Genomic DNA, 288,358 nt, shown 5'->3' on the forward strand with positions numbered 1-288,358 from the left:
GTCCAGAGTAACGCCAAGGTCCTTTACAGTTTTATTTGAACGACTGTACAACCACCAAGATTTTGTCAGATTCAACAGAAGATCTCTTTGTTTCTTGGGACCTAGAACAAGCATCTCTGTTTTGTCCGAGTTCAAAAGTAAAACGTTTGCAGCCATCCACTACCTTATGTCTGAAACACAGCGAGGCCTTCTAGCGAGGCCAATTTTGGGGCTTCACCATGTTTCATTGAAATGTACAGCTGTGTGTCATCCGCATAGCAGTGAAAGTTAACATTGTGTTTTCGAATGACATCCCCAAGAGATAAAATATATTGTGAAAACAATAGTGTTCCTAAAACGGCACCTTGAGGAACACCGAAATGTACCATTCACAGAGACAAACTTATATCTTTCCGACAGATAAGATCTAAACCAGGCCAGAACTTGTCCGTGTAGACCAATTTGGGTTTCCAATCTCTCCAAAAGAATGTGGTGATCAATGGTATCAAAAGCAGCACTAAGGTTTAGGAGCACGAGGACAGATGCAGAGCCTCGGTCTGAGGCCATTAAAAGGTCATTTACCACCTTCACAAGTGCAGTCTCAGTGCTATGATGGGGTCTAAAACCAGACTGAAGCATTTCGTACACATTGTTTGTCTTCAGGAAGACAGCTTTTTCTAAACTTTTTGAGAGGAATGGAAAATTCGATATAGGCCGATAGTTTTTTATATTTTCTGGGTCAAGGTTTGGCTTTTTCAAGAGAGGCTTTATTACTGCCACTTTTAGTGAGTTTGGTACACATCTGGTGGATAGAGAGCCATTTATTATGTTCAACATAGGAGGGCCAAGTACAGGAAGCAGCTCTTTCAGTAGTTTAGTTGGAATAGGGTCCAGTATGCAGCTTGAAGGTTCAGAGGCCATGTTTATTTTCATCATTGTGTCAAGAGATATAGTACTAAAACACTTGAGTGTCTTTCTTGATCCTAGGTCCTGGCAGAGATGTGCAGACTCAGGACAACTGAGCTTTGGAGGAATACGCAGATTTAAAGAGGAGTCCGTAATTTGTTTTCTAATGATCATGATCTTTTCCTCAAAGAAGTTCATGAATTTATTACTGCTGAAGTGAAAGCCATCCTCTCTTGGGGAATGCTGCTTTTTAGTTAGCTTTGTGACAGTATCAAAAATACATTTTGGATTGTTCTTATTTTCCTCAATTAAGTTGGAAAAATAAGATGATCGAGCAGCAGTGCGGGCTCTTCGATATTGCACGGCACTGTCTTTCCAAGCTAGTCGGAAGACTTCCAGTTTGGTGTGGCGCCATTTCCGTTCCAATTTTCTGGAAGCTTGCTTCAGAGCTCGGGTATTTTCTGTATTCCAGGGAGCTAGTTTCTTATGAGAAATGTTTTTAGTTTTTAGGGGTGCAACTGCATCTAGGGCGAGGTTAAATTGAGTTCCTCAGTTAGGTGGTTAACTGATTTTTGTCTCTGGTGTCCTTGCGTAGACAGAGGGAGTCTGGAAGGACATCAAGGAATCTTTGTGTTGTCTGTGAATTTATAGCACGACTTTTGATGTTCCTTGGTTGGGGTCTGAGCAGATTATTTGTTGCAATTGCAAACGAAATAAAATGGTGGTCCGATAGTCCAGGATTATGAGGAAAAACATTAAGATCCACAACATTTATTCCATGGGACAAAACTAGGTCGAGAGTATGACTGTGACAGTGAGTAGGTCCAAAGACATGTTGGACAAAACCCACTGAGTTGATGATTGGTCCGAAAGCCTTTTGGAGTGGGTATGTGGACTTTTCCATGTGAATATTAAAATCACCAAAAATTAGAATATTGTCTGCTATGACTACAAGGTCCGATAGGAATTCAGGGAATCAGTGAGGAACGCTGTATATTGCCCAGGAGGCCTGTAAACAGTAGCTATAAAAAGTGATTGAGTAGGCTGCATAGATTTCATGACTAGAAGCTCAAAAGACAAAAACTTTTAAAATATTTTTTATTGAATTTTGCTATCATAAATGTTAGCAACACCTCCACCTTTGCGGGATACACAGGGGATATCGTCACTAGTGTAACCAGGAGGTGAGGCCTCATTTAACAGAGTAAATTGATCAGGCTTAAGCCATGTTTCAGTCAGGCCAATCACATCAAGATTATGATCTGTCGTGTGCCTTTTACTGAGCAGTGGCTTCCGTCTGGCCACTCTACCATAAAGGCCTGATTGGAGGAGTGCTGCAGAGATGGTTGTCCTTCTGGAAGTTTCTACCATCTCCACAGAGGAACTCTGGGGCTCGGTCAGAATGAACATCTGGTTCTTGGTCAGCTCCCTGACCAGGGCCCTTCTCCCTCGATTGCTCAGTTTCATCAGGGGCGGCAGGGTAGCCTAGTGGTTAGAGTGTTGGACTAGTAACCGAAAAGTTGCAAGTTCATATCCCCGAGCTGACAAGGTACAAATCTGTACCTTGTACATCCATGTACATTCTGAACAGGCAGTTAACCCACTGTTCCTAGGCTGGCATTGAAATTAAGAATTTGTTCTTAACTGACTTGCCTAGTTAAATAAAGGTAAAATATAAATAAATAGAAATCAGAGAAAATGTCTTTTCAGAAGTCCAATCCATGTAGATTTTGCAGAATATCAGTCTGTCCCTGATGTTTTTCCTGGAGAGAAGTGGCTTCTTTGCTGCCCTTCTTGACACCAGGCCATCCTCCAAAAGTCTTCACCTCACTGTACATGCAGATGCAGTCACACCTGCCTGCTGCCATTCCTGAGCAAGCTCTGTACTGGTGGTGCTCCGATCCCGCAGCTGAATCAACTTTAAGAGACGGTCCTGGCGCTTGCTGGACTTTCTTGGGTGCCCTGAAGCCTTCTTCACAACAATTGAATTGCTCTCCTTGAAGTTCTTGATGATCCAATCAATGGTTGATTTAGGTGCAATCTTACTGGCAGCAATGTCCTTGCCTGTGAAGCCCTTTGTTGCAAAGCAATGATGGCGGCACGTGTTTCCTTGCAGGTAACCATGATTGACAGAGAAAGAACAATGATTCCAAGCACCACCCTCCTTTTGAATCTTCCAGTCTGTTATTCGAACTCAATTAGCATGACAGAGTGATCTCCATCCTTGTCCTCGTCAACACTCACAACTGTGTTAACGAGAGAATCACTGACATGATGTCAGCTGGTCCTTTTGTGGCAGGGCTGAAATGCAGTGGAAATGTTTTATTCAGTTCATTTGCATGGCAAAGAGGGACTTTGCAATTAATTGCAATCCATCTGATCAGTCTTCATAACATTCTGGAGTATATGCAAATTGCCATCATACAAACTGAGGCAGCAGACTATATGAAAATTAATATTTGTGTCATTCTCAAAACTGTTGGCCACGACTGTATACTATCAACTGTGGGACCTTATATAGACAGGTGTGTGGCTTTCCAAATCGTGTCCAATCAATTGAATTTACCGCAGGTGGACTCCAATACAGTTGTAGAAACATCTCAAGGATGATCAATAGAAACAGGATGCACCTGAGCTCAATTTCGAGTCTCATGGCAAAGGATCTGAATGTTTATGTAAATAACGTCTGTTTTTTTTAATACAATTGCTAACATTCCTAAAAACCTGTTTTCATTTTGTCATTATGGGCTATTGTGTGTAGATTGATGAGTTAAAAAAAAAGCGATTTTAGAATAAGGTTGTAAAGTAACAAAATGTGGAAAAATAATACACTGTACGTAGCTAGCGTTAAGTCTCTTGGTTATTCTAAACCAGTGGTCATGAAATGGTCTGGTCGATTGTCAAGGCTTTTCTAGTCGATAACCAAACATTCCTGTAAAAAGCCCAACAATAAATCCTTGCATTCCTTTTAAATGTTTTTTTTTCTTCAAACATCTTATTCCTAAATCATGGGCATTAATATGGAGTTGGTATCCCCTTTGCTGCTATAACAGCCTCCACTCTTCTGGGAAGGCTTTCAACTAGATGTTGGAACATTGCTGCGGGGACTTGCTTCCATTCACCCAAAAAAGCATTAGTGAGGCCGGGCACTAATGTTGGGCGATTACCCCTGGCTCTCAGTCAGCGTTCCAATTCATTCCAAAGGTGTTCGATGGGCTTGAGGTCAGGGCTCTGTGCAGGTCAGTCAAGTTATTCCACACCGATCTCGACAAACCATTTCTATATGGACCTCGCTTTCTGCACAGGACCAATGTCATGCTGAAAAAAGGAAAGGGCCTTCCCAAACTATTGCCACAAAGTTGGAAGCACAGATTCTTCTAGAATGTCGTATGCTGTAGCGTTTTGATTACCCCGTCACTGGAATTAAACCGAACCATGAAAAACAGCCCCAGACCATTATTCCTCCTCCACAAAACTTTACAGTTGGCACTATGCAGTCGGGCAGCTAGCATTCCCCTGGCATCAGCCAAATCCAGATTTGTCCGATGGTCAGGCGTGGTGAAGTGTGATTAATCACTCCAGAGAACGCTTTTCCACTGCTCCAGAATCCAATGGCGGCGAGCTTTACACAACTCCAGGAGACGCTTGGTATTGCGCATGGTGATCTTAGGCTTGTGTGCGGCTGCTTGGCCATGGAAACCCATTTCATGAAGCTCCCAACGAACAGTTCTTGTGCTGACATTGCTTCCAGAGGCAGTTTGTTGCAATTGAGGACAGACGAGGACAGTCCCGTTCTGTGAGCTTGCGAAGCTGTAGGCTGTAGGCCACCTACAGCTTCGCGGCTGAGCTGTTGTTGCTCCTAGACGTTTCCACTTCACAATAACAGCACTTACAGTTGACTGGGACAGCTCTAGCAGGGCAGAAATCTTAGAAACTGATTTGTTGGAAAGGTGGCATCCCATGACTTATTATTATTGGACCATGCTGGTCATTTATGAACATTTGAACATCTTGGCCATGTTCTGTTATAATCTCCACCCAGCACAGCCATAAGAGGACTGGCCACCCCACACAGCCTGGTTCCTCTCTAGGTTTCTTCCTAGGTTTTGGCCTTTCTATGGAGTTTTTCCTAGCCACCGTGCTTCTACACCTGCATTGCTTGCTGTTTGGGGTTTTAGGCTGGGTTTCTGTACAGGACTTTGAGATATCAGCTGATGTACAAAGGGCTATATAAATACATTTGATTTGATTTGATGACGGTGCTAGGTTGAAAGTTACTGAGCTCTTCAGTAAAGCCATGGAGATTGCATGGCTGTCTGCTTGGTTTTATACACCTATCAGCAATGGGTGTGGCTGAAATAGCTGAATCCACTCATTTGAAGGGGTGTCCACATACATTTGTATATACAAACTTGGCAAAAAAAGAAACGTCCTCTCACTGTCAACTGCATTTATTTTCAGCAAACTTAACGTGTAAATATTTGTATGAACATAACAAGATTCAACAACTGAGACATGGCATCCCGGGTGACGCAGTGGTTAAAGGCGCTGTACTGCAGCGCCAGCTGTGCCATCGGAGACTCTGGGTTCGCGCCAAGGCTCTGTCGCAACCGTCCGCGCCCGGGAGGTCCCTGGGGCGACGCACAATTGGCCTAGCGTCATCTGGGTTAGGGAGGGCTTGGTCGGTAGGGATGTCCTTGTCTCATCGCGCACCAGCGACTCCTGTGGTGGGCCGGGCGCAGTGCACGCTAACCAAGGTTGCCAGGTGCACGGTGTTTCCTCCGACACATTGGTGCGGCTGGCTTCCGGGTTGGATGCGCGCTGTGTTAAGAAGCAGAGGACGCATGACTTTCAACCTTCGTCTCTCCCGAGCCCGTACGGGAGTTGTAGCGATGAGACAAGATAGTAGTTACTACAACAATTGGACACCACGAAATTGGGGAGAAAAAGGGGTAAAAATTCGCAAAAAAAACAACAAAAAAAACAACTGAGACATAAACTGAACAAGTTCCACAGACATGTGACTAACAGATATGGAATAATGTGTCCCTCAACAAAGGGGGGTCAAAATCAAAAGTAACAGTCAGTATCTGGTGTGGCCACCAGCTGCATTAAGTACTGCAGTGCATCTCCTCCTCATTTACTGCAACAGATTTGCCAGTTCTTGCTGTGAGATGTTACCCCACTCTTCCACCAAGGCACCTGCAAGTCCCCGGACATTTCTGGGGGAAATGGCCCTAGCCCTCACCCTCCGATCCAACAGGTCCCAGACGTGCTCAATGGGATTGAGATCCGGGCTCTTCGCTGGCCATGGCAGAACACTGACATTCCTGTCTTGCAGGAAACCACGCACAGAACAAGCAGTTCGGCTGGTGGCATTGTCATGCTGGAGGGTCATGCCAGGATGAGCCTGCAGGAAGGGTACCACATGAGGGAGGATGTCTTCACTGTAACGCACAGTGTTGAGATTGCCTGCGATGACAACAAGCTCAGTCCGATGATGCTGTGGCACACCGCCCCAGACCATGACGGACGGTCCAAATCGATCCCACTCCAGAGTACAGGCCTCAGTGTAACGCTCATTCCTTCGACAATAAACGCAAATCCGATCCAATGTTAGTGTCTTAACGACCGTTCCACTGGTGCATGTTCATTAATTGTTTATGGTTCATTGAACAAGCATGGGAAATGTGTTTAAACCCTTTACAACCTGTGAAGTTAATTCGTAAAAATCCAAATATCTTTGAAAGACAGGTCGTGAAAAAGGGACGTTTCTTTTTTTGCTGAGTTTAGTGTAGCTCAGATCACCACATATGCCCTCTGCAGTTTCCACAAGCCCACAGCAAAGTTGATAGTCGACTCTACAGTGTGAGATTCCAAAACGTTAAAAACCATGACTAGAATAAGACTCAACAAGCTGCTGTTTTTAGAAGTGAAATCAAGTTTCAGATTTCATTAATCACTGATAACACTTTATTCAACACTTTTAAAAAGCCACAAAACGCCCTCTCCCTATACACTCGCGCTACAAAGTGTATTGATAGACTGCATTATTAGCGGCTTGTGTCTTTCTAATATCAAGTATTTCATGTTCTCTGGTCACATGACTAACAACATGATTTGGTGCATGAGTCAAAAATAATGAAGTGTGACTCGAGTTTTGCCATCAGTTAGAAGACGGTGACCCCTTCTTTGTCAGTCAACGGAGGGAGGAGGAGCAGATGGGATGATAGACGGAGCTTCACTGCTGCTCTCTCTCACTCTCTCTGTCCCTCTATCTGCTGAGAAGTCCAGTCAAAAAATTTAAAGAAATGCAAATTATTTTTATTGATGCCTCACAGGTGATCATATACAAGTGATCATATACCTAACGTTTTTCAATACAATTTTAAAATAGTCTGAGAAGAACAAACTTTGGCAGGGCAATTCAAGAATAGCCAATATATCAAATATGCAGTATAACCACTAGGCAGCAGGTAGCCTTGTGGATTGAGCGTTGGGCCAGTAGCCAAAAGGTGGCTGGATCGATTTGCTGAGCTGACAAGGTAAAAATCTGTTGTTCTGCCAAGGCAGTTAACCCACTGTTAGGCCGTCATTGTAAATAATAATTTGTTCTTAACTGACTTGCCTAGCTAAATAAAAGATAATGCCTACTGCACAAACCTCATTGCTACAGAACGGTTTTTATAGGTCCAATGCAGCCGTTTTTTTTTATCTCAATATCAAATCATTTCTGGGTAACAATTACTTTTGACCATTTTAATTTAAAACAATCAAAAATAGCTTCTTAGAAAAGCTCAATTTCTAAAGAAAGAATTTTGCTTGGACTGTCTGGGACTCGTCTGAGTGGGACGAGAAAATTGAAAACTAGCTGTTATTGGCAGATATTAAAACAGGCTGAAATTTTAAATGGTCTTTTATAAGAGCTATTAGAGCTCTTGTCATTTTCACAGTATTATTCCAACCTCATAGGGTGGAAAACATATATAAAACACAGGAATATCACTTTTGACTGCACTGGGTCATTAATAGTTTAATGTTGCATAGGCTTGCGCATTTTAGGTCCTGTTTTCCAAAAATTCTGAATGGTAGATCTTGGACTGCATTTTGACTAAGAAAGGGATCTTGGCTCAGAAAAGGTTGGTGGCCGCTGTTCTAAAAAGGCTAGCTAGCCTAGCTTAGATTAGAAGACCCATCATGGCTAGCATGAATAACTTCCAGCAAATGAAGCTTACTAGTCCCCCTCACCTCACATCGTTTCAGGGTCCAGGGATTGATGGTGTTGACCTATCTGGACGGTTGGCTGATAAGACTACTTGTTCAAGGGAACAAGCAGTGTTACACACATCCATTTTCAGTCAATACTGTAGGTTGCATTGTAAACCAGAAAAGGAACAGTCTAACCCCATTCCTGGGTCTCAAGTTAGACTCATGCGTAAAATCACACTTTTCTATCCCTGGAGAGGGTGTCCGGGTTCCAGCTCTGCTTGGCCCAACATTTTCACTAGTTCCTGCGCCTACTGTGATGATGGTTTCTATGATAGTAGTCTTTCCCCTGGGACGATTATTGATGCGGCTGTTCCAGCGCTGGGTGCTAGCCACCCGCTTGGTTGCATCTCGCCATCTAAACCAGTCGATTCAAGTGTCCCTGATCCCCGGCTACCGTCGCAAGGGGTTCTCATGGCCAGGTGTTGTTCTGCAATGTGGTCACGACATACGCAGCCCCCCACTCAATTCAGGGAGTAAGGACAGTGTCACAGAGTGCCCAGCATATCAATTACCTGGAAATTCTGACGATGTACTTGGCGCTCAGGTACCTCCTCACACATTTGTCAGGCTGGCATGTGCTTGTTAGATCTGAGAACATGACGACAGTGGCATATCAACAAACAGGCAGGGGGACATATGGTCCCTTGCCCTCCTCGCTTTGACTCACTCCCTGTTGCTTTGGTGTAGTGCAAATTTTCTCTCTCTTGAGGTGATGCATGCTCCCAGTTTCCTGGGGTAGGATCTGCTATCCGGCGGGGGGGGGCTTTTCCTGAGGAGTGGAGACTACACCCCTGGGTGGTTGCCCAGATATGGGAGAGGTTCGGCAGGGCCGACGTACATCTTGACCCATCACAATAAAAAAATGGTGTCGTCAATTTCTCTTGACAAGGGACCCAAGTGCCCTGTTGGGAACGGACGCTCTGGCGCACCAGTGGCTTCGGATGCTCCTTTATGAGTTTCAGCCAGTGGTTCTGATTCAGCCTATGTTGGAGAGCGTGCGCCAGGAGGGCTTATCATTGATATTTTGACTCCCCGTTGGCCCAGGCAGCCTTGGTTTGCGGAGATCTTTCTACTTTTAAGCAGGGACCCATGGCAACTCCCGTTGTGCAGGGACCTGTTGTCCCAGGCGCACAGGCATGTTTGGTATGTGAAGCCGGAGATATGCTTCCAATTGGCCTGGCAATCTGATGGCTAGAGGTTTACCTCCAAAGTTATTGCTACCATTCAGTCCGCAAGGACGCCCTCCACGAGAGGGCTGTGTTCATATAAGTGGCAAGCGCTTGAGCTCTGGTGTCAAGATAAAGGGCTGGTTTCAGTGCTCTATGAGGGACATCCTTGTCTTCCTACAGGAGATTTTCAAGCATTCTCCACTTTAAAAGTTTCTGTGGCCGTTATCTCAGCGTGTCATGTGGGAATTGACGGAGCCTCACTGGAGGCCAAGCCCCTGGTTGTGTGGTTCCTGAAAGTGGTACGTTGTGTCTCAGATGGTCTCTAAACTTATTGCGCCCACATGGGACTTAGTGATGGTTTTGGAGGCACTGTGTTCAGCCCCTTTTGAACATCTGGAATCGGTGGATCCTGTCCTACAAAAACCTCCCTGGCCATGGCTTTGGCTCCACCTTTTGAAGAGCAACAGAGGTTACATTCCCTGTGTCCGGTGCAATCTTTACGGACATACATTGAACGGACATGGGATAACCAGTTATGCGACCAGCTTTTTGTCTGTTTTGCTAATCCAGTTTTCGGTAGGGCAGTCTCTCCCACTGTATTGCAGAGGCTACCTGCCATATAACAGCAAGGGGCAAGGGTTACCTAGCGGTGTACGTGTCCACTCCACCAGGGGCTGGCAGTGTCTTGGGAATTGTTTAAAGGGTGATAGGAAGTATTTGTGCTGCGGCGAGTTGAGCAACACCAAACACTTTTGGTTTTATCGCTTGGATGTCACTACTCCCAGTCTTGCACACAGTGTGCTCATGGCTGGGACAAAGTAAAGTCACCAGGCAGCGTGCCATGTGCACATTACTCAGACTGTTACACCTGGCGGGGCCGTTTAATTTATCATTCGTTGGGGTCGGCTTGGGGCGTGATTCTATTTCCCCATAGTACGTTGTAGCGAAGTTGACTGACTGAAAGGGAACGTAACGTTATGACTATAACTACTGTTCCATGAAGGAGGGAAACTAGGTACAACACCTGTTTGGCCCCGCACTGCCCATTCCTGGTATCGGTGAAGAGCGGTATTCAATTGAAGGAATGAACCCGAGCCTGACGCTTATCACCTGTGGAAGGCGGAGCTTCCAGCGAGGCGCAGATTTCATTGGCCTTATCAGGCATGATTTTAGATCCTTCAAGGAGAGTGCGACTCCCCATAGTATGTTGTACCTCATTTCCCTCCTTCAGGGAACAGTAGTTAGTCATAACGTTATGTTTTCTGAAGCAGGAAATGCATTTCAAGGCAGGCCTATCTATTGTCTGAAGAATTATTGACTAAACCAACTGTTTTATTTGTGATAAATGCCTACGATCTATGACCTATTTCATAACGTTGATATACTGTATAGCTTAGCTCTATACCGATGTGTGTAGTACATGGTAAGGACAAGTGGCAGGTCAAAAAGGCCATTGGCACTTTGGCCTTGGCCAGTAACTACACTCCCAAATACAAGAACACAGGGATGCATGAAAAGACCTCACAGTATCCCTCCTTCCCTCCATGGCCTTAAAGACAAGCGCAGACCCATAGCAGGTTGGACAGAAGGGGAATGTAATCCAGGCAATCTGGTCCTGGAAAGCTGCCTGAGGATGCAGCCGGAGGATCCAGCACTGTCTGCATCATCTGTCATCCCTCCGCTACCGAGGGCTGCATATAAGGGGCTAGTTTGACTTCCGATTAGTCATGCTACTAGAAGAAAAATTAAGAGGCCATCTTGGGGATGACATCACAGCTTCCGTAAACCACTGGTTGTCTTCCATTTCCTCCCTGATGAGGCACATTTGATTTCTAATTATATAAACAGGGATAGCAAATGATTACATGTATTCGCTGTACTTTTGTTGAAGTCATCTGACGTTTTTCCCCAGTGGGTTAGAAATATATATATATTTTTATAGCTCTTATGTTTTAGCAAGAAGCCAACTAAATGTAGTTCACAGAAATAGTAGGCATATGGGGTTTTTGTGAGAACAGTGTCTCAGGTACAATAGCACTAGTGACATAAACAATAGTAACAAACCAGAACACCCTAAACAAACAGCCTCCTTAAAAAAGGAAAGAGGAGGTGCAATGGGAAGAGACCCCTCAACATTTCTCACAGCCCTAAATCAGGGGGTTGGGGTGGTGGTGTGGGGCCAGGTTGGGGGGCAACTCCAGAGATTACACGCTGCTCCCCACACCAAAGTGGACGTTGAGAGGACAGCAGGAGAAGAGATTTATGGCAGGTAGCTTGGCCCCCCTTATCTGCTGATGTCTGTTATTACTAGGTGATTTATCTGGCCCTGGCCAGGGCAGGTTGATGGCTTTAGCAGCCATCCTGCAGCACTAGGCCAGCCTGGGGTGGCCCTCGGAGAGGACACACACTGTCTGTGTGGAAGAAAGATGGTGGAGCATGGAGGTTGGTGTTGGAGGGAGGCTGATGTACTGGATGTGAGTTAAGGGGTCCATATATAGATTAGCCAAGATGCAATTTGATGCCAGATGCAAAATCAATGTCTGTGCAATTGATGATGCACTCTCTCACTAGTTACCATTATACAAGCTTGTTCGTGGAGTATAGGCGACAGTAAAGTGTAAAGAGAAATACGTGTTTTAAAGTGTGTATGGATCACTGCCCTCAGTTGTGTAGGTGCAGGTATTAACATAAATTGTTAATACCCCCCCCCCAGACAGGCAGTATGATGTTTTAAGATGAACCATCCTCGTCTGAAGAGACTTAACATTTATCGCCATTGCTCTTTCACGAAATACAAGAACCATAATTACTTTAGAGCAAGCCTTTAAGTGTTCAAACAGTTGTTGAATTATCCAAAGGTACAATACCTCCATGCATAATGATCAGTCAATGTTATAGCTTTACAGTGGGGGAAAAACATTATAGTGGGGAACTTCAGAGTCAATAAATGTAGTGGTGTTTACTCAACCCAACTACGCAATTCTAGTCGTCAGTAACAGGTTGCTGTACAGAATTAATCAGGCTGTTGCGTTTAGGGTAATGCATTGTCCCTGGAGCCAAGTCCTACCATCAACTTCAATTTCCTTTAGTTCAAGCACAATTACATTGCCAAGGAATAATTCTGCTCAAGGACATCCAATGGGAAATCCATTCTCATGGCTCTCTCAAGATAGACATCCGTGCCACCCAGAGAGAACAAAACGGCCAGAGCACAGTCCTGATACCGCAAAGCGTCCTCAGCCCAACGGGCATTCCTTCACGGTTCTTTTCTCTTTCAAATGCAAGATGTCTGTGATTTTTAACCGTTTATATTTTTTTGCTTTACAAAACATATCATGGAATTTCAGCATTTACATGCATACAATTTTAGAGCATGATTTATTTATGTTTTGGGTATCATATTTGGGCCAGTGTCTCAGGGAATATGTTTTCTCAATTTAACAGCACAGGTATAATGTAAAATGGCTTCTGGAGTCAGTGTATTCCAATAAAAATGTGTCTATCTTCAGTTTACTGTACATATTACAGAGAAAAGACAGATACATTTGGAAAAAAATGTTGAGATATATGTCTTTGCCAAGGAAACCTGTCTTGTTTTCCTGTATATAGCAAAAAGAGAAACCCCATGCTACACAGAGGGATTACTTATCAAAAATCATTTTAAAAAATGAACTATATTCGAAGTGTACTCAGAGACAAAGTAAAATTAAAACACTGTTCAATGTATGCATGTAACAATATTATGTTACAAAATGTGTAGGTTATCTTTTGATATAATTAGCATGTACAGTATTCATGGAAACTGGCTAAGACACCATCTGCCCTAACAGTACCACCTCCTGTCAAAGAAGTGTTTAAAGGACATCTGCCACGTTACTTATCATGGATTTTTTTCCCCTCAGTTCCCAGAAGCTTGCTCACCTTCCAATGACTGGCCAAGTTCAACTAATGAACTTCCATTACTAGGGATTAAAATACATCAAAATTATTTTAATACATTTTTCAAAACCACAGAACTCCTCAAAGAGTATATCTGATACTAGTAGAAGTTAATCATTTTCATCATTCAAAGTATGGCTGAACTGCATGTTTCCTTCAGAGTGAGTAAAGGGGAACCTGTTGGCAAGATAACATTACTCATTCCGTTGTAAGGTTTGTAGGGGTAACTCCTAAAAACAAATGGCAGCCCATCCTTGTAATATACCTTTTCATTTAATGGAGATTCAACTTAAACATGGAGAAGTATCTTCGTGGTCACTGGTCAGCTGGGGAAGGGAAAACATCATTGTAATACCTTTACTGGAGGGTACTAGAAAGACTACATTAACGATACATTGATGTTATATCGTGGAGAATAAAAGTTGACCGCATTTTGGGTTATTCTTATAAACCAAGACCAACCCTTTGCTTTGCCATTAGTTACCTTTACAAAGCAATGACAGAACACACTTATAGTAAGTTTGTGTTCACGTAAGGTCACTTTCTTTCAAAACAGAGTCTTCAGGCCTCTTTAGGTACAAATTGCCATGAAGCACAAGCCTGACCAACATTTACAAGAACATACTTCATCATAAATGTTCTGCCTGTGCTGATTGCCACCCATTTATCTTCTGCAGAGACAGTGCCAAGAAGTCACCTAACCGAATCACTTTCAGGAATGTCACAGGGGACTACAGTGTATATCAATAAAAATGGGCCTGCAGCAGCCCTGCAATAGAAGCTGGTTCTCACCATCAAAACCAAGACTACAGCACGTAACTATACAGAAAAGGAGTCAGAGCTGGACAGACCAGGCTCCTTTTCTCATGCCTTCAAGGACGCCAAGGTCTTCAATGTGAGGCATGCGAGACACGCACGGTCTTCAAAGTGGCTAGGTGGAGCCAAACGTCCGGCCCTACCTCTGTGGACCAACGTCTTGCAGGGGCACTGCGAGCCACTGGCTCCTACCCGTCGGCGTTAGCTTACACATCTGCACCCATAAAAGCAGCAGGGCATGCCACCTGTTCTCTGAGCACATTATTATGTCCTTTTCGATATACACTAATGGGGTTATTATGGATTTCATCTGTTGATAAAACGACTAACGAGACCACAAGCACACACCTCCAGATGTGTGTCCTTTGAAACATCAGTAACCTACACACACGTTTACGAACAAACATTTGGGGTAAACACCTGTCAGGTAGACCGATAACATTTGACAGTGTGGCAAAACAAAATGTCATTTTCTAGACCCGTTTCAAACATCCTCACTGCCAATGGTTTCAGCCAGGTAGATGAATCTCCTATCCGTGTTGGTCAAAAGCCCGGAATGACGTCACAGCGACACGTAGCCTCTCCAGCCAGGTCTCCCCCCTGACAAGAAGCCCATTCTTGGCATCCACCTTTCATCTCCCACCCACAAGACAGGCCGTATACCATTTCAAAAAGAAGAGCCAAAGCTTTTAAGCGAGTACGTTCCTTGATACGTTACCCAGCCATAATTACAGTGTGGGGAAGATGGGCTGCTTTGAGTTGTGTAGTGGGTCGCTGTGGTGGTTGGGATGTTCAGAGCTCTGGGGAGGATCAGCAGAGATTTGGAAAATGCACAACAGCTGGGAAAGGGGGATATGGTGGGTACGTTCTTCATGGCAGGTCTAGTCTCAAGCATACTTTTCCATACAGGGGAGTTTGAGGGGAAATATATGAAAATCTAAGTAGAATGATCTAATGACCATTTATTTAAGTGTAGATTTAGCATAGGATATCATCTGTCCATGGCAGAAGCTTCTGTAAAGGTTATAGATTTATTATAGTTGTGCAATATGACAAAAAGCAATAAGCACGGCTGCAGGCCGTTTCAATACTGTCAGTCCAAACTTATTTCAAAACAGTGGCTCAAATTAGTCATCCGCAGGCTCGAATCAGAAACCTTTTAAACATCTGTGACCAGCATACTGTTTTTTCATACGATGCATGGATTTCAAAGCCCCGGTGTCTGGAGGAGTCATCTCAGAATGGGGAGGGACACACAAATTGAAACAAATAAACTTAATGTAAACCAGATTGATCAGCCAGTACAGCCATATGTGAAAAACAGTTGAATCCCACAGCGCTCTTTCTTCCAAAAATAATTAATTTCAAGAGAAAATCTGCTATCTTCAGCATTATTTTTGACAAATTCACTCTGTCGACAATACCAGTGTGCAGTAGAAGACGGTAGTCATGGAAACCAGGTCAGTGAACCAGGTGCAAGTAGTCATATCCTTGTTGTGCCTCACACTACACCGTATTATCAATTTGGTTCTGTATAGCTAATGCATCATTGGCATTGGACCACAATCTCAAATTATATATTTTTTTATTCATTCAGTTGTAAAGAATGTAGATACATTCTATCCATGTAAGACAGATGGCTTGTTATATTAAAAATACAGATCTCTGAAACGTTTATCTATTTGACGGAGAGCATACGATCATGCCAAGCGGAGTATAACTACAGTAGATGGAAACCAGATCCGTATCATAGCAGGTTCTCCACAAACTGCTCCTTCTGTTAAATGGTGATCTGTTCAATCGGTCTAATGAATCCTGTTCCATTAGATAATGTTGGGCTGTGGTCCCAGTGCCTGCAGAAGCAAAGAGGGACACACTATGTGAACAGGCTGCACAAGCTCATTGGATTTACCACAGTGAAGTCCAACAGGGCGATGATACACAGTGTGCTACCCAAGGCTGTCAGACCACTGTCTATCTCTCATTGATGCTCCTCTATGGGGGGGGGTAGCGACACAAAGACTTCAGAGAGACAGGCAGGTCCAAGAATGACAAGGATGTGATTATGGAAAGAACCCAACCATTCCATGGCCCTCTTACTTTGTTCGATCTTTCCCCCATCCCAAATGGGAAGCAGCTTAGTTCACGTGCGCTCTTGTAATTCATTACAAAGGTCATTCGGTGGTTTGCAACTATTGAGCAATAGCAAGAAAAAGGTAATTCTATGTTTTACTCAGCCTAGGCTTTAAAAATACTACATTGATCCATTTGTAATGATCAATAATTGATTAATTTACCTTTTGACTGTAATGCACTCTTATATCACTGTATTATGCTTCTACCATAGAAATTGTAGCTTATGTGCACCAAACCCTACTGTTTTCACAATTCCATCCTTTGATGCCCTTGCATTTCCCAGTCAAAGGTCACTTTGTGCTTTTTGTGAGGTCAGCAGCACATCTTGCTGGTTTATTTTAGACTGCTGATCCTTCCAGTAAGTGTTTAAAAACAAAGATGGCCTTGCAGTGACAAAGATCTTCAGTGAAATAGTTGTGGTACTGACCAGGGTGGTGTGGTGTCATGCCATGTCATGGTCAGAATGTATACCAGTGCATCTCATTCTTTTAGACCGCCAAGGCATTTGGAGAAGGCCAGTGCCACAAGCTGCTCTTCCACGGTGGCAGAGGACCATAACCCTACCTTCCTGGAAGAACCACAAATCAGTCACGTCAGCAACGTGTGTTCCACCGGGGCTGGAGTTCAACTTCTGTGGGGATGTTGGTTCTTACCCTAATCCGAAATGGTTTAATATATTCTGAACAAAAAATTAAACGCAACATGTAAAGTGTTGGTCCCATGTTTCATGAACTGAAATAAAATATCCCAGAAATGTTACATATGTATTAAAAGCTTATTTCTCTCAAATTTTGTAAACAATTGTTTTCAAATCCATGTTAGTGAGAATTTCTCCTTTGCCAAGATAATCCATCCACCTGACAGATGTGGCATATCCGGAAGCTGATTAAACAGTATGACCATTACACAGGTGCACTTTGTGCAGGGGACAATAAAACATCACTCTAAAATGGGCAGCTTTGTGACAACACAATGCCACCGGGTTTTGAGGGAGCATGCAATTGGCATGCTGATTGCAGGAATGTCCACCAGAGCTGTTGCCAGAAAATGTAATGTTAATTTCTCTACCGTAAGCTGCCTCCAACATCATTTTAGAGAATTTGTCAGTATGTCCACCCAGCCTCACAACCACGTATGGCATTGTGTGGGCGAGCGGTTTGCTTAATGCTTAGGGTTATGGTAAGGGCAGGCATAGGCTATGGAAAATGAACACAATGCATTTTATCAATGGCAATTTCAATGCATAGAGATACCGTGACGAGATCCTGAGGCCCATTGTCGTGCCGTTCATCCGCTGCCATCAGCTCATGTTTCAGCATGACAATGCGCAGCCCAATGTTGCAATGATCTGCACACAATTCCTGGAAGCTGAAAATGTCCCAGTTCTTCCATGGTCTGCATACTCACCAGACATGTCACCCATTGAGCACGTTTGGGATGCTCTGGATTAATGTGTACGGCAGCGTGTTCGAGGTCCCGCCAATATCCAGCATATTTGGGGCGGCAGGGTAGCCTAGTGGTTAGAGCGTTGGACTAGTAACCGGAAGGTTGCAAGTTCAAACCCCCGAGCTGACAAGGTACAAATCTATCATTCTGCCCCTGAACAGGCAGTTAACCCACTGTTCCTAGGCCGTCATTGAAAATAAGAATTTGTTCTTAACTGACTTGCCTGGTTAAATAAAAGTAAAATTTAAAAAAATTAAAAATATTCGCACAGCCATTGAAGAGGAGTGGGACAGCAATCAACAGCCTGATCAACTGAGAATGAGATATGTTGTGTTGCATAAGGCAAATGGTAGTCACACCAGATTCTGACTGGTTATCTGATCCACGCCCCTACCTTTTTTAAGCTATCTGTGACCAACAGATGCATATCTGTGTCTATATTCCCAGTCATGTGAAATCAATAGATTAGAGCCTAATGAATTTATTTCAATTGACAGATTTCCCTATATGAACTGTAACTCAGTAAAATCTTTGAAATTGTTGCATGTTGCGTTTACATTTTTGTTCAGTATAGAAAAAACAATGGACAATTTGACATCTTTGACTCAGTACCCATCTCTGCATCTCCTCCATACGGTTATACAACAAGTCCGAATCCAATCACAAATAACCAGTGACAATGTTCCTCCCGGTTGCAATTCCTCAGTAAAAGTTGTTGCTGTAGGTTTGTTAACATTGGCACATTGTTCAGGGGAGCAGGCTTGGGGGAACAAGGCCGTAGTGAGGAGGACTGTCAATAGGACATGGTCCCTTTGACCTACCGGGGGTTGGCGAGGTGACATTCCAGCTGAGGTTAGCACAGAGCTCCTTAGCGTGGGAATAGCTGGTGATGGAGGGCAGGACAGGTGTCTTTATCTCTAATCCACAGTTGTATCCATAAATCAGTGGCGCTAAGGCCCAGCAGTCAGAGGCCGCAACACTACAGGGGGAATGTTTTAGGGCTTAGAGGTCATGGGAGCTTATGACGTGTTGCACCATGATATACAAAACCAGCCTCTCGATCATGACAGTGGAGCACAGGTAAACATGATGAGGACATTAGGCCTACAGTATATTTTGGGCAGGCAGCAGCCTAGATTAGATCAACCCTTTTCTGTTTCAGTCTATACGGTACTCCTTCCTTACCAAACGTAGTGATGATATCAGGGATTTTCAAAGACAAAGCTGATAACATTTGAGCTGAAACAGCAGTATGTTGTACTTCTACATCTGCATTGCTTGCTGTTTGGGGTTTAAGGCTGGGTTTCTGTACAGCACTTTGTGACATCAGCTGATGTAAGAAGGGATTTCTAAATACATTTGATTGATTGACGTTGTAGTGATCTGAAAATATTCTGTTTTCAATGGATAGAGTTTTGTGAGCTGAATGAGAAGGACCCAGCAGAAGTCCTTTCATTGCCTCCAGGCAGGCCTTTAAACTTGAGAGGTGACACACACCTGATGCCTAAACTGGTGTCTGGAGTGGCTGTTGAAGTGACGACCCTGACGCGTATATCAATTCTACCCTCTAACCCCCCTGGTCAAGGACTATGATCATATTACACTGCCTCTGTACCATGGTGACTACATAGGCACCTAGTAGGCCTCAAAAGAGGCCTAAAGAGACCGGGGATGAACTCAGAAACAGAGAAAGGGAATGACAGGAAGGGAGGGAGAAAGAGAGAAAGAGCAGAGAGAAAGAGATTGAGGGGAGAGAGAGGTGGAGCATGAGAGAGACATAAGGGAATGAGAGAGTATCTTCATATGGGGAAAAGAGAGGGTTATGGCATAAGTGAAAGGCAGAGAGTGAGTGAGAGACAGATCCATTTGTGGCCTTTGCCACATGGACCAGGATACAGTCACAGTGGCTCTATGCAGATGGAAGAATGCCACCTACTGGCCCAGAGACAATGGCTGACACATACACTCATACTTATTTATCTTGGAAACATTGTGACCTTTGGAAAATGTGTATCAACCCATATGCTAATGTCGTAAATAATTCATATTTTCCAACAATTCATTAAATTGGTGGATTGGGTGACTTAACACCTTAACATTAAATGTCAAATAATTTGAGACCAGTAAAAAGTACTAAATAAATGCAATCCCTTATAACTTCATAGCTTATTTAATTTCTAAATTCAGTGAATATATCAAACTGTAAATATTTTCACGCATGCTATTGGACTGCATAGGTTTTACTTGGTAACTTCTAATTAAAGCTTCCATCAGCAGTTGAAACAATAAAACATACTCCCCATACCTGTTTAGGTAAAAAGCTGAGGGATAGGGCTGGAGAAATGTAACCACTCTCAAATTCATAGGTAGAGCTATGAGTGGAAGGACTGACCATTCATGAGATCAGAAAGTCTAGTTTTAACCATGTTTGAGGCTACATAGTGTTTGTTTACATTTACTTTGTTTACAAAAATTGGAGTATAACAAGCTTATATTTTGGGTTCTGATTGGGTACGACAATTGACCTCTGCAACTGGATCCTGGACTTCCTGATGGTCCGCCCCCAGGCGGTGAGGGTAGGCAACCACACATGCACCACACTGACCATCAACACGGTCACCTCTCAGGGATGTGTGCTTAGTCCCCTCCTGTACTCCCTTGTTCACCCACGACTGTGTAGCTCGCAGTGTTGTGCCAGGACAACAACCTCTCCCTCAACATCAGCAACACAAAGGAGCTGATTGTGGACTACAGGAAACCGAGGGGCGAGCACGCGCCCATCCACATCGACGGGGCTGTAGTGGAGTGGGTCAAGAGCTTCAAGCTCCTCTGTGTCCACATCACTAAAGAATTAACATGGTCCACACACCCACACAGTTGTGAAGACAGGACGACAGGGCCTCCTCCCCCTCAGGAGACTGAAAAGATTTGGCATGGTGCTACAGAGGGTGGTGAGTAAGGCCCAGTACGTCGGAGGGGCCGAGCACCCTGCCATCCAGGATCTCTATACCAGGCGGTGTCAGAGGAAGGCCCAAAAATTGTCACAGACTCCAGCCACCCAAGCCATAGACTGTTCTCTCTGCTACCGCATGACAAGCGGTACCAATGCACCACGTCTGGAACCAACAGGACCCTGAACTGCTTTTACCCCCAAGCCATGAACTGCTAAATAGCTCATCAAATAGCAACCAGGACTACCCGCATTGACTATTTTTTCACTAACTCTCTTGCACTGACTATTCACACACACTGGACTCTACCCACACACTACATATGCCCCCCACCCCACCCACTACATATGCCCCCCACCCCCCACCCCCCACCCCCCCACACACACACAACATGCGCACACATATATACTGACGTCACAAACACACTTACACACTTTCACATACACTGCTGCTACTGTATTATCTACCCTGTTGCCTAGTTACTTTCCCCCTACCTGTATGTAAATGACTACCTCAATTACCTCGTACCCCTGCACATCGACTCGGTACTGGCACTCCCTGTATATAGCCATGTTATTTTGACTCGATATTGTTATTCACTGTGTATTTATTCCTTGCGCCACTATTTCTATTTTTTTTAGATCATATCTTTAACTCTGCATTGTTGGAAAAGGACCCGTAAGTAAGCATTTCACTGTTAGTCTACACCTGTTGTTTTACGAAGCATGTGACAAATACAATTTGATGAGGCATTTATAAATGATATTCTCCAAGAATCAATGGGTACATTTGATTAATTCAGAAGTACAAACATTGATGAAGCAACTGAAGATTGCCTCTGTAAAGCATATAGTAATAAGTTATGTGTAGGTTTGAAACTCTCTGTGTGTAAAGACAAACTGTGGTAATTCCTGCTCCGGTTGCAGCCTAATACCTGATCTTGTGGCCTCTATATTTACCTGGTATTGTTTTGTATCCGACCCCAGACATGAGCTTCAAAGGGATGCACACGAGAGGTTTGCGTGCCAACGGGACTTTGAAATCCAACACTGTTATGTGATGTTGTTGGGGTGACTCTCCGTCAAAGTGAAGGGCCTATAAACAGGATCCCCAAATAGGGCAATGCGGAGATGTGAAGGGATAGTTAGTGAACCTTTTTTAAATGTGTTCGCAGTCCCACCCATATAAACGTATGCCATAAATGAGATTGGTATATATCAATTACATGTTTTAAGCAATGTGTGCTAACTCATGAGGCACCTGCTATTGAAAATAATATATTATTACGGAATATTATACTGGCTGTGTGGTTGGAGTTACTTCTGTGAATTCTGTTAAGCAGGTTGTGATGAATATTGTGTGTGTGTGTGTGTGTGTGTGTGTGTAGCCTATGCATGCATGTGTCTGTGGGTGCACTGTGTTGGGGAAACCATAGTCAGGATGGACTGATTATTACATTTAACTCCATACTAGGATTGTGGCTATCAAATTTTACAACACATAATTCATTTAGGAACATCTTGTTAAATCCTATAATCCATGTTTCATTTGCAGGCCCTCCTACAAACTGGTTAATGCCATTGACCTGGATATAGTAGGCAAGGTAAGCGTTTCTACAGGTGGCACTAACACTGCTGGGAAAGGAGCTCCTGTACTTTGAGAAACATCTGTATTTGTAAGAGGGCAATTCTATATGTCGTTGAACAGTAAATTAGCATTTTTTATTTTTTTACAATAGACACATTTATGGTAGAGAGTCCTTTGCCAACCCGCGGCGCTGGATTTTGTGATTTACGAGCTTGACTCCTTTTCCAGATGGACGCACAATTACTGTAGGTCCAGCCCAGCCTTAGCTGTATGAGATGCTGAATACACACACTTCCACAGACACACACACACTTACTGAGTCACTCAGGTATCAAGTGTTGGTCAAGAGTGTATCCCGCAGAGGAAAATTGCCTGCAGGTTTACCTCCTTGCTAGTGTACAGGGTTTAGACAGTAGGTAGGTGTTTTATGCAATCTCTCATAAGAAGCAGATGTTTCAGCAAGCATAAATACAGTAATAGAGAGGATTAAAAGATGACCATAAACCATGTCTCTCACCAATGGGACAGTAGTAAATAGTCAACAGTAATTCACCCCATGTGCTGCTATACAAAGCAGCATGGTGACTTTTCATTGTGGATTGAGAACTTTCTTTGCTGTACAAGAGGCAAAGTTCACATTTGCATTTCCACTTGTTTTCAGGTATTAAGCAATGGAAAATCCACCTTTACTTTCAACTCAAACCTCCATTTTACATCCTGGCTTCATAATGGGGGTTTACACGAGGATCATACTACTATTTTTATGGCGGAAATATAGAAAGCTCCCTGGATCAAGCCAGGGGGCCATAAAATGAGATCTGCTTGTGGCAACCCCTGTTCAGGCTTTCATTGGAAAACGCTGTCTTTAGGAAAACCTATCAACACCTCCGCACACTCCACAGCCTGAAAATCAGGCACCATTTCAAGAATCTGTGACATTTTGGAGACGGTCTCTCCCTTGTTAGCGTGGAAGCATTCTTATGAGTTTTACACATTTCAAGCCGTCCATGCTGTCCGCCACCGCTGATCTTTCAGAGTCAAGGGAGTGCTTTGAATACAGCGGCACCAACGTTAATGTGAGTGATAAGTGACAAGCAACCAGATAGTGTAGACAGAATTTATCCACTGCTCCGTGCTCTCTGGTGAGTAGAGGCCTGGAATGGAAACAGAAACTCCAACCGTCCCCAGCTGGGACTCCGTGGTTCACATACTGTTGAAAGAAAAGGGCCGAAACCAGGCGGACATTAAAAGCTACCGTGCAACATTTCTACACAGATCTTTTTTTCTGTCCTGAAGATCATTATAAATAATGTGACCATTAGCCCGTGTGGCCATTTGGTGTCTGATGCTATTCAAAAAGCGTTAGACCAACTTCAACAAATATGTTTTCTGTCCATGATAATCCTAGAAGGAGAACTGCATGTTTGTCCTCATATTCGAGCACCATAGTAAAATGAGCACACAGAGCCTACAGCACAGAAACAGTTCATAAACCATTTGTCAGTCCTTAGCAAATAAAGACGTTCGCGACAGATGTGTCGAGGACAAAACGCTGATGACAGACGCAATCTTCTCATGCTATAATTCAGTAGCTCCACAGTTATGTTGTGATTTATGAATTGCTTTTAAGACAGAGCACGCTGGATTACATCCAATCAGCTGTCTGTCCCTGTCCTCCCGCCACTCATCTTCATCTTGTTTTGGACTACACAGGCAATGAAGTGAAAGAATCACAGAAACAAAGGCTTGCCACCATGCCTAGGTATCAAATAGAGATTGATACCGACAGGTTTTCCCACATGTCTCCCTTCAAGATCTGTGTACCTTCCTGAAGGGTGGGGCTACTGGACAAGGCACTATTTTGTCTACTCTTGGTTTGGAACTCAGAGTCAGATTACATTTATGAAATGGCTGACATATCGTGATGTCTGTTCGTTTGGGTGTCCGTGTATGTGTAGCACGTAAATAACGGGCCTCGAACGAGTGTCAAACCACCAGTATGGAAAACATTTTTGGGGGTTGAAAAGCATTAAAGAATACATTAATTTGAAGTACGGCAGATGACAAGCTTATATTTTTTAGACGTGGGCTGCCTGGGTGGTTGTGTGTGTCCTCAGACCTCCATCTTTCACAGGAACAGGAAATACTGCAGATTTCCTGGGAAATGACACTCTGCCAAGTTTAAATGCCACCTCTAAAAATACCCGTGTGGAATGCGGGGCTTGGCAGTGGAGTCAACTGAGTGGTCCTTGTCGCCACTCCGAGGGCCTATTTTGACACGACAGCGCCGTCTGAGCGAAACCCGAAACCTGCTCCTCTGTTCAGTTCCTTCACTTTAAAGCGTTATTTCTGCTCTGAGACTCTTTTTGGGACGACTTGCTGGGTTCCAAGAGCAGATGAGGGAGGATTTTTTTGGGTGCTATTCCCCAGGGCCCCTGTAATATTTGCCTGTCTTGAGGGCCCCAGATTTTCTGGGGAGGAACTATCGCCTTCTTGTCTGGATCCTATAAATCCCTGCCATAGGTGCCCACGCTGATACGACATGATAGGTCTATTATGTGACCCCTTTCTGGTGGGACATCCTGTTCTAGGTTAGAACTTCCTCACCCCGCCCTGCTTCCTCCAGCTCTGGTGACCCAGCGTCCCAAACGTGCAATGGCGTCTAACATGATTTGACACTTTTTTGAAAGCCATTTTAAGATAGTGGACTACAGCATTTCTTATTGACTCTATTTGTATTAATCATTTTACAGAGTGGATTTGAAAATGTGTTCTTATATTGCAGTGTCCCCTCTCCCCCGCTTTAATTCATAGCTTTCTTTCAAAGGGCTAAATTCATCTAAATATCGGAGCACCTTTCAAAAATGTTATGCCCTTTAGCAGTTCCCCTCCCCTTTACAGAGGAGAAGTTGTAACAGTGTCAACACATGATGAATGGCAAATAAAACAAATCAGTTGTCGACTGATTCCAACTGAAATAAAGTCGGATCTGCGATACTGCACTGCGCCTCTCCAATTTAGCGGTGTATTTCACAGACCCTCAGCACACTGGTGGGTTTCCATCCACAGTCAATCTCTATCCCATTCTCTACTAGGCAATTCTCCTCAGGCCTTCACCCCTCAGGTACCATTTTACTTTAGCCTCATTTAGGATGTTGCTCATTCTCTAATGGAAGACCTGTGCATGCATTTCTGGAGAAACTATCTGGTCTAGAATGAGCTTAGCTAGAGCTATTAAGTCCAAATTACTGAAGATGGAGTTTTATAGGAATCTTATAGGAATCATAGCATGGCATTAGAGGAATATTGAATATACATTGCATTCGGAAAGTATTCAGAGCCCTTCCCCTTTTCCAGATTTTGCTACGTTACAGCCTTATTCTAAAATGGATTCAATTCTTATTTTACCCTCATCAATCTACACACAATACCCCATAATAACAAAGTGAAAACAGGTTTTTAGAAATGTTAGCAAATATATATATATTTTTAAACAGAAATACCTTATTTACATACATGTTCAGATCCTTTGCTATGAGACCCGAAATTGAGCTCAGGTGCATCCTGTTTCCATTGATCATCCTTGAGATGTTTCTGCAACTTGATTGGAGTCCACCTGTGGTAAATTCAATTTATTGGACATGATTTGGAAAGGCACACACCTGTCTATATAAGGTCCCACAGTTGACAGTGCATGTCAGAGCAAAAATCAAGCCATGAGGTTGAAGGAATCATCCGTAGAGCGCCGAGACAGGATTGTGTCGAAGCAAGAACCCGACACAAGAACCCGATGGTCACTCTGACACAGGTCCAGAGTTCCTCTGTGGAGATGGGAGAACCTTCCAGAAGGACAACCATCTCTGCAGCACTCCACCAATCAGGCCTTTATGGTAGAGTGGCCAGACGGAAGCCATTCCTCAGTAAAAGGCACATGACAGCCTGCTTGACAGCCTGCTTGCTTTTCCCAAAAGGCACCTAAAGGACTCTGACCATGAGAAACAACATTCTCTCATTTGATGAAACCAAGATGGCACTCTTTGGCCTGAATGCCAAGTGTCATGTCTGGAACCACTACGATGAAGCATGGTGGTGGCAGCATCGTGTTGTGGGGATGTTCTTCAGCAGCAGGGACTGAAAGACTAGTTAGGATCGAGGGAAAGATGAACAGAGCAAAGTAGAGAAAGATCATTGATGAAAACCTGCTCCAGGTTGCTCAGGACCTTGGAAGGTGAACCTTCGCCTCAGTCTAACAGGAACACAACCCTAAGCACACAGCCAAGACAACGCAGGAGTTCTTCGGAACAAGCCCCTGAATGTCCTTGAGTGACCCAGACAGAATTCGGACTTAAACCCGATCGAACAAGTCACTGACACCTTTAACAGTCTCAGCAGAGGAAGGATCTGCTATTCGGGTCTCCTCATGACTGAGCCCACCAATGGCATTCACAGTAGGTCCAATTTGTATGTCATTTCCGACCACAAGAAAGGTGAACGTTATCACATTTGGACTGCTTTAGAAGGGCAGTGCTTCAGTCATCTTTTTACATGGCCTAAACTGACAGAGAAGAAGACTGTTTATTTTACTAGGTTAGACATCACACAGTATTAGTACAGCATTGGCCACACATTCACTTTACCACTGTAGAAAGACATCACTAACTACTGTATATCTATTTCAGAGCCAAAAGCCGATTTGACAACTTCCCACAGATGGTCATGACCGAACAGGCATAAAAGTACCAACTAAATATCATCTCAAATGAATCCTATTTCAAGGGTCATTATTAAATACATTACAATATGAGCCATAAATGCATGGGGAAAGCATCCAAAACAGCCATAGAGTAAACACATGTAGACTACTTTCCCAGCTGGCTCTTTACGGTGCCACCTGAGTGCGGTTTGGGGTTTGGAGTCTCTTTTAGGTGGGTTGCTGGGAAATGACTAGAACCCCATCCAGCCATGTGCTGTTGATGCGTTAGTGACAGGTCTGAATCACCTGATACTAGATTATAAAAATGGGCTCCATATGATTTTCATAATCGCAAAACATATCAAAACCTCACAATGTTAGAAAGACTAAATACGAAACCATTGTATTACCATATGTATCTGCTGGCTACCTATCCAAGGGGTAACAGAACCTATCACGTAATGCAGGAACAACAATAGGCGATGTACTTTTCTATCTTCGTAATTATAAGTCGTGCCCCCCCCACCCGTTAACTGATCCAGGATAGTAATTCCATGGTTTTGTCTGACAGCAGAGAGCAGACAGTGTTTGGGCTCCTTTGATTTACGGGGAGTCAGCTGTGGTCAGATTCAGTGAATAAGAAGTTATAGGCCAGTTAGGTAATAAGGAACACTGAGTATCTGACAACGATATGTACGCCTCTCTTTCCACCACTGAGGGGTCAAACTAAGCAGAGCCTTGAGGAGGTCAGCAGAAGGGGAAACAAGCACCTAGAGGAGGAAAGGAGCAGCAGCAACCACAATAGGAAGCTACAAATGTCAAGCTATCATAATTCATAACTCACTCTAATCAAGCCCTGAGCTTTCTGTTGTTGATAAAACCATCCGAGTTATCCATTTACAAATAGTCTCTGAAGCAGTCTGACATCAGCAGAAGTAGGAACTGACAAACTCTCCATCCCACTCTTCCTGCACCTTAGAGCAGGTCATATGGGAAAAAAAAGCCATTGGAGTAAACATCTCCCGCAACCCTTAACTGACAGATAAGGAGTGTACTGAGTTAACAAAAGGTTGGGGGGGGTTACAGCGAGGGGAAGGGATGGGGAAACCACACCTTGGTACAGAGGGTCACATTCCCAGGGTGAGGGTCTTGAATTGTGATACACAAACTCAGAGCTTCCTGTTCACCTTTATGGTGTATTTAAAGCTGGAAACCCATACAGTCTGTCGTCCAGGAGACTCTGACAGGTAAAAGAAAAACTGCCCATGGTCTTTTTCCTGGGTGTTCAAAACCCGTAATTCAAGTTATATCATTCAAACAAAAAATGTTTCAGGTTTTGTGTTCAAACTCCACCTGACCCTGACAGTAAAATAGAAATGACAGAAAGTCACTGGGGTCTCACTGCATAATCTCCACTGTCTCTTGGGTAAATATTGGTCAAAGCTCCTGTTATCAGCTCAGGTCCTCCAATGGATGTCACAGACACAAGACCACCGACAGGTTTGCTTTAATAAAAGAACCTCCTCCACACCTGAGAGACTTACACCCCACACAAGCCTCTGAGACGTTGTGCATTGCTTGGAATTGAGCCAAAAATCGAACAGGTAAAAAGGTCATCTTCATGCTAATTGGTTGGACAGACACCCAAATGAGTTCAAAGGACCTCCGACGTACTGTACAAGCTAGTTGATACTTTTTCTTTTCTACTCAGTAGGTATACTCAGTAGGCACTCATTTATCACGTCTGTATAGGTGTGTTCAGGTTCATGTTCTGTGTCAATGCGGGTTGATGACCTCATCGTGATCCGACTTGGAAAGCACTAATTCAAGACCACTGGACCAGCCATTCGTTAATATGAAGGTAAACAATACATCCATTTGAGCAATCTGAGACAGTGAGTAGGTAGGCAACCGAAGATCTCTGATACATCCCAGGTTAACATCTTTAAAGAACTGACGCATCACTGTTCACTCTGTAATACTGTACAAAATTAGCCATTTCCGGTACGGAGGCCTACTGTACGTCATTTTAGTCAGGGAAAGGGTGTTGTTTTAGGGTCAATTCCAGTCATTGAAATGAAATGCCGGACTTAAAATTATATTCATCAATTGCCCCCATCAATCAGAGGTATTCATTTGCGTAGTCTAGCCCCTATGGGAGCAGGTCCAGTCGTCTCATTAGCGGGCTCAGAGTCTGCTTGGACGGTTGCATAAAGTTGTTTTCACCATTCTGTTAGTGAACGGGGACTAAGACTGTACATGCCCCTCTTGTGCAGATACTCTGGACCCCCCCCCCAGACAGGACCATCCTGTGAGTAGGCTACAGTAAAGGTTAGGTCATTAAACAAATAAGGCCAATGTTAGAAGGGTAGAAGGGATCATCTTCTTTATCATTAACTGATCTTGGGTTGTCAGCAGATACACTGAGTAATTCACACATTTTATGGCATGACACAATATTTCTCAGTTTGATGGGGCGTGGTGTGCTTGCGTCAGTCAAGGCCAATCTGGACTATATTTCATGCTTATTCAGAATTTTTTCAAAATAAGCCTGCAACTCTGTGGGCTTGGTTGTTTTGGGAGTGAACATGCTCTTGGTCACCCCTGAAAAATAGTGAATTTTTTGTTGTTGAAATAAACCAATCATATCACTTAAGTATTCTATTATATTGACTCTCATGTGTGTTTTCAAAGTAACACAACTAGCGGGGTACAATGGCAAAATATTGTACATGTACGTGTTATAAACCCATGCATTTATCTGTGTGTAAGACATGTAACATTTAAATATATGAATAAAGCCTGTGCAATGTGCCTACCAGATCAATACCTACAACACAATCTCAGGTAATCAATAGATTCATTTGAGTGTTTAACTCGTCTGCTGCAACTTAATGCCTGAGACAATTACATTGAAGGAATCACAGTAGACATGCAGATGCTGACCTCTACTGGGTAGCAAGCGAGATACAACAGGGCAGGGCAAGGTGAGAGCCCAAATCACTCTGTCCACCTGAATGTGAATTACTAGCAAGCTCTTATTCACAATATCATCACTTTACACTACCTGAGAGATCATTTTTACATAAAGCTGTACACAAGACCTTCTCTTCCTCAACTGTTTTATAGCATAGAACTAGGAATGATAGGCAAAATAAGAGAGAGGCTACAGAGCTTGCCAGCATGGAGTCCTAAAAACGGAAATCAGTTACCTCTGGTTCGTTCAGCCATTCCTATGGAAAAAATGAAGGGGTAAAGAATAGGGTTTTGGGATAAATGCCAAAAATAAGGTCTGATGTTAACACAGGCTTAAGAGATTTTATATGTTATGTTCTATGAGATGATATCAGTCAGTTAACATGACCTTTAAGAATTCTGAAGTTATGTGCTTTTTTTTAATAACATAAATGCTTCAAATTCACACAAAAAAATGTTAGCTGATGAAGATTATTTCATAAAACAAAATGTATAAGATCTTCTAAGCCTGGGTTTACCACAGACCTTGTTTTCTGTGTTTATTCAAAAACCCTACAAAAACTTTGTTCATTTTCCCCATAGTCTTTGTCCAACGAACCATGGCGGAGTCATTGCCTACAAAAAAACGACATTACTATTAATGCTATCTATTGCTGAATATCGACAACAACAAAAAATCGCTAAGGATCGTGGTGAAAGTGGCATAACTAGCAAAAGATCATGGTCGATGTAGTCATTTTCATCCTGCCTGAGAGAGTAAACCAATTATGTATATAAACCATAGATTACTGACGCTATGTACTGGCCATTGAGAGTCTTTGAAGTCACCGTTTGTCCATACTGGCACTCCCCAGTTGGAGCAGTATGCTGTAGGAATGAATGGAATTCTACAGTATTCCAATTACATGTTTCAAGGACGAAATTACATGTATTTAAGTATGTTTTTGTTGTAGTGGGGACAAACATTAGTCACTCTAAAATAAAAATACTTGAAGGAAAATATTTGTATATATTTGTATGTTTATCTCACATAATAAATGTAAAAGTATGCAATGATGGTGTCTGTAATATAATACAAGTGTCAAAAACAAATGTAGACCTTAACACATTCCCATAGCTTCCAAATTTATTTTTTTACAACAGAGTACCAAGATGAATTCGTGGTGGCTTTAATACAGCCCCCCCCTTAGTCATCCAGGGTTTATACACATAATGTAGACATTAATTAACACACGCTTCCCAAATATATAAAAATAAAAATAAATTACAATGGAGGACCAAGATGAATGCGTTGTGGCTTCCAGGGTTTCTACACATCATTGGAGACCACCTTAATGTCTATGGAGCATCCTCGTAGCCTGCCGGCCTTCGATTGGTCTGCGTCAGCACGTGGTTGTGTGTGACGACAAATGTAGTAGTCAGAATGGGTCGGTATTAAATTAAATATCTACATTTGTAGCGAACTTTAAAATAATTCACTGTGGGGATTGAACAGGATCATAATAAACAACTTTTGGGGGTTTGGCCGTTCTGGCGCTCGTAATTTACATAGGGTTTCCATGTCAGACTATGGCTTTTGGCACCGCTAGGTTGCCATGCAGTAGCAGCCCAGCAGAGCTCGTGACTTCACGCTCCAGATCGGACACTTGAGGCCTGATACAGACACGCCTGGTGCCCAAATAGATGACGTATGTCACGCAGCTGAGAGTCGAGTGTTTAGACGAATGGATTCGGTTCAGTCGTTCTGATGAGTCCTTCTCAGCTAGCTAATGTCTCATTGTTGTTATTTTAGTGTTACTTTCTTATTTTTTTATTTTTTACTTTTGTTTATTTAGTCAATATTTTCTTATCTAACAATGCAGTTTTAAGAAAATAGAGTTAAGGCCTTTTAAGTAAGCATTTCACGGTAAGGTCTTCCTTCACCTGTTGTATTCGGCACATGTGACAAATCAAATTTGATTTCTTAATAACAGTTTGCAGTGGAACGCATGAAAATTGCATGTACTTTCAGAATTGTTTGGCGAGCTACTCATAAGCGTTGGTGTAAAGTACTTAAGTAAAAATACTTTTTTTAAAAATCGTTTTTGGGGGTATCTGTAACTTACTAATTATATTTGACAACTTTTACTTCACTACATTCATAAAGAAAATAATGTACTTTTTCCCTGACACCCAAAAGTACTCCTTACATTTTACTTAAGTATATTTAAAACCAATACTTAGACTTTTACTCAAGTATTTTACAGGGTGGCACTTTTACTTGAGTTATTTTCTATTAAGATATCTTTACTTTTACTCAAACATGACAATTGAGTGCTTTTTCCACCACTGCTCATAAGCGGGCCGCGATTGACCTGTTCGAGACAGCCGGTTTGATTAGGTTTAGATTAACTTGAATAACAGTTGCAAGACTGATATAGCCAACTAACTAGTAATAGTGATTTCAAAAAAATCATCAACTCCAATATTCGCTCTTGCAATAGAGATAGATTAGTAGGTTATTTGATTAAAATGGCAATATCTAGTTGATAAACAGGTATGGGTGCCCCTTATTTTGGCTGTAGCCAGTGTGACGACACTCATCTTTCCCAGGCCTCATTCCCTCTACCGTTAGCTAGTTGATCAGAAGCAATTGTGGCTAACTGATTAAAGTATAAATGCTGAGCAAGTTAAATTTACTCAAGTGAATGATTTATAAAAGACTGCATTGCTAGGTAGCAAACTGTGACAAGATTTACAAGACTAGAAATGCCCACAGCACAATCGAGAGTGCTTCTTCATGGGCGTCCAATCAACAATCCGTACTTAGTTGTCCTACAGCAGCTAGCCACCTTTGCCGACGGTTCACAATCCGTGGGATGCAATGGAAGTTAACCCGTTCCATTCCGGTGCGACTGTCACACAATTATTACAGGCATGTTTGCCAATTCAGTAATATAGATATAAGTTTTGAAGAAACTAGTAATGATTCTGTTTTCAATGGAGCGTTTTTAACGAGTTGTGCTTCACTATTGCACCGGACTGCGAGCACACCTGTTTATGACGTCAGGTGCAAAAGCGTGAATAGCCTCTCCCGCCAAATAAAAGTTTGACACAGCTAAAGTTGTATTTTACTGCCCTCTATTGGAAGGATAATTTACCTAGTAATTGGCACTGCAAAGGAAGTCGTTTCTCCAAAGTGTGTGGGTAATACCATTATTCATACTCTGTTACTCCTGTATCGACTGTCATATAATCGGCTCATTACTTTTACATTGAGATGCATCAACCATGAGTAACAAGGCCAGATGTTAACATATGTAGGTACAAATAATGAAATAGTGGCAACACAAGGACCCATTCATATTTATAATAAGGAAGAAGGTATTCATGTAATAGGTATAGTATCACCATTATCACCATACTACTTACCCTATAATATAATAGGCCCTATGAGGATAGCAGGGCTGATGAGCAATGTTCCCTCTAAACTAGCCCGGAGAAATATCAGCCCACGAGAGAAGCACGAGATGTAACTTTGGTAAAAAAATAAATAAATAAAACAACGATAAAGTCATGTGTTCCTTTTTGGTTTAATTCAACTCCGGCTGTTGCAGGTAGGTGCACCCGATTCAGCCGCCATATGTCATAAGGTACAAATTCTGCATCCCAGTGGGCCCAGAGAGCAAATCAAGTGTACTATAAGCTTACCGCTGGCCAATCAGATGGCTCAGATGACCAAGTCTGCAGTAACGTAACAGGCATAAAAGAAAGCTACAGTAAAATTGATACTGTGAGATTTCAAAAGGTTTAAAATCATGACTAGAGAGAGACTGAACAAATACAGCAAAGAGCTGCTGTTTTTATGAGTGAAATCATGTTTAAGTACTTACTTAGCTCAGCACTGAACAAGCACTGTAGCGAATGAATGAGTAGGACGGTGCATCAATAGGCTTGCATTGTTATTATTAGCAGCTTGCAGTGGCGATTTTAGCATGTAAGCTAAGCCACAACACAATACTAAATAACACATTAAGTTGCACTATAATGGTGACAAACGGTGACCACACACTGTTAGGGCCTACATAAAGCTGTACCAACAGCAGAGCCTTCTTTTCAGCACCATGGAGTGAATCCTTACCACTGCTACAGTACACCTGGCTATCATTGTAGCTTTGTCTGGCAGCGAAACAGTTAACTCAGCCTCATTTACTGCCTTATTGTTTCAGTTTTTTGTTTTGTGTTGTCAACTGAGGGACCTTTTGCTGGCCGGCCGGCCTGCCTGCTAGCTGGTTAGCCTAGCCTGGCCTGCTGGTGAGGCTTGCTAGCTTTCTCGTCCCTCAAGTTTGGCAGGTGTTGTTGGTCATTGTTTTTGGTTGTCCCCTCATTCCCCTTTACCCCAATCATCTTGTTTCATTAGTTTCACCCCCTAGTTTGTCTCTCCTTTTGGTTTGGTGTTTTTTTGTTTATTTTTGTTGTGAGGCCTCTCGGCTGGCAGGCCTGCTAGCTGGTTAGCTTAGCCTGACCTGCTAAGTGTGGCCTGCTAGCCTTTATTGGTTTGTGTAGTATACTTTTGTCTTTCCCCTTTGTGGATAGTTTAAATTCCCCTCCTAGTTTCCCTTCCCATTGTCGATAAGATTAGTTAGGTGCTGTGCTAGATAGCTTGTTGTGTGTCCTGTGGTGCTGGTAGGCCCTGTTAGCATAGCCTAGCTGAGCCTGCTAGCTTACTTGGTTGCCTATACTCCTCCCCCTTCCTCCCAACTACCCCTCTCCCTTCCCCCTTTTCATTGGTGTTGGGTTTTAAAGGGAGTGCGCCTCCATCATGTCAGCAGCACAAGCTTGCATTAGGCGGAGAAAAAAGGAGAAGGGAGGAAAAGGAGAAGGAGAAGGGAGGAGAAGGGAGGAAAATGAATGGAGTTATCCCGATTGGATTTCTCCAGAAAATTCCTCCAGAAAGAGCTCGGTTTCCAACCCGCGCAGGTAAACTGCATCTTAACCTTCCCCTTTGGGAAAGGCTTCAATGTCAGTTTTGCCTGTGCCAGCTTCAGAGGGAGTTCTGGGGGAAACTACAGAACGCCCTGAACATCCAGGGGTCCTTGACAGCAATGTTTGAGGTGACCAAGCTGATGGATAATAGCACTAAAACCGTTATTATTCGTATGTACAACGAAACCGTACTGCATGAGGATGTTGCAGTAGGGCTGGGCAGGTACTGCAATGTGAGGGGGCCCCTGGTCCAGGTGAAGGATCCCGATGGGATCTGTACAGGGACCTGGAGGGTCACTGTCCAGCAGAGGGAGGACCCCGGGGGCTATGGTGGGTTGAAAGCCATCCCATCCACCATAGCGCTCGGAGAGAACAGGGATCTTGTTCACTACCAGGACCAGCCCAAGCTGTGCCGGAAGTGTGGTGAACATGTACACCTAGCAGATGCCTACAACAAGGTGGTGGGCCACCGCTACGAGGAATGCACAAACGGAAGGTCGCGCAACCTCTGTGGCGAGCGGTCCCACCGCATCCGCGGCTGCCCCTCTTCCTGGGCCAATAAGGTCAGAGCTGGCTGGAGGGAGATGGCGGTCGCCGACCAGGCTTCCGAGCGCCAGGTGGAAAGAACAGCAGTTGCCGAGGTGGTGGAGGAGTCAGTTGTGGAGCCGGTGGCAGTGAAGGTGGTGGCTGTAGTGGAGGGCGCAGAAGGTGCAGTGGTGGAAGAAGTGGGAGGAGAGGAAAAAACCCTCCCCTCCCCAATCTCCCTGTCCCAGACTGACCCCTGAAGGAGAAAGGCCAGAGAAAGACGGCTCCAGAGAGACTTTGAGTGAGAGCTCCCCAAGTGGGTCAGAAAGCACCATGGAGAAGGTGTCAGGAGATACGGGGGGGAGATTCTGGAGGAACACCTTCCCCCACAAAAAATAAATACTGAGGAGCTCTCCGACCCCGAACAGGGTGAGGGGAAAAAAAGGGCAAGTTGGAATGGGAGAGCTCCCAGGGGGAGGAAGAGAACCACCCCCCCAACTCCCCCAACCAAATCTCCTTTTTAAGTCCCGTTTCAACCTCCTCTCCCTGAAAAGTAACCCACTTTAACTGTTCAAATGCCTTTTCTTTTAGCACTGTTTTTACTCACCCTTTTATGGTTATTAGCATCACCACTGTTAACGTAAGGAGTGTAACAGAGACACGGGCATAGTCGGTTTTATCTTTTTTCTAAAGGTTCAATTCAGATGTGTTTTTATTACTGGAGTGTGGTCTATCCTATTTATCCTCTTACAGTAAATGGGAGGATTAAGTGGCAGCACGGGCCCTCCATTTGGAGTGGTTCCAATTTTAACAAAAATGACTGTTGCCATTTTAATCAAGACCCCAAAGGTGGTGGTTACGGGGAGGAAGGTGGTGGTTGGTGGGCGTGCTCTTTTAGCCAATTGCACTTTTATGGGGAAGGATTTGAATGTGTTAAATGTGTATGGTTTTAACGATAAACATGACCGGTGTGCACTCTTAGAAGACCTGCAGTCCCACATGCTAGGGAGGGATTTCAACTGTCTTTTAAGTAGAGCAGACAGGAGAGGGGCGCGAGAGGATTTTAAGGTAGATAGGTCAAGTGTTTTATTGCAAGGGTTGTGCAGGGATTTTAAACTGACTGACTGTTTTAAAACCCTGCATCCAAGAGAGGAGGGCTTCACCTGGACCAGTGGTGACGGCACCAGAGCCTCTCGCATTGACTATCTGTTTACCCGGGACTGTCCCCCAACTGATGATAGAATAACCCCGGCTTTCTTCTCAGATCACGTAATGCTGACGTGCACCCTTTCACTGACTTCGGGAGTGACTGTGGGAAGAGGGCCCTGGAAACGGAACCGCTCCCTTTTAGAAGATGGTAGAGTAGTCAGTCAGTACAGGGAGCAGTTCAGCCAGTGGCAGACGCTACATGACTTCTTTAACACACGTGCACAGTGGTGGGAAATGGTGAAGGGTAGGACGAGGATCTTCTTTCTTTAAAGAGATAGGAAAGAAGAAAAGTAAAGATAAAGATATATGCATGGCGGGACTGCAGAGGCGACTGGAAAAGTATTTTAATCTAGGTCAACAGGGCTTTGATTTTAACCATGAAATTAAAAAAGTAAAGAAGGAAATGACCTTTTTAGCAGAACAGAAAAGTAAGGGGGTTATTTTAAGAAGTAAGGAAGGGGAATTAGAAGAAGGGGAGAGGTGTACGAGGTACTTTATTAAGAAAATAGTAAGGGTAGGACAATGACAGGATTAAAAAACAAAGATGGGTTTTTAAAAACAGATACAGAGGGAATAAAATAAGTAGTCGAGGATTTTTATGGGGAACTGTTTGGAGTAAAATGTGTGTGTGAGGAAACCATGGGGGACGTTTTAACATAGATTGACAGGACCTTACCCAACAGAAATACCTGACAATGATTTTACATTTTATCTGTGGCCAATGACCTTGAGCCTTCTTGGATGGGCACTTCTAATGTAACACTATGGCAGCACCCAAGGGGCTTGAATTTTAGAGCACTACCCGTAGATTTTGGGGTGACATAGTGTCCCCATGAGCGACAGAACACTGAGCCAATCACGGCGCAACTAGAGTCCATTGCCAACCCTACGCTCCATATTTTCCACTGGCTGCCCCAACACCACGAAAAGCACTGAGCTAGGCTGAAACACCTGCATTTTGGAGCTGCCTTACTCAAGAAAGCAAAAAAAGAGACCATGTTTGTATGCAGCTTTATTAACTCAATTATTATTATTTTTTTACATTGTTTGCAAACTTATATGTGACACGTATTAATGCCAAAATAACATGCAAAACAGGCCCAAAAAACTAAACAGGTGGGGCTAAACACGTAGGGCTCCGCCCCACCTGCCCTGAATGACGGGTCGCCACTGGCGGCTTGGGTCTTTAAGGAATATTTAATTTTCTCTGTTCATAGGAGTAACATGAATTTGTGCATGAGGCAGAAATAATGTGGTGCGACTCGAGTTTCACCATAAGCTGGAAGACGTCCCTTGTTGGTCAGTGTCAGTGGAGGAAAGGGAGGAGGGATGTTGAGAGGTGGACCCTCAGTCTACTGCTCTCTCCCTCTGCTGAGACTGACCATCAGATGCAGGCACCATCAGCCCAGTAAAAATATGTATATATTTTTTATTATTATTTAGATAGATAAATAGATACAGTTGCATGAAAAAGTTTGGGCACCCCTGACAATTTCCATGATTTCCATTTATAAATAATTGGGTGTTTGGATCAGCAATTTCATTTAGATCTATAAAATAACTGATGGACACAGGAATATTTCAGTAGTGAAATGAGGTTTATTGGATTAAAAGAAAATGTGCAATATGCATCAAAACAAATTTAGACAGGTGCATAAATCTGGGCACCCCAATAGAAAAATCACATCAATATTTAGTAGAGCCTCCTTTTGCTAAAATAACAGCCTCTAGTGTCTGGATTCTGGATGAAGGTATTTTGGACCATTCCTCCTTACAAAACATCTCCAGTTCAGTTAGGTTTGATGGTTGCCGAGCATGGACAGCCTGCTTCAAATCATCGCACAGATTCTCAATGATATTCAGGTCTGGGGACTGGGATGGCCATTCCAGAACATTGTACTTGTTCCTCTGCATAAATGCCCGGGTAGATTTTGAGCAGTGTTTTGGGTCGTTGTCTTGTTGAAATATCCAGCCCCGGCTTAACTTAAACTTTGTGACTGATTCTTCAACATTATTCCCAAGAATCTGCTGATATTGAGTGGAATCCATGCGACCCTCAACTTTAACAAGATTCCCAGTACTGGCACTGGCCACACAGCTTGTGGGTAGCAAGTGTTTTTCTTGGAACGCTGTGTTATTTTGCAGCCATGCATAACGTCCCTTGTTATGACCAAATAACTCAATCTTTGTTTCATCAGTCCACAGCACCTTACTCCAAAATGAAGCTGGCTTGTCCAAATGTGCATTTGCATACCTCAAGCAACTCTGTTTGTGGCGTGTGTGCAGAAAAGGCTTCTTCCGCATCACTCTCCCATACCGCTTCTCCTTGTGCAAAGTGAGCTGAATTGTTGAACGATGCACAGTGACACCATCTGCAGCGAGATGATGTTGTAGGTCTTTGGAGGTGGTCTGTGGGCTGTTTTTGACCGTTCTCACCATCCTTCGCCTTTGCCTCTCCGATATTTTACTTGGCCTGCCACTTCTGGCCTTAACAAGAACTGTGCCTGTGGTCTTCCATTTCCTCACTATGTTCCTCACAGTGGACACTGACAGCTTACATCTCTGCAATAGATTTTGTAGCCTTCCTCTAAACCATAATGTTGAACAATTTTTGTTTCCAGGTCATTTCAGAGTTGTTTTGAGGCCCCCATGTTGCCACTCTTCAGAGGAGAGTCAAAGAGAACAACAACTTGCAATTGGCCACCTTAAATACCTTTTCTTGGATGCACTTGTCTATGAAGTTCAAGGCTTAATGAGCTCACCAAACCAATTGTGTGTTCCAATTAATCAGTGCTAAGTCGTTACAGGTATTCAAATCAACAGAATCACAAGGGTGCCAACATTTTTGCAGAGCCTATTTTTCACATTTGATCTAATTTCATACAACTTAATATTGCTACACTAAAGATCTTTGTCTGGACAATACCCCAGTACTCAGCTTTTATTAGAAAATGAATGGCATGCCACTGTGATCATTTTCTGTGACGACAGAGTAAATTATTATGCAGCCTCAGAGGGGTGCCCAAACTTTTTCATCCGACTGTAGATAGATAGATAGATAGGATAGATAGAAATGTATGCTGACTCGGCGCACAAGTAGTACAACAACTGATCATATAGACTACCTCAAATTTTAAAAATGGCCAGATTGGGCTTATAGCTTACTGCACAAACCTCATTGCTACAGTACTGTTTTTAATTGGTTAATGTTGCATAGGCTTGTGTTTTTTTAAGTCATGTTAAAGAGAAATCTGAGCGGTAGATCTTCTCTTGCATATTGACTCAGAAAAGGTTGGAGACCACTGTTCTAGTGTTTTGCCTGTTAGGACTATCAACATCTCCCTTTACTGTGGCAACTGTGAATGAATCAATGCAATATGCCGAAACAAAACAAGAGAGAAAACAAGATGTTGTTGTGGGCAGAATGCATCGGAGTAGGATTCTATTGCATTGACACTCACTACTCAGCCCGTACTCTGTACTACTCAGCACAGACTGGTGGGGCATAAACAATCAGAGCTGCAGTAGGTCTATATGCAAATAGACAATTGCCATGTATGGATCTGTGCCATTTACTTCGAAATGGACTGTGTTTACAGCATGAGCGTTCATGAGTAGATGTGATTGTTAAGATCAAAGCGAGACCTACATGTAGCCACATGTGCACATTTTGTTCATATCCTTTGCTAGTTAGTGAGTTATTATCCCAATTATAGATAATTTGTAGTCAGCAATAGGGGAGTGATTGTTTCCTATAAGAGCACAAAACAGGTACATTTCTAGACACATTTGAAAAGCAAATCAGGTAAAGAGCTTTTATTTAGTCCAAAAATTGGCGGTGTTGTATTTTGAGACAGGCTTGAATAAGATAAGTAGCCAATAGGCAGAGGGTAGCATAATTTGTCTGATTCTCTGTAAAAATTGTATGAAAATAATAATGCATTGTATTTTGTAAAGTGGTTTTTCCATCAAACAACACAGCAACATTTTCAGTCACCTCCTTGTCTAAAGGACATGTGGATAAGCAGGTTGATGTCAAGCCCTGCATGTTTTTTTACAAAAGTCTCAAAATGTTGGTCTACATTGAGCACCACACATTGGCAGCAACTGTAGGCTGGTTATCCATTTGGTTTTTCTGTGTAAAATGTTGGTTTATATTGAACACCACACATTGGCAGCAACTGTAGGCTGGTTATCCATTTGGTTTTTCTGTGTAAAATGTTGGTTTATATTGAACACCACACATTGGCAGCAACTGTAGGCTGGTTATCCATTTGGTTTTTCTGTGTAAAATGTTGGTTTATATTGAACACCACACATTGGCAGCAACTGTAGGCTGGTTATCCATTTGGTTTTTCTGTGTAAAATGTTGGTTTATATTGAACACCACACATTGGCAGCAACTGTAGGCTGGTTATCCATTTGGTTTTTCTGTGTAAAATGTTGGTTTATATTGAACACCACACATTGGCAGCAACTGTAGGCTGGTTATCCATTTGGTTTTTCTGTGTAAAATGTTGGTTTATATTGAACACCACACATTGGCAGCAACTGTAGGCTGGTTATCCATTTGGTTTTTCTGTGTAAAATGTTAGTTTATATTGAACACCACACATTGGCAGCAACTGTAGGCCGAATGATAGAACAGCTACTTCCATGTAAAAATGTTATGGGATGCATTTTCTCCATTGTTTTTGATGGTAAGCCACTCTGGTAAGGCTACAGTATGATCAAATAGCCACAGTAGCCTACATGGCCACTGTTAAAACTAACTTAAAGCCTCAGTGTTCACAGTAAACGTGAGGTGAAAGTTGCACAGGATTTTTACATTGTTCAAGTTTGCGCTCAGTAGACCTGAAATTTGCTCAGTGCCAGAAAAAAATAGAGGGAACATTGCTAATGAGTTTCATCCATCCATCTTTTCCATTGATGACGAGTTGACAACGTGGCTGCAGGGCATTGGTCTTTGGACAGACAGGCCAAATCTTGATGTTTGGATCAAAGGAGACGACAAGTTGGGATCAGAAACAAGCAAATGTGCACATAATGGAGCCATTACAATCACCAGTGCCTGTCATTTCAAGTTAATTTGAACGTACACTACCGTTCAAAAAGTTTGGGGTCACTAAGAAATGTCCTTGTTTTGAAAGAAAAGTAATTTTTTGTCCAGAGGGCAACTACATTAGAGTGTCTAGTTTGTGAAACAGACACCTCATAAGTTCTCAACTGGCAGCTTCTATAAATAGTACCCGCAAAACACCAGTCTCAACATCAACAGTGAAGAGGCGACTCTGGGATGCTGGCCTTCCAGGCAGTCTGAAAGTTTCCAGCTACAATAGTCATTTACAACATTGTGAATCTGTTGGGGCGGTATGAGAATTGGAGTGGGTCTAGGGTGTCCGGGAGGATGCTGGTGATGTGAGCCATGACCAGCCTTTCAAAGCACTTCATGGCTACCGACGTGAATGCCACAGGGCGGTAATCATTTAGGCAGTTTACCTTTACTTCCTTGGGCACAGGGACTATGGTGGCCTGCTTGAAACATGTAGGTATTACAGACTCGGTCAGGGAGAGGTTGAAAATGTCAGTGAAGACACTTGACAGTTGGTCCGCGCATGCTTTGAGTACACATCCTGGTAATTCATCTGGCCCAGCGGATTTGTGAATGTTGACCTCTTTAAAGGTTTTGTTCACGTCGACTACCGAGAGCGTTATCACACAGTCATCCAGAACAGCTGGTGCTCTCGTGCATGCTTCAGTGTTGCTTGCCTCGAAGCGAGCATAAAAGGCATTTAGCTCGTCTGGTAGGCTCGCGTCACTGGGCAGCTCGCATCTGGGTTTCCCTTTGGAGTCCGTAATAGTTTTCAAGCCCTGCCACATCCGACAAGCATCAGAGCCGGTGTAGTAGGATTCAATCTTAATCCTGTAATTGACGCTTTGCTTGTTTGATGGTTCATCTGAGGGCATAGCGGGATTTCTTATTGGCTTACGGATTAGTCTCCTGCTCCTTGAAAGCGGCAGCTCTAGCCTTTAGCTCTGTGCGGATGTTACCTGTAATCCATGGCTTCTGGTTGGGATATGAACAAACAGTCACTGTGGGGACGACATCATCGTTGCACTTATTGATGAAGCCAATGACTGAGGTGGTGTATTCCTCAATGCCATTGGATGAATTCCGGAACATATTCCAGTCTGTGCTAGCAAAACAGTCCTGTAGTGTAGCATCAGCGTCATATGACTACTTCCGTATTGAGCGAGTCACTGGTACTTCCTGCTTTAGTTTTTGCTTGTAAGCAGGAATCAGGAGGATAGAAATATGGTCAGATTTGCCAAATGGATGGCAGGGGAGACTTTTGTATACATCTCTGTGTGTGGAGTAAAGGTGGTCTAGGATTTTTCCCCCCTGGTTGCACATGTGACATGCTGGTAAAAATTTGGTAAAACTGATTTAAATTTGCCTGCATGAAAGTCCCCGGGCACTAGGAGAGCCGATTCTGGGTGAGCATTTTCTTCTTTGCTTATGGCCTTATAGAGTTGGTTGAGAGCGGTCTTAGTGCCAGCTTTACTCTGTGGTGGTAAATAGACGGCTATGAATAATACAGATGAGAACTCTCTTGGTAGATAGTGTGGTCTAGCTTATCATAAGATACTTTACCTCAGGCGAGCAATACCTCAAGACTTCTTTAATAATAGATATCGCGCACCAGCTGTTATTGACAAAAAGACACATACCCCCACCCCTCGTCTTACCAGAGGTAGCGCCTCTGTTCTGCCGGTGCATGGAAAATCCCGCCAGCTCTAAATTGTCGGTTTCTTCGTTCAACCACGTCTCGGTGAAATATAAGATATTGCAGTTTTTAATGTCCCGTTGGTAGGATAATCTTAGTATTAGGGCATCAATTAACGATTGCACCTTAGCAAGAAGACGTGAAGACATTAGGAGTTTAAATCAAATCAAATTTATTTATATAGCCCTTCGTACATCAGCTGATATCTCAAAGTGCTGTACAGAAAACCCAGGCTAAAACCCCAAACAGCAAGCAATGCAGGTGTAGAAGCACGGTGGCTAGGAAAAACTCCCTGGAAAGGCCAAAACCTTTTGAGAGGAACCAGGCTATGTGGGGTGGCCAGTCCTCTTCTGGCTGTGCCGGGTGGAGATTATAACAGAACATGGCCAAGGGGTTCAAATGGTCATAAATTACCAGCATGGTCAAATAATAATAATCACAGGCAGAACAGTTGAAACTGGAGCAGCAGCACGGCCAGGTGGACTGGGGACAGCAAGGAGTCATCATGTCAGGTAGTCCTGTGGCATGGTCCTAGGGCTCAGGTCTTCCGAGAGAGAGAAAGAAAGAGAGAATTAGAGAGAGTATACTTAAATTCACACAGGACACCGGATGGGACAGGAGAAGTACTCCAGATATAACAAACTGACCCTAGCCCCCCGACACATAAACTACTACAGCATAAATACTGGAGGCTGAGACAGGAGGGGTCAGGAGACACTGTGGCCCCATCCAATGACACCCCCGGACAGGGCCAAACAGGAAGGATATACAGTGCCTTGCGAAAGTATTCGTCCCCCTTGAACTTTGCGACCTTTTGCCACATTTCAGGCTTCAAACATAAAGATATAAAACTGTATTTTTTGTGAAGAATCAACAACAAGTGGGACACAATCATGAAGATAGGTAGGAGCAAGCCCATGTAATGCTTTGTAGGTTAGCAGTAAAACCTTGAAATCAGCCCTCGCCTTGACAGGAAGCTAGTGTAGGGAGGCTAGCACTGGAGTAATATGATCACATTTTTTGGTTCTAGTCAGGATTCTAGCAGCCGTATTTAGCATTTAACTGAAGTTTATTTAGTGCTTTATCCGGGTAGCCGGAAAGTAGAGCATTGCAGTAGTCTAACCTAGAAGTGACAAAAGCATGGATTAATTTTTCTGCATCATTTTTCTGCATCATTTTTGGACAGAAAGTTTCTGATTTTTGCAATGTTACATAGATGGAAAAAAAGCTGTCCTTGAAACAGTCTTGATATGTTCTTCAAAAGAGAGATCGGGTCCAGAGTAACGCCGAGGTCCTTCACAGTTTTATTTGAGACGACTGTACAACCATTAAGATTAATTGTCAGATTCAACAGAAGATCTCTTTGTTTCTTGGGACCTAGAACAAGCTGTTTTGTCCGAGTTTAAAAGTAAAACGTTTGCAGCCATCCACCACCTTATATCTGAAACACATGCATCTAGCGAGGGCAATTTTGGGGCTTCACCATGTTTCATTGAAATGTACAGCTGTGTGTCATCCGCATAGCAGTGAAAGTTAACATTATGTTTTCAAATGACATCCCCAAGAGGTAAAATATATAGTGAAAACAATAGTGGTCCTAAAACGGAACCTTGAGGAACACCGGAATGTACCATTCACAGAGACAAACTTATATCTTTCCGACATATAAGATCTAAACCAGGCCAGAACTTGTCCGTGTAGACAAATTTGGGTTTCCAATATCTCCAAAAGAATGTGGTGATCGATGGTATCAAAAGAAGCACTAAGGTCTAGGAGCACGAGGACAGATGCAGAGCCTCGGTCTGATGCCATTAAAAGGTAATTTACCACCTTCACAAGTGCAGTCTCAGTGCTATGATGGGGTCTAAAACCAGACTGAAGCATTTCGTATACATTGTTTCTCTTTCAGGAAGGCAGTGAGTTGCTGCGCAACAGCCTTTTCTACAATGTTTGAGAGGAATGGAAGATTCGATATAGGCCGATAGTTTTTTATATTTTCTGGGTCAAGGTTTAGCTTTTTCAAGAGAGGCTTTATTACTGCCACTTTTAGTGAGTTTGGTACACATCCGGTGGATAGAGAGCTGTTTATTATGTTCAAAATAGGAGGGCCAAGCACAGGAAGCAGCTCTTTCAGTAGTTTAGTTGGAATAGGATCCAGTATGCAGCTTGAAGGTTTAGAGGCCATGATTATTTTCATCATTGTGTCAAGAGATATAGTACTAAAACACTTGAGTGTCTCTCTTGATCCTAGGTCCTGGCAGAGTTGTGCAGACTCAGGACAACTGAGCTTTGAATGAATACACAGATTTAAAGAGGAGTCCGTAATTTGCTTTCTAATGATCATGATCTTTTCCTCAAAGAAGTTCATGAATTTATTACTGCTGAAGTGAAAGCCATCCTCTCTTGGGGAATGCTGCTTTTTAGTTAGCTTTGCGACAGTATCAAAAAGGAATTTTGGATTGTTCTTATTTCGCTCAATTAAGTTGGAAAAATAGGATGATCGAACAGCAGTAAGGGCTCTTCGATACTGCATGGTACTGTCTTTCCAAGCTAGTCGGAAGACATCCAGTTTGGTGTGGCGCATTTCCGTTCCAATTTTCTGGAAGCTTGCTTCAGAGCTCGGGTATTTTCTGTATACCAGGGAGCTAGTTTCTTATGAGAAATGTTTTTAGTTTTAGGGGTGCAACTGCATCTAGGGTATTGCGCGAGGTTAAATTGAGTTCCTCAGTTAGGTGGTTAACTGATTTTTGTCCTCTGGCGTCCTTGGGTAGACAGAGGGAGTCTGGAAGGACATCAAGGAATCGTTGTGATGTCTGTGAATCTATAGCATGACTTTGATGTTCCTTGGTTGGGGTCTGAGCAGATTATTTGTTGCAATTGCAAACGTAATAAAATGGTGGTCCGATAGTCCAGGATTATGAGGAAAAACATTAAGATCCACAACATTTATTCCATGGGACAAAACTAGGTCCAGAGTATGACTGTGACAGTGAGTAGGTCCAGAGACATGTTGGACAAAACCCACTGAGTCGATGATGGCTCCGAAAGCCTTTTGGAGTGGGTCTGTGGACTTTTCCATGTGAATATTAAAGTCACGAAAGATTAGAATATTATCTGCTATGACTACAAGGTCTGATAGGAATTCAGGGAACTCAATGAGGAACGCTGTATATGGCCCAGTAGGCCTGTAAACAGTAGCTATAAAAGGTGATTGAGTAGGCTGCATAGATTTCATGACTAGAAGATCAAAAGACAAAAACGTGTTTTAAAAAAAAATAGAGAAATTTGCTATCGTAAATGTTAGCAACACCTCCGCCTTTGCGTGATGCACGGAGGATATGGTCACTAGTGTAGTTTAATCGCTCACCTTCGGATTCTCAGAAGGATCCCCGATCTGCGTCCCCTTTTCCGGCATCTTTTCTTCACGCAAAAGGCATGGATCTGGGCCTGTTCCAGTGAAAGCATGATATCCTTCTCGTCAGACTCGTTAAAGGAAAAAGTTTCTTCCAGTCTGTGGCGAGTAATCGCTTTTCTGATGTCCAGAAGTTATTTTCGGTCATAAGAGACAGTAGCAGCAACATTATGTACAAAAATAAGTTACACAAAATGCAAAAAATGTAATAAAAAAATTGCACAACTGCTTGGGAGAATGTAAAATATCAGCCATGGTCTTCAGCGCAATCTTTTTCAGAGACTTGTCCCAAGGCCACTTCTGCGTTGTCATGGCTGTCCTGTTGTAAGGTGAACCTTCACCCCAGTCTGAGGTCCTGGGTGCTCTGGAGCAGGTTTTCATCAAGGATCTCTGTACTTTGCTCCCTTCATCTTTCCCTCAATCCTGACTAGTCTCCCAGTCCTTGACGCTGAAAAACGTCCCCACAGCATGATGCTGCCACCACTATGCTTCACCGTAGGGATGGTGCCAGGTTTCCTTCAGACGTGAGGCTTGGCATGCAGGCCAAAGACCAGAGAATCTTGTTTCTCATGGTCTAAGAGTCTTTAGGTGCCTTTGGGCAAACTCCAAGCGGGCTGTCATGTACCTTTTACTGAGGAGTGACTTCCGTCTGGTCACTCTACCATAAAGGCCCGATTGGTGGAGTGCTGCAGAGATGGTTTACCTTCTGGAAGTTTCTCCCATCTCCACAGAGCTCTGTCAGAGTGACCATCGGGTTCTTGGTCACCTCCCTGACAAAGACCCTTCTCCCCAGATTGCTCAGTTTGATCGGCGGCCAGTTCTTGGAAAAGTCTCGGTGGTTCCAAACTTCTTCCATTTAAGAATGATGGAGGCCACTGTGGACCATCAATGCTGCAGAATTCTTTTGGTACCCTTCCCCAGATCTATGCCTCGACACAATCCTGTCTCGGAGCTCTATGGACAATTCTTTCAACCTCATGGCGTGGTTTTTGCTCCGACAAACACTGTCAATTGTGGGACCTTATATAGACAGGTGTGTGACTTTCCAAATCATGTCCAATCAATTGAATTTACCACAGGTGGACTCAAATCAAGTTGTAGAAACATCAAGGATGATTAATGGAAACATGATACACCTGAGCTCAATTTCGAGTCTCATAGCAAAGGGTCTGAATACTTATGCAAATAAGGCATTTCTGTTTATTTTTATTTTTAATACACCCACGCCAGTGTCTATGGTTTACAGAGAATGGAGAAAATAAAAAAAGAATTGCAAGAATCGTGAAAAATAACATTCAGGACACAAACAGGCAAATAATGGCGCAGTACAATAGTGATGTGCAGAACGGCATCTTGGGAACGCACAACATGTCGGTCCTTGTCACAGATGGGCTATTGTAGCAGACGACCACACCGGGTTCCACTCCTGTCATCTAAAAATAAGAAGAAGCGGCTCCAGTGGGCACGTGATCACCAACACTGGACAATTGAGGAGTGTAAAAACATCACCTGGTTGGAAGAAATCCTGGTTCCTGTAGCTTCATGCCAATGGCAGAATCAGGATTTGGCGTAAGCAGCATTAGTCCATGGCCCCATCCTTCTGGTGTCAACGGTACAAGCTGCTGGTGGTGTAATGATATGGGGAATGTTTCCCTGGCTCTCATTAGGTCCCTTGATACCAATTGAACAATGTTTGAACACCACATCTTGCAGAATACACGTCTGAAGAATTCAGGCTGTTCTGGAGGCCAGGTACTAGATTGGTGTACCTAATAAACTGTGTATATGTATCCAGAATTTATAATTTACACGTTTTCCAAACTGCTCTATAGGCATACAAGGCCCAATTCAGTCGTATATATTCAAGCAAATTGCGTTACTTTCAACCAACATTCTCTCTCCCCTTCAAGCCATGTTAAGGGGGCGTTTTCATTCTATTTTCCCCGGACTGAATTTTTCCCCTTTGCAGCATCAGTAGTAGTAAGCCAGCCCCCTATGTAGCCTATGTACGTACGGTGGTTGTAGTTTTATTAACAGGATCCGCATAAGGACAGCGAATACAGCCATTCTTCTGAGACTTGTGAAAGAGAAGATCAGGCCTGCATCGATTCGTGTAAAGGAGGACAAACAGGTATCAAACTTGGATAAATTCATTCTCGCGCATATCCGGTTTATTGCGTTTTGTGGCGAGCTGCGTCTCCGAAAGAACGTTCCTTTCCGCACCATGTCTGATGAGATTACACATCCAATGGATTGAAAACAAAATGGGGGTTGCGCTGTAGCATGGGAGGAACATAATTACAAGAAAGGTTATGGCCCGATGTCCCAGACATTTCTATTTGAGAACAACAGCCGCGGATGTCTAGTGGATAGGCAACCAACTTAAAGCAAGGCCATTGATTAAATAGATAGTTAGTTAGGTGTGCATAATCCTGTTGCGATAGGAGGAGACGGTCAGAAGAAAAACGTATCAAGGGGTTATTTTTTATTCCTGCATAATGGCGCGCATATGTATAAACATTTGTCATATTCATGCATTTTTGTACATTTAATATCGCTACGTCGTTTAGGATCTGTAGTTACGTTTAAGACGTCATATTTGACACACACAAAAAAACATTAATTAAATTACTGTTCGTCGAGTAGCCTATTGTAAGCTATTATACTAGGTGGCATGATCTTTTGTTCTTTTATTTTTCATGTGCATGTGAGCAATCCAGAATCCAAAACGCATTCAAGATGCACAAATCAATGCATTCGAAAGAATATATGTCGGGTCTCAGATTGCAAATGCCATTTCCAAAACTGGAGTCTAGGCCACCGCGGCCGTTTTCTGTACGGTATTATTGAGTTTGTTTACATAGTTACCTTTGGGAAAGTACGTTGGCTACCCTTACTATCTTTACCTTGAAAAGCAGACTAAATACTATACAAATATTAAGTATTTACAAATAATAAATAAAAATACTAATGCGTTAATCAAATAATCCTATATGGCGCGCAATTGAATTCTTAAATATTGTAGGCCTCTTATTCCATATCGTATTTTGGAATTGTCTTCCAATTATATCTGTTAGTGTGCTTTGCTAGTTTTAGTCAGTCTCTGATCTTATCAGCTTTGCAAACTGTAGGCCTACATGAGGACGATATGATGCTCCTGAAAGGCACCTTCTCAACCTGGAACCTCAATCTTTGTTTCTCAAGTTTACAGCTCTGCACAGATTTGTTAATGCATGTGTTATCAGTTTAAATAATGAGTGGTCAAATAGCCTGCTGACAAGTTCCAACTTTTCACGCTCAGACTTGGTTATGCTACATGTACACACCAGCATCTAGTCAATGTATGGAAGCTTCAACGTGGCATATTGCAAGCCTTTGGAGGCGTAAATTGAGTCTTTATAAAATTCCTTTGGGCAAACAAAACAGGTGGTAATTATAAAAACTGTTTTGCACATTGCTGTAGTGTATTTCAATTGGTTGATCGTTGCCTGTACAGTACAAGTGACCCATTTAACATAGTTTCAATCTCCATCCTTAAAACTAACCATGGTAAATGGACTGTTGTCCTCCCAGGTAGACGTAGCTGAGGCAAGATGTCAGCCCGAGGAGGGAAGAAGAAGAGCACCAAACTGTCCCGCTCTGCCAGAGCAGGGGTCATCTTTCCTGTGGGGAGGATGATGAGGTATCTACGCACAGGGACCCACAAGTACCGCATCGGCATGGGGGCACCCGTCTACATGGCAGCCGTCATAGAGTACCTTGCAGGTTGTTGTCTCTGCTGAGTGAAAATACACACACATCTTTCTTCAATTCAGTTGTGTATCTAAAATATATACTGAATAAAAATATAAATGCAACATGTAAAGTGTTGATTTCATGAGCTGAAATAAAAGATCCCAGAAATATCCCATATGCACAAAAAGCTTATTTCTCTCAAATTTTGTGCACAAATTTGTTTACATCTCTGTTTGTGAGCATTTCTCCTTTAGCCAAGATCATTCAACCACCTGACAGGTGTGGCATATCAAGAAGCTGATTAAACAGCATGACCATTACACACTTGATGAGAAAACAACAATTGAATACGTTAGAATAAAGGCTGTAACATAACAAAATGTGGAAAAAGTCAAGGGGTCTGAATACTTTCTGAATGCACTGTATTTTTGTTCAGTAAATAACTGATACTTTATAATTTGTGTCTGAAGATTTTCTAATGACATTCATTTATTTGTTTAGCTGAGATTTTGGAGTTGGCAGGAAATGCAGCAAGGGACAACAAAAAAGGCAGAATAACTCCTCGGCACATTAAACTGGCTGTAGCCAACGACGAGGAGCTCAACCAGGTACAGTATTACTCCCATTAAAATAGGCCAACATTTAGAAAATGTCAGTGTTTGTCGCTCCACTTCATTGCATCATCGTTACACTATTATATTGCAGTATATTTCCCAATAGGGATCCATGAAACTATGATGAAGGTTGTCCCTTTGTCTTAAGGGTTCAGGAAGGTACAGATGACGCCATATGGCATCAGGCATTAACTGCCACCGCTTCGTGGTTAACCCCAAGTGGATTTTTTTATTTATTGAGGCCCGATATCCTGACAAGACATACAGTGCTGTGAAAAAGTATTTTCCCCCTTTCTGATTTTCTCCATTTTTGATACTGTTATCAGGTCTTCAACAAAAACCTAATATTATTAGATCAAGGGAACCTTAGTTTACAAATAACCGGAAAAATGTATACTAATGTCTATTAATTTATTTAATAAACATCCAACAATCAGTAACTGGTTGTGCCACCTTTAGCTGCAATGACTGCAACCAAATGCTTCCTGTCGTTGTTGATCAGTCTCACGTCATTGTGGAGGAGTTTTCGGTCACTCAGTCATGCAGAGCTGCTTTAACTCAGTGACATTTGTGGGTTTTCAAGCATGAACTGCTCGTTTCAAGTCCTGCCACAAAATCTCAATTGGGGTTTAGGTTTGGACTTAAACTAATTCCACTTAATAGACAAATGTTCTTTATCATTTCGGCAGCATTTTTTTTACCACTTGACTAGTAAAGTATTTCTCAGAGCAAAGAAATTGACCAATGATAGACTGAATACCTATTGAAAAGTAAACTAATTCACCTGTTCTTTGGCCTCTCAGCTTCTCCGAGGGGTGACCATATCAAACGGAGGGGTCCTGCCTCGTATCCACCCGGAACTATTGTCCAAGAAGAGGGGCAGCCGAGTGAAAGTGGACACTCAGGTGACCGTGCCAGAGAAGAGGGCGGAACGCGTCAAGAGCATCAAGAAACCCACCACCAAAAAAGGCAAAGGCAAACCAGGCCGCAAGCCAAGGGTCAGTACACATGAATGGGCTTCGTGAATGATGGCAAACAGCTCAATATTTGTCAATGTGTTTGTTATAGTGTTATAAGAAACATGAACGTGTTCTGTTTTTCATTGATTCCGTGATAAGAAGAGCACAGAAAACGACAAAGAAGCTGTCGTAGCCAACTCAACAGTGGAAGATGGACCAGGCGATGGATTCACTATCCTCTCAGCGAAAAGCCTGTTCCTTGGACAAAAGGTATCATGTCATGTCAGTTATGAAAAAACTGTCATTTTGTGACACCTATTGTAAAGATACTTATGTGTATATAATGTATGTGAACACCCCTTTAAATGAGTGGATTCTGATATTTCGGCCACATCCATTGCTGACAGGTGTATAAAATCGAGCACACAGCCATGCAATCTACATAGACAAACATTGGCAGTACAATGGCCCGTACTGAAGAGCTCAGTGACTTTCAACGTGGCACTGTCATAGGATGCTACCTTTCCAACAAGTCAGTTCATCAAATGTCTGCCCTGCTAGAGCTGCCCCGGTCAACTGTAAGTGCTGTTATTGTGAAGTGGAAACGTCTAGGAGCAACAATGGCTCAGCCATGAAGTGTTAGGCCAAATCGTCTGTCCTTGGTTGCAACGCTCACTACAGAGTTCCAAACTGCCTCTGAAAGCAACGTCAGCACAATAAATGTTCGTCGGGAGCTTCATAAAATGGATTTCCATGGCTGAACAGCTTCACACAAGCCTAAAATCACCATGCACAATGTCAAGCGTCAGCTGGAGTGGTGTAAAGCTTGCCGCCATTGGACTCCGGAGCAGTGGAAACGTGTTCTTTGGAGTGATGAATCAATCACACTTCACCATCTGGCAGTCCGGCGGACGAATTTGGGTTTGGCGGATGCCGGGAGAACGCTACCTGCCTGAATGCATAGTGCTAACTGTAAAGTTTGGTGCAGGTGGAATAATGTTCTGGGGCTGCTTTTTGCAGTTTGGGCTAGGCCCCTTTAGTTCCAGTGAAGGGAAATCTTAACGATACAGAATAGCAAGGTCCATACAGAAATGGTTTGTCGAGATTGGTGTGAAAGAATTTGAGTGGCCTGCACAGAGCCTTGACCTCAACCCCATCGAACACCTTTGGTATGAATTGGAGCGCCGACTGCGAGCCAGGCCTAATCTCCCAACGTCACTGCCCGACCTCATTAACGCTCGTGGCTCAATGGGAGCAAGACCCTGTTCCAATATCTAGTGGAAAGCCTTCCCAGAAGAGTTGAGGCTGTTATAGCAGCAAAGGGGGGACCAACTCCATATTAATGCCCATGATTTTGGAATGCGATGTTTGACCAGCAGGTATCCAAATACACCTTGGTCATGACACGTATCCATTAAGTTTCTTAGTAACTTTGTCATAACTTCAACTCTATATCCCCTTAAACAGCTTTCACTAACAGAGAGTGAAATTGGCAAGATTGGAACGATCAAGGTGGAGGGAATCATCAACCCCACAAATGCTGAGATGGACCTCAAAGAGGGAGTGGGTGAGGATGCCAGACCTGCTCGTCTTTTCATCTTAGAATCGCGAAAGCTTCACAGCCCATTATACTTTTGACTCATTCTTACCTGTTGTGTGCTGTGGTCTGCAGGCAATGCCCTGGAGAAGGCAGGTGGGCGGGACTTCTTGGAGGCAGTGAAAGAACTGAGGAAAGCACAGGGACCTCTGGAGGTAGCATCAGGTATGGAGACACGGACACCCAAACTAATATCAAATCTGCTGGATGAAAGGGTTTTTGCTTTTGTTTGGTTATAAAAGGATGCAATTACTGAACGTGCTTATCCAAATACAGCATAATCCACTTGATTGAAACATATTGTCTCACCTCACTTCAAAACCATCCTTATAAGTACACTGTCAATGCTACATTTAAACCTACACGTGAAGAGTGAAGCGTCAGTGTTTGCGTCTTCGTCCTGTAGTTGCGGTGAGCCAGGCCAGTGGGATGCCAGCTCGTTTCGTCATCCACTGTAACATCCCTCAGTGGGGCTCGGAGAAGTGTGAGGACCAGCTGGAGAAGACTGTCAAGGCCTGTCTCTCTGCTGCAGAGGAGAAGAAACTCAAGTCCGTGGCCTTCCCCTCACTTCCTGCTGGCCGGTGAGACTTACAGCTTTAAAGGACAATTCCACCCAAAAACTACCTTTTGGTTTCGTTAGTCCATTGTTGTTAGATATGACATTCAAAATACAGAAATACAGCCAGTATGATGTTTAAATCTATACCAGTAGCTAGGTTTCCATCAATTTGTCGAACGATATTCAAGCGAATATTCTCATTGACACAAAATAATATGCCCATACAGATTGCCATATCTTGATTTGATCACTGTCAAAAATTCAAATGAGCCTCGTGATTTACATACATTCACTGAAAACCCGCAGATCTCTCTTGCTTGCTCAAATGCTAAAGCACCAGACAGAATACATTTCCCAGTACTCCAACATTCAAAATGTTTAAAAATGCAGCCATACACATCAACAACTGTCGTTTTATATAGCTTAGTAACAAGCTAGATGTTGGTCTCCACTATGACACACAAGTGTATCTGAAATGCAGCTGTACGCTACATATAGCCTATCAAAATTAAGATCTAACATCTGTATTACCAGCAGCGGTGTTTTTCTATCAAACTTAACTTTTTTATTTACTGAATAAAAAACTGAAATTCTATTTGTTTTTAAATAGGTCGATGGTTTGGGCACACAGTCTGCTTTAAACAGCAAATGTGCCCACTCTGGTCTCAGCGTGCGCTCTAGCCAACAGCTCGCCGATACAGTGCAGAGGGTAGGCCTACATGATGAAATTATGGATAAGAGAGATTGTATTTATTTGTCGATTGGCAGGCAAGCACCAATCATGTCACCAGCATAAAATAAGAACCCTTGATATCTATTGAAAACTAGCATTAAGCTTATCATGCACTTTCACCAACCTGTGAAGTTTATCATAATTTATTTAATCTGTAGCCTTAATCTGCATGCTTTTTCAAGTTGTAGTGGGAGGACCGCACAACATATCACGTGACTGAAAATGTTCCTCGACGTGGTTATTCTAACAACAATTGCACAATAAATTGTTGCATAATCGTATCACAGCCCCAAAAAATATCTATCCATCAGGCCTGTAGTGAGTTTATCAGACAGGCACTTGACTCACACAAATGGTTGGATGGTAACCTGCTGAGTAACAATAACAATGTTATTTTAAAGGTACAATTCATAAATTTGGTTTCCAGTAATAGAAAAAGGGCCTCGGCGGTCTGAACTAGGGCTCTCAATTTCTTTCCTCGATTCCTTCTTAAAACACATTTGAGAAAAAGGTCCAGGGAGGGACCTTGAACCTTATACTCAAATAAGGTTCAGGAAGCAGCAAGGAGATAGGAATCGCAGAAAGACTAATTGAAATTGAGCTCACATCTGTGCATCTCTCCTGGTTCTAGGAATGGATTCCCAAAGCAAACAGCCGCCCAGCTGATCCTCAAGGCAATCTCCAACCATTTTGTCTCCGCAACGACCTCTTCCCTGAAAAACATTTACTTTGTACTGTTTGACAGCGAGAGCATCGGAATATACCTTCAGGAAATGGCCAAGCTGGATGCCAAGTGAAGATGAGCTAAAGAGATGCTCGATTTGGGGTGTTTTTTAACGGTTGCAGTTGTATTTCAGATGGGTCTTTGTTTTTGCAGCTGGTATAGTGTGATGGAAGATGCTGTAAGTAGGTGTTTTTGACGACATCGGGTAGCCCTCGGAAGGTGTTAAAACATTTTTTTTGTGAGTGAAGTAATGTATGCATTTATGTTACCGTCTTCCTTTTACGGGATTGCATTATTTTTAGACTAGATTAAATGAATAATCCCCATGGCTTGTCATTCGTATCCCTTATTTACTGATATTGTTTTTACATTCCATGTACAAAGACAATTTTAACGGTTGTTTTTCTGCCAGAATCACTCTGTAGTTTCTGATACAGTTAGTTTACTAAGAAAAAAAAGTGTTTCACATTCTGCTTTGAAATAAAAATCCAGATGTTTTACACCACAGATCCAGCTGTGATTTGATTAATGCATCATTTACTAACACAACAATCCAGTTTCATTACATTATATTTATTACATTGTAAAAAGTACATGACCTTTTCTTCATATATACATTATATTCATGTAATTTCTTGTTCACTCAAGAATTAGCTCCTGGTATAGCTAACAATGCAGTACAACAAATTAACATAACGACACCCCTGAAAGAGGGGCTCCACTTCATTGAGCACAGACTAATGCGATTTCTGACATAAGGCAGAGGATTCAGAGAGTAATGTAACCTGACATGGAAGTAGTTGCTCCCAACTGTGCTTTGACGAGAGTATTAATTCCCCAACACCTCATTCATAGCTGAATAAATACTATAGACAGAGGGGTAACGGCCAAAAAATAAGCTGCACTGAAGTTTACTCCGATCACAAGGTTGGGTTTTCAAAATAGACACCTGACGTGTTCTAAGTGGTTGAGGCTTTTGAAAACCATTGTTTGTTCTTCCGTCATCACATGCAGTAAGAAGTCTGGTACGAGTATCCTTTGATAAGATGATCAAGGCTCTAACTTCAACATGCCAATGTTCCAACTCCTCTGCAATCCATAGCTTACTGTACAGACGGTGAAATGCAAATATACTTTCACTGAGTCAAGTGGGGTAATCATAGTCCCGCATTAAACTTGCGCAGATGATCTGGGCCAATCATCTCATCTCTTGAAAATGAAAACTGAATTTAAGATCTGCTTGTCCCAGATTTACTGATTGCGGTCTATGCTCAATCTGCTCAAGTCTTAAGTGGCCACAATTGCTGTATGCATCGTGTTGGACCAGTAACCGAAGGGTCGCTGGTTCGAATACCCGAGCTGACAAGGGGAGAAATCTGTCAATATGCCCTCGAGCAAGGCACTTAACCCTAATTTGCTCCAGGGGCACCGTACTACTATGGTGGACTCTGTAAAATAACACATTTCACTTCACCTATCCGGTGTATGTGACAAAACATTTATTACACAAACGTGACAAACACACCCGGATACAAATGACAAAAGGCAATATTGTACTCCATTAAATAATCTCATTACGACCTTACTATTAAACTCTCCTAACCTGTTTGACAAAAGCTGACACGTACAGAGTTCCACCATCACAGAACACAGCAAACCAACCACACACACACCCACCCAGGCCAGACCAGTTGTCACATTCGGAATGTTCTAGGTGCTGCCCTTGTTAGCAATGGCAGCATGTCAAATCCATCTTTCCAAGCCAAACCATGCACACCTTTGTCCCTGTTGGGTATAACAGCATTTAATGTACGTAAAGTGTCGTTTTAGGGCCATTGTAATAAAAATTTGCAAACAAGATTGTGAAAACTTGTAGGCTAATTTCTAACCTCTGACACAATTTTATACTGGAAATATAGAAACTATGTATGCTTTATATTACTGTACACTTACATTTCGACCCTCCAATAAAATAGTTATGATACAGGTCTGTTTTTCTTTTAAGACAGTGCCCTGAACACTTTGACTGGAGTAAATTAATCTGTTCACATCCTATTCAGTAAACAACATGCAGTACCTAAAACCCAAATAAGTTATTCACTATGATTTTGTTCCTGGCAGAACCTCTAGATTAATGTTAAGCACAGGCATACTCAGGAAAAACTTTAGCCTTTTGGGGGCCTTAAGTGAGATTTCGTTGGGGAGGCACCCCGCCAAGCCGGCCATTTTTTTTGTGCCCCCCCCTTGAAGGTGGAGAGAAATATATTTTAAAGTAATTTCCTGGAACACATTTTGCCATGGGGCGTAGAGAAAAATATTAGCAATTTTAAAGCAAGTTTACTGCAGTTCTATACATTTTGCCATAGGGAATAGACATTTTGCAATTTTATAACACATTTCATGCAATTCTACTGACTTTGCTGTTTTAAAGCCAATTTCCTGCAATTCTACACATTTTGCCATGTTAATATCTGAGTGAGAGTGACTAACAAAATAAAAAAAATGGGGGGCCCCCTAGAAGTCAGGGCCCTGGGCAAGTGCCCTGTCAGTATTTGGCCATGATTACTACAAGTTTAGATAACTGGCTAGACTAATTTACCAATCAAAAAATTGTTAGACGACATGGCTAATTGGAGTGACTGTTAGCGACTGACAAAACAAGAGAAAAACTGCTAATCCACAACCAATTTTCAAACTTGCACCTTGTGTATTCTACTAATCTAACTCTCAAAAGTAAAGTTGAGACCCCGACGGAGTTCCAAAAAATGTCTAAGTGAATATTGAGGGACAGCAGGCCCCAGGATGTTAGATAAGACTTCAAAGCTAGGTGTGTCTGTTGTTTAGTGTCGTCTGAGAGGTGACCATGGATGTAAAGGGCCTCTGTGTCACAGACGGTTTATCCCCCTGTGTGAAGGGGGGCAAGGCCTAAGGAGAAAGCTATGATTTAGGGGACAGGTGGGGGATGGAGTGCCCCCCGTGACAGTAGGCATAGGGCTATGGTGGCTCTATTTGACCTGCGGGGTGTCACTATGTTCAGTGGGGTGGGGAGCGGGGAGCAGCGGGACAGGGCAACTGGCCTCAATGAGGGCGGGGTTGAGGATAATGGGGAGGGACATAGGGGGCACGCCCCCCACCTGCAGATGGGAGGCCAGGGGCTGCAGGATGAGGGGGGATTGACTCGTGGGGGACTGTATCAGTGGGCTAGCGATCTGGGGGGACATCTTCACTGGGGTGGGCATGGGGGGAGTCGATGGAGGCACTGGAGATGATCTGTCTGTTCCTGGAAGAGAAGAGAGGACATTGATTAATTCACTGATTGTTCGCTGTGAAAATGACATTGACAAAAATTGATCAAAGATTTAATCTTTGACTGGCCACGTAACATGGTTACCGTTGGTACTAGGTGGTGGGGGATCTTGGGGCGACACTGGTCTGCTGGAGGTCTTTGGCTCTGTGGGGGAAGCTGGCACTGACACAGGAGATGGGGCCTGAGCTGGGGGTGGCGAGGCTGGGGGGCAGGGGGCAGCCGGCTGGACAAGCTCCACTGGGGGACTAGGAGCAGGATCTATGGATACAGAGCACATACAGCCATTACATTTCAGAGATCTAGCTTGATGTATATAGCAGAACACTGAAACAAGACTAAGTATAAATACTGAAAAACATGTAGGCTGTGTATTCGAAAATCCGATTTATGCTTGATCCGGGAAAATGCGGTCCAGAGGCTCCGTACGGAGGGTGTGATGCAAACGCGGAGCCTCCGTAGGCCTGTAGAGGCCAAATCAAGCTCCGTACCACATCGCCATGTGCATCCCACATTTTGTAAGGTTTCCATATAGCTCCCCATTGACATGATTGGTTGACGGTAGGTGGGGGCGGTATGTCCTGTATAAACAACTCACTTTCTTGACAACTTCCTTCACAACAGCTATGCTCCACGAAGCGCAAGAAGTATGAAGGCCCTGACTACTGCAGAGGCCGCATCGCAGTAAATGCTGTACTGCCAATACAGATCCAGATAACCTACCTTGTTAACACTCAAAGCAGAGTACATATCTGAGAAAACAGGGCCTTAATAGAAGTAGGTGTGCGTTCCAGTACCTGGTTGTGGTATGACTGTCTGTTTGAAGAGCTCCTCCCGGAGGTTAGGCAGGAAGCAGTCGATGCGTTCCCAAGTGATCTCCCACAGGTCAGAGTATCCTGTACGAGAGTCAGCGCTGTGGAAGATTCCTGCTGTGTCCATCACCAGCAGCATGTTCTTCAGAGACTCTGGGATGGCCTCCAGCTGGGGGGTTGGGGGGGGGTGATAACAACCAGCCAATTAGCCATGCAATCACACACATAGATGGGAGGAAAAAATGCTTGAAATGAGCTGTACAGGAATAAACATGAACTATTACTTAAAGACCAGTATTTGTTTTCCTTTCTTTTTGTGTGCCCTCTGAGTTTGACCACTCAGATTAGAAGCACCTGCGCTAATAGGAGTTGAAATTGACATGTGCTACTGTGTGACAGCAGGCATGCTTACCAGCAGGTCACTGGAGCCAGCGTGCATGTACTTGTCCATGAAGTCCAGGATGGTGAGCCACAGGGCAGCGAAGGTGGACAGAGACAACAAGGGAGAGAGGTGCTGCAGGAACACCTAGGGGAGAGCAGAGCAATGGAGAGCAACAGTGAGATATGCAGAGATGGCATGGGTAGACAGGCACACAGCATATTATACTATCGCTGTTCAGTCAGATGAGAAGTGCTAGACAGTGGAAGGATTTAGCAAATTATGGCAATTTCTCAACAACAACAAAAAATAACCCCCCAAAGGCAACAGACAGTTGTAGGAGAGTCTAAACCTGTGGTCTGAACACAGTCTGACAAAATATCAGATTTCACACTTTGAAATGGATGCCTGTTGTGTGTTGACTGAACTGACCTTTGACAGCAGGGTGCAAGCCCTCATCCTGGTCTCCTCCATGCCACACACGTCTGCAGGGCTAATATTGTCCAGAAGCTTGGTCAGCAGGGGGAACAGCACCTGGGAGCACACAGTACACAGTTAACACTGACAACGCTCAGATTAGACAGACAGACCACTTACAGTGCATTCAGAATGTATTCAGACCACTTTACTTTTCCACATTTTGTTACGTTACAGCCATATTCTAAAATTGATTAAATTGTTTTCTCCCCCCTCATCAATCTACACACAATACCCCATAATGACAAAGCAAAAACAGGTTGTAGAAATCTTTGCAAATGTATTAAAGATAAAAACTGAAATATGACATTTACTTAAGTATTCAGACCCTTTACTCAGTACTTTGTTGAAGCACCTTTGGCAGCGATTACAGCCTCAAGTCTTCGTGGGTATGATGCTACAAGCTTGGCACACATTTATTTGGGGAGTTTCTCCCATTCTTCTCTGCAGATCCTCTGAAGCTCTGTCAGGTTGGATGGGGAGTGTTGCTGCACAGCTATTTTCAGGTCTCTCCAGAGATGTTTGATTGGGTTCAAGTCCGGGTTCTGGCTAGGCCACTCAAGGACATTCAGAAACTTGTTCCGAAGCCACTCCTGCGTTGTCTTGGCTGTGTGCTTAGGGTTGTTGTCCTGTTGGAATTTGAACCTTCTCCCCAGTCTGAGGTCCTGAGCAGAGTTTCATCAAGGATCTGTACTTTGCTCCGTTCATCTTTCCCTCGATCCTGACTAGTCTCCAAGTACCTGCCGCTGAAAAACATCCCTAAAGCACGATGCTGCCATCACCATGCTTCACCGTAGGGATGGTGCCAGGTTTCCTCCAGACGTGACGCTTGGAATTCGGGCCAAAGAGCTCAATCTTGATTTCATCAGACCAGAGAATCTTTCATTTTTTTATTTATATACATCTGCAAAAATGTCTAACAACCTGTTTTTGCTTTGTCTTTAATTAGGCATTGTGTGTATATTGCTGAGGGGAAAAAAATATTTAATACATTCTAGAATAAGGTTGTAACATCATTTTTGGGGGGTAAAAGTCAAGGAGTTTGAATACTTTCCGAAGGCACTGTATTTCCCATAATACTTATTTGCTATAGAAGCTAGGATTTGGCCCCAAGTGCCTACTCTTCTAATGAATCGTCTATTTTCAGAGGAACCATTCAGCAGCCATTCTTGTGACCCACTATTCCCCATACGCACACCAATTTCCAGTGGTCCTCCTAGAATGTGGAAAATGATGTTCAGCATCCTCCTCTCACCTTGTTAAAACAGGACTCCCACTCCACAGCATCTAGTGTCTGCAGGTCATGGACCAACAGTGCCCTCTGGAGGTAGGTCAGGGCCTGCATTCGCACCAGCCTCCTGGCGTCGCAGCACAGCCAGGCTATCCCTATAGGGTTCACACAATGTATGGATACTTGAGCTAAGACTGGCTATAGTGGAACGAGAACAAGATCACTAAGTTCACTAAGTCCCTTCTCTCAGGGGTCACCAGTGAATTAAGGGGACCTAGGGATTTATTTTTACCTTCATGCTTATATTTAGATGACCCTCCAAATATTAGTTATCAGTTCCAATATTAGCAAAAAATATAAACATGTGAAAACCTTGTCCATGAAAACAGGAAATGTGCATTTGGCTTCACACAATAACACACATTGACACTGAAAACATTCCTCCAATGACTAAGAAACGATGATATATTGTATTTATTAAACACAGTTTAGAGGTGCCTTTATTTAAATAGGTTATAATGATAGCAATGGGGATAAAGTCTCTGACCTTGGAGCAGTGGGCACCAGCAGCTGGTCCACAGTGTCTGGGAGTCGGCCTCAATCTTCTTCCCTACTGGCTCCAGGCGGCGCTGCTCCTCTGCCCAGGAGCTGTAGATGCTGGAGGCCCTCGTATGCAGCGTGTGCATCAGATCTAACAGCTGAAAAAGGGGGAAACACAGAACTCCATGTCAGTGTGGTCATTGCTAATCTAATCACAGCTTGATTCTAAAACATGAACGCATGACTTAATGTCTGTATTGTCTTGCTGGATCCAAGACACATACTACAGTATATTTACATATCTATGGCTGCGTTTATACAGGCAGCCCAATTATGATATTTTTTTCCCACCAATTGGTCTTTGACCAATCAGATCAGCTCTGAAAACGATATAATGTAAAAGATCTGATGTGATTGGTTGAAAATACCAATTAGTGGGAAAAAAAGATCAGAATTGTGCTGCCTGTCTAAATGCAGCTTAAGTAGGTAAGTTAACCAGCTTAAGTAGTTAGTGCATTGGGCCAGTAATCGAAAGGTTGCTGGATCGAATCCCCGAGCTGACACGGTAAAAATCTGTTCTGCCCCTGAGCAAGGCAGTTAACCCACTGTTCCCCAGGCGCCGAAGACATGGATGTCGATTAAGGCAGCCCTCCGCACCTCTCTGATTCAAATACGGAAGACACATTTCAGTTGAATGCATTCAGTTGTACAACTGACTAGGTATGCCCCTTTCATTACTTTATTGTTATCCAGGCAATATATTTGGGTGTGTGGTAAAAGAGTATTGATATGCATGTAATTTTGATAGACTGATGGAGAAGAGGACAAGACAAAAGCATTGGAAGGTAAATCATTTCCATGCAATAGTGTTTTCCATGTCTACATTATTTCAGCCATGTTACACAGACCTAGGGTTGCAAAACTTCACGTAATTTACCAAATACATTTTTGGGGGATAAAACAAATCTAATGGAAACTTTAGCAATTTATTGTTAAATGTATTCATATTTCTTTATATCCGTGTCCATTGGTCCCTTGAGTTTCACCACATGGTTCAGGAGACAACGCCATAATTAATGAGGGATAAAAAAAAAAATGTCATAATAAGAAATTAACACTTGCAACTCTTTCAACTATTGACTTTTTCCCCCACATGTTAAACAGCGACGGTATTCAACATCTTTTACATGCTATGAAGATCCCCTAAAAGCCTTTAACGTTTCCAAAATCCCTAAAGTTAGTGGTAATATTCCATCTCTTTGCAACCTTATACAGACCTAAATATCTAATAATATTAATAATGGACCTTTTCAAGCAATTGAATAGCTTCATCAACGAGTATTGATATTTCACATTTCAGCCCTTTCAAGACAGTGCATTTGTAAAATAGGCAAGGCAAGAGGTTAATATTAGTGTCAGTCGTCTGAGCATGAATACCTGATTCGTGCCAAATGAGTTCTGAAAAGAGATGGCAATTATTGCTGACAGATCACGTAACTTTGACTCACTCATATAGGGCCGGGATGATACCAGTATCGCGATATTCGTTAGTGCCGTGGCAAGGAAACAAAACGCAAAGCGGATTTAATTTATGAAAACAAACATCATTATGTTGTCATCCAGAGTCACATTTACAATATTTGACATACAGCAGGTTTTCAGACCAAAGAGCTTGGTCTGCTTTGTCTTTGAATTTTTGCCAAGGGGAAAATATTGCGATAGTGGTATCGTCACAGAATAGGATTAAACACCGCCACAACATCGCTTAATTGCCATGACAACTATAGTCTGCCACTCAGTCTCAATTGAGTATGCAGAGAGAGAGAAAAGACAGCTGAAATATCCCAAAATTCCCACCTTTCCCCGCAACCCCACCTTCACCCCACAGCTGAGAGCAAACCTGGGGCTTATTCAGGAGGGCACAACGTTACAGAACATTCAGAGAGATAATTATATTGTGTAGAACAGACATGATTGTCTGTCATATAGTTCTGAACATTTCATCCAACTGAACAGAGCTCCTGAGCAGCACAGAGACCAAGGTAGAAGGGAAAGAGGGCTGTGGTACTTACGTCCTGACTAACCTGTAATGACACCGTGTGGTAGCTGGCAGGGACCCCCTCGTCTTCCTCGTCATCACTATGGGAACGGGAAGGCCTCTGGCTGGAGGCCTTGGCGCGGCGGGACGCACCCTCCTTGTCCCGGGGCTTCCTCCTCACACGGGACTTCTGGGAGTCGTACTTGTGGTTCTTCTTCTTCTCATAGGTCCTGTAGCCTGTAGGTCAGTGGAGATGGAGAGACAGTTTTAGCCATTGTTACAGATATATCCGGAATAATTATCTTAATTTATATTTCTATAGATGTCATATTTTGACGGGTATGACTTAGCGATTGGGAAAAAATGCATTCCTTTTATGTTAAACCAGGCAACAAAATGCTATATCAACTTTGAGTAATAGCAGGTTTCAGGGCTGTGCGGTTTCCATTCGCTTCCCATATAGATAAGCGCTGCGCTTAACTGAGGTCCTTGATCGACCAAACTTTACTATTAAGTGTGTAAAGCCGTGTCGACAGCAGGTATCTAAGGGCCTGGAGCGCTGGGAGAAATGAAAAGGCTATCAGTGGTGCCATGCCTGCAGAGTGCACCAGCACACCTTCCACTGTAATTCCGGCTTGACTTTAGTCTTTTCTAGATCAAATCAAATCAATCTAGATCACTAACAGACTGCTGTTGCTGGGGAGAAGGGAAGTCAAGTGATACAGTCCTCAATTAGAAGGTTGGTGTGGAGGAAGCAGGTTAGTCACTCTATAGGCATGCCTTTGGATCCCCTTCCAAAGGGTTTTGAGACTAACCACCAAAAATGGCAAACTGTCAAAGCTTAAATTACTCAAGCATAGTTTGATGACATGTGTTAGCTTGGAAAACAGCATTGATGGAAAGAAAGGCAAATACAATGCTGAATTCATTGTTGGAAGATTTCTAGTTGTTATGAAAAAACTAAAAACACTTTGGAAAAAGACAAATACAAAATGAACCTCAAACAAGTACATATGTCAGTCGACAGAAAGCCATACCTCCGTTTAGGCTGGCCTCCACAAACACCCGGATGGCCTTGACACACAGCTCAAAGTTCTCGGGGGTGACATGTGCAGCGTCTCGTACTATGAAGGAGAGGGACTCCACACACTTGATGAGAGACTTGGTGTCGTGGAAACCCATGTCTTGACCCAGGGACAGGCTGTACTGGTTCACTAGAGGGTTTAGCAGGGTCTTGGACCCAGAAGCCGCTACCTTGCTGATGTCCAGGTCGTCTTTCCCAACCTGCAAATATAAACACACTGTGTGAGATGTGCCGTACGTTGAGGCATTGAGAGTATTGACTGACATTGATATGACAAAATAACACACAAGTTTCACTATTACTCTCAATGCTATGAAGATCTCTGGAATTGATCGTCTGAGCACTTAAAGAAAAGCGTGTGCATGTGACGTGGAAGTGTGTGTGGGTGGGGGCTCATACCACCAGCCATCCGCTGCTAGTCACGTCCACGTCAGTGACAGAGCGGGGCATCCTGGACTTTCCATGCTCTGTGTAGACCTCAGAGTCTGAGGTGTACCCCCGGTCCAGACTCACCTCACTGAGGTGGTGGAACGACAGCTCACTGTCTGACTGGGCACCTGGAACAAAGGTGGAAAAGGGAAATGAAAACCACAGTTTACCAGACATAAAAACGCACCACTTAAAAGTGTGGATGTGTGCCCCGTAATATAACAGCTGAGCTGTTTGTATAAAAGTCAATACAATTGACCATAAACGTGTAGATTTTTTTCTCAGCAGCTAAGGCCAACAATGTAGCCTACCATTCCACGTGATGGTGTGTGTAAGTAAGTTAAAGGCTGACCTGTGTCGATGTCTGGGGTAGTGGAGGTGACCTTGAAGGAGGCGGGGGGTTTGATCCCGGCCCCGATGCACTCGATTAGGGCGAAAAGGGTGAACCAGTCGTCTGTGCAGTGGATGTTGGCAGCGTTTGTCTTAAGCAGCTCATGGAGGCCATAGGCCACCTCCCGGCTAACCCGGGCCAGGACGTGTGGTTTCATCATCAACAGGAGACGCAGGGACAGCAGCACCTAGAGATGGGATGGTAGAGGGGTTAAGGGGACGCGGTTACTTTAAAAGACCAACTGCTTGAACTGGCTGCGACCTCAATCTCACCGATTAGGGAAGTAAAGTATGTTCCTTACAAACAAAGTTCAATTTATATAATGACAGTTTTAGGTCTCACAGTTCTGCTAGGTCTCACTGCACGTTTGAAGGGACAAGAAGATTAGACGAACAAATGTAGGATTTGTGACAAATACGTTGTGGGGAAGCAAAAGGAAGAAGAATACACTATTAGTTTACCGTAACAATGTCCATCTGGGTTAGAGATAAGATTGAGAAAGGGGAGCAAAAGATAGTGCTCCATTTACAGTTTCTCAATTGCTTGAACACTGAAGGAAACTGGGATCCACATGGCCAAAACAATAACCTCTTTTGCACAACAGTTAGTAATTTCTCATCCTTTTCACACTAAATGCAAATGCGGAACACTTCTTTTGCTAAACAGACGCAACTCTGAATCACAAGACACTTTTTGCTAAACCGTAGACAACGCTCTACATAAGACACAAATCAATTGGACCTCTATACCAGGTGGTGTCAGAGGAAGGCCCTAAAAATGGTCAGACTCCAGCAACCCAAGTCATAGACTGTTCTCTCTGCTACTGCACGGCAAATGGTACCGGAGCACTAAATCTGGGACCAAAAGGCTCCTGAACAACTTCTACCCACAAGCCATAAGACTACTAAATAGTCTTGATAACTATTTGGTAAACTATCTGCATTGACCATTTTTGTACTAACATTTTTTGACTATGCACACCCACACACTGGACTCTACCCACACATACAGTACAGAGCCTTCAAAAAGTATTCATACTCCTTGACTTATTCCACATTTGGTTGTGTTACATCCTGAATTCAAAAAGGATTACATTTAAAAAAATCTCTCATCTACACACAATACCCCCATAATGAAAGTGAAAACACGTGTAGACATTTTTGAAAATGTATTTAAAATGAAATACAGAATTATCTCATTTGCATAAGTATTCACACCCCTGAGTCAATACTTTGAAGAAGCACCTTTAGCAGCAATTACAGCGGTGAGTCTTTCTGGGTAAGTCTCTACGCCCTTTCCACACCTGGATTATGCAACATTTGGCCATTACTCTTTACAAAATTCTTCAAGCTCTATCAAAATGAGTTGTTAATCACTGGTAGAAAAACATTCAGGTCTTGCCATAGATTTTCAGGAACATTCACTGTCTTCTTGGTAAGCAACTCCAGTGTACATTTGGCCTTGTGTGTTTAGGTTATTGTCCTGCTGAAAGGTGAATTCGTCTCCAAGTATCAGGGAGACCAGGTTATTGCTTGTGCTTATCTAGTTTATTTTTCTATCGTGAAAAACTCCCCAGTCCTTAACGATTTCAAGCCTACTCATAACATGATGCTGCCACCACTATGCTTGAACATTTGGAGTGGTACTCAGTAATGAGTTGTATTGAATTTGCCCCAAACATAACACTGTATTCAGGACAAAAAGTTAACCTGTTTGGGATAGGGGGCAGCATTTTCACGTTTGGATGAAAAGCGTTCCCAGAGTAAACTGCCTGCTACTCAGTCCCAGTTGCTAATATATGCATATTATTAGTATAGATAGAAAACACTCTGAAGTTTGTAAAACTGTTTGAATGATGTCTGTGAGTATAACAGAACTCATATGGCAGGCGAAAACCTGAGATAAATCCAACCAGGAAGTGAGAAATCTGAGGTTTGTAGTTTTTCAACGCTTGGCCTATTGAAAACAGTGTCTATGGGGTCAAATTGCACTTCCCAAGGCTTCCACTAGATGTCAACAGTCTTTAGAACCTTGTTTGATCCTTCTACTATAAAGGAGGGGCTCATAAGGGCTCTTTGAGTCAGTGGTCTGGCAGAGTGCCACAAGCTCGTGACGCTCATTCACGTGAGAGTTAGCTCGCGTTCCATTGCATTTCTGAAGACAAAGGAATTCTCCGGTTGGAACATTAAGATTTATGTTAAAAACATCCTAAAGATTGATTCTACACATCGTTTGACATGTTTCTACGGACTGTAACGGAACTTTTCGTCTGCACCTAGTGATCGCGCGTCATGAAGTTGAATTACTGGACTGAACGCGCGAACAACAAGGAGGAATTTGAACATAAATAAACAATAACTCGCATAATATAATATTTGTACCACCAACCTGTAAACTACCTTTGCATAATTAGTCCATAACTAGACATGAAAGTGTTTTCCGGTGAGTTATTTGGTTTTCCATAGGTTATAAAGTAGATCACATTACATTTTTATTTTTTTAAATAATACTGAGAAAAGTGTTCAAGCAATCAAGAGAAGGTGTAATGATATAGCAGTTCAAGGTCAATAGGACAGTCACATAATAAACACTATTGAGGTTACAGGCCAGGGCATCAAGAAACCAGGTCCCTCTTGGAAAAAAAGATTAGACCAGTTAAAACCTGGATAATCAAACTGTCCCACTGATCAACACAGACTGTAAGGTAGTTTATTGTGTGCCTTGATGCCCGAGCAAATACAACAATTGGGAAAAACATCGTGCACCAGCAAACAACTATCACAGGAAGCATCCTTTGTGACTTGTTATACAACAAATTGAAGCCTCCTTTTTAATAGCTTTTAAGACTAGGCCAGATAAGACCAATTGCAATGGTTAAAGGACATTGACCTAACAAAGCTGAGTGTGTCCCCATCAGATGTAAGACTCATTGGATCAACAGTCCAATCATCCAATCACTCAGTGCTATCACTGCATCATTTCTGCGTTAATGCAACGATGCACTCCTAGATAGTTTGGTTTCCCCTTTCGCGTGCGTGTACCTGGGAGCTGATGTCCTCTCTGCGCAGCAGGCGGATGGCCAGTCTGATGAGGCCCACCACGGCCCTCTCCACCAGGAAGCAGCTCTCTGTAGCCTGGACACACAGGTGGCACAGGTGATCTCGCACCGTCTGCCATACACACGACACACGGTCCCTAAACACACACACACACACACGACAAGGACTCGATAGCATAACAAAGCCCGATGTTGAAACAGATGATTTGACTGATGTCATTCCTAATGGACGTGGGACAAAACACACTGGCCCTGACTCAAAGCAAACATTCTACCCTTTCTTCCTTCTGGCTGTACCTGTTCTCCATGACTATGCGTAGCAGCATCTCCAGGCAGAACGCAGCATCCTCCTCATCATACGTCTCCTCATCAGGTGTGACTGAGATCAGGGCCTGTCCACAAGAAACATCTCTTAGAAAACAATACTAGAACGTTTTATACTCCCTGCATTTTAGTAATTAATATTCAGACAATGCATAGACAATATTTGCCTGTAAATGTTATGATTACCTTCATCAGCTCCTGTAGAGACTCCAGCTGCAGGAATTTACTCTCTGTGATCAGCTTCTCTGGGTCACATTGCTGGAGGGGGAGTGACAACCCCCCCAAATGTTTTTATTAATAAAACAATTAAATGCACTATATGAAATTATCAACAGAGGCAATTTGGATGAGTGTGATGGGTGTTGTAGTTCTGGTACCTTGATACAGAGCATGGCTGCCTGCTTGGCTTCCTGGTTCTCAGTAGAGGGCCCACGTTGACCAGACTGCTCTGCTCCACTCAGTGTCAGCCAGTTCACAAAGCTCAGCACCGCAGACTCACCCCTGGGAGAAAGGGAGGAAGACATAGAGATGTCAAACACTTTAAAAAAACATGTAATGTTTAATGATAGCCACCCATTTTACAACATGGAACTGGATTTAAATGTCAGAAAAGCTCTAGGTTTTTTTTTAAGTGAAAGAGCTCAGCCTGGTATTTGAGGGAAGCATATGATGTGACATGATTTTAAGGTGACTTTTACCGATTTGACGGTGTCTCTTCTCTTTGAAGGGAAATCGTTCCATTTGGCTCCACAAAATCCTCCACCTGAATGGACATAAGCACAAACGCCACAGACATTCAAGAAGGAAGTCATGTCTAGATTAATATCAGTAGGTGGCAGTATAACATTCATAATGTCTTACAGAAGAGTCCGCAGTCTTCCAAATTCAAACAGAGAACCATTTCATCCAGCAAAATGAATGGAAGGTTTGAATGTTCCAAAGGTACTCATAAACATGATTGAGGCCATTAGTTTTTTCTGACCATGTAACCTGACCAGGAAAAGAAATGCTCACCCTTTCTGGTTACATCACAACAAGGTCAGGTAAATCTCCTGTCCCTGACCATTGTCAGTAATAAAGAAGCAGTTCTGACCTCCACCATGGCCTTGGGCAGCAGCTCGGCTCTGAACAGCTGCAGCATGGAGTCCATGATGTTTTTCCAGCCCTCCCTCAGGATGTCACCGTGCCGGTGGGCCAGGTGGAACATCGTTTTTGCCGCTATCTGTGCCTTCCCGTTACTCCCAAACACTGTGGGCAGGTTCTCCACCGACTGTATTGAAACCATCCAGTGGAAAAAGTTAGAATACTCTAGTGCACTAGTTGAAATGCAAAGGTTCCCACATTTGAAATTAAGCACTTACCTCACTGCTGAGCGTTGTAAACTTGCAGAGGGAGATGATCAAATTATCAAAAACATCACTGAATCCATAATGAGCTGATATCATGGCACATTTCCTAAAAGGAGAGAAACAGATCATCAAGTCTCGCTCTCATTCGTTGCCTTCCCCAAGGAACCCTTCTTCAGCATCTCCTCAGAGCCACATCGCTGGGCCCAGGACCATCTGTGCCTCGTTTCAGGAAACTAGGCGTATGTCGTGCGTCACTACTTCACAGGAGAGCCATTTGAACATACTTTTTAAAAATCAAAATGCGTTTTTTGGCAGAAATGCAGTCTGGAACATGTGAACTTTCATGTGCCTTAATAACAAACTTGTATGCCATCTGTAAATACGAATAAAATTGTTAAAATATGAGCCTAGTTGGTTTAGCCACAGAAAAGTTTTGAAATCAGTGGAAATAGAGTATGATCGCTAACGAGATGGAGAAAATGTTGGCGTCTGATTGTAAGTATGCAGACGGAGTCGAAAAGGGAACACATAAAAGGCTGTTACATCTTCAAACTAAGGCCAACCATTGTGTCCGTGACAGAGGGAGAAGCGTCCATCCATTTATACGGGTAAGAGAGTCTAGCTAGCTACATTTTCAGATATTACACGTTTTTCTAATTTTGTCAGAAAATTGTTTTCCTTTCAAGTTAAAGTGTACTGTTAGCTAACTGGCTAGCTATTTATTTGAGACTAAATTTATTTTATTTACGTATTACATTAAGTTAAAATAAAAGTGTTCATTCAGTATTGTTGTAATTGTCATTATTACAAATATACATATACACACACACACACACTTAAAAATCGTCCGATTAATCGGTATCGGCTTTTCTTGGTCCTCCAATAATCGGTACCGGCGTTGAAAAAACACTTTCGGTCGACCTCTACTCTGGATTAGAGGTCGACCAATTATGATTTTTCAATGACGATACCGATTATTGGAGGACCAAAAAAAAGCCGATAACGATTAATCGGCCGATTTTTAAAATGTTTTTGAATGAATGACAATTACAACAATACTGAATGAACACTTATTTTAACTTAATATAATACGTCAATAAAATCAATTTAGCCTCAAATAAATAATGAAACATGTTCAATTTGGTTTAAATAATGCAAAAACAGAGTGTTGGAGAAGAAAGTAAAAGTGCAATATGTGCCATGTAAGAAAGCTAACGTTTAAGTTCCTTGCTCAGAACATGAGAACATATGAAAGCTGGTGGTTCCTTTTAACATATTGAGTCTTCAATATTCCCAGGAAAGAAGTTTTATGTTGTAGGAATTATAGGACTATTTCTCTCTATACGATTTGTATTTCATATACCTTTGACTATTGGATGTTCTTATAGGCATTTTAGTATTGTCAGTGTAACAGTATAGCTTCCATCCCTCTCCTCGCCGCTACCTGGGCTCGAACCAGGAACACATCGACAACAGCCACCCTCAAAGCAGCGTTACCCATGCAGAGCAAGGGGAACAACTACTCCAAGTCTCAGAGCGAGTGACGTTTGAAACGCTATTAGCGCATACCCCGCTAACTAGCTAGCCATTTCACATTGGTTACACCAGCCTAATCGTGGGAGTTGATAGGCTTGAAGTCATAAACAGCACAATGGAAGAGCTGCTGGCAAAACTCACGAAAGTGCTGTTTGAATAAATGCTTACGAGCCTGCTGGTGCCTACCATCGCTCAGTCAGACTGCTCTATCAAATCATAGACTTAATTATAACATAATAACACACAGAAATACGAGCCTTAGGTCATTAATATGGTCGAATCCGGAAACTATCATTTCAGTGAAATACGGAACCGTTCCGTATTTTTTTAACGGATGGCATCCCTAAGTCAAAATATTGCTGTTACATTGCACAACCTTCAATGTTATGTCATAATTACGTAAAATTCTGGCAAATTAGTTTGCAATGAGCCAGGTGGCCCAAACGGTTTCATATACCCTGACTGTGTGCAATGAACGCAAGAGAAGTGACACAATTTCACCTGGTTAATATTGCCTGCTAACCTTTCTTTTAGTTAAATATGCAGGTTTAAAAATATATACTTCTGTGTATTGATTTTAAGAAAGGCATTGATGTTTATGGTTAGGTACACGTTGGAGCAACGAGTCCTTTTTCGCGAATGCGCACCGCATCGATTATATCCAACGCAGGACACGCTAGATAAACTAGTAATATCATCAACCATGTGTAGTTATAACTAGTGATTATGATTGATTGATTGTTTTTTTTATAAGATAAGTTTAATGCTAGCTTGCAAATTACCTTGGCTTCTTCCTGCATTCGCGTAACAGGCAGGCTGCTCGTGAGGCAGGTGGTTAGAGCGTTGGACTAGTTAACCGTAAGGTTGCAAGATTGAATCCATAAGCTGACAAGGTAAAAATCTGTCGTTCTGCCCCTGAACAAGGCAGTTAACCCACCGTTCCTAGGCCGTAATTGAAAATAAGAATGTGTTAACTGACTTGCCTCGTTAAATAAATTTGTAAAAAAATAAATAATAATAATAATAATAATAGGCAAAATCGGCGTCCAAAAATACAGATTTCCGATTGTTATGAAAACTTGAAATCGTCCCTAATTAATCGGCCATTCTGATTAATCGGTCGACCTCTACTCTGGATAACATAAAAACAGCCTAACCAACTGTGCCAGGGCAAGTAAAATGGTCAGAGTGAGCTGTTCTCTCATTTGTGTCAGGAAGCAGCTAGCAAGATAGCCAACGTTAACCAGGTAGCTTGGGTGCTTGACTGCTGTCAGGTCAGAAAGCTCTGAAGCTCCCAGAGCGAAATGCTCTGAATTTACAAATGGCCAATCTGGCAAGGCTCTGAGTTTATGAATGCCCAGAGCACACTCTGGCACTCCAGATTAAATTTACGAACACACCCGTAGTATAAACCAGCCTTTAGTCTAGAAATCTTTGGTTGTTTAGTACATAGACTCACATGTGAATCCTTAAAGAGATGGGTGGGGCTAAAGCTTAAAAGGGTGTAGACAAAGAGCTCTTCCAGTAGGTAACAAAACATTTAAGGGTCATTTTCTCAAAAGTGAGATTACAAGTTTATCAACTTTCAAAGCATAATTACTTTCCCAACTGTAGTGTATGACAAACCATTTTCTATCTCTGAGTCTCTACTTTTATTCAATGTAAAAAAAAAACTATTTAAAATGTTGATACATAAGACCGAATCGAGCCGGTTGGTCACATCTGAGTATGCCTAGTGTACCTAAAGCCAGCAATGGCCTTCTGGATGATTGTGTCGTCCAGGCTCTTGTCGAAGACGTAGGAGAGGGCTGCGATGGTGGGCCCCCAGGTCATGGTGAACAGGTCGTGGTCGTAGCTGCCGGCAGGCACATGGAGGAAGACCCCCTCGGAGGTGGCCCCCCGGTGGAGCAGCACGTTCCATACATAGTTCTCCTTCACTAGGCCAGACTGCTCGTCTGGCATCACTATCTCTTCATTCCTACACGACAGAGAATACCATGATTGCTAAGGCAACTTAGATAATCTAGGGTGGGTCGTTTGACATGGAAAAAAAACCCAGACATAACTTACTGTCAAAGTGCCAATGCTGAAACAAATAAGTACATCCTCTTGAAATTAAGATTGATTTCCTTCATCTTGTGTGTGTGTACGTCACAAACATTTCTATATAAGATCTACATAAGACTATGGCTTACTTGATTGCATTGTAGATGTCCTCCAGCATATCCTGATCAAAGTCTGTATTTCCATTCACACCCTTCAGATTCTTCTTGAATTGCTACATGAAAGGGGGGGGGGGGAAGAAAGACAGTTAACACTGATAATATGGGAATCAGGGCACCCTCATCACACCAATCATTGTGGAGCTCTGCCAGCTAGCCTGGCTCTGGTATCCAATGCTTTGGCATGCAATGCTCTTGCTAATTGAGCATCCAACAATTAAGGGGGTAGGGGTCCAAGCTTTACCAACGTATGTGTCACTTAATACGGTTAGGTGTGGTGTTAGTCAAACAGGATCGAGGCCAAGAGCCACAGCAAATAAACACATCCACCGTGTGTTGACTGATCGAATCAAGGCTCCTGGTTGGCTGCGTGCTTTGGCTAATGGCAGGTAAACCAGAGGGGAAACTCGAGATGCTTTGCAGCGGGATGGACAGACAGAGAAATAAACAAAGTGAGGGCTCAGGGTCGGCATGGAGCAAACGACGGTAACAATAGCCTCCACAGACACAAAGCAGCTGGCCGTGATGCCTGCCAAGTAATCATGGGACTGACAGCCAAAGACAGCAGCGCTGTTTCCACACTGACGTATTTGTTGAAGAGCTACATTGTTGCACTATGCACTAGCTGAATATAATTCAGAGCAATAGCATCTTAGCAGCCTCACAGAGTATCGTATCATGGCATTTGACAATTGCCAATGACAATTGGAGGTCACATCGTAAGAACTTTCATCCGTAATAACAGTGTTGTTATATACTGTGCTGAGAGTCAGTAAAATGAACAGTGGGAATTTCATTGCCCTCTAAAATGTCTTATCTAAGGTCACAATTCCAAATGGCAACTGAGGATCGGGTATGTCTTGTGTGGGAGAATGGCCCACCATAGTCCTCTTCAGAACCCTGCCCATGGGACTTGTGTTTAGTCTTCAGGTGCTGTCACTCACACAGAGAGAGGGAGCCAGGACACCTCCACCCGTCCTCCCCCCCTATCCTCACCCACCCCCCTCACTTCTCCCACCCCTCCAGTCACGTCCTCTCTCCCTCCTCACTTCTTCCACCCCTGACTAAGTAGGATGACCCAATCCCATAGACTACCACTGGGCACAGCTGTTACTGGAGGTCGGCTTTCTTCAGACCATCAGAGGGTCTGGAAGAACCAGCACAACATACTAAATGTAGGGTGTCTAAAAGGGGCCTCTTGTAAAAACCCATCGCTGCATGGCACAAAGCACTCATAAGAGGTGATTCATATCATATCTAACATATGTGGGTTATAGGTGCATTTCTGAACATTTCAACTTAAGACAAAATAAGATCGGATAAGATTTTGTTTTGTAGTAGTAGAAAACTTAAATTGGTAGGAATAGTAACTTAGTCCATTTATATCAATAAAATATATTTTAAATATAAAAATAGTGAGCGAGTTTTCATGGGAAATAAATAGTGTGTGTGTGTTTACCTCAATGGTCATGGGGATGTTCTGCTTGCGCACATTGTTGTTGTGCTGGTCCGTGTTGAGCATGATGACAGCATAGGCCAGGGCGAAGCCTGCGTCGTTGGTCATGAAGGGAGAGCCGTTCACTTTCTACACACACAGGGAAAGACACACTAATATAACCCTCTGTCCATAGAAATACTTTCCAGGTCACGAGGGCAACCCTCTCTGGTTATTTAAGGAGCAGCCAGTGGCCCTGCTGGTTGTGTCCCCCTGCCCTCGACAGACAAGCCGGCTCTGTTTATTATGTATGTCTAGTCACTTTACCCCTACCTACAAGTACATATTACGTCAATAACCTCAACTATCCTGTAACCCCGCACACAGACTCTGTACCCCATGTGTATAGCCTCATTGTTATTTTTGTGCTACTTTTTTTAAATACATTTTTTTTACTTAAGTTTATTTAGTAAATATTTTCTTAACTCATTTTGTTAAAACTGCATTGTTGGTTAAGGGCTTGTAAGTAAGCATTTTACGGTAAGGTTGTACCTGTTGTATTCGGCGCATGTGTAGAAATCAAATCAAATTTTATTTGTCACATCAACAGCTGAGTTCCAGATACACATATCAATATAACAACCTTTGGGCATATCAAAACATCTAAACTCAGCAAAAAAAGAAACGTCCCTTTTTTAGGACCCTGTCTTTCAAAGATAAATCGTAAAAGTCCAAATAACTTCACAGATCTTCATTGTGAAGGGTTTAAACACTGTTTCCCATGCTTGTTCAATGAACCATAAACAATTAATGAACATGCACCTGTGGAATGGTCGTTAAGACACTAACAGCTTACAGAAGGTAGGCAATTAAGGTCACAGTTATGAAAACTTAGGACACTAAAGAGGCCTTTCTACTGACTCTGAAAAACACCAAAAGAAAGATGCCCAGGGTCCCTGCTCATCTGCGTGAACATGTCTTAGGCATGCTGCAAGGAGGCATGAGGACTGCAGATGTGGCCAGGGAAATAAATTGCAATGTCCGTACCGTGAGACGCCTAAGACGGCACTACAGGGAGACAGGACGGACAGCTGATCGTCCTCGCAGTGGCAGACCACGTGTAACAACACCTGCAAAGGATCAATACATCCAATCATCACACCTGCGGGACAGGTACAAGGATGGCAACAACTGCCCGAGTTACACCAGGAACGCACAATCCCTCCATCAGTGCTCAGACTGTACACAATAGGCTGAGAGAAGCTGGACTGAGGGCTTGTAGGCCTGTTGTAAGGCAGGTCCTCACCAGACATCACCGGCAACAACGTCGCCTATGGGCAAAAACCCACAGTCGCAGGGAAGACATCCTCCTCCCTCATGTGGTACTCTACCTGCAGGCTCATCCTGATATGACCCTCCAGCATGATAATGCCACCATCCATACTGCTCGTTCTGTGTGTGATTTCCTTGGTGGAAGAGTGGGATAACATCTCACAGCAAGAACTGGCAAATCCATGAGATGCACTGCAGTACTTAATGCAGCTGGTGGCCACACCAGATACTGACTGTTACTTTTGATTTGGACGCCCCCTTTGTTCAGGCACACATTATTCCATTTCGGTTAGTCACCCGTCTGTGGAACTTGTTCAGTTTATGACTCAGTTGTTGAATCTTATGTTCATACAAATATTCACACATGTTAAGGTGCGAGGACTTTTCTTTTTTTGCTGAATTTATATTTGTCCTGCTGAAAGTGAATTCACAACTGCTCAATAGTGTAAAGAGACGTGTGTGTGCAGTAAGAATATCTGTGAACTCATTCAAGGCGATTGTGTATGGACAGGGAGACTACGAAAAGACATTACAATAAAATATTTTCCAGGTCACCAGGACGACCCTCTCCGGTTATTTAAGGAGCAGCCAGTGGCACTGCTGGTTTTGTCCCCCTGCCCTTGATAGACAGGCCGGCTCTGTTATGTCAGCCTTGCAGTTGCAACTTTATCCTGTTCCCCCAATTACCTGAGTGACTAATGTCCCTGTCCTTGATTCAGATCAGGGTCACAGTTCCACTGGACGTAATTACATGATGATAGGGACAGTTGGTGGCAACGATTGCCTTGCTGTAATGGAATAAGTGTGTCCCTCCCTGTGCCCCTGTGCATGTGTGTGAGGAAAAAGAGAGAGTCTTCCAAGGGGGGTAAGGCAGCTGACTTACATGCCAGGTGTCTGTGAAGGTTTCCAAAAGTCTATGGATGACCGGAGCCTCTCCTGGCAGTCTGAAGGCCTCCAGATACAGACGCAGCGCCTCGTCAATACGCAGCCCTCGGAAGGTGAACGTGCTGCACGTGAGAATGAGTATAATTCACTAATATGGATATTCTGAAGTACATTCTTCAGTTTCCTGTCAGGTCTTTTTACTCAGCTATACATATCCATTTGTGTACTGCATTTTATAATTGTTAGCGATTAAAGACCATTTCTAGGGTTCAACTAAATAAAACGTCACTGCTTCACTATTCATTGCTGCACTAGTAACCCGAGCCAAGCTTCAGTACAATTCAATGAAAGAGCAGATCCAACTGGTTGTACATCATGCTGCCCGGTAATAAGAAGAAGACTGGGGCTCCTACTTGACAAAGCTGTCCAGTAGCTCCATGTATTTGCGGTCACTGATGAACTCTCCGATCTGCTTCTTGTCAAGGCGGGGGTTCTCCCGGAGCCATTGGGCCACCTCGTTGTTGTCCATGGGGCTGCTGAGGAGACCCTTCTCCTGCAGGAACTGGATCCCCTTCTTAGGCTTCTGGTTGAACTGCTCTGTGCCGCTGTTCAGCAGCTGGAATCGTACAATATAAATATGATCACTTTATCTTAGTGACACAAAGCGGGTCGAATCACAACTTGAGATCCACAAGCAGACTCAAACGCCATTGTTGTCAATGCATGGTTTATGTCAAAGTCTGAGTTACAGGACGTGTGGAAACATCATTAACGGCCACGCATAAGTCATTTAAAACAGATGCACAACAAAATCATAAAACATACCTTCTTTTTATTTCTGATGTCCAACAGCTCTTGAGAATCAGGTAAACAAGACGAGAAGCGATGTGGCTTTTTTGGTTCTTTCTTTTCAGCTAAAATAAAAATACAATTTTCACTCTTAAATCAATTTCATTCATGTCTATGAAACTGAATGCTAACCCAGTGCTTGAGGAGACCTGGCCACTGGTTAGTAAAATCAAACTTACCTGGTTCTGTCTCCTCCTGGTCTTGTCTGCCCAGTCTCATCTTCTCTGCCATCAGGTGCCCGCTGGTAGGTGGTAGGGGCACACTGTCAGCCTCTGGAACATTCTGACCGTTGGCACTGTTCACCTGCCTGCTCGCTTCTACAACCACATCAGAAAAACATGAATGAATAACCCTCAATACACATCTGATACAACCATTGTCAATGTAAATGACGGACAAAGACCATTATAGTATAAGACCATCAAAGCAGAAAGTATACCAAGTGTATGAGAGCAATCGGCGTACCCGTGGTTGTGTCTGTACGGTCGTTGGTTGAGCACTCCCCTTCTGCCAACACCATTTCTGCTGAGTGGTCCTGCTGAGTGGTGCTGTTGAGCACCTTGGCCTGGCAGTGGGCCTCAGTACTGTCAATCACAGTGAGTAGGGCCTCTAGTGAGAGGAGGTGGGTTGTGTAGAGCTGTCCGGACACAGGGAAGGCATTCTGCAAGACAACATGACACAAACACACCATAGATCAACAAAAGAGAACAATGTTCCCCTGAAAATGAAAAGCATGGAGCGTGACAGTGTGCATCAAAAGGAAACAAATGAAGTATTACGCCTTGACTGAACGGGACAGTGGACACTCTCCTAATGCAGATTTTAGAAAGTAAACAAAACCCTAAGCTCTCCGGAGTGATCATCAAGTGAGTGTGAGTGGCCAGAGAACAGGCATCATCAGTTCCCACCTTGGAGAGCAGCTTGGTGAGGTCTTCAAACAGGTTTGAGCAGTAGAAGTCACAGTCATGATTGATGTAGAGCTCGGTGACGAAGCTGGGGATCCTCGAAAGCTGCACCAGGGCCTCCAGGGCCATCTCCTTCATCTCATAGGGCATCTTCATGTTCTCTGACGTGATGATGTCCATCAGCTTCTTCAGATACATCTGCAGAATGTGAGAAGGTGGTTAAGTTGGTCACTCTGTTCAGCTGCTGGTTTTTAAAATGACTCAGCTTGTGTGTGGTTGTGTCAAACTAGTCATTAGTGTGTGAACACTTGTGACAATATCAAATGCAAAGAAGATGAACACTCCCAAGTACCTCGAGCTGGAACTTCAAATGTCCTCGCATGCTCTCAAAGAGCAAGAAGCACGCTCGGATGGAGGCGGCATACAGGTTCATACGGTCCACACTTAGCAACTGAAATAGAAATAAACAACACGGTCGTTACCTTGTATTGTGTTGAACAGACGCAATAGAAGGCTCCCCTCCTGAACAAACCTGTGGTGTACAGTACCTGGAAGAGGTGTCTGCAGAGCTCGTCTTTGACCAGGCCCAGCAGTGACTGGTAGGGGGCGATGTGAGCCGCCTCCAGAGCCACGGTCAGCAACTGCAGGCCCATGTGCATCATGGCGTCCGTGTTGTGGCGGTCATGGGGGTTCGTCAGTGAGATGAGGAAGCGGAAGAGCTCCCGCAGACAGGGCAGGGAGTAGGGGATGAGAGCCGCGCCTGGGAGGTTAGGAAAATACAACATGACAGTTAGGAGAGGATTTAAAGCCATCATTTGGGTGAGACGCCAGGTTGGGGTGAGACACGGGATATAAAAGGAGACACGCAGAGACAAGTTGTGAGACATGGGTTGAGACGTGATGAGACATGAGGAGAGACATAAGGAGACACACAAGGTGAAATGCGAAGTGGAACAGGGTGAAATCCAAACAATGCTGGCGGTGGTGGGATGGCTCACCATCCTCACCGTCTCTCTGTGTTTGCTGTGGTGTGAAGCGGACTCCTCGGGGGTTGACATAGTCCATGTCATGTAATGAGGATGAGTCCGAATGCTCCGTCACAGATTCTCCGTCCTCCAGGACCTCAGGGATGGACTCCACCGAGGCTGACTGGGCATGCTCCACCTGCCTACACTCAGACTGGCATGGGAAACAGAAACATCAGAGTATGAACATTAATGAGCACGAACGAAGACTAGGAATATGCAAAAAGTGACATAACATAGCTGATTCCAGTGTCCCCCCCCCCCACCTGAGTGTACAGGTGTCCAGGCTCTGTGGAAGGGGTGGTGGCGGCAGAGCTGCTCTGGTCCAGGTCTGTCAGGTCCTCTCTGGAGGTGGCCTTGGAGCAGGTGTCCAGGCCACTGTCTGTGGGGATGGACATGGAGGAGGCCACGCTGTCTGAGACAGACAAACTATCCTGCTCAATGAATGGGACACCACCTGGTAGAAACACACAGACCTGTGTTAGCTACATAAGCATTTTTTGTTGAAGATTGTCTAGACTTATCCATGCCATTCATCTCTCTGCTTTAAAATGCATGACAGTATAAATGTTAATATATCTATGAGGTTTAAGTTTAATAGAAACATACAATGAAGCCCCCTTTGACCAAATATGATTTTCTAAGCTGTTCTGTACCGAAGAGGCATTTGTTATTGATGTGTGGCGGGCGGGGCATGCATTGATAATGTTTGATCAATTGTCTGTCTTCCGGTTATTACAACGCGGTCGACTTAGGGGTTCGAGTATCGGCCGACTGTCTGTGCCCTTCCTTAGTTACCTTCTATGTCTATCCCACCGATCTTGTTTCTAACACGGTCTGAAAAAACAATAAAATGTGTGAAAAGAAAATGTTCATAAACTCAACAACAACAAAAAAAGTCCCTTTTTCAGGGCCCTGCCTTTCACAGATAATTCGTAAGAATCTAAATAACTTCACAGATCTTCATTGTAAAGGGTTTAAACACTTTTTCCCCATGCTTGTTAAATTAACCATAAACAATTAATGAACATGCACCTGTGGAACGGTCGTTAAGACACTAACAGCTTACAGAAGGTAGGCAATTAAGGTCACAATTATGAAAACTTAGGACACTAAAGAGGCCTTTCTACTGACTCTGAAAAACACCAAAAGAAAGATGCCCAGGGTCCCTGCTCATCTGCGTGAACATGTCTTAGGCATGCTGCAAGGAGGCATGAAGACTGCAGATGTGGACAGGGAAATAAATCGCAATGTCCGTACTGTGAGACGCCTAAGATAGCGCTACAGGGAGACAGGACGGACAGCTGATCGTCCTCGCAGTGGCAGACCACGTGTAACAACACCTGCAAAGGATCAATACCTCCGTACATCACACCTGCGGGACAGGTACAGGATGGCTACAACAACTGCCCGAGTTACACCAGGAAAGCACAATCCCTCCATCAGTGCTCAGACTGTCCGCAAGAGGCTGAGAGAGACTGGACTGAGGGCTTGTAGGCCTGTTGTAAGGCAGGTCCTCACCAGATATCATCGGCGCCTATGGGCACAAACCCACCGTCGCTGGACCAGACAGGACTGGCAAAAAGTGCTTTTCACTGACGAGTCGCGGTTTTGTCTCACCTGGGGTGATGGTCGGATTCGCGTTTATCGTCGAAGGAATGAGCGTTACACCGAGGCCTGTACTCTGGAGTGGGATCGATTTGGAGGTGGAGGGTCCGTCATGGTCTGGGGCGGTGTGTCACAGCATCAACGGCCTGAACTTGTTGTCATCGCAGGCAATCTCAACGCTGTGCGTTACAGGGAAGACATCCTCCTCCCACATGTGGAACCCTTCCTGCAGGCTCATCCTGACATGACCCTTCAGAATGACAATGCAACCAGCAAAACTGCTCGTTCTGTGCGTGATTTCCTGCAAAACAGGAATGTCACTGTTCTGCCATGGCCAGCGAAGAGCCCAGATCTCAATCCCATTGAGCAAGTCTGGGACCTGTTGGATCGGAGGGTGAGGGCTAGGGCCATTCCCCCCAGAAATGTCCAGGAACTTGCAGGTGCCTTGGTGGAAGAGTGGGGTAACATCTCACAGCAAGAACTGGCAAATCTGGTGCAGTCGATGAGGAGATGCACTGCAGTACATAATGCAGCTGGTGGCCACACCAGATACTGACTGTTACTTTTGATTTTGACCCACCCTTTGTTCAGCAACACATTATTCCATATCTGTTAGTCACATGTCTGTGGAACTTGTTCAGTTTATGTCTCAGTTGTTGAATCTTGTTATGTTCATAAAAACATTTACACATGTTAAGATTGCTGAAAATAAACGCAGTTGACAGTGAGAGGACGTTTCTTTTTTTTGCTGAGTTTACAAGATTGAGTCTCACCAGAGAGGTTGTTGTTGCTGAGGGTGGTGGTAGGGGCCTGCTCCAATCCGCCCGAGGCACTTCGCACCATGTGGCGGGGGGGGTGGGGCGAACGCTTCTGCTTCTTCCACTTTGACGACTCACTCATCCCACCAGCACGCATCTTCAGCTAAAACCGGTAGAACACACACAGTCAGTACACAAATACACAAAACCACTGGCTGTGCTCTTGGCTAGAGGGTGTTGTAATATCATCATATATTGTACAGATGATGGTATCAGGTTAATCTTTTAAAGGTAATAGGATCCTTTTCCATACAGTATTTGGACAGTGCCCCAGTATAACACAGTCTTAAAACAGAAAGTCATACACAGACATCTGAAAAAACACACTGTTTACTAACAGATGAGATTGCATAGCAGTCACCCCAATGGCAAGATACAATATCTGTACGAAGGTGGAATAAGAAAATTCAACAAAAAGTCCCACAGGATTAAACACAAGAAACAAATTCAAGCAGCCACAATGAAAAAGGTCATGGCATGGTTTTGTTAGTGTACTCCAACACTTTATAATGAATCTAACTACATCAATACATATGCAAATTGTATTTTTTTTTTTTTTTTTTTTAAATCCCCTTAGCATTGTGTATGAATCTTTAGAAGTGGGTGGTTAGTGGGTTCAGAATAAGAGGACAGGAGGGGCAGGGAAGATGAGGAGGAGGGATGGTCATTCTCCCACTGAGTCACCAGTCATCTCCTTACCTGCACTCGTTTGTTTTTCCACAACATATTGTAAGCCTCAGGAGAGAAGGGGGCAGGTGCCCGTGATTAGTGATGGACGACATGTCAGCAGCAGCACACAGACAAGGAACTCACTCAGTGATGCATGGGGGGTTCAAACAGAGTACCATGCAAACCACACCGGGATTGGCTTGTTTGGGGAAGAGGGTAGCGGGTTACGGGGGGTCGACACAGGCAGGCTCCATACGGAGACATTCACAAATGAGCAGGCCAAACCAGACAGCACAGTGAAGGGCAGGCAATCAGACAGAACGGCAAACTTCACATTGTAACTGCTCAAGCTGACATTTTTTTGACATCCCAATCTCTATCTTGTCTTATTGCTGCAACTCCCCAACAGGCACGGAGGCGAAGGTCGAGTCATGCGTCCTTGGAAAAACACGACTCGCCAAACCGCACTTCTTAACACCGGCCGCTTAACCGGAAGCAGGCTGCACCAATGTGTCGGAGGAAACACTGTTCAACTGACGACCGGAGTCAGCCTGCAGGTGCCCAGCCCACCACAAGGAGTCGCTAGAGCGCAATGAGCCAAGTAAAGCTTTCCGGCCAAGCCCTCCCCTAACCCGGACGATGCTGAACCAATTCTGCGCTGCCCTATTGGACTCCCGATCACGGCCGGTTGTGATACAGCCCGGGATTGAACCCGGCTCTGTAGTGACGCCTCTAGCGCTGTGATGCAGTGCCTTAGACCGCTGCACCACTTCGGGAGGCCCCAAGCTGACATTTCTGTTGCCCATCAACATTTGTATTTGTACACATGGAGTCTAGGTTTGATGGGGTATGACTGTGAAATAAAAGTGTCACTTGTGTTCTTCTCTACGGTTTGTGGTATGAAGCTAAATCAGAAATGCCAGGGAAATGTCCAATCCAAGCCACACAATGCATACAGTGCATTCGGAAAGTATTCAGACCCCATTACTTTTCCCCCACATTGTTACATAACAGCCTGATTCTAAAATTGATTCAATTGTTTTCTTCCCCCCATCAATCTACACACAATTACAGCCTTGAGTCTCCGCGGGTATGACGCTACAAGCTTGGCACATCTGTATTTGGGGAGTTTCTCCCATTCTTCTCTGCAGATCCTCTCAAGCTCTGTCAGGTTGGATGGGGAGCATCGCTGCACAGCCATTTTCAGGTCTCTACAGAGATGTTCAAATCGGGTTCAAGTCCGGGCTCTGGCTGGACCACTATAGGATTTTCAAAGACATCCCGAAGACAGTCCTGCGTTGCCTTGGCTATGTGCTTCGGGCCATTGTCCATTTGGAAGGTAAAACCTTCGCCCCAGTCTGAGGTGCTGAGCTCTCTGGAGCAGGTTTTCATCAATGATCTCTCTGTACTTTGCTCCCTTCATCCTGACTAGTCTCCCAGTCCCTGCCGCATGAAAAACATCCCTATAGCATGATGCTGCCACCCCCATGCTTCAACTCAAGGATGGTGCCATGTTTCCTCCAGACGTGACGCCTGGCATTCAGGCCAAATAGTTTGATCTTGGTTTCATCAGACCTGAGAATTTTGTTTCTCATGGTCAGAGTCCTTTAGGTGCCTTTGGCAAACTCCAAGCGGGCTGTCATGTGCCTATTACTGAGTGGCTTCTGTCTGACCACCACCATAAAGGCCTGATTGTTGGAGTGCTGCGGAGACGGTTGTCCTTCTGGACACCATCTCCTGTCTCGGAGCCCTACGGACACATCCTTCGACATCATGGCTTGGTTTTTGCTCTGACATGCACTGTCAACTGTGGGATCTTATATAGACAGGTGTGTGCCTTTCCAAATTATGTCCAATCAATTGAATTTACCAAAGCAGTTTCCGTTTGCAGCGAACTCCAATCAAGTTGTAGAAACATCTCAGGGATGATCAATGGAAACAGGATGCACCTGAGCTCAATTTGGAGTTTCATAGCAAAGGGTTTGAATACTTATAAGGTATCGGTTTCTTATTTTTAATAAATTTGCAAACATTTCTAAAAACCTGTTTTCGCTTTGTCATTATGGGATATTGTGTGTAGATTGATGAGGAAAAGAAAAATGCATTTAACAGATTTTACAATAAGGCTGCAACGTAACAAAATGTGGATAGAGAGAAGGGGTCTGAATTCTTTCCAAATGCACTGTATATAGAAATGGGTATGAATACATGAACAGTCTGAAATAACGTAATTTGTCGTACAGCCTGAAACCATTAACCTGTATTTATTTTCATTTAAATTAAATCGAATTGAGTTTAGTGGGATAAAAATAAATAATCTAACCACAAAATAATGAAATGTCTTCTTAAGTTGTTAATAATTTGTGAAATCTATGTTGTAGAAATATGAAATTCCTTTAAACCCAGGTTACAAGAAAATGCTAAAATATCCCTAAAATGCACTCTCATGCATTCACTCCAGATAGCCATGCTACTCTGGCCTTTTTCAATGCAATCGTCGAGTGCCAATCGAAAGGTGTTTTTAACAAGTACCCTCTCTAAGCCCCTCTGATTGGTGTTTTTAGGCTGCTCTGTACAAATAAGATCCTGTGTGTTCAGGATACAGGATGGGATCTGTGGGAGGGAACACAGGCAAATATGCATTTTGTAAAGAGGAACTCAAATAAAATAAAAAATAAAAATGCAGCATTTAATGAGATGGTGGTGATATTGGGAAAAGCACGCCAACACAATGGTTGGAAGCAGAGGGAGGGAAAGGCATATTGGGTATGCAGTTGCAATTCTACATGTCAAGACAAGATATTATTATGATTGTTTTGACTGTTTCTTTTTGGCCGTGGGGGAGCAAAGTCCTAGCAAAAAGAGGTGTTGTTGCAGTGGACATCCCTGTAGAGTACAATGATTATTCACAGCACCATGGGGATGACAGGAACCAGGAGGAGAAAAGGGGAGGGGGTGATGCAAGAAAATCAGTCATAGCCAGACAGTACTGGCACATTCAATATTAAGCCTAATTTGATATTACCTTCTTCATGTTGGCGCCCACAAAACTTTTGGCCTCCTCTTTAAACTGGGGTAGTCTATAAAAAAAAAAAGAGGGGGGAATGTCAATTATCAGACTTATACATTCATTAATGTAGCTATGTGATACATTGCCCTGTCCTCTCCTCCCTCTACGTTGAGTTCCTGTGCCTTCTCAAACTCAACCGTCAATTCAAAGTCATTCATTCATCAGCCACCGTGAGTCGACAGGAAACCTGCTATCCACACCAACAAAGCAGTTTCCGTTTGCAGCGGATATTTGAAGTTGAGTCACTTTTATATGTAGAGCTAGAGCAATCAATCAAATGAAATGCAGTTATAAAACCCTTTTTACATCAGCAGTCGTCACAAAGTGCTTATAAAGAAACTGATCCTAAAACCCCAGAGAGTAAGCAATGCAGAAGCACAGAGGCCAGGAAAAACTCACTAGAAAGACTTGAACCCAGGAAGAAACCAGGCTCTAAGGGGTGGCCAGTCCTCTTCTGGCTGTGCCCAGTGGCGATTATAAGAGTACATGGCCATTAAGAGCACAGAAGGCGTGAAGCCCTTGCAAACTGTATGATACCAAAGGGCAGTACTTGAATATCGCAGTTTAGACTAACATGGAGACTCAATGTCATTAACGCCACACTGAAAATAAAATCTGTATTGTGTAACCACATGCATGTCAATATCCAAGCAGGGACAAAGAACGGAACATTGTTTGTCATCTTAGATGCAATTCAATTAAATCCCCCAAAGGCTTGCAGACAGTAAAATCAAAACAGCTGGTGTAGAAGTTGACAACTGCTAAACAAAGCTTGTTAAACTAACCAAAGCTCCATGAAAATAACCATAAACACAGAGAGACCAATGCTTATAAAGGCACAAGGCTGACAGAAGCAATCTGTCTGAAGGCCCTGCATTTCCATCCCGAACCCAGATGAGCTTCTCAGTGGCTTGACGAGATGAGCTGTCCAGCGTAATGTTTCTACTCCGCACACACTGTCCGAGGGCCCTGTGGTTTGTGGACTCTTGGGCTTTGCGGCGAATGAGATGTCACTGGCTACCACACACACACGGAGACGGGCCCCCCCCCCGACGTTAACTCTGCGTTAATAGAGTGTTGTCTTGCAAGCTCGATTATTGGATGATCTGTGAGTACAACAGATTAACATTCATAATACTTTCAGTTGGCAATCTAAGCCTCCTCCTGAGCACTCAATGAGATCCACTGCTCATTATGTCCAGGCTGCCCAAGGCTCTTACGTCTTTATTATGGATGAGCTGCGGACGGGTGGGGGCTGGGTGAGTGAGTGAGTCTACGTAATAGCCATCCTTAACGTACTCGCACGTTGTTGTGGGAAGGAGAGTTGTAATAACAGGCCTTCATTTTTTCACCATGGACGCACCGTTTATTTGACCTTTATTTAACGAGGCAAGTCAGTTAAGAACAAATGATCATTTTCAATGACGGCCTAGGAACAGTGGGTTAACTGTCTTGTTCAGGGGCAGAACGACTGATTCTTTACCTTGTCAGCTCGGGGACTCGATAATGCAAACTGTTGGTTACTAGTCCTAACGACTAGGCTACCTGCCGCTACGATGGCTGTCATTCATTTCTATTTGCATATCCGACAACTAGTAAACAGTGTTGTAAGAGATATGATAACAAGCTGCTGCAGTGCATGACACACAACTCCCAACGACGACACAAATACACAAAGAATGTCCTGATGGTGACTTAGCGATATCAACGGGCTCTACTGTGAAAGACACCACGTTTCTTAACAAATCCTGCATCAAAAAAGCCTCATCTGAGATCCATGCGCCTCCAAGAGAGAATTACACCGTGACTTTGTTTTGAGCTCTGTTTATTCTTGAGGTGGCGAGGGGGGGGCGTAATACATTTAGAGAATGAGACGACTCTATTCCGGCTGGTTTTATGATCATTTCTGGCAGGATTACTGGCCATGCTAATTCTGTGTGTGTTTATGGGGGAGACGCTCTTCCTCATCTATATGCAGATCATACAGTCTGGCGCACTGCAGGCTCATCCACTCGTCTGTGAGACGATGTGACTGGAAGTCTAATGTACGGGCCTCTGGGACAGGGGGTGGGGGGAGCGATGTGGCATGCTTCCCCACTATGCTGAAGTCGGTAGAGAATCATGTTATTGCATTAGTGGACCGGCGCCCTGTTGACCTCTGAATGCAGAGGGAAATTAAGACGCTAAGTGTCGCCGAATACGTTAATGTACAATGCCTTCAGAAAGTATTCACACATTTTGTTGTGTTACAAAGTGGGATTAAAATGGTTTTAATTGTCATTTTCTGTTAACGATCTACACAAAATACTCTGCAAGGTCAAAGTGGAAGAAAAATGACATTTGTAAAAAAAAATATAAAAAAAATAAAACACTAATATATCTTGATTAGATAAGTATTCAACCCCTTGAGTCTATACATGTCAGAATCACCTTTGGCAGTGATTACTGCTGTGAGTCTTTCTGGGTAAGTCTCTAAGAGCTTTCCACAACTGGATTGTGCAACATTTGCCCATTATTCTTTTCAAAAATCTTCAAGTAAAATTGGTTGTTGATCTTCACTAAACAACCATTTTCAGGTCTTGCCAAAGATTTTCAAACAGATTTAAGTCAAAACTGTAACTAGGCCACTCAGGAACATTTGGCCTTGCATTTTAGGTTATTGTCCTGCTAAAAGGTGTATTCACCTTCCAGTGTCTGGTGGAAAGCAGACAACCTGGTTGTCCTCTAGGATTTTGCCTATGCTTAGCTCCATTCCATTTTATTATTCTGGAAAAACTCACCAGTCAACGATTACAAAAATCCCATAACATAATGCAGCCATAGTTTAAAATATGGAGAGTGGTACTCAGTAATATGTTGTATTGGATTTGCACCAAACATAACACATTGTATTCCAGGATAAAAAGTGCATTTCTTTGTCACATTTTTTGCAGAATTACTTTAGTGCCTTGTTACAAAAACAGGACACATGTTTTGGAATATTTTTATTCTGTACAGGCTTCCTTTTCACTCTGTCAATTAGGTTAGTATTGTGGAGTAACTACAATGCTGTTGATCCAACCAGTTTTCTCCTATCACAGCCATTAAACACTAACTGTTTTAAAGTCACCATTGGCCTCATGGTGAAATCCCTGAGCGGTTTCCTTCCTCTCCGGCAACTGCGTTAGGAAGGACGCCTGTATCTTTGTAGTGACTGGGAGTATTGACACACCATCCAAAATGTAATAACTTCACCACGCTCAAAGGGATATTCAATGTCTGCTTTTTTTCTTAATCTACAAATGCGAGGCATTGGTCTTCCTGGTTGAATCCGTGTTTGAAATTCACTGTTCAACTGAGGGACCTTACAGAAAATTGTTTGCGTTGGTTACAGAGACAAGGTAGTTATTTAAAAATATATATGTTTAACACTATTATAGCACACAGTGAGTGTCCATGTAACTTATTATGTGACTTGTTAAGTTAACTCCTGAACTTACACTATACAGTGCATTCGGAAAGTATTCCTAATTAAATCTACACACAATACCACATGAGAATTCAAAATACGTTTTAAAAATCTTTTTAAAATTAAATAAGTATTCAGACCCTTTACTTAGTTAAAGCACCTTCGGCAGCGATAACAGCCTTGAGGTATGACCTTGAGGTATGAACCTTCGCCTCAGTCTGAGGTCTTGTGTGCTCTGGAGCAGGTTTTCATCAAGGATCTCTGTACTTTGCTCCCTTCATCTTTCCCTCAATCCTGAATAGTCTCCCAGTCACTGCCACTGAAAAACATCCCCATAGCATGATGCTGTCACCACCATGCTTCACCACAGGGATGGTGCCATGTTTCCTCCAGACGTGCCGCTTGACATTCAGGCCAAAGAGTTCAATCTTGGTTTCATCAGACCAGAGAATCTTGTTTCTCATGGTCAGAGTCCTTTTGGCAAACTCCAAGCGAGCTGTTATTTGCCTTTTACTGAAGACTGGCTTCCGTCTGACCACTACCATAAAGGCCTGATTGGTGGAGTGCTGCTGAGATGGTTGTCCTTCTGGAAGGTTCTCCTATCTCCACAGAGGAACTCTGGAGCTCTGTCAGAGTGACCATGAAGCTCTAGGAAGAGTCTTGGTTGTTCCAAACTTCTTCCATTTAAGAATGGAGACCACTGTGTTCCTGGGGACCTTCAATGCTGCAGACATTTTTTGGTACCCTTCCCCAAATCTGTGATTTGACCCAATCCTGTCATCTCGGAGCTCTACAGACAATTCCTTCAACCTCATGGATGATCAATGGAAACAGGATGCACCTGAGCTCAATTTCAAGTCTCATAGCAAAGGGTCTGAATACTTATGTAAATAAGGTATGTTTTTTAAATATTTTTTTTATGTGCAAACATTTCTAAAAACCTTTTTTGCTTCATCATTATTGGGTATTGTTTGTAGATTGATGAGGAAATGTTTATTTAATGTTTATTTAATCCACTTTCGAATAAGGCTGTGGAAAAAGTCAAGGGGGCTGAATACAAAAGTACAAAAAATATATACAAAAGTATGTGGACACTCCTTCATATTAGTGGATTCGTCCATTTCAGCAACCCCCGTTGCTGACGGGTGTATAAAATCGAGCACACAGCCATGCAATCTCCAAAGACAAACATTGACAGTAGAATGGCCTTACTGAAGAGCTTCGTGACTTTCAACATGGCACCATAATAGGATGCCACCTTTCCAACAAACCAGTTCATCAAATTTCTGCCCTGCTAGAGCTGCTCCGGTCAACTTTAACTGCTGTTATTTTGAAGTGGAAACTTTTAGAAGTAACAACAGCTCAGCTGTGAAGTGGTAGCTCACACAAGCTCACAGAATATGACCGCCATGTGCTGAAGTGTGTAGTGCGTAAAAATCCCCTGTCCTCGGTTGCAACACAGCACAAGAGAGGTTCGTCGGGAGATTCATGAAATGGGTTTCCATGGCCGAGCAGCCACACATAAGCTTAAGATCATCATGTGCAATGCCAACCGTCAGCTGGAGTGGTGTAAAGCTCACCACCATTAGACTCTGGAGCAGTGGAAACGTGCTCTCTGGCAGTTCGACTGACAAATCTGAGTTTGGCGGATGCCAGGAGAACACTACCTAGTGCCAACTGTAAAGTTTGGTGGAGGAGGAATAATGGTTTGTGGCTGTTTTTCATGGTTTGGGATAAGACCCTTAGTTCCGCTGAATGGAAATCTTAACGCTACAGCATACAATGACATTCTAGACGATTCTGTGCTTCCAACTTTGGGGCAACAGTTTGGGTAAGGCCCTTTCCTGTTTCGGCATGACAATGCCCCCGTGCACAAAGCGAGGTCCAAACAGAAATGGTTTGTCGAGATCGGTCTGGAAGAACTTGACTAGCCTGCACAGAGCCCTGACCTCAACCCCATCAAACACCTTTGGGGTGAATTGGAACGGCGACTGTGAGCCACACCTAATCGCCCAACATCAGTGCCCGACCTCACTAAGGCTAGTGGCTGAATGTGAAGTCCCTGCACTAATGTTCCAACATCTAGTGGAAAGCCTTCCCAGAATAGTGGAGGCGGTTATAGCAGCAAAAGAGGGACCAACTCCATTTTAATGCCCATAATTTTGGAATGAGATGTTCGACGAGCAGGTGTCCAGATACTTTTGGTCATGTAGTGTATTTAGGCTTGCAATAAAAAAGGGGTTAAATACATAGACTCAAGACAATTCAGCTTTTCATTTTTATGGATTTATAAAAATGTAAAGAAAACAAACATTATTCCACTATCATTATGGGGTATTGTGTGTAGGCCAGTGACAAAATCTCAATTTAATACATTTTAAATTCAAGCTGTAACAACAAAATGTGGAAAAAGTCAAGGGGTATGAAAACATTCTGAAGGCATTGTATTTAATGATAATTCCAATTGAGGCTTGACAGGGATTATACCATTATTAGTAGATGGTAAACTGACTTTTGCATAAAAAAGCTTGAATGATTATCATTGGCGCTTTAACATGGTCGTTTACAGAGCCAATGGCTCACACGTCTGATGACGAGGACTGGGATTTTCAGTTGGAGTTTAAGTTCACCAAATGACCTTCATACTAAAAAGTCAGACATTGATTATGAAGCAACTTGTAAAATTAAACAGACTTGTAATTTACACACAGCACAGTGAGGTAAGCCCTAACCCTACAACTTCCCCTCCCAGTGGTTTTCATGGTAGGCGCTCTAATCCAATATCCTAATTGAAAGGGTTCTCTATAGACAAACTGGAAGTTAATTTCCTGAAGTTTTCCAGTCCCAGTGTACGGTATGGAGGCTTGGGCTTGTCTCACACACACATATATCTCCCCACCCTTCCCGTTACCTGGAAAACAGCAGCTGCACCATGTCCACCAGTGTGTGTTCGGCTGATTTCCTCAGGAGCTCTGTGGAGAGGGCAAAACAAACAGAGGAGGTGCCATTAGAGCTCAGAGGACAAGAGGAAAGAGGCCAGGCTGGGACCTCTTGTATGTCTATGTTTGGCCTGGATAAGGAGGGCATTTTATTAAAGCACAGCTCAGGGACTGAGGGAGGGTTGGGGGGTAAGGGGGGGGTTAGTACTACTACTACTAACGCCTGAAGGTCTGGAGGGGGTGAGAGTTGTAGTTGAATGGTAGAGCTCATCAAAATGTTAGGCTGGAGTGATGAGGATTCTGGAGGCCATGGAAGCTAAATGTGAGAATCAGGTTCATATCCATGAGTTCCAGAATTTTTCCCTTGGAAAAGCTTCATAAAATACAGCTGTGTGTCTTTCTAGCAAAGCATGTGGACTAGCTGCAGTTCCTTCCAGGTGCATCAATCACTGGGAGAATTACTGAAATGGAGAACTCACCGCTGAGGCGCATCTCGAAGCAGATGCGGAAACACGACTGCATGATCTCACACACAGACTCGTTGGTCAGGTGGGCTCCTACGGGCGTGAGCAGCAAAGTCCTCAGGACCTGTCAAGGTAGAGACAGTGTGTATACATGCGAGTGTGTGCATGCGTAACATTCAGGGTTGCCACCTCAGTTCCACATGGGCTTTTACGAGCAGAGGAGGACGAGCTCATTGTAATGGCTGGAATGGAATGTTCGGAATCAAACACATGGAAACCCCATTTGACACCGTCCATTTATTCTATTCCAGCCATTACAACGAGCCCATCCTCCTACAGCTCCTCCCACCAGCCTCCTCTGTTTACGAGGTATGCCATCATACAGTAAATGTTCAACCTCAAAGGGAATCCAGCCAGGGTATTCATGCATGTAATACACTTGTAGAAAGTATCAAATGACAACCCATTCCCCATATAGTGCAGTGTCTAATATGTGCACTACTGTAAACTGGGAAAAGGGTGACATTTGAGATGGAGGCCTCGAGCTTGTTTGATTGATGATCGTCTGGTGCATGTTTACCTGTAGGATTTTCATGAGCACTACTTCATCGCTGGCGGGGTCCGTCCCTACGAATCTGGCGTGTGTGACGGCATCCGCCATGTTCTCGATAGCCTCCGCCGCCGCCTCGTGGTTAGCATCTGCACAGATAACAAGATGGCCAATGTGATAATCTCCTTAGAAATCAGCGGACATTTCTTTTTAAACCTTACACTGCTCATTCAAGCCTCAAGTCTGCCAAGTTTCACTCAGCTGAATTTAAGTGACAACTCCATTTGGAACTGTGTGAGGCACACGACAATGTTCAAATATGGATAGCATTGTCATTCAAAACAAGATAGAACAGAGGAAGTTAAATAATTGTTAGCCGCTAGCAAGTGTTGCAGTATCCCCTGCATGGAGGCCAGTTCAAAACAGGCAAGTCAAGGAGGTTATTATTGAGAGGAATGCACATTGATATCGCCATCTTCTTACCAGATGTCAATACTGTGCAACAAGGCAATCTGTGAAACGTTTGATGTTAAGGAAACCCTTATGGATGGCCTTCAACCTCGAAACGAACATACCTGTGTGGCAGACATTGTTTTCCAGACCAACTAAACCACTATTCTGTTCCGATATGATCAATGAGGACACATTTTTGTCATCTGAGCTATTGAATAATTAAAATAGGAAAAATTCCAAGTAAAAGACCTAGTGTCGCTCCACCTCAAAAAGCACAAGGAAGAGGATTTTGACAGTCTATTGACAAGGTATGACAACACTCCATGTGTTGGCTTTGTTGTCCATTGTTTCAAATGCTAACTTTTTAGCATGTGTCACAAATCCAATGCAAATCAATGGTACCTATATTGGCATTTTCACACTTCATGTCCAACAACTTCAAAGGCCGTGGTTGGCTTTTGACAATTTCTTAGGATTCCTCATGTTCTCAATGTTTGAAAAAGGTTTGGTCCAAATCGGATGTTAGGTACAATATTTATTGAATATTTAATCATTTCTATACATTAAAATAGCCAATTTGTGTGCAATCAATTAGCTTAATTTCTCAGAGATCAAGTTATATATTTCAAAAAAATGTTGTGGAATGCTAATTTGACCTGTTTCTAGCCACAGAAATGATTTCAGAACAATCTGAGATGGGGGGGTGTCATGGCTTGTTGAAATGACATGGAACGTCCCCATGCTAACGCAAGAGGGGAAACAAAACTTTCTAGGAGTGCATCATTACATGAATGCATGTTTAATGCACAGACAGCTGTTGTCAAACAGATAATGCAGAGGACAGGTTTTCTGACAAGTGATAGCACTGCATGATTGGACTGTCGAGCCAATAAGTCTTACATCTGATGGTCACACACACACACAATCTAGCATGGTCCATCCAGAAGGTCCTTCAAAGCCTGGAGATCTGATCACCAAATGTGGCCTTTTGTGGGTCGTGCTGGCCAATTGGCTGTCTAGGCAACAGGAGCTAGTGTTTTGAAACCCAACAAGGCCAGGCAGCGGCCTGGAGCCAGCATGTTTTTCTTTCCCATCGCTCTTAAAGGAGCATTTCATTAACTTGGCCTAATAAGCAGAGAGCATACTAGGGGGAGGAGAGGGATAACAAGTGAAAGCCTTTCCAGGTAGAGGTCTGATGCCACACAACATTCTATCCATTGACGGATAAATAGAAAGGGTTTAGGCGGGGGAGGGGGAAAGGTTTAGGCTGGTGCCATCCTTCCCACTGACAATTGATAATTGCTGTCATTAGCAAAAATGGAGTGGGGTGAAGTAAAAAAAAACTTGAGTGAATGCCGAGAAACGGCGCAACGTGGTTAGCCGAGTGAAACGGTGTACTGCCAAAGTCCCTCAATGAGGCGAGGGTCACAACAACCGTGGAAGTTGTGCTGAAAACGGCTCATCCCACCACAGAAACTGGAGCCACGGGCTATCCAGCAGAATGTCAGAAGTGATATAAAATACTAATCCCCCTTGGCAAAGTCTAGCCTAAGGGGAGGACTATTGTTAAAATAACACAGTTGGCTGGGCATGCGTGGCTGGAACAGCTGTTGTGTAGTATGACGTTAAAAAAAGAACATTCAGACTGCCGAGTAAGAGAGAGCGGAGAGTGGGTTTCAGAATGCCACACACAAAAACCCCAGAGGCACATACTGTACCACGACCAATACATCTCCTCAAACCAAACAAAAGGGTGTGTACTTTTCCTTAGTGTAAGTGAAGTCAAGTTTGTTCACCTGTTCCCCTTCTGAGACAACTGCTGAAGTAAAAAAGGGCTTTATAAAACAATTGTGATTGAATAGCACTACAACCCATTAGCAGACAGGCCCAGGTAACATTATTGTAAAAATACCCGATCTTCAAATGTTGCAATAATAGCTTCGCTGCATTAAAAGTTGACTTAACTGGCCTTCATGTTTAAAAATGTTGCATATATAAATGCCTATATGATGTAACAACTCATTAGAAAACCAGTGTGATATTTTGCGCCTCTCTTTTGAGCGGGTAATGAAGGCAAATGCTCAGTTGTGCTGTTCTATGAGCCTTATGAGGCTGGTGTGGCCATGGCTGCTTTCAGCAGGCTGAGTGGAGGTGCCTCTAGGCTCTGAGGGATGTTGGAGAGGAGGGGATCAGGATGTCCATCAGTGGAGGGGCTTAGGCCAGCACTCCCTCCGTGCCAGCAGACCTCAGGCCACAGATTGAGGGGAATTAGCCCTCACTCAATGAAATGTGTGCGCGAGTGGGAGTGTGTGTGTGATTTCCCTTGGTGTTTTCCGGACCCCCCAGGGCGACAGAGGGGGTAAGGCAGGGCCCATTGCAAACAGAGGAAGGGTGACGGGGGGACAAAGGGACGACACGAAGGGGAACATGTTCGGAGTGACACGCAGGGTAAAAGCAACAGGGCTAAGTTACATGCTGTGGTTCTCCTGAGAGGAGCCTTGGGAAGGGATATTAAGAATGTGTGCAAACTTGCAGAGCCCTCTCCACCACATCAGACACAGGAGACAAAGAAAAGCCAAAGAAAAACCTCCACTACGTCTATACAACAAAGCAGACAGACTAAGAGAGATGTATTTAGCCTGCCACCAGTGGCCGCTTTATCGCTGCTATTATCTTTTGGCAATTGGACCTTTTCAGTTGTGATACTTGAAAACTGTTAATCGTTTCCATAACAGACAACTTTATAGTGAGGAAAAACTATGCCAAAGTGAATTGATCCCTAATCAATGTAAGCTGACGTTGAGAAATCTATTGTGAGATTCTAATTAGCATTAGGCTTACCATACATCTAAATGGGAAACATTTGAGAAGTTATTAAAAATGGACAAATAATAATTAATAATAGTAATTATCAAAAACGAGTGAATGACCATTAAATCTGAACATTTTTGACACTGCAACCAGCAGATGGCAGTGTTCAACAGGATCAGGCCCTCTGCCTGTCTCTTAGTATCAGTCTTTCACCACCAACAGAAGTCATTTTAAACCTCTTACTCCACTTGTACAACGGTGTGGCATGTGGACAATTGAGCAAAAATGACTTTTTTTGGGACATTTCCTTTGGCTTGGGTTTTGAAAGCAATTACTGCATTTTCCAAAGGTTTCATAGATTGAGTAGGTCTACTACGTGTGCAGTACTAATGTAGCCTACATGTCATATCGTTAGCTAATACAGACAGCCAGCTCTCATAAATGTCTGAACAGAGGGATACTAAAGTTCACTTTTCACTGGAGAAGGGCCTAATCAGAACTGCTGGAGCAGGCTCATTAGTATAAAAGCCCTTTGACACTGAAAGATGGTTCATTCAATCTCACATGACTCTATGAACATGAGACAGACCGTCTCTAGTTCACCTGGTTATTAAGGTAAGAGGCTTCTCTCCGACTCTGCAGTCAATTCTAAATAACTAGGTACTGGCATTTCCTCTAAATGACCAGAATAAGTACCAGAATACTACTAAGGCAGTACTTAGGAACTATTTGGATTTAAATGGTAACTAAGCCCTGTAAATTTGGCACTACTTACCGGCTAATCAACAAGACATCAGGGCCAACTCTATAGTAAGTACATATTCTAGTAGTGAAGTGAATAAGTTATTCAAGTGAATACGTGAATCTAGTGAATAACGATGTTAATGTCTAAACAGATTACATTTAGAAATCAATTTCAGTACTTTTCGGGAAGGTCTAGAATGAATCAGTTCTAAAATCAAAGCTCTATAATTTATTTTACAATTGAAATCATAATACTTCATAGATGCAGAATCTCCGTTGAAACTCTCAATCATTATTTATCATTTTATTAGAAAGTTTAAGTATTTAACTACACTACATTTATTGTCCAGTAATATGCTGTTGAAAAATGCATGTATTTATGTACGATCAGAGTCCAATACAACCAGTGCTTCCTCAGTTCCTCAATACGTCTAACGACTGTGATCCGACGAGCCGCTTGCTGTGTGAGCAGACAGATGGTGTAGGGGAAAATGATGCCGCTGACTTCAGTGTGTTAACAAGCTGGGAAAGACCTCACAGCATTTGAGGAACACGGGTTGAATTCAAACGGAGGGTAATATCTGAGTGTGTCATATCCTTCTCTTCATTCTGCGCTGGAGGGCCATTGTCTTGAGGGCTGCAGCAGGGTCATGTTGCCATGGTTTCCCACCCATTTTAACTCCACTGATGAGGTGTGTGTGTGTGTGTATGGGGGGGGGGTTATAGGATTAGGAAGCAGGCGTTGGGTTTGGAGTGACAGACAGGGGCTCTGGGAGTGATTTGTGAGAGGCTGATCTGTGATGGTGTGTGCTTGTGGTTTGTGAGAGAGTGGTGTGTGTGTGTGTGTGTGTGTGAGGACGTGCATCTAGACTCAGTTTTCCAGGTATTCCAAGGGCTTGTGGGATCAGACTCGAAAAAGACAACTACGGTACACCTCAGGACACATGCCAAAAGCGATGGTCGTAGAGCTGAAATCAAATTACAAATAGCCTACCCTTCCAACATATGTTGTATTCACTGAATATTTGGCCAATATAACAGCTGAATGATAAAATTACAGCCCAATAAAAACATGTTCAGGACAGGGATGCGATAAATGGTGTTATTCAATGTTACAATGGAGCTTATTTATTTCAGCGAGGCGTCGCAGCTGTTTTGACGGTCGGAGATGTAACATTTACTCAACCCCTGCCATTTAGAATAACATCTGGAGATACATGCTTTCTTCACACTTTTGACAACTGGTGGACGCCTGCCATATTTCCATGATGATGCTAGCAAGGAGGGGCTGTGCCATTTCTGTAGTAAACAACGTCCATTTAAGCATCGATAAATCAGAACTCGTCCTTCTTGGCATGCCTGGAGCCAGAGGGAGTCCATGATGACTGTGTTCTCACAGATTAACAATATAAACAAGTCACCCCTCCAAATGGAAAGCTGTCTTTAACAACAACGTAGTGGTCCCACACAGAAATCTCTGTCAATGCTACATTACTTACAATATCAAGGCTAAATAACTGACAGACCAGCTTACAGTGTTCTCTGTATAACATAAATGCTTAGACAACAGCCCTGACCGGTCTGTCTGTGTGTGTGTATGAGGACAGCTGTGTTGCTCACCTATGAGGCCGTAGGAAAGGAACTTGTTGACAGAGGTGAGGGCCATGCCTGTGATTGGTCCGGTGGTGTCTTCAGATCGTACCACCTCCAGGAAGGGCCGCAGGAATATGTTGGGCTCCACATCTGACAGCTCTGCGGAGACAGAGAGGAGAGGTCAGTCAACACAGCAACACTGAATACAAACAGCTTTAAATGTATTGGTAGGTTTGTGTTTGGGTGGATCAATTTAAGTGATCATTTAAAAAACTATATACACAGTGGTTCTTCCTTTAAAAGTTGTGTCATACACCAGATGGGCTGCCGCAAAATTCTATGGCACGTTATTTAAGTGTCAGCTATAGTTGCCATTAATGCTAGTTTGACCACCAGAGGGCATCTTTGAAAAGCATTTGACAGTTTTTAATAGGCTCTACTCGAGAATTTAAAACCTTTTTTTGTAAGAACATAGTATATGGGATTGATTTTAAGAAATTTAGCTAAATTAATTTGATTGATATTATAGTGATTCTATTCCAAGAAAATTCAGGGTTTCGCTGTACAACGTGACCGGTCGGGAGTAGGCCAAGAGCAAAATAATCCTAACATTTCCACACTCTAATTATAGGCTAACCAGCACCAAAACGGAGAGAAAAATCTCATTGATATATCAAGACCAGTCCCCATGCTCGTCTCAGAGCAGAGCGAAATGGTGCTGAAATAGTTGACCACACGAGGGTAGGCTATAGCTTCAAATCCTATTATAACAATTTGTTGCCTTCCTTAGCCTACTTTATTCTGAAAAATGAATTCGTAACTCTGCTAAGCCTACAAGCAAAGATGAACTGGTGAAGGCCATCAAGATGTTTTGGCTTGAGAAACTGACCATGCAACAAATATATTGATCATCTCAGCAAGGTTTTATCCATGATCATGGAGCTGGGGGGGGTGCAACTAAAATGTAGCTGAGATGTACAGTAGTCGAAATAAACATCTGCATTTTGAATGTCTAGCGTTATTTTATTAACGAAAGTATAAAGACGATGATGAACAGATACTGTGTAAAACGTAAAAGTACTTAACTAGTTGGATATAGGGGGCGCTATTAATTTCTGGATGAAAAAAGTTCCCGTTTTAAACAAGATATTTTGTCACGAAAAGATGCTCGACTATGCATATAATTGACAGCTTTGGAAAGAAAACACTCTGACGTTTCCAAAACTGCAAAGATATTGTCTGTGAGTGCCACAGAACTGATGTTACAGGCGAAACCCAGATAAAAATCCAATCAGAAACCGCCTCATGCCAATGACTCCTTATATGGCTGTGAAGGAGCTAGGAGTCAGCTTATGTTTTCCCCAAGATGTCTACAGCATTGTGACGTCTTTTTAGGCATTTCCATTGGAGAATGGCTGTAAGAGACCATATAGGGCGAGTGGTCGCATGGTGTCTCCCGGAGAAAACCTTGCGTAAAATACTGAGGTAGCCATTTTTCCAATCGTTTCTTATGAGAAACCAACTGCCTCGACGGATATATTATCGAATACATATGTTAAAAACACCTTGAGGATGGATCCTAAACAACGTTTGCCGTGTTTCTGACGATATTATGGAGTTAATTTTTTTTTAAAGTTCAGCGTTATAGTTGAAGTATTTTTCGGTCGATTTCTCAGCCAAGCAGGATGAACAAACGGGACGTTTTTCGCCTACAAAAATATTATTTTTGGAAAAAAGGAACATTTGCTATCTAACTGGGAGTCTCCTGAGTGAAAGCATCTGAAGTTCTTCAAAAGTAAATTATTTAATTTGGTTGCTTTTCTTATTTTTGTGAAAATGTTGCCTGCTGCCAGCAGAGCTAGCATAACATTATGCCATGATAAACTTACACAAATGCTTGTCTAGCGTTGGCTGTAACGCATATTTTGAAAATCTGAGATGACAGTGTTGTTGACAAAAGGCTAAGCTTGTGTTTGAATATATTTATTTCATTTCATTTGCGATTTTCATGAATAGGAAAAGTTGCGTTATGGTAATGCGCTTGAGGCTATGATTACGCTCCCGGATACGGGATTGCTCGTCGCTAGAGGTTAAGCATCAAATACACTGCAAGTTGGGGGGATTCACACCTACAGTAGCCGGGCTATTAACTTTTTGGATATAGGGGGCGCTCTTTTAATTTTTGGATAAAAAAACGTTCCCGTTTTAAACAAGATATTTTGTCACGAAAAGATGCTCGACTATGCATATAATTGACAGCTTTGGAAAGAAAACACTGACGTTTCCAAAACTGCAAAGATATTGTCTGAGTGCCACAGAACTGATGCTACATGCGGAACCAAGATGAAATTTCAAACAGGAAGTGCCCCAGATTTTGAAGGCGCTGTGTTCCAATGTCTCCTTATATGGCTGTGAATGGGCCAGGAATGAGCTTACACTCTGTCGTTTCCCCAAGGTGTCTGCAGCATTGTGACGTATTTGTAGGCATATCATTGGAAGATTGACCATTTTACACTACATCTACCAGGTGCTCGCTTGGTGTCCTCCGTCGCAATTATTGCGTAATCTCCAGGTGCGTGTATTTTTCCATTTGCTTCCGAGGAGAAACCCAACTGCGACGAATGATTTATCATCGAATAGATATGTGAAAAACACCTTGAGGATTGATTCTAAACGACGTTTGCCATGTTTCTGTCGATATTATGGAGTTAATTTGGAAAAAGGTTTGGCGTTGTAATGACTGAATTTTCAGGTTCTTTTCTTAGCCAAACGTGATGAACAAAACGGAGCGATTTCTCCTACACAAATAATCTTTTTGCTATTTGCCATCTAACAGAGTCTCCTCATTGAAAACATCCAAAGTTCTTCAAAGGTAAATGATTTTATTTGAATGCTTTTCTTGTTTTTGTGAAAATGTTGCCTGCTGAATGCTAGGCTTAATGCTATGCTAGCTATCAATACTCTTACACAAATGCTTGTGTAGCTATGGTTGAAAAGCATATTTTGAAAATCTGAGATGACAGTGTTGTTAACAAAAGGCTACGCTTGTGAGTGAATATATTTCTTTCATTTCATTTGCGATTTTCATGAATAGTTAACGTTGCGTTATGGTAATGAGCTTGAGGCTATGATTACGCTCCCGGATACGGGATTGCTCGAGGCAAGAAGTTAAACTAATCGTTGGATAACAGATCGGCTCTCTAAACTCATTAAGAGGTTGCTTCCATCTTCAATATGCTTTAAAACGCCACGATGTCACAAATAATTGAATACACAAAACATGAGCAGATTAACTTGGTCAAAACAGTCAAAACATGTATTTATTAAAGACTATCAGAAAGAATGTTGGTACTTATTTTGATCCAAAGCCATTAATGAGTGAATAATCCAATAATAAGCATAGCAGCATGTGAATTCTGCAAACAAGCCAACCTAACTAAGAAATACATTTTATTTGTTGCCATGGTGAATATTCCAACAATAATTGGTAGGACACAAAAGGAAACATCAAAGAGTTTACCGGAATCTTGAAATGAACATACTGGCAGATCAATAAAATGTCCTTGTACAATAGTAGATCTAATTCAATTTAGAGGATTCTAAATTAATATCTAAGGGGCTTTTATACAATTACAATGCAGGGTTATTAATACATTTCTATATTTGTATGGGTTCATGCAATTTTCTGTTGGGGAAAATCTGGTTTTAGAGTACTTTAGCATCGAATACATTGCAAGTTTGCCCATTTTGGCCTTTAGGTTACACTTTACAATAGGACAAATTTATTATTCAATTCAATTTTAAAAAGCTGTTTTAAAATGTATATGTTTATTAAGAAGTCTTGCTTGTCTCCGAGCAGAGCGAAACGGTGCTGAAATAGTTGACCACACGCAGGTAGGCTATTGCTTCAAATCCTACTTTAACAATTGGATGTCTTTGGGTGTTCCAGAAAGCAACAATCTTTGCCTTCATTAGCCTACTTTATTCCAATATATCTGTCATTCAATTATATTTATTCCCATAGTAATTCGTTATGGAGCAATCCAGATGTGGTTAGAAAACAATGCGTTTGGTGGACTCGGTAAGCCTACAAGCAAAGATGAACTGGTGAAGGCCATCAAGACGTTTTGGCTTGATAAATTGACGATACAACAATGCAACAAATACATTGATCATCTCAGCAAGGTTTTACCTGTGGTCGTGGAGCTGGGGGGGAAGTGCAACTAAAATGTAGTTGAAATAAACATTTAATACAATGCAAGTTGGGGGGTTTATCACACCTAGAGTAGCCGGACAATTTACAATTTTGTAAATTAATCAGAAAAAAGTTCCAGAGCTCACAGGTGACTCTCCGCCAATACCACCTGGCTCTAGACCAATGCATCAGCTGATTCATTTTAAAATCATGGCTAAAAGTTTTCAGTTCGGAAAATATGGCGCTGTACAACTGGACCAGTCGAGAGTACTGTAGGCCTAAACTACTAAGTGACTGCAACTGCAAAAATAATCCTAACATGCCCAAGTAAAAAAAATAGCTTGATTCATCAAGACCAGTTCCCATGCTGTGTCATTCATTATTATTACTAATAATCGCTGAATAACAGATCGGCGCTCGGAACTAATTAAGAGGCAGCTTCTATCTCAAATATAATCATTCATTGAGAAGGTTAAACCCATAGGTTTAAGGTCTGCAATAGGTTAAAATGAACAGAAAATTGAGTGTCAATTCATAAACCATGTCAAAAATCTCTTCCCAACTATTTTGCAATCTATATGGCACAGCTGTCTATTTCTTGGTCCTTAAATAAAACTTGTATATTTTTTTAATTATCACAATTTATTTGAACCAATTTGGGTCTTTAATGCAGGGCCAACAGACAAGTTATTTTCTTTCCTCCCCCTTTTTCTAACTGAAATTGCAACCAACTTTCTATGGCTTGTTTAAAAAATAACAATATTTTGGAGATGATTTCTTGCCATTCTTGAACATGGGATGAGACACTCTTACAAATTTGTAAATAAAGACAGTTTGTTATTTAGAATTGTTTTTTATGTTTTTAGAGGGAGAGAACACCCGTGCCTATTTTTCAAAAATCATCAGTCCACATGTCTAGTGAAATTCCCCAATTGTAAACTCAGCAACAACAAAAAAAAGTCCTCTAACTGTCAACTGCGTTTATTTTCAGCAAACTTAACATGTGTAAATATTTGTATGAACTAGAGGTCGACCGATTAATCGGAATGGCCGATTAATTAGGCCCCATTTCAAGTTTCCATAAAAATCGGTAATCGCCATATTTGGACACCGATTGTGGCCGATTACATTGCACTCCACGAGGAGACTCCGTGGCAGGCTGACTACCTGTTATGCGAGGTCATTCGGGAAAAAAGCACTGTCGTTGCACCAATGTGTAACTAACCATAACCATCAATGCCTTTCTTTAAAATCATTACACAAGTATATATTTTTAAACGTGCATATTTAGTAAATAGTGCCTGCTAACATGAATTTATTTTAACTAGGGAAGCAGTCAGGGTATATGCAGCAGTTTGGGCCACCTGGCTCGTTGCGAAATGTGTGAAGACCATTTCTTCCTAACAAAGACCATAATTAATTTGCCAGAATTGTACATAATTATGACATAACATTAAAGGTTGTGCAATGTAACAGCAATATTTAGACATAGGGATGCCACCCGTTAGCTAAAATACGGAACAGTTCCGTATTTCACTGAAATATATTTTTTTTTAATGTTTATGATAGTTAATGGATTTGACCATATTAATGACCTAAGGCTTGTATTTCTGTGTGTTATGTTCTAATTAAGTCTATGATTTGATATTTGATAGAGCAGTCTGACTGAGTAGTGGTAGGCAGCAGCAGGCTCGTAATCATTCATTCAAACAGCACTTTCGTGCATTTGCCAGCAGCTCTTCGCTGTGCTTCAAGCATTGAGCTGTTAATGACTTCAAGCCTATCAACTCCCGAGATTGGGCTGGTGTAACCGATGTGAAATGGCTAGCTAGTTAGCGGGGTGCACGCTAATAGTGTTTCAAAATCGGTGACGTCACTCGCTCCGAGACCTTGAAGTAGTTGTTCCACTTGCTCGGCAAGGGCCGCAGCTTTTGTGGAGCTATGGGTAAACGATGCTTCGAGGGTGGCTGTTGTCGATCAAAAGTAACAGTCAGTTTCTGGTGTGGCCACCAGCTGCATTAAGTACTGCAGTGCATCTCCTCCTCAAGGAGATTTTCCAGTTCTTGCTGTGAGATGCTACCCACTCTTCCACCAAGGCACCTGCAAGTTCCCAGACATTTCTGAGGGGAATGGCCCTGGCCTCTGATCCAACTGGTACCAGAGGTGCTCAATGGGATTGAGATCCGGGCTCTTCGCTGTCCATGGCAGAACACTGACATTCCTGTCTTGCAGGAAATTACACACAGAACGAGCAGTGTGGCTGGTGGCATTGTCATGCTGGAGGATCATGTCAGGATGAGCCTGCAGGAAGAGTACCACATGAGAGAAGAGGATGTCTTCCCTGTAACGCACAGCGTTGAGACTGCCTGCAATGACAACAAGCTCAGTCCGATGATGCTGTGACGCACCGCCCCAGACCATGACAGACCCTCCACCTCCAAATCGATCCCGCTCCAGAGTACAGGCCTCTGTGTAAAGCTCATTCCTTCAATGATACACGCAAATCCGACAATCACCCCTGGTGAGACAAAACCGCGACTCGTCAGCGAAAAGCACTTTTTGCCAGTCTGTCTGGTCCAGCGACGGTGGGTTTGTAGGCGACATTGTTGCCGGTGACGTCTGGTGAGGACCTGCCTTACAACAGGCCTACAAGCCCTCAGTCCAGCCTCTCTCAGCCTCTTGCGGACAGTCTGAACACTGATGGAGGGATTGTGCGTTCCTGGTGTAACTCGAGCAGTTGTTGTTGCCATCCTGTACCTGTCCCGCAGGTGTGATGTTCGGATGTACCGATCCTGTGCAGGTGTTGTTACACATGGTCTGCCTCTGCGAGGACGATCAGCTGTCCGTCCTGTCTCCCTGTAGCGCCATCTTAGGCATCTCACTGTACAGACATTGACATTTATTGCCCTGGCCACATCTGCAGTCCTCACGCCTCCTTGCAGCATGCCTAAGACAAGATCATGCAGATGAGCAGGGACCCAGGCATCTTTCTTTTGGTGTTTTTCAGAATCCGTAGAAAGGCCTCTTTAGTGTCCAAAGTTCTCTGTGACCTTAATTGCCTACCGTCTGTAAGCTGTTAGTGTCTTAACGACCGTCCACAGGTGCATGTTCTTTAATTGTTTATGGTTCATTGAACAAGCATGGGAAACAGTGTTTAAAGCCTTCACAATGAAGTAGAAGTCGACCGATTATGATTTTTCCATGCCGATACCGATTATTGGAGGGCCAAAAAAGATTAATCAGACAATTTTTTTTTTCTGTAATAATGACAATTACAACAATACTGAATGAACACTTATTTTAACTTAATATAAAACAGCAATAAAATCAATTTAGCCTCAAATAAATAATGAAACATGTTCAATTTGGTTTAAATAATGCAAAAACAAAGTAATATGTGCCATGTAAGAAAGCTAAAGTTTAAGTTCATTGCTCAGAACATGAGAACATATGAAAGTTGGTGGTTCCTTTTAACATGAGATTTCAATATTCCAAGGTAAGAGGTTTTAGGTTCTAGTTAATATAGTATTTATAGGACTATTTCTCTCTACACCATTTGTATTTCATATACCTTTGACTATTGGACGATCTTATAGGCACTATAGTATTGCCAGTGTAACAGTATAGCTTCCGTCCCCCTCCTCGCCCCTACCTGGGCTCGAACCTGGAACACCTCGACAACAGCCACACTCGAAGCCTCGTTACCCATCGCTCCGCAAATGCCGCGGCCCTTGCAGCGCAAGGGGAATAACTACTCCAAATCTAAAAGCGAGTGACGTTTAAAACAGTATTAGCGCACACCCAGCTAACTAGCTAGCCATTTCACATTGTTTACACCAGCCATTAGGCTGATAGGCTTGAAGTCATAAACAGCGCTGTGCTTGCGAAGAGCTGCTGGCAAAACGCACAAAATTGCTGTTTGAATGAATGATTACGGGCATGCTGCTGCTCAGTCAGACTGCTCTATCAAATCAGACTTAATTATAACAATAACACACAGAAATACGAGCCTTTGGTCATTAATATGATCGAATCCGGAAGCTATCATTTCGAAAACAAAACGTTTATCTCAGTGAAATACGTAACCGTTCGGTATTTTATCTAACGGGTGGCATCCCTAAGTCTAAATATTCTTGTTACATTGCACAACCTTCAATGTATGTCATAATTACATAAAATTCTGGCAAATTAATTCACAATGAGCCAGGCAGCCCAAACTGTTGCATATACCCTGTCCCTGACAGTCATTGAAAATAAGAATGTGTTCTTAACTGATTTGCCTAGTTAAATAAAAAGGTATAAAAAAATAATAGTAATAAAAAAATAACAATGGGAAATCGGCGCCCAAAAATACCGATTTCTGATTGTTATGAAAACTTGAAATCAGCCCTAATTAATCGGCTATTCCAATTAATCGGTCGACCTCTACAATGAAGATCTGTGAAGTTATTTGGATTTTTTCCAAATTATCTTTGAAAGACAGGGTCCTGAAAAAAGTGCTAAAAAAGTACAAAAAAAGTACACAAAAAAAGATTGGAGGCCACTGTGTTCTTGGGGACTTTCAATGCTGCGGAAATGTTTTGGTGTGTTCTGTGCTTCGACCTCATGGCTTGGGTTTTTGCTCTGCCAACTGTGTGACAGGTCTGTGCCTTTCTTAATCATGTCCAATCAATTTATTTTACCACAGGTGGACTCCAATGAAGTTGTAGAAACATCTCAAGGATGCTCAATGGAAACAGGATGCATCTGAACTCAATTTCGAGTCTCATAGCAAAGGGTCTGAATACTTATGTGAATAAGGTATGTTTTTTTTAAATAAATTTGCTAAAGTTTCTACAAACCTGTTTTCACTTTGTCATTATGGTGTATTGTGTGTATAGATTGAGGGGAAAAAATAATTATACATTTTAGAATAAGGCTAATGTAATATAAAGTGAAAAATGTGAAGGTCTGAATACTTTCCTAATGCACTGTATACAAATAAGAAAATTACTTGATTAGAAATCACATGGCCTCTACTCTGAAAAAGGAGCAATATTATTTTTCAATATCTTAATGCTCTCAGATCTCCCCTCATGGCAGTGGGATTTTCAAATCCCAACCAAGTGTGGGAAGTCTCAGTAGGGCCTTAGCCCTCAGTTCTGCTGTTGTGCACAAACATGCAGAACAGAGTGGTCAACAGCAGTGTGCGGACTTTTCTCTGCCTTTAATATGCTTTGCTCTCTATAAAAGGTCTGTGTAAACAGCTATGGCGCCCCAGGGCAGATCAATGGGGAATTAGCTGCTGTGGAGGTTGTAACCTTTTCCCGCAGCTACAGCACGGTAAGAGATGGGAACAACATGGAGCAAAATGTGTGTGTGTCAGAGAGAAAGACAGAGGGTGAGACACAGAGAGAGAGAGGCATTCAAGAACCGCCTCTTATTCACCTTGGCAGCGCAAGGTATCTTATTACAACTCAATTTCCAAAAGCTCTTTTTAAAGGCAGCTGTGTAGGATGTGGGATTTAGCATTAATGAAATTGACTGGAGAGTGACTGGGCTTGGTGTGGGGGTGGGGGTTGCTGGTGGTGCAGCAGGGTCACAGCGACTGGAAGAAATCCCATAATGCCTGACAAGAGTGCTTGTATGTTTACATATTCGAAAACAATGACAAAAGATGTGTACAATTGACAGAGTGAAAAACAATGAACAAGCTTATTCTAAATCACCCACAAGAGGCAGATTGTGGTGTGTCAATTAAAGATTCAAGTCAGGTTACATCATTGAGCCAACCAAACACAGCTGCAGAACATGAACCAAATCTTCCTCTTAATCAATTCACAGAAATCCAGTTCGCCTTGCATCTCTCGCGATTGGGAAACCACCTCGGGCCAATCCACAGAGGCTTGGGTAACAGCTCCCTCTGAGGGTAACTAAGAGAGAGAGATGGGGGTCTAGAGGGGCTGCAAAATACAAAGCAGGTAAAACAACAACGGCAAATTAGTGGAGTCACGAACACTGTTAGGAGTGTTGTGTAGAAATACTGCTTGCCATAGCAATATCACATGGATTAGGCTTCCTCTGGAGCAGCTACTCTAAACGCGAAAAAACAACTCGTGACATCAAAGGCTGAGAAGAGCCTCAACCAAATTTCCAACAGTGCACATGTGACCGCCACGCATTAGCTTGTGATATCCAATACCCCCGCGGCTTGTTTGGAAATCAAATATGTAATCATTTTGAAATTTCCACAATCCTTCATCGGACGCCAGGTTGCTCTTAGACTTTCTTCTAAAAGTAAATCTCCTCCCGCTTGCTTTTTCTTCATTTTTTGGGGGAGCTGATGTTTTCTTTGTATTCTCCCTCAATGCTCCTTTGATGGGGTAGGTCCATTTGGTGTAAGTCTTGCCACAACGCTGCAGTATCGGACTGAAGAACGGTCTCAAAGAACCATAGGGGTCACCTGAACTCCGCTGAAAAGTAATTTCCTCCATCAGATATCAAGGCAGAAATAACAAAAACAAACTTAAAGGGGTTGTGTTCCTATCAATCATTCCATCAGCTCTTAGAAACTTTTAAAGAAGGGGGCTTAGTATCCATTACTTTACAGTTGGGAGAGGAGCAAGGGACGGGAGAGGAAGTTGCTCAACTGAATCTGTCAATAGAGGCTGATAAAGACTTCATCAAAAGCGATCACCCCGTAAGTGCCACGGCTGTGTCTCAAAGACCCTCAGATTGGAGAACTCAATTGTGTTGTATTGATCCGACTGGCCCTCGGTAAGCAGGGGCTAGGCCATCGGACAGTCTGGCTGGCCTGCCCAATCTTCTTAAATAAAGGCTAAATATGGCTCTGTAGTTCAGCTCAATCTCCAGGGCTTGTAGAGTGAAATAAATAAAGATGGCCGCAGCACCACCACGGTGAGACGATCACACCATAAACAGGTTGACCTCTGGCTGACATTGTGCTATATAAAAAGAGGATGAAAGTCACTCACCATCCATGTAAATTGCCTCCCAACTGTCCGTCTGTGTGTGTGTTAGAACAATTTTCTGAGGCTGTTAGAGGACATTTGGCCATCTTGGAACCATAGCCCATTGTTCTGTTTGGTGTGAGCAGCCATGTGTGGCCTACCTCTGCAAACGACCAAAGCAGAGGCAGGGAGAGCCTGATCCTTTGCCCCCAGGAAAGCACCTCAGTCCGTGCCATCTAATGTATGCACATTGGCAGTGGAGCAGAAAGGGCTTAAAACATGGAATACTAGGAGGGACAAGGAGTTGAGCTCCTACTAAACTGGCACTGTAGGCACCAGTAGAAGAGATTCACAAGACCCTCAGAATGTCCTGATATCAACATTCATATCAGTTTTTTTTTACTTTAATGTAGCATTGTTCTTGTTTGTTGCAGATGTATGGTGAATCTGAAGTCAAGTAGAAAAACTATCAGCAGAGATCAGTACGAGATCAAGGCAGAACATTATTTCTGAGAGGGCTGCTTCAAAAGTGAACAGCAAAAAACACGCACAGGTACACAGTACAATATCTAGGTTGTTTTTCAGACTCAACACACTTTTCAGACTCAACATGTACATTCTTAGCACATTGGCATTAAGCCTTAGGGTGCCTTCCAGCACCTTCCCAGTTAGGAGGCTAATAGAGGCTACCAGCACTAATAGAGTGTACCAGCACGACCTGCTGGCCAGGAGGACCATGAGCTAGGTCGTTCGGTCTCGGTACATTGTTCCCTAGAGGCAGAGGATGGTTAATTTAAAGTTAAAGTAATGCCAAGAAGAAAAGCTAAAAGTAGGCAAGCAAGAGGATCAAGCTCAAGAGGACCTCTTCACACTGCTCTATAAGACTCTGATGGGAGACAAGCATTTCACCCCGCTTCCGGAACAGAAGATTCATAGCCCCTCTGCACCAGCTACCCAGGGCTGTCTACATCCCTGGGCACCAATCTCTCACAGCTGGAGGGGTAGTTTGGCTTGTGTGAGTTGTGTGTCAGCCCTAGGCATCACTGGGTGGATTGTAGGGCCGGGCGGTATACTGTATTTTACTATATACTGGTATTGATACAAGGACCGGTTTGAGTTTCTTTACCTTCTATAATGGTATTTCAATGTTTGGTTTGTTAAATGTGATACTCAACTTCTGTGCCTATGTCAGTTTTTATAGTTTACTTAAATTGCTACTTGAGTCTCTCTCCCTCTTCTTTTTGCTGCTAACCACACCAAGCCCTGCCCCCTGTCACTTAAGAGAGCAGTTGCTTGACCATGGAGTCACAAGTACTTTGACGTTCACTCTGCATGTTCAGATGAATGCTGCTTTTCACAAGCATTCTATAATTACAATATTAGTTTGTGTATCTTACTTCTTTTTTTGTATTTATTTTTATTTAATATTAAACAGTCAAAGGGGATTTATTTCTAAGGTTTCATCGGCTGTTTGGGTGGCTGGTCTCAGAAGATCCCGCAGGTGAAGAAGCCAGGTGTGCAGGTCCTGGGCTGGCGTGGTTACACAGTGGTGAGACCAGTTGGACGTACTGTCAAATTCTCTAAAACAACGTTGGAGGCGGCTTATGGCAGAGAACATTAAATTATCTGTCAACAGCTCTGGTTGCCATTCCTGCAATCAGCATGCCAATTGCACGCTCGCACAAAATTTCAAGACATAAAACTACACATTTTAGAGTGGCCTTTTATTGTGCCCAGCACAAGGTGAACCTGTATAACTTTCATGCTGTTAAATCAGCTTCTTGATATGTCACACCTGTCAGGTGGATGGATTATCTTGGCAAAGGAGAAATGCACACTAACAGGGATGTACCCAAAACTTAGTTCCAAAAATGTGAAAGAAATAAGCCTATGGTACATATGGACAATTTCTGGGTTCTTTGATTTCAGCTCATGAAACAGGGGACCAAGACTTTACTTGTTGCGTTTATATTTTTGTTGACTATATTTAGGCCACATTGTTTTTCACAGCAAGAGAGGAGTTATCATATTTATACAATAAACCCTTTTCCCATAATGCTATTGAGCCAATTAAGCAATATCGTAGTAACTTGTAATGACATTAATGACGTTTTTTCTCAAAATAAGAATTATTGCAAGCTATGACATTACATAATAAAGGAATTTGAATATGTCACAAGAGAAAATATAATTCACCCCTATTAAACTCACCAGATCGTTTTCCATCAATGGATGTCGATTTAACTCATTTGATTGAATAAAGCACAAGGGGGTATGGTATATGGCGAATATACCATGGCTAAAGACTGATCTTAAATATATTTTTATACATACAAACTTTTGTCAGTAATGTGGCATCAGCAAAGGACAAGAACCGAATGTAGCTAGTCGAAGCTAGCTAGTCAATCAAGCGACTCTAGCCCAGACTTTAGAGTTACTTTCCAGCTTCCGGTTTCATTTCCAAAATAAGTCTAGAGCTTGTTTTAGAACTGTAATCAATAATGACGTTATACCAACAGAAGGCGTAGTATAGGCTTGGGCCTTCAGTAAATTACTTGTGAAATAATGCTAATGACACAGACGAGCCTTATCTAGAATACACGCCTAAGCTGTAAAATAGAAAGTAAATATGATGTAGGCTAGGCAGCCTATTCCGCTATCTAAATATGAAATGCTGTTGTGTGTTACTTAAAGGACTTATAATATATTGTTATAGCTGTGTGGGGCTACTGTGGTGATCATGTAACCTAACGAATCACACTTTTTCCAGTATTTGGGAGCACGGACTGTCGGCCTTATATTAGACATTTTGACTGTTTTATTAGTGAATTCCACTCTGTATGTAGCCTTGTTATAACCATTTGTGAAGCACAACCCCATCACGCAGAGGCTATATCCATATCAATACACGAGACAAAACAAAATATTGATTAAGTCTTGACTATAACCTGTCCTGAGTGAAATAGCCAAGGGGTCCCAAATGGCCAAGACTATATGTTCTTATTGACAGATCTATCTATTTTCAATTTATTTAGAGGCTATATTTAGGCCTGTGAGCTAGGGTCTCTTTAAGGGGAACCCTATAATAAAAACTGTTATAAAACAAATATTATACCAGCACCCAAAATGATAGCCTACATTGCAATGCCTACAAATTGAAGGCTTATTTTTTTATTTGAATAGACCTAAATTAAAACATTGAATTATTAAAGTGATAGGCTAACAGAACTTGAGAATTTAGCTCATATTGAACATACATGGATTTCAATAAACGAATGGATACGACTGTTCTATTCTCTGAGATAGTTCTTATTGCAAATACTGAATGGGTGACATACTGACTGAACTGAATGAAGGATGAATTAAATGTTCAAATATGTTGGAGTTGTACGCATCATGCATGCTCTGCACTTTATTTGGCTAGTAGGAAAATAGGCCTACATTAGGGTATAATGACTCCATGCATGCATGCATGCCTCCAGAAGAGTTTTTCAGAAGGTGCATGGCGCTGTGGTGGTGCATGGAGATCAACTGGGCAGCAGTGTCGCAATGGAGAGAATAGCCTATACAGAGACAACCTCAGGCCACTGCAACAGTTATTCTAAAGTGTGGGATTAAATTTATGCCAGACAGCCTACGTTTAATCTCTCCCTTGTTCATTTCAAAGTCCATTTGTTCATGACCAGATTCATAGAAATATTTTCAAATTATTTTACATTTATATTATAACCTCCTACAGAATATGCTTTGGCAAGATTTTCAGTGATGAAATAAATATCAAAATATTTGGAATGGCCACTCAGGTGGTCATAAATAATACATAGATTTAGCAAACATCTATTATTGTTTCATTATTTCTGGTAGATACGACGGGTTATGATTGCAGACAGAGCACAGGGAATGTGATGGTGCAATACTGAATGAGTCATATTTTGATAAGATGCATGCATGGGGATGCCTATGCTGTTGTAGGCATAATACAGCTAGTGGTATCTAGACTTGAGTTGGCAAACAAATCCATGACATTAGCTCCCTAAACGTGAAGTAAACTGAGGAGTAATAGAGAATGGAGACTTTTAACTTGAAAACATGCAGGATACTTCTTTCCGGTTTCCCTGACTTCCGTTTTTTATACTGCGTTATGCTTGTTCTCGTAGCACTCCTCACAGGCCATTTAGTGTACGTGGGTAAGGTGAAACTGCCAAAACTCAGAAAGGTAATATTGTACGTCAGAATTGCAAGATTTGTTCGAGCTAAAAATGTTAGTCTGAAATCGTAACATGTTCACATTTCATGTTTCACACATGGCTTTCCTTACAATCCTAACAATTTACGTATGGATTGTCTTACGATCCTAACGATATGTACGTTCAACCTTTTGGCAGGTATTTCGCTCCATAAATAATACCCAGGCCTGAAACTAAATCTAGAATAAAAAATTATTTGAAAGTAATTTTATAGGAAAAGACATCGGCACGAATTTGTACGAAGTGGGCAGTTCGGTTTTGTCGCGTCAAGCCCGAATATATCATACTTAGACTAAAAGTTAGATTTAGCCACAGACTCAAAAGAAAATAACATAAAACATATGCTTTACACAGTATAGGCCTACACAGCACAGCAAACTTTGGGAATAACTTTGTGATTTTAACGACAAACTTCCATGTATAAAACATCAACTAAGAGCTCCAATGGCCATCATATCCCGTTTCATTAAATTGTGATAAATGTCCCCCTTGTTGTGCATTCAACTGAACCAACAGAGAGAAATCTGAATTCCATGAGAACTATGCATTACGCTCTACAAACACAAAGCCAATTTTCCAAACGGTGTATGTGTATGCATGTGTGTGAGGGAGATGGGGTGGGCAGGGGGACAGCTTTTTAGAGCAGCACGATTACAACACCAGAAATACAAACACTGCTTGACTCTCGACACTCGGGCTGGCGGCCCCTTTGTATTTGCTTAATTTAATCACAAAAGGATGAATAACTTAATTTGTCAGACTGCTGTGTCACATTTTACACAGTCATACAGTCCTGGTGCCCTCTGCCCAGTCTAACACAGGTCCCTCTACACCTCCTCCATTAAGACCCTGTTAGTCACTGACAACTCCACAATTAAAAAGCTTCTTTTTTTTTTTTTTTTAAAGGGGCAGTGCTTTCAAGAACAAGATTTGTAAAAAATAAAATAAAATAAAAAAATAAAATAAAAAAAATGTAAAAAATCTTCCCACACTATGATGTCGAAATAATACTGAAATTGTGATAATTATGATAATGCCCTTTTAGCGGAAAAGCTTTTGGGGGGGGAAAGACGCCTGGAACCTCAGCTTGTTCAGGTGTGATGAGTTTTTGGACAACAGCATGACATCACAATCTGATCTGATTATTCTGACCAATGAACAGTCGGGCATATGAATCCTCCTACTTTGAAGGGGTAAGAAGGGTAGGCTCTCTAGAGTCTAGACCAGGGGTAATCAATTCTTACCCTACGAAGTCTGGAGTCTGCTGATTCTGTTCTACTAGATTTCCCAGTTCTCCTCCATGTTCTGACATTTTAAGACTGGTCTCCACAGCTAAAAAATGTAATTTAATGTAACACCTTTCATGAGCTAGCAGAACCGTTGTGAATGTGTATGAGCTAGGGCTGACCCCATTTAGCCGACTGGCCGATTGTTTGGTTGATCGGCTGTTGGTCGACGGAGATTTCTTTAGTCCAGCAGTAGAGAAAAAAATATATATCGTTGAAGTTGGAAGTTTAGATGCACCTTAGCCAAATACATTTAAACTCAGTTTTTCACAATTCCTGATATTTAATCCTAGTAAAAATTCCCTGTCCTAGGTCAGTTAGGATCACCACTTTATTTTATGTCAGAATAATAGTAGAGAGAATGATCTTTCAGATTTTAATGTGATTTTCAACACATTCCCAGTGGGTCAGAAGTTTACATGCACTCAATTAGTATTTGGTAGCATTGCCTTTCAATTGTTTAACTTGGGTCAAACGTTTCAGGTAGCCTTCCACAAGCTTCCCACAATAAGTCAGGTGCATTTTGTCCCATTCCTCCTGACAGAGCTGGTGTAACTGAGTCAGGTTTGTAGGACTCCTTGCTTGCACCCACATTTTCAGTTCTGCCCACAAACTTTCTATGGGATTGAGGTTGGTGCTTTGAGATGGCCACTCCAATACCTTGACCTTGTTGTCCTTAAACCATTTTGACAGAACTTTGGAAGTATACTTGGGGTCATTGTCCATTTGGAAGACCCATTTGCGACCAAGATTTAACTTCCTGACTGATGTCTTGAGATGTTGCTGCAATATATCCACATAATTTTCCTTCCTCATGACACCATCTATTTTGTGAAGCGCACCAGTCCCTCCTGCAGCAAAGCATCCCCACAACATGATGCTGCCACCCCTGTGCTTCACGGTTGGGATGGTGTTCTTCGACTTGCAAGCTTACCCCTTTTTCCTCCAAACATAAGGATGGTAATTGTGGCCAAACAGTTCTATTTTTGTTTCATCAGACCAGAGGACATTTCTCCAAAAAGTACGATCTTTGTCCCCATGTGCAATTGCAAACCGTACTCTGGCTGTTTTTATGGCGGTTTTAAAGCAGTGGCTTCTTCCTTGCTGAGCAGCCTTTCAGGTTGTCGATATAGGACTTATTTTACTGTGTATATAGATACTTTTGTACCTGTTTTCTCCAGCATCTTCACAGGGTCCTTTGTTGTTGTTCTGGGATTGATTTGCACTTTTCGCACCAAAGTACGTTCATCTCTAGGAGACAAAAATTACTTTTGTCATGCACAAAGTAGATGTCTTAACCGACTTGCCCAAACTATAGTTTGTTAACAAGACATTTGTGGAGTGGTTGAAAAATGAGTTTTAATGACTACAACCTAAGTGTATGTAAACTTCTGACTTCAACTGTATATCATGGTGTACAACACACCTGTCTGATTCGCACTGAGTGGACAGATCCATTGTGGAGACCGTGGGGATGGCACAGTCAATCAGTCTAACACATGTGCTATTGAAATTGTATATGGTTGTATTACATAAAAAAATAGTGCAACACTAATACAAAGAATATTATTTTTTAACAAATGCTCTTCCTCCCTCATTCGATAGCGGTTGCTATTAGCATCAGTGCGCTGTTGAATTGGCACCTTAGACAATGTTGCTATGTGCATAACAGAAAAGTTAACCAGCATATTGGGTTAAGAACAATGAGGCGGAGGCAGCAGCAGAATGAAGAGATGAGAAAACAGCACTTGCCTTATTGTTTAAGAAAAGTGAGGAGTGGAAATCCAAACTTAATTAGGTCTAAAATCAATAGCATATGTATTAAATGTGCCTGGCTTTATAAAGCATCAATTTATCTACAGAAATATGACAGATCCTGCTTCTGTTGCCTGTTTGTTTAATAGCCTACTGATTCCGTGCGCACCAAGCCTCAAGCAAGGACATGTAAAGTAAACAATTTTACAAATGCGTCCGTTTTTAATCTTTGCTTTGCTGTAATAAAGGCTTTACCCTTATTTTTGTCATTAGAACAGCCTCTGGTATTATTTATAATATATTTAGTGTTTACACTGTTCCAAATTGTCAGGGAAATTATATTTATAATAACCATTTTTTCTTGATCTCCTTATTACTAGTAGGCTCCCTTATCATTAGTAGGCTCCCAAGTGGCCCAGCGGTCTAAGGCACTGCATCTCAGTGCTAGAGGCTTCACTATAGACCATGGTTTGATTCCAGGCTGTATCACAACCGGCCGTGATTGGGAGTCCCATAGACTGCTCACAATTGGCCCAGCGTCGTCCGGGTTAGGACGGGGTAGACTGTCATTGTAAATAAGAATTTGTTCTTAACTGACTTGCCTAGTTAAATAAAGGTTACTTTTTTTTGTTAAGTAGCAGCCTTGTATAACCACCATCCAGCTGTAGGCCTAAGAGCACATCCTGTTTAGTCTAAATACCGTAACTTACATAGGCCTACATTTCTAGAGGCTACTGTATCAATCAATCATTAATTTGTTCATGTCATCACACAGCATATGAGTCATTCCTGATTTGAAATGCAATCAAGCATTTCGGTTTTAAAATGAAACGAGCCTTGAATATTTAGCTTAAACATTATATAAACCGTTACATTTCGGAAATTGCATTCACAACGGAATGCGACAGTTTTTAATCTTTGCTGTAATAAAGGCAAGGTAAAAAAAACTTTAGGCTTATACTTTATTTAGTGTTTGCAATGTTCAAAACGGTCAGGAAAATTATATTGTATTCATAATATGCACACAGAGCTTGCTCAAGTTTTTCACCAGTATTTTCCACAACTAGTCACATTTATTACACACATCTGACTTTCCCTATACCTCCTGAGCAAAGTATTTCGAGTTTCACTTCCTCTGTATCCATTTTTCTGTCACATGTGTTACGGTGTTCAGAGTTTGTTAGAACCAATTTATTGACGTGATTATGATATGCTATGCTATGCTATAGGTACGGCCTGCCCGCTCATTGGGCAGGATTAAGGGGCCACCTATGGCGAAAGACTGACGAGGGCAGCATTTTCTGAGCTAAACTGACCTAGACACACCAACAACACGTGAAAACCTCACATAATTCTTCCCCCCCCAAAAATGACAATCTCCCTCAACCAGTGGCATATGGGCTTTTTAGGAGAGCACTGATGCCGCCCTTTGATAAGTAGTGCCCACTTAGTCAAAGGCAGAGAGGCAAAATATTTTTCATGTCCATTCCCAGCATGCATCTCCAGGGTGCTGTTGGAGAGACGCATCCACCAACGTTCAGTCCAAAAAATTATCCAACATAAATCATAAAGCAGATATAGGATATGGTAGAACGAGTATGCAGCCTTTTCTGAAGCCTACAGGCTGGACATAAAATGTATGACAATGTAATGAGACGGACACTATTTAATCGCAGGTTTCTCCGATCAAATAGCCTAACGTAAATGGCGCTCAATCAAAAAAAATAACGTGTTGTCATGTTAACAAAGCAACATATTCTAAAAACAGGACAGGTCAAAGTAAATTGGACATTATGGAATGAACAATCACAACTGAAGGAGTACCACCTCAATGTCATGATCACTGGTTTCAAGTTTGTGTCCGTACATTTTTTTTGACAGGCTGATCATAGCAAAAAAGAAAATACTTCTGAATTTCCCGCTGTGTAAACACATTGCAAATAGTCTCACAATATCGAACTTCATCAGGAGTTAGCTTCTATTCAGTGCTTATATAGCTAAATTGATTAGCCACGGGAATAAGGACAAATAAAGCCAATGCAATGGCCTATTTTACAAACGGTGAAAAATGCCATTGCACACCACCCTGGTAGGCTACACCCTAGTAAGCACGAGCAGTCTTTTTTTGGTCCTGTCCGGAAATCGTTCGTTGTTGTTTTACAAACAGTAGGCTTCTCACATAGATGGGCATTCATAAAATTCAATTCCAGGCAACACTGTAGGTTACACCTCAGTAAGCATGCACCGACGCCTACACCTTTTGGATGTCTTTTTTTTTTGCTGCAGTTCCTGACCGGCCATCTTTTCCCCCCATCCACGGACATTGGTTTCTGGTCCGGGCCGGACCAAATCTTAACCAATCATAGACGTCTAGGTTTGGTTCAGATTTGATGGGGTCCAGACTGGCCTTGATTTCAACGTCCACGGACAGAGTTTCGGTCCCTATTTTGATTAGTTTGATTAGTTTTACTTGTGGAGGTTGGGTAATGTAATTATGTGCACGAGCAAAAAACACTACATCTGTCATTTTTGTCCCGTCTGGATCTGCCATGTCAGTACCTTTCATGGCCGAAGTAACAATTCCAACCAGAATAACCTAAAGTTTGTCAAACTCCAAGGTCCTCTTATAATACTAGTCCAGTGCGAATCGACATTCCTGTGTTTTGAGAGAATTCTGAGTTTGACAGGTGTTGCTCGCGGTTTGCGCAAGTAACTAATTTGATAAATTTAACTAAGTGCTGCACATAAGCTATATTTGAATGGCCTACATGTAGCCTATCAACTTTCACAGTGAATGTGTGTATGAATATTACCAAATGCTTCAGAAAAATGTTTTGCCTATTTAATGCAACCCTTACTGTTAATAGATAGCAAAGCAACAGCATACAACTGACCTAAATTGACTTTCTCATCCATAGCCTTAAAATGGATCTCAAGTGCAATTGCACTATTTAACACACATCGGAAGGCTCGGGGGTAATTTAGGAGGTACTGCGGATCCCTTCAAAATCCTAATGATTATGATCACACTTCCGCAATTAAAATATTATGGCGACACTATAGGAAAGATGGTTTGGTATGGTTTAGAAACTTGGGAACCAAGCTTGAGTTATCAGTGTGGCCCCATCACCTGGACATGATGAAATACTGTATCTTCACACCTAGAATAAAAGCCTCCAGGCTTGCGTCATAACTGTCAATTTATTGGGGGAAAAGAAAGCATTACACAGGACAGTTTGGAAAGAAATTGTGAATTGTCCTCTGGAATAATGGACTTTCTGGAGTAATAATTACATAACCAACGTTCTCTGGTAATAGTAGTCCCGTGCGAATAGGTCTTTGGTCACGTGCATGCGAAACAAACATGTGTCATGTAAAAAGAGCAAGGATGGAGAGAATAGGGAATGCTTTTCCTAAACAAATGAGGTATTTCGGTAACAGAACTTTTCAGTCAGAAATGGAGTATATACAGTACCAGTCAAAAGTTTGGAGACACATACTCATTCAAGGGTTTTTCTTTATTTTTACTATTTTCTACATTGAAGAATAATAGTGAAGACACCAAAACTATGAAATAACACATATGGAATAATGTAGTAACAAAATAGATTTTACATTTGAGATAATTCAAAGTAGCCACACTTTGCATTGACAGCTTTGCAAACTCTTAGAATTATCTCAATCAGCTTCATGAGGTAGTCACCTAGAATGCATTTCAAATGTTTTATTTTTTTTATTTAACCTTTATTTAACTAGGCAAGTCAGTTAAGAACAAATTCTTATTTACAATGACGGACTACCAAAAAGCCTCATAGATGACCAGTTTACAGAGCAGTATAGAGTGCAATGATGTGTCCTATAAGAAGAATTGGTGGCAAATCTGATGGCCGAATGGTAAAGAAAATATGGCCGCTTGAGAGCACCCTTACCTGCCGATTTATAAATGATGTCTCCGTAAACTAGCATGAGTAGGATAGTCATCTGAATCAGGGTTAGTTTGGCAGCTGGGGTGAAAGAGGGATTACGATAGAGGAAACTAATTCTAGATTTAACTTTAGCCTGTAGCTTTGATTTGTGCTGAGAGAAGGATAGTGCACCATCTAGCCATACTTCCAAGTACTTGTATGAGGTAACTACCTCAAGCTCTAAACCAGTGGTTCTTAACCTTGTTGGAGGTACTGAACCCCACCAGTTTCATATGCGCATTCACCGAACCCTTCTTAATTGGAAAAATAAAATAGGATTTTTTCAAATTCAAAACATAGGTATATATTTTACTGGTGCACAAAAATGAACCGTGCATCAACATCAGTGTTCAAAGAACAAAATCTTCACACAAAAACATAAATTAATATTTACTGCAAATCAGTGTGACTTCTGCTGTTGCCTTTCAGAGACCAGTTCAGAAATGCACGGCTTCACCTTGGCAAGTGCCACTCTCATGTCATTTTCGCAACAAAGTCTGTTCCTTTTCTTCGTTTTATGTCCAGCATCCTCAAAAAGGATTGCTCACAAAGATATGTTGTAACAAACGGTATGAAAATCTCCAGAGCTTTCTTAGCAATAACAGGGTACGTTACCATTTGTTGACACCAAAACGTTGAAAGCGTTGTTGTTCTGAAGAGTTGCTATTGAACCTGGCTCTGCTGAATTTCAATGATTTCATCGAGGTATTCATCATTGACATCTGTTGTCTCAACACTAAACGTGAACGGCTGTCTCACCCATGCTGGATATGACTCTCTTGTAGGGAAGTATCCGTCGAGAGACTTTGCAAGCTCATCTAAGTGCGTGGCAATTGTTTGCTTCAGTTCTGCGGGTACAGAAATGTCTCCGATTCCAGATACATCTTAGATCTTACTTACACAGTCGTCCAGCAGGGGAAAGTTTGCGAAGTTATCGTTCTCTGTTCGTCATTTCCATAACGGTAGCTTTTTTTGAAAAGCCTCCAGGTTTTCCTCCGCTTCGATGATGTTGACTCCACCGCCCTGCATCTTTTGATTGAGATGATTGAGAGCTGCGAAGATATCAGCCATGTACGCTAAAATGAGAATGAACTCAGAATTTTTGAAGCAATCTGCATGACAATGTTGGTGCTCTTGCAAAAACAGGGCTAATTCCACACGCACGGCAAAAACACGATTCAGCACGTCCCCGGGATAACCACCGAACGTTAGAATGGTACAGAAGTACCTCGAATTCAGAGCCCATTTCTTTACACAGCTCACTGAAGATGCGGTGCCTCCGAGCACTAGTTCGCACATAGTTCACGCATTCCACTACAATTTGTAATACTTCTGCCCGTTTTGGAGGCAAGGTTTTTGTTGCCAACACATGCCTGTGCAGAATACAATGAGTAACAATGATGTGTGGTGCATCGGCTTTCACTAGCGCACCAAAACCAGACTTTCTTCCCAGCATGACTGGAGCTCCGTCCGAACAAACTGCAGAAACCATATCCCACAAAAGATTGTTGTCTTTGAAGAAGTCATCCACATGTTTCTTCACATCGGCTGCCTTAGTTGTTGTTGTAAGAGGCTTACAAAATAAAAAAAATCTTCCTTTATCACGTCGTCTTTCACATAGCGCACGAATACAGCAAGCTGGCTTATATTGGAAACGTCTGTGGTTTTGTCGAGTTGAAGGCTGAATTTTGCCGGGCTTGAAATCAGATCTGCAACTACTTGAGCCAAGATGTCTTTGCTCATGCCCTCTATTCTGTCGCTGATGGTGTCATTTGAAAGTGGAATTTGGGATAACTTAACTTCAGCCTCTTTTCCCAGCATGATATTCACCATCTTCAACACAACAAAGCAGTTTGCCCTGCTTTGCGATCAGGTAAGCTACTTCGTACGATGCTGTGAGGATCGGTTTGTTGATGGGTACAAAGCCGAGAACAGGCAGAGTAGCCTTTTCATCGAATCTGGCTCTCTTCACCTTGAATTCAGCGAGCGTTGTGTTCTTGTATTTTCCATCTCCATGCAGCTTAAGGAAGTGTTCTTAGTTTTGCCGGTGCTAGACTAGAATTGCTCAACTTGGCATTGCAAATCATGCAGTTAGGACGCTGACTCCCATCACGTTCCGTTATACATGTGAATCCATATTGTACATACTTGTCCAACCACTTTCTTTTTTTGCTCGACATAGTAAGTATGAAGGGATTAAAATATTAAGGAAGAAATCACAAGACCGTACCACAGTCACAAGTCGTACTGAGCGCACCAAATTCCCTGCACCACCTCACCAATGATGGCGACAGTCATGTGTGTCAACCTCGACTACTGACTCACCGCGGTTAAGAACCACTGCTCTAAACCCTTGTAGGAAGAGGGGCATTCTTCTTATAAAACCACATGACCTTTGTTTTGGAGGTGTTCAGAACAAGGTTCAGGGTAAAGAAAGCTTGTTGGACACTAAGAAAGCTAGGTTGTAGAGCATTTAACACAAAATCCGGGGAGGGGCCAGCTGAGTATAAGACTATCATCTGCATATTAATGGATGAGAGAGCTTCCTACAGCCTGAGCTATGTTGTTGATGTTAATTGAGAAGAGTGTGGGGCCTAGGATTGAGCGTTGGGGTACTCCCTTGGTGATAGGTAGTGGCTGAAACAGCAGATTCTGACTTTATGCACTGCACTCTTTGAGGTAGTTAGGAAACAAGCCCAAAGACCCCAATACTGCTTAGACGGCCCACAAGAATGGAATGGTCTACTGTATCAAAAGCTTTGGACAAGTCAATAAAAATATCAGCACAATATTGCTTAGAATCAAGGGCAATGGTGACATCATTGAGGACCTTTAAGGTTGCAGTGACACATCCATAACTCAAGTGGAAACCAGATTGGTGTGCCTTGTTAAAAGTTCATTTGTGGAAATTCTTTCCTTCTTAATGCGTTTGAGCCAATCAGTTGTGTTGTGACAAGGTAGGTTTGGGTGTACAGAAGATAGCCCTATTTGGTTAAAGACCAAGTCCATATTATGGCAAGAACAGCTCAAATAAGCAAAGAGAAACAACAGTCCAACATTACTTTAAGACATGTTCAGTCAATCCGGAAATTTTCAAATACTTTGAAAGTTTCTTCAAGTGCAGTCGCAAAAACCATCAAGCGCAATGATGAAACTGGCTCGCATGAGGACTGCCACAGGAAAGGAAGACCTAGAATGACCTCTGCTGCATAGGATAAGTTCATTAGAGTTACCAGCCTCATAAATTGCAGCCCAAATATCTATTTTTATTCAATTAGGCAAGACAGTTAAATTCTTATTTACAATGACGGCCTACACAACTATTCACAGAGTTCAAGTAACAGACATCTCAACATCAACTGTTCAGAGGAGACTGCATTAAATCAGGCCTTCATGGTCGAATTTCTTGTGAAGAAACCACTAGTAAAGGACACCAATAATAAGAAGACTTGCTCTGGCCAAGAAACACGAGCAATGGAGATTAGACTGGTGGAAAGTCCAAATTTGAAATGTTTGGATCCAACCACTGTGTCTTTCTGAGACGCAGAGTAGGTGAACAGATGATCTCTGCATGTGTGGTTCTCACCATGAAGCATGACGGAGGTGGTGTGATAGTGCTTTGCTGATGACATTGTCTGATTTATTTAGAATTCAAGGCACAATTAACCAGCATGTCTACCACAGCATTCTGCAGTGATAAGCCATCCCATCTGGTTTGCACTTAGGGGACCATCATTTGTTTTTCAACAGGACAATGACCCAATACACACCTCCAGGCTGTGTAAGGGATATTTGACCAAAAAGGAGAGTGATGGAGTGCTGCATCAAATAACCTGGCCTCCACAATCACCCGACCTCAACCCAATTGAGATGGTTTGGGATGAGTTGGACCGGACTGAAGGAAAAGCAGCCAACAAGGGCTCAGCATATGTGGGAACTCCTTCAAGACTGTTGGAAAAACATTCCTCAAGGAGCTGGTTGAGAGAACGCCAAGAGTGTACCACGCTCCCATCAAGGCACAGGGAGGCTACTTTGAAGAATCTCAAATATAAAAATATATTTTGACTTGTTTAAAACAGTTTTGGTTACTACATGATTCCATATGTGTTATTTCATAGTTTTGATGTCTTCACTATTATTCTACAATGCAGAAAATAGTCAAAACAAAGAAAAACCCTGGAATGAGTAGGTGTCCAAACTTTTGAATGGTACTGTATGTTGCAGCTTCAGCAACACCTACAGCGCGATAAACATGTCATGAAGGGGCCGATGCAGCAGGGTCGGACTCACTCTAGTAATTTGTGTGTCTTAATTATTTAATCAAACTGTGTCCTTAAAGCATCATACAAGCTCAGTGAATATAGTTAATCTGATTAAAACACATAGGACGTGTCAATATGGAAAAATGCATGTTTATAAAATGTCAAACGAATCGCTTGGTCGAAAGAATAGACTACTCTTTTTTTGTGTCAGGGACAGCCCTAGTATGAGCACACTCACTGTAGTACATGCACTGCGCACAACCTGATGCTAATGTGCCATCACAATAAGCAAAATAAATGTGCAACAGCAGACCTGTCAAATCCCTTTATCTACGAGGCTCTACTACACCACACACACAAACTCCAATTGAGACGGTCCATGAGCTCACAGTGAAAATTACCTCGAAATGACACCCTCACCCTGGGTGCATGAATGGGGAGCAGGGGTACGGGGGGCGTGGGGGTTGACCAGTGCAGCAGCCCAAAACCAAATACTGATGGTTATTGATCTGGAGCCCCGCTCCTGGAATTAGAGTTGGGGCCCTTCCAGCAGCCAGCTCCTAATGCTGGGGGAAAGGGGACGTTTTAACAAGGCCAGCAAGCCTAAAATGAAATCCAGGGAGAATTTTCATCTCGCGCTGGCAAGTCCTGGACTACAGTCTTATCCATCTGTTGGGAGAAGCTTGATGCATGTCAACTCGACGAGCCCCCTCCCCCTTTACTCTTTTTCCCCCTCTCTCCCGCCTTCTCTTGAAGGAAATTGGCACTTGTCGAAGGGGGCAATTAGGATGTAACAATGTTATGGAACTCCATATGGTCGTTTCGTCCAACCCACAGTGGTATTTTATAGATGCTTTGAACAATGCCTCGACACAACCTAAACAGGCAATTTAAAAGCCCCAGAGAAATTATAACTTTTCCAAGTGCTTCAGAAGTAACTATGTAGCTTTTGCAGGGCTACCGCAGGAGTGTTTTCCAGTGGGGAATGGAATATAGTTTGCATTTGTATATACAGTTGTCCAAAACTATCGACACCCTTGATAAAGATGAGCAAAAATGACTGAATAAAATAATTCAAATACTGAGCTATATTGTATGCTTAGCCAAATTGGGAAAACATCAGATTTTATACTATTAAAATTACTTAGAGGTTTTTTTTCTCAAAAAGGTAGGGGTACTTGTCCCCCACTGTTGGCTGGGGACAGAGGTGGAGGCACGCAGTGTGAGTGTGTTCATGTGCACTGTGCACGTCCATGCATGCGTAGGGGACTGTGAAAGTGACAGCACAGCATAAACTTTAAATCACAGATAAACAAGAGGCCTGTTTGGTCTCCTAATCCAGTCTTTCATGCCTTCTCTTCATAATCGCTCCATCAGTCTTTCAGCAGGTCAACCAAACGGAGGCCCCTGGCCACCAAGGCTTTGTTTGCCACACCTTGGGCCAGATATTAAAAAAGGCAGTGCTAAAGACCAAACAAACACACACAGCCTGGCCAGCACCTCTGACCCAGGGGGCTCTGTTCAAACTGCCCTTTGGACTTATATTGACTACAAACAGGAGAGGACCTCACCTCGGGAGAAATTCCCCTGTTTATGAGAAAAAGAAAAAGCGAGACAGCCGGACAGACCGAGAAAGAGAGAGCGAGCATGCTAAACGTATAATATTGGAGGGGCATACAGCCATGGTAATAGCCAGGCAGTCGACAAAGGCTTGAGGAATGTGGGCGACAAATTCAACCACACTCTTCCGTTGTCAATCTCAATCAAGCCCTAACCTCATATTTTTACTCAAATCAATAGTTGTATTGCCTTTTATCTAGGCTAAACAACTAAAATGTCCATGTTCTCAGACGACCTGTAGCTAAAACACTCTTAAAAAGATCAACTCAGCTCTTCTTATGTCCTAACATAAAAATGGAAGCAAGTTGATAAAAAGCATAACCAGCGCATTCAAAAAGCATGACTTCTTTAGTAAACCTTCCCGGCCAGGGGAACCGGTGCTGCGCTATGTTGCCTTGCACCTGTTATCCTGTACATAAAATGTATTTTCTATGCTGCATACTTTGCACAGAAGCCGTATTATTCCAGCCGAGGGTTGGCCAGGCCCTGGCGTATAGTTAATGTGTTTCACAGCCTGCAGTCGCCACTATGATGGATGGACACACTTTACGCTCAATCAACTTATAAATAACGGATGTTTTATCATGCTGAATTAAAACATTTGAGAGAGAGAAAGAACGAGAAGGGAAGGGGGGTGAAACACATGGAGTTCAGTTCCGTTCTCTGTGTGTGTGTGTGTGTGTGTGTGTGTGTGTGTGTGTGTGTGTGTGTGTGTGTGTGTGTGTGTGTGTGTGTGTGTGTGTGTGTGTGTGTAAAAGGGATTGTGCAAGGTTGTCAACAGGGATGCAAACTGGCGAGGGCCCAAAAAGGTAACACTTTTTTTTGTTGCACTGAAACATGCAAAAGAAATCCCTGCTAGAGGGAAATGCAGGTTTAAACTCATTAAACAAAGAATATGATCTACATGATCAGTCTCTGTGTGTAAAATACAAGTGGTTAATGTGAAACTAACAGCTAAAACATTTAAAGAAAGCAATCCAATGTTATTTGTTGCCTAGACTTTACTGCATATGACATTCAACTCTTGAGAATAAACAATACACTAATATTGCAGCTAGCCATAACAGCCCTTATAATAGACCGCTTGTGACCATACACATCTAAATATTTCACTTGGGGAAAAAACATCTTAAAGTAGGAATAGAATTGAACAAACTGGCATTCTATTTTTGCTCTATTATAGTGGCCACTAAAGTAGACATCGATCAAGTGCACAAGGCTACATGTGTGCAAAAATAACGTTCACTGAGTAAAAAAATATATAATCACCCCCCCCACACACACACACACACACACACACACACGTGTTACTGTCAAGTAACTGCCTGTGGACATCAGTTCTACAATGTGCCAGCAGAGCATGATACCCTTTGTTGGCAAAGGGAGAAATAGGGAACGTATGTGGTGTTCCTTTCACCTCTATAGTGGCATCCATCTTAAGCCAGGCCCAGCTACACTTGATCCCCGAATCCATGTGTTTAACAAGCTACACCCCATTTTCACCTAATTCTCTCATTCTGAAAATGAACCACATACTGTAGAGGGAAAACAGTTTGTTAGCTAGTTAACATTTCACACAGATTGACAGGGTCCAGTAAGCAACTAACGTGTTATAACTTACAACATTCGATGAGCTAACGTTAGTAGCCTAACCAATTCGCCATAGTATTAACTGTTATACAACTCCTTGCTGTTCCTTAAAAACCTGTTATGGCTGCAACCCTTTGTTCTCAATTTCCGCCTGAAGACATACCCAAATCTAACTGCCTGTAGCTCAGCCCCAGAGGCAAGGATATGCATATTCTTGGTATCATTTGAATGGAAACATTCTGAAGTTTGTGGAAATGTTAATTGAATGTAGGAGAATATAACACAGTAGATCTGGTGGAAGAAAAGAGAAAGAAAGAGCATACGTTTTTTAATACTATGGCGAATTGGTTAGGTTACTAACGTTAGCTCATCGAATGTTGTAACTTTAGCCAGCTAACGTTAGCTGTCTGACTTTATTAGCTAGCTAATTCTCACACCATAAACTCAATTATTTGATTATTTAAGTTGGCTAATGTTACTCAACATTTATCTGGCTAGCTAACGGATAATTTGATCCAGCTAGCAAGACACTTAATGCAAACAATACTTGTTCCACCACACTTTCTCCCTCGCCTCAAACTTTCCACATGCCAGTTGTTTTTCGGTTACAGCTCATGAAGTATGCTTTCATCACCTCAACCCAGTCTCTGTGGTCAGGCTTCTCACCTACCTCTTCGTTATCGTTCAGGAGACGCGCTGCTGTAACTGGCAAACTGCCTTTCCACTCTCTGTCTTTCCAGAGCGCCCGCTGATGCTGTAACTAGCAAATTGGTTGTCTCTTTCTTCAGTCGCGTACTGCATTCTGTTGGTATGTGAACGATTGGCTGAGGCCTTGGATACAGCCAGTATTGCTCCAAATGCGCACCACTCGTTCGCTTACAACCCCCAAACTTTTCTCATCAGATCTACACAAATCATAGGTCACCTATTTTGGATTCAAAACAGCGAATTTCGACAAAAGGTGACTAGTTTGCATTCATATGTCAAGTAACACTAGTTAGCATTCGCTCTCGAAACTACCTTCAACTTCCTTCAAACTGCACACAGACAAAAATAGTATCCATGACTCCCAGAAAGTAGAAAACCATTTTTAAATTGACAAAATCTCGCACTATCCCTTTAATTGTGTTGATGCCTCCCAAAAGATGCAGAAGCGCACACGTGGAATACTGTGATTGTGCCAACCCCCCCTGGTTAGAACAACTAAAGATAACATTTTACCATATTTGGGGGGAATGCATTGTGTAAAAAAGCACCAAAACACATTAAATGATTCCGTATTTCCGACAATAAGTTCTCACGACATTTCAAATGGATGATCTTAAATGTGGTTTTCACGACCAAGTTGCTTTATAAACCTTTTTCTCCCAATTACATACCTCACGGTAAATACGGCCCCCCATTATCGAATCCAATTCCATCATTTTATTTCAAAGTAAGTTCGCTGTCATACGCTGCCCTTCAGATAAGGTGGCCTGGTATTATCACATCTATTTCCAGAAAATAAACTGAGCGCAAGATACAGAATTTCCATCTGATCCTTTGACCATGTACCCTTGCCAATCCTGGTGTGCATCTTGGGAAAGAAGTGGGGGGAAGGAATGGGGGTGGGAGTCAGGAGGGGGTTGGAGCGGGGCTCTCCGTTTGGTACAGTAAGAGGTTAAGCTGTAGATGGCGGTCGATTCAGCAGGATAAATCGGCACACATGCTCCGGATCGCACTAGATTTCACACCCCTCCTCATGAGTACTACCATCCACAACTGCATGGAAAGAATGAGGGGTGGGGTGGGCGAGACAGAGAGCGAGGGGGGGGGACTCCCTCCTATTTGTTTCACCTGCTGCATTCCTTCAGCTTCCATCTAATGGCATTCCCTGGGGTCTGAAGGAATCCTGCAACCACACACTGTAGATATACAACAGGCCTCAGCTATTGTGTTAGCAAGACACAATACCCTCTGGCAAATAGGAGCATACTAAAATCAGATTACACCGGTTTAAGCCGAGCGGTGTGGACTCACAGAGACCAATGCTTTTTATGTGAGGAGTGCTGTTGAACAGCTTCTTACAAATGATATTTGAACATGCTTCTATTCTAGAATCAGTCTTGTATGTTTCTTTTCCATTTCACACAGGCAAAGAGTTTGATTATCTTAATAAATATCCTGTACTGTGCAAAACCATATTTAAAAAATGATAAAACCATCAATGACAACACAAACCCGAAAGACATTGAGTCAATCTTTGTGGTCTGTCCTCAAAATATTTATTGCTTTTTAGAATGCATTGCTTACATTTATCCGGTTAGCTCTCCTGGAGGAAACTAATTATTTACCAGCTGTTTAAAGAAAATCTGAGCAAGATGAACTGATTAGAGGAAATGGGCCAGTGATCAACACAAGCATTGCAGCCGCTAATAAACGTATCATACTCTTTTCCTCACTCCTCCACCTCCTCAGTCCATAACTAGAGATATTAGGGCATGGGAATAAATCTATCCAACACTCCAAGTGAACGAACTAGTGGCCCGTTGGATGTTTAGGACACACAAGTCCACTGTAGAGGAGTCACGAAATGACAACAAAACCTCATGTCTGCTAACATGAGCCCGCCAAGGTGCATTACACAGTCAGAGTTATGGCTGCTCTCCAGATAGAATTCCCCCAAGGGCTACTGCTGAATTCCCTCCAGAGCACGGACGCTTCCTCAGCCACCTTGACATTACTGTAAGGACCAGCTGTGCTTCTGCTGCTGTGCTCACACAATGGAGGGTTGGGTAAACCATGAATGAATGGCTGGATAAATCACTGCAAAGAAGAAAGTTAAATACACAATCTACAAGAGGTGTTGCGTGTCAATGCCTAAAGTAATGACTGTTAGGCTACATGGTCATCATTTTAGAAGGTAAAGGATCTAGTGCTGTTGATTCTCATTCACTTCAGTTCGTTTAAAGATGTCACCTCTCTCCAGGAAAATATATGCAAGGTGTTGCGCACGGAGAAATTGTTCGTTTTTTAAATTAAAACTTTTGAAAAGGCTCTAGTGTGGGCATTGATTTATCAATGAAACATCTACCAGTCTGACCAAAGATTCAAATGGTTTCACCTCTATTATAAATCAATGACCAGTTTGAGCAGCAGGTAAGACTGTGCGGAATAATGCCTTGATCGCATCATTGCGCAATATGTTATGCAGCATCATCTGGATATGTGAGCATAAAAACATTCACCATCTGCTACCATTCCCATTAAGCATTCTACACATACATACGAAATCAAATTGTTCGATAAATCCAACGCATGCACCACACAGGACTCACTGAAACTGCCTCTGCAACGCAATACTGCAAGACAAACACAGCGTTCAATTGGAAATGAATGTAGTTCTGGTGTACCAAAACGCTGTGTGATCGAGGAGTAATAGACAACCGCCAGGAAAAACATTCAGTGGAAAGGCCAGTCATCCTCTCATCCCTGCCTCCTACTCTGCGCAAGGCCCTCATTTAAATGTACCAATCAGCCTCGGCTTCATCAGTATTAACCGTCTGATACCACTGTATTTAGACATGATGCGTTCTTGATACCCGCCCAGCATTGACAGCAAATCCTCCATGTATTCAATAAATCGTAGCAGTTAGGTTGGAACGGATTAGTCTCAAGTCACCTAGTGACTATATTATGAGCCGCAGCATTAAGAGGGATTAATACTAATCTTGGCACTTTTAGTTTACCGTGGGCTGGAGGGTGGGTGGGTTGAGGGGACAACGAACCACCGCGCCCCAGACAGTCAGCTCCTAAACACAGCAAAAGCACATTAATGATAGCTTCCATATGCTGCCTCTCTCCATCTGCAGTTAGCAGCCTTGCCAATACACTCTCACTCGGCTAGTATACCGTTTAACCAGTCTGCGGCGCACATTAATAAGTAGAGCAGATTACTGCTAGCCAAGGGTAGAGTTAACATTGTACAGCTGGAAAAAACTCCCAAAAGTGTGTACTAAAACAGATTTTTTTAAACAGTGTTGACTTAATATAATCCAACAATATGAGTTTTTCTTACACCATAACGTACATCAAACCAAGAATGTTCACATTCGATTTTATAACAAAATACATGTATGTTGCGTCCCGTCCAAAGTGTAACGTAGCCTCCACGTGCGGCAGTCCTCTCCATGGCAACGCATGGTGACTTTATACAACAGAGGCTTGGGGGCGGAGGGACATTTCTGTCCAGTGATGCCACATGGGCTCCATAGCAGGGGAAACAAAGCCTATCGGGTTTATCCCCACTGGGGCTCTGAAATACCCCGCTCAGTGACTGAAGATGCCCTGGCTGGCTTAGCGGACTAAAGGCGACAACTGTCATAAATGACTCCCCCATGGGTCCGCATGTCTACGATACTGTAACCAGCTTTCGGTAAACGGAGAGGCCAGGGACTGGGCCAAGGCCCGAGAGGGCAAGCTTTATGGACACCATCCTGCAGCGAGGCTATTGGCATGGTTCTAGGATCTATGCTCCTTCCTCTGTAGGTGGGGTGTCAGCAGGATAGAGAAACTTAACTCTCCAGTCTTCTCTACAGATACCAGGAAATGCAATCCTTCAAGTTTCCCTCAGCATTTGTGCAGTGGGGCTGTAGAGCAAAAAAACTGAGCCACTATCGCAGTTCACATGGCAGGCCCTTCTAGTGATGTATAAAGTGCACTTCCCTGGGGCTTGCTGTTTGTCATAAAACATCTCTCAGCACATCATTTACCCAAACCGGAGAGGCAAAGGAAAAAAAGGAATACAAACAACTTACAAAAGTGGTGTTTGAGTTTAATACAGAGGCCATTTGCCAGGAGCGCAGTAATTTTAAACCATGCCGTGTTAAGTGGCTCCTCCAAGATACTGTGGGGTAATATCGAACAGCTGAGCAAATGGGATGGGATCCAGCTAGTGCATTATCTTTATGAATTCATGACAAAATTCTGCTCTGTAAGCGACGGCGGGCTAGGTGTTTGTAAACAATTGAGGCTGCTCTCACATGAGAAAGTTGAGGAGTAAATATTTTTATGTAGATCTAACGGAGAACTACTTCCATCCATACGACTTGTGGTCTCTTCTCGCCTCGCTTACCTTCTGCCTTGTCAGCCTCAGTACCGCTTGAGTGAATTCATTACAAGGCACTTGCTTTCATCCATAATACTCTAAATACTGACCAAGTCAGAGCCTAGTGTATCAAAACATTCAACATGGTCAAATGGAATCGACCAAGCCTTCAAGTTTATAAAAATAGTTTAAAGTATTTATTTTTTTCTCTCCATATGTTTTATACCACAAAATGCCTTGATCTGGAAAACATGCTTTAGTCAAAAACATAATTGTTGGTTGTTTTCTACTAGGCAAGGGGAAAAAAACAGGTTTAAGAGTATCTTCTTGCAGATTGAGTTGGAAAAGTAGTTTAACTCATCATTTGGATCACAGTGCAAACACAGACAATGTTGCTTACATTACAGGCTTTACAGGGATTAGCTCCAAACCACTAAATGCAGCTCCCCACAATCTTCTACACTCTTCCACTTGTCCAACTGTAGAAATAAGTGAGAAATTGCGAGTTCTTTTACATCAACATTTTCCAAAGTAGGCTATATCAGGTTAAAAGCATTTAAACCCTGACCAATATTTGGCGAATAAATAGTCTGGGACAAAATAAAGCCAAATTTAAAAAGAATGGTGTTGAACAATATCATCTATTTTCACAACGGCCAAATTGTCTTTCCCATGAAGTGCGTTTTCTGCAGTGCAGAAACGCACCCTGCTCGTTCTGCACACGCAAGGCTGCGCCTATCCGATCAGACTGGCATCACTGCCATGGAATGCTGAAGTCCACATTTTTCCCATTCAACAAGGAAAAACGGCCTTTCAAAACCAATCAGCTAGAAATGTTGCTTTGTTTTTATTTTTGACTGAACTTCCTGGAACCCATTATAGAGCTGTCAGGGATGTATATTTAGCTATGGCAACACAGGGCCTCCTCGCCCCCTTGCGCCATTGGCCATGTCACCTCTGATAAACAGAAAAACAATTGGCAATCCCTTTTGTCACCTTTAAAGAAAATGGATGCGTGTGTCGTGTGTGTCAGACGGTCTGACAGGTCGACAAGAGGTGGGGCATCTCTGTGTACACAACTGCAATGGGTCATTGGCTAGACGTGCCCTACATCCATTTCTACTCTCCTGCCCTGACAGCGCCTGATACTACATTCGCCCGATGAGTCACTCCCAACTCTTGATAAAAAAACTGTTTAAGAATAATTCTGAGTGAATTATCAAAACTAACTATGAAAGTGCCGGTCATAACGTCATTGTCCCTAGAGATGATCCCCCTTTGCCGGCCCAGCATATTGAGACCACTGAACCGGTTGAATCATCTACTATGCAGCTGTACATTAGTGCTCAAGGATGAACAATGGCGTAAATGTTTGACATATAAAAACGGCTGATGATAATGCCAATAAAAATACATCAACACTGTTCTTGAAATTAATTCAAGTACCCCACCAGAGTAAAGACTGTTTGAATGATGAGTTAACCACATAACATTGTCACAAACAAATGTCTATTTATCCCAAAATCTGTAAAACTACTATATGATTGCCCAAGCCGCTTAACCATATGACCATATAAAATAATGCAATGAAGAGAAAATGTGAAATATAAAAGACATGGGGGGCAGACAACCTTATGGGTGATCCGAGAGCCTTGAGAAAACAAACCCTGTATTTCAAGATCACTCCTTATATGTACCATATACACTGGGTATACCAAACATTTGGAACACCTTCCTAATATTGAGTTCAGAGGAATCTGTGCATTGAGCCCTGGATAAGTTTGACCAATACTTGACTCAAAGGTAACAGTGCTCCCCACTGGTTCACAAGTTCAGTTCCCCCTGACCTCGTTGTCTGAGATACAGAGCACCACCAACCCCCCCGTCTCTTCTCACCCACACCCCTTCTCTAAAAAAAAGACAACACTACTCTGCAAGTGTTCCCAGGTCGTTAATTCAGGGACGGCATTTCACCACTCATAACCTACTGCACTACTGCCAGTTTAGCAGGAATTTTTACAATTTAAAACCAACATGGGCTTATGTGCATAGCTGAGATGGCTGAAGTCTGCCTTGTACATAGAGGTCCTACTCTGACTGAAGAGGAGGGGCTACAGAGAGCTGGAGCCACCCACCCCTCTCACACAGGGATTAGACTACAACTGACAAATCTGGATATATTTACCTCACGCTTCTTTTCACTACAGCATCAACACCTTTGTGAGTGTTTTAAGAGGCAAAACGAAAAAACATTTTACAAAATCGGGGAAGTCCAGTTTCCAAAGCAAAACTCGCCTCATCGGTGACTTTAAAATGTCTCAAACTTCACCGCAGTTCAAAAGCCATTTATGAAGGAGATGAGCAGTGAAGGGGGGCCTCTGACATCAAGGTGAAGCTTTGTCCAAGACATGAAAGAACCAGGACCACCTTGTCCCTTATGTCCATGTCACATCCGTCAGCCAGAGAAGAGCCATGTCGATAAAAAAGGGAGCCAGAGAGAGGAAGGGGTAGACTGGCAGTATTTCGGCAGGTCTATTTTGCTTTCAGACCAATCAACACCTCCGTGTTATCCCAGGTTCTTAGCAGGTCTCCTTGTCAGCTGTGTGGGCCGCTCGGCCCGGCCGGCTCCCTCCCGTCTGCAGGACGGCTTTTGTAATCGGAGGCACTGATCCCCATTCTATTTAAGAAGGATGCGTCAAGAGGTTTTTTTTTAAACGCTCACTGCACGTCACCTCTTTTCAATTCAATATTTATGATCCCTGAAACACTAGCAGTTGTTTAATCGTCCCACGCCTGTTCCACCCCTCCCCACCACCTCTCAGCCATTCCCCCAGTCGTCCCACGACAAGACTATCTTGACCCATGTCACCTTTACTGCGCACACTCCTCAAAACCCAGCTGTGACCCCAAAATAGGCTGTCTTTTTAAAATTCCGGGCGTGCAATTGGAAAGTATTGCATTTTGCCAGTGACAAAACAGGAAGGGGGATGACAACTATGGATGAACAAAAGAAAGTTGTAATTGAGTATCTGCTTAGCATGTTCAATGAACAAGGTGATGATTTTAACCTCCCCCATCACAAACACACACGTTGTCAAAATGTTTGTATTTGTATTCATCAGTGTCGTGGTACTCGAGACCACATATTGAGCGTCTCGGTCTTTGATACATTGGTACTCAGTCTTGACTAGGTCTCGGACAGTGAGGACTGGTTATTTCTTCCCGAAACCAGCAGAGTAAAAAATAAATAAATTATCAGCTTCTACTCAATCAGCGCATTAAACCGCTTCACCAGGCCAAATATAAATAAATATATTCATACATATATGTATATGTTAACAGACATGTTAACAGACTAAAAAGCTCTGCTACAGCAAGTAAAATTGTCAGAGTGAAGTGTTGTCTCATTTGTGTCTGGAGGTAGTTAGCTAGCAAGCTAGCCAACTTTAGCCAGTTAGCTTGGGTGCTAGTTTTGGGACAAGCATGCATTGTCTAGGTTGGGACAAGCATGAATTGGCAGGCAAGCAGCAGAAGGATGAGGCGGCTACAATTCCCCATCATTTATCAGTGCAATTTGAACAAACTAGGTGAAGAAGTTAGTGTGTTTATCTAATGTTCCTTCATGAGATTTTAGCTCATCTTGTTCTGGCTAGCATTAGTTGTTGATCTTGTTGTTGTTTATGTGCATAACAGAGAGAGAGTCAACCTTCTCATGGTTGTTTGGTTAATAGGACTGTACGGCTCCCGAATGTAAGAGGACTCACGTGGTATTTACATATTAGCAGAAATCCATTCAGGTGTATTTTGTGGCTTTTGGCAAATGTGTTCTAATGATCTAAAGTCACGCTGTTGCTACTGCCTGTAAACACACAGTCCAGTTCAAAGTGAAAGATGCCAGGCCCGTGTGGCAAATGGCTTGTTTGTATAAAGGTCTACTGTTGCGCTGATTGGCTATAGTGCAATGGTCTGTGTAGACTCCAGTCCTGGACAAAACAGATGTTTTATTTACGGCAGTGACTATTAATTGTCCAAACGCACAGCCGCTTTCCCAGTCTATATTGCAATCAAACTTTCACAATTGCCTAAGTATAGAGTACCAGTCAAAAGTTGACACTAATCATTCCAGGGATTCTTCATTTTGACTATGTTCTACACTGTAGAATAACAGAGAAGACATCAACATAGCCACCCTTTACCTTGACAGCTTTGCACAATAGTCGCATTCTCTCAACCAGCTTCATGAGGTAGTCCCCTGGAATTAATTTCAATTAACAGGTGTGCCTTGTAAAAAGTTAATTTGTGGAATTGATTTCCTTCTTAATACATTTAAGCCAATAAGATATGTTGTGACAACGTAGGGGTGGTATATAGAAGATAGCTCTATTTGGTAAAAGACCAAGTCCATATTATGGCAAGAACAGTGCAAATAAGCAAAGAGAAACGACAATCCATTACTTTAAGACATGAAGGTCAGTCAATCCGGAAAAGTTTCTTCAAGTGCAGTAGCAAAAACCATCAAGCGCTGTGATGAAACTGGCTCTAATGAGGACCACCACAGGAAAGGAAGACCCAGAGTTACCTCTGCTGCAGAGGACAAGTTCATTAGAGTTAACTGCACCTCAGATTGCAGCCCAAATAAATGCTTCACAGAGTTCAAGTAAGACATCTCAACATCCACTGTTCAGAGGAGACTGCGTGAATCAGGCCTTCATGGTCGAATTGCTGCAAAGAAACCACCACTAAAAGGACACCACTAAGGAGAAGACTTGCTTGGGCCAAGAAACACGAGCAATGGACATTAGACTGGTGGAAATCTGTCCTTTCTCAAATTTGAGATTTTTGGTTCCAATCGCCGTGCCTTTGTGAGACGCAGAGTAGGTGAACAGATGATCTCTGCATGTGTGGTTCCCACCATGAAGCATGGAGGAGGTGGTGTGATGGTGCTTTGCTGGTGACATTGTGATTTATTTGGAATTCAAGACACACTTAACCAGCATGGCTACCGCAGCGATACACCATTCTATCTGGTTTGCACTTAGTGGGACTATCATGGGACTACCAAAATACACCTCCAGGCTGTGTCTATTTTTTTCCAAGAAGGAGAGTGATGGAGTGCTGCATCAGATGACCTGGCCTCCACAATCCCCCAACCTCAACCCAATTGAGATGGTTTGGGATGAGTTGAACCGCAATGTGAAGGAAAAGCAGCCAACAAGTGCTCGGCATATGTGGGAACTCCTTCAAGACTGTTGGAAAAGCATTCCAGTTAAAGCTGTTTGAGAGAAATTAAATAAATAAATGAGTAGGTGTATCCAAACTTTTCACTTGTACTGTAAGTAGTCAGTACTTACAGTACTCGAAATTGAGCTCAGGTGCATCCTGTTTCCATTGATCATCCTTGAGATGTTTCTACATCTTGATTGGAGTCCACCTGTGGTAAATTCAATTGACTGGACATGATTTGGAAAGGTACACATCTGTCTATATAAGGTCCCACAGTTGACAGTGCATGTCAGAGCAAAAACCAAGCCATGAGGTCCAAGTAATTGTCTGTAGAGCTCTGAGACAAGATTATGTTGAGGCACAGATTTGGGGAAGGGTACCAAAACATTTCTGCAGCATTGAAGGTCCCCAAGAACATAGAGGCCTCCATTTGTATTAAATGGAAGCAGTTTGGAACCACCAAGATTCTTCCTAGAGCTTGCCGCACGGCCAAACTGAGCAATCGGGGGCTCGGGAGAGGTGAAGTTCGAGTCATGCGTCTTCCGAAACATGACCTGCCTAACCGCTCTTCTTAACAACCGCCCGCTTAACCAGGAAGCCAGCTACACCAACGTGTTGGAGGAAACACATGCAGGCGCCCGGCCCACGACAAGGAGTCATTAGAATGCAATGAGCATTTGTTGCTCTCCAAGCCAAATCCTCCCCTAACATGAACAATGCTGGGCCAATTGTGCGCCCCCCTATGGGACTCTCGGTCATGGCCGGTTGCGACACAGCCTTGGATCGAACCCAGGTCTGTAGTGACACCTAAAACACTGCGCTGCAGTGCCTTAGACCGCTCCGCCACTCAGGGAGGCCCCTTCAGTTTTTTTATTTAAATAAATTAGCAAACATTTCTAAAAACCTGTTTTTGCTTTGTCATTATGGGGTATTGTGTGTGGATTGAGGACATTTTTTAAAATCCATTTTAGAATAAGGCTTAACGTAACAAAATGTGGAAATAGTTAAGGGGTCTGAATCCTTACGAAGGTACTGTATCTACAATACAAAATCCATGTCTACATGTATGTAAGGTTCTTGTCTTATGTGTATCTGAGCCTGTGTGTGTGGTCTCTCACAGTTCCCGCTGTTCGATAAGGTGTATTTATCTGATTCTACTGCTTGCAATAGTTACCTGATGTGGAATAGAGTCCCATGTAGCCTTGGCTCTATGTACTACTGTGCTCCTCCCATAGTCTGCTCTTGACTTGGGGATTGTGAAGAGACCTCTGGTGACATGTCTTGTGGGGTATGCATGGGGGTCTGAGCTGTATGCTAGTAGTTTAAACAGACACCTCGGTGCATTCAGCATGTCAACACTTCTTACAAAAAGTAGTAGTGATGAAGTCAATCTCACTCCCACTTTGATTAACATGCATATTATCAATGTTAGCTCTCCATATACATTTAAGGGCCAGACGTGCTGCCCTGTTCTGAGCCAAAAAAACTCAGTAGCAAGATACAGAAAAATAGTCGTCAGGGGCCTCTCGAGTGGCGCAGCAGTCTAAGGGGCTTTACTTTGCACATCGCGCTCTAGTAACTCCTAGTGGCGGGACGGGCGCCTGCAGGGTGACTTCAGGTCGCTAGTTGAACAGTGTTTCCTCTGACACATTGGTGTGGCTGGCTTCCGGATTAAGCGGGCAGGTGTTAAGAAGCGCGGTTTGGCGGGTCATATTTCGTAGGACGCATGACTTGACCTACGCCTCTCCCGAGCCCGTTGGGGAGTTGTAGCGATGAGACAAGTTCGTAATCACGAAGTTGGGGAGAAAATGGGTGGGGGAAATTACAAAAATAATCATAAAATTGTTGTCTCTTCTGGGAACTGTACTAGGTGTTCCAAAAGCATCAATACAGGAACTTACCAAGTGTTCCCAGACTCATTTTTTTAAATAAAAATGGTACTTTAAATTATTACAATAGAATTCAGGGATTGGGAAGAAATGTAGACATTTTGTGAGGAATTTTATGTATCAATGTGTGTGTGAGAATCACAGTTGGAAGCTGATGCACACAGCAATGCTTACCTAATTGGATATGCGTTTTAGAATGTTCGTGGTCACAGGGCCCTTATGGGGCATGAAATAACAAGCAGCTGTGTGTGGTGAGACTGCATGTGTGTGTGCACGCGAATGTGTGTGTGAGGTGGGTGTGTGTGGGTCTGTAGGGAGGTTTATTAACACAGTCCATCAAGGTAGTATGGTACTCGTACTGGGACGCCCAAGGCTTAAGAAGTGAGCGCCACACAAGCAAGACAGTGCCTCCTCACAATACTAATATCGGCCCTTATTTTTTTACAAAAAAATATATAAAAAATCCCATTCCACCAACCCACAATAGCAGGGCAACTTCCACAGCTAGTCAGGTGTGCAGTTTGAGTTCTCCAGCTTTGCTCCCCTGCTGCGGAGATTATCCTGGCCACTAATGTTACAGACAGTGAATCAGTGGTCCACTGCTTTATTTCTGACTTTCCAACGTACCCTACCCTTCCTGTAAGCAACTTTGGTGTCCACAAGTCATCAATTGAATGCAATATTTCACACATTCTACTCAACATATCTTCCTACATGAAATGATAGTCTGTCGAAGGTGTTCGGGGTTGAGCCCCTACAATATTTTTCCATGCTGAGACTGTGACAAAGGTTTTACAAAACAGGCATGCCCTATAGCAGACCAACTCCATCAGAAGGAAGAGGGAAAACACTAATAGGGACTATGAAATATGTACTGTCCACATAACAGAATCCCTGATAAAATACCAGCCAGCCCTTAACTACAGCCCCTGGCATCAACATGCTTAGCCTTATGTTGTTTTTTCAGACGGTTAACCATTTTGGCATGACCTGATAACCACAAGGTATCTTTCTGTTGTTCTCCCTACTGTTAACAATGTACACAACTTAGAGAGACGTGGTTCAATCGAAGGCCATTTTGGAGGAAAAGAAAGCAGACGAGATATTCAACTTCTACCAATGTTATTTTTGCTGGAGAAAGCTGGAGGCTAAACCACATGACCTAAAGATCTAGCTGGTATAATCCAAAGCATTTGCATGGGGGTAAATATTCACCTGGAAGATTGAATAGACGTACTATATAGCCCTATATCATTTGAATCTATACATCAGAAACAGTCAACAATAGAGCCCAGATCCCCTGTTTTACCAAGGCACCCGAGATCTACTGGGACGAACTAAAAGGACATTCCAGACACAGAACAGAAATGCAAATCACATCACGCTGGAAAGTGATCTGCTACAGAATGACTCATTAAAAGGTGAAAAAAATGCTGTCCGTGAGGCGCCAACAGTACACAGAACATAAACCGCCGCCATGCAAACACAATTCGGGGCCTCCTCTAAAACGGTTTCAGCCTCGTGTCAGGCTATAAATAGTGACGCGTTCACATAAACATTGAAAGCAAATACTTGGCACCTCCATTTTCAATACCGGGTCATAGTCAATCTGCTAAATATTGTTCACCCCATCAAAGTGGCACCACATGCGGGCCCAGGTTGTTTTTAGACCAGACCTCCAGTGGGGACGGGCGCAGGAAGCAGGTGTTGAAAATGTCCCAAACCCCAGCTTAATACCCACTGCTTTATTCATATTCTCAGTTCCCAGTGTGGAGTCCTTAAAGCATAATTGAACATAAAGCCTATCACCTCCAGGCTGAACAAAGGCAGAGGGGAGGTCCTGCTCGAGATCTGCCCCACAACGGGCCAATTACCACCTCATAAGATTATGCTTAACAGAACATTAAAGCACAATCCAGGCAGCAGACTGGAAAACACTAAATCCTCAGCATTGGTTCACAACTGACAACGTACATTAGGCGGGCCTAGACCTGAACTCAACTGATCACCTATAGACTGGAGGATAGAGGACCCTGGAGGATAGAGGACCCTGTAGGTTTGCTTAGACTTTGTCTGTAGCCTATACCCCCCCAAACATTTCAATGTTATCTTTACCAGAATATCATTGACTGTTATGTCATCCTATTTGTCTCTCAGACAGAATGCCTGTAGTGGTTAGAAACAGCAGAGAGGGTGAAAATCATATATCTTGTTAAAAATGTATTTCTAACCGGAGCACGTGTGTGTCAGGCCATCATTAATGCAGACGGCAAAAAGGAATTAACCGGCCATGTTTGCTTATCATACTCTGCACAGCACCTCTCAAAATAAAAGCTGAGCATCGAAGTACATTTCCTTGTCTTTGCCCTTCAATGACCTACATAGGATCTGAATAGTCGCACCAAACAATGCTCTACGCCTATCCTCTTCTTTTGCTCAACCAAACGGTGTACCCCTGTCCCCCTCTCTTTTGGGGCTCACAGGGGTTGTTTTGAGCCCGTTTTGCCCTCTGTTCCTGCCAGAACATCCGGATCCTCCAAGCCACCTGCCCCCACAGTCCCAGGCCAATATGATTAATGGCCCTCTGCCGGGACTCTCCATCCACTCAGCACATTGTTGAGAGGCTCTGAAACAGGACAACAGTTGCATCGCTTCTTCACACCGGGCCTAAGCCCTGCCTGTCAGTTCCCGGTTAAAGCACAGTTAACTGGACAGATTTACAGCTACTAACCAGCACTAGGTGACAGCCTGTCTTGGTATAGGACCCCGATTAATCATGCGCATTTGATAGGTGCTTTTACAACGACGAACCAAAGGCCTACTGCACCAACAATGGCCCACATCCCGAAACCCACTGCTCTGCTGGTCATAAAGTTACCTTGCATACAGTGTCCAAACATAAAATGTCCCATATGACGTTTGTACTGTACTGAAGATTCATATTGTGAAAGTTGTCCAACATTTTGCCATTCCTTTGGCTTGACAGTTAACCGTTAAACTTCCCCAAGCGCCCAATAATGAAAGCTTGAGTACTGTTCCTAGAAAAAAGTTTGAACCCTTTCCCCATTCGGACTGGGGCATTAATCCTACGAGGGTGCTAAGCGTTCCACCTTTCCCATGGACAGGAACAAATGAAAAGGTTGGGAGAAGTAGCACACAGGACACCATCTCTCTAACGGAAACACCCAGGTCTCGAGTTTTTGGCGCAATGGAAAATAAGTCTTGTTCCTTAAGGGACAGCAGTTGTAAATTCCTGACAGGGTCAACCACCTGCTGTCCTTCAGGTCTGGGCCCACACAATGTTTCTCTGTGACATTCACAGTCAAAGAGTAAAAAGTCCCCCCTACCTATAAGTCCCCGTTATAGCACAGTGGTGAATGAGAATCCACATGCTTTAAAGGGATGGGGATAAGCAAATATATAAGGCAACTTCACAGAATGAATTTCAATAGCACACAATCTTATCGCATTGCATTATGGCATGGTGGTTGTCTTCAATACTCAAGAAGAGTAGTGGATTTGGGGTTATAAATAGGCATTATATCAAGCATCAGGAAAATGATCAGGGTATTAACGGCTCTGACAACACCATCATTAGTAATTACTGGCTTTTTGAAATGAGCAATAATAATGACTAAAACTGGGACTGAGAATATAACCCTCCCTTATCATAATCTCAGTGGCAAGCCCACAGCGTACTGGGGAAACACCAGGGACATGTAATGAAGTTCTCACAGTGGCTATTCCTCAGGGTAAAATGTCTTCATGAGTAAACATATTTGTATACGTGACTGAGCGATATGAATTATGGCTCTTACTTGGCATTTGCCGACTGCATTCTGGCGGTTCAATTGGGTATGATATATGTGCGAATATCAGGTGGCAGAGGAGCGCAGGGGGCCTAAAGGGCACAGGCGGTTCCCACGTGCACAGACTACGGCCCTCAGAGGCCCGGCCACAGCTGCCTGAACACAGCTGTGCGGCCAAGACGGCACACACACTTGACCTTGAACTACGAGTGTGTGTGTGTGTGTTTCTACTTATTGATGGACGAGACTGTGCAATGATGTACACGTATGGGGTGGTAGGCATTTCATAGATAAAGTAACACATAAATAACGTTAATCCTTTATTAAAGAAACTAGGAAGAACATTTTTATTTAAAAAATTTAAATAACAAGCAGACCCTGATTTTAGCTTGTTAAGACACTTTATAAAATTATTTTCTGACGCAAAAAATTTAATTTCTTCAGCATCCACTTCCCAATTACCATTAAAGGGATGAAATCATCATGAACATGAAGTGTTTTAGACAAAAATAACATGATTCAAACGTGCTCCCTTGCCTAATTTTGCCACTCCTGCCAAAATTGTCTCTGCATTGTCCTTTGCTCAGGGGACAAGGAGGTAATTATTGAAAAGGTCAGTCTGCAAGTGATCAAATCATGGCTACGGCATTCACTCTACGCTTTCACTGCCATGCCCCCTAATATCAACCACTGGTGCCTTTCTGGTGATTCCAGTCAATTAGAGGTGTGCTTGTGAATTTCGTTAGTGTTTGGAAAAAAGAGAAAGAGCTGTCAGTCAAAGGCCGCTCTGGCTTTAGATCTTGTGGGTGTTGGAATCTCAGAACCTGTATTTGTAGGAATAAAAATGAGGGGATTTAGACTGACTGCTTTCTCTGCAGACCTGTCAAATCTGACCTTTGCAGTAAAGGAAAGGGGAGGAAGAAGAAAAAAAAGATTTAAAGATTTAAAAAGCTGTCTGAGACTGACTTGTGCATTACAAAAGGTAGAAAAAATAGACCAAAAAAATACATATCTGAATGAATTGTGTTCACCCTGCTCTTTTCTTTCCTACTTCTCAGAGGTATAGTCGACCAATGTATCACCGTTAATATAAATCCACAGAATTATTCAACAGGGGATTGAGACAGATCTCTCTGTTTGATGTTAAACATAGATCATTTATAGAATACATCACTTCTCTGCCAATGTCAGGGGAGAGCTCTGATTGAATTTACACATCAAAACAATGCTTTGCACTGCCTATGGCTTCAATGAGCAGATATGGACAGCTCAATGTAATAGGCATTACCAAATTTGTCACAGGGCCAATTTGTCGCTATTAGTTACTTGTTTGTAATTCCAGTGTAGTGCGGGGATTACCCAACACATATCCACATGGTTATCCCTGTCATCACTGGTCTACTTACTGACCCAGATGTTCAATGACTAGTGGACAGCACTGGCAAACCATAACTCGAAAACCATGAGGCAATAAGGCAGACAAGGTTTCGAACCAGGCTTTGGAGTGAATATACAACATTCAAATTTAACATGTAAATATGATCTACAATGACAGCTGAAGAAACTTAGAAAATGTCATACCCAAAAACAGCCAATAGCAACAAAATTGTATTTTTGTTACAGTAGTACTAATGACCTTTGGTAGACAAACTGCAATATTTGTGTTTTTATACACTACCATTCAAACGTTTGAGGTCACTTAGAAAATACCTTGTTTTGAAAGAAAAGCACATTTTTCGTCCATTAAAATAACAAATTGATCAGAAATACAGCGTAGACATTGTTAATGTTGTAAATTACTATTGTAGCTGGAAACAGCTGATTTTTTAAAGGAATATCTACATAGGCGTACAGAGGTCCATTATCAGCAACCATCACTCCTGTGTTCCAATGGCACGTTGTGTTAACTAATACAAGTTTATAATTTTAAAAGGGTAATTGAGCATTAGAAAACCTTTTTGCAATTATGTTAGCATAGCTGAAAACTGCTGTGCTCATTAAAGAAGCAATAAAACTGGTCTTCTTTAGACTCGTTGAGTAACTGGAGCATCAGCATTTGTGGGTTTGATTACAGGCTCAAAATGACCAGAAACAAAGACCTTTCTTCTGAAACTCGTCAGTCTATTGTTGTTCTGAGAAATGAAGGCTATTCCATGCGAGAAATTGGCAAGAAATGTAAGATCTCGTGCAACGCTGTGGTCTTCTCCCGTCACAGAACAGAGCAAACTGGATCTAACCAGAATAGAAAGAGTGGGAGGCCCCGGTGCACAACTGAGCAAGAGGACAAGTACATTAGAGTGTCTAGTTTGAGAAACAGATGCCTCACAAGTCAACTGGCAGCGTCATTAAAGAGTACCCGCAAAACACCAATCTCAACGTCAACAGTGAAGCGGCGACTCTGGGATGCTGGCCTTCTAGGCAGAGTTGCAAAGAAAAAGCCATATCTCATTAAAGTCATGCTGTTTATTAGTGTTTGTATGATATATATTAAACAAAAAAGGGGGAAAGTCTACCCTTTCATTGTTTGCAAACAAGCAGTTAAAATCTAAAAGCCGTAGATGCAGATTGCAAATCTGTAGAAAGCACTCAATTATATGAGTCTAATGAGCTTAGTGATGGAAGATTAAGCATCAAAAACATCCCTTCCCAAGGAGATACAAGGCCTACTTCCTCTGGGGAAAAGAGAAGAGTGTGACGTGGTAAGGTGGGGTGGCAGAGGGGATTTGCATGGCATATGCTTAACCACTGGTCCAGGCTCCATAACCGTGTCCTCTGTTTGAAATAAAGAAGAAACCCTCTTTCCAGAAGTTGTAGGGGGGAAAATTTCAGAAAGAGAGACAACACTTCCTTTCCCAGAACAATTTATAGCTCTGCTTGACAAGACTCCCTGCTATATTTACCCAACTTAAAATTGCAGATGATATACTTCCAGCTGCATTGTGCCATGGCACATGGCCCTGTCAATCACGCTAGGAGAACAGAACCTTTAACAACGGGGAGAAAGTGGCTGAGAAACCTTTCAGTACTAATCCACATTTTGTTCACTGGTTGCTTTTGTTGTTAGAGGAGCTAAGATACACAGTGTGAATGGAATTACTGGGCTTTCATTAAGCAGACAGCTGGGCCACTAAAGCCCACCCGGAAGAATTCGTACAGAAATATTGGTTGGGCGGGTGTGGTGGCAGGGGACTTAGCTTGTGTTTGTGTTGCCGCAAAACAAAAACACATTGATCAGTCTGTCAAATACAGAGTTGGGCATTGGCCTGGTTATGTGATCTGCTTTTATTTAGGCTTTCATCGCTCACCAGGACATGGACATACCATGTCAGAGAGGCAAATATGCACAAGATTGGGGGTTAGGGAGGCAATAACAGCTTTTAACCCCCCTAATGTTTGCACATTGCAAATTTCATATCAAACCACATTAGTACCAAAAAAAAAGAACTATAATCAAGTCAGTCTGCTCAAACTCAAATGGAAGTCACAACATGGGATAACAAAAAAATATGTTTAGTCCATTAGAATATTCCAGAAAGGCAACTTGAGCTAAACTACTTCTGTAAACTAACTGGCAACCAAGAGAATACATCAGTTACCTCTTCAGAATCAAAGTAGATAAACATAATATAACACTTGTTCCCCCAATGCTAGCTGTGGAGTACTAACAAGGCCTTTGGTGTTCTGAGAGGGGTTGGGGGGGGGATGAAAAAGCGTGGCAGATTCCTCCCAGGCCCCTGGCGCAGCCGTGCCTGTCCATCTCGAGGCAGTGGCATTCCCTGGAGGATGCGCTACGCCTGGAGGGGGCTGAGACCATGGCTGCAGGGTCCATGTGTTCCATCTCTCCACTAGCTGCTACTGTGGCTGGGGATGGGGCTGCCAGGAATCCCATTGCACAAGCATGACAGCACAAAGGCTTGACCGCAGAGTTAGCTCACCCGGTGACCATCAGCTAGCACCCCTCCATTAAAACGCACAACAGAGCCACTCCAAATGATCAATCACAACAGACGGTGATAGAGGTCAGGGGTTCTAGTGGGGTTGTTGCATGCGAACCCTATATGGCACTAGAGATACCATAAACGTTTACTAGAGATACAATTGGCTGACATTCATTTTTTAACTTTAAACGCAACCTGCCATCCCATGCCTTAAAAAGTCAATTAGAGTAGGGAAAACTAAATCACTTCTAGACAAGTGAACTCAGGACAGCCAGAATAACCAGATTCCAAGTATTTTCTATGTCAAGTATTTCCAAACTATAAACCAAAGATGTGACTTTCCTAACTAAACTCAGCAAAAAAAGAAACGTCCTCTCACTGTCAACTGCGTTTATTTTCAGCAAACTTAACATGTGTAAATATTTGTATTAACATAAGATTCAACAACTGAGACAAACTGAACAAGTTCCACAGACATGTGACGAACAGAAATTGAATAATGTGTTCCTGAACAAAGGGGGGGAGGGTCAAAAGTAACAATATCTGGTGTGGCCCCCAGTTGCATTAAGTACTGCAGTGCATCTCCTCCTCATGGACTGCATCAGATTTGCCAGTTCTTGCTGTGAGATGTTACCCCACTCTTCCACCAAGGCACCTGCAAGTTCTCTGACATTTCTGGGGGGAATGGCCCTAGCCCTCACCCTCCGATCCAATACGTCCCAGACATGCTCAATGGGATTGAGATCTGGGTTCTTCACTAGCCATGGCAGAACACTGACATTCCTGTCTTGCAGGAAATCATGCACAGAATGAGCAGTATGGCTGGTGGCATTGTCATGCTGGAGGGTCATGTCAGGATGAGCCTGCAGGAAGGGTACCACATGAGAGAGGATGTCGTCTTCCCTGTAACGCACAGCATTGAGATTGCTTGCAATGACAACAAGCTCAGTCCGATGATGCTGTGACACACCAGCCCAGACCATGGTGGGCCCTCCACCTCCAAATCGATCCCGCTCCAGAGTACAGGCCTTGGTTTAACGCTCATTCCTTCGATGATAAACGCGAATCCGACCATCACCCCAGGTGAGACAAAACCGCGACTCGTCAGTGAAGAGCACTTTCTGTCAGTCCTGTCTGGTCCAGCGACTGTGGGTTTGTGCCCGTAGGCGACGTTGTTGCCAGTGATGTCTGGTGAGGACCTGCCTTACAACAGGCCTACAAGCCCTCAGTCCAGCCTCTCTCAGCCTCTTGCGGACAGTCTGAGCACTGATGGAGGGATTGTGCATTCCTGGTGTAACTCGGGCAGTTGTTGTTGCCATCCTGTGCCTGTCCCGCAGGTGTGATGTTCGGATGTACCGATCCTGTGCAGGTGTTGTTACATGTGGTCTGCCACTGCGAGGACGATCAGCTGTCCGTCCTGTCTCCCTGTAGCGCTGTCTTAGGCATCTCACAGTACAGACATTGCAATGTATTTCCCTGGCCACATCTGCAGTCCTCATGCCTCCTTGCAGCATGCCTAAGACACGTTCATGCAGATGAGCAGGGACCCTGGGCATCTTTCTTTTGGTGTTTTTCAGAGTCAGTAGAAAGGCCTCTTTTGTGTCCTAAGTTCATAACTGTGACCTTAATTGCCTACCGTCTGTAAGCTGTTAGTGTCTTAACGACCGTTCCACATGTGCATGTTCATTAATTGTTTATGGCTCATGGAACAAGCATGGGAAACAGTGTTTAAACCCTTTACAATAAAGTTTGGTGAAGTTATTTGGATTTTATGAATTATCTTTGAAAGACAGTGTCCTGAAAAAAGGGTGTTTCTTTTTTTGCTGCGTTTATGAATTAATGAAGAGAGATGAGTAAAGCCACACATACACCACTCACAGTGCATGAACAGACTTGCATGGCTGCCACCTGCTGACCTTATCCATGAGACTCTCAATTACAAAAACACCTGTGAAGATACAATACTTTGTAGGCCCTCTAGGGCACCTTGAACAGAGGACTTCATACAACATTTTGTGTCTTATGCATCGCTCAACATATTTGTAAAAAAACAGATTGTTGAAAGTGTAAACGTGTTCTTACTCAATTGACCTGGTAAAACAAGGGTTTAAATTAAAATAGAAAAATAAAAAAAATTGCTCCATTAAGATTCAGGATGCCAAGACTTGAATTTACATTAGGATAACTTAGTAGACAAGAGAAAAGTGAAATGTAAAGACTTGGCAAAAAAAAATGATGAAGGTCATGTCCTCTAATTCTGCCAAGAAACCTCAGATGTCACTGTAGTGGAATAGGCAGTGGACTAGACTAACCAACCTAGTAATGTGAAACAACCTCCTTTACTCAGCAAAGTATATGAGATTAAACATTTTCATATGCATCATGTTGGCGCCAAAGCAAAATGGCATCATGAAATGTTTGTTGCCAACATGAAGGATAGTTTGCCAAACTCCATAGGCCTATACCTCTGGACAAGGTTTATTCCACCAGCATAGTATATCAAGATGAGCAGGATCGGACGGAGCGAACACGTGCTGAGGATGCCTAAAGAAAGTTGCTCTCAGATGAACACCTATGGGAAAGCACAAGCGAGGCAGGCCAAAGAACGTGACAATGGACAGTGGTGGCTGAGCTGGAAGAGAGGAGTCTCATGGGACAGGGCACCAACTGCGGCCTAAGACTCCAGTTGAAGATTGTTGCGAAATTATGTCCAACCCGGAATAAAGAGGACTAAGAATTAAAGTATAAAACATTTTTATGTCTGAGTACAAGGAGAAAATTGCCCTGTAGAGGAAATATATTTGATAGTAATAGTACATATTAAGTATTGTCACAACCAAAACCCATCAGAGAAACATAACTAATGTGAACGGATGAATGCTCTTCTTAAATTCAAGGAAATCCAACACAGAGTATATTCCATTTTTTACTGAATTGAGTGTTGTGAGAAGAACTCAGGAGGTACCAGTGTCTTGAAGTGTTGAGCATCTTCCCCTCCTTGAGCAGAGAAGAACACTTGCACAACTTAGCGTAACATTTACCTTCGCCGTCTTGTTCATAATGAGGCACTTGGATAAAAGACGAACAAACAGTGATATCGTTTCAAATGGGACTTCTAAAAATGATTAAGCTGAGTAGTCCCCCGCAGTAAGACATTGGGAGAGATAATATTGACAAACTTGAAAGGCCAGCCCATTTCTCTGTGGAAATCTGCTGCACACCTGATTAAATATGTTCTTACTCTTCAGGCAGGAGAAGGCACTTTGTGATAATCTGAATGTGTTTAGCCTCATGGTCCCGACTGACTGAGGTTTATTCATGTAATGTATTGGCGGAGGGAAAATTGAAAATATGGCTTTCATTTTAAGCTGGTCTTCTTCCATGGACAATGGCAATGATAGTCGTTCTAGTATAACGAACAATTGCTATAAACTTAAAATACTTTCATGTGTTATCATCTCCTCTGTATCGGCATAATAATTTAAGTATGAAATGCTGTTGGGGAGGAAATAAGAGAGAAGATTTGCAAAGAGGGCTAGTGAGGAATTAGTAAAGGAGACTGCTGCAGGTATCTATTTGCGTGTGGGATGACAATTTAGAGATAGGGACTTACCTTAGATATCCACTAATATTCTGTAGTTCTATAGAAAAAAAAGGCCAAATATACACTGCACCATGTACTGTGCTTGCCATTATTAGGTTATTACCTTTCATATTGTTGAGAATCTCTTTCAGGTGGCTGAAACTGTTAAGCAATGGATCTTGTTCCTCATCCTGTACAACAATAAAACAAACAGTACTGGCATCAACAAAAACTCAAGCATGAGAGGACATTGAAGCTCAAAGTGAAACTACTCCATTCAAATGCTGTAGATTTTACCAAATTAACACATTGCCTACAATTTTAACGCAATTACTTTTTTTTCTACTCAGAGTAGCTGCCTATGTAGACTTAAGGTATTAAAGTATTTATGACGATTAGGCCTTAACACTACACAAAAAAAACATTAATGGCAGCACTATGAAAACTATTTCTGCATATCTCTTCTTTTTAATCTTCCTTCCTCTTGTACCAAGTCTGAAACACTCATTCCTTGAGCAGGTAGTTCAACAATTAAAAAAGCTCAACTAAACTGTTGTCTTATATGAAACTAAGCCTTGATTGAGAAATACTATTGTTACAAAAATGGTCTTTAACAAGACAAAAACTTACCAAAGGAGTATGGGTATTCCACCTTGAATTCCTCTTGATGGCACCTACAACAGTACAGATCTCCCCTTGGACAATGTATATATTCTTGTCCACCATCCTGATACCTGAAAAGACCAAAAAAAAATTGATATACATTTTCAGTAGGCTTACTTCTTACTAAAGCAAGTAAATTAATTCATGTAAAATTGCTTGGTAGTCAAGGACCAGCCAGTCAATGGAACTGTCTTAACTGAAATATTTTATCCTACAGCTAAAATCATCAAAAAGCAGCTGTTCTCTGGACACCGCCTCAGACAAATCGGGCAAGCCGAACATTGGTAATATTTGAATAGCAGTTTCTCCATGTACCTTAAAATGGTTGGATTAACCGTTAAGCAGGCCAGAGAAAGGTACTGTAGAAAGATAATATTGTGTGTCTGCAGGGAAATGTTATTTGACTATTGAGACTGAGAGGAGGTCATACGGAGGCAGCATTCTGTTCAAATTCATGATAAGCAGATTCAAAATAATAAGAGATGAATGCTACAGGGTGGTTGGAGTGCTGAAATGCAAGCATTGATAGGCTTAGACTCAGGTGACTTAAATGCAAACAGAAATGTATTATCACTTGTTTCAAAAGTGTTAACTCTCTGTCACAACACATTTAGTGAGGATATAGCAGATTGTGTGGCTCAGTAGAATAACATAAGATTTGCTTTGGTCCTCCAAGGTCTGACTTCACACATAGAGCCATTGCTTGAATCCAAATATGGGCCTGAAGTTGTAAGAATGTAGGTAGCTAGATTATTTAATTTAAATGTAAAATATACCATACAGCGTACAGTTGCTATTGATATGTGGCTTAGGCCATCACCTGTGGCTTGGGCCATTTCCACATTGTGATGTGCTACTGCCTGACTTTAAAATGTAAATTAATATTTTGTGTCACTGACCTACACAAAATAGCCCATAATGTCAAAGTGGAATTATGTTTTTAGAGATGTTTAAAAATGAAATGCTGAAATGTATTATGTAATTGTTATCTCAAGCCTAATAAGTTGCATGGACTCAGTGTGCGTAAGTAATAATGGCATCTAACATGATTATTGAATGACTTACTCAAATTTGTAACCCACACATACAACTACCTTTAAGGTCCCTCAGTCGAGCAGTGAATTTCAAACACAGACTCAACCACACAAAGACCAGCAAGGTTTTCCAATGCCTCACAAAGGGCACCTGAGTAAAAATAAAAAAGCAGACATTGAATATCCCTGAGCGTAGTGAAGTTACTAATTACACTTTGGATGGTGTATCAATAAACCTAGTCACTAGAAAGATACAAGCGCCCTTCCAACTCAGTTGACGGAGAGGAAGGACACCGCTCAGGGATTTCACCATGAGGAAATTGGTGACTTTAAAACAGTTAGAGTCCAATTGCTGTGAGAAAACAGAGGATTGATCAACAACATTGTAGTTACTCCACAATACTAACCTAAACGACAGAGTGAAAAGAAGTAAGCCTGTACATAATACAACGTTTCCTTAACATGCATCCTGCTTCAAATAAGGCACTAAAGTAAAACAGCTAAATTTCACTTTATGTTTGGGGCAAATCCATCATCACTGAGTACCACTTTATATTTTCAAGTTTGGTGGTGGCTGTGTCATGTTATTGGTATGCTTGTCATCGGCATTTAAAGGATAAAAATAAACTGAATAAAGCTAAGCACAGGCAAAAACCTTGAGGAAAACCTGGTTTAGTCTGCTTTACAACAGACACTGGGAGACAAATTCACCTAAAACACATGGCCAAATATAAACTGTTGTTGATTACCAATACCACATTGAATGTTCCTAATGGACTAGTGGTAGTTGACTTAAATCAATGTGTTGTACTAATGTATTTTCTGTTATGGAAAACTATAGTTACACTTCCCTGTTCACTCCATTGAAGCAAAAAAACACTTGCCTTTCAATATAAAAATGAGACCACCAATATACAGCAGGACTCACCTGCTCCTGCTTTCTCCCGTTGTGCTTTTTACAAACAAGCACGTGATTAGCTCAACTGTTCTGGGGAACTACGGTAAGCTTCATAATGTGATAGGTGAATTGAAGAACACAATCTGCTTCATCTCCTAACGTATTGCACAAGTTGACTGCAGGTATTTACTTAAAAAAGGTAGCTACAAATATTCAAATGTGTTGAAAAACTTCCATACCGTTGAAACGATTTATTTGAAAACCCATCTAGTGGCAATTTCCAAATACCGCGGTAAACAGTATATACAGTATACTGCCCAAGCCTAGTTTTAAACCATTTCACTTGCGTTTTATATTGAAAGGCAGTGGTTTTTGCTTCAATAGAGTGATATGGGGTGTGCAACCATTTTTCTTCATGCAAAATACATTAGTGCAGGGTTCTCCAGCCCTGTTCCTGGAGAGACACCATCCTGTATTGTAGGTTTTTGCTCCAACTCCAGTTGTAAATAACCTGAATCAGCTTATCAACAGCTAATTATTAGAATCAGGTGTGATAGATTTGGGTTGAAGTGAAAATTTACAGGACAGTAGCTCTCCAGGAAGAGGGTTGGAGAGTCCTGCATCAGTGCAACACATTTGTCAGAAAATCGTTTTCATCAGATAACAGAAGAGCAAAGCTATTTGGCGTAAGTAAATTAGCTTACAATGAGAAAGGTATTTTTTGAAAAAAACTTTGGAAAAACTACACCCGAGGAAAGTAAGAGAAAAGTAGCCCACACATCAGTCAGAGGCTGTCTTCATGATCTAATGAGGAAGGCAACGATATTTCATCTGAGTGGAGAAGTGCAACTGAAGCACGAAGTCTATTTTTACATCCATTGAGAATGTTCAAATACGTTGAGGAATTATTGTCAATCTTTCCAACTGTTTCTTTTTCGATAACCACATAGCGTGAAAAGGAAAAATGTAATGCTCTGATCCAGTGGAATAAAATAGGCCTACCTGATTACTTCTTATCCCTTGCGCAAATAGACTAAAGCGGTGTCTGTCCCGAGCTCACTGGCAAGGGAAACTGAGGGCCCATAATATGTTGTACAATGTAGCAAGGAGCTTCAGGCTGGACCCAAGATAATAGTTGATACAATGTTTAAAGTTTGGCTACATGGCCTGTCCACAACAATGTGATTTTAAGGACATTTATGTTGTTGTTTTTTTTAAATCAGGTTATTTTCTACCTGTAGGCTGCAATGTTATCATTTGTTGGCTTTGTAGGCAATATTATTTTACGTTTCTATCATTTTCATTTAGATAGAATTTTGATTAACCATATGACAATGATTTTGCGATACAAAGACGATATAAAATAAGTGAAACTGTTCCGCAAAAATGTGCATTTGAAAGCCATAACTGGCATGCAGATCGGTAAATTGGCATTCCACATGAGAAAGTTTGCCGACTCCTCGTGTAGCCTATTACGGGCCACTTCAGAAGAGTAATGGAAGAATCTGAGCGAGTGGTAGGAGGATGGTCAGGAAAGTTTAATATTTTTTTCCTTCTGGTAATCTATTATCTCTGGCTCCCTAGAGTAATTTGTGTCTTATTTCATCAAACAGAAAGCTTAACGCATCAGACAAGCTCAATGCATATATAGTTGATTTTATTAAGACATAGGGTGTCTATAACAGTGCATTTGGAAAGTATTCAGACCCATTGACATTTATGTTACAGCCTTATTCTAAAATTGATCAAATAGTTGTTTTTAAAAAATACCCCTTAATGACAAAGCAAAGAGGTTTTTAGAATGTTTAGCAAATGTAACAAATAGAAAACTGAAATATCACATTAACAAAACTATTCAGACCCATTACTCAGTACTTTGTTGAACTATTCATGGCAGCGATTACAGCCGAGTCTTCTTGGGTATGATGCTACAAGCTTGGCACACCTGTATTTGGCGAGTTTCTCCCATTCTTCTCTGCAGATCCTCTTAAGCTCTGTCAGGTTGGATGGAGAGCATTGCTGCACAGCTATTTTCAAGTCTCTCCAGAGATGTTTGATTGGGTTCAAGTCCGGGCTCTGGCTGGGCTACTCAAGGACATTGAGACGTGTCCCGAAGCCACTCCTGTGTTGTCTTGGCTGTGTGCTTAGGGTCGTTGTCCTGTGAGGAGGTGAACCTTCGCCCAAGTCTGAGGAGCTGAGCGCTCTGGAGCAGGTTTTCATCAAGGATCTCTGTACTTTGCTCTGTTCATCTTTCCCTCGATCCTGACTAGTCTCCCAGTCCCTGCCGCTGACAAAAATGCCAGCAGCATCATGCTGCCACCACTATGCTTCACCGCAGGGACGGTGCGAGGTTTCCTCCAGATGTGACACTTGGCATTCAGGCCAAAGAGTTCAATCTTGGTTTCATCAAACCAGAGAATCTTGTTTCTCAAGGTCAAAGTCATTTAGGTGCCTTTTGGCAAACTCAAAGCGGATTGTCATGTGCCTTTCACTGAGGAGTGGCTTCCATCTGGCAACTCTACCATGAAGGCCTGAAAAAAAGCTGCAGAGAAGGTTGTATTCCGGAAGGTTCTCCCATCTCCACAGAGGAACTCTGGAGCTCTGTCAGAGTGACCATCGGGTTCTTGGTCACCTCCCTGACGAAGGCCCTTCTCCCCCGATTGCTCGGTTTGGCCAGGCGGCCAGCTCAAACTTCATCCATAAGAATGGGGCGGAAGGTAGCCTAGTGGATAGGCCAGTAACCGTTGGGCCAGTAACTGAAAGGTTGCTGGATCGAATCCCCGAGCTGACAAGGTAAAAATCTGTCGTTCTGCCCCTGAACAAGGCAGTTAACCCACTGTGCCCTGGTAGGCCGTCACTGAAATCAGAATTTGTTCTTAAAACCTGTTGGGGCTAGGGGGCAGCATTTTCACTTTTGGATGAAAGGCGTGCCCAGAGTAAACTGCCTCCAACTCTTTCCCAGATGGGAATATATGCATATTATTATTACTGGTGGATAGAAAACACTCTGAAGTTTCTAAAACTGTTTGAATTATGTCTGTGAGTATAACAGAACTCATATGGCAGACAAAAACCTGAGAAGAAATCCAAACAGGAAGTGAGAACTCAATTTTGAAAACGGTGCCATTTGATGTCCATCTTAGATATGGATGAGCATGCACTTCCTAGGGCTTCCACAAGATGTCACTGTCTTTAGATTCTGGTTGTATGATTCTACTATAAAGGAGGGGCTCATAATAGCTCTTTGAGTGGGTGGTCTGGCAGAAAGCCTCGGTCTCATTGCGCGCGGTCACGAGAGAGTGTTCTTGCGTTCCAATGCATTTCTTCAGACAATGAAATTCTCCGGTTGGAACCTTATTGCTGATTAATGTTTAAAACATCCTAAATATGGATTGCATACATCATTTGACTTGTTTCTACGACCTGTAACGGAACTTTTTGAGTTTTTGTCTGGAGGAATTGCTCGTGCTTTTTGAGGATTGAATGCTGGGCTGAACAAGCTAACAACAAGTGGCTAAATGATGGGCTTTTTGGAACTTTATGGAACAAATCATTCATTTATTGTCGAACTGGGATTCCTGGAACTGCCTTCTGATGAAGATATTCAAAGGTAAGTGAATATTTAGTGTTTTTGTAGCTTCTGTTGACGCCAAAATGGCGGCTATTTCTTTGGGTTCTGAGCGCCGTTCTCAGATTATTCTTTTTCCGTAAAGTTTTTTTTGTTTAAATCTGACACAGCGGTTGCATAGAGGATACGTTTATCTTTAATTCTGTGAATAACACTTGCATCTTTTATCAATGTTTATTGTGAGTATTTCTGCAAAATCACCGGATGTTTTGGAATCAAAACACTACTGCATGTAACGCGCCAATGTAAACTGAGATTTTTTATTTATTTATTTATTTATTTATTTATTTATATATATATATATATATTATAATATATATATAATATATATATATTATACACACACACACACACACATTATCGAACAAAACACACAATACATGTATAACATGAAGTCCTATGAGTGTCATCTGATGGAGCTAATCAAAGGTTAGTGATTCATTTTATCTTTATTTATGTTTTTGTGACTGTGAAAAATCGCTGTGTGTGTTTTTGAATTTGGTGGTCATCTAACATAAATATATGTTGTGTTTTCGCTATAAAACATTTTAAAATTCGGACACGATGGGTAGATTAACAAGATGTTTATCTTTCATTTGGTGTATTGGACTTGTTAATGTGTGAAAGTTAAATATTTCTAAAGAAAATGTTTTCAGCTGAATGGGAGGGGGTGTTCCCTTTAGGGAACTCCTTGTGCCCCCTAGCCCCAACAGGCCAAGTTAAATAAAGGTTACATAAAAATTTTCAAGAATGGAGGCCACTGTTTACTTGGGGATCTTCAATCCTGCAGACATTTTTTGGCAACCTTCCCCAGATCTGTGCCTCGACACAATCCTGTCTCGGAGCTCTAGACAATTTCTTCGACCACATGGTTTGGTTATTGCTCTGGCATGCACTGTCAAATGTGGGACCTTAAATACAGGTGTGTGCCCTACCAAATCATGTCCAATCAAATGAATTTACCCACTGGTGCAATTAAGTTGTTGAAACATCTCAAGGATGATCAATGGAAACAGGATGGACCCGAGCTCAATTTCGAGTCTCAGAGCCATTTTTGTCAGAGACAGCCCTTGAATCCTGACTGAAGCCAAGCAGAATTTACAATAAGAAGCACTTTATATGTTACAAAACGCAGCAAGATATTTTTTCTGCATTCTCTCTTTCATTTTCTGAGTGAAAACCGCAAAACCCTGCGTTAACGCGACCCCTGACAATACATGGCTGCTCTTATGGGGCTATCCCTATGCAATTCTCCTACGAAGACTTTTCCTACAATCCCAAAATCTAGGAGAAATGGGCTAGGGACTAAAATATGACAAGCCTAACAAAATAATTAATTGCATGGCAGTCAAATTTTTCAATAAAATGATCATGAAACAGCTTTATATGTTGTGTGATAAGTGACATTTGGGCCGTTCCATGTCATTTCAGCAAGCCATCACACACAATCTCCGGTTGTTCTGAAATCGTTTCTGTTGTTAGAAACACCAGATTAGCATTCCTGCAACATTTAGTTGAACTATGTCCAAAATCATCTAAGTAACCATTGAGGTACACAATCCATTTTTAGATACTTTAGGATGATTTTGACATGAAGCTTTAAAATGCTAACATACAGTTGAAGTCGGAAGTTTACATACACTTAGGTTGGAGTCATTAAAACTCGTTTTTCAACCACTCCACAAAATGCTTGTTAACAAACTATAGTTTTAGTCAGTTAGGACATCTTCTTTGTGCATGACAAGTCATTTTTCAGAAAATTCCAGAAAATGTCATGGCTTTAGAAGCTTCTGATAGGCTAATTGACATAATTTGGGTCAATTGGAGACATACCTGTGGATGTATTTCAAGGCCTACCTTCAAACTCAGTGCCTCGTTGCTTGACATCATGGACAAATCAAAAGAAAATCAGCCAAGACCTCAGAAAATACATTGTAGACCTGTAAGTCTGGTTCATCCTTGGTAGCAAATCCAAACGCCTGAAGGTAACACGTTCATCTGTACAAACAATAATATGCAAGTATAAACACCATGGGACCACGCAGCAGTCATACAGCTCAGGAAGGAGATGCGTTCTGTCTCCTAGAGATGAACGTACTTTGGTGCGCAAAGTGCAAATCAATCCAAGAACAGCAAAGGACCTTGTGAAGATGTTGGAGGTAGCAGGTACAAAAGTATCTATATCCAGAGTAAAACGAGTCCTATATCAACATAACCTGAAAGGCCGCACAACAAGGAAGAAGCCACTGCTCCAAAATCGCAATAAAAAAGCCAGACTACGGTTTGCAACTGCACATGGGGACAAAGATCGTACTTTTTGGAGAAATGTCCTCTGGTCTGATGAAACAAAAAAATAACTATTTGGCCATAATGACCATCGTTATGTTTGGAGGAAAAAGGGGTAAGCTTGCAAGCCGAAGAACACCATCCCAACCGTGAAGCACGGGGGTGGAAGCATCATGTTGTGGTGGTGCTCTGCTGCAGGAGGGACTGGTGCACTTCACAAAATAGATGGCTGCATGAGGAAATAAAATGATGTGGATATATTGAAGCAACATCTCAAGACATCAGTCAGGAAGTTAAAGCTAGGTCGCAAATGGGTCTTCCAAAAGGACAATTACCCCAAGCATACTTCCAAAGTAGGCTTAAGGACAACAAAGTCAAGGTATTGGAGTGAAAAAAAACATTTACCAAATTCACTGAGAATGCAATACATAGGATGAAAAAACAACACTCCAAACCACAGCTCCATACTACTTGTCAGACACAGAGATCTGATACTATAAACTCATTTTTGGGGGAGAGGGGAGGGTCCGTGGGTGGCTTTGACCATATCTTTGGATTCCTCATGTCTAAATCATGCCAGTTGTGGCATATCAAGAAGCTGATTAATAACCTCTTGATTCTAGCCATCCCGGATCTGGGATCGTGAATACAGCCTCAAGCTCATTACCATAACGCAACGTTAACTATTCATGAAAATCGCAAATGAAATGAAATTAATATGCTAGCTCTCAAGCTTAGCCTTTTGTTAACAACACTGTCATCTCAGATTTTCAAAATATGCTTCTCAACCATAGCAAAACAAGCATTTGTGTAACAGCTAGCGTAGCTAGCGTAGCATTTAGCGTTAGCATCAGCAGGCAACATTTTCACAAAAACCAGAAAAGCATTCAAATAAATAATTTACCTTTGAAGAACTTCGGATGTTTTCAATGATGAGACTCTCAGATAGCAAATGCTCAGTTTTTCCTGAAAGATTATTTGTTTAGGAGAAATCGCTCTGTTTGGTGCGTCACGTTTGGCTACCAAAAAAACACGAAAATTCAGTCATCAAAACGCCGAACTTTTTTCCAAATTAACTCCATAATATCGACTGAAACATGGTAAACGTTGTTTAGAATCAATCCTCAAGGTGTTTTTCACATATCTCGTCATGATATATCGTTTGTGGAAGCCTCCTCTCTCCTCTCAATCACTGGATGACTGCGTGCAGCTTGTAGATTACGCACCACTTTAGACAAAGGACACCAGGCGGACCCCTGGTAAATGTAGTCTCTTATGGCCAATCTTCCAATGATATGCCTACAAATACGTCACAATGCTGCAGACACCTTGGAGAAACGACAGAAAGGGCAGGCTCATTCCTGGCGCATTGACAGCCATATAAGGAGACAATGGAAAACAGAGCCTCAAAAATTCTGCTCATTTCCTGTTTGAAGTTTCATCTTGGTTTCGCCTGTAGCATGAGTTCTGTGGCACTCACAGATAATATCTTTGCCGTTTTGGAAACGTCAGAGTGTTTTCTTTCCAAAGCTGTCAATTATATGCATAGTCGAGCATATTTTCGTGACAAAATATTGCGCTTAAAACGGGCACGTTTTTTTATCCATAAATTAAAAGAGCGCCCCCTATATCCAAGAAGTTAAACAGCATGATCATTACAAAAGTCTGGAATAAAGCCCTTTTGGGTGGGCCTGGCACTAAATAATGTTGCAGGAATGCAAATTTTATCTGTTTCTAACAATCAATTTCAGAACAATCAGAGATGGTGGGTGTCAAAATAATCTTGTGCTTAATGAGGTAGAACAACCCATTTACCATTAAACCCAATACTACTACAATTGCGAAACACTATGCCGATATGGACAACCCCATCAAGAGGATCCTCCTGGATCATGTATTTTGGGAGAGAGTGGTAAGCAGCCTGAAACCTATAGCAGTCGCCATTGCACGGATTGAGGGAGACAATGCCATCCTGTCTGATGTTCAGAATCTGCTTGCAGACGTAAAAGAAGAAGTACGTACTGCCCGGCCCACATCACTGTTGCTCCAAGCAGAGGAAATTGCAGTTCTGAAATGCATCAAAAAGCATGAAGACTTCTGCCTGAAGGCCATATACACGGCACCGTACATGTTGGACCCCAAGTATGCTGGCAAGAGCATCCTCTCTGGTGCAGATATCAACAAGGCCTATGGTGTCATCACTACCGTGTCTCGCCACCTTGGCCTGGATAAGGGCATGGTTCTTGGCAGTCTGGCGAAGTACATTTCCAAGCAAGGGCTTTGGGATGGAGATGCAATATGGCAGTCGCGCCAACATCTCTCATCACCTGGTGGAAGGGACTTGGTGGATCTGAGGCTCTTCCCCCTGTTGCTTACATCATCCTCCAAATCCCACCAACATCAGACGCCTCAGAGCGCAACTGGTCCTTGTTTGGGAACACACACACCAAAGTGCCCAACAGGCTGACCAATACAAGGGTTGAAAAATAGGTGGCCAATAGGGCAAATGAGGATTTTTGAGCATGACAACGAGCCATCCTCAACAAGGTTGGAAAGTGACAGTGTAGATGAGGCATCAGAGTCTGATGTTCAAGATATTCAAGAAGTGGACATTGAGGAGGTCCAGGGAGAAGACATGGAAGCCTGAGAGGAAGACAACCAAAGATTTAGTTTCTGGACTATCATTTTATGTTGAAAACATTTTTTGGAGATGGGATGATTTCGCTGAACAACAAAATGGAATATTGATTGATCCCCAATGTTCCATCACATGTGAAGAGTCAACTCATTTAATTAAAGTTAAATTCGTAACTAAATTGTTTTTTAAATTTATTTTGGAAGGATTTAATCATTTGCAATTATGTCTACTTATGATAAGGTAAAATGTTTAAGTTTCTGTCTCCATATGATATGGTAAATATATCCAATGCAAAAAACATCTCAATTTAAATTGTATTAATATTAATTTGTTTTTATTCCCGTTAATTCCCACGGAGAGTTTCCACCTCTGAATATTCCCCAAAATGGTCAACCCTACTTATGACCGAAAATCACTTCTGGACATCTGAACAGCAATTATTCAACCCGAAATGGCCAAAAGATTTTTTTCTTTAACGAGTACCAACGAAGGATATAACGGCTTTCTCGGGAACGGGGCCAAATCCCCATCATTTGCAAAGACGGAGAAAAGGGTTCTGGAGGTCAGGCTGCCTTTGAAAATTCATAGACGAGTGAGTAAACCCCCTCTACCATAAGTCCTATTAGCCAACGTGCAATCATTGGATAACAAAATGAATGAGCGCCGATCAAGGATATCCTATAAACGAGACATTAAAAACTGTAATACCTTACGTTTCATCGAGTCGTGGCTGAACGACATGGATAATATGATAACATGAACTGCAATTAATTGCAAAGTCCCTCTTTGCCATGCAAATGAACTGAATTCCAATCAAACATTTCCACTGCATTTCAGCCCTACCACAAAAGGACCAGCTGACATCATGTCAGTGATTCTCTTGTTACACATGTGCGAGTGTTGACGAGGCCAAGGCTGGAGATCACTCTGTCATGCTGATTGGGTTCGAATAACAGACTGGAAGCTTTCAAAGGAGGGTGGTGCTTGGAATCATTGTTCTTCCTCTGTCAATCTTGGTTATGAGCCGTCATCATTGCTTTGCACAAAAAGGGCTTCACAGGCAAGGATATTGCTGCCAGTAAGATTGCACCTAAATCAACCATATATTGGATCATCAAGAACTTTAAGGAGAGCGGTTCAATTGTTGTGAAAAAGGCTTCAGGGCACCCAAGAAAGTCCAGCAAGCGCCAGGACCGTCTCCTAAAGTTGATTCAGCTGCGGGATCGGGGCTCCACAGTACAGAGCTTGCTCAGGAATAGCAGCATACAGGTGTGAGTTCAGCAGACAGGTGTGAGTGCATCTGCACGCAGTGAGGCGTAGACCTTTGGAGGACTGCTGAGGACTGGGGTAAAGTCATTTTCTCTGATGAATCCCCTTTGCGATTGTTTGCTGCATCCGGAAAAAAGCTTGTCCAGAGAAGACAAGGTGGGTGCTACCATCAGTCCTGTGTCATGCCAACAGTAAAGCATCCTGAGACCATTCATGTGTGGGGTTGCTTCTCAGCCAAGGAGTGGGCTCACTCACAATTTTTCCTAAGAACACAGCCATGAATAAAGAATGGTACCAACACATTCTCCGAGACAACTTCTCCCAACCATCCAGGAACAGTTTGGTGACGAACAATGCCTTTTCCAGCATGATGGAGCACCTTGCAATAAGACAAAAGTGATAACTAAGTGGCTTGGGGAACAAAACATTATTTTGGGTCCATGGCAAGGACCTTAATCCCATTGAGAACTTGTGGTCAATCTTCAAGAGAATTCTGACAAACTCCAAGCATTGATTATGCAAGAATGGGCTGCCATCAGTCAGGATGTGGCCCAGAAGTTAATTGACAGCATGCCAGGGCAGATTGCAGAGGTCTTGAAAAAGAAGGGTCAACATTGCAAATATTGACTCTTTTCATCAACTTCATGGAATTGTCAATAAAAGCCTTTGACACTTATGGAATTCTTGTAATTATACTTCAGTATTCCATAGTAACATCTGACAATAATATCTAAAGATCCTGAAGCAGCAAAATTTGTGGAAATTAATATTTGTCATTCTCAAAACTTTTGGCCACGACTGTATATGGCCATAAGCAAACAGGAAAACAATCATCTAGAGGCGGCGCTCCTAGTGTCTGGGGACTTTAATGCAGGGAAATTTAAATCAGTTATACCTAATATCAACCAGCATGTTAAATGTTCAACCAGAGGGGAAAAAAGTCTAGACCACCTTTACTCCACACACAGAGACACGTACAAAGCTCTCCCTCGCCCTATATTTGGCAAATCTGGCCATAATTCTATCCTCCTGATTTCTGCTCACAAGCAAAAACTAAACCAGGAAGTACCAGTGACTCACTCAATAAGGAAGTGGTCAGAGGACACAGATGCTAAGCTACAGGACTGTTTTGCTAGCACAGACTGGAATATGTTCCAGGATACTTCCGATGGCATTGAGGAGTACACTACATCAGTCCCTGCCTTCATCAATAAGTGCACTGATGACGTCGTCCCCACAGTGACCATACGTACATACCCCAACCAGAAGCCATGGATTACAGGCAACATCCACACTGAGCTAAAGGGTAGAGCTGCCGCTTTCAAGGAGAGGGACGCTAACCCGGAAGCTTTTAAGAAATCCCGCTATGCCCTCCGACGAACCATCAAACAGGCAAAACATCAATACAGGACTAAGATTGAATCCTACTACACCGGCTCTGACGCTCTTCAGATATGGCAGGGCTTGCAAACTATTAAGGACTACAAAGGGAAGCACTGCCGCAAGTCTACCATACAAGCTAAATAACTTCTATACTCGCTTCAATGCCAGCAACACTGAAGCATGCATGAGAGCATCAGCTGTTCCAGAAAACTGTATTATCACGCTCTCCATAGCCAATGTGAGTAAGACCTTTAAACAGGCTAACATTCACAAAGCCAGACGGATTACCAGGACGTGTACTCCGAGCATGCTCTGACCAACTGGCAAGTGTCTTCACTGACATTTTCAACCTGTCCCTGACCGAGTCTGTAATACCAACATGTTTCAAGCAGACCACCATAGACCCTGTGCCCAAGAACACCAAGGTAACCTGCTTCAATGACTACAGACTCATAGCAATCACATCCGTAGCCATTTAGTGCTATGAAAGTCTGGTCATGGCTCACAACACTCTTATCACAGAAACCCTAGACCCACTCCAATTTGCATACCACCCCAACAGAGCCACAGATGATCCAATCTCTATTGCACTCCACACTGCCCTTTCACACCTGGACAAAAGGAACACCTTCGTGAGAATGCTATTCATTGACTAAAGCTCAGCGTTCAACACCAAACCTCATTACTGAGCTAAGGACCCTGGAGCTAAACACCTCCCTCTGCAACTGAATCCTGGACTTCCTGACGGGCCGCCCCCAGTTGGTACGGGTAGGTAACAACATCTGCCATTCTGATCCTCAAGACAGGGGCCCCTCAGGTGCGTGCCCAGTTATCCTCCTGTACTCCCTGTTCCCCCACGACTGCATAGCCAAGTACGACTCCAACACCAAGTTTTCAGATGACACAACTGATCACTGACAACGATGAGACAGCCTATGAAGAGGTTAGCGAGCTGGAAGTGTGGTGCCAGGGTAACAACCTCTCCCTCAACGTGAGTAAGACAAAGGAGATGATTGTAGACTACAGAAAAAGGAGGACCGAGCACGCCCCCATTCTCATCGATGAGGCTGTAATGGAGCAGGTTGAGAGCTTCAAGTTCCTTGGTGTCCACATCACCAACAAACTATCATGGTCCAAACACACCAAGACAGTCATGAAGAGGGCACAACAATGCATATTCCCCCTCGGGAGACTGGAAAGATTTGGTATGGATCCCCAGATCCTCAAAAAAGTATACAGCTGCACCGTCGAGAGCATCCTGACGGGTGGCATCACCGCCTGGTATGGCAACTGCTCAGCCTCTGACCGCAAGGCACTACAGAGGGTAGTGCGTACGGCCCAGTACATCACTGGGGCCAAACTTCCTGCCATCCAGGACCTCTATACCAGGCAGTGTCGGAGGAAGGCCCCAAAACTTGCCAATGCCCCCAAACAATTTCCAAGGACTCCAACCACCCTAGTCATAGACTGTTCTCTCTGCTGTTCTCTTTTGTCTAAAATGACACCCAAATCTAACTGCCTGTAGCTCAGGACCTGAAGCAAGGATATGCATATTCTTGAAGCCATTTCAAAGGAAACACACTGAAGTTTGTGGAAATGTGAAATTAATGTAGGAGAATATAACATTAGATCTGGTCAAATAAGATTTATCTTTGTGTTTTCTTGTGTTTGTTTTTTCATCATTTTCGAAATTAAGGTCACACTATTATTCCAGTTTAGGCACAATTTAGATGTTGGCCACTAGGTGGCAGCAGTGTATGTGCAAAGTTTTAGACTGGTCCAATGAACCATTGTATTTCTGTTCAAATTGTTGTATCAAGACTGTCCACATGTGCCTAATTGATCTATTAATACATTTTAAGTTCATAACTGTGCACTTTCCTCAAAAAATAGCATGGTATTCTTTCACTGTAATAGCTACTGTAAATTGGACAGTGCAGTTAGATTAACAATAATTTAAGCTTTGTATAGTTTACAGCTATACTGTTATTTTATTGTTGCTCCTTAATTTTGTGTTATATTTAAATTTTATTTTCATTAAACTGCATTGTTGGTTAAGAGCTTGTAAGTAAGCATTTCACTGTAAGGTTGTTTTATTTTCCGCATGTGATAAATAAAAATGTACAGTAAATGTTTTGAGCGCTAATAGCGTTTTAAACGTCACTCGCTCTGAGACTTGGAGTAGTTGTTCCCCTTGTTCTGCATGGGTAACACTGCTTTGAGGGTGGCTGTTTTCGATGTGTTCCTGGTTCGAGGCCAGGTAGCGGCGAGGAGTGGGATGGAAGCTATACTGTTACACTGGCAATACAAAAGTGCCTATAAGAACATCCAATAGTCAAAGGTAAATGAAATACAAATCGTATAGAGAGAAATAGTCCTATAATTCCTATAATAAATTACAAACTAAAATTTGTTACCTGGGAATATTGAAGACTCATGTTAAAAGGAACCACCAGCTTTCATATGTTCTCATGTTCTGAGCAAGGAACTTAAATTTTAGCTTTCTTACATGGCACATATTGCACTTTTACTTTCTTCTCCAACACTTTGTTTTTGCATTATTTAAACCAAATTGAACATGTTTCAATATTTATTTGAGGCTAAATCGATTTTATTGATGTATTAAGTTAAAATAAATGTTCATTCAGTATTGTTGTAATTGTCATTATTACAAATAAATTTTAAAAAGTTGTCCGATTAATTGGTATCTGCTTTTTTTGGTCCTCCAATAATCGGTATCAGCGTTGAAAAATCCTAATTGACCTTTACTTCTTACACATTTGCTGAAAGAGAACTGATTCTGTATACTGGTCGTTAGGGCGGGATTGGCATGGGTTGTGGGGGGTCCGTGGGTTGCTTTTGCCAAATTTTGGGGATTACCCCATGTCTTACTCATTAGTAGGAAGACGTTTGCTCCAAATCGGATGTTGGGTGCAATATTTATTGAATATTATCTGAAATCCTATAACTTAAAATGGCCAATTTGAGTGCAATCAATTAGCTTCATTTCTGAGATAAAACTTAAATTCAACTCATTAAAAAGTTTCAGGAATACCAATCTTAACCATTTCAGTACAGAGAATTCCAGAACAATCTGAGACGGTGGGTGCCATGACTTGCTGAAATGACATGGAACGTCTCTAGTAGCCTTTCGGGATAATTCAACCAACTTCTACATTTGGGCTTTCCAAATGCTCTTTGTGACTGACCACCTGCCAAAGTGGCTGGTGAAACAGGGCTCTACAGTGCGACCATTTTACTCACATACACACCTAAATGTTTTGCTGTGCGACATGGAATTTTTATTTAGGAGCAACAGTGCACCTACAAAATTAAGGATTCTAGTTTTAATAGCTCAGATGTTTCATTGTGTTGCTAAATTTCTATGTGTGCACCGACATTTTTCAACTAAGGCGCATATGTGCTCTTTGTAAAAAAAAATGTCAGCCATGTGAAATAGACAGTCTTACCCGCCAATGCCAAAATCCACCCGCATTTGGTGAGTGTTAATTTTCCACCCTGGTCCCATGAATTGAATGGGATTTGTGCCACAAATGCTAAAACGTCAACATGTGGAAACAATGCAAGGGCAATTCATACTTCGTTGCCGTCATACCTTGTTCAAAGACTATTACAGGGTAAGGAAACCAATGTGTCATTTAATAATTTAGGTGAACTATCCCTTTAACACATCTATGGCCCAATTGATAACCTAGCAGCAATATTGCAAGCTAGCTAAATTAGCTACAGGCCTGGCATCTGATGATTAGCAAGGATAGTCCAGATAACTAGCTGGCTAAGTAATAAAGGTCTGCATGTTGGGATTATCACTTGATTTTCAACATGAACAGACAGCGGAATATCAACCAAGAATATTCCTAATACTGCAGGTGAATTAAATTAACACCAATCATGTGATGAATCATACAGGTTGGCAAAGTAGATAAAGTAACGTTCATTGGATTGACACCAATGACGTTGCAATGTAGCTAGCTAGTTAAAGTAGCTAGCTATCTACATAAGACAGCTAACGTTAGCTACATAAGTGGCTTGCTGTATAATTCAATAGCTAGCGAACTGTCATGGCCAACGATTTAGCTAGCATTAACTCATTTTTCTTGGCGAGACAGATAACGTTAGTTACTTAGCTACTTTATCACGCTAACGTAGTTAGGCTCAGTCATACGTTTGATAGGTCGGCTAGCTAGTTATGCCCTAGTTTACATCGTTGACAACACATAGCGTCGGTGTGAAATTAGCCATTACTGGGTTTTTGAAGCATCAGCTAGCAAACTAACATTGCACACAACTTTTTGGATCAAACAGAACTGCGAAAATACCCTACCTGTTAGGAGTTCCAAGATGGAGTCCTGTGCAATTTCAATTGATAAGCTAACTGCCCAACAGTGATGACCAATAATCAAGACATAGGAAAACTACTATATTTTGACATTCCAGTACGTGAGACACATTCAAACCAAAAACTATTAATTCAAAAGGTAGCTATATGGTTCCTAATATACACAAATTAAACACATAAACAGACCGACAATCTGTACTTAGTAAACACACTACGTGGAAAAGCTGGGTCTTCACAACCAAACATGCTGCACTGCCACTGGAATGGTTTGACAGCTCTCTAGGCCAATCGGGTTTGACTGCTCGGTAAAACCAATCAATCTCGATTAAATATAATTATTTTAGCAAAACAATATTGATTCACTCGAAGATATGGGAGTTTTTTTTACGTTTACCATAATTAGTTACATAAATTTATGTTGATCCATAAGCAAATTTTTTTCAGCGAATCCCAGTCACAACAGAACTGAAATCGATGAATCAAAATGGGCAGGACTAACAGTAAGTAGCACGGTTGATTGAGTGTTCGCGATAACGAAAGCATGATGGTCAGCATCCATGGCATTGCAAAAGACTGCAGCACTGGTCAGTTTTTAAAATCTTTGACTGCAGACTAGGCTACATCTCTGCAACCTGATGTAAACAACATTACAAGCTGTTCATTGTAGCCTATGTTTCCAGTACATGTTTGCTTCACCTGTTGATACACATGTATGAAGGTTTTCGTTGAATTTTGTTTCATACAAAATACCGGCCCTGTTTGTGGGCTGGTATGATGAAATCATCATAAAAAAATAAAAAAGTATTTCGGGAGCCAATGTTTCCTTATGCATGTATGGGTGTGCTATTCTTTAGCATTATAACCATTAAGGCACTGTTGTTGGAATAGTGATTTCCATAATGGCTGATGAATCAATAAATAGACCTATTGAAGGTATATGGAGGGAAAACTTTATGTGAAATATCTCAATTAAAATGTAGCCAATATTGCAGCATAAACTTTCATTTTTGTAGAAAATAAAAGCATTTATGTTTCTACATGTCATGTAAAGATCTTGTGGGGTTTTCTATAACTTAGCAAAATGGAATGTAATGTATATCAAAGCCCTTTATCGCTCTGTGTGATATCAGTGGCCTATTTATTCAACATATAACCTGAAATTTGTATTGCTTTGTGTTGAAAACATGCAGCGGTACCTCCTTACAATCAAAGCCCTTTATTTGCCCATTTGCAAAGTGTTTGATCACCTGTGGGGTTTGTGATTACAACATTTCATCTGCAAATAAAGGAACATCATAGACACACCAACCCTACTGAGGCAATAACAAGACAGATATCTTTATGGATGTCAGTCATACACCTGTACATACATGACATTTGTTGTATGCTCAACCAACAGGTTATATTTTGTACAAATTGTTGTGAACCTCTGTCAAAATAGTAAAAATAAACACCTGGAACCTAGATGATAATATTTAATCTACAAAACTAAAATTGTTTAACAGTTTGCACATTGAAACAATGTGTTAATTTATTCATCAAACAGCACAATCATTATTACATAATTATAGACGATGATGTGAAAAAAGTAGGCTTCTTCTCCACTACATGAAATATCTGGATTTCTTTTGATTACACAGACTGGAATATGTTACGGGGTTCATCCAATGGCATTGAGGAGTATACCACCTTAGTCCTTGGCTTTATCAATAAGTGCATCGACGACGTCGTCCCCACAGTGACCGTACGTACAACCAGAAGCCATGGATTACAGGCAACATCCGCACCGAGCTAAAGGCTAGGGCTGTCACTTTCAAGGAGTGGGACACTAATCCGGACGCTTATAAGAAATCCCGCTATGCCCTCCGACAAACCATCAAACAAGCAAAGCGTCAATACAAGACTAAGATTGAATCCTACTACACCATCTCTGACGCTCGTCGAGGTAGAGCTTGTAAACTATTACGGACTACAAAGGGAAACCCAGCTGCGAGCTGCCCAGTGACGCAAGCCTACCAGACGAGCTAAATGCCTTTTATGCTCGCTTCGAGGCAAGCAACATTGAAGCATGCATGAGAGTGCCAGCTGTTCTGGACAACTCTGTGATCACGCTCTCCGTAGCCGATGTGAGCAAGACCTTTTAACATTCACAAGGCCGTGTACTCAGAGCATGCGCGGACCAACTGGCAAGTGTCATCACTGACATTTTCAATCTCTCCCTGACCGAGTCTGTAATACCTGCATGTTTCAAGCAGACCAACATAGTCCCTATGCTCAAGAAAGCAAAGCTAACCTGCCTAAATGACTACCGCCCTGTAGCACTCACGTCAGTAGACATGAAGTACTTTGAAAGGCTGGACATGGCTCATATCATCACCAGCATCCCGGAAATCCTAGACCCACTCAATTTGCATACCGTCCCAACAGATCCACAGCTGACGCAATCTCAATTGCACTCCACACTGCCCTTTCCCACCTGGACAAAAGGAACACCTATGTGAGAATGTTTTTCATTGACTACAGCTCAGCGTTCAACACCATGGTGCCCACAAAGCTCATCACTAAGTTAAGGACCCTGGGACTAAACACCTCACTTCCTGATGGGCCGCCCCTAGGTGGTGAGGGTAGGTAACAACACATCTGCCATGCTGATCCTCAATACGGGGGCCCCTCAGGGGTGTGTGATTAGTCCCCTCCTGTTACTCCCTGTTCACCCACGACTGCGTGGCCAAGCTCGACTCCAACACCATTATTAAGTTTGCTGACGACACAACAGTGGTAAGCCTGATCACCGACAATGATGAGACAGCCTAGAGGGAGGAGGTCAGAGACCTGGCAGTGTGGTGCCAGCACAATACTCTCCCTCCACGTGAGCAAGACAAAGGAGCTGATCGTGGACTACAGGAAAAGTAGGACCGAACATGCCCCCATTCAAATCAACGGGCTGTAGTTGGAGTTGATAGTTTTAAGTTCCTTGGTGTACACATCACCAACAAACTATCATGGTCTAAACACTCCAAGACAGTCGTGAAGAGGGCACGACAACACCTTTTCCACTTCAGGAGACTGAAAAGATTTGTCATGGGTCCCCAGATCCTCAAAAAGTCCTACAGCTGCTCTATCGAGAGCATCCTGATCAGCTGCATCACCGCCTGGTATGGCAACTGCTCGGCATCCAACTGTAACGCGCTACAGAGGGTAGTGCGTAAGGTCCAGTACATCGCTGGGGCCAACCTTCCTGCCATCCAGGACTTACAGAGTATAGTAAAAAATAAAGAAAAACCCTGGAATGAGAAAATAGCAAAAAGAAAAACCCTGGAATGAGTATGTCTCTAAACTTTTGACTGGTACTGTATATACTAGGCGGTGTCAGAGGAAGGCCCAAAATATTGTCCAAGTCATAGACTGATCTCTCTGCTACCGCACAGCAAGTGGTACCGAGCACCAAGTCTAGGTCCAAAAGGCTCCTTAACAGCTTCTACCCTCAAGACATAATACTGCTGAACAATTAATCAAATGGCCAACAGGACAAGTTACATTGACACCCCCACCCCCCTTCTTTGTTTTTACACTGCTGCTACTAGCTATTTATTATCTATGTATAGTCACTTTACCGCTACCTACATGTACAAATTACCTCGACTAACCTGTACCCACGTACATTGACTCAGTACCAGTACCCCTTGTATATAGCCTCGTTATTGTTATTTTATTGTGTTACTTTTTATTTCCTTTTTTACTTTAGTAAATATTTTATTAACTATTTCTTGACCTGCATTGTTGGTTAAGGGCTTGTAAGTAAGTATCTACATCTGTTGTATTCGGGCATGTGACAAATCCATTTTTTATTTGTTTATTTGACTTCATCAAAACTGAAAATATTTACTCAAGATATCTGTGAAGTAATTATAATCTTTATTCATAGTTACCCTATTACAGACTGATAAAACTGATGCCAGATTTTGGAATCAGTTGGCGATGAAACCTTTAGGATGTTTTCCATTGTGGAGTTGGTTATAAGAATTCCTTTGATGTCCTATTTCTCAGGCAATTGAATCTAATTCATTTATAAGTCTTAATTTCAAGGCACTGGTGTGCTTGTGGCGTCATTTGATGGAGTTCAGCATACAGTAACATAGTTTGCCAGGCAGTTGTAAGAAATTAGACAAAATCAGGTTTAAAGGCCTAGTGCATTCAAAAACGTGATATACCTGTCTTTTATAAATATTTCCACACTAGGTGGTTGGAATAATACTGTAAAATTGTGAAAATTATGATAATTCCCTTTTAATGTATGAGCTTTTGAAAAGACTGCCTGAAATTTCAGACTGTTTTGGTGGGATAAAAGTTTTGGCCTGCCTGGTGATATCAACAGGCGGTAAATTGGTTAATAGACCAATAAGAAAGAGAGCTCCAAACCTCTGCCAAATACAGCTGGTTTTCAGTTAGTGGCAGAATTTTTTGGGGTGCATGAGCTACAGAAGGCTAAATTGATCCTTAATGCAAGACTAGTAAAGGCCCACTGCACTACTTTTGTGAGAAGATTATTTTTCTAAATTCAGATTTTTCAGGGGGTGCTGCAGCACCCTCAGCACCCATACTTCCCGTGGCTATGATTAGGGCTGTAATAAGATAGATAACTTAGGCTATTATCAAGGCATTTGTGGCTACAAGCTTTAGACACATTTGGATTTTTGATCATCTGGAAAAAAAACTAATTGAAAGTAAAATGATGACAGATCTTCAAATCCATTAGCTTCTCACTGAGCAAAAACTGGTTGAAACAACAATGTTTCCACGTCATTTCAACAACAAAAAATCTATGTGATGACGTTGAATCAAAGTGGAAAACTGATTGGATTTGCAAAAGGTCATCAACGTAAGGGAATTTGGTCTTGTTTAACCTAAATCCAATAACATAGTGACATTTTTTGTTGATTTCAAGTTGATTTCACGTTAGTTGACAACTCAACCAAATGTAAATCAAAACTAGACGTTGAAATTACATCTATGCCCAGTGGGTTTCGGCAGCGGGTAAATCCAATATGATGAGATGCATTGATTCATGAATGTTGGCAAATTTACCTAAAATGCTGAATATGTATAAGGTACATAGGCCTTCTATATAGTTTTGAATGCCATTGGAAAAATGGTAAAGTACACAGGAATAATTGTTCAGCAGTGTGGGTAAAAAAAAAAGAACATATCGCAAGCTACAATTTAGATTTCAAATAGGCACATTCTTCTCTTGTCCTCTACCTTGCAACTCTTCCCTGGGTCCTTGGTGTACAAGAGATGTGTTGTCTGTACATATACCTAGTAAAATAATGGTTAATAAACAACTCTAAAGGTGCCCCATAAAATTAGCTTTTGTATTTTCCGGAATTTTGTTTTCTCTGTTTTATTTTTCCTGGGTTCAGTTTTTTTAAGTGTTTTACTCTCAATATTAGAATGATTCATAGAGAACAATGAAAATGGATGTTCTGAGTCCATGTCATGCTTAAATCACATCAAAAGAACAATTTTGAGTTCTGGGAAAAAAAGAGAAAAAAAATATATTTAAGTGTAATTCCCCTTTAATTGTGCATTAAGCGAGAGAGGAATGTGTTGGTCTAGCGATGTTTTTGCTGTTAGGCTTACTGCTGCTCCTTACAAAAAAGTTATACAGTAATCCTGCAGGAATTCAAACCTTTGTGAAGGAATTGTGCAGTTGTCCTGCACGAATCCTGTAGGATTGACAAACTCCTGCAGGAAAAGTCCCTGATGCTCCTGCAGGACACCTGCAGAAGTTTGACAGAAATTATGAAAATACTCCACAAATATGACAATTTCTGCAGGGTATTCCTCCAGGATTTTCCTGCAAGATATGGCAATTCCTGTACGACCATGACAATTCCTGCAGGAAACCTGCAGAATTGTGGCCCAATGAATATCAAAATCCTGCAGGATATGGCAATTCCTGCATGACCAAGTACATTCCTGCAGAAATCAAATAAAAATCCTGCACTATGGCTGGAAGACAGATAGATAGTTTAAAGTACTGCTAATATTCATTCTTAATTATTGTTATTTTTTACAGGTAATGAGTCAGAGAAACATACTAAAACTATAACAAATATGAACATTTTATAGGGTAGCATAGTTATTTTTTTCTGTGTTGTGTTTGCAGAATCTTTTTTTCTGAGTAAGAATGTGGATTGTCCTACATGAAATGTTATTGGTGGACTATCTGCATAATTCCTTTAAGAATTGACCTAGAGGAAAGTGGCCCCAAAATTCCTGTGTGATTTTTTTGTGCAGGATTCCAGTAGGAGTTTTTTTGGAAGGGCCAGTAAAAATGTCATGGCAGAGTGTGCAAAACAATGGTCACACATTTGGTACAAATAATCATGAAAACTTTGTCAGGTAAGCCTACTTTGCAGTTAACATTTAATTGAGAAGGTTTTGGGGAAAGTCTTTCTGTTTACCCACAAGACGGTTATCATTAGCATCACTAACTGACTACATACGGAGTGATGGACAAATGTGTGCACCAAACAGACAGACGGGCAATATTGCTGGAAATAATTGGCAGATATTGTGTTACGTTTGACTTTTTTGCCAATAGTGGCTAACCAGGAGTGGGATAAATGCAATGCGGCTTTGATTGGATATTAGCCGGGAGCTTTATGTTTATGACCGTTTGTGATGGAACACATTAAATAAATTCATTTTTTTTTCAGAATTGCTTGCCTAGCTACTCATAGGTGGGCTGCAAGCTACTGGTATTGTAGCTCGCCATCTATCTGTTATAGGCCGTTTCGCAAGTGGGTGTCGTCTGCAACGTGATGTTTCTGTTCCCCAGTCTCCATCATGTATAAACCCATTTGGGTTAGCCTACGTTATTGTTATTCTGTTTAGCAACAGTGCGAGAGCATGGTTGTTGTTAAGCTGATCATCTTATTCGGCAACAAATATCCTGCATTTTGTATAAAATGCATTGGCAAACTTTAACATTTGCATCATCAATCAATGACTTAATCACAGACACATTAGGGAAACCTGCCCATCTGGATTTTGTGTAATTAAATAAGAGTAGCTGATAGGCCTATAATGCACAGGGGTACCAAATACTCTTAGTCCATTTTATCTCCCCTCCCTCTGGCACTCAGCGTCCTTATACACACTCCCACTGTGTGAAGGTTGACAACCAGGGCCAGTTTAGGGCCCCAGGCCGCTAAGGGGCCCCAAACCTCCACAAAATAATAATATACTGAAAAAATATATAAACACAACATGCAACAATTTCAACAATTTTATTGAGTTCCAGTTCATATAAGGAAATCAGTCAATTGAAATAAATGTATTAGAACCTTAATCTATGGATTTCATATCATGGTACTGGGGTGCAGCCATGTGTTGGCCTGGGAGGGCATAGGCCCACCCACTTAGGAGCCAGGTCTAACCAATCAGAATGGGTTTTTCACCACAAAAGGGCTTTCTTACAGACAGAAATACTCCTGTTTCATCAGCTGTCCGGGTGGCTGGTCTCAGACGATCCCACAGGTGAAGAAGACGGATGTGGAGGTCCTGAGCTGGCATGGTTACACCTGGTCTGCGGTTGTGAGGCCGGTTGGGCGTACTACCAAATTCTTTAAAACAACATTGGAGGTTGCTTATGGTAGAGAAATTAACATTAAATTATCTGGCAATAGCTCTAGTGGAAATTCCTGCAGTCAGCATGACAATTGCAAGCTCCCTCAACTTGAGACATCTGTGGCATAGTGTTGTGTGACAAAACTGCACATTTTAGTGTGGCCTTTTGTCCCCTGTACAAGGTGCACCTGTGTAATGATCATGCCGTCATCAGGTGGATGAATTATCTTGTCAAAGGAGAAATGCTCACTCTCAGGGATGTAAACAAATGTGTGCACAAAACCTGAGAGAATTATTTCAGCTCATGAAACATGGGACCAACACTTTACATGTCGCGTTTATATTTTTGTTCAGTTGATATACAGTGCCTTGCGAAAGTATTCGGCCCCCTTGAACTTTGCGACCTTTTGCCACATTTCAGGCTTCAAACATAAAGATATAAAACTGTATTTTTTTGTGAAGAATCAACAACAAGTGGGACACAATCATGAAGTGGAACGACATTTATTGGATATTTCAAACTTTTTTAACAAATCAAAAACTGAAAAATTGGGCGTGCAAAATTATTCAGCCCCCTTAAGTTAATACTTTGTAGCGCCACCTTTTGCTGCGATTACAGCTGTAAGTCGCTTGGGGTATGTCTCTATCAGTTTTGCACATCGAGAGACTGAAATTTTTCCCATTCCTCCTTGCAAAACAGCTCGAGCTCAGTGAGGTTGGATGGAGAGCATTTGTGAACAGCAGTTTTCAGTTCTTTCCACAGATTCTCGATTGGATTCAGGTCCAGACTTTGACTTGGCCATTCTAACACCTGGATATGTTTATTTTTGAACCATTCCATTGTAGATTTTGCTTTATGTTTTGGATCATTGTCTTGTTGGAAGACAAATCTCCATCCCAGTCTCAGGTCTTTTGCAGACTCCATCAGGTTTTCTTCCAGAATGGTCCTGTATTTGGCTCCATCCGTCTTCCCATCAATTTTAACCATCTTCCCTGTCCCTGCTGAAGAAAAGCAGGCCCAAAACATGATGCTGCCACCACCATGTTTGACAGTGGGGATGATGTGTTCAGGGTGATGGCCTGTGTTGCTTTTACGCCAAACATAACGTTTTACATTGATGCCAAAAAGTTCAATTTTGGTTTCATCTGACCAGAGCACCTTCTTCCACATGTTTGGTGTGTCTCCCAGGTGGCTTGTGGCAAACTTTAAACGACACTTTTTATGGATATCTTTAAGAAATGGCTTTCTTCTTGCCACTCTTCCATAAAGGCCAGATTTGTGCAATATACGACTGATTGCTGTCCTATGGACAGAGTCTCCCACCTCAGCTGTAGAGCTCTGCAGTTCATCCAGAGTGATCATGGGCCTCTTGGCTGCATCTCTGATCAGTCTTCTCCTTGTATGAGCTGAAAGTTTAGAGGGACGGCCAGGTCTTGGTAGATTTGCAGTGGTCTGATACTCCTTCCATTTCAATATTATCGCTTGCACAGTGCTCCTTGGGATGTTTAAAGCTTGGGAAATCTTTTTGTATCCAAATCCGGCTTTAAACTTCTTCACAACAGTATCTCGGACCTGCCTGGTGTGTTCCTTGTTCTTCATGATGCTCTCTGCACTTTTAACGGACCTCTGAGACTATCACAGTGCAGGTGCATTTATACGGAGACTTGATTACACACAGGTGGATTGTATTTATCATCATTAGTCATTTAGGTCAACATTGGATCATTCAGAGATCCTCACTGAACTTCTGGAGAGAGTTTGCTGCACTGAAAGTAAAGGGGCTGAATAATTTTGTACGCCCAATTTTTCAGTTTTTGATTTGTTAAAAAAGTTTGAAATATCCAATAAATGTCGTTCCACTTCATGATTGTGTCCCACTTGTTGTTGATTCTTCACAAAAAATACAGTTTTATATCTTTATGTTTGAAGCCTGGAATGTGGCAAAAGGTCGCAAAGTTCAAGGGGGCCCGAATACTTTCGCAAGGCACTGTATATATATATATATATATATATATATATATATATATATATATATATATATATATAACTCAGCAAAACATAAATGTCTTCTTACTGTCAACTGCGTTTATTTTTAGCAAACTTAACAAGTGTAAATATTTGTATGATCATAACAAGATTCAACAACTGAGACATAAACTGAACAAGTTCCACAGACGTGTGACAAACAGAATTGGAATAATGTGTCCCTGAACAAAGGGGGTCAAAATCAAAGTAACAGTATCTGGTGTGGCCACCAGCTGCATTAAGTACTGCAGTGCATCTCCTCCTCATGGACTGCAACAGATTTTCCAGATCTTGCTGTGAGATGTTACCCCACTCTCCCACCAAAGCACCTGCAAATCCCCGGACATTTCTGGGGGGAATGGCCCTAGCCCTCAGCCTCCGATCCAACAGGTCCCAGATGTGCTCAATGGGATTGAGATCCGGGCTCTTCGCTGGCCATGGCAGAACACTGACATTCCTGTCTTGCAGGAAATCATGCACAGAACGAGCAGTATGGCTGGTGGCATTGTCATGCTCGAGGGACATGTCAGAATGAGCCTGCAGGAAGGGTACCACATGAGGGAGGAGGATGTCTTCCCTGTAACGCACAGCGTTGAAATTGCTTTCAATGACAACAAGCTCAGTCCGATGATACTGTAACACACCACCCTAGACCACGACGGACCCTCCACCTCCAAATTGATCCCACTCCAGAGTACAGGCCTCACTCAGTGTAACGCTCATTCCTTTGACGATAACGCAAATCCGACCATCACCATCATCAAACCGTGACTCGTCAGTGAAGAGCACTTTTTGCCAGTCCTGTCTCGTCCAGCGACGGTGGGTTTGTGCCCATAGGTGACGTTGTTTCCGTGGATGTCTGGTGAGGACCTGCCTTACAACAGGCCTACAAGCCCTCAGTCCAGCCTCTCTCAGACAGTCTGAGCACTGATGGAGGGATTGTGCGTTCCTGGTGTAACTCGGGCAGTTGTTGTTGCCATCCTGTGCAGGTGTTGTTACATGTGGTCTGCTTTTTACAAATTATCTTTGAAAGACAGGGTCCTGAAAAAGGGACGTTTCTTTTTATGCTGAGTTTATATATATTTCTTTATTTTTTGGATCTCAGTCGGCGTCTCAACTTACTGTTGACAGTTAGAATAATAGAATACACAATGTGCAAGTTCAAAATTGTGTTGTGCATCAACAAGTTCTGTTATGTCAGTCACTGACAGTCACTGAATTAGCCATGTCAGATTGGTAAATTAGTCTAGCCAGCTATCCAAACTTGTGTTAATCATGGCCGAATACTGACCGGTCACGCAGGGCACATGCTGAGGGGCCCTAACCTCCAGGGGGCCCCCATTGATTTAGTTAGTCACTCTCCCTCAGATTTCCTTTACAAGGCGTCAGTCATGGCAAAATGTGTAGAATTGCAGGAAATTTGCATTCAAAAGTACATTTCTCTACGCTGTCAAGAGTGAGGACCACTCAAATGTTTTGTCCGCTAGGTGGGAGATGGGCCACAATCATATCTTGCTTAGGGCCCCCAAAAGGCTACAGCTGGCCCTGTTGACAACCCTCAATACTTGATTAGCCAATCCTAAGACTGTCACTTTATAGGCTACATGCTATACACATACAACACATTCATTAAGTATTAAGACCCCTTCATTTTTGTTACAGCCTTATTTTAAAAGTGAATCTACACAATGTACAGATAATTCTCCTTAATGACAAAGCAAAAAACAGGTTTTTCGAAATGTTTGCACATTTATTAAAAATAAAAGATCACATTTACATAAGTATTCAGACCCTTTACTCAGTACTTTGTTTAAGCAACTTTGGCAGTGATTACAGCCTCGAGGCTTCTTTAATATGGTGCTACAAGCTTGGCACACCTGTATTTGGGGAATTTCTCCCATTCTTCTCTGCAGATCCTCTCAAGACCTGTCAGGTTGGATGGGGAGAGTCGTGGTACAGCTATTTTCAGGTCTCTCCAGAGATATTCAATCGGGTTCAAGTGCTGCAGAGATGGGTGTCCTTCTGGAAAGTTCTCCCATCTCCACAGGAACTCTGGAGCTCTGTCAGAGTGACCATCGAGTTCTTGGTCACCTCCTTGACCAAGGCCCTTCTCCCCGATTGCTGAGTTTGCCGGGGTGGCCAGCTCTAGGAAGAGACATCCAAACAAAACACGTAAATATTCTAGTGTGATCATGCGTTTTTTGTAACGATAAAAATAAAATACAAAAAAAATACCCTGAGCACACTGACATTGCGTTGAACCAACGTGGAATAGACGTTGAATTGACGTTTGTGTCCAGTGTGAATTGGCTACTTTGACTCAGATCGATATCAGCTGGACTAATCGAAACGCAATGCAAGCCGAGGCTACATAGAAATGTGTTGGGTAGAGGGCGCATTCGTGTGAGAGTGCATGCATGGCTGAAAGATAAAGCGATGTAGAGCGCGAGAGGGAGAGAGTTTGTGTGTGTGCGTGCGTGCGTGCTTTAGTGCGTGTGGGTTCCTTGCGCACGAGCGTGCACTGTGTGGGTTGTGGGTGACAAGTAAAAGCTGTGAAGTGAAGTGGGCAGTCCTTTCTGTAGTGGACTTGTCGCACAAGATATTTAGCATAAAGTCAGTCCCCCCGCTGTATGGGGTTCAGGCTTTCACTCTTCGACTGCCTTCATGTCTGACAACATTGAAAGAAGGAAACTGTCACTTTTTTACTTTACAGCCGGAGGAACTTTCTTCATGTCAGCAGCATCTCATTCGGACAATCATTAACCTAAACATCAAGCTTGTCTTTTCGGGGGATTAATTTAACCAGACCAGACCAGGATTTCATGTAAGTGCGCGTATGATAGTTTCATTCTCCCAGTAAACTTCAAACGTCATGGTTGTGTCTGACTGAATGTTATGTCAGCATGTGCATTAGGCAAGCAAATTAGACTAGACTAGATCACCATTGTTTGAACCATCATGTAAATCCATAACGAAGCCTATAGCTACATCACATAGTGGGTTGCTAGTCTTAGACATAGCCAGGCTACCTCACGAACTCAAACTTTACCAGCAAGTTACTCTGGTACGATGGACACCTTTACCATGATTTAGGTGGTTAAACCTATTGAGCAGAGCAGGGTAAATAAATAGATTCATATTTACAGTTTACTTTAGCTCATTATTCATGATGATGAAGATGAAGATGATGATGACCTGTCACATCACATCTGTCCAGCACTCACAAACTCAAAGTTGTGTGATAAGAGTGGCTACTATGTTACTATAGCCAAATGTGCAGGTCCTAGCTGAATGAAACAAACATCTATTAGGTCTAGCCTGTTTACTTTTACAATAAAACTGGAAATGTAGACCACAATATATCTAACAGTAGAGTGTAATTTTGGCATTGATTCATGTCTTCAGCAGATTTTAGGGGATACACTTTCTAAACCTTGCATCTGCTCCTCTTGTGAATTGTTCATTTGCTTTAATTAAGTTAAAACATAAGTCACAGTTTCCATCCTTATGAATCTAAATAAAATAGTTTTCTGGAACAAATACCCTGTAGAGTTAGTAGGCCTATGTCAGCATTGATCGGAATATATAGGCTAACACCTTTTGCTCATTGTTGTTCCAAATTATAAGTGCTTTCGAAATGCTATACATTTATTCCGGTGTGGCTCCGGCGGTAGATCTTGGCGCTTGCCACGCCAGGGCTGGGGGTTCGATGGACTGGTACAAGTACGTGCGAAAATGTATGTGCTCGCTACTGTAAATTATTGATACGTGCTTCTGCTGGAAATGTTTTTAAATTTAACTAGATATGTCATTCAAGAACAAATTCTTATTTACAATGTCGGCCTATCGGGGAACAGTGGGTTAACTGCCTTGTTCAGGGGCAGAAATACATTTTTTACATTGTCAGCTCAGGGATTCGATCCAGCAACTTTTCGGTTACTGGCCTAACGGTCTAACCACTAAATCACCACAATGTAAAAACACAGAGTTAAGTTTTGACTTACATGGGAGAGCGCTCTCTGTGGGAATATTTCTTAGGTCAAAAATATTTGAGGGTATATCCGAAATTGATAGGTGGCAGGTGCTCCCGATCCACAAGAAAGAAAAACAGAGTTTCTACCCTCTGCCCCCTCCGGTCTAGGCCTCGGAACTCTCTCCGTACAAACATGCGTGCACTCACTCTCCCCTGAACATAAACGTATTCAGTTTATTGCCTTTGTTATGACGAACTTATAGAAAATTCAACATGATATTAAAGTAAGAAAACAGGCCTATAAAGAACGCACTGCTATTGTTTCATATAGGCTAACAATCCTTTGTTGGGTCTATCCATGTGTGTGGCAAATTTGCCTGTCTGCGTAACAAAATGGAAAACACATCGCCCTATGTCTAAAGAGGATATACCTGACGAATTCAACTTTATTTAGCCTACTTATTTAGCCTACATTTGGCCTACATTCTAAGTATATAGCTTTTTACAATAATTAATATATTATTTAGAGAGATGCCATACAGAAATTTGAATAAATTGACTTGACAATTAAAATTAATTTAGCCTTTGCAAACAACGTGTCTTAAACATCTTGGCCTAGATATGGTATATATAGATATATATATATATATATATATATATATATATTTATACAGATATATACATATATACAGATATTTATTGAGTGGGAATAAGAAATAGCCTACAACATTGAACCGATTTGCACATCTGCAACAAGTGTCATTCCATTAATTCGATTTTACACAAGGTCATATGGCCAACCATTATAATTTATTTAACAAGTGATATGGCACCAAGATTGTATTATTTAGGCCGTGCAATTTTTTAATTGCATGTTATTTTGTGGTTTTCAGTCTGACATGTACCACCTCACAAGTGAAGTTAAAGATCAAGGGCATATCAGATGAGATCATTTGGCTGTATTATAAATAATATATTTCTATTACGGAATCATCCGGTTTTGAAATTAAAACCACTGAGCTGTTTGAACGGACGATTTTGGCGTAGACTATTCTGTTAATTCAGCGACAAAGCATGGAATACTGTTGAATTAAACTGCGACAATGGATAGGCCTATAATTTAGGGTGCAAGTGCAATCATGCCTTCCAAATAACCTATTATTCTCGGTCATTATCATTTTCACTTGTAAAATGTGATCATGCTATGGGCCTCAGCCATGTGACAGTTATCCTAAAAGTAGTTTCTATATATTCATTGTTGAAATTGTTTAATTGTCCCTACGTAGTAGATTACTTGTTAACTGACTTGATCGTACTGCTTTTCTTTATCTCGGCCAGGTCGCAGTTGTAAATGAGAACTTGTTCTCAACTGGCCTACCTGGTTAAATAAAGGTGAAATAAACATGGAATAAAACAAAAAAAAATTAAATGCCGGATTTTGCATTAGGCCTATACATTTCACTCAAAATATATATAATTATGATTCGATTCTATGAGCGATAGATATTGTAGGCTATAACTGATATTTTGAATTGCTTCTCTTTCAGATTGCTTTCTGTTTCTTATTTGAAAATGTTTTATTGTGAATATGAATGCCTTGGCAAAGCTATAACGTTTTTCACAAAGGTCTATCAGACCAATCAGCTGTCATTTATTACTGGCAAATCATCTGTAATAAAACATTTATATTAATGATAATAATAGCTTATAATAAAACGTATCATTATTATTATTATATGGACTTTATAACATCGAATTAACATGCATTACTATCCATTGGCTAACTTGGAGATTGAGAAATCGGAGTTTGTTGTGCACATGTAGAGAAACTTCGCTTTGACCCTCCCAGTCATATGCAAATGTTTGTTAGGAGGGGAGAAATTAACATCTACAAACATTGGGCCGAAATTCCATCTGCCGCCTCCTCGAGGAGGCCTTTAATAAATTCTCAGACAGCAAAGTGACATACATCTTAATCAAGTCTTAATCCAGGGAATTAATTCTCAACGCGTTTTTATGAATAATTCCAAGGCATGCACAAGTCGTGGAAATGTAAGCAGTGAGCCTCTGCCTTCCCAACAGATGGACTCACCAATCTTCTGAAAAATGAGAGGATTTCTGCTTCCATTATTTTTTATTATTAGATATATATTTTAATGAGCCCGATGTTGTACTGCTTAAAGCACTCTACTTATGCAAACTACACACCCCATCTCGCATCGACTCCTACTAATGTTGATTTGCTCAGTGGAACACGAGTATACTTCATTCAGTTCATAAGACTATGAGTAAACATACACTTCCATCTGTGGTCACATCAATGTTTTACGCTGAATTAAAGCCATCGTTGAGACAGAAAACAGAGGAACGCAGAGATGGAATTTGGATGCAAAAGTGGTGGTGATCCCAAAATGAACATTGCATGGTGCACGAGCACGAGCGCAAGCCCTTAGAAAATATCAGAGTAATTCAAATAAAGTACCAAGTTCACTCAGTGAATTGCTATGGGTTATGTTTGTCAGACGAGCAATTTGCCTGTAACATTTCAGCATATCAGGTTATGATCAAGAATCTGTTACAGCTCTATCAACATAGTAGGCCTATAAATGTCAAATATTGTCAAATGTCATTACAACTGTACTTGATTTGTAGACCATTGAACAATAACAAAATAATGATCTAACCTGACTATGAATAGTATCATAATTTGCTGTAAGGATTCCAATTATAATATATTACGCACTGGATTGACTTCACTCATTTCAATGGGTGAACAAGGCTATGTACAGTATGTCTCAATTACGAGAAACTTATGGATGAAGTTGAAATAGAGTGCAAAATAATCAGTCATCCTCAACTCTAGGCCTACATATTTATACAAATTTCTATAATAAATTAAAGGAGCCACCATGGTGAAATTGTAATATTTATATAGACGTTAGGTGAAGTAATTCATTGATATTATGACAGATGTTGTCAAATATGAACGGAAATGATTGGTATAATTAACCAAGGCACCTTTATAAAACGTATGCACTTGCAACTATATAACACAACATTATTGGTGAACTGGGGACATCCCATACAGTGTCTCTTGAAATTCATAAAAGCTTATTTTCAGTTATATCCATGTGTCTTTGTTAGGCCCATCGCCATGATGGGTTGTTGGCCTTATCTAATTCTAGCGAAGGGACTTCATTTGGAATACAAAATATGTCATATCGTGCCTCGGAAGGAGGCACTGACACCTTGTTCTAGACTAAATGCGGGTGTGCGTCATCCGCACTCTCTGCCAAACTGCCCAGCCTCTCTCAGCACACTGCTATGATACGGTCCCATACATCACTGTCAAAGGATATGTATCTGACAGTGTCATATTCATATTTCTGACCAAAATACTGGACTTCTCTGGTGGCATAGCCTATACACAAAGGACAGCAGCTGTTGCTCTCTTTCAGGCAAGTAGCCTCTGAGTTTTTCTTTGGGTTGCTTTTGCAATGAGATTGGATGCGTTGTTTTTCAGTTTAGGTCTTGGTTGTAGACCAAACGGATATGTCTTTCAGCCTATATGGCACATACCAGATTTTTGATTTCAACAACTTTACGTTGAATTTAAACAAGCTTGCACAATAGAGAATCATAAGCAGTAATTATATTTGATGACTTAAATGTACTTAATGATAAGCAATGTTACTTTTGTATTGACTTCAGATAAATATTTTATGTCAGTGTTGAAACAATCAACTGAAATACCATTTGACCTGCAAGTCAACTATAACCCACAAAACCAGAACCTTATTAGTACTATCGCCTCAACGCAAAATAAGTATATTTTGTAAAGCAATCTCTCTGTGAGAATTGATCTTATCCTCAATCTCACTTCTCACCTATGGGCCAGAACAAAGCCTTTTGGGAAAGAAACTAACAACATAGAATAATTCAAACATGCTTTATATTTTGTGAAGGATAGCTTTGGCATGGCTCTTTTCACATGTGAAATTAAACCTGTATTCGTGCGATAAGCACATGATCACAACACTGCCCCCTGTGTCTCCCATGCGGTTGTGATTGGATATGGGCTTACAAGGTATTTTCTCTTCAAAAGCATTGATGGATTGTTACATTTATAAGTCATGGATGATCTATATAATGTCATAAACTAAGGGTGACGGTGCAATAGGTGTACTGTGATTTATAATAAACAATAAGGATTCTAAAACATTGAGGAGAGAACTACATTGGCATAAGAATGTATTGATATTTTTCTACTTGTACCAAACAGCATAACATTTTATATTTCATAATGAGATACTAATTTATAACTGCTAAAAACTTGATTCAATTCAATTTAAAAAAAATGTTTGAACATAAGTGTATATTTTTAGTTGGACTCTGTCTTCTGTTGCTTTTTCTGTCATGGTGAATGCTAATCTTAAAGTGTCGACCAACATGACATATCATAAACACTTGTTTTATTCATGCAGTTCTTAAACTCTTTGAAGTGGAATACAAATATTTTGATAGGCGTACATGTATGGAGATGTGCATAAAGAACACAGCACGAGGCTTCATCATGTACACTTAGAAAAAAGGGTTCCAAAGGGGTTCTTCGGCTTTCCCCATAGGAGAACCCTTTTTGGTTCCTGGGAGAACCCTTTTTGGTTTCGCGTAGAACCCTTTAGGGTTCCATGTAGAAGCCTCTGTGGAAAGGGTCCTATGTGGAACCAAAAAGGGTTCTTCAAAGGGTTCTCCTATGGGAACAGCAGAAGAACCCTTTTAGGTTCTAGAGAGCACGTTTTTCTGAGTGTAGGGCTTCGTCTAAGATCTCTAGGGCAGAGACACTCACATAGATGAGCAGATTGCTGTCAGGGATATTCTGTAGAAATGGAAAGAATTCGGGGAAATGGAAATACAGCTAGCATTTGCTTGATATGATTAATCAGTTTGAGGATGTTTTGTGTTTACCATTCAAACTGAGAACAAGCTGTCCATTAAGTTAGTCTGCAAATTCTGATGGTCAGCAAGTTGGTTGATCAGATCAGAGCCCTCACTCAGTACCGTACTTGAATGAAAATGACTGGGAAATGTGTGTTCAAATCATATCAAATGTTATTTGTCACTTGCGCTGTGAAATACTTACTTACGAGCCCGTAACCAAAAATGCAGAGTTTTAAAAAAGTAGGTAGGAAACATTTTATTAAAGGAAATTAAAGGAAATATAGTAACAAAATAAAATAACAATAACATGGCTATATACAAGGGGTACCAGTATTGAGTCAATGTGCAGGGGTTAGTCAAGGTAATTGTGGTAATATGTACATGTAGGTAGGTGTAACATGACTACTGTAGGCTTAGATAATAAACAGAGAGTAGTAGCAGCGTATGTGAAGATTGTGAAGGAATGTAAATGCACATGTGTGTGTGTGTGTGTGTGTGTGTGTGTGTGTGTGTGTGTGTGTGTGTGTGTGTGTGTGTGTGTGCATGCGCGCGTGTGTGTGTGTGGCGTCAATATGCATGTGCGTGTGTGTTTTATCTGTGTGTCTGTGTGTGTGTGTTTGGGAGTGTCAGTGTAATATGTGTGAGTGTGTGGTTATAGCCCAGTGAGTGTACATCGAGCCTGTGCAAGAGAGTCAGTGCAAAAATAATAATACATCCGAATAAAATAAAGGGGTCAAAGCAAATATTCTGGGTATCCATTTTAATAATTGTTCAGCAGTCTTATAGCTTGGGGGTAGAAGCTGTTAAGGAGCATTTTGGTCCAGACTTGGCACTCTGGTACCACTTGCTGTGCGGTATTGTAGAGAACAGTCTATGACTTGGGTGTCTGGGGATCTTTTTGAAGTTCTGAGGTCCCATGACAAATCTTTTCAGCCTCCTCAGGGGGAATAGGCATTGTTGTGTCCTCTTCCCGACTGTCTTGGTGTGTTTGGACCATGATAGGTCTTTAGTGATGTGGACGCCAAGGAACTTGAAGCTCAATTTAATTGCATGTTTCTCCAGTGAGTATCCAGCTCAAGTGAGTGAGGTTTGATGTTATGCCACTATGGGCCACCATGTGATTCGTTCACATCATAGTTCACAGAGACACACCAGAGGAGTCAAAGGGTGCACCGCTAAAGAGGGGCTTATAGAGTGACAGAGACCGGCATGAAGAAGGCTGATTTAAATACACCCATGCACACACACACACACACACAAACTCACGCACACACACACACACACACACACACACACACACACACACACACACACACACACACACACACACATAAACAGTCGAATCAGATTTTTAAAATGGATAAAAATACACCTTATGTATCAGCGGGAACTATGATGAGACACACACACAGTCACATACACACGCATACACACGATAACATAAGCACTATACATACAACACATGTACTTTGTGTTGTCGATGTGTGGTAGTAGATTAGTGGCCTGAGTGTACACACTTAATGTGTTGTGAAATCTGTTGTGGAATGTAATTTAATGTTGTTAATTGTACTGTATATAACTGCCTTCATTTTGCTGAACCACAGTATAAATACACACACACACCCACACAAACACACATACGTAGTCACTTATGGCACATGGTTGAGGCAGTGTTACTACAATATTTTTTGTACAAGGCAAAGACCAATTAGCTCCCATTTTGAGAGCGCCTGTAAAGGGGTTGAGAGGCGGCTAAGTGGATTGGAACCTACCCCCGTCGTTAAACGTAACACGACATCATAAATATCAAGAAGCTTTGAGGGAGCGATTGTGTCCCCCCATGTCTTCAAGGTGTTAACTGCGCTTGTATAAATAAACGACCTGTTATTTTAGGCTTCATTGCGTATCAGCCTCCCTCACGAGGATGCTCTTCGGGTCATATATTTTACCACTATAACTCCAAATGAACAAAAATATAACTATCAGTAACAGAACAGATTCGTAGTTATTACAACGTAATATAGGCCTACATTTAGCGTGCGTTCGTAAATTCACTCTGGTTATCTACTCCGATTTCAGAGCACCTGATTGTGCCAGAGCGCAGAATAACTGACAATTTACGAACAGGCAACACCCGTGGAATCTGACCCATGTCAGTAAACCTCGACAAAAAACGCCTTTAAACAGTTGCCAGCAGCACAGTTACAGTTACCAGCGCCCTAGGTAACATTAAAACAGCCTAACCAGCTCTGCTAGGACGAGTAAAATGTTCAGAGTGAGGTGTTCTCTCATTTGTGTCTGGATGTAGCTAGCAAGCTAGCCAATTTTAGCCAGTTAGCTTGGGTGCTTGACTGCCGTTGTGAGGCCAGAACGCTCGGATCAACCCTACGCTCCTATAGTGAAATGATCTGAATTTACGAACGGACAATCTGACATCGCTCTGAATTTACGAACGCCCAGAGCGCACTATGAGGGCACTCTGGCACTCCAGAGTGAATTTACGAACACACCCTTAATCGAATAGGTAGGCTATTTCAGAGATGGACCGTTTTGTATCATGAATAAAGTCCATCAGCAACGTGAATGTTATCCAAATGTGAGAATATTCTAAATCCTGCTCATACTGTAGCCTATATGATTAGCACTAGCAGTTTGTCCAGATTTTACCACGTTTATGAAGTGTGATATTCATAGTTATTCCCTAGTTAATCTGTGTTGATATTGAAATGTAAAACATGCGTAGGCCTAGAACATTTTAACTGTCCAAGAATTTGTTATATTACAATTCAGGCTTATTATAAAAAAATGTTATCAACATAATTATTGTTGTCATTTCTTGTTCTTTCTAGTTGTTTATTTTTCTAGTTGTTTATTTTGTATTGCCAATTAGGTTGGAGGCCAAAACTGAGGTGAGGATGCTTGTATTATGTTGCCATATTTATTTATGCTGAATTGTATTGCCTTGCTGTTGCAGAGCCGGGAGGCCGGGGTTATGGATTTTAACCTTCTGACGGACAGTGAAGCCCGTAGCCCGGCGCTATCGCTCTCGGACTCCGGGACCCCACAACATGATCAGGGATGTAAAGGCCAAGACAACAGCGGTCAGTTTCCACGTATACTATGCATATACATTAAAGGAGTGTTTGACCGATGTCCTCAGACTGAAATGAATGAATAGGCTTAGGCTATATGTTCATGCATGTAGGCCGACCAATCAAACAATTGTATAATAATAGGCCTACTACTAATAATAGTCTAATATAATAATAATAATACGATTAATAAGATTAATCATAATCATAAAAACAACATAACGATGCTTTTCTAAAGTTGTTTATAGCATGCAATACCTATTATTATTGTGGCGAATAGCGTGCCTAATTACATGTGGATATCAATGTAATCATATTAATTGGCTTGCTTCTTAGACTACTGTTTCCACATTTGTAATTTCTTAACTTGAATGCCAATATTATTCAAATCCAAATGTGTTATTTTGTACAGCGCATAGCAACCTATATGATTCACATTAGATACTTGTCATTTTCCTTCATGAACTCAAATTGCAAGTTCATTCTTCACGCTTGTCTTTTATAAAGCAAGGGTTATTAACTGCGAGACTTTAATGGAAGCTACTGTAAACATCTGTCACGAACCCCTTGCGCGTTGGCGGAGAAGCAGCTTTTTTTGGCATTTTGGATTGTGCGTGTCTTTGCACACTGATATTTTAATCACTCTCAATTAAAAGCTAAAACACATAATGAACGGAAATAAGCCTAAAGTCATAGACATACAAGAATATCCTGAGCAACTATTGCTCAGGCTTGAAAGCTAAATGTCTGCCTCTGCATTTCAACAGTCTGCATGTCACTTTATAACAAACTATGCCAGAGAAAAAGCAAATATGTGTGATACCGGTGCGCTCTAATAGATGACATCTCTGTGGATCCAGCGTCTGCAACAGACCCCATAAAGTGTGACTAATGTAAACTTACTCCGAAATGGACGGCCCTGAGTGAGTGCAGGGATTTAGGAGAACGCCTAAATGCGAACCATGGATTACGCACTATAACCTAGCATCAACATAATGAGGCATAGAGGCCAAAATATCAAGTGGCAATATTTCCAGTGTAGCCTACTTGTTTTGCTCACTGACTACGGAATGTTTATTCTAGAAAAGGTTTAGCTAGTGGAAATTATATATAGAAAAATAAACAAGCAGTTCATTCATTGTTCTTTCGTGTGATATTGGATATTGTTAGAAATGTCAACCAATTAGTTTGTTTTTCAATGTCCACTTAAATGGTTATTTGTTCAGTGTATATTTATTTATTAAACAAACTGTATCCCCATGATGGCAGACACCTGGGCATCACCTCTGAAATATTATATCCCCTTCATTTCATTATTTAACCTTTATTTAACTAGGCAAATCAGTTAAGAACAACGTCTTATTTACAATGATGGCCTACAGGGGAACAGTGGGTTAACTGCCTTGTTCAGGGGCAGAATGACAGATTTTTACCTTGTCAGCTCAGGGATTCAATCTAGAAACCTTTCTGTTACTGGCCCAACGCTCTAACCACTAGGCTACCTGCCACCCCAGAAATGTTATACATACTTCGAATTAGGCCTTATTAAATGACAAATCTCACATGGGCAATAGCACACTCAAGTGGCATCTCTGAAGTTTCAAAATGAACGAAACGTCAATAAATGACACACATGCTGTGTAGATACAGAGGTGTGGCTACAGTAGGCTTCTTTTATTCAGCCCCCTTTTGATAATATACAACCTGGGAATGTATCATTTCTGTCACAAAACGAGGACACCCCTAGTGATCAGAACATGCGTCAGATTGCAGGGTCCTTGGTGCATTATGAGCAGGCTAGAGGCTATATTATACATCAGCATTTCAAAGCATGTGTGCATGCATTTGGATATATAGACACAGTATGCTGCTACATTGGTGCTTTTCTGCCTGTCCAAGGGGTCAAGCATATACATTCAGATTGAATTGCCAAACAACTAAGTCTGCTGTGTGGTTGGCACTCATACATCCACCTCCAACAGGGCTTCAGACATTCTAGTGCTGAGAATATCTCAGCCTGTCAGGCTGAAACAACTCATAGAAATGTGATGAGTGGAAAGGGGGCTTCTACATATGCTCCTCAATAATGCTAATTTACTGTAAAGCCCTTAACCCATGCATTTATCATCTTGTTGCTCTAATACTCTCTATTCGTTTTCATCATCATGTTTAGGGTCGCTTTAAAATTGAGTCAGTGTTAGACTGACATGTTGTTCCAGTGGTTAGTGGATACAGGACATTGCTTCTCCAACTGACTCTCAGAAATCTCATTAGTTGTGCAAGTGGTGGTGGGGACTGACTATTATTTGGTTGGTTTGTTTGTTTGCTGGCTGATTGACTGGCAGTTTGACCAAATAAGTTGCTGTTACAAAAGCTGCAAGGGTGTACAGTATTTGCCAGACATATGCCTTCTTCTATACATTTGTACACCATGAATATATATTAGCCCATGCACTGTAGGTGTGTGTAGTGTAGCCAATTGATTGATATACCTGTGACAATGTATTCCATATGAAAAACAAAACAGCTATTCATATTCATTGTATTTGGATTATGTCAGTGAGTAAAGAAACAATTTTCTACGAAGCTGTATATTCTATTTGGAGATCAAGGACAACGTAATCCGTAATCAGAAAAGGCTAAATAAATTGACTTTATTTACTTTCATCACTGAGATTGCTTTATAGTAGGTTTTCAAGGTCTGCCCTCTTTTCTGTATTGTGACATTGGAGGGGAAATGGATTTTGGCCAAATGATGGCTAAACCAGTGTCAGTTTACTAGTAGATAACAGCAAAGGCCTGGTCCTATTGTTTTTTCCAGTGGCCCTGTGGAGTCTTTTAAACCCTGCTGACTATTTCTAACTGCTCCCAGAGAGGTAAACCCTTGCCAAACAGTCCGAAACCTGCCCGGTAACAAAAGCCTGATCCCTGGGATTAGGTAGCCAACTAATTTCACTCTTTCTGTGGGGTCCTCCAATTGCGGAACTCAGATGAAGAGAGAAAGGATCTTGGGCAGACATAACATGTCTGATTGGTTCTGGTGTTAGTGCCAAGCGCGTTTCACGGACAATTTCAATTATTGATTCATTTTTGACAACGCTGAAAAGAGGATACATAAACGCAGTCCATGAATCTTGCAATATTGCAAACAGAACCGCAAAAGTCTGAGGTGGAAACTGTTACCAATTTGGCATATTATTAGAAGACAATATAAATAAAACTTTTTTTCAAATAGCATGGGAAAGTATGTCCATTAAGTTAATTAATTTAAAATAAAAGAGCACACCTGGTAACATGACAGTCTACATTAGTCACAGACTATTGCCAATATGCTTTGGAGAAAACTGTGAGAAGTGGGATCACTTTTCAATGGAAAGACACTTCACTCTGTAGAGATGATTGCTGCTCTTGTGCAAAATACTTGACAATTGAAATATGCCTGTCATTTAGATTGAGTTAAAGTTGTAAGTGCTTTCGCAACTTTTATCCCATGCTTTAATCATTTATCCCACTACAGTCGATGTTCGTGCCCCCTGCTGAAATACAATTAGTGTAATAAAAAAATCCCCTACAGAATCGGAGTCTGTTTAAGATAGAGGTACCTGTTTTTTTTTGTTGCATGGGCTGCATCTCAATCCCCCACCACGGTGTTTGTCAGACCATGAGACATTGCGATAATCGGTCTTCTTGTGAAAACGTCTGTGCGTAAGAACGGTTTGGCCTACAAAGCTAATATGACCACTCTATGAAAAGATGAAGCTCTCACGAACGCGATGGTGTTCTCCGTTTTGCTACTGCCCCCACAAGCGTCACGGGACTCGTCTGAAGTTGGTACCGCCAATGTGCCAACTTCTGTCTGTAGCGTCCGAACAGTTTGGGCTACACACAAATACTGTATGACCCCTCTATGAAAAGGTGAGACTCTCACGAACACATACATGTTTTGCTCTAGGACAACCACAAACCTCACAAGACTTGCCTGTACTGTCGGTATAGATGGAAGTAGTTTAGTGCCCCAATTTTTTTTTAAACATGGATAAAAAAACGTTTTTAAATCCTGATCTTATATCTCTCAGATATAGGACAGACACTTTAAAACAAACTTTCTTTTGAGATATTTTTTGACTATCTGTTTTCTACATGTATCAACCTGTTATTCAATGCGTTTCTATGGGCTAATAGCAGTACGGCCAAATTCAATGTTTCATTAAATCTTTTGTTAATATATTTGTTTACACCTAAAGGGATCCTAAAATTAAAAATCATATACCTAAATGATCCTTGGTATGGCTATCGTAAAAAATTCCATATTTTAGCTTAGTAGAAAATGTAATGGATTGGGCTTGTAACTCTCCATCCCTGTTGTTGCCTCCCAGACACAGAGAAGTCCCACCAGAACCAAACAGATGAGTCGAATACAGAGGACGGCTCTCTGAAGAAGAAGCAGCGCAGGCAGAGGACCCACTTCACCAGCCAGCAGCTCCAGGAGCTGGAGGCCACCTTTCAGAGGAACCGCTACCCCGACATGAGCACACGGGAGGAGATCGCCGTGTGGACTAACCTCACAGAGGCACGGGTTAGAGTGAGTGCCGCACATACTCACTACAGGGCCAATACTGAACCAGTGGTTGAGTCTTGTTGTTATTTCCCCATGACATAAAACATTGGGAAAAGGTGCCAATCAGTCTGAATGCAATCCAAACCCACTTTCTTTAGGATTTCACATTTTTTCTTTTACCTCTTGGGTTACCTAATAGTCATTGTTTTGAAACATGGGATGTTTTGTACTCTAGCTATGTCATTCACCAAAACGTTTGCGGGAGTCACGCATATTATTTCAACATAATTCTGAAGGTAAAAAGGCCATTGAAGGTACAAATGTAAAAGAGTGTACCTAACCAGGGATTAGGTACAACAACCTAAAACTAGGCTTCGCATGTCACACAAAGGTCAAAAGTGTGCTCTGCTCCTGACCCTAAAATGACCCACGCCCAGTGGTTTGGTCACCCCCCAGTGTGGAGCAGGTGGGCTCACATTCCAACGGATGACAATAAAATCACTGCCTGCCTGACAAGTAATGGATCAAATTCATGTTGGCCAGATAAAAGGTCACATAGCACACAGTCGTGGTTGTTATTTTGAAAGAACAACAGACCACACACGGCCTGGTCCTAATGTCTAGCAGTGACCTTTTGAGCCTCACTCGTTCCCGGCTAATTCCACATGGACGCAGATGCCCCCTGCATATCCCGAATACTACTCCTGTCGTCTTGATTTATGCAATTTAATGAGGAGTTTGAAGTCTTGTCTATATGAGAATAAAGAGAAAGTTCCAGCACAAAATGAACGCTCAGAGAGAAATGGAGTCGTGAGCAATGGACTTGGGTACTTTAGGTCACAACGAGTGTCTTGTATCAGTCATTTGACAGTTTTAGGAAAGTGAGGTAAGGTTTGCCACAAACACCTCATTCACTAACCATTTGACATTCAGATGTTTCCATGATACCTAAACAACATAGCCCAAGAGTCATGTTAAAAGGCAAGATGTCTTCCTCAATAGTGGGGTTTCCCCTACTGTCAATGGGTACCATGGAAAACTCACTGCTATGTGCACTGTACCCACACATTTAATAGTCCAGAGCATTCTATTACTATCACAACAGATGCCTGGGCTGCTGGCTGGCAGACACACAGATTGGGGGTTTGGATGAGATACTGTATGCCTGGCACAGCGGTTCTAGATGATGAAGGGAGGGAGGGAGATTAGTTAGCCCCAGCAGTGTTGGTGGCCTTTTTACATTTAAATTAGAATAATTTACATGGGAATAATATGCATTTGATTAATACAATTAGATTTTAACTGTACATGACAGTCCATTTCTGTCATTTCTGTATTGAATTCCTATAATAGGTATATTGCCACACAATGAGGAGTTTTGAAGTCTTGTGTTTTTGAGAATAAAGAGAAGGTTCTAGCACAAAAATGAACGCTCAGAGAGAAATTAATACTTCCCCAATTGGGAACTGAATTAAGTACCTTCATTTTAGATTTGCCATTAAAACGTTAATCCATTTGATACCCTCTAAAAATAGGACCTTAAAATGACAAAATGTGAAGACAGCTCTAGCTTGACATTTCTTTCACTGGGAGCTTATAATTCAAATAAGTGAATCATTCGTTTTAATAAACCATGGCTAATATGACTGTTTGATGATAAACTTAGTTTTCTGGATTGTTCTTTCTTTCAAAGAGTCTACAGAGCAACAACATACGGAATCTTGCCAAAACTATTTGAAAGATATACATTTTCAGTCATTGCATACCAAGATGTTATTGTGTTTCAGAACAATTTTTATCACCTCAAATTATGTTGAAAAGAAAAGCCCATATTTACTTGCCTTTTTCTCCTCTGTTCTTCTCTCTCAGGTATGGTTTAAAAATCGCCGTGCCAAGTGGAGGAAGAGGGAGAGGAACCAGCAGGCTGAGCTGTGTAAAAACGGCTTTGGTGCCCAGTTCAATGGACTAATGCAGCCCTATGACGACATGTACTCTGGCTACACTTACAACAACTGGGCCACCAAGAGTCTGGCCAGCAGTCCACTGTCAGCCAAGAGCTTCCCCTTCTTCAACTCCATGAATGTAAGCCCCCTGTCATCCCAGCCCATGTTCTCCCCCTCCAGCTCCATCCCCTCCATGAACATGGCCTCCTCCATGGTTCCCTCGGCGGTGGCCGGGGTGGCTGGCTCGGGCCTCAACAACCTGGGCAACCTCAACAATCTCAATAGCCCCACGCTGAACTCGGTCGCAGTCACCGCCAGCACCTGCCCCTACGCCACCACCGCCAGCCCTTACATGTACAGAGACACCTGCAACTCCAGCCTGGCCAGCCTCCGGCTCAAGGCCAAGCAGCATGCCAACTTCGCCTACCCGACCGTGCAAAACACAGTATCTAACCTAAGCCCTTGCCAGTACGCAGTGGACCGGCCGGTATGAATGACACCCACACCCACCCAGCCTGCCCTGTAGCCCCCAACCCCCCTCTCAGACCCACTGACCCCCATCTTCCTCCTGGTCCCTGCCATGCTCCATCAGTAAATCAGAGTGAACGGCACACATCACCATTACACTCTTAGAAAAATGGTTCCAAAATGGTTCTTCGGCTGTCCCCATAGGATAACCGTTTTCTGTTCCAGGTAGAACCCTATTGGGTCACATGTAGAACCCTCTGCGGAAAGGGTTTTACATGGGACCCAATAGGGTTCTACTTGGAAATAAAAAGGGTTCTTCAAAGGGTTCTACTATGGGGACAACCAAAGAACCCTTTTAGGTTCCATGTTTTTCTAAGAGTGTACATGGACTGGTTAAGAAAATGTTGTTTGTCTAACTGATGGTACACAACAGGAATAATCTTCAACAGTTAGAACAAATCCCCTGATGGACCACCACGCTTCAAAGAACTCTCTCAAATATGGTGAGACTTTGTTGCTGAACCGACCAACTGTTAAAAAGGATTTCTAAATTGAATCTGAGATAATTTTTTGGGACTGCATGACTAGAGTGGATTTGAAATGAAGAAAACCTGGATGCTCCAACTGCACTGGTGGTCAAACATGAAATCATTGTGACGCTTGCCACCATCACGGGAAAGGGACCTGTGGTTGCAATATGGGATAGAGGATGTATATAATGGACTTGTTTTGTTTTGTATGTGACAAAACTATCTATGAAACGTAGAACTTTGGAGATGAGAAAAGCATGTTCTTCAAGAGCAGACCCTAGATTGATGTACTATGAGTACCTCCTTTAGGAATTTTAATCTTTGTTATGAATTCCACTCACCTCAGAAGGTCAGGTGTCAAAGGTCAAATCAGAAACGAGAGAGGAGCTAGCAGAATGTAGCCTCAGAGAGTAAAAATAACCGGGAGCGGAGACAAAACAACAATTTACACATCTGTCAGAGAACCAATATCAGAAACGTTTTAAAGAAAAGCCTAAAAAAGCCATTGAATATAAAAGTTTGTGTGGTGTTATAAAAAGGGAGTCCATGACTGTAAAAATTTATGTAAGAGTGCAGTTATAAAACAAGCTTTTTTCTGGTGTAGCCTGCTTTGTCTCATTAACATAATAAAAATGATCTGTTTTTATGAACAACACATGGGCTAAAAGTGAGTACCATTGAAAGAAAGTCAACAGTTTTTTCCTTACAGGTACTGCATGTCTTCATCTATGTTTTATGACATTAGACTGAGTGACTGACACACAGGTCCTACACACAATGTTCCCCTTGAACAAGCGTCAATGCCATGGAAACGTTGTCTAACATCCATGGCAACGTAATGCAACAGGGGACGTGGGGACTGGAGAGAGATGGTGAGATAAAGATGTTCCTGCTGCCTGGTCACTGATACGTTTGACCTACACTCTTTGAATCGACAGCCACAGCGCACTCTCCAGGCTATCCCGTAACGGGGAATTCTTGGGGCTGTGCCACAGAGGCCGGTGCCAACATTACATAAGCCTTCAGTAGGTGTCCCTACGGACTTACATGTACAACCAAAGGGACTGACAGCTGAGCCTGGGCCGTCCAGCTTGTAACAGAACAGCCTTTTACTACAACGACATTTTTATGTTTTACTTTTTGCCTTTCTGTGTATTACATACTAGTTAACATCTACAATGTGAGACATCAGTCTCTCAAAATTGCAGGCCTAAAGCAACTGAGTTATCACATTTTAGAACAACAAGGCAGACAATGAAACAATTATTTGAACATGGCGTAGTTCTTATTAAATGCTACTTTTTTCAACAACACAACTCTGTAGAGAAGTCTCTTCTCCCAGCAGTCCAAAGAGCCTGTCCATGGGACCACAGTAGTCTGTGGAGCGAGGTAGAGCAGTCACAGTGTTTGGTTTCCCCCTTCCACATAACACATAGAATCAATATTCCACTGGAGGGGAAACGGCCCACCATTCCACTGTGTTCACACTGCCCAGCACAAGGAGAACGCATTCAAAATGGTCCAAAACCTTTGTCTGGAAAAATCCAAACAACTTCTAGAAGTGTTAACGATTACCTTTGAGAATACAGAGGGAAGGAATAGAATAACTGTTTTAGTTTTCGGACAGTATTCTATGGTTCATAAAAAAAATGTTTGAAGGTTCCGCACATCATGAAAACATTTAGTTCCCGCATGCATTTCAGTGCCAAAAAGTCAAGCAACATCAGCAGGTTATAATTGATCTGTCACTTCAACTTCCTTGGGACCAATATCACTAGAATTACAGTCAACAACAGCTTAGCATTAAGACAAGCATCCACATCTCCCTTTACCCCTTACAGTCTCTCTGCTCCAGCCAACCGCCTTTCGGAACACTGTGGTAGTGGCAAGAATATTAAAGATGATGAAATAATATTTTCATTTACTACTGATGAAGAATCAATCATCACATTCTATGATGATGATCAGCTCTAATGGGGGCTCTAGGTCCTTATGACAGACTGCCTGTGTCAAAAATCGCTAAGGAACATATCCAAAAGTATTTCAAACAAGTTTTTTTTTCATGAAATAGAGAGGCGTTGTTTTTTAACATAACTCACACATAATTTCTGTAATTAGAGTACAATAATGAGAAATAATTAAAAAGCCAGCTATTACATCTCATATACTTTGACTAGTAGAATGTAATATAAGGATCCATTCAGGTTGCCCTGTGTTAACTAATTTGTTAATTGCATACATCATTGGGAACTATGGTTTAATTACATATCATTATTCCACCTTTGTCTTTGATATTGTGAATCAACGATATGGGGCAGAGTGACTAAATTAAGAAGGAGAATATCATAAATGTAATTTGGACTTGAGCAGAAAGTGCCATCCTAGTAATTAGTGTTAAAAACACAAACAGAAGGAGGTAGGAATCTCAGCTCTTTTTACAGTATGTTCCCAAAGAGGATTAGGGAAATTAAAGTCTGCTGAGATGGCTTTTCAAACTTATTAACAATACAAACTGATGAAGATGGGAGGAAAGCTCCTGGTGGTGTTTTAATGATTCTCCTTTATGAGTTGTTTGCTCAACCTGTACAACACTGAATAAGTTTTAGGTTAGTTAATTGTGGAGAGTTTATTTTGGAAATAGGTTTTGAATTAAGATGTATATGTACACTGAACAAAAATATAAAAGCAACATGCAACAATTTCAAAGATTTTACTGAGTTACAGTTCATAGAAGGAAATCAGTATGGATTTCACATGGCTGGGAATACAGATATGCATCTGTTGGTCATAGATACCTTAAAAAAAAGGTAGGTGCGTGGATCAGATAACCAGTCTGACCATTTGCTTCATGCTGCGTGACACATCTCCTTCGCATAGAGTTGATTAATGGCATATTATTGATCAGGCTGTTGATTGTGGCCTGTGGAATGTTGTCCCGCTCCTCTTCAATGGCTGTACAAAGTTTCTGGATATTGCCATGAACTGCAACACGCTGTCGTCCACGTCGATCCAGAGCATCCCAAACATTCTCAATGGGTGACGTATCTGGTGAGTATGCAGGCCATGAAAGATCTGGGAAATTCTCAGCTTCCAGCAATTGTGTACAGATCCTTGTGACATGGGGCAGTGCGTTATCATGTTGAAACATGAGGTGATGACGGCGGATGAGTGGTCCAATAATAGGCCTCAGGATCTAGTCACGGTATCTCTGTGCATTCAAATTACCCATAGTTAAAATGCAATTGTCTTCATTGTCCGTAGCTTATGCCTGCCCATACCACAACTCCACTGCCACAATGTTGACATCAGCCACCTGCTTGCCCACATGATGCCAAAAATGCTGTCTGGCATCTGCCCAGTACAGTTGAACTCGGGATTCAACTGTGAAGAGCACGCTGCTCCAATGTGCCAGTGGCCATTGAAGGTGAGCATTTGCCCACTGAAGTCGGTAATGACGCCGAACTGCAGTCAGGTCAAGACCCTGGTGAGGACGAAGAGCACGCAGATGAGCTTCCCTGACACAATTTCTGACAGTTTGTGCAGAAATTATTCGGTTGTGGAAACCCACAATTTTATCAGGTGTCCGGGAGGCTAGTCTCAGACAATCCTGCAGGTGAAGAAGTCAGATGTCGAGGTCCTGGGTTGAAATGGTTAAACATGATTTGCGGTTGTGAGGCCGGTTGGTACTTCAAAATTCTCTAAAACAACATTGGAGGCTTATGGTAGAGAAATTAACATTAAATTCTCTGGCAACAGCTCTGGTGGACATTCCTGAAGTTAGCATGCCAACTGCACACTCCCTCAAAACTTGAGACATCTGTGGCGTAGTGGTATGTGACAAAACTGCATATTAAGATTGGCCTTTAACTGTCCTTTTTTTACAAGGTGCACCTATGTAATGAGCATGCTGTTCAGCTTCTTGATATGCCACACTTATCAGGTGGATGGATTATCTTGGCAAAGGAGAAATGCTCACTAACATGGATGTAAACAAATGTGTGCGCACAATTTCAGAGAAAAGAAAGCTTCTTGTGCGTATGGAACATTTCTGGGGTTGTTATTTCAGCTCATGAAACATGGGACCAACACTTTGTTGTGTTTATATTTTTGTTCAGTGTATCTTTTATAATATGGCTAGGGATGGTGTTCTGCCCAAATTCGTGCCCTTAATAAGTGTTTAAATTGCTATAGTTTGTCATTTTACTAATCATCACAAGACATTGATTATACAACTACATGAGGAGACTGCACGTTTTGTCTGCTGCAACTTCCAACCTCATGAAGGATGACACTGTATACAGGACGTAGAGCATGCCTTGTTTGTGTTTAATCCAGTGAAACCCTTCCTTTTCAGTGGGTGAGACTGGGCTCTATCTGAATACTCACAATAGGAGCAATATTATGTTATGTGTGACAAGCTGTACCCTGGGGGAGCAGGGAATCTGTGAAACAAACATACGAGCAAGCCATAGAAACAGCGAGCCAAATTTGGGATACACTTGAGGCCTTGAAGGGGTGGTTTTGGGGTGCTACTTTATCCTACTGTACCGCTCAACACTATTTTAAGGATTTAGTCTAACTATACCCCCAGTTAAACCAACTGCTTTCTCAGTCACACACACAAAACAACAGAAACCACATGCTGTGTTAGTTTGGTGCGGCCCCTGGATGCTTCAGCCTGGTCCTGTGTGTAATTCTCCAGTAATAAGAGCCTTGCTGTGTCTGCCTCCCTCCTCCTCCTCCCTCCTTCTGCCTTCCTCTTCCTCTTCCTCCTCCAGACTGTGGTTCTCCTCTCCAACTGTAATACATTAGCAGGATTAACATTCCAATGGTAAGCCCCGCAGACGAACCTGCCGGCTTTTCTGTCCTCTTTCCCCCGCCCTGCAGCCTGCTCCATCTTGCACGTTATTTCCCTTCTGCTGCCTTGCTTTGCCCCACTCACACACATGTCAGGGTGCAATGGTGCATCAAAGGTTTATCTCTCGAATCGAACAATATTCCTTGGTTCCTTTTCCCAGTGTTACCTACATGTGATGTAGGGCTAGTTTTGACAGGTTTGGGTGAGCTGTTATACTGTAGAAATGTGGAAATGAATAAGACAATTCAATGACATTGACGAGTCAGAGTGCATGCAATTTTAGAAAAACATGTTTAGAGCTGGGGCTGATTTGTTCCTGCTGTATTCTTAATCATTGTGTTTTAATTTGGGTTTTGTCTCCACGTGTTTGTGGAAACCTAATAGCCAAAGCAAAGACTAATTGAGCAAATAAACAAATGCAGCAAGTAAACTAAGACTAAACAGTCACAAACACACATTGGTCTTGAAATAATCAAAATGATAAACACACATACTGTATTTGACCCATGGGGTGCTTCACTAAACCAATCCCAGACACCTCCTATTCCACATTATTTATCCAGGAGCCCCAGGGGAGAGAGAGCACCTTAAGACTGTTTTCTCATGGGATTATCCTCCTGGGTGGAAACTCCACAATGATCATCTCATCTAAATGCTTTGACAGGATCATCTGGCAAAGATTACCCCTCCCTCCCTGTTTCACATTTATTATGTTGTCGAGTTTTCTTTTATTTCTCTACTATTTCTGTGCAGAATATGTCAAAATAAATTCTAGAGCTTTGGATAGGTCAGGTGTCTGCTATATTCCTTTTTGATGATAATAGAATTGCAAGGGAGGAATATCATAAATAGGTAAATTACCAAACAATTATTCTGAATTTGTATTTTAGTATTTGATTTTCCTTGGACATACGCACGTGTCATACATGTTTTGTTAGTCTCAATTTGGTAGTTATTGAAGAAGCTTGCTAATATACATTTTCTGCACTTCATATAAAACATACGAACCCCTGGTTACATACAATCGGTGGATCTCCTAGGATATACATTGAGCATACAAAACATTCAGAACACCTGCTCTTTCTATGTCATAGACTGACCAGGTGAAAGCTATGATCCCTTATTGATGTCAATCAGGGTAGATGAAGCGGGTGGAGACGGGTTAAAGAACGATTTTTAAGCTTCGAGACAATTGAGACATGGATTGTGTATGTGTGCCATTCAGAGGGTGAATGGGCAAGACAAACGATTGAAGTGCCTTTGAACAGGATATGGTAGTCGATGCCAGGCGCACCGGTTTGTGTCAAGAACTGCTTCGCTGCTGGGTTTTTCATGCTCAAAAGTTTCCTGTGTGTATCAAGAATGGTCCACCACCCAAAGGGCATCCAGCTAACTTTTTAAAATGTGCATTTTATTTAACTAGGCAAGTCAGTTAAGAACAAATTCTTATTTACAATGACAGCCTACCCCGGCCAAACTCGGACGACGCTGGGCCAATTGTGCGCCGCCCTATGGGACTCCAAATCACGGCCGGATGTGATACAGCCTGGATTTGAACCAGGGATTGTAATGACGCCTCTTGCACTGAGATGCAGTGCCTTAGACAGGGGGGAGGGTGTGCAACTCAATATTAGGAATGTGTTCCTAATGTTTGGTATACACAGTGTGCTCACTTAACAAAAATATAAATGCAACATGTAAAGTGCTGGTCCCATGTTCAATGAGCTGAAATAAAAGATCCCAGAAATGTTCCTTACACACAAAAAGCTTACTTCTCAAACATTTTGTGCACAAATTTGTTTACATCCCTGTTAGTCTTTGCCAAGATAATCCATCCACCTGACTGGTGTGGCATTTCAAGAAGCTGATTAAACAGAATGATCATTTTCAAAGGTGCACCTTTTGCTGAGGACAATAAAAGGCCCCTAGAATGTGCAGTTTTGTCACAAAACACAATGCCACAGATGTCTCAAGTTTTGTGTGCAATTGGCATGCTGACTGCAGGAATGTCCACCAGAGATTTGAATGTTAATTCTCTACCATAGGCCGCCTCCAACGTCATTTTAGAGCATTTGGCAGTACATCGAATTGGCTTCACAAACGCAGGCCACATGTAACCACGACAGCCCAGGACCTCCACATCCAGCTACTTTACCTGTGGGATCAGGGGAGGGGGGTGCAGAGGAGTATTTCTGTCTGTAATAAAGCCCTTTTGTGGGGAAAAAAATATTCTGATTGGTTGGGCCTGGCTCCCCAGTGGGTTGGCCTGGCTCCCCATTACTACACACATGCCCAGTCATGTGAAATCCATAGATTAGGGCCTAATGAAATTATTTAAATTGACTGATTTCTTATTTGAAGTGTAAACTATATGAAATTGTTGCATGTCGCGTTTATATTTTTGTTCAGTATAAAAGGGATAGTTATCGAGGCTAAAGAGAAACTTGCCACTGCTTACTCTCCAGTGCCATCTCTTGGAAATGTACAGTAATTGACAGAAAATTAAATGAGATAAACGTGTCATTGAAATTGTACTGATAGCTTTTACTTATTCAAAGTTTTAAAGTACAAGTGGATAATTTACTTTTGAAGCACAGTATATTGGTATGATACAAAAATGGATCTACATGTAACAAAAAGAAGAAGAAGAAACCTTCAAGCCAATTTACTGTCTCTCTTGTTCAGTATTGGTGCAACAGCACGCAACAACACAAAATAGGAAGTGGATATTCAGCTGGGTTAATTGAGAATTTGCGGTTAAGTTTGCGGTTAGAGTCTTCCGGCTGCTATCCACTTCCCACGAATACACACCTACACACATTAGGAACAGCAGTGCCATCACCAGTACAGTACAACATGGTATATGGTGCACACACACTGTACGTGCACAGTGTACATGTCTGAGCTGGCTGTGATATCAGTTTGGTGATAACAAACAGTATGACTTATAAACGCTATACATTACTGACAAAAACATATTCTTGTCAGAATGAACCAGGTCTAACCAATTTCTAGAAGACACAATAGTATACCTGTAACATACACATGAAATAGATGACTGGGAAGGAGTAAACATTACAGTTGTATCATATTCATTCAACATATAATTCAAAAGTGATTTATTGAGCAAGTTGTGTTTTCTTCTTCACTCAGTCACTTACGAACATTGAACAGTTCTAGCATACTTTTCCACAATCTCAACTGCTACACTACAGCAATTAGTTGTTTCTTGCTTTCTAAAGCCTGTTCATACCTGGTTGTAACTTGCATATTTTGTTCTGATCTTGTCCACATTTTGATTGTGCCCAGATTTTGGACAGGTGTAGACGATTGAAAGTCGCCATGTGGTCTGATTGTGATCAGATCTTCCCGACCACCTCTGGAGGTAGTCAGAGTCCTTGTTTACACCTTGCGCTAACATGTGCATTTTGTGATCTGATTAATATGATCCAATCACTATCTGATGAAGGTTTGATTTGACTCGTGTCTTCACATTGTATTAAAATGTGTCTCTTATCCATTCACTGTTTCTGCATTGTGACCAGATCAGCTGGTGCCTCCCTGTCAGCAAATTATTTAACAGATATTCTTTCAAGATTATATTAATTTATTTTAAGACAATTACTGATGCCAATGATTTTATAGGCCAGTATAATGATGATTTAAATGGTTTGACCATCCAGATTTGTTTACACTTGATTGATATCCGGACACAACGAGTCCCTGACTTCCTCAGGAGGTGGTCTGGAAGATCTGATCACAATCAGATCACAATGTGTCTTTTAATCATCTACACCTGTCTAACAATATGGGTGCAATCAGAATGTGTGAAAAGATCTGAGGACAAAGGGCTGAGGACAGATCTGAGGAAAAGATCTGATTGGTCAAAATACCAATAAGATCAGAATTAGGCTGTCTGTGTTAAACGCAGCCATGTTAGCATTGGTATAAACGGGGCTATATACTGTATCTTACAAGTGTAGACGGATCTGGACAGTGAAACCATTTAAATCATCATTATCCCACCCTATAAAATCATTGACAGGTGACGCCATTGACTTGGCATAAATATGCGTCTTTAAATAAATACATTCATATTATTTTGAAAGTATATCAGTCAAAAATGTGCATACAGGGAGGGACCAGAATATATTGGTCACAATGTGGACATAGTGGACGCATAAGAGACACATTTTACTACCATGTGTAGATGCAACGGCTGCAATGGCTGCGTTTACACAACCAGACCATTTATTGGCAAAAGATCTGATCTGATTGGTCAAAAGAACAAGAGGTAAAAACCGCAAACAACATGGGCACGATCAGAATGTGGTTAAGATCAGGACACAGGAACAATGTTAGCACCAGGTATGAAGGAGGCTTAATTGACACAACTGATTTCAACTAGGGCAAATGCAGCGTTTCATTGGAAATGAATGTAATTCTGGTGTACCAAAATCCAATGAAGCTGTCGGTGTGATCGAAGCGTTGTTAACCCCTTTTGACTGCTTGGCTGTTGTGTTGGATTCCTATATTTCTTCTGCAGCCGCTGATACCAGAGTCGTTGGAAGGCAAGCGGCTCTTGTACATATTTATTATTTTATTTTACCTTTATTTAACTAGGCAAGTCAGTTAAGAACAAATTCTTATTTACAATGACGGCCAAGGAACAGTGGGTTAACTGCCTTGTTCAGGGGCAGAACGACCGATTTTTACCTTGTCAGCTCAGGGATTCAATCTAGCAACCTTTTGGTTACTGGCCCAACGCTCTAACCACTAGGCTACCTGCCGCCCCTGAACATAGATGATCTTAGGAAATCCCAGGACATAGTGTCTATAATACTGTAATAAGCTCACATAGTTGCTGTCACAAACTTCAAACTCTACACAGTTGTCACTGACTAGTTGGATAGTTTCCCACTGAGCCAAGACTTTCTGTACTTACAGGATTCCAATGAATACATTTTTATCAAGTTTTTTATATACATTTGTCAAGAAAACATGAATGCAGAGTTGTTTGTCATGGTTTTGTTTTCTGTTTGCGGCCCTGGTTGCCCTGAGAAGACAATGGTAAAACACTTCAATGTGAGACTAAATATGAATGCCGCGCAAGCAGATGGATGAAAAGTAGTGAATTTCAGCTTTTTTTACTGTGGGATTTTGTGAGACTGGTGGAAACAAACAACAACTTCTACTGTTTTTTTAAGTCTTTAAGTGTTAGTGAATGAATTTTTTTTTTTGACAAGGGTGACGAGAACTGGCTTATTGACATGTGCAAAGTAGGCAGTGTTCAGTTCTAGTCTGAGTGGACTACACGTTGAGTCCCTCCCAATGTGACTTGTGTACTATGCTTGATATTTTATTTTTGGGTGAGAGGGTGGTTCTCTGGATAACACCAAGGAAGTAAGCGATAGTTAACACCGGGAACAGCCGTTCCCATTGTGGGGTTGATGTCATGTTTGTGTTCTCAGACCATACTGACAGAGGAAGAGGTCAACTGCATCTGTGTGGACTGAAAGAAGGGGGGGGGCTGACCCTCTGCACACAGGCAGCCAATAACATCTGAGTCGTTGGCGCCCAGGTGGCCCACATGATTGACGTCTTCTGGGTAAGTACTGTCTGGACCATAGGTACTGTATACACAGGGTTGGTGTTAATTCCACAAATTCTAATTCAATTCCCTTTCCCTGTACATTTTATTCAATTCAAATCCACTAAGCTATCGTATGGAATTGTTTTAAGATATACTGTGGATATTTTAGCTGTTTAAATTCACTTGTGTAGATATATATTTACAATTTGATAAAATATAGAATTTGTCATTTGCTGCTATAGCCCATTGAAAGGCATTGAGTAACACGTTCCTAAACGGCAAAAGACAATCAAAGAAAGTCATAAGGTTTTTGTTACGGTTTTCTTCCGTCGAAAGAGAGTCGGACCAAAATGCAAGCGTGGTTTCATACATGTTTAATTAATGAATAAACACGAACAATACAAAAACAAGAAACTAAATGCGAAAACCTAAACAGCCTATCTTGTGCAAACAAACACAGAGACATGAACAATCACCCACGAAACACTCAAAGAATATGGCTGCCTAAATATGGTTCCCAATCAGAGACAACGATAATCACCTGCCTCTGATTGAGAACCAATTCAGACAGCCATAGACTATGCTAGAAAACCCCACTAAGCCACAATCCCAAAACCTACGAAAAACCCCAATACAAAAACACACCACAAAATAAACCCATGTCACACCCTGGCCTGAACAAATAAATAAAGAAAACACAAAATACTAAGACCAGGACGTGACAGAACCCCCCAAGGTGCGGACTCCCGGCCGCACACCTAAACCCATAGGGGAGGGTCCGGGTGGGCGTCTGTCCACGGTGGCGGCTCCGGCTCGGGACGTGGACCCCACTCCAACCAAGTCTTAGTCCCCCTGTAACGCGTCCTTTGATTGGCGACCCTCGCCGCCGACCTTGTCCTAGTAAACCTCACCAAGGACCCCACTGGACTGATGGGCAGCTCGGGACTGAGGGGCAGCTCGGGACTGAGGTAGCTCGGGATTGAGGGGAAGCTCGGGACTAAGGGGTAGATCGGGACTGAGGGGTAGATTGGGACTGAGGGGTAGATCGGGACTGAGAGGAAGCCCAGTACTGAGAGGAAGCCCAGTACTGAGAGGAAGCCCAGTACTGAGAGGAAGCTCAGGCAGGTAGTTGGTTCTGACAGATCCTGGCTAGCTGGTGGTTCTGGCAGATCCTGGCTGACTGGCGGTTCCGGCAGATCATGGCTGACTGGCGGATCCTGGCTGACTGGCGGATCCTGGCTGAATGGCGGATCCTGGCTGAATGGCGGATCTGGAAGATTCTGGCTGACTGGCGGATCCTGGCTGAATGGTGGATCTGGAAGATTCTGGCTGACTGGCAACTCTGGCTGCTCCATGCAGACTGGCAGCTCTGGCAGACTGGCAGCTCTGGCTGCTCCATGCAGACTGGCAGCTCTGGCTGCTCCATGCAGACTGGCAGCTCTGGCTGCTCTATGCAGACTGGCCGCTCTGGCTGCTCCATGCAGACTGGCAGCTCTGGTTGCTCCATGCAGACTAGCAACTCTGGCTGCGCTAAACAGGCAGGAGACTCCGGCAGCGCTGGAGAGGAGGAAGGCTCTGGCAGCGCTAAACAGGCGAAGCGCACTGAAGGCCTGGTGCGTGATGCTGGCACTGGTGGTACTGGGCCGAGGACACGCACAGGAAGCCTGGTGCGGGGAGCTGCCACCGGAGGACTGGTGTGTGGAGGTGGTACTGGATAGACCGGACCGTGCAGGCGCACTGGAGCTCTAGAGCACCGAGCCTGCCCAACCTTACCTGGCTCGATGCCCACTTTAGCCCGGCCGATACGAGGAGCTGGTATGTACCGCACCGGGCTATGCACCCGCACTGGAGACATCGTGCACACCACAGCATAACACGGTGCCTGCCCGGTCTCTCTAGGCCCCCGGTAAGCACAGGAAGTTTGCGCAGGTCTCCTACCTGGTGTAGCCATACTCCCTGTGAGCCCCCCCCGCTCCCCCCCAAGACATTTTTGGGGCTGACTCTCGGGCTTCCATCCGCGTCGCCGTGCTGCCTCCTCATAACAGCGCCTCTCCGCTTTCGCCGCCTCCAGTTCTTCTTTGGGGTGGCGATATTCTCCAGGCTGTGCCCAGGGTCCTTTTCCATCCAATATCTCCTCCCAAGTCCAGAAGTCCTGTGATCGCTGCTCCTCACGATAAACAGGGGGAGTTGGCTCAGGTCTGAACCCTGACTCTGCCACACTCTCCCTGAGTCCCCCCCCCCCAATACATTTTTGGGGCTGACTCTCGGGCTTCCTTCCGCGCCGCCGTGCTTGTCTCTTCAACTCCATTCTCCTATAACCCTCTTCGCACTGCTCCAGCGAATCCCAGGCGGGCTCCGGCACTTTCCCTGGGTCGAACGCCCACCTGTCTATTTCCTCCCAAGTCGTATATTCCAAACTTTGTTGCTCCTGCTGCCGCTGCCTGTCACCACGCCGCTTGGTCCTGTTGTGGTGGGTGATTCTGTTACAGTTTTCTTGCGGTGAAAGAGAGTCGGACCAAAATGCAGCGTGGTAATTTTCATACATGTTTAATTAACGAATAAACACGAACAATACAAAAACAAGAAACGAAACGCGAAAACCTAAACAGCCTATCTTGTGCAAACAAACACAGAGACATGAACAATCACCCACGAAACACTCAAAGAATATGGATGCCTAAATATGGTTCCCAATCAGAGACAACGATAATCACCTGCCTCTGATTGAGAACCAATTCAGACAGCCATAGACTATGCTAGAAAACCCCACTAAGCCACAATCCCAAAACCTATGAAAAACCCCAATACAAAAACACACCACAAAATAAACCCATGTCACACCCTGGCCTGACCAAATAAAGAAAGAAAACACAAAATACTAAGACCAGGGCGTGACAGTTTGAAGTCTCTGTCCTATATCTAGGAGAAATAAGAAGGCTCAGGAATTATTTAAAAAAAAATAGACATGTATTTGACCCCTTTAAGGGTGGGGGGCACGAAATCACTACCTGACACCCTAGACCCACTCCAATTTGCTTAGCGCCCAAATAGGTCCACAGACGATGCAATCTCAACCACACTGCACACTGCCCTAACCCATCTGGACAAGAGGAATACCTATGTGAGAATGCTGTTCATCGACTACAGCTCGGCATTTAACACCATAGTGCCCTCCAAGCTCGTCATCAAGCTCGAGACCCTGGGTCTCGACCCCGCCCTGTGCAACTGGGTACTGGACTTCCTGATGGGCCGCCCCCAGGTGGTGAGGGTAGGCAACAACATTTCCACCCCGCTGATCCTCAACACTGGGGTCCCACAAGAGTGCGTTCTGACCCTGTTCACCCACGACTGCGTGGCCACGCACGCCTCCAACTCAATCATCAAGTTTGCGGACGACACAACAGTGGTAGGCTTGATTACCAACAACAACGAGACGGCCTACAGGGAGGAGGTGAGGGCCCTCGGAGTGTGGTGTCAGGAAAATAACCTCACACTCAACGTCAACAAAACTAAGGAGATGATTGTGGACTTCAGGAAACAGCAGAGGGAACACCCCCCTATCCACATTGATGGAACAGTAGTGGAGAGGGTAGTAAGTTTTAAGTTCCTCGGCGTACACATCACAGACAAACTGAATTGGTCCACCCACACAGACAGCATCGTGAAGAAGGCGCAGCAGCGCCTCTTCAACCTCAGGAGGCTGAAGAAATTCGGCTTGTCACCAAAAGCACTCACAAACCTCTACAGATGCACAATCGAGAGCATCCTGTCGGGCTGTATCACCGCCTGGTACGGCAACTGCTCCGCCCACAACCGTAAGGCTCTCCAGAGGGTAGTGAGGTCTGCACAACGCATCACCGGGGGGGCAAACTACCTGCCCTCCAGGACACCTACACCACCCGACGTCACAGGAAGGCCATAAAGATCATCAAGGACAACAACCACCCGAGCCACTGCCTGTTCACCCCGCTATCATCCAGAAGGCGAGGTCAGTACAGGTGCATCAAAGCTGGGACCGAGAGACTGAAAAACAGCTTCTATCTCAAGGCCATCAGACTGTTAAACAGCCACCACTAACATTGAGTGGCTGCTGCCAACACACTGACTCAACTCCAGCCACTTTAATAATGGGAATTGATGGGAAATGATGTAAAATATATCACTAGCCACTTTAAACAATGTGTATGTGACAAATAAAATTTGATTTGATTTGATTACGTTTTTGGTACTGGGTTAACTTCAGACGAGTACCGTGTCAAAACTGAGAACACCATCGTGAGTCATGTTTTCCATAGTTGTCATATTAGTTTTTAGGTCAAACCTTTCGGGCCACAGATGTTTTCATGAGACCGATTTTCGGGATGTCTCCTGGTCTGACAAACAGTTCTGTAGCTCTCCCACTTTCCATCGCAGCTGTGGAAGGCTGACATGGGCGGATGCGGTGGAATGATACACAGCCCATACAAAAATGGACATATCTAGCTTAAACTGATGGAATTTGATGGGGAAGTAATTATTTAAATTCGATTGACACAAGGCTGCGTCAATCCACTTTAAGCGTTCAAATCCTGCAGCAAACTTTCTATAATTGCATTATTTCCTTTATATTTCTTTGCATTAGTTTAGCTGGGAAATGGAAAAATACTGAATTTCAATTCCGAAGTGACGTTTTCCACCATTCTAATGTAGTCTAATTCTATAACTTTCAGATTGTTGTAGTTCTAATTGAATTCAACAAATTCTCCACTTCATAAGTGAATTAAATGTGAAATTATATTGGAATTGACCCTGACTGTCTACACGTGCACATGCCATATGTTGTTTCACAGCTCAAGAATGTTTAAACCTAAAAACATATCTATTTCTGTTGCGGCAGCATGGACGCACAACTGCAGAATAAAGGGGAATTGTCACACACAGCAAACAGAGCGTTCTCGGTTGAAAGACAGCATTATCACTCCAACGCTCACCCTAACACTTTCTGTCACATGATGTCTACTGGCAGAAGGCTAGCATGGTCCACGTTATCGGACAGTCTGGGAGCACACGCTGCTGGGGAGGTGGGCCGCGGGATCAGCAGGCTAGGACGCATCACAGGTCAGATCTTAGCTAAGCACATGTATACATCGTCATGGAGCTACGTAATGCGTTGAAACCCAGGTCCCAAGCCCCAACTCCTATTCTGAGCCATATAACCCTTGTTGAAAACGTATAGATGTAAAGTGATTGACTGATATTCTGAGTTAGAGGTTGTATGTTTGTGGGTCCTCCTCTCTCAGGGCTGGACCCAGCACATTTGTACATTTGTAGCTATGACTTATGTTCAAGAACCCAGCTCACTGTAAAACAAGAGCATAAGGCTTTATACAGTCTTGATGCGACAATGTAATTGATTTTATACAAAATATTTCTGTTCATACGAGCGGAATACAGCATAAGACTAAATCATCCTTTTTATTTCAGACAAGGGCATATCTCAGGCTGTTGGCCACATTGACTTCTACCCTAACGGAGGAGAGCACATGCCTGTCTGTGACAAGAACATTGTCTCTACCATTATGGACATTGACTGCCTTTGGGAAGGGGAGAACTGACACATATTTGTACTGTGTCCTGAAATCTGTAGAATTGGGGAAAAATGCTTAAAAGGCGAAGATAGATGAGGATCAACCGCAAGGGAAAATAACTCCCGATTGCGTGATAGAAATGTACAGTGGGGCAAAAAAGTATTTAGTCAGCCACCAATTGTGCAAGTTCTCCCACTTAAAAAGATGAGAGAGGCCTGTAATTTTCATCATAGGTACACTTCAACTATGATAGACAAAATGAGGAAAAGAAATCCAGAAAATCACATTGTAGGATTTTGAATGAATTTATTTGCAAATTATGGTGGAAAATAAGTATTTGGTCACCTACAAACAAGCAAGATTTCTGGCTCTCACAGACCTGTAACTTCTTCTTTAAGAGGCTCCTCTGTCCTCCACTCGTTACCTGTATTAATGGTACCTGTTTGAACTTGTTATCAGTATAAAAGACACCTGTCCACAACCTCAAACAGTCACACTCCAAACTCCACTATGGCCAAGACCAAAGAACTGTCAAAGGACACCAGAAACAAAATTGTAGACCTGCACCAGGCTGGGAAGACTGAATCTGCAATAGGTAAGCAGCTTGGTTTGGAGAATCCAACTGTGGGAGCAATTATTAGGAAATGGAAGACATATAAGACCACTGATAATCTCCCTCGATCTGGGGCTCCACGCAAGATCTCACCCCGTGGGGTCAAAATGATCACAAGAACGGTGAGCAAAAATCCCAGAACCTCATGGGGGGACCTAGTGAATGACCTGCAAAGAGCTGGGACCAAAGTAACAAAGCCTACCATCAGTAACACACTACGCCGCCAGGGACTCAAATCCTGCAGTGTCAGACGTGTCCCCCTGCTTAAGCTAGTACATGTCCAGGCCTATCTGAAGTTTGTTAGAGAGCATTTGGATGATCCAGAAGAAAATTGGGAGAATGTCATATGGTCAGATAAAACCAAAATATAACTTTTTGGTAAAAACTCAACTCGTTGTGTTTGGAGGACAAAGAATGCTGAGTTGCATCCAAAGAACACCATACCTACTGTGAAGCATGGGGGTGGAAACATCATGCTTTGGGGCTGTTTTTCTGCAAAGGGACCAGGACGACTGATCCGTGTAAAGGAAAGAATGAATGGGGCCATATATCGTGAGATTTTGAGTGAAAACCTCCTTCCATCAGCAAGGGCATTGAAGATGAAACGTGGCTGGGTCTTTCAGCATGATAATGATCCCAAACACACCGCCCGGGCAACGAAGGAGTGGCTTCTTAAGAAGCATTTCAAGGTCCTGGAGTGGCCTAGCCAGTCTCCAGATCTCAACCCCATAGAAAATCTTTGGAGGGAGTTGAAAGTCTGTGTTGCCCAGCAACAGCCCCAAAACATCACTGCTCTAGAGGAGATCTGCATGGAGGAATGGGCCAAAATACCAGCAACAGTGTGTGAAAACCTTGTGAAGACTTACAGAAAACGTTTAACCTCTGTCATTGCCAACAAAGGGTATATAACAAAGTATTGAGATAAACTTTTGTTATTGACTAAATACTTATTTTCCACCATAATTTGCAAATAAATTCATTAAAAATCCTACAATGTGATTTTCTGGATTTTACCTGTACCTATGATGAAAATGACAGGCCTCTCTCATATTTTTAAGCGGGGAAACTTGCACAATTGGTGGCTGACTAAATACTTTTTTGCCCCACTGTAAATGTAACTGACATGCGGCAACGTGAATGCAGTCTCCGCTAATGCCGGAACATTGCTTTTAAATTTCAATAACACTAATGCTGAACTTCTGTGATAGGGATTGAATAGAGCCAGGGGAGAAAGACTGCCCCCTCATTGAAGCTACAGAAGTTGAATGCCAACTGCAGTACTGCAGGCATTGTTAGCGGAAAACAGGATCCCGCCCCTTTACAGCGAATGGAAAAATGACAATCTTCTTAAAAAAACTAAATAAAATGATACAAATATTTGATTCTAATAAACCAGATTAATGTCATTGAACTGATAACTTCAAAATTGCACACAGAATAAGTTATAAGGATCATTGAGTTGCTAATGGCAACCTGCAGTACCCCAGTTGGCCTTCAACTTGAGCTACTCAATGAGAGGTGGCATCACTGAGTTAGCCAGCAACATCACTTCATGGATTAGCTCAAACTGCACATGTTATGCTTCCATGAGACACTATCTTAAGACTTCATTTGGCTTGAATGCGCTATTGAGTCCTCACATAGGAATGAATGGTGTCACTTGATCCATGTATGAATGGCCAAAGCCCGTCAGTGAATAGAGACCCCAATCTATTAACCAGCCGTTACAAGTTGACGTAATGTAACTTCCTATGTAGTGTAAGATTACCCACCAAGGTCAGAACTAGCATCATAGGCACTCCATGTCACAATGACTCACACATCTTCTTGTCTGGCCATCTTAAAATGTATCCCCTGGAATATTGGAATGGTACCAATGGTAAAACCATAAAGAACACCAGTTTTTTTTAATTGAACCGGTCTGGACAAATATTTTCTAAAATGGTGGCAAGCTCCTTCAGATATGTGCTGCTGCCTTGGAGGCCAGCACAGCTGAATCTTTCACTTTTGATTGTAGAGAAGAGTGGAAGATGGCACCACAGCTTTTGTTCTGAAAGCGCCTGGTGCTTGCCCTATGCTGGGAGACTGCAACATAGCCCATGACCTTCACCCATCCTGCTTTGCTCCCTTTGTTATTGTGCCAGACACGTGCAATGTTGTTGCCTGCAACCATCTCTGATCCCACAAGTACTACAATGACAGACTCGTAAACCCCAAAGGCTTTACAGGATACAGGTTTAAACTCCGTAACTGTTTTCTTTATTTGGGTTTGAAAGTCTTCCCCGACTTACTGGGGTTGCACTGAGATGTTAGGGGGCCAAGGCTGGGTGGCTGTCCTTCATTAACAAACTACTCTAGGCTATCGCATGGGATGGGGAGGCGCATCGCTGGCTGCAAAGACTGTCCTGGGGGGGGTGTGAACGCACCTGTTGTACATGACATTGATATGGCTGTGAACTGTTTCTATGGTTTTAGAAGTTGATTTGCCGGGATTGGGTTCAGCGAAGACTGTAGCAGACGGGCGTCCCCCATGATTTCTATGGGAGGGAATGCAGCTGTCCATGTTAATGGCAGTTTATCCCTGCTTTGGATCGCATCCCAATCGAACATCCCCGGGAGTGTTCATTCGGAAAGTATTCAGATCTCTTGACTTTTTCCACATTTTGTTGCGTTACTGCCTCATTTTAAAATGGATTTAAAAAAAATTCATTAAGCTACGCAATACCCCATAAAGACCTTGCGAAAACAGGTTTGTAGACATTTTTACAAATTTATAAAAAATAAAAAAACATAAATACCTTATTTACATAAGTATTTAGACCCTTAGTTATGTGACTCGAAATTGAGCTCCGGTGCATCCTGTTTCCATCTATCATCCTTGAGATGTTTCTACAACTTGATTGGAGTCCTACTTTGGTAAATTCAATTGATTGGACATTATTTGGAATGGCACAAACCTGTCTATATAAGGTCCCACAAACCAAGCCTTGAGGTCAAAGGAATTGTCCGTGGAGCTCCGAGACAGGATTGTGTCCAGGCACAGATCTTCTGCATTGAAGGTCCCCAAGAACACAGTGGCCTCCATCATTCTTAAATGGAAGAAGTTTGGAACCACCAAGACTCTTCCTAGAGCTGGCCGCCTGGCCAAACTGAGCAATCAGGGGAGAAGGACCTTGGTCAGGGAGGTGACCAAGAACCTGATTGTCACTCTGACAGAGCTCCAGAGTTCCTCTGTGGAGATTGGAGAACCTTCCAGAAGGACAACCATCTCTGCAGCACTTCACCAATCAGGCTTTTATGGTAGGGTGGCCAGATTGAAGTCACTCCTCAGTAAAAGGTACATTACAGACCTCATGGGCTCTCAGACTATGAGAAATAAGATTCTTTGGTCTGATGAAATCAAGATTGAACTCTTTGCCCTGAATGTCAAGCGTCACGTCTGGAGGAAACCTGGCACCATCCCTACAATGAAGCGTGGTGGCAGCATCATGTTGTGGGGATGTTTTTCAGAGGCAGGGACTGAGAGACCAGTCCGGATTGAATCAAATCAAATTTTATTTGTCACATACACATGGTTAGCAGATGTTAATGCGAGTGTAGCGAAATGCTTGTGCTTCTAGTTCCGACAATGCAGTAATAACGAACAAGTAATCTAACTAACAATTCCAAAAAAACTACTGTCTTATACACAGTGTAAGGGGATAAGGAATATGTACATAAGGATATATGAATGAGTGATGGTACAGAGCAGCATAGGCAAGATACAGTAGATGATATCGAGTACAGTATATACATATGAGATGAGTATGTAAACCAAGTGGCATAGTTAAAGTGGCTAGTGATACATGTATTACATAAGGATGCAGTCGATGATATAGAGTACAGTATCTACGTATGCATATGAGATGAATAATGTAGCGTAAGTAACATTATATAAGGTAGCATTGTTTAAAGTGGCTAGTGATATATTTACATCATTTCCCATCAATTCTCATTATTAAAGTGGCTGGAGTAGAGTCAGTGTCATTGACAGTGTGTTGGCAGTAGCCACTCAATGTTAGTGGTGGCTGTTTAACAGTCTGATGGCCTTGAGATAGAAGCTGTTTTTCAGTCTCTCGGTCCCAGCTTTGATGCACCTGTACTGACCTCGCCTTCTGGATGACAGCAGGGTGAACAGGCAGTGGCTCGGGTGGTTGATGTCCTTGATGATCTTTATGGCCTTCCCGAGGGAAAGATGTACAGAGATCCTTGATGAAAACCTGCTCCAGAGCGCTCAGGACCTCAGACTGGGGTGAAGGTTCACCTTCCAACAGGACAATGACCCTAAGCACACAGCCAAGACAACGCAGGATTAGCTTCGGGAAAAGTCTCTGAATTTCCTTGAGTGGCCCTGCCAGAGCTTGGACTTGAACCTGATCTAACATCCCTGAAGACACCTGAAAATAGTTGTGCAGCGACGCTCCCTATCCAAACTGACAGAGCTTGCAGGGATTTGCAGAGAAGAATGGGAGAAACTCTCCAAATACAGGTGTGCCAAGCTTGAAGCATCATACCCAAAAAGGCTTGAGGCTGTAATCGCTGCCAAAGGTGCTTCAACAAAGTACTGAGTAAAGGGTCTTAATACCTGTAAATGTTATATTTCTGTTTTTGTTTTAATAGAAATGTGCAAACATTTCTAAACCTGTTACTGCTTTGTCATTATGGGGTATTGTGTGCAGATTGATGGGGGAGGACAATTTTTAATCCATTTTCGAATAAGGCTGTAAAGTAACAATGTGGAAAAAGTCAAGGAGTCTGAATACTTTCTGAAGGCACTGTATGAGTATGTCCCAATAGATGCCGACCGACGCCTCGTTGTTCATGTCGTAAAAGCCCTGGGGTGTTATTCCTTTGCCCTGTTGACAGCCAAACTCTGCTGTTCCCACAACTATAAACTGGTGTAATCCTGAACTACATATGTATAGGGTGGCGATCTAAGACGCATTAAAAGTTGGGAGGAGCTATGCGTGTGTTCCCCCTATTTCGGGTACTCAAAGTCATGGCTGAGAAACGATGAGTACTCACAGATTGCTTTGGCGTAAAAGAGGAGGAAAGCGTTGGGCCATAAATTGCAAGATCCCTTAACATTTCACCTTGAGCAGAATATTAACTGTAGCGGACTGACTCATAATGCATTATCAAACGTGCAAAATGAGCTAACCAATTCTTTTATAGCCTGTCCTTTTGCATTTTCGTGAATGGCCAAAAAATGGCAATTGTGGATAAATACGTACTAAGCTTTAATCTTTACTTTCAAACTAAAATGCCTCAATTGAATGTCTCCCAGTACAAAAATCTACACATTCTTGTTTCTATACCTTGCCATACATATATGGTTATATTCTATATTCGGGTCCCTCGGCCCTATCAAATCCACTGTCTAACATCAGTGTTTTCACCTGATTCTGTAATTTGTATTTATTTTAATGGTTTGTGTTTACCATGTGCAGACAATATGCATGGCCCACTATGGGTCACTATGCTGACAAATTCCCCGTTCCCAGTGGCCAATCCAAGATTAAGTTCTACCTGAACACTGGAGATGCTGTGCCTTTTGCCAAGTAAGTGGCCTTTCCCTGGCTTTACTTGGGCATCAGATAACCCTCCGCTTTACTCTGTGAAAATACCTTCTCACACCTCTTTTAAATAGGCATGGTTATTTACAGTATTTAGCACATGTTCCAGTGGCTCAAATAATGCATGAACAATGATTTACTATATACTGTACTAAGTTTTTGTTTTTTCCCCATGTATTCAAATTCCACGATTTCGCTACAAAGCAAATGTATCCATGGATGGCAGCAGATCCCTGCCGGGGATAATGAACATAGCGCTGTATGGAGAGCATGGCAACACACATGCCAGTATCAGGCACACTTCTGATATGAAGTAGTTTATAGATGAGTTGAGATGTAATGTCACACACATTTAAAAATGTTACATTGTTCTACTTGTAATTGTCACATCATAGTCCATAAAATCATTTGAACCTCTGAAGGCTGAACTTGAATCACAGGTCAATTGACAGGACAACTGACTGATCCTGCCCTAAACTAAACTGACTCAAGGAATGAACATTTTCTGTTCTTTCCTAAAGTGGCCTCCTGAGTCCTGGTAAAACCCTACGAGCTCTTCATCCATGCTGAGACTTACATTGTCGAGGTGACTCAGGTGAAGTTCCTCTGGAACAACCACATCAACCTCATGCTTCCCAAGTCTGGCGCCCACAAGATTGAGCTGCTGCGAGGGAAGAATGGGAAATCGTAAATCCGTCTTCCCTGCCAGTCCCACTTGTGTGGCAGCAGTCTGCGCCTCGGGACAAATGAGGGCGTTCTGTTAATGCTAGCCGTATGCCTCTAGTGCCAAATATGGGCTCCTGAGGCTTCAGACTCAGCCCTAACAAAACTAGTACTGCGATAGGATTTACTGCCTTTGCGCCACTTTACCAACCTTTGTGTTAACTTGGTTTGGAGCGTAAACCTATGATGGGAGGAACACATTAAATAACACGCTGTTTGTAATGTATTTATTGTGCACCAGCTAACATGGACTGTAGCCTCCTGTATAACAAGTTATACATTTGAAAGAAAAAAAAGCAGCTCTCTGAAAGATGTATGCTCTGTAAAACCCTAGAGGGCAGTATAGGACCGTCATCTGTGATAAACATTCATCCATTCATGTTCCACTGGCTCACCATATCTCTCTGTTGCAGCTTTTTGTTCTGTGGAAACGAGATGCTGCGTGAGATGGTGCTTCAGGCCCTTATACCATGTGGACCTGAGTGAAGCACAACATGACATCCTGTACTTTTCAATGAAGTTACAGCATCTTTAGTTGTTTCTACAGTTGGGTACGGCAGCTGCAGTGAAATACATCTACACAACGAAGCATTGCAGCAACATGAGTGGAAGAAAAAGGACAGACATATATCCCGACCTGTTCAAGGACAAAGTAATCCTTAGAATGGTAAAAAAAACAATGTATAAGCGATCATAGGAAAGAATATGCAGAGTCAGGTTGAAATCCTGACTTTGTGTGTTCGCATCATGCCTACAGGAAGAAAGTTCTGCGTCTCTTTATTAGTCTAAATGTTGAAAGACTGGGGGCTGCATTTGTGCAAACAAAAATCTACACTAAATTACACGTTAGTATCATGTCGCTCCTTTTCCCATTTAGACAAAAAGTGCAGCCAGCCAGAAAGTCTGCCTAATGTGTCATACGTGTATTTCCAAGAGGCCTAGTGTCTTCACAGCTCTCATTAACGTGTCCCTGGCCTTTCACCAGCTTAGCAAATCCTGATTGGGTCTCATTGTTTTGTCTTCATTTATTTGAATACCCACCCTGTGATTACAGCTAGGGAAAATACAGCATTAAAAGGCAAGCTGCCATTTTCATCAGAACGCTAACAAAGTGCATTTGTATGCGGTGACTAAACAGAGTCGAGCCATCAGCACTCACACAATACCAATCAGAACAATCCGTAGAGCCACAGCCCCGAGAATGACTACATTATGGTATTAAACATAGCATTGAATATGGGGCTAAGGCGTGGGGGGGATGCTTGTGTCTTCAAATCCGCCCTAGACATCCGTCACTGTCTATCTTTTCGATTTCTTTTTAATAGGCTCATTGAATGCAGAGGCTAATGACAAAATAGCTAGCTAATTCCAGTAATTATGTCTGTTTGCCTGAGGGAATTTGTGGATGACAGTGTTTCATTTTGATCAGTGCTCCCAGGGCTCTGGGGGTGGCTTTGTAGCTAACAAAGCACACACAGGTCAAGCATTAGCAAGGTATACTTAAAACAGGGGAAAACACGACAGATGACAGAGAACAGATTTTTCCATGTGTCTGCAGTTATATAATTGGATGTGTATACAAAAGGATGCTACCATATGAATGACAGAGAGAGGTTTTGGTAACTTTGAATTAGGTAATGGTTGGACGAGATAATGGCTTGGTTGGACTCCTTGAATACCAATCTTCAAAATCATTGCTTAGCAAAAACCTGATTGTATTTGTGTTTCCTTTATATGGTTGGGATGTGGTTTATCTAGATTATCATAGACTGATAAAGAGATTAGGATGTTTCCTGGCAAATGGAAAAAGCTCACCAGAATCATTTTGTAGCTGTACCTGTCCTAAACATACTAGGACTACTCCGTAGTGGGTAAGGCCTCCTCAAACTGAAGTTGGTTCCCCCACTGGTCTGACTTTACTATGCCATGACTTTACTAGAATATCTAACAGTTATTTATGTAAAACCCGCACTCAAAAAATACACACGTGCAGTCGCATGTTCAGTCAGCCATCCAGTCCAATAAAACTGTCTTGACTCTTTCCAACACTGGATTCTGTTGTTGGAATATATTACAGTAAGGAGTGCCATTCCTCTCATGTACACAATTTGTTTGTATGTATGTGCCTGTGTATATGTGTGTGTGCAGCACAGGTGGCTGGTGGCACCTTCGTTGGGGAGGACTGGCTAAATTTAATTGATGGAATTAATTATTAATGAGATGGTATCAAACACATGCAGTCTCCTATGGTGTGCAGGTATGTTTGTGTGTGGAGGGATGTTACCCAAACAGACCTCTCATCAACATGCAGTGACACTCATCTCATAGATAAGGGTGTCTGCTGAGCAAACAAATACTAATTAAATCAAATTATGGCTAGGTAACCTGACAGAGGGGGGAACGGCCCAGCAGAGCACAAACGTGCCCCAAATGGAAAGAAAACGTGTGAAGAACTGTGAGACTTCAGGCATGAACATCAACCGCAACATCACGCTGGAATGAAAACATGTTGAGCTCCCAGCTCCAAATCTCACTGCTTTCCTGACAGAATATATGAGTGTGTGAATGTGTGGGAGGGATCAAACCAGCAACTCAAGGGCCTACTTTGAGAGTTTCCCCTTGAAATTGCTGTAGCAACTGCCCTACTTTCCAGCCATTTTGGAGATAACCAGTGTACCTATCCTATCCTTCACCCTACCCATCCCCCTCTCACACATCCAACAACTAAAAACAACCTTGCCCTGTGTGGGGTTGAGAGCCTCTCCACAAACACTCCTGTTAGAATAACACACTCGCTCCTAAATGCACACAGTGGTTGAATAAGAAGTGTTTAGTTTCATATTCAGCTCGTTGGATCATTAGCGAGTGCGCTTGAGGCTAACTACAATTTAGCAGTGGACTTTTTAATCTGCAAGCTGAGTAGAGCAAGGGTTCCCAAACTTTTTGGGCCCGGGGACCCCTTTTGTGATAGAAATTCATCAGGGAACCCACATAATCAGAACACAACAAAATGGCATACAATGAGTTTTGCTATGACTTTGGCAGTGCATAGCCTGACGAACCATGTCTTGGGCCCTGGGAAGAAACATTTTTAAGGCCCATGGCATTGGAGAGAAAATTGAGCAATTTTCAAGCACATTTACTGCAATTCTACAATTTGTTTAATGGGGCAGAGATATTTTTTGTTGTTGCAGCTTTAAAGCTAATATCCTGCAATTCTTCACATTTTGCCATAAGGCAGAGAGAACTTTGCAGTTTTATTGTGTTGTATTACACCCACAATTTATTCCAAAATTCCTTTAATCTGTTGTTGGTAATATTCATATAAAAAAAATGAAATGCAGTACTTCTGCGGACCCCACTTTGAGAACCCCTGGTGTAGAGAATAGCACATTGAGGTTGGTTTGAAACATGTGCTTATTTAGCAACCTCTGTTATTAAACCTGGGATTTTTAAAAATAAAAATCCTTGCTGTACTATATGAGTACAACTGAACACAAGGCACTCCAAAGCCATTAGGCCTAATAGGTACCGGCAGTTATGAACCCATGTCTCCATAACGTCACAACTCGACACAGCACACGTCAATGAGTCTTGAATTTCAGCAACAACAAAAAACAGCTGGAGTTTACTTTGGATCTACTGTTCTTTCTCCTAATACACTGTTCTGGCCCGGGTGGTGAGATCAGAAACAGACGAGCAGCAAAGTTTGAAATAATTTAGAGCTGTCATTATCATAGAGATATAGACCACTGAGTTAGTGGAGGCTGCTGAGGGGAGAACGGCTCATGATAATGACCAGAAAGGAGCAAATGGAATGGCATCAAACACATAGAAACCAAGTGTTTGATGTATTTGATACCATTCCACTGATTCCGCTTCAGTCATTACCACGAGCCCTGTTCTTCCCAATTAAGGTGCCACCAACCTCCTGTGCACTGAGTTGGAATCGTCCGTTGCGAAAACACCAAAAACATGTCAAAGGTGGTGAAGCAGGGTATCACTACTGCATAGCACTGTACTAGTTATCCCATCATTTCAATGCTGTGTTACGTAGTCTCAGGTACTGTAGTTTCAACACATGTTGGTAAGACTTTATTTGGATATTCCATCTATTAACCTTAACCCTAGCCCTAACATTTACCCTTATCCTAACCCTTTATTCTAAACCTAACCCTAACCATAACCGTTTCATGCAGTTGCTTATCAACAGATAGTTTGTTGATGCTATGACCATGTAGAGCATCTACAGATGGAGTATCCGGAGTACCCAGATAAAGTGTGACCAAAATATCCACTGGAGAGCAGTGTTGCTTTTCTGATATTCTTATTCTCGGCTCCTACTGAGCCCGAGGGCACAGACCCAAATTGGTCACACCCATATACAAATCTGTGGCTGCTTTGGATATACCTCATCAAATTGTGCTAACACTGAATAGAACACATGGAAAAATATGAATAAGCTTGAATTGGGTTTCCAAACTTTGATTTTATTGCAGAATACATTGTAGCTGTTGTTTCCAATATTAGTGATAAAACAGCAGTGACTGTTTATAGCCACTGCACTGGCACCTTGCCATCTTGGCCTAAATAAACATGCAAATTATAAATAAGGTAATTAAAAAGTATGATATAGTCTGTTTCCTTCTTCCCCTGTTACTTTTATTGATGTGATCTTTTTGATGATGCATGTGTAGCATGTCATGAAACCAGCAAAGAACAACGACAGGTAGTCAGATATTCTTTGAAATACACATTTTATTGGATGACAGTTTGGCTGTGAATACTTGGCATTGAAATACAACTCATTTGAGTGAAAATAGTAAGAGCAGGAAACTTGTAACTCAACAGTAGAAAAATCACATGTGCGTAAACCCAAGGATAAACTGAAAAAGGTATGATTTGTGAAACATTTAAGTGGCAATTTTGGTTGAATAGTGAAGTAATTTGTTCTACAGCGAGCATAGAATCAAGTAGCAGTGAACTTTCATGTCCTGTAATATTGTAAGTTCTAGATAAAGAGTTAAGCACTTTCTGTCGTAGTATGCAGAAGCTAGCTAAACTGATGCTCCTTAACTGTCTCCACCCACCCATTCAATTACAGGTTAATAAATGACACTTCATAGAATTTGAAATATTTACTCTCTTTAAGGTGCCAATTGTCATATTCTGCTGCGTTATAAACTCAATACGATGCGAACTTCAGCTAAACATGTCTTCATACAATTCGGACTCAGCTTTGAATATAAACCCGCTACATACAGTATATTGTGCATGACATAATACTGAAGGCGGCACGAAATACATGGTATTTATCAAAGTAGCAATACATTAAAGAAACAAATGCTGTGTTTTTCTTTCCTTCAATTCAATAGTCATCCATCGACCTCCGTGAGGATGAGGAAAGGGTTGACAGATTAACCTGTTACTAGTTGTTAGGATGGAGATTGAGCAGATCTGCTGTGATAACAGTGTGCGAGATGATTGACTTGGGACATGCCATGAACATGTCAAAACATTTCCTTCGCAGTTCATTATTCATTTTGTCATTACATCTAAGAGTTGAAAAGGCCACGCTTTTTCTCCACACATGGTGGTGTAACATTATCAACATACCCTCAAACCTAAAAAAAAAAGAAAAAGGGTGGTTACATATTGTTTTCTCCTCATTCGTAAAGATTTAATCATGCAAAACGTGCATTGCAGGAGAGTGCCAAAGGCAGCATCAGGGATCAAAGCTTGTGCACTTTTTCCACGTCAACAAGTCAAGGGAGACCAACTTAAATTCACAGAGTTTTTCCTGTGAGAATCTACCTTACATTAGTTTTAAATCCTCAGTGTAGGGTTCTCAGAGAGGAACACTGCTGGAAGACCATAAAACATTATTTTAGGGTTATCATGCATCGTCTGCGTTATACCGTGTTACCAACCACTCAAATTGAGTGCATCTGCAAACAACAGCTATTGTAGGAAACAAAATCAATTCAAATCCAAACTAGTGAGTAATATACTACCTCTGTCTTGAATCAAGACTAGGGACATGAATTGTGTCTATATGCTGAATAGTTTTGACATCACATCTTATGTTAGGCATTCATTTGGGTAAATGATTGTATGTTGGGCCATAAACTTGTTTTCTTCTCCAGTGTAAAGCTATTTATTGTATCTATGTGTTTAAATATCAAGTTGTTTTTTTATTGCGTTGTTTCCTTCCATCAATACTTGATTTAGGGGATAATACTTTCAACAGCAGCTTCCGGTAGCTGCATCCTTGAAACAAATTTAAAATGGAAGCACGGCACAAAAATGTAAATGGTTGAGTTAAATTGTGGTAAGGAACAATACCTTGCAATTGTAAGGTTTTATTGCTCTTGTATTACATTTGTTGGGGAAGAAAGACAATGATTTGAAACTGTCATTTTATATTATTTGCAGGGTGGTTGAGGTATAGTTTCAGTTGACCTGGTGTCTGTCAGTATGATTTGCCAATTACTGTAGTTAGAAAGACCCCAACAAATATTTGCTATTGATATTTTGAATACAGGTTTTTCAAAAGCCGAATTGGGACAGTCATTTTTATTGTAAACATTTACCTAAATACAAATTGAATAGTTACAAAGCAAACACAAATATTTGCCCAACCCAAAGAAACTCCATGTTCCATAACAAGAACCACTCATGTTTTAAGGAAAGGTATTCAAAGTCTCTTTCAATGCTCACTTTCACTCATTGTCGATGAACGCGGCATTCAAATTCTGCCTCGACTCACATGCTATGGCTGGTGAGAATAATGGGAAAAGGTGTCTGTGCGAAAGCATACATACTCTCGGTTTTAAAGCTGCTAAAATCATAACGCTAAAAATCTGTACAATATTTAAATACTGTATTTACAGAAATAAACATATTTTCAATTTCATCTTTCCTTTTCAACGGCCGACACAATCTCCTGAATTTCAGATATTCAAGAAGGAAATTCAGGGTCTTTTTGTCCTCTGTCGTCTCATAAGCATAACAAATGAAGGCAACCACAAAGCACATCGCAATGGCTATATTCAAATCAGTTTGCCGGTTCAGCTAGCAGCATTGTCAACTCTGCCACTTTTCACATTCTCGGATTTATATTTTGTTGTGGATCAGCGCAACATGTTAAAACAGTGAGGTGGATTTTTACATTGTTTGTAAGAAATGATAGAACGTCTTGACAATCAAGCCTGACGTCTAAACAGCTAGTTGTTAGTCTCTCTATATTTCTAACACATAGATTTGTTTGCAGTGCTGAATAAGCCACATTTAGAAGCCAACCAACAGATATTGTTGACAGGATAGGAGACCATCTGCTTACATTTGACCAAAAATGAACTGAGTTTCCATGACTTCAAATGTATTTTAAAAGCTAATGCACCAAGTTTGTTTTCATAAGGTAATATAACTCCTTTCTATGGCATCTCATGCCTAACCACAGGAGACGGTAGAGATAAATACAGATTTGAAAGCTATCCTGTGAAGTTTAACTGATCAAGTGAAGTGTTTTTGTTGGAGAACCACTGCCTTCCCTCATCTCAGGTGCTCTCCAACCCTGACTCAATAAAACTCTGGTCTGATGAGTAGAATAAGCATCTGAATGATAGTTTCTAAATGTTGTTCAAGGAAACCCCAGGATTTCGGTTTAAATGCCTAATGGTCATAGCAGTTATGAAAATTTGGTCCCATGAGCGAGGGTTGGAGAGGACATAGGTTTGTGGAGCATTGTGTCATAGCATAGTGTTGTAGCTGTAAGAGCTGCAAGATAGGGGGTACTATTGTATCAACCTACCATGACCTAACACAGCTACAGCACACAACCACAGATAACACACAATGGACCTGAAACAAGGCTGTACGTATCAATAGCAATATATGCCTATAGTACAAAGCTGTGTTGCATCTCTGTACATACTCCAATCTAAACATCTCTAGAGCAGAGCACATCAATATAGCCTGCACTTAAGACTAGATACACAGATGGTACACAGGGATAAAACCTGAGTGCTAGTTTGTTTCTGACCAAGGAGTCAGCTAAAGCAGAAACAAACTAGCACTCATGCTAATCTGAACAGGCCCAAAGATCAATATACTGCTACATTCTAGCCACTGTCCCTTGGCTCATTGTGTGTGTGCTGCTGGAGGTTTCACTTCCTATGACCCTTTGACCTTATTGCTCCATTTCACCCTATTTACTGACTGAGGAAGTCGATGCTAGCCTTGACGGTACGCGAAGTGGCTACATCCACCGCCATGGCCCGGATCTCCGTGTCCCCAAACTGCATGAGCGTCTGGATCTCACGGCGCACGACGGTGCTCTCCGTACCGGTCACATCCAGCCGCAGCGTGCCGCACTTCCTCACGCCCAGCTCGCTGATGAAGCCCACGCCTTCCTTCTCCGAGCAGTAGATGTGGATAACGATGACCTGCTGGCTTGGCTTGGCGGGCGTGTAGCTACGCTTCACCGTCTCTCCCAGGGCCACGGACTGATCGCAGGTGATGAAGGTGTCGAAGACGTCGGTGCACCAGCGCGTGCCGTCCTTCACCAGCATCTTGTCGGGCGGGTGCTTGCCCTCCACGTAGCGGTTGAGGACGCCCACGCCGTAGGTGAGGGGCGAGCGGCGCACCTTGATGATGCTGGGGTCCAGGCCGAAGAGAACGGCCCCCTTGAGGATGGTGAGGCCCACATCGTGGGGGATGATGATGCGGCTGCGTCCTTGCAGCATGTTCTGCACCGCCTGCTGCAGCAGGGGCGACTCAGCGAAGCCGCCCACTAGGAACAGGAACTTGATATCAGACACCTCCGGCTTCTCAAAGAGATCAGCTGAGATGGAAAGAGTTGTTATTCAACTAGAGTTTTACTCTATAGTATGTGAAGCATTAATACAATTTCAGTTTTCTGCAGGCAATAGCATAGCATGTGTTATGCCAGAGGACAACATTTCCTGTTTGAGCCCCAGTGTTATCAGACAGTTCATTAGACTCCAAGCAGACCATGCTAAAGTAATGTGACCCACTTCTTACTCTCTGTCCAAAAACACTGCATGCATAATTGAAGTAGGTTGGTTTATTTTGGGTGGGACTACTGGGAAGACTGCTCACTGTACAGTGAGAGGAAACCTTGGGATGCAGTGTGCACTCCCCAGAAATCTCTTCTGGGATCTCAAATCCTTGAGTTGAGAATGGGATGGGAATGCTTTCAATTCAGCCTGGGTGGAGTGCCAACCTGGACTCAGTGGTAGACGTAACATAATAAATGTAAATCCGGGACACTGCAATTAGTATGATATGTTATGTTTCATATGGTATGTATACATTTGTGAATGTCCATCATCCATTATATTATGTATAATATGTTACGAATTACAATTTGTATATGTTACGAATTACAAATTGTTTGATATATCATGAATTGGAATTTGTACAACATATTATGAATTGCAATTTGTATAATATGTTACAAATTTGAAAAATATATTAGATGTTACAAACTCATATCTGTTGTGGCTAATGTTAGCTAGTCTAGGGGTTAAGGTTAGGATTTCTGTGATGAGATTCAAACACACAACCTTTGGGTTGCTAGTTCACATTATACGTCAACCCATCTACCCCGACCAACCACCCTACTTTCATTTTTGCCTTAAGTAACATTATTTTATATGTAACCATACCAAATGTAACATATCATACGAATTTACTATGTAACGTCTAGTCTGAGACAGGGCTGGGCGTGCTCACATACAGTATGGTGATGCATACAATCCAATCTCAAAACATAATCATGCTGATGCTTTATTCATCTTGGTCAGTTGAGCTTTGTCACTTTGTCAAGACAGCAGCAGGGCCAACAGCTGAACATTATATAGGATGCAGTATTGCTACACCTAAGGTTTGGCTTCCTAATATAGAATGACAACAGGCAATATCTTTCAGATACTACCAGTACACTGTATATGTTTGTCCGTACTAAGAAGTCCCTTTAAGAATTTTTTTAATAGTGGCTACTTACTGAGGTGCTGAATGATGTGATCTATGGTGGGCTTGAAGAGGGCGTTCATGGCATCAGGGTTCATTCTCAGCATGCCCTGGGAGGACCACTTCACAAAGTCCACACTGCAGAGAGAAGAGAGGACAGATAAGCATGCCATTATTGACGCTGCTCTGATTACCAGTAGATTTTGTAGGCTACCGTATAAGCACTGTTACAATACACTCCGAAGCAGACTTCCTCCTTCGTCAGTAGGTGGCCTATAATGACATTAGGACATGTAAAAAACGAAACAAAAAGATTTACAGTCTGAATGAATATAATGAAATCCCTGTATCTTTCACGAATGTTTACCCATTGTGTTTCTTGGTAAATTATCTGTATGGAGATTTAACACATGTACATAGGAATACATGTACTGTAGGAGAACAATAGATAAGTAGTGCCTGCCTCCATGCAATAGCTCTCTTGAGACCACTGTTTTTCTACATGTACTGTATACTCACCCCCTCAGTGTTTGTATTGTAACAGATCTTATAGGAGTGTATAGAATCCATCTGGTATCTTTTGAGAATTATCCTAGATGTGAGTGTGTGCTTGCCAGTGATCTCTCTATTTCACAGAAAGGCTATTGCGGCACAGTGAGACATCCTAAATGATTTACAGTTATGACTATGAGTCAGAGGACCCGCAGGGCCCCTGGAGGCTCAGGTTTCTGGCGTCTGAATGTCTTTAAGGGTCCCATGAGTTTAATACAGGATGAAAATCTATACTAATGTAAGACAGTACTTTTAACAGCCAGACTACAGGATAGTATCAAAGTGAGACAAGGTCTTATATACGCAAGGTTTATTTCAAGTTATTCAATCATCTTTAGTGAATTCAAGTGCACATACTGATTCAAACATTTATTAGAGTAACACTCCTACTGCACATACTATAAGCAGAAAGAAAGCATTTTAGACTTATCTAAGGCAATTTGAACTGAATGAACCAGAGTGGGAATACTTAGTCAGCTAATGACACTAGTCTACTATATTGTACAATAGACAAGTCTCTTAATGAGCTGACTGTAAGGTGGTGGAGGGGGAAATGTGGTGAATTCTGAATTCACTGGTTGGCTTACTGGGCAGTGTCAGACTGTATAATGGATAATCATTGCCAGTGCCTGGACAACTGATTGATCGAAGTAATCCTCATTGAATAGATTTTGTATTGCACTATTTTCTGTGCATTTTACTGTATCGTATTGCATTGTGTGTTTTAGTATTATGTCCTATGTTTTCAAGCACATGTACACAAATGAAGTTCCACTGGTGGGATAATAAAATGTATCTAATCTAATTGATCACACAGTATCACAAACAAATGGATAGTGATGGTCATATGTTGGTCATTTAATGTTTTGGGTAATGGAATTGAGATCTGTTGCAGAGGAGACGTGTGTGTATTCCCCTGGATACATACACCAAGTAAAAGTATAGTACATCCGACAGCTAGCACATGCTTATTCAGACACATGCTTATTCAGACACATGCTTATTCAGACACATGCTTATTCAGGCACATGCTTATTCAGACACATGCTTATTCAGACACATGCTTATTCAGGCACATGCTTATTCAGGCACATGCTTATTCAGGCACATGCTTATTCAGGCACATGCTTATTCAGACACATGCTTATTCAGACACATGCTTATTCAGACACATGCTTATTCAGACACATGCTTATTCAGACACATGCTTATTCAGACACATGCTTATTCAGACACATGCTTATTCAGACACATGCTTATTCAGACACATGCTTGGGTAATCGGGTAATCACTCAATAGGGAGTTGAGGTGAGCTCTAGACTTTCAGTGTATTCTGTATCCTATACCGATCCTCTAACCCTCCTCTGCAATCATACACACACTCACATATGCACACACACACACTCACTTGCTCTTGCGCAGGGCGTGCTCCACACTGTGACCTCTGAACTTCTTGTAGTAGTCGATGAAAGAGAAGGGCAGGTTGATATTCAGGGGGTTGGTCCTGTCCGGGGCCGCTGCCCGTTTCCGGGACTCAAACGCGATCATCAGATCCACCCAGGCAGCCGGCCGCTTGACCTTAAACTGGTCGATGAAGTCGGGCCCGAAGATCTTACACAGGAGTTTCTCAAACTCATAGTCAATACCAATGGAGCCATAAGGACCGCCTAAGGAAGTGAAAATGAGTGTCGGTCAATAAGAGTTCAAATGACACCGAGTCCACAGAACAGAGGGGATGCATGGACCCTGATTAAGCCTTTGAAAGAGTTTTTTTTAGACTAGGAGTCCATGTGTGGCTCATGGGGATGTGTGAAATTTACTGCTCAGCCTGAAGTTTCCCCACTTGCGCCAGCGAACAGCTAGCTTTTCGCGTGGCGCAGACTGGTAAGACACTCCAGGAGGGTGGTCACATGTGCTAGCAAGGCAGAGGTCCCAAGTTTGTGCCAGGAATGGGACGAATTAGGAGGAAGTGGTACTTACTAAGCTAGCAGTGTGACGTCCTTTACACATGCAGCCACCCCAGAATGTGATAGAACAGCCAGAAGAATGTGATTATTTTGAATCGAGGATACTACCTAGATCCATCTCAGTGTAACATGAATTCAGTGAGAGCTGCTATCTGAGCATTGAGCACTCTCTTTACCTGAGGCCTTATAGAGCTCCTTGAGATGTCCCTCAGGGAGCCGAATCTGATGGACCGTGAGGTCAACCGTTCCGCCACCACAGTCAACCACAACATAGCGGTCACCTGGGGACATGGAGAGAGAGAAACGTCATTGGAGGCGAAGGAGCAGAAGACTATAGTGGTAGCCAATAACGCCTCTGAAGCATGACTTCTGATCATTTCCTCTAAAAGCGGCTTCTGTTTTTGGGACACACTCAGTGGATGTTCAACATGAGTAGTCATGATGCTATCGCGCCCTAAAACGGGGCGTGGGTACTGGAGAACTAGATACAGTGTATCAGATAGAGGATAAGCCAATTGCTATACTGGATTTCAGTCTTTTTATACAGTAGATAACCTACTATCACCATGCCCACACTGTCACAGTGGTCAGTAATCACCATGTGATCATGTAATCAACCATACGATCATTGACATGTCAACATCCAGCCAAACCTACAGGAAGCATTTGATTAGTAGAGAAATGTAATCGATTAGACTGTAAAAGCATGAGGTGATTAGCAAAAACTAGAAAGATAATAAGTAGAGTAGATCCTCCTACTCAATAAACATAAGGCTGTTGTTTTTCAGGGCACCGAATAACAAACACGATGCATTGATCAGCAGCAAAAGAAACAGCAGGAGCAATTACTGTATAGAGAGGGAGGAGGGAGAGAGAAAAAATAAGCGTAAAAGAGAGAATGAGACTCTACCTTCTTCCAGCTCCGACCAAAGCTCCCCTATGACATTTTCCACCAAAAAGGTGCGGCTCTGCCGTTTGCTCCGGACATGCTCCTTGGCTGGTTATTGACAGAGAGAGAATGACCGAGCGTGAGAAGGGTGGAAGCGCTTTGGTGATGCTGTGTGGGTCATACAATGTAAGTCAAGCGACAGGATGATGGGGCTATATGATGTCTAGGATGGATGTGTGAAGTCAGCAGCAGAACTCCAGAACTGTTCATATAGCCTAACTGCAGGTACCCATCCCAGAAACTGTGTTGACTTGCAGGAATGAGCAAATCCAATGTGAGACTGTTTGGATCTAGTGTTTCATTTTCCGTTTTTTATGTTCAAACTGTATTTTATTAGCATATACAGTTGAAGTCGGAAGTTTACATACACCTTAGCCAAATACATTTAAACTGTTTTTCACAATCCCTGACATTTAATCCTAGTAAAAATTCCCTTTCTTAGGTCAGTTAGGATAACCACTTTATTTTAAGAATGTAAAATGTCAGAATAACAGTAGAGAGAATCATTTATTTCAGCTTTGATTTATTTCATCACATTCCCAGTGGGTCAGAAGTTTACATACACTCAATTAGTATTTGGTAGCATTGCCTTTAAATTGTTTAACTTGGGTCAAATGCTTCAGGTAGCCTTCCACAAGCTTCCCACAATAAATTGGGTGATTTTTGGGCCATTCCTCCTGACAGAGCTGGTGTAACGGAGTCAGGTTTGTAGGCTCGCACACGCCTTTTCAGTTCTGCCCACACATTTTCTACAGGATTGAGGTCAGGGCTTTGAGATGGCCACTCCAATACCTTGACTTTGTTGTCCTTAAACCATTTTGCCACAACTTTGGAAGTATGCTTGGGGTCATTGTCCAGTTGCAAACTGTAGTCTGGCTTTTTTATGGCGGTTTTGGAGCAGTGGCTTCTTCCTTGCTGAGCGGCCTTTAAGTTTATGTCAATATAGGACTCGTTTTACTGTGGATATAGATACTTTTGTACCGGTTTCCTCCAGCATCTTCACAAGGTACTTTGCTGTGGTTCTGGGGTTGATTTGCACTTTTTGCACCAAAATACGTTCATCTCTAGGAGATAGAATTGATAGAGATCCTTCCTAAGCAGGCGATGGGAGATCTCCTTCCTAAGCAGTATGACGGCTACGTGGTCCCATGGTGTTTATACTTGTTTACTATTGTTTGTACAGATGAACGTGGTATCTTTGGGCATTTGGAAATTGCTCCCAAGGATGAACCAGACTTGTGGAGGTCAGAATTTTTTTTTCTGAGGTCGTGTCTGATTCCTTTTGATTTTCCGATGATGTCAAGCAAAGAGGCACTGAGTTTGAAGGTAGGCCTTGAAATACATCCACAGGTACACCTCCAATTGACTCAAATGATGTCAATTAGTCTATCAGAAGCTTCTAAAGCCATGACATCATTTTCTGGACTTTTCCAAGCTGTTTAAAGGCACAGTACACTTAGTGTATGTCAACTTCTAACCCACTGGAATTGTGATACAGTGACTTTTAATTTAAATTAGCTGTCTGTAAACAATTGTTAGGAAAATTACTTGTGTCATGCACAAAGTAGATGTCCTAACCGACTTGCCAAAACTATAGTTTGTTAACAAGAAATTTGAGGAGTGGTTGAAAAACAAGTTTTAATGACTCCAACCTAAGTGTATGTAAACTTCCGACTTCAACTGTATGCTGATGAAATGTTCTTCCTATGAGGGAAAAAATGTGTTAGCTGCAGAGGGACGAGAGAACGCTGGCCAAGGAAAGGACATTCTACTCTAAATGTTCAGAACTGGAGACTGCACTTATGATCAGTACTTACAGGCTAATGATTACATTAATTGCATATGGACCTTGTAATCACTGGTTGAAAAGAGGACAGCAGTAGTAGTAGCATGACCACATCGACCCAGATGTCAGAAGGACATTTTCTCCAATAGAGCGGAAACAATATGAAGGGAAAGGAGGACTTTCCTTCTCCCATTAGTCCTCAGGAGGGTGTGAGAGTGGGGTCTGTCTATGTCACCATTAACTATTCCATCAACATGTCAAAACACAATGAAGAAATAACTTTCCGGGAATGCTGTGAGAACATTATGAGTTAGCTATGGTGGAAGCTGCTCGAATAGAGGATTATGGGAAAGTTAATGTAAGGAGGAAACAGCAGCAGCTGGACAGAGAGTACACTTTCCCTTCCCGTAGGCTTCCTTCCAACATAAAAACACCTCAGTTGGAAAAGAGTTGTAGCATCCTGTTGGAAACACCATCAATAGGGAGGGGACATTGACTTGTGCCCCCTTCTTTTGGTCCAACCTTTCTCTGACGTCTGCATTGATACTGAAGGTAATTCAAACACAAACTGACCATATATCAAAGGGTTCATTTCAAACCAACTACATTTCCCATAATTATTATGGAAAGACAGATGATGGAGTAGAAGATATTTCCGCTGGATGGCGCTACATTGTCGTCGCCGGTTCTAAAATCCAGTATATACTGTATGCTGAGCACTTGTTGATTGCTTTTCTTTCACTCTGCCGTCCAACTCATCCCAAACCATCTCAATTGGGTTGAGGTCGGGTGATTGTGGAGGCCAGGTCATCTGATGCAGCACTCCATCACTCTCCTTCTTGGTCAAATAGCCCTTACACAGCCTGGAGGCGTGTTTGGGACATTATCCTGTTGAAAAACAAATGATAGTCCCACTAAGCGCAAACCAGATGGGATGGCGTATCACTGCAGAATGCTGTGGTAGCCATGCTGGTTAAGTGTGCCTTGAATTCTAAGTCAATCACAAACAGTGTTACCAGCAAAGCACCACACCTCCTCCTCCATGCTTCACAGTGGGAATCACACATGCAGAGATCATCATGGACTTGGCCTTTTACCAAATAGAGCTATATTCTGTATACCACCCATACGTTGTCACAACACAACTGATTGGCTCAAACACATTAAGAAGGAAAGAAATTCCACAAATTAACTTTTAACAAGACACACCTGTTAATTGAAATGCATTCCAGGTGACTACCTCATGAAGCTGGTTGAGAGAATGACTAGAGTGTGCAAAGCTGTCATCAAGGCAAACGGTGGCTACTTTGAAGAATCTAAAATATATAGTGATTTGTTTAACACCTTTTTTGGTTACTACATGATTCTATATGTGTTATTTCATAGTGTTAATGTCTTCACTATTATTCCACAATGTAGAAAATAGTAAAAATAAAGAAAAACCCTTGAATGAGTAGGTGAGTCCAAACTTTTGACTGGTACTGTATAAACTCTGCAAGTCTTACAGTAATGTGCTCATAATCATAGCTTTAGCCCCGGACCTAAGCCGACCAGACACAGCTTAAAGCAGGTAATTGGAGAGTCTTTAAAGAAAAACATCTGCTCCAAAGAGCCACCGCTCTTCCGCTCTATAATAGCATGAGGTTAGCATTGTGTGGATGGAGGCAATGAACATTAAATCAAATCAATTATCTCCATCCAAGAACCTTAAGGTAGCATGTGTCTAGTTACAGAGCAAATACTGTTTTCATATTGTTGCAGTGAGTAATAAGCATCAAAAATACTAATGTATACAGTACAGTACATCATCTCTCATCTCAGTTCTTATTAAAGACAGTATACCATATCTACTGTAGTCCTAAAGGGTTTCCTCTACTGTATGTGTGGGCGAATCAGATTGAATTCCAACTAAAGCTACAGTACTACTATATAACCATAATATAGCCTTCAGCTTCTGTACAGAGGTTTAACCTCCTTAATACGCACAAGGTAAGCTGTTGAACATAAAATAAATGCATTCAAGCAAGTGAATGCTAGTGTGAGTGTGGTTTAGTCCTATCAATAGTCAGAAACATAGCGAGGTATGACTGAAGGGCACTAAGCTTCTAAATATCTTGTTTAGATGATATATAGAGAACCAAAACTTTTTACCGAAACAAAAGATCGATGAGGAAAGGCTTGAGGGAGTTTATGGTCATTTGCTATTGCGGATTCACGTGGGTGTCAAATATGAGATTGGATTTCATTGGATAATATGGACCAGTTCTAAGGTAGCATTATTTAGTATTTGAATGACCTTTTGTGCATTCAGATGTCAGTACATTTTCTGTGCTACATCCTGAATACGAATAGTTGTTGGCTAATTTTCCCATAGTATTCAAGGGCTCGTGCACATTTTCGGAAAAATAAGCAAAAGCAAATAGACATGGAGAATGTGATGATTTGTATTTGTCCATGCATTTTTTTGTATCTGAATATGAAAATAAAAGTTATGTTAGGGTTGAGGATATTGTCCCATACACATTATCCGTTGAGAGGAAATGTATGTTTAAGATTCATTGAAGGCACTGGTTGTTTGACTATTAGCAGCATTTTACATAAACGTACAATATCCCTGCAGTAACCTGTGACCCGACTTGAGTAGGAAGACGGTTTTCCCCGGCCACCACTACATCTCCATCGTGAATACAGTTATCCAGAATGAATTCTACAGACAAAAACACAGATTTGACTCTTTTTGGAATGATAAACATGCTTGTCGACCAATAACCAATCTATAGTCCAAGATTAGTTTCAGAGGCACATATTGTATGAAATCGTTACATGGGGGATGCAAAATGCTACCATGGTACATTATTGTGACGTTCAATGTGATGCTCATGTTCTGATTGGCCTGTGGGGTGACAGGGTGTGGGATTTACCCTGGGTCATCCCTGCCCCTACATTCTCAGTGGGGCTGAAACCGTTCTGGTTGGTCTTGGTGCCAATGTCAATCATCTGGTGGAGGCGGAGCTTGCGGCAGTAGATGGAGGCTGCCTCGGGCTCAAGGGCAATGATCAGCTGCTCTGGGTTGTCACGGGGAACCAGACCAGCCTAGAGAACGGCAGAGCACAAACAGGAAATACTGGACATCAGCTTTTTCCTTAACAGGTCTCAGAAAGATGACCTCAATAAAACCAGCAATGTGAATAACTGTCCTAGTAAGTTACTATAAACATCCCTCATTGGTAAATATTCAGTGTATGTTAAGGATTCAAGATACCTCAAAATAGAAAGTAAGACAATATGGCCGTCAGCACCAAACTTTTTCCTGAATTAATTTAGGAACATCAAAGTTACAATGTCTACATACCCTTACTCAGTAATACAACACTATACCATATACAGCTGAAATGGAACAATTTAACACAACCATCATTCATCTAAAACATCATCTAGTTCACTACTAAATCATAAATGGCTTTTGGAAAAGTATTGGGCTCATGGGCAGGCCACAGATTTGAATAGGAAAATACTCAAGGGATAAATCATGCAACCCTAGCATAAAAGCAATCCCCAAAAGCTATTACATTTCTCAAAACATCCACAAGCAACAACTACTTTTACAGCATTCGAACAACGTTTTAACTTGAAGGCCTATCAATCAACATGCTGTTCTGGCTGGTTTGTGTTTCTGTCCACAATATACTCAGAAAAAGACAGGCAAAGTATAAAAGCTGAACATTGCATCACATCCCTGTGCTTTGTGAGATTCTGCATGTTGCGGTGAAGGGGTCAAGGAGAGTGAGGAGGAAAGGAGGAGAGGGAGATGTGGGTAAGGTAGGGGTGTTTCGTATCCCCCAGTACCAGTAATAAATGATCCAGCCAGAGGATGCTGAGTCACTGCAGATACGCAGCCACTCCCCCAGCCCCTAACCAAACATCCTCCCCCTCTTACTGTGCCTCAACCTCCACTGCAGATATCAGGTGATCAAGCTGTCTAAAGAGCCTCTCTCCTCTTCTTCTCCCCTCCTCTCATATCTCTCTCCTTCTATTGCTCTCTTCCCTCTCTCCTCCTCCTCTCTCTCCAGCCCATCCTCTTTGTTCACTGCAGAGGGGAGGGTGGTGTCTCTATCCGGCGGCTGCAGCCTCAGACAGACTGCCACACCCATGTGACACTCTCTCACACATACTAATGTGCTGTACCTCCACCCCTCCTTCCTCACACGCCCCTCCACCCCTCCCTCCTCACACACCCATCCACCCCTCCCCATACACCCCTCCCTCCCCACACACAAACTCATCTAGCCCTCTCCCCTGAAATTCCTGTACACAGAGTACCACATCGTATTACCACGTGCCCATCGCACAGCTCTCTGCAGCTCCCTCCCACCACTGTGCTCCTCTGGGGGAAAACAAACAACCCTACCTTTCTTACTATGCTGTAAGCTGGCATGTGTGTATTGTGGAATAGCATACATTGGAGTTAGAGTCGAACCAAGGTATTTGCCTTATTTATTTTCCTCTCCCTCACAGCCTATTGAGAATGATCACAATAGCCCCTTCATTCTCATCCTCAGTATGCACCCCCTCCCTGCTATCCCTTGTCTAACTGTCCTATCCTCAAATTCTCTCTCTTGGGACGACTAGTGATGAAATTATCCCTCTCCCTGGTGGCTCCCTCCAGCTGCCCTCCCTCTACTCTCTGTCCTCTCCTCTACTGCAGTCGTGGTGGATCAGTCTTTTTCTCTCTACCCCCATACAGGAGAGAGAGCAAGAGAAAGAGGGGGAGGAGAGTAGTCGTCACTGTCTGGCACTGCAGCTCCAGAGCAGCAACCAAACTCTCTCCTATCGGTAATAAATCACAGCAGCAGCCAGGGTGGTAAAGCTAATCATGCACCGTCATCACTTTCTCTCCCAAGTACCTGCAGTGCCACTGCCAAACGAGAGCTAATGGCGAGACTGTACGGACACATCATTTACTCTGAGGGAGATAGATGGTTTGAGCGGCAAACGTTTGTCATTTGAGCTGTTGAAAGCAGACTACAGCAGACAGAGAGTAATTTGAAACAAGGAATATTTGACTTTCAACCTTACAATGTGTGTCTGTGCATGTGTTTATGCATGCATGAGCGTATGTGCCTCCCTGTGTGATTGCATGCGTGTGCACATGGACGTGTGTCGATTTACAGGGGCCAACCCACCTTGTAGGCTGCCTCCCTCATGAACTGCTTGGCTGGCATCTTCCAGATGGCTGGCACTGTGATGACCCATCTGATGTCTGCATTGTCAAACTCTGCACCCGCCTGGTCACTCAACTCCTGCACGGGATCACATCAAGCATGGCATCTATGTTCCCTGACCCACCATAACATCAGCACTATCGCTGAGCATTAAATGCGACATCTAATTCATATAAGATACAATAAGATATAAGATATGTATTCAATATATCAAACTAATGTATTTATTTTTTTGCATGTACTATATCATGCAGTAGAACCTGGTAATACTTTACCTTTAGTGCTTGCTCCTTGAAGAACGCCAGAGCATATGCAAAAATATCAATAGCTTTTACTCTCTTCCCATTGGCTGCATGGAGTTCTGTGTCGATGGAGAGATTCTGATTGGGGGAAAGAAGGGACGACAGAGAAAACTAAAGCTCCATCTTATCGTAATCTTTTCATTTAAACACCCTACAGACATCTACTGATAAATACTAAGACAGACCCCAGTCAACATACTCAGCCTTATCCAAATCGTGTCCACTTTACCAAATCGTGTCCACTTCACCTCTATGGTGAAATATGTGCAATAACAGTAGCCTGAGCTCACAGTTATTGGCGGTGTTACCTCTTACTTGGCACAGAACACAGAACTTCAAGAGCTTGCTGCAATGTCAGCTCAGGGCAGCCAAGCTGCTAGCCCAATAATGGACTAGAGGAGCCTAACGTTACTCCAAGGACCTTACATGTTCTGCTTAAAGGGCGAATTGGCTCTGGAAGTCAAAACAGCCAAAAAATGCCTTCTAAACGTGAATCGATTCTCAATTGCGGTACGGTTCTGGAAACAGAAATCTCTTTACTTTCATATCACATCAAAATAATTTCACAAATGCAAGACATACACTTACTCTACACCAGTGGCGGTCAGTGCCGTTTATGATGAGGGAGGACACATTTTTTTCATGAGCATGGCCTTTCTATTACAGCATGTTGGATGACTGTCATTCACATTCCATTCGCCCAGTTCAATGTAACATCGATAGGTTTAGGCTACTCAAACAACACAACAGACAACACATCAGCTGTGGGACCAGGCGAAAAAACCTTTCCAAGCCAAACCATGTCATAACCGCGACACACAGCCCTATATCGTTGTCCCTATATTAGCTAAAGTAACGTCCTAGTCAACATAACGTTAGCTAATAGAACTAACGCGTTAGTAATCCCGCTACAATCATGCAGTAACGTTACAGTATATAGTCAGTAAGCAGTTACACCGGCAGTCCCCAGTGGCAATAAATTCATAAAACCAAAAGCTTAACCTGAGTTCCAGTGTCGTGTTGGATAGTCATAGCCAGCTAGCTAACATAGCATCCCTCTGTTTGAGCCGGGTGTTTGACTAACTAAACCAGCCAGCTGCATTTGCTAGCTAAGTACTGTTAACTAACCCCTGACACTGTACGTTAAATTGTGACGTGCCATGACCTAACGTACAGCACGCATAATGCAACTCATTCTGTGTCGTACAGCCTCTCTCCACCAGGTGACGCGCTTCTCTCGCAGATTAAAAACAAGAAAGGGACAGGGTAAGGGGGGATACCTCGTCAATTGTGCAACTGAATGCATACATTTTTTGCGTCATTGCTGCAAGCCAACATGACTCTCAAAAGCCACGACAGCTGCTGTTTCCTTCTGAAGATAACTTTAGCACCGCCCTAAAACCCCATTTCAAATTCGACACGAACTTTCAAATAGGTATGTAATGAAACATTATATAAACTCTTAATAGTGTTTTATTTACATTTTAGAGGTGATAAGTTGGACAGATCGGGTGAAAAAAGCTGTTTCCCAACACGGCTTATCTCCCCTTTCCCTATCATGCAGTAGGTTTCGCTTCCCCACCCGTCATTTTTAAAAAGACCAGACGGAGCTCATTGCCTTCTTCAGTCATGCAGAGATGGGCATCATAAAGGGCTCCTCATTGATTTTGCTGGAAAGGGGAGAAATTGTGCTTTACAATGGTATTCATATTACAGTTGACCTGGAAGTATTACGTTTTTTGTGCGCAAAAATAAATGTAAGTTACTGCGTGATGTACAAAAGTGCGTACGCTAACTATAAGTGAAACTGAAAAAAAAAGACGAAATCTCTCTCTCCTCCTTCATTTTGGAAGAAATTAATTTGTTGAAAACTGTTCAACTAGTCTTTCTCTCTCTTTGAGTCAACTACTCACCACATTTTATGCACTGCAGTGCTAGCAAGCTTATGTTTTCAGTACTAGATTCATTCTCTGATCCATTGGTCATGTGGACAACATATCAGTTCATGCTGCAAGAGCTCTGATAGGTTGGAGGATGTCCTCTGGAAGTTGTCATAATTACTGTGTAAGTCTATGGAAGGGGGTGAGAACCAAGAGCCTCCTAGGTTTTATATTGAAGTCAATGTACCAAGAGAAGAACGGAAGCTAGCTGTCCTCCGGCTACACCATAGTGCAGAGTGCTGTTGAGGCTACTGTAGACCTTCATTGAAAAACAGTGTGTTTTAATCAATTATTTGGTGACGTGAATATATGTAGTATAGTTTTATCTAAAACTTTTTCCAATTTTTATTTTTATGAAATTTACTGAGGCATGGTCCTCCACTTCCTCCTCTGAGGAACTGCTGTACACTGTTTTTACCGGCTTTAACACAGTTGCAGCCGACAGTATTTTTCAGCCTTTCGTTCACACACAGGTGTTAGGAGATGCAGAAAGCTAATTAGCACAGGTAGTCGACTCTATTTTCCGTCCGTTTTCCATAAACACTAACATGGAGAAATGGCCGTGTGAGAACACTAACACTAACCCTGTGTTTAAATTGAACATTTTATGTCTTTTTTAAATTATTTCTCGCTGATATGAAAGGTCCTTATGCTTCCAAAACTGTACCGCAAGCGGTGCGTGTTAATGTACAGGCCGAGCATCAGGGCTCTTAACAACACTCCCCCATATAGAAGACGCCTTCGTCCAATGACTCTTATGTGTAATGTAATGGAACTGAGAGTCTTGATCAAGGGCTACCAAGCTGCCAACCCTGCACAAGGGCAGACACAGAGTAATAAGGGAAGTGTGTGTTTGCGCGAGTGTGCGTGTGTGTCTTTACCGCTGTTGTATGGAGTTTCATTTTGAACTTCTCCAGGTAGAGCCAGTGCTTGGACTCGGTAGGGTCCAGGTCGTGGTAGAAGTCACGTGCTGCATAGCCAAAACTATGGAACTTCCTGTCCGGGGTCAGGAGGATGGTGGTAGGCGTCTTCTGATTGGACACTCCGGGGTCGCCGCCCTCCCAGCGTCTGGGAATGAACACAAAACATTTAAACCAATGAGCAACTTGGTTAAGTCAACGTAGTTCAGTTGAAGTTTTACTCTAATTTCAATGTTTACAACGCAGGTTCAAATGAGATGACAACAGCACTGGGTGATTACTTTTTTTCAGATCCAATGTATTTTCCACGTTTATTCCACGTTACAATACGTTGACAATTTACGTTGAAACAACATTGATTCAACCAGTGTGTGCCCAGTGGATTCTATCTTTCATCTGTTGAAACAACTGGTTGAAAACTACGTAGGCCTACTTGCAAATGATACTGGTAAATTATTAAGGGCCCAGACAGTTCCCTGCAGTGCATTTTCTCTATTTGTGTCAAAGGGCTCAATATGGCTCAATAAGGTGGAATGCATAAGAACATTCGTGTATCCTGTCAATATTCCAACCTGAACTAAAATGTCTGCAGACTAAAGACACGACCAAGGTCAATCACACAAATTCAAGTAGTGTGTCCTCATCAGTCCCTCGTTGTCAGTCTAATGGCTTTCTGAACCTGACCTACACGTTAATTGAGCTACACTAGTTCTGGGCAAATCAAGACTAACTATAATTAATTTGCTTCCCTTGGAGATTAGTGTATGTTTGCTAAGTGTCCTGATGAGATTATGGGTCTGTTTTACTGGGGGAGAAGCCTGCTGTGATGGACTAAATTGGAAAATTTGGGGAAACCACTAGATGCTCACTGCTAATCTAAATCATGATGGAGATTATCTTTGGCTCTTCTGCGCACAATCCAAGTTTATCATTGATAGTTCAGATGTTCTTCAACATCATCATTGTGATCATTGCCATCGTCATGACCATATTCATCATCATGCTAGATGGTATGTCCACAGCCATATGGGAATCGTGATCCTTTTTGAAAAGACCTAGAGAATTCTGCTCCACTCCAAATCACATCACAGTGTTTCATGATCATGCTCTATGAAGCCCTAATCTATGCTTGGTTACTAATTAACATGGTAATTTGATACAATCCAATAATCCTGACTTGAAGCCTATTTATTCAAAACTCATTCTGTCACATGATTCAAACATTGCAACAACAACATAGCCTCAATGTGACTGCATCAGCGTATTAGTCATTGTAACAGAAATTAAAACATGGTTGTAATTTAAACTATCAATGAATGCAAATTGTTTCACAGTATAGCTAAACTGATCTACATGTAGGAACATGACAAGTGAAGAATAGCTTTCTGTATAACATAACCTTAGATAGTCAGGACTGGAATATGCCTTACTGCATTAACAGCTCACTGAATAATGCATTAAGGAGTGAGAGTCTTTAAATTATGCATTTATTTTCACTGTGCGTACAGTATGTACAACTGGGATTTAGAGCAGTGGGAGGCCAGAGGTCAGACCTCTTGACAAACACAATTTAAAAGCCTTACATGCTGACCAGACCGGACACGTCGCGTGCGCGAGCGTCGCAAAATAAATGTAGAAATACATGTTATTCAATTATTGCACCTACACTGCTCGCCTGCGCCAACGAGCGTCTGCGTTGCCAAGAGCTAAAATAGAACTCCTTTCTATTTCTGACGCAGATCGCGCTGAAGGTCCTGCCTCTCCCATCTCCTCATTGGTTTATAGAAGCAGGTACCCACGTGCCATCTCCTCATTGGTTATACCCACGTGGGTGACTGAAAGACGAAGTGTTTTGCCGGTAGTCGTGGTAATACAATGAAAGTTTACATGCGATCACCATATAAATTAAACGATGAAAAAGCCTGGAAGGAGGAGAGATAACTAGAAACGATTCAGTTGGCCGTTTAATGTGTGGATTAATTGTCGGAGTAGAGGTCCTTGTGCATTTCAGGTAAAATAACAACTCAATGTTTATATCCCAGGACAAATTAGCTAGCAACATCAAGCTAGCTAAAGAGGAAAAATTAACGTTAGCTAGCAAGTGCAAGCTAACTAGCTAAATTGCCATACATGTTTAATGATTTTCGACCTGTCCCCAAATTAATGTCATTGGTTCAGAGTTTGTTTTGATATTTTAACCTGCGTGTCGTGATCGCGTTTGGTGTGAGGGGGGGGGAATACATTTATGCACGATAGCGCACGATGGTTTGGGTTCCGTGTTAGTGCACGTACAGTACATATTACTAAATGTGTTTCATCACCCTAAGGATATTACATTAACTATACTCCATTTTTATCTAGAACAAAGACATAGAAAGAGTTGGAAGTTTATTCAGCACAGAATTTCTACATCTCTGTGTAGGGGCTTGTGATGCTGTTCTACCTTGTAGTCTAACCAACAAAAGTTTCTAAACTGCTACAGAATTGATTTTTTTGGCGCTAGAAAGTGTTACCTGTTGTCTGTTCATATTTTGCAAGTGGGAAAGTGCTGATTTTGATTGAGAATCATGCATAAAACTGTAACAAGCTGTATATAGAGTTCCCAGACATGCTTTCTCTATGGAAAACTCATTAGAACTATTGGTGATTACCAGTTAAATCAACAAGTTTAACTTCAGAATAGCTGTTTTTGTCTCAGGTTGGTTTTCTATTGGTTTGAGTGTTTAGCTATGCAATTGGATCAGTGGTGTAAAGCACTTAAGTTGTTGTTCGGGGAATCTTTACTTTGCTATTTCTATTATCCACAACTTTTACTTCACAACATTCCTAAAGAAAATAGTGTACTTTTTACTCCATACATTTTCCCTGACACCCAAAAGTACTCGTTATATTTTGAATGCCAATTCACACATGTATCAAGAGAAAACCCCATGTCATCCTACAGCCTCTGATCTGGCGGAATCACTAATCAAACATGCTTCATTTGAAAATTACTTCTGAGTGTTGGAGTGTGCCACTGGCTATCCGTAAATTAAAATAACAAGAAATGGGTGCCGTCTGGTTTGCTTAATATAAGGAATTAGAAATTATATATATATATATATATTGTTAAATGTTTTAATTTTTAAGTATATTTTAGCAATTAAATTTACTTTGATACTTAAGTATATTCAAAACCAAATACTTGTAGACTTTTATTCAAGTAGTATTTTACTGGGTGACTTTCACTTTTACTTGAGCCTATTTTCTATCAAGGTATCTTTACTTTTACTCAAGTATGACAATTGGGTAGTTTTCCACCACTGAATTGGATTCCTGCTCCATTGTGAGGGCCAGCGACAGTGAGGACAGGGGATGAATACTAATGTCTATGTCATAGAGACGCAAATAGCTGATGCTCACTATCAACAAACCCATGCATTCCTCCTCTATTCAAAGAGGAGTTCTACCCTGAAATCTCTATCATGTGAAAATGTAAATGTTACAGCACCCCAAAATAGTTCATTTGAGGTATGGGCAAACTTTACAGATCCAGGCTTATCCAGTGAAGCCATTGTTTATGTAAAGTTTTGGGGAAGATGGTTCCATCCAAACTAAATCATCTTAGAGCTCTGGGTGTTTTCACTGCAAGGTCTAGTAGAACTAGTAAAAATATATTGCTCAACTGTTATCTGATGTTTGGAGTTAATGACAGGAGAGGATTCCGCAATAGACGCTTCTCTTAGTCTGGGTCTCTGTGTGTCTTTGTGTTTCATCACCCTAAGGATATTACATTAACGATACTCCATTTGTTATCTAGAACAAAGACATAGAAAGAGTTGGAAGTTTATTCAGCACAGAATTTCTACATCTCTGTGTAGGGGCTTGTGATGCTGTTCTACCTTGTAGTCTAACCAACAGAAGTTTTTAAACTGCTACAGAATTGATTTTCTGGCGCTAGAAAGTGTTACCTGTTGTCTGTTCATATTTTGAAAGTGCTGATTTTGATCGAGAGTCATGCATAAAACTTTAACAAGCTGTAAATAGAGTTCCCAGACATGCTTTCTCTATGGAAAACTCATTAGAACTATTGGTGATTGCCAGTTAAATCAACAAGTTTAACTATGAATTGAAAAATTATTAAAATCAACAAAAACCTGCAACCACAATGGCCTTTTACAGATAAGATTAGCCAGCCCTGCTCTAAGGTATACCATGAATTCAAAGTTCAAATAGGGCCCCTTATAACTAGCGCATGAAACCATATAAACACCTGTCGGTTTTGTGAGGTACTGCAATGCAGTGTATGGAGGTTGGCCCTGGTGCCTGGCACACACAGAGGAGAGAGTTGACCTGTGTGTTTTATGGGTCAGAGGATCTCAGGACTGTAGTCCAGCTTGTTCCTCAGCTCAGTGAACCAGCTCCTCCTCCCAGCTCTAACAGGACCATTACACTGACTGGGACAATGACGACCGCCAATGAGGCATATAAGTGGTGAGAGAGGGAGCAAACACTGTTTCATTTGCCTTCTAAAGACAGTCATTGGGAATCCAGTTAGAAACCTCTGAACCCTATACATCTCCATTTGATGACAATGAATTTGAGGAGCAATACTTTGATCAACACGTTTAACCTGGCTATCAGCAACCCTTCTGGTATGATTACGCCTAGACAAGTGCTAAGACCAGAAAGTTGAACTATGCATTCTTGTCATTATTAGCTATCTCTCTTGCATCACCTGACAAATAATATTTAATAGGACTGCTACGGAAAAGAACAGCCTGACCTGAGTGAACCTCCCTATGACTCCTTCAATCTCGCTCTCTCCTCCTGCTACCAGGGACTGCATTGCAGCGTTGGCTTGGCTCACCTCATGGTGTGAATGCATTCTGGCTCCTTAGTGAAGGCGTAAGCATAGCCGCTGGAAGTGGTGCCAAAGTCGATAGCAACCACCACGATGAACGAAGGTCCCGTGTGGGCATTCGAGTCCGTGTCATTTTGCTGAGGTGGAGAGGACAGAAAATCAGAGTCAATAAATGGAGAATGTTTAAGGAGATGTGTGATTTATTCTGGATGGAAAAGCAGTTGTTTGACTTTGACTTCATTCGGCTCTTATGGATCTATCTCCACACAGAATATTCAATGGAATGTTTCTTACCTGAATGTGGGAGGGTGACAGTGGGGTGATGCCAGGGTCACCCATGCTCTTTGCTGGAGAGGGAGTTGCCATTGCATCTGAGGAGACAGAGAGAAGTAGATACAACGAGTGGTAAAACAATAACAAACAACAGATACTGTGCCTTGCAAAAGTATTCATCCCACTTGGCGTTTTTCCTATTTTGTTGCATTACAAACTGTAATTTAAAAAATAAACATATTTTAAATTTTACCCCCTTTTTCTCCCCAATTTCGTGGTATCCAATTGTTAGTAATTACTATCTTGTCTCATCGCTACAACTCCCGTACGGGCTTGGGAGAGACAAAGGTCAAAAGCCATGCGTCCTCCGAAACACAACCCAACCAAGCCGTACTGCTTCTTAACACAGCACGCATCCAACCCGGAAGCCAGCCACACCAATGTCATAGGAAACACCATGCACCTGGCGACCTTGGTTAGCGTGCGCTGCGCCCGGTCCGCCACAGGAGTCGCTGGTGCGCAATGAGACAAGGATATCCCTACCGGCCAAACCCTCCCTAACCCGGACGACGCTACGCCAATTGTGCGTTGCCCCACGGACCTCCCGGTCACGGCCGGCTGCGACAGAGCCTGGGCGCGGACCCAGGCCCTAGACCACTGCGCCACCCGGGAGGCGTACAACCTGTAATTTAAATGGATTTTTATTTGTATTTCATGTAGTGGACATACACAAAATAGTCCAAATTGGTGAAGTGAAATGAAAAAAATTACTTGTTAAAAAAAATAAAAAATGTAAACGAAAAAGTGGTAAGTGCATATGTATTCACCCCCTTTACTATGAAGCCCCAAAATAAGATCTGGTGCAACCAATTACCTTCAGAAGTCACATAATTAGTTAAATAAAGTCAATCTGTGTGCAATCTAAGTGTCACCTGAACTGTCACATGATATTAGTATATATACACCTGTTCTGAAAGGCCCCAGAATCTGCAAAAAGGCATGTGGGAGACTCACCAAACATATGGAAGAAAGTACTCTGGTCAGATGAGACTAAAATTGTGCTTTTTGGCCATCAAGGAAAACGCTATGTCTGGCGCAAACCCAGCACCATCCCCACAGTGAAGCATGGGGGTGGCAGCATCATGCTGTTGGGGTCTTTTTCATTGGCAGGGACTGGGAAACAGGTCAGAATTGAAGGAATGATGGATAGCGCTAAATACAGGGATATTCTTGAGGGAAACCTGTTTCAGTCTTCCATAGATTTGAGACTGGGCCGGAGGTACACCTTCCAGCAGGACAATGACCCTAAGCATACTGCAAAAGCAACACCATGTGGTTTAATAAGGGGAAACATTTAAATGTCTTGGAATGGCTCAGTCAAAGCCCAGACCTCAATCCAATTGAGAATCTGTGGTATGATTTAAAGATTGCTGTACATCAGTGGAACCCATCCAACTTGAAGGAGCTGGAGCAGTTTTGCCTTGAAGAATGGGCAAAGATCCCAGTGGTTAGATGTGCCAAGCTTATAAAGACAGCTGTAATTGCTGCAAAAGGTGACTCTACAAAGTATTGACTTTGGGGTGGGGTTGTGAAGTTCTCCGTTTTTTGTCTTATTTCTTGTTTGTTTCACAATAAAAAATATTTTGTATCTTCAAAGTGGTATGCATGTTGTGGATATCAAATGATACAACCCCCCAAAAACCTATTTTAATTCCAGGTTGCAAGGCAACAAAATAAATAAAAATGCCAAGGGGGGTGAATACTTTTGCAAGCCACTGTAGCTCAATCAAAATAATGAGAATTAGTACATACTGTATGTCTATTAGTATATTGTCACTCACTATTTCTCAACCATTCATATAAATTGTGCAGCTGTGATCTTAGTTTTGATTATTCAGTCATCCTCTGATAATACACTACAAAGAATATTGCCATTCTAATTTTATTCGAAACTCCTAACGATATAACAACTCTTCATTTAAGAGAAAACGGCTGATGCACCTGCCTTTTAAACAAAACGCCATTTGAAATGAATTAAAGATTGTATTTGTCCATTTGCCACCACTTTCATTAGATTCACTTAATACTGCAGCACTTATGAAAAGGCCCTTTGACAATGCACAATAACAGTGCTTCCTATACAGTTTTAAGTGTCTGGGGATGGTCTCTCAATGGGACATCATGTTATCTGTCCTTTTTTCTACATGGCACATCCTTTTCTCGCCCTTACAGAGTGGCTGAGTGGTCCGAATCCCCACAATGCACTTCGCTTGGTAATTACTGTATGGAATTATGGACCACCTGTGGATAGACTCCACTTTCTCCACCGCCTTCCCCATGCCCCCATCCTAAAATCATAACCTTGAGTCTTATTTTAAAGTGCAATCTGCATTTCCTACATCCATCCTTTTAATTTAAATGAATGATACACATTGATTCTTGGAGAACATCATTTATAAAGGCTGCATGAGCTTAGCTCTTACTGTTGTGCTGCAAACTGGATGTAGACATAACATAGTAAATGTAAATCTGTCTCCCTCCATTTAGTATGATATGTTACATTTATTAATTTGTGGATGTCCTTCATGTATGATATGTTATGAAATGTTACAAATTGCAATTTGTACAATATGTTACAAATTTGCAATACATATGATACAGTATGTTATGAATTATGATTTGTTGTGGCTAATGTTAGCTAGGTGGCTAGATGGCGAATGCTAGCTAGGCTAGGGGTTAGGGGTTAAGGTTAGAGTTAAGGTTATGAGTTATGGATAGGGATAAGGTTAGGGGAAGGATTAGCTAAAATGCTAAGCAGCTGCAATAGCTAAAAAGTAGTAAGCAGTTGCAAAGTTGCTAATTAGCTAAAGCTGTCCATGAAGTGATTTGAACACGCAACCTTTGGGTTTAAGTAACCATACCAAACGTAACAGGGCCAGGCACAGACCTTTCAGGGGCAGCCCCCATTCATATCTCAAATTTTTTTTGAGCATATGCCTATTTATATCTGGACCAACACACTCACTCATCATCACAAATTGTAAGCATGCTAGTTACAGTGCATCGGGAAAAGAGGCTGGGCTAACAGCTGATCATTGATATTGTTGATTGCTGTAAATCTTCTTGTTAGCTAGCTTGATTTATTTGACTGATTGTGATTTACCTCTCTATGTCTTTCTGCCTCTCTCTGCTGCACATATCAGCCAACCAGACCGAATATTGATGACAATGTAGGCTAAATCAATTGTTATCAAGTGTTAATCAAATGTCATGCTGCTGTGGCAGTACTGTTGACATTTAAACTAGCTAGCTAGCTACACACACTCTATCTCTCAAGCCATGCAGCATTGGATACCGGGTGTGTGCAATTTCTGTACAGACTACTGTGAAAAAGGCAACCGTATCCACAAGCTCCGTAAAGGGCAGATCAACAGGCGCAACAAACGGACGGGGTGGGGGGTGGCGAACTTGACGACGACTTGTGGGCAGTGGGTTCCGAACAGCAATGACAAAAATGTATACAAAAAATAATAATTTGGGGGGAAATTATACCACCACCTAAAAGGGCACTTTGGAGAGTGGAAGGGAGCCCTATCTGTGCACGTGCCTGAAACGTAACATATCATACTAATTTGAGTGTCACAGATTTACATTTACTATGTTACGTCTAGTTTTTGAGGCCAGGCTGCGTACCCCATCATAACCCAAAATATAAGCCTGTTTAACGTTCTTTGTAGAAAATTTAATAAGAATTGTAAACAAACACTGGTTAACAAACATCTCCTAATATGGTTAAAACTTAATTTTGATATCATGGTCCTTGTATCCATAGCTCTGTCTATGAATTTGAGAGTGGATACATTTCTCCAGCCGCGTCCCTCAGCTGTTACCAAAAACACTGGTGGGGAGCCGTTGGTTATTGTTTGAAATGCAGGTTTCCCCTTTAAAAGAGAGCAAGAAAAATCAAATCAAGGAGTCTGAGTTTGTGTGTGTGTGTGTGTGTGTGTGTGTGTGTGTGTGTGTGTGTTTGTGTAGTTTGTTTACCTGGCAGAATAAAAGTCTTCATGAGAAATTGTATAAAAATGTGTATTGAGTTCCATACAAGTGGTTGAAAATATCAATGCAGACCTTTTTTCAGACAATTGAGTACAAGTGGATTTGGGCATCTGGTTGAGAATGTTATATTTATTTATTTTCAATTTGATTGAATAATCCATTAAATCATTTACACAAGTCTACCAGAAACTAGAAAGCGGTGTCGAAGTCGATCAATCACTGACAATCACATTGTGGAGATGGCAATATAAACGTAAGTCAATTTACATAACTGGCAACAGCAAATACATTATTAATTTAATAGTGTGGTGCCTTCACACTTACATAACTGTAATGTTATATAACAATATCATTATTTTATTCAACATCCCCCACTATTGTTAATGTCGGGCTCTGAAAAAGTGCTTATAATTCATCCGAAATAAGCAAACAATGCTCTTGCTCAACCTATCAACTGCCAACAAAGTTTCCTCAGAGTGAGTGCTAAAGAATCAATGTTTCAATGAAGGTAGCTCACTTCAGAGAGATTGGATTGAATAGTGAAGTGGAGAAGCCCTAGAATAGCCTACAATCCTGAATTCTAATAGTCAAAATACAATCAAGTCCCAACAGCACGACATCATTTTCTTCTAATCATCAGAGTGAAAAAATAAACATTGAGCCACCACAAAAAGAGCTGCTAGATGAAGCCATAGATAGAGTATCCTGTTTCCCCTCCCTTTCTACATCCTAGCAGAGTGGTCCTGCTGCCTGGAATGTTCTACACACATTCTGACAGGAAGCAGAGCCATTCCTCCTCCATAAGCGACTGACAGGCCTCCAGCCAGATATGTGTGCTGCTATCTATAAAGTTGAAAACTTTTTCAGAGGTTCTCGATTTTTGTGCCTGGACTTTTTTTCTCTTCTCGGCAGGAGGAGCTTTTTCTTCCTGTTCTCGTCACATTCCTCTGTTTCCCCAGACAACTCTTTGCATTTTTCAGGCCCTCAGTACAGATCTCAGAATGAGTTTATACAGGAGAACTAGGCCCCAATCTATAACTGCACAGTGGAGGTTTTTCCGATACCACAAATGAGCAGCAAGAACAGGAATGTAAAACTGGTGTCAAAGTTAATTACAAGTTTAAAGAAATAAAAAAGGGGGGCAGTAGCAAGCTACTACTGCATTTTCCTGTGTGCATATTTGGTATTGTATAGGCAAAGGCAGAGTTAGGATATGTCAGATACATCGACCACACTAGAGCTTTTCTAACCGACCTGAGCCCTGATGGGCCCCGACATTATACATCGGGTTTGGGCCGGGTAGGGCCTGTTTTTTAATCTGTAACTAGGGTACGGGCAGGGCTCGGGTATCATACAATTGATCAGTAAAAAAATGTAAGCTGAGCCATTTGCTTGTGCTCTGCAGCACAGTACAGTCATATCTGACTAAAATCATAACATGGTGTCAGAAGTGCTTCAACCTCATCAAATATAAGACAGGAGAGATTATTTCACCGAAAATAATAATGCTCCTTGTGAGTGATGAAAAAGTAGCTAACAGCTAACTGCATTGAGCAGAGCAGCCCAAGCGGAGCCATTGCTATGGATACTCTCAGACCCAGAGCCGCCATGAGCAGTGCGCATGCAGAGCGAGCAGTGCTTAGGGAGCGAGTGACACATAGAAAGGAGCAGCTAATGGATTTACTAACGGAGGAAGTAATTTCTGATTTCAGGTTTTGGCCTAAACATCGCGGGCATGGGTAGGACTCAGGCTTAAAATTCATGCCTGTGCCTCTATACCTCACTACACTACTCATTTGAATCCTTAAGACACAAATGGTTTGGATAGCTTCAAATAGACCGTGAAAAACTGGTTATTTCTACCTCTAGAAGCCTGGGTACATTGACAAGCTCTTCGTCCGTCGAATGACATTGATGATTCTTCCCGTGTGATCATCATAGCCCACTCTCAGTGAGTGCCTGTGTGATGAAGAAAAAAGAAGCCAATCCAATCCAAGCTTTTAACCTCTGGCCATGTGCCACTCCCCTGGGAAATGATGTCAGAGCTTCCTCTTGTCATCTCTGCCCAGATAGCTAGGCTCACACCACCTCTTCAATACAACTTCAAGTGTAAGGGGAAGGAAAGAAATGGCCGCACATGAAATGACCTTCACGTAGTCTCTGATTTTCTCATATTTTCATACTATAAGATTGAAGGACCAGTAAATTTCATTGCTGCCCGTACGGGAAGATGAGAGCAAGAAAAAGGCAAAAGATGCATAAACACGATGAGCAAACACATTCCTTGTATTACTGTTGTTGTTCAGAGATGCATACAATTACCAAAAAAAGAGGCTAGTCTTTCATTATGGATAGCACTAACATTTGATTAAAAAGGAACAGGGTAAGGACTTCTCCATCTTGGATCATCTGCTAATTTATCAAGAAGCGAGTTCACGATCGGTGCATTATCAACGACAGTGTTGAAACCCATCCTTTACTCCCAAAATGTATGACCTATATGCAAGCATATACTGTACTTTACCTTCATTAAAGACAGAAGCAGAGGACTCAATATCTCATAGTGCAAGGCCTGATTAACTTCAACATGCTCCTTCTCATGTCTTGCTTAGGTTAGATGTAACCTGTGTGTCTTGTCCAATAGACCTAATCTACAGATCGTTGTATTTGGAATCTGCCAAACTGGCCAAGCATGTTAAGCTAGAAGAAATAGGTCCTTGGAGCAATAAACCACATTTTTAAAACATTCTTTACGTTTAGCGCAAAAATAAACACAACATTTTTGTTAAATAACTAACATCTGGCGAGCGAGTGAATGTTAAATGCTGTACCACAGTCCACAGCCCATTCAAAGGATCATTTAAAAATCATAGACAAGTGAGATTCTTGTCTCTTTGCAAGTCTGATTAGATCTATTTGAAATCCGTTCCAGAGTAGTTCACAAGGTACTGTAGGCCTCATAGGCACACAGACGGATAACTTCAGCCTTAAATGACAACAATGATATTCTACAAAGGACAAGTGCATGTGTATTGTGCATGTAATCAATTCAAGACATTCTGTACTTTTATGTATTATATGGTACAGCATAGCCTAGTGGTTAGAGCATTGGACTAGTAACTGGAAGGTTGCGAGTTCAAACCCCCGAGCTGACAAGGTACAAATCTGTCGTTCTGCCCCTGAACAGGCAGTTAACCCACTGTTCCCAGGCCGTCATTGAAAATAAGAATGTGTTCTTAACTGACTTGCCTGGTTAAATAAAGGTACAATTTAAATAAAATTTAAATAAATAAAAAAACTGACATGTATAGGTACTGTAAACATCAGAGAATGTGAAGATCAACCATTTCTCCAGAGAGTGGACACTGATTGGGACAGCAGATGCCATTTGTGGCGTAATCAACAACGTCTACAAAGGCAAAGAGATGCCCCATTACATTCACTGCCACAAACATTTGGTGCCACAAAAAAAAAATCCCTATCAAAAGGCTACATTCATGTGGATGAAGGGAAACTTAGATTGGGCGGCTCTCCTTTTGAGAGAATGTCCTACTTCTTCCCTCATCTGTGGTCCCATTCATGCCATGCGGCAGCACAGCAAGCAGTCAGAGGGAAGCTGAGAGAGAGAGAGAGAGAGAGAGAGAGGGGCCGCCATCATTCTCCCTCTTTATCAACTGCATCCAGCTGGCCAAGTGCCCAGACACACAGTGCAGAGAAGCAGCAGCCTGACAACAGCTGTGGCTAAGAGAGTTTCTAGCACCCTTGATAGTCCGCACACACTCATGCATGCATATACACACACTCATTGCTAACTGTTTCCAGACCTGCTTTTCTGGTGTCCTGCTACGACTACTATAGGCCTGTTTAAAATAAATGTGTTAAAACTGAGATACTCCTCCACAGATGAGTGGAATGTATTGTGTAATAGTTACAGATAATGACTATTGTAGGGAGAACGGTGGACGGTCATTTGGCATGCTTCAGAGAATATGTCAACATTACTCCGAATATTTAGTGAAACATGCAACTTGTTAGAGAAAATATATAAAATCACATCATAATTTACACACTAAAAAGTATATTTCCATATACAAATGCAATCCCTGTGTGATAAATCCTGCATATTATGAAAAGTTAAAGATTCTCCCTCCATGTCCTTCTACTGTAGCAGGAAGCACTGAGAAAGGTACTGATATAAAACTGCCTTGGACTCAGAAATCAATCTTTAGATCTGCGTCTACTGCAGCTCAAGGTCAAACGGTTTCCCAGCAGTGGAGAATCTGCAGATAAGACAGAAATAAACCTCCGCTCCACTGAGTGAAGCGTAAACTGATTACCATAGAACACAACTAGGTTTATCTTGATCAGCATATCCTCACCCTCTATGGTGCTGTAGATACTGTATGCATAGCTCTACCTTTCCCCTACATTATCTGCAGAGAAAAAATGGTGTAGGCCTATATGTCAAGGAATATAAACTCTATGGCATGAGAGGGGTGAAAAACTAGCTAATATAACTTGTGAGAAATTGAGGGACTTCCAACCATTGTATTGTATTGCATATTTCCAATGGTCAAGGTGCAACGCAGAAACCACACGGTTTCTCTGAGAAAGTACCCATGAATGCCCTCTCAGGGTATCCTCCAAACAGAGCGGAGGAGACTGGGAGGTAGGGACATCTGCTTAACTGTTTCATAGTAAAATAAACATGTCCAGCTAGCGGCTCCCCGCCGGACCTTTTAGAGAAAGAAGTCCTTGTTCTAGATCGGTCTGGAGGTAAATCAGTGTGACACTTTGACAGCAGCACATCAGTTGTCTGAGGAGCCTCAAAGTACACAGCTCAGTGGCTACACATCTTGTGCTTTTGACTGGCCCACTGAGCAGGGGAGCGGCTGGGAAATGGTGGGAACAGTGGCGCAACAATAAACATACACAGATTTGTCAGTTTGTCAAGGCTCGCTCAATGTCAATGTACATTTTCTGACCTGGCCTCCACAATCACCTGACCCAATCCAATTGAGATGGTTTGGGATGAGTTGGACAGCAGAGTGAAGGAAAAGCAGCCAACAAGTGCTCAGCATATGTAGGAACTCCTTCAAGGCTGTTGGAAAAGCATTCCAGGTAACGCTGGTTGAGAGAATGCCAAGACCGTGCAAAGCAGTCATCAAGGCAAATGGTGGCTACTTTGAAGAATCTCAAATATAAAATATATTTTGATTTGTTTAACACTTTTTTGGCTACTACATGATTCCATATGTGTTATTTCATAGTTTTGATGTCTTCACTATTATTCTACAACGTATAAAATAGTAAAAATAATTACAAACCCTGGAATGAGTAGGCGTGTCCAAACATTGGAGTGGTACTGTATGTAGGTAGGTAGTCTAAGTTAGACAAACAGCTATCTAAATCTTGTAGTAACCATGGCAGATAATGTGCCGATGGGGCCCTCGACCCTCAGAGGGCCCGCAATGATTTGTTGAGTCACTCAGGTATCATACGAATGCACATAAGACATGGCAAAATGTGTAGTATTTATGTATTTATTTATTTATTAGTATTAGTATTTATTTATTTATGCTGCAGTAGTTTGTGTCGGGGGGCTGGGGTCAGTTTGTTATATCTGGAGTACTTCTCCTGTCCTATTCGGTGTCCTGTGTGAATCTAAGTGTGCGTTCTCTAATTCTCTCCTTCTCTCTTTCTTTCTCTCTCTCGGAGGACCTGAGCCCTAGGACCATGCCCCAGGACTACCTGACATGATGACTCCTTGCTGTCCCCAGTCCACCTGGCCATGCTGCTGTTCCAGTTTCAACTGACCTGAGCCCTAGGACCATGCCCCAGGACTACCTGACATGATGACTCCTTGCTGTCCCCAGTCCACCTGGCCATGCTGCTGCTCCAGTTTCAACTTCCACCTGACTGTGCTGCTGCTCCAGTTTCAACTGTTCTGCCTTATTATTATTCGACCATGCTGGTCATTTATGAACATTTGAACATCTTGGCCATGTTCTGTTATAATCTCCACCCGGCACAGCCAGAAGAGGACTGGCCACCCCACATAGCCTGGTTCCTCTCTAGGTTTCTTCCTAGGTTTTGGCCTTTCTAGGGAGTTTTTCCTAGCCACCGTGCTTCTACACCTGCATTGCTTGCTGTTTGGGGTTTTAGGCTGGGTTTCTGTACAGCACTTTGAGATATCAGCTGATGTACGAAGGGCTATATAAATAAATTTGATTTGATTTGATTAGTAGAATTGTAGGAAATTAGCTTTAAAACTGTAAAATGAGGGGGCCTCCTGAGTGGTGCAGTGGTCTAAGGCACTGCGTCGAGTCACTACAGACTTGGGTTCAATCCCTGGCTGTGTCACAACCGGCCGTAACCGGGAGTCCCATAGGGTGGTGCACAATTGGCCCAGTGTCGTCCGGGTTAGGGGTGGGTTTGGCTGTGGGCGGGCTTTACTTGGCTCAAGCGTGGGCCGGGTGCCTGACTTTGGTCATCAGTTGAACAGTGTTTTCTCCGACACATTGGTGCAGCTGGTTTCCGGGTTAAGCGGGCGGGTTTTAAGAATAGCAGTTTGGCGGGACATGTTTCGGAGGACCGTCGCCTCTCCCGAGTCCGTTGGGGAGTTGCAGTGATGAGACAAGACAGTAATTGGATCGCAATTGTCACGTTCTGACCTTAGTTCCTTTGTTTTAGTATGGTTAGGGCGTGAGTTGGGGTGGGCAGTATATGTTTGTTTTTCTATGTTGTATTTTGCGTTTGGCCTGGTATGGTTCTCAATCAGAGGCAGGTGTCGTTAGTTGTCTCTGATTGAGAATCATACTTAGGTAGCCTTTTCCCACCAGTGTTTGGTGGGTGATTGTTTTCTGCGTCTGTGTGTTCCACACGGAACTGTTTTGGTTTTCGTTTCTGTCTTTCTATTTGTTATTTTGTATTTTCATGTTCAGTGATTTTGTTCATTAAAACATGACGAACACTTACCACGCTGCATATTGGTCCGATCTCTCATACTCCTCGTCAGAGGAGTACGAATTCTGTTACAGCAATTGGATATCACGAAATTGGGGGGGAAAAACAACAATAATAACAACAAAAACATTATCTTCACCCCATGGCAAAATGTGTAGAATTGCAGGAAATGTGCTTTAAAACTGCTAAATGTTCTCTCCGCCAACAAGAGGGGTGTCAACAGTTTGTGGTTGCATGGGTTGTGAGGTGGGGGGGTGGTACTATGCTGACAAATTATAATATCTATCCGGACCCTTGCCACCTAGGAAATTGGTGTGAGCGGACATTATCAAATAGCATTTGAGTACCCCTGCCCTATAGCCTCCCTTGGTTCTCTTTTTAGTCCATTATTCCAATTTCCAATTCATGTAGCACTTCAAAATTACATGTAAGCCAAGCTTCAACAGCACACATTGGATAGATAACCTAGATCAAACATGAGAATAATGTAAAAGTCCTTAGTCTGTGGCCTTACTACTAAAACAAGAATATGGAACAATGGTAAGAGGAATTTGAAAGAAAGGAGTGAGCCTGGTTTCCTACAAGGGCACAGCGTTTAGGTCATACTGAGGAAATTGATAAAACCTCTCCAAAGAACAATGGCCTTACTTCCTTCCTCTCTCTATGTTGGAAACCCGGATAACAACAAAGCCAAAACGAAATAATAAGACAATGTCTGATAATAAGACAATTAAATTTGATACACAACAGATAAAAATAGCTGCCCATTGTTTACGTATTGCAGACAAGTTAACACTGCACGCTCAAAAGCATCCTCTAACAGCAACATCTGCTCGGCAATGACCCTTGTTATCAGTGCTTTCGTGCTATCATCCATTTCAGTGTTAAACACTGGGTTACACATAGCGATGGTGCTTTGAGTTTAGTTGTCTGACAATCTGCCAAGTTGTTTATTGGGTCTTTCCACGAAAAGAGTGCCTTTTGCATCCCTTTGATATATAAGTATTAACAAATGAAGAACCCTTTAATATAGACCACATCAACAATTCAATAAATCCGATTTTTTTTATATGAAAACAAACTTCCTAAGTGCCACAATTCTGCATTTTGACATGTCCCTCTGTAAACCCTTCTAGGAAGATTTTAACCCATTCAACCCCAACCTTTCTCCAAGTTTTCACCATCACTGTAAATACCTAGTTATTATGTTGCTTTGACAAAGTCATTTCTGAAGATAATTATTTATTTAATGTGATTATGCGGTCTCTCCTTCACTGCAGCCGAGGTGAGTAAGACATTTAAACGTGTTAACCCTCGCAAGGCTGCAGGCCCAGACGGCATCCCCAGCCGCGCCCTCAGAGCATGCGCAGACCAGCTGGCCGGTGTGTTTACGGACATATTCAATCAATCCCTATACCAGTCTGCTGTTCCCACATGCTTCAAGAGGGCCACCATTGTTCCTGTTCCCAAGAAAGCTAAGGTAACTGAGCTAAACGACTACCGCCCCGTAGCACTCACATCCGTCATCATGAAGTGCTTTGAGAGACTAGTCAAGGACCATATCACCTCCACCCTACCTGACACCCTAGACCCACTCCAATTTGCTTACCGCCCAAATAGGTCCACAGACGATGCAATCTCAACCACACTGCACACTGCCCTAACCCATCTGGACAAGAGGAATACCTATGTGAGAATGCTGTTCATCGACTACAGCTCGGCATTCAACACCATAGTACCCTCCAAGCTCGTCATCAAGCTCGAGACCCTGGGTCTCAACCCCGCCCCTGTGCAACTGGGTACTGGACTTCCTGACGGGCCGCCCCCAGGTGGTGAGGGTAGGCAACAACATCTCCTCCCCGATCCTCAACACTCAACACTCAACACTGGGGCCCCACAAGGGTGCGTTCTGAGCCCTCTCCTGTACTCCCTGTTCACCCACGACTGCGTGGCCACGCACGCCTCCAACTCAATCATCAATTTTGCGGACGACACAACAGTGGTAGGCTTGATTACCAACAACGACGAGACGGCCTACAGGGAGGAGGTGAGGGCCCTCGGAGTGTGGTGTCAGGAAAATAACCTCACACTCAACAAAACTAAGGAGATGATTGTGGACTTCAGGAAACAGCAGAGGGAACACCCCCTATCCACATCGATGGAACAGTAGTGGAGAGGGTTTTTAAGTTCCTCTGCATACACATCACAGACAAACTGAATTGGTCCACTCACACAGACAGCATCGTGAAGAAGGCGCAGCAGCGCCTCTTCAACCTCAGGAGGCTGAAGAAATTCGGCTTGTCACCAAAAGCACTCACAAACTTCTACAGATGCACAATCGAGAGCATCCTGGCGGGCTGTATCACCGCCTGGTACGGCAACTGCTCCGCCCTCAACCGTAAGGCTCTCCAGAGGGTAGTGAGGTCTGCACAACGCATCACCGGGGGCAAACTACCTGCCCTCCAGGACACCTACACCACCCGATGTTACAGGAAGGCCATAAAGATCATCAAGGACATCAACCACCCGAGCCACTGCCTGTTCACCCCGCTATCATCCAGAAGGCGAGGTCAGTACAGGTGCATCAAAGCTGGGACCGAGAGACTGAAAAACAGCTTCTATCTCAAGGCCATCAGACTGTTAAACAGCCACCACTAACATTGAGTGGCTGCTGCCAACACACTGACACTGACTCAACTCCAGCCACTTTAATAATGGGAATTGATGGGAAATGATGTAAATATATCACTAGCCACTTTAAACAATGCTACCTTATATAATGTTACTTACCCTACATTATTCATCTCATATGCATACGTAGATACTGTACTCTATATCATCGACTGTATCCTTATGTAATACATGTATCACTAGCCACTTTAACTATGCCACTTTGTTTACATACTCATCTCATATGTATATACTGTACTCGATACAATCTACTGTATCTTGCCTATGCTGCTCTGTACCATCACTCATTCATATATCCTTATGTACATATTCTTTATCCCCTTACACTGTGTATAAGACAGTAGTTTTGGAATTGTTAGTTAGATTACTTGTTGGTTATTACTGCATTGTCGGAACTAGAAGCACAAGCATTTCGCTACACTCGCATTAACATCTGCTAACCATGTGTATGTGACAAATAAAATTTGATTTGACCTTAGCCATTTAAACTCAGTTTTTCACAATTCCTGACATTTAATCCTCGTAAAAAATCCCTGTCTTAGGTCAGTTAGGATCACCACTTTATTTTAAGAATGTGAAATGTCAGAATAATAGAAGAGAGAATGATTTATTTCAGCATTTCTTTCTTTCATCACATTCCCAGTGGGTCAGATGTTTACATACACTCAATTAGTATTTGGTAGCATTGCCTATAAATTGTTTAACTTGGGTCAAACGTTTCGGGTAGCCTCCCACAAGCTTCCCACAAGAAGTTGGGTGAATTTTGGCCCATTCCTCCTGACAGAGCTGGTGTAACTGAGTCAGGTTTGTAGACCTCCTTGCTCGCACAAGCTTTTTCATTTCTGCCCACACATTTTCTAGGAGATTAAGGTCAGGGCTTTGTGATGGCCACTCCAATACCTTGACTTTGTTGTCCTTAAGCCATTTTGCCACAACTTTGGAAGTATGCTTGGGGTCATTGTCCATTTGGAAGACCCATTTGCAACCAAGCTTTAACTTCCTGACTGATGTCTTGAGATGTTGCTTCAATATATCCACATAATTATCCCTCCTCATGATGCCATCTATTTTGTGAAGTGCACCAGTCCCTCCTACAGCAAAGCACCCCCACAACAGGATACTGCCGCCCCCGTGCTTCACGGTTGGGATGGTATTCTTCGGCTTGCAAGCCTCCCCCTTTTTCCTCCAAAAATAACGATGGCCATTATGGCCAAACAGTTCTATTTTGGTTTCATCAGACCAGAGGACATTTGTCCCCATGTGCAGTTGCAAACCGTAGTCTGGCTTTTTATGGTGGTTTTGGAGCAGTGGCTGCTTCCTTGCTGAGCGGCCTTTCAGGTTATGTCGATATAGGACTTGTTTTGCTGTGGATATAGATACTTTGATACCTGTTTCCTCCAGCATCTTCACAAGGTCCTTTGCTGTTGTTCTGGGATTGATTTGCACTTTTCGCACCAAAGTACGTTCGTCTCTAGGAGACAGAACGTGTCTCTTTCCTGAGTGGTATGACAGCTGCATGGTCCCATGGTGTTCATACTTGCATACTATTGTTTGTACAGATGAACGTGGTACCTTCAGGCGTTTGGAAATTGCTCCCAAGGACGAACCAGACTTGTGGAGGTCTACAATTTTTTTCTAAGGTCTTGGCTGATTTCTTTTGATTTTGCCATGATGTCAAGCAAAGAGGCACTGAGTTTGAAGGTAGGCCTTGAAATACATTCACATTACACCTCCAATTGACTCAAATGATGTCAATTAGCCTAACAGAAGCTTCTAAAGCCATGACATCATTTTCTAGTTTTGTAGTGATTGAAAAACGAGTTTTAATGACGCCAACCTAAGCGTATGTAAATTTCCGACTTCAACTGTACATCTGTCCCTCATTTTAAGGTCAAACTATTAAGTGAACTGAACTCTTATTTCAAAGGAAACATAGCCAAATCATAGTATTAAAGCAGGTGAGCTGGTTCTACTATTTTTGGCCATTTTCTAGTGTTTTGTGGTGAAAAACTGAATGGGTCGAGCATAACAGGTCAACCCGTAAATAGACAAGCTAGATTTTTTGGGGGGTGGGCTGTAGCTTGCGTTCAATTACCATTCCCTGTTGAACACAACAAGCATCCATTCCCCCTATCACAAGATGATTTATGGCTGACTACGATGAAATCATCAACCCTGTTATTTTATTTAGCACTTAATAGGCACTTTCTATAGTATTTTTTTAATTTAACCTCTTGAAATGGGAAATCATGTTTTTCATGAAGCTGAACATGTGCTCTTTATCACAATGTTAAAATTAGGTGAAATCCAATACATATATATTTTTTACCAATTTATGCTTCTCAAAAAGCACCGAATTGGTGGAACGACCCTATGAAAGTAATCCCATCAAGTCTAAACTAGTCATCAACCAGCACACCATATATTCAACTTTTGTGAGTTTTTAAGTTGTCCTGAATTGTTGCTGTTTTTTGTGTTTGAACTGAGGTAGTTAAGAGCAACAGAATCATTCAGTAAAGGTTCTTACGTAAATCTGTCAAAGGGAACACAGGTCCCAAACACTTTGAAAGGTGGATGTACAGTAGACATTGCAATGGGATGTAAACATTGCTGTGGTATGAGGAAGAGCTTGTATCTGACAGCATCAGGATGGGAGTGAGAGATGTGAAGAAACAGTAACCCATTCCGTGTTTACATTCTTGGAATTCCACTGAAACACATGCAACCAATTAGGCTACATTGGACATCAAACAGGCTTGTGCTTCAGTAGGCTTTGGTTTCTAACATTGAACTAGTGAGAGTACAAAGAGTACCGTGGTGAGAGTACAGAGTACAGCTTTCTGTGGAGTACACTGTGTTTGATGGAGGAGAGAGAGACACATACAGACGGAGATTACAGTATTTTCATGAAGGGCCTCTTGGGTAATCGAAAAAAATGATGTCAGACTGCTGATGTCTAACAGCTGTTTAGGTCTTATTTTCACATCGACAATCCAATGGCATGTGCAAAGCGCCTCCCTCCCCCTGCACCGCCTACTCCAAAACAGAATGGGTGCCTCCTCTGGAGGGTAAACAAAGCCAATATCTTAGTCATGACATAATGCTGAGCATTGGACTTCTTGTCCCCTCCGAGTTTATTTGCCTTCCAATTGTAATTATTTTCAACCTCCATCAAATGTAGCAACCATGTTATTACTGTAGTAATAACAACATTATTGGTATAAAACCATCTAATGTGAACTGTTACCAACACGGAATACCTATAACAAAAATGTGACCCTGTGATGTGATTAATGTCACCCATTACCACCTAGTCACAACATGAAAGATATCTTTGACTGAGAGAACACACCTGTGTCATGGTGGGCCCTCTGGTGTGTGTCTCGTCTTGGAATAGCGACTGGATCTGTTTGACCTTAGGGCCTCTGTGGAGCTGAAAGACAACTTCCTGTCTGGCCCTGGCCCATCAGATTCAGCCCCCCTCCCACTCTTGTCTCAGGGACTCTAAGTCATTGGGATGACCTCAAACAGAGTCGTTAATGCCTGAGGTCTTAAATCACCTCTGACTGCATCCTAACCCCCTCCCCTAGCCTCAACCCCTTGCCCAGCCACCAACCCCCAAAAACCCCATGCACTTGGATGCCAACAATGGCTTCAAGTGAAAAAGGGCAATTGTATACTAGAGCTCAAAGTCTCGTACAGAGGCTGTACATGTTTAAAATGATAACAGCTTTATCACTGCTGTAGCATGCAGCTGCCCTTGAGTTGTAAAACTACATGTGTTGTGCTGTATGAATGCCTAGCTTACTTCTGCAAGAAGACAATAATGTGTTGGTTTCTATGGGAACTTAAAATGTTGTGTGTCACTAAATCAAATCAAATGTTATTTGTCACATACTTCATAAACAATAGGTGTAGACTAACAGTGAAATGCTTACTTATGGGTCCTTTTCCAACAATGCAGAGTTAAAGATACAAATAAAATTGAACTAGTGACATGAGGTATAAATGCACAGTGAATATCGAATAAAAATAATGAGTAAAAATAACATGGTTATATACAGGGAGTACCAGTACCGAGTCGATGTGCAGGGGTATGAGATCATAGGAAATGATGGCTGAGACATTATGTACAAAAAAGTTAAGATCAGCATAAAAAAAACACATGACAGCTACTGTCCATTGCAGCGCCATCTTTCGTTTACAGAATTTGTGAGTGCAATGATGACAGCACACCTGTGGATCAATTTGTTTTTGACTGCTCATGATGTGCTGAGCCACATTGAGGTATTATATTGTATAGTCCTTTTCGATGCTTGTTGCTGTTCACCTATTAGTCACCCAGCTGATTTATGACCTGAATGACCGTGTAGTGATTCATACAATGCTATCTTATGGTAAAAGGTCTCAATGCATTTCTCAATAAACTCAATGCATTTCAATGTCTTCTCCGAAATGTCATCTGACCTGACCTCATCACATTTACACTCTTTTGTTAATTGATACTCAAGATTGGTTCCTTGAATGCATGGAATGTGCAACGCTGACCCTAGACTTTAACAATACTCTCCAACGGTTCTCTCCTCTCAGTGAAATTGATGAGGAGGCATCACACATTGGTTGGCCGGAGCCACATGTGTGGGAGTGTCCGTAAGTACTTGGATATTCTGTAGAACACCTGGACAGAGCACACAGAAAATAGCCCAGTGATGAGGTCCACTTTGTGCAGCTCAGCAGACCAGAGGAAAACTGGGCTTTACGACTGGGCTAAAAGTTGGCGATCACAGTGAAGCTGATTGAATTCCTAGATCATAGTACAAGTCGATCTGGAGAATCCACCCACAGAAAAACACTGGGGCTGACTGAAATGCTTTCAGATGTTAGAGCATTGATTAGACACGAATGTATGACTGACTGTTTCATGAACTAGTTGGTTATAGATGACTTTTGTATTTGTCACCTTTTAGGTTAACGCCTCGTTGCATCAAGCTGTCACCAATGCTATCTACAAAGGCAACACAAGATGAATCTGTACATTTTGGAATCTGTGATCACATTAATATCACAATCCAACCAAATAAATGTCTGAGTATGACTCCCCCACCGCTCTCTGATCTCTCCCTTTCTCTCTCCACCTTAAATGTGTAGAACATGTGTGGTATCCCTAAGGGAACATAAAGCTCTCTGTTAGTGTGGTCACTGGGTGTTCTCACTTGGCTAAAGCCAGTCCAAAATAGTTTGGGATTTTGCTCTTTAAAATAAATTACTTGAGCAAAAGTGTACAACAGAAAATGTGCTTAGCAAGTTCTGATAGTGACATCAGCAATTAGAAGTACTGATAATTTGAAACAGATCATTGCAGTTTTGGTTGTGTCTACAAGCAGTATCAGAGGGTTTAGATGCTATTTGTCATCTTTGGGATTTGTATCAGCACACTAATAGGTACTTGAGTACTTGTAGCTCAGGTAATCAGCTGAGTGCAATATTAATTTATGTCCATTTGTCACATTCACACATTTTACTGCACACAATTACAGTGCCTAATATTAGCCAAACACTGCATATCAATAATCTGAAAAGGTTCAACATTACTATACGAACATGTGCTGCTCCACTGACTGTGACCACACCCTGAATAGTATGGGGACTCCATTGTCCCGTTCTGCTTGCCTGACGACTCAAACTGAATTCCTCCGCTGCTCTATATTCGCTACATACCTCAGTCTGAGACTGCCATCGTTGAAGTAATTTGTGGTGACATCAGAATGAGGGGTCTTGTACCAAACAAAGTCATCAGTGATGGGATAATCTCGAACTAATCAGAGTATCAAAGCCAATGAAATGTTTTAAAAAATGCTGATGTACCTACGTATGTTCTGGCTCTGGCCAAACCAATCGATTTCTGGGACCAATCAGAATAGTTAGAATGTGTATGCATTCTAGAAATCACCGAGGAGATTCTCAGATCCAGAATCATTGCGGAGTACTAACTAATGTCGGTGGGCGTGGCATAGAATTTGGCCGCAGCAAGGAGTTTGGGTAACCAGGCAATCGTTCTGCTGCAAAGCTCAAGTGTACATATTGATCGATTCCACAGTGACTGTGCTGGCAACCTCTATATCAGTGAGGCTGAGGTAGCTGTCCGCACTTCCCATTCCAAAATATGATTGGTTGGTGCTGTGCAGACTGAGCGGCAGTCTCTCTTCAGATAAAGTTTCAAGTTGTATTAGTTGTATGCACGGGAGACACATGGTATACAACATCAAGAAAATCCTTACTTGCAGGTTCCTTTTCGACAATGCAACAACAAAATGAAATAATAAAAGATACGAATACAAACATAAAGTAAACGGCTCATTAGAATATAATACTTTAAAAAAAATATCATTAGTATAATACAGATAGGCACAATTTATAGTCAAATATTTACATGTGTTTTGGGGTTATGGGGGACAGATCTGGCAATGTCCCACTGCGTCTGCCTCATCCCTATGTGCAGCTGAGCTCACTGAAGTGCAGTTAGTGCACAACCCCACCCATCATTTCACAATGTCAGGAGTGCCTGGCAGGAGAGATTAGGATGGGCAGCACTGCCCAAATAGTGTCGTGCTTGTAAAATGCATAGTCTGTTTAAAACTTTTGAAGCACCCTGTCACAACCCAGTAAATGATTCCCAGTCAAATACTTGCATGTTTGTTGATATGTTGTCTGGATCAACAATGAACACCATAACATAATACATAGTAAATTCATCACACAGTGGAAAAAAACACCCTCTAAAAGTTTTAACAGAGCAGGTGAAATGTAACCATACTCTAAAGTCAATTATCATCAATGATACTATTTAGGCCTATATAGCATTTTGGGAAATCATCAAAAAAGGGAAAGGGTCTGAATACTTTACGAATGCACTGTAGGGCCTACTGTACTGTGCACGATTAATCTACACCCCCATATTACATCATAGGAGAGGTGTCACGTGATTTACTGTCCTGCTGTGGAGCAGATATGACACCTCTGTGAAGCTTGTAGGTGATGGAAATAAAAGTCAATATTCCTATTCCTAAATAACATGTTGGGACATGAAAACCTAGAAGAAAACGTCAAATAAGTAAAACAACATGAAAATAAGAGCACTGGTTGAGATTGTAATAATATAATTTGTCCCATAATAGAGGAATCGCTGCTTTTAATCAATTCAGATTATATAGCGATTCTTATTTACAATCCGAAGTTTTAACGACATTGCTGCGATACCTAGGATGATAGTAGGGCAAGCATACTTTTGCTGCATTGAGTCAAACCTCCCGTGGGACTGACCATGTGACCATACTCTGCACGGTTATGGAGGACCAAACCCTACTGCGTGAGCATACCTTTTCTGCCCAAGGAAAAGGGGCGTCTAAACGCGACTGGTGGCGATTTTCTGGGGCTGTAGTGGAAATATTCTTCAGAGTAAAATAATGATTCTAATAATGAAATGTGTTTCTGTCCAGGTGGATTATCATATTTCCTCCATGTTGCGGCAGAGCTGTTTTGAAACTGCATGGCCACGACTGTAGCCTATACGCGTTACAATAATAGCTTCATTATAAACCTTGTATAGCTAAATACATTTAAAAGGAGCGAATGCCTCTATATATCATTGCCATCACATTGGCTGGACGACTATAACCCAAAATCAAACGTGAAAACGGAAAAGGAGTCTCCTGGCAAGATCTCAAAGGCTCTAATGCGCACCGCCACGGATATAATGAGCGCACCTACTGTGTAGCTTTGAGACTGAAATAATAGGTAGAGAGAGGGCCCTTTGAAGGATAGCCTTAAAAATGAAAGCGTTTTACCTGCTATTATCTTGTCTGTTGCCGATTCTTTCTCAGTCATCATGTCCCGCTGTTTTATCTTTCCTTGAGTTTCCCCTAAACAGTTACACATTCAGTTTGTCCTTGATTACTTGTCAGTCTGAAGCATTAGATTTAAACTGGAAAATAGGATTTGCTATGGATGGCGCGCTAAAAAGAGCATTTAAATGATGCACAGCGAGGTTGACCCATTCAACTGAAAGCTTGTAGTCGAGTTTGGCCGATCTACACCTCCAAAGCAAAGAAGTCTGGTAGTACCTCAGGCTGCTACTTTCCGATTGTTAGGTAGCCCTCTGTCCCGCCCCTCCCGTCAGCTCGCACGGCTGTTCTGGCAAGGAATGTCTCCAAATCCAGACCTAAAAGTCTACAGTAAGGGCTTCTAGGATGTAGCACTAGGTTTAAATCATCAGGGTCTTAGCTTTCCTGCACTGGCACATTTTCATTAGTCATCTCCTATGCAAATAAGAACCCCCCCCACCACCACCACCACACACACACACCACACACAAAAAAAATCTGTACAGTAGTTTTCAGGTTACCTGTCATGTTTTGCTTTTTGACTATTAGGCCTACATCAATACACTTGTACTGCAGTATTGCATAAAAATTTTAGGCACGGTAAAATGCACTATGCTTCTGGAATTGTTGTACATTCATGATGACACTTGATGATGAACACTGAGTTCCATGCATGATTAGACAGTCAAGGCTGGGCTCTCTAGCAATCAGGTATATGTTAAAAATATGTTTGTTTTTTTGCTTTATGAGCCACATTACAATTCCCGTCAAGTGGGTTAACCCTATTGGTGCAAAGCATAAGGTGTTCACCTTTCATGCCAGTGAGCCTGTAGGGGTTCTGAAAATAATACAAATATATATATTAATACAAATATATCATTTTTTGAAGAATGTTTCACAAAAGTAGTGCACTCGGCCTTTAATAGTATTGTATTAGAGGACTGATATAGCCCACAGAGAAATCAAACTAAACATACTCAATTGACTAAATATAGTAAACAACATGTATTCAATGTCTTAGCAGATGAAAATAAACCCAATATAACTTTGCTATCTATCACACAATGAAAACGTTATGCCAGGTGCCACGATATTAACAGCCTCAAATCATTAGCATGCTAATGAAGAAAAGAGCAACTACGTAAAGGAAAGGTTCACCCATTTTGAATGTTATATTGTTTTTTGTGCATCTCCGAGTGATGTTCTATCGATTCCCTGGGTCATTTCATGTTTTCACGTGTATCTGAGTTATTGTCATTCAAGCAGGCAGAAATCCGTCCGGTATGACGTAGCACTGTGATAGAATCACTCTCACTACACTGGAAGTGAATAGGAGTATGACTTTTAGATTGCGAAAACGTCAATCACACGTCAGATTTCAATACTGGCCGATGTAATAACTCTGGAGAATGTCTTTTCTCGAATCAGCCATTGATAATATTTTTGTAATATACAAGAGTGTCTACCACTTTTTCCTATTTGTCTGCCTCTTTAGTCCAGAATGCATTGCACGGTGCCATTGCCAGAGATATTATAGAAAGGAGATAGTAATCCAATGAATGAAGGAACGTATAATACCCCACCCAGCCAACTGTCGACCAATCGCGTTCACAGTGTCATGAGGCTTCACACGGTTGCTAAGCTAATGGTCACGCAATCCCTTCTCAAAGTCAGTGTATATGTCAAGAAACGTGCCTATTCCAAAGTTATACGATATTATAGAGAGCAATTAGTTATCTTATGTAACAGGGTTATATTGGTGATTCCCCTTGCCACTTTATTGTTAAGCCAATGGGTTTTTGGTTTGAGTTTGTCTTGCCTTCACCTACTCAACATGGCATCTTATTGGCTGGTTTGTGTAGCTTGCTTACGAGGGTGGATGTTCCAGTTAGAATCGTCCCAATGAACAAGCACCAAACCAGCGGTAAGTTGTTGGTTGCAAAGCACTGTACATCAAAAGTGATTTTTATACTCTCAAGTGATGATTTAAATGTACAATTTATATCAAATTGTTTGTAAATGTTATTCGAACATCACACATAAGATGCAGCGGTTTTTGGAGAATATTTGTTGTGCATTTTGTTGTAAAGAATTCCCGCCAGTACTAGCTAGCAACTTACTGTGTCTGGTGGGGGGGGGGGTTCATATATTTTGTACAGTGCCTGAGTGCAGAGTTGGATGGTGAGACGTGCATTGCATGACGTGCAATTTTGTGCCTTTCCTATCAGATACATTGTTAAAGATATTATATTATATATTGTAATTGTATTATTTTGGTAACTATCCCAGTGAACAAGCACCAAACCAGCATGCATGAGTGCAGAGTTGGATGGTGAGACGTGCATTGCATGACGTGCAATTTTGTGCCGTTCCTATCAGAATAAATCTACATGACTGGTGCTACATGTTGGAGTTCCGTGTCGATGACTGATTGTACACAACGCAAGAAGAGTACTGTTACAGTGGTGCCGTGACCGCTCTTCTGGATCGGATCATCCTTCGCTGGATTTCCATCTCAGAACTTCGCCGTGGTTGCTGTTGAAGAATCAGATAAGACGTTGCTGGTGCAATTTATGGCGATATCGCATTTCGCCACAAGAGGGCGCCACTAGAACGTTTTATTATCGGAATTGATAATTTCTCTGGCTGAGGCTCTTCACAGATAAACTATACCTTTTGTGTTACTTGTTTATTTGCAATTCTAATGTATATCTGATATAAGTCGGGTGAGTTTTACCAGTGTACTAGATATAGGTTAGATTTTGACGATTTGCGATTTACATTTTTATTAGGGTGTTGATTTCCCATTGTTAAAATGGAAGGTGTTGGGAGAGGTAGGGGTTTCCTGTCATTTAATCTGTCACCATCTGTTGGTAGGGGTTCAGCCAAAATTCCAGTTACTTCTACACCTATGCCCAAACTGGAGGGTTTTGATGATAGTTTACCCATGGACACGCCCAAGGATGTGTATGAAAGAGTTTTGCCAAATACAGGGAGTGGGGGGGTCTCCATGGATTTCATAGCAGACATAGTACAGCCGATTGGTCATTCCATTGGGGAGAACATTGCCTCCTGTTTGGAGTCAAAGGCAATTGTTGGACATGTTGGGGACAATGTTATGGGGAGTGTATGCAGCTCGAGGGGTATGGATGTGTCAGGCCTGAACCTGGTATTGAAGTCTGATATCAGGGAACCGGTGTACTTTCGGGGGGATGGCTCTGAAAAGTGCACGCTGCTTGAGTGGGAGGATATGGTAATGGTTTACATGCGTAAGAGGGGCGTGTCTGTGATGGACCAAGCAGTTGAGGTTATGGGCAGGCTTATGGGAAGGGCCTGCGATGTTGTTAAAGTTGGCATACGCAGCAATCCCTCCATTGATTTATCTAAAGGCCCGAGTCCCATCTTTGACATACTGAAACAACATTTTAGTGACACTGTTTTTTCAAGCATGCCCCTCGCTGACTTTTATGCCACATTACCTCTGACTGATGAATAACCATTTGAATATTGGCTCAGACTGAACAGGGCTATGGAGGTTGCTGAAGATTGTCTAAAGAGACAGGAAAAAAGTGTTGAAGACCCATCTCGTGAGCTCACAGTCATGTTCATCAGACATTGCCCTAATGGTGAACTGTCGCTTATCTTTAAGTGCAAGCCATTACAGCAGTGGACTGCTGCAGATGTTCATGAGAGGCTGGATGAATACAGGAGGGAGCGGAGGTACTCTCACTTATCTAAGTTGACCCCAGCCATCGCAACAAAGAAGCAGGAAGTTGGTGCTGTCATGCCGATCACCATGCCTGCTGTGAGAACCCACATGGAAGTACCCAATACGTTGCCTTACCCAGCCCAGACTATTCAAGGCTCAGCTGAGCCGATGGAACGTATCCTTGCAATGCTGGAGCGTGTGCTGGAGCAGAGGCCACAACAGTCTGACCATAAGTTCCATAAGTTCATAAGTAAAAAGGGAATAGGAGCAAAGTGAAGTCTAATGGGCCATGTAACGTGTGCGGGGATGCTGGACATGATACTTACTTTCACTGCAGGGCCAATCACCTCTGCTTTCTTTGTCATGTAGCTGGCCACGCACACTCTCAGTGCCCCAAGGCCACAGCTCTGAGCACAGCTGGTGGAGTCCCTACAGTAATCACTGCTCAGCTCCCCATCAGTGAGAGCTGTTGATTTGGAGTCTGTATATAAAAGTGTTTGTGACGAAATGGAGACTGAGAAGAGTATCATAATGCAGAACACACAGAGACTTTCCCTGTATGATGATTTATTCTATGCCAAGGTGTTAATAGGAGGAGAAGTAGAAGTGAGAGCTATGCTTGACAGTGGATCCATGGCTTGTACCTTGAGCTCTAGGGTCTTACCTGAACTGTTGCATGCAGGAGTGTTGAATAGTCCATCATTGAGTCCTACAGAGGTAGTCTTGGTTGGTTGTGGTGGGTTGAAGACGAGGCCTTTGGGAGTATGTGAGCTGGAGATGGAGGTGTACGGATGTAGAGTTGCTGTGCCTACACTGGTGGTTGAAGGCCAGAGTGATGACCTCATCTTGGGCAGCAATCTCCTAAAGCACTTGATTCGCCACCTGAAGACGGATGGAGATCTCTGGAAGAGGGTTTATACTCCTGTGTGTGACGTGGGTGAGGAGAGCAAGCTAATCGATATGATGGCTAATGTGGAGAGATGGAGAGACAGTGAAGTACCTGACAAAGTTGGAACTGTGAGACTAAAGGGGGCTGTGACTCTAGAGCCTATGCAGGAGCACTTAGTCTGGGGCAGACTACGAAACACTCAGAATATATCAGCTGGCAGTGCTGTTGTCATTGAGCCCAGCAGTTCAAGGTCAACACCAAGGTCAATACTGGTAGGGAGGACAGTAGCTCTATTGCGGGGGGATGGGTGGCTCCCTGTTAGAGTGATAAACCCTTCTCAGAAGACAGTGACATTGAGACGAAACGCCACTCTAGCCGATGTCTTTCCTTGCATGGCTCTAGAGGATTTTGACTGTTCGTGTGTGAATGATGATTCATCAGCAGCTTTCCAGCAGCAAGTGCAGAGAACGGCTGATATACTCACTGACTGCCAAGATGACTTGACACTGACTGACGGTTCCAGCCAACTTCACGATACTGACGGACCTGACAGTTCAAGCGATTCTGAGGTCTTACGTGACTTAGGTTTGACTGATATTGATGTCTTCTCCTGTCAAGCGTCTCCTGCTGGTAAGAAGAAACTCATCCAGCTCATAGCTGAGTACCAGTCTATTTTTTCCAGGCACAAGTTGGATTGTGGAAAAGCTTCCGGATGTCTTCACCGCATTCAACTGAGTGATGAGAAACCCTTTTGGATGCCCTACCGACGCCTTTCACCAAATAATTATGAGAAGCTCAAACAAGCATTGAATGAGATGGAAGAATGTGATATCATAAGGAAGTCTAGTAGTGAGTTCGCCTCTCCCCTTGTCCTTGTATGGAAGAAGTCTGGAGACCTGAGACTCTGTACTGATTTTCGTTTGCTCAATGCTCGCACCATCAAAGACGCCCACCCACTCCCTCACCAGGCTGACGCGCTGGCTGCGTTAGGTGGAAATGCCTTTTTCTCAACAATGGACCTTACCTCTGGCTACTACAATGTGGAAGTGCATGAGGATGACCAGAGATTCACAGCTTTTACGTCGCCATTTGGATTGTACGAATACAATCGTATGCCACAGGGGTTGTGTAATAGTCCTGCAACCTTTATGAGGATGATGCTAAACATCTTTGGGGATCAGAACTTTCTTAGCCTGCTGTGTTACCTTGATGATGTCTTGGTCTATGTGCCCACTGAAGATCTGGCTATACAGCGCCTGGAAATGGTTTTTGAGCGTCTCAAGGCTCACAACCTGAAGTTGGCGCCAAAAAAGTGTAACTTTCTGCAGAGGTCTGTGAAGTTTCTGGGTCATATCATTAGTGCGGATGGTGTAGCTGACCTGAGCCCTAGGACCATGACCCAGGACTACCTGACATGATGACTCCTTGCTGTCCCCAGTCCACCTGACCGTGCTGCTGCTCCAGTTTCAACTGTTCTGCCTTATTATTATACAACCATGCTGGTCATTTATGAACATTTGAACATCTTGGCCATGTTCTGTTATAATCTCCACCCGGCACAGCCAGAAGAGGACTGGCCACCCCACATAGCCTGGTTCCTCTCTAGGTTTCTTCCTAGGTTTTGGCCTTTCTAGGGAGTTTTTCCTAGCCACCGTGCTTCTACACCTGCATTGCTTGCTGTTTGGGGTTTTAGGCTGGGTTTCTGTACAGCACTTTGAGATATCAGCTGATGTACGAAGGGCTATATAAATAAATTTGATTTGATTTGATTTGTAGCTACAGAAGGTGAGGGCCATTACAGGAGTAACAGAAGCTGATCTGATGAAAGATGGCACTGACATTCCATCTCAGAAGAAATTGAGGTCATTCCTTGGGAAGGTGGTGTATTATCAACAGTTCGTTTAAGGTTTGCTCGACCATTGCAAAGCCTCTCTTTGGATTGACTACTGGACACAAGGCTCCACGCTGGAAAAAGAAGCGAAGCTCACCTGTCAGGAAGTTGACGGCTGCCGACTGGACAACAGAATGCAGACAGGCCTTATTCCAGCTAAAGCAAGCCTTACTGGACCAGGTTTTGTTGGCCCACCCCAACTTCGAAAAACCCTTTCTACTCTCGGTGGATGCATCCAGCAATTGCTTAGGTGCTATGCTATCTCAGGTGCAGGAACTGGGAGCTACAGCGAGACCTATAGCCTTCGCGAGCAAGTCCCTCAGTTATGCACAGTCGAGGTATCCTGCGCACAGGCTCGAGTTATTTGCCATGAAATGGGCTATCTGTGACAAGTTCCACCACTGGCTACGGGGACAGCAGTTCACGGTATGGACGGATAATAATCCCTTGACATACATTCTGACCAAAGCAAAGCTTGATGCTTGTGAACAGAGATGGGTCGCCAAGCTGGCACCGTACGAGTTTGACATCAAGTACATCCCTGGAAAAATAAATGTTGTTGCAGATGCTTTGAGCAGAGAGCCCTTCGTACGACCCAGTGCACTCCATCGCCTGACAAGGGTCCCGTACGAGACCTTGCTTGCTGAAGCCGACGCTGTGCGCACAGACAGAGTGCAAGATGTGTTTCGCTGGTCCAGCCACCCCTTTGACAAAGCCTCTGACTCCAACGAAGTGGTCATTAGCTGCCAGGCTACTGTTGACCCCCCCATCTGGTGTTTTATCAAGACATGAAGTTGCAGCTGTTCTTCATTCACACAGGTGCTGGGTGGGTGAAGTGGGCTCACATGCATTGCTGTTGCCACAGCTCCCACAGGCTGTTATGCCATCAGAGCAGACCGATGTCGATGTTCTGCCACACGACCTACTGATGAGTAAGCAGCGTGATGACAACGTGATCAGCAAAGTCATCTTCTTTGTGGAGAGGGGGAGAATACCATCCCGGAATGTGAGTGCCCATGAGGGTGTTGAGGTTTTGTGTCTTCTCAGAAGTTGGGACAAGTTGACCATGAAGATGGGTGTCCTGTATCGTGTTTCAAAGAATGTGGTTACAAAGAGGAAAATGTATCTGCATGTGGTTCCAGCCTCCATGAAAGCAATGGTGTTGAAGGGTGTCCATGATGAAGCTGGCCACCAGGGCCAACAGAGAACAGTCTAACTGACAAGACAGAGGTTCTTCTGGCATGGCCTGGAGAGGGAGGTAAAAGCTTATGTGAAGTGCTGCAGGAGATGCGTGGTGAGCAAGACTCCTGATCCGGAAGCAAGAGCTCCTCTTGAGAGCATAATAACAACTGAGCCTCTTGAACTAGTGTGCATAGACTTCTGGTCTGCAGAAGATTCTTCAAACAAATCCTTGGATGTGCTCGTTGTTACTGACCACTTTACCAAATTGGCTCATGCCTTCTTGTGTCCGAACCAGTCTGCTAAGTCAGTAGCTCATCAGTTGTGGAACAACTATTTCTGTGTCTACGGGATGCCTCGCCGTATACACTCAGACCAGGGAGCCAACTTTGAGAGCGCTTTAATAACCGAACTGTTGAGTGTTGCAGGCGTTCAGAAGTCTCACAACACGCCGTACCATCCGATGGGGAACGGGTCCTGCGAAAGGATGAATAGGACTTTGGGAAACATGATCCGGGCCCTGCCAACGAGAGCAAAGCACAGATGGCCTCAGGCGCTGAAGTCCCTTATGTTTGCATACAATTGTAAAATCCACGAGACCACAGGCTTTGCCCCTTTCATGCTAATGTTTGGAAGGATGCCAAGACTGCCTGTTGACATAGTCTTTGGCTCTGTCATAGAGAACCCAGAAGTTGTCAACTATGACCAGTTTGTTCAGTCTTTGAGGAGAGATCTGAAAGAAGCCATGAATGCAGCACAGGCATCTGCAGCGAAGCAGTTGAAGAGACATGCTGACCTTTATGACAGAAGAGTCAGAGGAGCACCAGTGGAGATCGAATATTGCTGGCTAACAAGGGGGAGCGGGGAAAGCGGAAGCTCGCTGACCGTTGGGAGGATACTGTCTACCTTGTCACTGGATTGAATGCTGACAGTCACACTTTTAAGATTCAGAACAGCTCCACTGGACGGGAGAAGACGGTACATCACAACCTGATAATGCCAGTCAACTTTCTTCCTCTTCCCCATGCTGCTGTTGAGGAGGGAACAGACATGTCTGGATTAACAGAGTCTGAGGACATGAATGACAGCCTTGTGGTCTCTGCAGTGGATGATGGTGCTGAGTACAGAACCAGAGTGTGGGTGTCAGAGTTGTCTTCTGAAGGAACAGGTGACACAAGCCTGGAGGGTGATGTGCGATCCTTGGATACTCAGGATATTCCACCTTTGGATTCCGTGGATGATATACTGCAGCTGGAAGGTCTGCCTCGATCAGAGAGTCTTCAAGAATCTGACCGAGACTGTAACAGTGTAGTGAGTGAGCTAATTAACCAGCCTGCTTACGATAACCGTACTGACCTACCAAACGCGGACCATTCCTTACCTGATCATTTACGTACTGACTGTGTTGACGGACACACTATTGCAACTACACAACACTGTTACCCCTTATGCAGTTGAAGGTAGTCGGGGTCATATTAGGTCAAGGGCAGGAAGGCTATTTAAACCAGTGTCAAGACTGATTGAGATTATGAATCAGCAGAAAGTTAGCTCTTGAAGGTTAAATATGTGAATAGAGGGTCAATGGTATTGACATCTTTTATTTGTTTTGCTGTTATCATTGTGAACATGATTAGAGGTTGCAGGATGGTAATGTGACATATGATAAAGTCTCTTATGGTGGTTTATTTTATTACTTGGATGTTTTAAAGTCACCGAGTGTACTTAACATGTGACAGGCATGTTTACCTATGAGGGCTAAGGGGATTGATCAACTGCTTTTCACTCTAATTCTCAAGGAGAATAGTCTAATGACTGGAATATTTAGTGACTGATTTAAAGCAGGGTCTGCATCCTTGATATACACAGCTTTACCTTTTAGTTTTCTCTATTAGGTAGTATATATATATATATTTTTTTTTTCTCTGGATTATTCTGTACATATGTTGAGTGTCTCTGTATCTGGTATGATTGCACAGTGCCGTTTTGTATTTTGTTATTTTTCTTGGCAAGTGGAATTCAGTAGGGGGGAGTGTAACAGGGTTATATTGGTGATTCCCCTTGCCACTTTATTGTTAAGCCAATGGGTTTATGGTTTCAGTTTGTCTTGCCTTCACCTACTCAACATGGCATCTTATTGGCTGTTTTGTGTAGCTTGCTTACGAGGGGGGTGTTCCAGTTAGAATCGTCCCAGTGAACAAGCACCAAACCAGCGGTAAATTGTTGGTTGCAAAGCACTGTACATCAAAAGTGATTTTTATACTCTCAAGTGATGATTTAAATGTACAATTTATATCAAATTGTTTGTAAATGTTATTCAAACATCACACATAAGCAACTTACTGTGTCTGGTGGGGGGGGTTCATATATTTTGTACAGTGCGTGAGTGCAGAGTTGGATGGTGAGACGTGCATTGCATGACGCGCAATTTTGTGCCATTCCTATCAGGTACATTGTTAAAGATATTATATTATATATTGTAATTGTATTATTTTGGTAACTTTCCCAGTGAACAAGCACCAAACCAGCGTGCGTGAGTGCAGAGTTGGATGATGAGACGTGCATTGCATGACGTGCAATTTTGTGCCGTTCCTATCAGAATAAATCTACATGACTGGTGCTACATGTTGGAGTTCCGTGTCGATGACTGATTGTACACAACGCAAGACGAGTACTGTCACACTTACATCTCGGAAAATATTTGTAATGTTGTACTTCTGGTTGACGAAATTCGTGCTAACGTTGGGTTTTTGAGCTAGCGCCCAATAGACTACCATTCGCTCCTTGAAGGACAGCGCTCCTCTTCCCAGAATCGCCCAGAATGCACCGCGCGGCCCATTGGCGTAGCATGGGCAACATTTCCCATCTCCTCAAAAGTATATCTGCCATTGTGAATGTCAGACTCCACTCCGTGAGGCACATCGATCTGCAGGTTGAACATGGTGAGATTGTAGGCTCCTAAATTGATAGTCTAGTTTGTTTTGCCGATTTTACAGCTAACCAGCTATTTTACATGCAGATATTTACTTTGTTATTAATGTGTGTAGCTACATTTGCTACCTAGCTTGTCACGACTTCCGCCGAAGTCGGCCCCTCTCCTTGTTTGAGCGGCATTCGGCGTTCGACGTCAACGGCTTTCTAGCCATCGCCGCTCCATTTTTCATTTTTCCATTTGTTTTGTCTTGTTCCCTGCACACCTGGGTTTCATTCCCCAATCACACTACATGTATTTATTCCTCTGTTTCCCCTCATGTCTTTGTGTGAGATTGTTTTGTGTTACATGTCTATGTTGACGCGCTTTGCTGGTATGCGTTTATTTCCGTGTTTTATTTCACGAGGTATGTTATTGTGTTTATACAATATTATTGTGACTTTGCGCGTTTGCACATTTGCATTGGCTAGAGGTTTCGACGCAGTGGCGTCCGTCTGTTGGTTTCTCCTGCCTAAATAAAGTGTGTGCCTGTTCACAACTCTCTGCTCTCCCGCACCTCACTCCGCTCCCAGTACGCACGCCATTGACATAGCTAGCCAGCTAGCCCATTGAGAGAGCATTGCAGATTTTGTAGTTGACTGGAGCTGCAACAGATTCCCACAACAATTGTCCATGTTGCTACCAATCTTATTATAATGCCAAAATGAAACATTTGTTCACCAAAACTATTGTTCTCACATATTAGTGTAATTTCACACTATAAATGAAAGGAATGAGTGGTTATGAGTGGATTTTCCTGAAAAATTTCCTAGATCAATTGTTTATTTAGTATTGTTATGTAGTTTCAACATTTACATGAAATGTGAACAATATTGGGATGTTGGAGTTGGCTTATGGTAGAGAAATTAACATTCAATGTCCACCAGAGCTGTTGCTAGAGAATTTAACGTTAATTTCTCTACTATAAGCCACCACCAATGTCGTTTTAGAGAATCTAGCAGTACATCCAACCAGCCTTACAACCGCAGACCACGTGTAACCATGCCAGCCCAGGATCTCCATCTGGCTTCTTCACCTGTGGGATCGTCTGAGACCAGCCACCCGGACAGCTGATAAAATTGTGGGTTTGCACAACAGAAGAATTTCTGCACCAACTGTCAGAAACTGTTTCAGGGTAGCTCATCTGCGTGTTCATTGTCCTCACCAGGGTCTTGACCTGACTGCAGTTTGGCGTCGTAACCGACTTCAGTGGGAAAATGCTCACCTTCGATGGCCACCGGCACGCTGGAACAGTGTGCTCTTCACAGATGAATCCCGGTTTCAACTGTACCATTTCTATTTTACCGGGCAGATGGCGTGTATGGCGTCATGTGGGAGAGCATTTTGCTGATGTCAACTTTGACAGAAACAAGCATCTTTCTGGTAAGAAGAGGGGTGGGGGTGGTATGCTTTTATGATTAACAAGATGTAGTGTGATCATAAGAACATACAGGAACTCAAGTCCTTCTGTTCACCTGACTTAGAATTCCTCACAATCAAATGTTGACCGCATTATCTACCAAGAGAATTCTCTTCAATTATAATCACAGCCGCATATATTCCCCCCCAAGCAGACACATTGATGGCCCTGAACAAACTTTATTTGACTATGTAAACTGGAAACCACATATCCTGAGGCTGCATTCATTGTAGCTGGGGATTTTAACAAGGCTAATCTGAAAACAAGACTCCCTAAATTCTATCAATATATCGATTGTGCAACCAGAGCTCGTAAAACACTGGATCATTGTTATTCTAACTTCCGTGGCGCATATAAGGCCCTCCACCGCCCTCCTTTTGGAAAAGCTGACCACGACGCCATTTTGTCTAAAACAGGAAGCTCCCGCGCTCAGGTCTGTTCAACGCTGGTCCGACCAATTGGATTCCATGCTTCAAGACTGCTTCAATCACGTGGATTGGGATATGTTCCGCATTGCGTCCAACAACAACATTAACGAATATGCTGATTTGGTGAGCCAGTTCATTAGCAAGTGCATCGGCGATGTCGTACCCACAGCAACTGTTTAAGCATTATCTGCCACCCCACTTAGAAAGTGCCACAAGAGGGCATCAGAGTTTAACAGCACTTAACCCCAACATTTCTCCAAGTTTTAACCATCATTGTAAAGCCATAGTTATTTTTGTTGCTTTTTGTTGTCATTGCAAAACATTATTATGTGATTCATTTTAAGGTCAACCCTGAACTCTTGTTTTAATATTGTCCAACTATTCCTATTAAATATATATTTTAAAAGAAACATTGAAATGTTTTAACAATTACATATTTTTGGGGAAGCTTACATGCAATTGCCCCACCCCTTTGCACACAACAAGCTTCCATTCCCCCTGTCACAGGGGGATTTATGGCTGATTTAAGATGAAATTCTCTAACCTGTTAAGGTCAACCCCGTTACTTTATACTTTATTTGGCACTTATTCGGCACTTAATACAGTATTTTTTTTACCTCTTGAGATGGGAAAACATGTTTTTTTATTAAGTTGAGCATGTGTTCTTCATGACATAATGTTAAAAAAATAGGTAGAAACCACACTACCCAAAAGGGACTCATTTCGTCCAGCGCACCAGTTAATTGAGGATTTTCATAAATGTAGGCCACAGATGCTTAAATCTAAGGTTATTAACTCTTTAAAAATACATGATTAGTCATTTTGTTCACAATGTAATTTTCCAATTACTATTTTTATTTAGACACACAACGAATATCAATGGAACCCTCCAATTTATGACATACTAAAAGGGTGTGATTAGCTAATCATTCAAAGAAAATCTAGACCCCTCCCCCAGAACAGTTTGCCACTGGAGGGAATGCTCAAGGTCCTTGTATATCTTTTTAATGAGGGATTTTTAAGGCGGCAACACCAATTACATAAAACTTAGAGACACCTATCATACAGTGCCTTCAAAAAATATTCACATCTCTGGACTTTTCCACATTTTGTTGTGTTACAGCCTGAATGTAAAATTGTTTAAATTGAGATTTTCTGTCACTGGCCTACACACAATACCCCATGATGTCAAGGTGGAATAATTTTTTCTCTCTAAATTTGTATAAATTACTAATAAATTAAAACCTGAAATGTCTTGAGTCAATAAGTATGTTAAGGCTTGTTATGGCAAGCCTAAATAAGTTCAGGAGTAAATGTGCTTAACAAGTCACATGATAAGTTACATGGACTCACAATGTGTCAAATAACAGTTATTTTTAACAT

The 288,358-nt window shown here is 42.3% G+C and overlaps 4 protein-coding genes and 1 pseudogene across 12 annotated transcripts; 3 read left to right on the forward strand and 2 right to left on the reverse strand.

Annotated features, from left to right (window-relative positions):
* The first annotated feature begins 48,742 nt into the window (after positions 1 to 48,742).
* On the forward strand, positions 48,743 to 56,194 carry LOC112254000 (core histone macro-H2A.2). 3 transcript variants are annotated; one of them, XM_024426196.2, is made up of 9 exons: positions 48,743 to 48,897; positions 50,340 to 50,531; positions 51,003 to 51,109; positions 51,919 to 52,113; positions 52,234 to 52,344; positions 53,542 to 53,641; positions 53,747 to 53,836; positions 54,078 to 54,252; positions 55,595 to 56,194. In XM_024426196.2, exons 2-9 carry the CDS (start codon positions 50,360 to 50,362, stop codon positions 55,758 to 55,760), a joined length of 1,116 nt encoding a protein of 371 aa, XP_024281964.1. In that variant the 5' UTR covers positions 48,743 to 48,897; positions 50,340 to 50,359; the 3' UTR covers positions 55,761 to 56,194. The 3 variants fall into 3 exon arrangements, with proteins under 3 accessions (XP_024281964.1, XP_024281982.1, XP_024281973.1); XM_024426214.2 differs by having other exon boundaries at positions 52,237 to 52,344; XM_024426205.1 differs by lacking the exon at positions 48,743 to 48,897 and adding an exon at positions 49,051 to 49,075.
* Positions 56,195 to 57,164: 970 nt separating this feature from the next.
* On the reverse strand, positions 57,165 to 172,269 carry LOC112253973 (Golgi-specific brefeldin A-resistance guanine nucleotide exchange factor 1). Of its 6 annotated transcripts, none has more exons than XM_042323507.1 (41): positions 172,002 to 172,269; positions 154,488 to 154,591; positions 153,982 to 154,048; positions 100,487 to 100,618; positions 94,889 to 95,007; positions 94,324 to 94,432; positions 93,817 to 93,877; positions 87,413 to 87,467; positions 83,674 to 83,821; positions 82,091 to 82,129; positions 81,559 to 81,749; positions 81,275 to 81,446; positions 80,816 to 81,027; positions 80,620 to 80,718; positions 80,271 to 80,465; positions 79,828 to 80,023; positions 79,542 to 79,679; positions 79,339 to 79,427; positions 78,927 to 79,129; positions 78,512 to 78,635; positions 76,321 to 76,446; positions 74,835 to 74,917; positions 74,381 to 74,617; positions 71,116 to 71,209; positions 70,848 to 71,024; positions 70,453 to 70,517; positions 70,132 to 70,255; positions 69,941 to 70,012; positions 69,728 to 69,822; positions 69,414 to 69,567; positions 66,334 to 66,559; positions 65,952 to 66,109; positions 65,506 to 65,752; positions 64,503 to 64,705; positions 62,438 to 62,588; positions 61,915 to 62,045; positions 60,615 to 60,716; positions 60,216 to 60,329; positions 59,789 to 59,972; positions 59,079 to 59,252; positions 57,165 to 58,967 (listed from the first exon to the last, which is right to left on the reverse strand). In XM_042323507.1, the coding sequence occupies exons 2-41, from the start codon at positions 154,581 to 154,583 to the stop codon at positions 58,693 to 58,695; spliced, it is 5,637 nt and encodes a 1,878-aa protein (XP_042179441.1). In that variant the 5' UTR covers positions 154,584 to 154,591; positions 172,002 to 172,269; the 3' UTR covers positions 57,165 to 58,692. The 6 variants fall into 6 exon arrangements, with proteins under 6 accessions (XP_042179441.1, XP_042179442.1, XP_042179435.1 ...); XM_042323508.1 differs by having other exon boundaries at positions 64,515 to 64,705; positions 81,266 to 81,446; XM_042323501.1 differs by having other exon boundaries at positions 81,266 to 81,446.
* Positions 172,270 to 184,245: 11,976 nt separating this feature from the next.
* LOC112254018 (pituitary homeobox 3-like) lies at positions 184,246 to 201,834 on the forward strand. Its single transcript, XM_024426224.2, has 4 exons — positions 184,246 to 184,501; positions 193,563 to 193,689; positions 198,057 to 198,262; positions 200,108 to 201,834. Exons 2-4 carry the CDS (start codon positions 193,581 to 193,583, stop codon positions 200,672 to 200,674), a joined length of 882 nt encoding a protein of 293 aa, XP_024281992.1. The 5' UTR covers positions 184,246 to 184,501; positions 193,563 to 193,580; the 3' UTR covers positions 200,675 to 201,834.
* A 14,787-nt stretch (positions 201,835 to 216,621) lies between these two features.
* Positions 216,622 to 224,116, forward strand: LOC112260757 (annotated as a pseudogene).
* Positions 224,117 to 228,888: 4,772 nt separating this feature from the next.
* Positions 228,889 to 274,889, reverse strand: LOC112254025 (heat shock 70 kDa protein 12A). Of its 2 annotated transcripts, XM_024426236.2 has the most exons (12): positions 274,456 to 274,889; positions 252,920 to 252,996; positions 252,632 to 252,762; positions 247,744 to 247,930; positions 244,896 to 245,000; positions 244,582 to 244,698; positions 242,320 to 242,491; positions 237,574 to 237,660; positions 236,840 to 236,944; positions 236,105 to 236,363; positions 234,179 to 234,282; positions 228,889 to 232,993 (listed from the first exon to the last, which is right to left on the reverse strand). In XM_024426236.2, the coding sequence occupies exons 1-12, from the start codon at positions 274,544 to 274,546 to the stop codon at positions 232,362 to 232,364; spliced, it is 2,067 nt and encodes a 688-aa protein (XP_024282004.1). In that variant the 5' UTR covers positions 274,547 to 274,889; the 3' UTR covers positions 228,889 to 232,361. The 2 variants fall into 2 exon arrangements, with proteins under 2 accessions (XP_024282004.1, XP_024282012.1); XM_024426244.2 differs by lacking the exon at positions 237,574 to 237,660.
* Between the last annotated feature and the right edge of the window lie 13,469 nt (positions 274,890 to 288,358).

The sequence above is a fragment of the Oncorhynchus tshawytscha genome, linkage group LG01 (genome assembly GCF_018296145.1).
Source record: "Oncorhynchus tshawytscha isolate Ot180627B linkage group LG01, Otsh_v2.0, whole genome shotgun sequence".
Taxonomy (NCBI): domain Eukaryota; kingdom Metazoa; phylum Chordata; class Actinopteri; order Salmoniformes; family Salmonidae; genus Oncorhynchus; species Oncorhynchus tshawytscha.

What these genes read in the sequence shown, in the direction of transcription:
- LOC112254000 (XM_024426196.2), top strand. Translation starts at nt 50,360, where the DNA reads ATGTCAGCCCGAGGAGGGAAGAAGAAGAGCACCAAACTGTCCCGCTCT. An exon ending in ACGACGAGGAGCTCAACCAG is followed by an intron (nt 51,110 to 51,918) that starts GTACAGTATTAC and finishes TTGGCCTCTCAG; the next exon opens with CTTCTCCGAGGGGTGACCAT. An exon ending in ACCTCTGGAGGTAGCATCAG is followed by an intron (nt 53,837 to 54,077) that starts GTATGGAGACAC and finishes TTCGTCCTGTAG; the next exon opens with TTGCGGTGAGCCAGGCCAGT.
- LOC112253973 (XM_042323501.1), bottom strand. Translation starts at nt 154,583, where the DNA reads ATGGTGGACAAGAATATATACATTGTCCAAGGGGAGATCTGTACTGTT. An exon ending in TCTGCAGACACCTCTTCCAG is followed by an intron (nt 80,719 to 80,815) that starts GTACTGTACACC and finishes TTTCTATTTCAG; the next exon opens with TTGCTAAGTGTGGACCGTAT. An exon ending in CCGTACAGACACAACCACGG is followed by an intron (nt 79,680 to 79,827) that starts GTACGCCGATTG and finishes ATGTGGTTGTAG; the next exon opens with AAGCGAGCAGGCAGGTGAAC.
- LOC112254025 (XM_024426236.2), bottom strand. Translation starts at nt 274,546, where the DNA reads ATGTGTAACTGTTTAGGGGAAACTCAAGGAAAGATAAAACAGCGGGAC. An exon ending in TTGGTCGGAGCTGGAAGAAG is followed by an intron (nt 236,945 to 237,573) that starts GTAGAGTCTCAT and finishes CCATGTCCCCAG; the next exon opens with GTGACCGCTATGTTGTGGTT. An exon ending in GGAGCTCTATAAGGCCTCAG is followed by an intron (nt 236,364 to 236,839) that starts GTAAAGAGAGTG and finishes TCACTTCCTTAG; the next exon opens with GCGGTCCTTATGGCTCCATT.
- LOC112254018 (XM_024426224.2), top strand. Translation starts at nt 193,581, where the DNA reads ATGGATTTTAACCTTCTGACGGACAGTGAAGCCCGTAGCCCGGCGCTA. An exon ending in TAAAGGCCAAGACAACAGCG is followed by an intron (nt 193,690 to 198,056) that starts GTCAGTTTCCAC and finishes GTTGCCTCCCAG; the next exon opens with ACACAGAGAAGTCCCACCAG. An exon ending in TCACAGAGGCACGGGTTAGA is followed by an intron (nt 198,263 to 200,107) that starts GTGAGTGCCGCA and finishes CTTCTCTCTCAG; the next exon opens with GTATGGTTTAAAAATCGCCG.